This window comes from Arvicola amphibius, chromosome 2 (genome assembly GCF_903992535.2).
Source record: "Arvicola amphibius chromosome 2, mArvAmp1.2, whole genome shotgun sequence".
In the NCBI taxonomy this organism is placed as follows: domain Eukaryota; kingdom Metazoa; phylum Chordata; class Mammalia; order Rodentia; family Cricetidae; genus Arvicola; species Arvicola amphibius.
Genome location: NC_052048.2, coordinates 60,739,675 through 61,001,348, shown reverse-complemented (window position 1 = coordinate 61,001,348; position 261,674 = coordinate 60,739,675). Strand labels below are relative to the sequence as shown.

Sequence of the window (261,674 nt, the reverse complement as noted above, 5' to 3'; positions counted from 1 at the left end):
GGACCCTGGCCCCGCACCTCCAAAACCCACTCGGGACCCCTAACCTGCACAGCCAGACCCCACTCGGGTCCTCAGTCCCAGGATCTCAGCCTTGAGTCCCGCGGGGGCCACACATCGCATCTGGGTCTCAGCGCTCCAGCCGGGCACCCTGGATCCATACGCCCAGACCAGACAAAAGTGGGCTGGAAAAGTAGAAAATGACATCCGAGGGCACAATTCTGTTCTACACTACAACTTATCTTCCAGAAAATTCCTAGCAGTTCCACGTCTCCCTTAAAGGAAATAGTTTCAGTCTCCAGAATCCTGGGAACGGTGCAGGGAGGCGGGTACAAGGCACCTTTAGGGACCGCCATTAGGAGCAGCTCCTGGTTTCCTGCTGAACCCCCCCCCCCCCCCCCCCCCCGCATGCTACGTTGTTTGGTTGGCCAGTCTGGTTCTCGCTCGTTGCTGGACACTTATGTGCCCGATTGGGGCACACGCCTCTTGCAGCAGGTGCAGTGAATGCCTCTACAGGCAACCTTCAATTTTATTTAACAAAGAATGGCTTGCTTTGGGCAACGTTTGCTATCCAGCCAATCAAAACCCATGTGGTCATTACATTAAATTATATCAGCAACATGTCTAGAAGGTGGCTTATTGTGTGGTTAGCAGCTGTGGGTTCAGGAGGAGACAACGGATCTAGACTTGGGCCTGTCCTTTCATGTTTGAAGGCCTAAATGTTTCTAAAGTTTCCACATGGGGAGGAGACACTAGCACTGGGTCCCCATGGGATTAGAGTTATGGACAGTCGTGAGCCTCCATGTAGGTGCTGGAAATTGAACCCAAGTCCTCTGGAAGAAGAGCCAGTGTTCTTAACTGCGGATCTGTCCACTCCCTGACTGAGCCTTTTAAGGGACACCAGAAGCCAGGACTACATCTAGCCAGGGCTCGTCTGAGATCAGAGGACGGCGGGCCTCCAGCAGTCTTGTCTCTTTCTGAGCTCCCAGCGGCCCCACACAACTTCTTTCAATAACCTACAGGGTTCTCCTGAGAATGTCCTCAAGGGAGCACTAACAGGACATCTACATACTGTTCTATTCCTGAGGATCCTGACCTAAGACAGAACATTAAGACAGTAGAGTTGTCCAACGTAAGGACTCGGAGAGACTTCACATCAAAGATCTCAGGACGAGGGGCTAGAGAGATGGCTCAGTGGTTAAGAGCACTGGTTGCTCTTGTACAGGAGCTGGGTTCAGCTCCCAGAACCCACACGGTGGTTCACAGCCTTCTATAAATGCCCTCTTCTGACCTCCGCAGGCACTAGGTGTACATGACGCACATACATACTTGCAGACAAAACGCTCATACGCATAAAGTAAATAACACATCTTTTTTATTAATATAAAAAGAGCACTGGCAACTCTGCCAGGAGACCCCGGGTTCAGTTTCCCGTACCCACTTACCGTCTCACAACCATCTATAACTCCAGTTCAAGTGATCCTGCAATCTCCTCTGGCCTCCATGGGCACCAGGCACGCAAGTGGTGCGTGGACAAGCATACATCAAAATGGGTACATATATTTACTTCAGATTTCTCCTGAAGTTGAATGAAAACAAGGGTAGATTTTTTTTCTTACAACAAACCTGGGCTTAGTGGTACATACCTGTAATCCCAACACATGGGAGGTGGATCAGAAGGATCAGAATTCAAGGTTGTCCTCAGCTACTTTGCCAGTCTGGGAAGCATGAGCCCCTCTCTGTCTCAAAGAAGAAAAACAACAACAAACACTTTCAATAGTTTAAAGGACAGAGCTCAGTGGTAAAACACATGCTAAGCACACACAAGGCCCTGGAGTCAACCCCAGCACTGCATACACATAAATATCTCTCAAAGCTGAGGGAACAGAGAGGAAAAACAACATAGCTCCTCTGGCAACTGAGAAGCAGAAAGCCAGGTGACAAATGTAGTAGCCAGTCTGAGAAAGCAGAGCCTGGTGCCAGGAGACAGCCAAGAGCCAGCATGAAATGTGATCTCATTTTTTTTTTTTTTTAACCAGGTGCCTCTGAAAGTAGATCTTTACTGAGGTAAGGCTGAAGTCAAGCCGCTCCTTGGAAATCTTTTCAGGTAGCAGCTGGTGTTCTCTGTCGCCTCTGCTCAGCAGTCACCTCTCCTCTTTCACGCAGGTGGAAGACTGGAAGATGGGAAGGGCCCTCTCCAAAAGGGGCAGAGAAGGGCCTTCTGGGGTAAGGGTTCTCTGGATGTCAAAGGCAGCCTAATACTTGGGGATTTGAAGCAATGACCACTTTATTTCTGTCTTATTATAATTCATGATTTTGTGGGTCTGAATTTGGACAGTACCAGGCTCGGCATGCCCAACACTTTCTATCACTGTGGCATCAGTGAAGGCTAGCTGTATTCACCAATCTGGAGATTCATTCATGTGTTGGGAAATATGGCAAAATATGGAAGACTGCCCTCCAGTGGCACCAACCTTCAGAGAACCTGCATTGATTATCTCCATCTGAAGTCAGATTTATTGCGTGGACATTCAGGGTTTCCAGAAAGAAGACTGTAGGAGATCCAGCAACTCTCTATGTAGGCTTCAAGGAACCCAAACATGCCTGCTGTGCTCTATACACAAGGAGTCACTATGGCCCACCTGACTTCAGGGCTCCACTTTAGGCTCCATTGCTGAGTGTGTCTGTGTGGGTGTGAGCATATGCGAGGGATCCATGGCCCTCTTTAATCTAGGGTAGGAGGTTTACACAAGCCTAGGGCTACTCTATTGACCCTAAGGTGGTAAATATCGAACTGTTCAGTACCTAGAACGCTGGTGCGGGGATAATACTCACTGAGTTGGAAGGCTAGAGACTCTGGGGAATCTAAGAGCAAAAACATGAAGAGACTCTCATCAGTTACTCAGAGCAACTGGAAGCAATGCTAAGGTTAATAAAGGCACTCTGTCAAGCCCCACCCACTCACAAGTGCAGGTAGCCTGCCGATCTTGCTTGTGGGTTGGCTGGACAAAACTTAGGACACTTAGTTAGACTGGAATTTCATCTAGACAAGAAGAAAAAACTGAGTAAGTAAGTTGACTCAGCTGAAGGCACATGGTGGTCCAAGTTTGATTCTTGGGACCAGCATGATAACAGAAATGTCTCCTGGAAGTTGTCCTCTGACCTCCATGTGCTTGAATGCCATGGTGTGAACACACACACTTTAAATAAATGCACAAAGGTTTTAAAGGAGAAGCTCAGTAGAAGTGTGAAGAAGGGGCATTGAGAAGTGCCCTCACTAAGGTATGCAGCCATTCTCCAGCATCCTCAGGGGTTTCCCCCAGAGCCTAGGTCAACACTAAAATCTCTAGATTTCTAAGTCCCTTATTTTGCTTATTTATTTAGGTGTTTTTGAGATGGGGTTTCACTTTGTAGCTCTGACTGTCCTAGAACTCAGTACATAAACAAGAAAGGCCTTGAACTAACATAGAGCTTGCCTCTGCCCCCGAGTGCTGGAATTAGAGACATGTGCTACCACACTCAGCCTCCCTTATTTATTGCATTTATTTATTTGTGTGTGTGCACATGCACGCTGTGCACATGGGTGCCAAGGAATACAAGCAGAGGTCAGAGGACAATTGCAGGAGCTTGTTTTCCCTTTCCACAGTGTAGGACCTGGGGGCTGAAGTCAGGTTATCAGGCTTGGGGGCAAGGCCTTTTACTCTCCGAGCTTCTTGCTGGTCCTCCATGTCCCTAACTCCAATGGCATAATCTTTGTGTGTAGCACAGTGCATCCTTACCTAGCTTTTTTGCTTTTTTTAATGTTATTTTGTTGGAACATAGTCTTACTACATGACCTAAACTATCTCACAATAGTAATCCCCCTGCCTCATCCTGTTTGTGCTGATATAGACTTATACACCTATAACCTGCTCTCTCATCAGATGTGAGCCATCTCTAGATTACTTATACTGCACACAACAATGTAAATAGTTGATATTCTGTATGGTTTAGAAAACAATAACAAGGAATATATGTCTGAAAATGTTCGGTACAGACCCAACTATATAATTTCTACAAGCCGTGGATGCCTGGGTCCACACTTGAACCCAAAGGTGCAGAGGGCCATCTGCAGAGACAGAACATAAAGTAGCTACGTGAGGCCATCAGGCAGACAAGATTTGGACTAGCGTAGCAACCAGGGTTTCCACTTGGGCTACGCACACAACCCTCTCTTAACAATACACCTAGCAACCTAGGACACCACACACACACACACACACACACACACACACACACACACTAACCACACCAGGCTGCGGGTTTCATACACCTCAAACAGAATAAGTTAGTTCTCCCTAGCAATGCTTAACAACTCCCTTTCATGGTCAATTTTATTTAAATGTGTTTCAGGATACATCTGGCAAGCGACTCAGGGAGCTGATCTAGCCTGAACTAATTTTGGGTGCAGTCACAGTAAGCCAAACTGTGTCCTCTGAGTGAATTTTTAGAGGAAAATAAATCTATCCACCGTTTTATGCCTATGAATAAATGGGTATGTGTATGATTAAAATCAGATGCATCATGGGACAAACTCCCATTTCTGTAAGACTTATTGAGTTCCAGCCACCGGGCACAAGCACTGTCTACATGTGCTATCAGCCAGTAATTAGCTTGAGTTAGCTACCTTCACCAGTGTCAATAAACATTATAGGCGGGTGTAGCGAGGTGGTTGTGCTGCTTGAATGAGAACGTCCCCCATAGGCTCCTGTATCTGAACACTTTGTCTCTGGACGGCGGAGCTGTTTGTGGTGGGTGGCACAGCCACGCTGGCTCATGAGATGACCACACAGCTCCCTCTCCCGACTCTCCCTCCTCCCAAACTGTGAAAAAGCAAGGACATAGGGTTGTGTGGCTGGGGCTGCAGCTCAATGGTAGAGCGCTTGCCTGTGTATGTGAGGCGCTAGGTCTGTGTGCTTCTGGCACCTCAGTTAACAATAACAGTAATAAAAACAAGTCAAGCATAGTGGTGCAGATCTGTAATCTCAGCACACGGGAGATGGAGGCAGAGGAGCAGACATTCTAGGGCATCCTCAGCTACGTAGCAGTTTTGAGGACAGTCTGGGATACATGAGCCCCCTATGTCAAAAATAAAATAATAATTGTAATAAATGACTTTTTGTGCCATGAAAGCTAGAACATCTTTTGGAGTGAGGACGATCAGAACACCTCCACATGAAGGACACTTCGGATCAGAGTCGCGTCTCCTGATCATCCCTGAAGAGCACAAGGCGTGTGAAGAGAGAAGAAATTGTCACCTTGACTGATTAATGAGGCAGAGCTTCTTACTGCGCCGTTGTCCATTTTTCGTTCTTTTGAAGCGTGTAAGTCTCTTGCCTTTTAATAGAACTTAGGTTCCAGTGACATTTTTCTGAAAACCTTTATGCAGGCAGGTCATGTGCCATTTGGGGCAGCAGTGAATCATCTATGTGACACTGGTTGCACCAGGTCACATAACCTAATGACACTGTAGTCCTCTTAGCTTTGGGGAGCCCTCCACGGCGTTTGCAAAAGTTGCCTGGTGGTGACGTTCTTAATATGTGTGAGTCTGTCTCTGTGCTCTGCTCTGTTCAATCACCATTCCCATGCTGTGCTGTCTTTTGGTTACTCTAGTCATGTAGTAGTTCCTGGGATCAGAACACGTGACTGGACAGTTCTCCTTTTTTTCTTTCTTTTTTTTTTGGTTTTTTCGAGACAAGGTTTCTCTGCAGCTTTTTTAGAGCCTGTCCTGGAACTAGCTCTTGTAGACCAGGCTGGCCTCGAACTCACAGAGATCCGCCTGCCTCTGCCTCCCGAGTGCTGGGATTAAAGGCGTGCGCCACCACCGCCCGGCTGACAGTTCTCCTTTTTCAAGGTTATTTTGGGGACCTGTGATTTTTTTTTCCATTTCATGTAAGTTATAGAATTCATTCAGCAAATTTTGCCATAGGAGTTTTCTGGTATTTTGGTGGGGTGTTATTAAATCTATGGATCAATTTGAGGAGAGCAGAGTCTTTCAATTTACAGTTATGGTTAATGCTCCATTTTTTTAGATCCTTTAGTTCTTAAAACAATGTTTTTATATGAAAAGTATGTTCTACACATACAAAATGTGAATACAAAGTGGTCAAATATGAAAAAAAAAGACTGTCACTTGAGTGACAATTCTCTTCTCCAATACTGGAGATGGACTCTCAGGACAATGGCCAGCTTTCAACCATTCTGGTCACTAGGCAGGAAGTAAGGCTAGAGGCCAGGCGACCTTTGGCCCCTGGAGACAGTGGCTTCACAAAGAACAGAGAAGGACCTGGCAGAGGTAACCTAATCTGTGGGTGGCATTTTCCACACAATGCTTAGGCTCCTGGAAGGCGACCAGACTGCAGTTAAAATATGATAGGAAGATTCCTGCAGAACCTACAAGGACAAGCAGGAGGCCAGGAAAGAATGACATCATCCTGTTTGGGAACAAATGCAAAGCATCTGGAAAACTTTCACTCATCCTTTAAGGATGAGTGAGCATGAAAATATACATATGCACAATAGAAGATTCTAGAATATGGACACCTGCCAGTCATGAGAGGGAACTCCAGCCCTCGGAAGATGAAGACAGGAGGACAGAATGAAGAGCTCACAGTTGTCCTTGGTTACATGCTGAGCTCGAGACAAGCGTGGGTTACATGCAAGCCGGAGAGCTGCGGTGGCCGATATGAGCAGCTGCTACTCTTGCACAGGACCCAGGCTGATCCTCAGCATTCCTCAGCTTTAGGGGATACGATGCCCTTTTCTGGCCTCTTCGGACACCTGCACACATAGACACATACACTCACACGAGGCATGCACACACACAATGCATACACATAATTAAAAATAAAACACCACTTTGAAAAATGAAGACAAGGAAGGGAGAGGGAGGAGGGAGATGAAGACAAAGAAGATGCAGCACAAGTGGAGATAACTTTTCTAAGGGTTCACAGTATGAAGAGGTCAATTTTAAAAGCCTCTGATTCTTCCTGTGTGCATAAAATAGGCCAAAGGCATGAACTAATACGAGTGACCCTGCTTACAAGGTAGAATTAACAGTTATGAACCAGAGCCCCTACTCTACAGGACATTTACAAAAACTGATAAAAAAATTATTTTGAAGAAAGCCTCAGCTGGACAAGATGGTGCATGCCCTTAATCCCAGCACTTGGGAGGCAGAGGCAGGCAGATCTCTGTGAGTTGAAGGCCAGCCTGGTCTATAGAGTGAGTTCCAGGTCAGCCAAGGCTACACAGTGAGGCCTATTTTAAAAAGGAAAGAAAAAGAAACGCCATTAAATTCCAAAACAGAGCTTGAGGTGCGGATCAATAAGACAGTGCTTCCTTACTCTGCAAAAGCCTGTGGATTCAACACCAGAACTGAAAAACTAAACCCCTGCTCTGAGCTTCTCTGCCAGCCTTCAGAAAGGCCTTTGTCTTTCCCAGACCCAGGCTTTCTCTCTTCTAGAAGGGAACAGTGGCAGTACCTGCCTTATTGGCATGACTTTATGGGGATTAAATGATTTCATAAGAGTTTTGGAGAAGAATTGGTAAAGTCTAAACTCTGTATTACTGTGGGCGGTTTTTCTGGTCACAGTTAAATAAAATAAAAATTCAATAATAAAACGTGTGTGTGTATGTTGTATGATATGTGTGTTGTGTGTATGGTATATTGTGCATGCTATGTGTTGTGTGAGTGTATAGTGTGGTGTGTGTATGTTGTGTGTATTGTGCAGGTGTTGCCTGTCGAGGTGGTGAGAAGGTGACATCAGTTTTCTCCTGTATCATTTTTCCCCTTACTTTTTGAGACAGGAGCAAGCCTGCCCGATCTGCCTGTTTCTGTGCACTCAGAGCCGGGGTGACACGCATATACCTCCCTATCCGGATCTTATGTGGGTTCAGATGCAGACCCTCAAGCTTGTAAAAGTGCTTTACCCACTGAGCCATGTCTCCTGCCCTTACCCACTGTGCCATCTCTGCCACCCTAATAAAGCTATCAGCTACTCACTCCCACCCCCAGTCAGCAGTACTCATTGCCACCCAGTCATGGAATGCCATGTTTGGAGACTCTAAAAGCTGCATCTTAGACAGGAGCTCAGGAAAAATAAGCCAGAATCTGCAAGCCCGCATGCGCATCATCGCTGTATTTGGTTTTGGGGTTGTGGTGGTGGTGGCAAGATGCCTGGCTTCAGTATGATTCACAGTCTGTTGGATTATGGAAATAGGAGTGAATCCATACATGGGCTTACATGATGTAAGCAACCCCACAAAAAAGAGAAAGGGAGACTGGGCTAGTGTCAAGAAGGTTGGGGACTTTGAAGATCGGTGTGGAGGTCAAAGGCAAGGCAAGGACCCCATAGCTGCCATGCCTGTTGGAGGCTGTGTGGATTACTTTAGAGATTTATTCTATCAATGTTTATGTGCACGTCTGCATGCATGTGCATGCGAGTGCAGGTGCTCACGGAGGCCAGAAGATGCTGTTGGAGCCCCTGGAGCTGAAGTGCAGGTGTTATTCAGCCCCCCAACAAGGGTGCTGAGAAGACATGCATTGGCTAAGGAAAACCCCACTTCGCGCTAGGCACCCATTCTAAATTCCTAAAAGATAAGCAACTCAGACTCCTTTCCCTCCTCCCCAGAGCTGTAGAAACTGTTGTGAAATGATTAACTGCTCGCTCTGGTTTCTGTAAAGTCCGGTATTGTTTTGTGTACAGAAGGGAGGCGGTTCCTCACCTAGCTGTAAATTCCACAGGAATAAAGCAATCGTGACCTGCCTTCAAAGCCCCTGTTTCCTTTAAGCTGGGCCTCAATTCCAAATCCTCCCATGGGAACTGAATATCGCTGCAGCTTAAAATAAAAACCCAGGTAATTACAGCTGGAAGGAGTTGGGGGTCTTTCGGTGTTTTCTAACTTTGTAATACCCTGTTCAGGTCATTTGCAAGAGCAGTATGCACTCTCGACTGAATCATCTCCCTGACCTTCAAGTGAACCTTTAATAACAGGATTAATAAAATGAAAATGAGGGGGAGGGCGTCTTCCACTTCTTTCTGTACCTCACACTGCAAGACGCCAGCCCACCTGGGAACCATGACCTTGTCAGTCCCCTAAGAGTGACAGTGTGTCCCATACCTGTCACAGCAGTACCTTAGGAATGCTAAGGTGTCTGTTCAAATAAAATCAAGTCTCATAAAAAGTAAACAAACAGCCGGGAGCGGAGGTGCACGTTTTAGACTCAGCACTAGGGAGGCAGAGCCAGGGAGATCTCCTGTGAGTTCAAAGCCAACCTGGTCTACACAGTGAGTTCCAGGAGAGACAGACAGAGCTACATGGTGAGACACTGTTTAACACACACATACACATACACACACATGCAGGCACGCATGCACACATGCACAAATGCTTGTGCTCACACACACACACACACACACACGGCAAACAAACATTTTCAAACTACCAAGCTGAGAGAGTGAGGGGAGGAACCAGGAGGAGGAATTCTGCTCTGCTTGGGGCCGCTCCTCCACAGGCCCAGTGGCAGAGACAAGATGCTTTCAGTGACCAGAGCCAACCTTCTGCTATTCCTCTGCCTCATGTTCTCTGACTGGAATGAGCAGGTGCTACTTTCTCTGTGGAGCCGGTGTGGCTGCTAACTTCCCTTCAACCAGGCTCCTAAGCACCTTGAGGCTCAACCCAGCATCTGCTGTCAGTCGTGAGCTTCTTAGATGACTGAGCTGTAGTGATCAGCAACCGGTGCGCCCCATGCTGTTGGCTAGAAGACATAGCTGACTGTATTTCACTGCCTAATCTCAGTAGTTCAAGGCTTGTGTGCAGACAGCCTTCCCCAACCTCGGTCTCCATCTCCTTAAATAACAGAAATTCCGGTGAGTGCCCACCTGCAAACATAATAATCTATAGAGACTGTATGATGCTCGTGATGGGGCACGGGCACCTGCACATGCTGGATCCATGCTGTGCCAATGGGATAGGCCCATCTCCACAGGAATCAATTCTATTAGACTCTGTGCCACTGAGCCCAACTCCAGGAAATAAAGTTCAAAGCGGCAGCATGTGCTACTTCTGATTTTCTCTTTTCCCCCTTCCTCACCTACAAACAAAATCCACAAAAAAGAAACAACAACAACAACAACACACACGCACACACACACACACACACACACACACACACACACACACACACACCCCAAGAGCCTGTTTGGGATGCCGAGAACTGTTGCAGTCCAGCTAAATGAACCACTGCTTCACCAAGGGGAGGCCCACAGGCTGCACTGCAGCAACCTCTCAGCTAAGTGTGGTGATTAAGTGAATGAATTGCGCTTGGTGCCAGCTGCCCTCAGCAAGGGGCTACTCTGCCCTTTGCCCTGCCATGCCCCATTTCCAGCCCTGCCCCTTTTCCTACCTGGAAGTTGGCAGCTGGCAAGGACGGCACTTTCCCTTCATCTGTGAATTGCTTTGCTCGTTCGTTTACGCTGTAGTACCAGGGGACAGAAGCCAGGCCTGACACGCTGGGTGGGATGACTAGCTTTCACTGTCAACGTGACACAGCCTAGGGTCACCTGGGAAGAATGAGGAATTGTCTGCCTCAGTTTAGCCTGGGGTCATGTCTGTGGAAGACTGCCTTGAAATTTTTGATGTGGGAAAATCCACAGTGGGTGGCACCATTCCACACGCAGGGGTCCTGGGTTGTATTAGGGTGGGGAACTCAGGCTGAGCATGGGGACACGAGCAAACAGTTGTGCAGTCATGTCTCCTTGCCCTTCCTGTGCCCAGTTGTCTTCAAGTTCCTGCCATTGTGCTTCCCGCACAGCCATAGGTTATAACCTTGAACTGTGAACCAAAATAAATTCCTTCTTCTCTGCCTTGCTTTTTGTGAGGATGTTTTATCGCAGCAACAGAAACAGAGCTATGATGTTAGGCGATCGCTCTTCTACCTAGTCCCATGCTGTCTTTGTGCTCCAGCTCAACCCTCTCCTGCTGCTGGGCTGCAGCTACATGTGGGGCCCTTGGAATCCAGTCATCATTAGGAAAATGAGTCCAGACCATATGGACGAACGTGGCTTCATTTGTTTACACAAATACTCCAGGTGCTGTGGTTTGACCTGGCACTGTGACTTCAGTTCAGCTGTCGAAACAGCAGCTACAATAGTCCAGGCCTAGGATGGGCTGGACAACCCATCTTTTAAATTATTATTTTTGTAGTGAGGCCTTCACCTTGAGCTGTGGATGGAACTACTGCTGGGTTTAGGTGAGTCTGGATAGGTCTGGTAAACAGCAAAAGTCCACAGGAAGCCTAAAAACGAGATCAAACAAGAGGAAAGGAGCCAGCTACTCTGACCTTAAGTAGCAAAGACCCAATCATTGCCCTTACTCAGAATCTAGGAGAAATAAGTTCTAGTCCCTATTTTTGGAGATAGGGGCTCTCTGTGTAGCACTGGCTGGCCTGGAATTTACCATGTAGATCAGGTTGGTCTTGAACTCACCAAGATCCACTTGCCTGCACCCTTTCATTAAAGGCATTTTCTACTACCTCAGTTTTGGATATTTTCCTCTGTGCAGCCCTGACTGTCCTAGAACCCACCCTGTAGACCAGGTTGGCCTTAAACTCAGAGATCTGCTGGTCTCTGCCTCCCTGGTGCTAGGTTGGATATATTTCTTGAGACCTATGTGGCTTGGGTTCTGAAACCATGACCAGAGGCAGAGAGAGAATAAAGAAAGGACAGCCACATACAAGGAAGCTGGGGTAAGGTGGGGGCATCCTCACTCTGACAGAGGACACCCACTACAGCCAGCTACTCAAACATCAGCGTGTTTATTAGGTGCAGTACTTAGGGAGGGTTATCTACTCTATTCTGGGTAGGAGGTCTCTGTAGGTGAGCAGTATCAGGCCCTAAACATTAGGGAGGAGGCAGAAACTTCAGTTGCTAGTCTTTGCACACGCTGCTCACCCACTTGGACACTAGTCTTTGCGCACGCTGCTCACTCATCCACTTGGACACTAGTCTTTGCACATGTTGTTCACTCATCCACTTGGACACTAGTCTTTGCACACACTGCTCACTCATCCACTTGGACTCCTCAGGAAAGCTTTGCCATCCCTCCAAGCCTCACCCTGGTAAGACTTTCCACTTCCATGGGGTTGAGGCATTGGAGTCCCAGATATGACTGCATCTATATCAACAATACACATTCATGCAGGGTTTCATTCAGTTAGAGCTCCTTCTCTTCCCTCCAGTCTTGCTATATAGCTCAGGGTAGCTTTACTTGCTCGCAAGTCTGAGACAGGCAGGTCTTTAATGCTCTTTGTGGTTGAGGATGATCATTAACTTCTGTTCTTCCTGCCTCCTCCTTCCAGGGCTGGGATTACACCTCCCTATGCCCATTCCATGCAGTGCTGGGGATTGGGTCCAGGGCTTCGAGCATGCTAAGCAAGCACTTTGCCAACTGAGCAAAGGCTGGCCTTGAACTGCAGCAATCCTATAGCCTCTGCTCCTAAACGGTGGGATAGCATGTGTATGCCATCACTTCCAGCAACACCCCTAAGTTTGTAAGGGAGCTCATAAGAACCCCCTTTGTTCTCGCCAGGGAAGGAAGGTGAGGCTGCAGCCTGGCCTTTGTAGAACACCTGCAGAGCAGCTGTTTCACCCAAGGCTGACTGTTACATAGACAACCCTGAACAAAATTCCTGGTGTCTCTTGCTTGGATGAGGAATCCTCTCTCAACAGTGGTAACTTCTTATTTTAAGCTTTTGAAATGTCAGGTTTGATTCATGGGCCAGAAATAAAGATTCATTCTTTTTAAAGACTAACTTTAATATCACGAGAATGCCATTGTAGATCATGATGTCAGCTGAAACATGAAAATCCATGAACAGCAAACAAAACCGAGTGTAGGGAAAACTTGATGATCACTGGGTTTGGGCTAGACTGCCTTTGGGTCAGCGGGTTTGTTGGGAGACTATCCTGGCTTTGGAGGGTCTGCACCAGCATCCCCAACTACCATTTGCAGCCAGTGTCTCTGGACCTGTAGCAGGCTTTCTTGGACCACCAGCCCCAAATCATGACAGGGAGATTTATTATTAAATATGAATGCTCAGCCTTAGCTTAGGCTTATTTCTAGCTTCTTTTTTTTTAAAAAAAAAAAAAAACCTTAATCCATTTCTATTAATCTATGTGCTGCCCCAAGGCTTGTTTACCTCATCTATGAACTGTCCATCCCGCTTTCCTGCTTCCTCCATGGCTTTCTGGCTGGTCCCCAGCTGGCTGGACCCTGGTGGACTGCCCCCCCTTCTCTCTCCCTGCCAGCCCAGTTTATCCCTCCTCTTCCTAGCTATTGGCTGTTCAGTTTTTTATTAGACCAATTAGGTACCTTAGGCAGGCAAGGTAAAACAGCACACCTTTATATAAACAAAATCAGTATAAACAAAAGCAATACATCTTTACATGGTTAAACAAATATTCTATTCCACAACATGCCACAGTGGTGACCAAACAGTGATATCCATGGGCATTGCCGAGGTGTTATGGGGAGCAAGAGAACCCCCACTGGACGCTACGTCTTCATGCTATTCTCTTCTTACACAACCATTTTAAAAATAAAAATATTAATTTGTCTGGGAGGACACAGTGAAGATCAGAGACATCCTCTGGGAGTCAGTTTTCTCCTGCTACGTGGGTCCCCGGGGTTGAAATCAGGTCATCAGGCTTGATGGCAAGGACCTTTGCCATCTTGCTGATCCTATGACCAATTTTAAAAAATAAATTCTCAGGGGCTGGAGAGATGGCTCAGTGATTAAGAGCATTGCCTGCTCTTCCAAGGGTTCTGAGTTCAATTCCCAGCAACAACATGGTGGCTCACAACCATCTGTAACAAGGTCTGTTGCCCTCTTCTGGCCTGCAGGCATACACACAGATAGAATACTATATACATAATAAATAAATAAATAAATAAATAAATTCTCAGAGAGCTTGAATGTGCCTCACTTGGGATTAAAGGGGTGCACCACCTTCCCCAGGCTAGTGCTCTACTGACTGAGCTACCTCTGCAGTGCGGGAAAGTTTTTCTTAAAAGGATTCATTGTATTTTTAAATAGTGTGTGTGTGTGTGTTTGTGTGTGTGTGTGTGTGTGTGTGTGTGCGTGTTTGCTTGCAGAGGGCAGAGATGCCTGTTCCCTGGAGCTGGAGTCACAGGAGATTGTGAAGTCCTCAAGAAAAACAACACACACCTTTTACCTCTGAACCATCTCTTCTGTCTCCTGGAAATTTATTTTTAACATTCTTATTTGCTTAAGTTTTACACTGCTTCAAAGTGGCTCATGAAAGAAAACCTACCCCAACAGTCCTCAGAGAAATGTAAGCTATTGGTGGATTTGCACACACACCAGGACGTCGGAAATGAAAGGGACCACTGTTACTTCTAGAGTGGGGCTGGAATGGCTCTACTGTCACATGCTGCTCTTAAGAGTATGATCTCAATAATATACCAGGCCTAGCGCAGCGAGATCAGGTAAAGCTAACAAAGACCCACTTCTAATTCAGATCTTTGAGGTGGAGGACCCACCTTTAATCTGGGTCACACCTTCTGCTGGCACCCACATAAAGGACATAGAAGAAGAAAGCTTGCTCTTTGCCTGCTTGCTAGTGCTCTTGCTAGTGAGTCCATCCCTTCACTGGCATTAGAGCGCACTCTTCTGGATTCTGGCGTGTGCTGGAGACCAGCTGAGACATTAGCCTCGCGGGCTGAACAACCGCTGGATTCTTGGTTAAAAAAAAAAAAGACTGCTGGGTGCGTACTGCGAAGCGAGGCTGGGGTCCTTTCCCTAAAACTGCCTGCCGCTTCCAAATCTCAATCCCAGCCTCCTCCCTTAGCGCTGGTGTCTGGTCGGGGCAGCCATCTAGTGGCCAGAGAGGAAACTGCAGCGATAAGCGTTGCTTTACTGCAATGAGCTCATCTTTTCCCAGAACTCAGGTTTCTCCACAGAAGGTGACATTCCAGCTGTGCCTTGCCAGTGATAGGAGCTCCAAAGGATCCTTGTAAAAGGTACTTTGAAACTAAGGAGAATTGAAAGCGCTCCTTTAAAGCCAACTTCTTCACACGCTTATGCCACTGGAAAGTCTCTGGTGTGGGTAGACAGAGACCCTACTCGAACGGAACTTGGGAAACAGGCCATTCCCACCTCTGTCAGGAACTCTAGTGCAGTGACCGACCTGCATTGCCGAGCCCCTCAGCCCCAGTGCTGCAACAATCTTCCTCTTAGAATTCCAGCAGCCACTCCCACCCCCTCCACAAACACATATTCCTAAAAGAGGGGCACAAAGAGACAACCCTGCCCTCGCAGGTTTGTTTATGGTACTCCTGCAGGTATAGCTCCAAGAGAATTTTCGTTTTCTTCTTCTTCTTCTTCTTCTTCTTCTTCTTCTTCTTCTTCTTCTTCTTCTTCTTCTTCTTCTTCTCCTTCTTCTTCTTCTTCTTCTTCTTCTTCTTCTCCTTCTCCTCCTCCTCCTCCTCCTCCTCCTCCTCCTCCTCCTCCTCCTTCTTCTTCTTCTTAATTTTTTTTTTGGTTTTCTAAGACAGGGTTTCTCTGTAGCTTTGGAGCCTGTCCTGGAACTAGCTCTTGTAGCCCAGGCTGGCCTTGAACTCATAGAGATTCACCTGCCTCTGCCTCCCGAGTGCTAGGATTAAAGGTGTGCGCCACCACCGCCTGGCTGAGAATTTCAGCTTTCAACAAGCATCATTAATTTTAGCTTTCTGTGTGGGTAGGATGGTTCAGTGGATAAAGGCTCTTGCAGCCAAGCTTGACCACCCGAGTTTGATCCCCCAGACCCACATAACAGAAAGAAATGACCCAATCCCACCTACACATATATGCCCTCCCCAACACACAATGAATTCATAACAGCAGCCAATTGTTGCTAATTGGTAAGAGTGGAAAATTGTCAATATTTAGAAAATGTAGAGCTGGGAACATAACTCTGTGGAAAAGTGCTTGTCTCTGGGCTCCATCCATCACAGCAACAAGACATACAGACACACGGACAGGTGGAAGGGGAGAGAGGGGGAAGGAGAGAGAGGGGGGAGACAGAGAGAGACAGAGAGAGATGGAGAGAGACAGAGAGACAGAGACTGATACTGTGACCTCCTCTGATCAAGACTGGAAGATGGAAGTAAGCATTTCCCAAGCAAATAGCATAGAACTGAGAAAGTTCCCGGCAGGTGCATTAGAGCCCTTTTAAGGGCTCCCAAGAGACAGTTAGACAGAGAAGGGTGGGAGATCAAACATCAGGATGGGGTGCTACCCCCCCAGCAGTAAACTTCTTGGGGTATCCGACCAACCCGGAGGATCTCAGCAGCAGACGTGGATGAGGCGTCCCTGCTTCTGCCATGTACAGAGCAAGCAAGGTCCACTGTGTCACTCACAGCGTGAGCAGACATTTGGGGAATGCGGTGAGCTCTGTCTTCCTGCAGGGAGGTCCCGTGGCGAGAGGTGTCTGCTATGAGGCACAGAGCACACGACAGGTACCCACGTGTGCCCCGTGAGCCTCAGCTGAACAGTGTCCTGGTCAGAGTCTCCATGGTGGAAAAAACTACTCCATTTATTTCCAGTTTTCTCAACGAGAAGACTCCAGTTAGCTCCCCCACCCCCACCCTAGAGGGATGGGGTCCGGTGGATTGTGGGCATTCCTCAGTCTGCTTGTCACTTAGCAGGAAACCACACAGATACAGGTCACAATGAAGGTTGTACTTGAGAATGAGCTGGCTGAAGGGAGGACTATTGGGGGCAGGGAGCAAGATGCAGGATGGGGGATGTAGTTTAGTGGTAGAGTGTTTGCTTAGCATTCCTGGTGCCCTAGGTACAAGTCCTGGTACTGGGTGGCAGGGCGGGGGTGGAGGGAGGCAAACCAAACAGAAGGGTATGTGAGGAAAGCCCCAAAGCCACCCAGCTTGACTTTCTACAGACTGGCCAAAAACGCCAAGGTCACTGTCAATCAATGCATTGTCTTGCCTAGATGTGGTGGTGGATGTTTGCAATTCCACTACCTGGGAGGCAGAGGCAGGAGAATTACTGCAAATTTGAGGATAGCCTGGTTTATGTAGTTAGTTCCGGACCAGCCAGGGCTAAGCATCTAGACCCTGTCTCATGGCCCACCACACACAATTAAAAACAAAAACTTTGTTGCAAGTTTGATCAGGTCACATCAATGCTTGAACTCCTGGCGGCTCCCCACTGCCCCTGCTCTCCCGCTGTGTGACTGGCTCTGGCATCTGAACCATCAGCAATTGCTCATCTTTCTCTTTTCTTCTCTGCTGGTTGCTTTGGCAGCCCCCTCCCTCCCGACTCACTTCATCCACGAACAGTGCTCATCAGAGTGTGTTTCTCAGGACTCTCAGGCTTCGAGAGTGAAAACCCACACAGACAGCTTCAGTAAGAGGGGACATAAGGGCTGGGAAGTGGCTCAGGTGGTGAAGTGCTTGTTTTGCCAGCACAAGGCCCTGAGTCTGATACTGTGGGTTCACACGGAAAAGCCAGGGGTGGTGGGATGAGGCTGTGGCCTTAGCACTGGGGCGGTGAGACCGGAAGATTTCTGGGGCAGTGGATCTAGCCAGCCTAGTGAAATCATTGGGCCCTGGTTAGTGAAAAGACTGTTTCATCAGTAAGGATAGTCAGGGAGATGACTCGGTGGGTGAGGGCGCTTGCAGCCCAGCCTGATGGTCCGAGTTCTCTTGCTAGACCCAACATGGTGGGAGGGGAGAGCCTACTCCTGCAAGCTGTCCTCTCCTCTCCACATGTAAACCATGGCATGTATGCATAGGTCACAATAAGTAAGTAGATTAATACATACATACATACATACATACATACATACATACATACATAAATGTAGTTTAAAAATCAAAAATAATGATAAGGTAGAGACCGACTGGGAAAGACACCCAGCATCAACCTCTGGCCTCCAAATTCACACACATGTATGTACACATATACCAAACACACACGGAGGATGTAAGATGGGTGTGCACACCAGTCCGGAACCTCATCACTTAGGGGTCTGAGCCAAGGAGGGCAGAGATTTAAAGCCAACTTTGACTACAGCTTGAGATTGAGGCCTGTCTGACTCTGAGACCTTGTCTTGAAAAACAACAGCAACAACAAGGGGTCAGCTTCAGGAACGGCTAGATGCTGAGCCTCAATTTCTGCTGCTAAGCTACACACACACACACACACACACACACACACACACACACAGAGTGAATTGTTGTTTTGCTTTGGTTTTGAATTTACTTGCTAACATACAGGCTGTCATCAGGTAACTCTGACAGCCTTGGAACTACCAACCTGCCCTCAAACTTTCAAAATTTTGCCTGCTGCTGCCTGTAACTCTGAGTGCTGGGATTCATTAACGATGTGTGTCACCACAGTGGGCATGACTTTTTGAGTGACCTTACTAGGGCAGACTGGCCCCAGGATGTACAGGCATTTCCTTTCGGGTCACCAACCAGCTATCAAATCAGCTTTTTTTAGGCCCTAAATGGAAATTCAGGCCTCACATTGCAATGCCAAAATGTACCAGGCTTTTTCTTTTGGCACCAACCAGCCCCAAGTCATGACACAGAGACTTAATATTAGTAATGAATGCTCGGCCTTATCTTAGCTCTTATTTTCATCTGTTTCTCTTCATCTATGTTTTGCCCTGGGGCTTTTTACTTTTTCTTACCTTCTTGCTGTTTCTATGTCTGTCTGTCTGGCTGGCTGGCTGGCTTCCGCCTGGCTTCTTGCCCCCAAGCACTCCCTCATTGTCTTCTCCTCTCATGCTTCCTTCTCTCTTCAGCCTAGATTTATCCTATTTATTCTCTCTGTCAGCTCCGCCTATCCTTTCTCTGTCTAGCTATTGGCCGTTCAGCTCTGTGTTAGACCCATCAGGTGCCTTAGACAGGCAAGGTGAAACAGATGCGGCACAACTTTACATCACTAAACAAACACAGCATAAACAAAAGTTACACACCTCTCCACAGTTAAAGTAATATTCTGAAGCATAAACAAATGTAACATATCTTTGCCCCGATAAAATAATATTTCACAGCACCAGGAAGTGCCCAGTTTATGAGTCTGGTCACACTGGGGAATTGGAAGGCATCTTGCCCCCAGTTTCAGTTCGCAGCTTTAACAGGAAATTCCCGTTGTCCTGGCTGGAGCCATGAGCCCAATACTTGGTCTGTGACCACTGGCTAGGGTTGTTAGGCAGGTGTTGGCCCATCTTTCTGGACCTGGGAGGGGGTAATGGGTACTCTGCTTTTCAGAGAGCAGGTCTGGATAAATGGGGGGGGGGGTATCAGGAAAGTAGCGATTGCTGATGTCAGTGAGAAGCACCTTCCACCCCGCAGTCCACACCTATTTCTGTTCCTCCAGGCATGGAGGAGACAGAGGAACATAGATTTAGTTGTTGGCACCCGTGGGAAAGGCTGGAGGCTCCTGGGGCTCTGTTCTTTCGCTGGTACCATCTTGGAGGACTTTGAAGACAACCAAAGCATTTGGCAAACAGTAGATGCTTTAGACGCAGTTAAACTCGGTCGTGACAGCAGAGTTCAAACATACCTCAGACGGGTTCTCGACCACTGAAATGGGCAGATAGATAGTTGGGCACTCAGTTCTGTGGCCTTCTTGGCTATGCAATAATGGTCCCTTGTATCTCTACAACTCTCTCTTCCTTCTCCTCTTCTCCCTCCTCTTTCTCTCTCTTTTTTTTTCTTTGAAGATAGGACCTGACCTTGAACTTCTGATCCTCTTGTCTCCACTTCCCAAGCTGTGCATTCCAAGTGTCCATCAACATGCCTGCCTTGATCCTCTTTTCTCAAGCTCTCCAGAGTCTGCCTATATTTGTTACTTGGTCTCACTGTGTCATTGTAGAGGAGGGCACTCTATTGGGGTTCACAAGTAGAACTGACTAGGGAGCTATGACACATTAGTATAAATAAAAATAATGGGCAGCAGGGGGCGCTGTAGAGAAGCCCTAGGAGATCAAGGACAAACTGCTGTGGTTCTGAACCTAGTCCCCAGGGCAGGCTAGCATCTCACTAGGTGTCCCAAGGCCTTCTGGGCCAGGTGCCTGGCTATTGACCGGGCTCAGGCTGAACCTCGACTGCCTCGCAGGCCATCTTGCCCCAGTGAAGCAGTCTCCCCTGCCTAGGAACCAATACGCAGCACAAGTTTAGGGTGAGTCCCTCTGGATTCCTGGCTAGGTGCTGTGGCTCTAGCTCAAGGGGTGGCAAGGGGCATCAAGGGACACACTGCAGATGGGTTCAGGGATAGTATCTCAACTTAATCTGTATCTTTTTCATTCTCCTCCTAAGAAAAAGTCATGCATCTCCAGAGATGTCATCAGCAAGAACTAAGTCAAAAACATGAGCACGGAATGGTGTAAAATGGACTTCTGTATCGTACATGTCATGGTTCTGGAGAAGGCTGGAGTCTCAGTCACACTCCTGCTCAGAGGACCCAGTGATCTTAGGCTGCGTCCCCCAACACATGCACTGTGGTCATATTTGAACCCGGAGTCCTGTGTGGGCTTCAGGTACTCATAGAACCCTTTCTTCTTCTAGGAAAGTTCAGATCTCTACTGCGTGCCCACCACAGTCCATCCGCGTGCCCACACTGACCCCAGCCCTGGGCATAGCCCACCACAGGGCAGGTAAGAGCCAGGCCCTATGAGAAGGCCAGCCTTGCAGAGAAGAGCCTGGGAAAGAGGGTGCCAGAAACTTGATCTGAGCCTGGGATCTGCAGACACCACCCACTGGGCACCGCTGGTATTCATCCTGTCGCCCCTGGAAGGCAGTCAGTGAGATGCTAAGTTCTGCGTCAGAACTTCCTTCCTCTGGTCCCATGCAAGACAGACAGCCAGGCCTTTGTGTTTGTGATGGTTTGAAGGCGAAGTGACCACCACAGGCTCCTGTGTTTGGACACTTGGCCTCAGCTGCTGGGGCTGTTTTGGAAGGGGGTAGAGCCTAGCTGGAGGAAGTGGCCAGCCCAGTCCCACTCACTACCTGCCTATCCTCTGCTTTTGGAAGCAATGTGATCAATGGCCTTCTATTCCCGCCACGGAGCCTTCCTGCTGTGTGGTAGACGATTCAACCTTTAAACTGTCAGTCAAAATAAACACTGTAAGTCTGGCTCAGTGGCCTATGCCTAGAACCCTAGGTTTGGGATGTAGAGGCAGGAGGACCAGGAGTTCGAGGTCATCCTCCTAAGCATACGGAGGTCATGGCCAGCCTGTGCTACGTGAGATCTAGTCAAAGAAGAGAGAGAGAGGGAGAAAGAGAAAATTATTCATTCTTAAGCTGCTTCTCGTCAGACTTTTGGTCACAGCTATGAAGAAAAAGCAACCAATACGATGTTCCCTTATCAGAGTCCCAAATGAGGACAGAATCTGGGTTTGGGAACAGCGGGGAGCTTGACCCGTGAAGCTGTGCTGTGTGGGTGTCCTGTGGCTACAGCCGGCACAGAACAGATGGTGGAGAGAAAGGCTGCATTTTCAGGAATTTTACAAACTGCTCCACTGCTTTAGGAGTCTGAAATCCACTCCGGTGGAGTGTTTACGCCATGGCGGAGGGCTCACAGAGAGCTCGGGGTCCTTTCTCCGCCTTAGAGCTTCCACTCATCGTTGCCAGCTCAGCACTGAGCATGAACGACCTCTGGCCTAGGCTTATCCTCACTTGAATCGCTCCTTCCCAGGGAAGGACCAATGATGGGGGGCGGGACCAGAGCAGGGTGAGTGACACTGGAAGTGTTCCCCACTAGAAAGCAGGGCGAGGTTCTCCTATAAATACACGGAAATGCATGATGGGGCTCCTCGGCTTTCCTTCCCTTTTCTTCTTCTCCCTTTGAATCTCACAATAATACTTACACTGCAGAAAAGAATGTGGGCGGCAACAGAGTGTGCAGGTCCAGAGCAGGACTTCAAAGCGTGGCTGCTGGGGTCCAGATTGCCCTGCCCGCCCTGCGCATATGCGGCTGGAAGCCTGCCAGTGGCTCCCTCGAGGATATTATTTTTCTTAAGCTATTTCTCTCTCTCTCTCTCTCTCTCTCTCTCTCTCTCTCTCTCTCTCTCTCTCTCTCTCTCTCTCTCTCTCTCTCTGTGTGTGTGTGTGTGTGTGTGTCTGTGTGTCTCTCTGTGTCTCTCTCTGTGTGTGTGTATGAGAGAGAGAGAGAGAGAGAGAGAGAGAGAGAGAGAGAGAGAGAGAGAGAGAGAGAGAGAGATCTGCTCAGTGCAGCACTGGAAGCATGGAATTTTCACACGCCAAACCTTGCTTTCCCTGTTGCCCTGATAAACAGCTGACAGAACAAGAGAGAGAACGCTTGCTTCGGCTCACAGTTTCAGTCCGCCGTAACAGGGAGTCACAGAGCAGAGTTGGAGTTGTGCTCACCCTTGGGGCGAAGGGGCAGAGAGGGATGAGTGCCTGTGCCCAGCTCCTTTCCTTCTTATATAGTTGGGAAGCCCAGCCCCACAGAGGCCAGGTCTTCCCACAATTCACCTAACAGGATAATCTCCACAGACACACCCAGAGGCCCACCTCCCAGGTGAGTTTTGGTTCTCACCAGATTGCCAATCAAGGCTAACCGTTACCCATGGTGTGTAAGATTTCCCCTAACACACGAAAATAATAATAAAAAAATTAATAAATAAAATGTAAAAAAGGGAAGAGACAAGAGAATAAGGAGAAAAAAGCAGAAATAGCTCTCCTACATAGAAATGGAGCCTGTCATAATCCCATCTCTCTGCTTAGTTAGTCCCATTTTAACTCTTTTCTCTCTTTGTGCCTGGCTAATTAATTCAACCTCATAACACTTTCCAAACCAGAAGCCATGTTCCTAACACCATCCCCCGCACTCCTTGAGCCCTGTATCTCTTCCTGAATTTTCCAATCTGTTCTCAAGTTCTCCTTCAGGGCAGTGGCTCAAGCCAAAAAAGTAAAAAAAAAAAAACCCAAAATGAAACAAAACCCCCCAAAATTCAAAAGCTCAGAATCTTCGAGATCTAATGTGTATTCTAAAGATGCCCCATTTTAAATGATCAGATTTATTTTAAGAAATGTGTACAAGATATAAAACCTCGCTTCTTGTGAGACAGGACTTCAGGCTGTGTAGCTGAGGGTAACCTAGTATTTCTAATCCCCCCCCACCGCTACAGTTTTAATACCCTTTATGTATCTCATGTGCACGCACAAGTGGAGGTCAGAGGACAACACCATGTGGGGTCCAGGATGGAATTTAGGTTGTCAAGCTTGGTGGTAAGCACCCTTCCCCATGGAGCTACCTTACTGACCCCTGCTTCTACCTCTTGAGTGCTGAGTCAGGCTTGTAACACCATCCTAGGCTTTCCATAATGTGGGGAATTGAATCTAGGGTCTTCTGGACAAGCGTTCCACCTGACGAGCCCGCCCTCAGCCCTGCTGTCATGGGTTTCATCTGGAGTTTCTTCTTACCGTTGGCCGTCAGGTCCTGGCCTTCACTCCCGGTGCGTGGGAACCACTGACCCGCTCTCTTGAACCTTTTGCAGAATATCACAAAATGGAATCCTGTAGTAAGAGCTCTTTGGGTCCACAGGTTTTTGAGGTGCATCTCTCTGTGTCTGGAGTGCACTCGTTTGCATTGCTGAGCAGTCCTCTCTTACGTAGACACATCTCACTTGTTTGTCCATTCACCAAATGAAAGACATTTAGGTTGCTTTCAGGTTTTGGTTATTCTGAGTCGAGTGCTATGATGTCATGACTATTTGTAATCAGATCTTTGTAGGTAGGCACCTACTACTGTCACTTTCCTTGTGTGGCAAAATAGGGAAGTTTAACTGAGAAAATGCTAGCAAGCTATTTTACCCATGGGCTGTGTCAGGGTCATTACCACCAGTGATGTGTGGTTAGTTTATAAAAATTTGACCTGGACATGGTAAAGCAGATCTTTAATCCCAGCACTCAGGAATCTGAGGCAGATTGATACAGAATTTGAGGTCATCAGCTACCTTGTGAGTTGGAGGCTAGCCTGGGCTACATGGCAAGACTCTGAATCAAAAATTAAAAGTAAGAAAGTAAACAGGGGGAATGGCTCAGTCAGAAAAGTACTTGTCATGTGTTGTAGAATATTATTTGAAGGTGTGCTACATTTGTTTATGCTGTGAAATATTTGTTTATTGATGCAGAGATGTGTTGCATTCTTTTATGCTACATTTGTTTAACTCTGTGAAGCTGTGTTACTTGACTGTCTGAAACAACTGATTGGTCTAATAAAGAGCTGAACGGCCAATAGTGAGGCAGAATAAGAGATAAGTGGGGGTGGCATACAGAGAGACTAAATAGGAAGAGAAATCTGGGAAGAAGAGATTGAAGAGCAAGAAGAACAGGAGAGGAGGACTCCAGGGGCCAGCCATAAAGCCAGTCACAGAGTAAGAAGGAAAGAAAGGTACATAGAATAAAGAAAGGTAAAAAGTCCAGAGGCAAAAAGTAGACGGGACAATTTAAGAAAACTTGGCAAAGCTGGGCAGTTGTGGTGCACGTCTTTAATCCCAGCACTTGGGAGGCAGAGGCAGGCGGATCTCTGTGAGTTTGAGGCCAGCCTGATCTGCAAGAGTTAGTTCCAGGAGAGGGTCCAAAGCTACAGAGAAACCCTGTCTCAAAAATAAAGGAAGAAAGAAAGAAAGAAAGAAAGAAAGAAAGAAAGAAAGAAAGAAAGAAAGAAAGAGAGAAAGAAAAAAAGAAAGAAAAGAAGAGAAAGAAAAGAAGAGAACAAAAAGAAAACTTGTCAAGAAACAAGCCAAGCTAAGGCCGGGCATTTATAAGCAATAATAAGATTCAGTGAGTGTATTTATTTGGGAGCTGGGGAGGTGGGCTCCCAAAGAGTAAAGGAGTTAAAAGGCAAAACAACAGCAGCCATGCAAGCACGAGGGTCTGCATTCACCCCCTGACCCTACATAAAAACCCCAATGTTGAACCTTGCACTCATAACCCCAGTGCTGGAAGCAGGGAGCTGAAGACAGGAGGGAGCCCCGAGTCTCTCTGGCCAGCCTTCTTGACTTAATTAATGAGTTCTAGGTCCCAGTAAGAGACTTTGATTCAAAAACAAGGTGTTCAGCTTTTATGTAACAATACCTGAGGTTGAATTCTGGCCTCCATACAAACATTAAACATGCTGGCACATATAAACAAACACAATAAACAGATAAACAAACAAATGCCATTCTGAGCCAGGCATGGTAGTAATTACGTTAATCCCAGCTCTTGGGAAGCTGAGGGAGGTGAATCTCTGTGAGTTCCAGGCCAGGCAGGTCTACATAGAGAGACCCTGTCTCAATAAATAAATTAAAGTAAAAAAAAATAGCTATCTAGTGGCTATGCAACATTATCTTACTGCTGTTGTATGTTCCAGGCAACTGATGTGGTGTGTTTTTGTTTATTTGACCTAAGTATATTTTCTTTGGCACACTATCTTCTCACATTTTGGGACGTTTTGTGGGGGTTGAAATGTTTGGAGGGGTGTTAAAGTAAGATCTTACTATGCAGTGCAGGCTGGCCTTGAGCTCCTGGTTCTCCTCCCTGGGCTCCCTAGAGCTGGATTACAAGTTTGTGCCCCTGCACCTGACTCCTGTTTTCGCCATTTGAACACTGGGCTACTTCTCTTATGGTTGATTTGTGAGAGTAAATAGTTTTCATACATGCATGTGAATTTCTACATAATTACTACTTATAAATGATAAAATTCTAAATAAGTAACAACCTATTAAAAGAAAACTGGGTACTGGGGAGATGGCTCAGCAACTAAGAGCCCTTACTGCTCTTGCAGAAGCCCTGAGTTCAGTGCCCAACACCCACATTGGGTGGTTCATAACCACCTGCAACTCCAACTCTGGGGGATCCCCCGCATCCTCTTCTGGACCATGTGGAGGCTGTACTCACATGTGCACAAATCTACATACATATGCAGGTAATTAACATTCAAATCTTTTAAACAGTACTCATGATGTTTATGACTTGCTGGAATATTTTATAGTAACTTAATAATATTAAAATGTAAAGTCAGTAAAATCTGCCCGTGGTAAAAATGTCAAGTAGAAAATAAAAAGGAATATGATACCAATAAAATGTGACAATAAGCTTGGGGATATGCTCCAATTACGACAGTAACACCATCTGCTGGGTAAGATTACAGCTGCTGCTTAAATTATATATGTTTTTCGAGATGCTCGGGAAATGTGCTTTAGGGGGAAAATGTCACAAAGAAACAAACGGCAAATATGATCCCAGCACAGGGGAGACAGAGGCAGGCAGATCCCCATGGCGACCCCGGCTCAATAGTGTGACCCTGTCAACAAGACACAGAAAAGGGGCCGGGGCATAGCTCAGTTGGTGAAGTGCTTGTGTAGAAAGCAGGATGTCCCGAGTTCAGTCCCGACAATATGTCATAGAAGCACGTGCCGATAATCCCAGCATTAGTGAGTGGAGGCGGGGTGACCAGAAGTTCAAGATTGTCTTTAACAGCAAATTTGGGAGCAGCTTGAGATGGGTGAAGGCCTGTTTCTTTTCTTTCTTTCTCCTCCTTCTTTCCTCCTCCTCCTTCTCCTCCTCCTCCTCCTCCTCCTCCTCCTCCTCCTCCTCCTCCTCCTCCTTTTCCTCCTCTTCCTCCTCCTTCTTTTTCTCCCGGAGACAGGGTTTCTCTGTGTAGCCCTGGCTGTGCTGGAGCTTGCTCTGTATATAGACCAGGCTGGAATGAAGCTCAGAAATTCGACTGCTTCTTACTCAAGAGTGTTGAGATTAAAGCCCCATGCCACAAGGCAAGAACATGTTTCTTTTTTTTTTTTTTTTTTTTTTTTTTTTTTTTTTTGGTTTTTTCGAGACAGGGTTTCCCTGTAGTTTCTAGAGCCTGTCCTGGAACTAGCTCTTGTAGACCAGGCTGGCCTCGAACTCAGAGATCCACCTGCCTCTGCCTCCCGAGTGCTGGAAGAACATGTTTCTTTAAAGAGAGAGAGAGTGGGGAGGGAGAGGAAAAAAATAGAAACACACATGAAAGAAAAAAAGGAAAGAAGGAAAGAGAGAGAAAAGGAAGAAAGGCAGGCAGACAGGCAGGCAGTGATGGGCATCATCCCACAAGCTTGCCGGGCTGTTGCTATGGTTTTTAATGCTACTTAATAGTAAAGTTGGTTAGTTATATAACAGACCACCCTAAAGCTCTGAGCCATGGTTCTAGCCTTGCCCTTGAACTCTGAAGTGCTAGCCCCAAGGTTGCAATGTCCCTTTCTGGGGAGCTGCTTCACAGGTAGGCACTCAGATATATGGAGCCCTGGTGACCTAAGCTCGGTGACCTGGGAAGATCATCTTATGGAGGCAGGCACGCCATCATTACTCAGGAGGAGAGCATGCGCTTCTGTGGATGATAAGTTACAGAGAACCCAGGCTTGGGGTGGGGGGCAAGCCATGGGGCAACACAGGAGAGAGAAGCAACGCTGCTTCAAACTGAGGCTAAGGAGAAAGGGGCAGTAAGAGGTACTGGAGGTGAGGACAGAATCTAAACAAACAGCAGATTTTGAATAGATTATGTTTGTAGGTGCATTTTAGACCCACATAGCCTTCGCCTATAAAAACATGTGTCCTTTTACACTTTTATTTTTTACTCTAAAGTAATTCTTGGGGTCAGGGAAGACTAGAGAGAGCGTACAGTTACCACTGGACTGGGTGAGAGACAGCGCTCACACAAAGGGGAACTCCTATAGCCAAGTGTGAGGGTGGTAATTGGTCCTGTCAGAGGTGTCCTTGGACCTGGCCCTCTGTTACCTAAGGGAGACTTGCTGTGCTGTGTAAGTGTTGACGAAAGACCGGTGAACACAGGAGACATCCTGGTTTTTATTCAGGATCTAATAGGTAATTTTTTTTATTTGTTTGTTTGTTTTCAAGACAGTGTTTCTTTGGAGCCTGTCCTGAAACTAGCTCTTGTAGACCAGGCTGGCCTCGAACTCACAGAGATCTGCCTGCCTCTGCCCCCTAAGTGTTGGGACTAAAGGCATGTGCCACCACCGCCCAGCTTAGATAACTTTAAAAATATCTGGTATTCAAAATCCAATCAAAGTTCGTTCTCAGAAATGAAGTAAATGGAAATGCAACAATCCAGCTCTCCTGCCCCCGGATCCACACCTGAAGGGTTTCAAGTAAGCACAGCACAGAGGTAGCTCATACCCATGACTACTGCCACACTGTTCACAATAGCCAAGATGTGGACCCAGCCTGGGTACCATCAGCAGACGATGGATGGAGAGAATGTGGTATATGTACACACTGGAGTAAGGAATGAACTGTCACCTGCAGGAAAATGCACAGACCTGGGATAACCACGTTAGTCAAGCGAGTCAGACTTAGAAAAACTAGCAGTGTTACACGTCCTCTCATGTGGAGTCTTGATTAGAAATGGAAAGTCAAGGGGCAGATGTGATGTCAACAGATAACGGTGCTTGCAGCACAAGTCTAGTGACCTGAGTTCAATCCCAGGAACCCACATAAACACGGACGGGAAGAAATGACTCCCCAGAGTAGACCTCTCACCTCTGTGTGCTCCCACATAAACACCACACACATACTAATAATAAGTAAAAAATTCACAAATAAAAAGTAGCTATGAAAGTAAAGGAGATCCAGGAAGGGTGGCACATGCATGTTATCCTAGCTCTTGGGAGGTCGAGGCAGGAGGGTAAGGAGTTTAAGATCATCCTCAACTACATAGGGAGTTTGAGGCTAGCCTAGGCTACACAAGATTCCTTTCCGATACTCACAAAGTACTAGCAATAAAAAAAAAAAACAAATCCCGACAGGATGGTGGCATATGTCTGTGACCCAGCACTCAAGAAGCTGAGGCAGGAGGAGTACCTGGAGATCAGGGTCAGTTTGGGTCACGTAGTGTATTCCACTCCAGCCTGGACACTCTTGAAAATAAACAGTAAAAAGAGATACATACTGAAATACAGACAAAATGAGGATGTTTGTGGATCCTTCCAATGTTTTAGGGTGGAAATGAAACTTGGTGATAAGTCCTTGCATTGTCTTTCTCCTTTTCATGAATTTTGTTTATATATATATATATGAATATATATTCATATTTTATTCTACAATAAGAATCAAATAGCCAGAAGAAAAAAAACTATATTTACAAAGCAAACAGCTAACTACAGAACAAATGCTTATACCAGCATGGTGAAGATAGAATCAAAGGGGCTAGGGGTTCCACCCAGCACTGCAGTGTGTGTGTGTGTGTGTGTGTTATATAAAAATCACCGCAAAAGAAAGACAGCTCAGAAGCAAAGGGGAAGGACACTAGCAATGGAGACGACCAGCCTCATATAGGAAAGGGAGTTGCATTGAAATGCACGTCATTCCCAAAGCTGGTGCTGGCCTCTTGCAAGGAACCCTCATCTCCACTCCCAATCTACACCTTTCCCTGTTCCTGTGCTAGCTGGGATTGGACACATCCCCCAAAGGCTCATAACCTCTCTGGGAGTGGGGGAGGGGAGCATCAGCCCTCCCAGGGTAGGTGGCCTGTTCCTCCCTCTGTAGTTTCGGTCTTGTCCCTTTCAGGAAAGGCGTAGCCGTTGGACTGCACACTCATGACCCACTGTTCTGCACTGTCATTACATGATTCCAATGACTTCCTTTTTCTCTCATCTCCAAAAATAGCAAATCACATTGCTTGCCCAGATTTTCCACCTGAGTTTGTTTTTCACTTCAGAGAGAAATCAGATCAGCGGTGGAGTGCTGCCTCAGCGCCAAATGAATATGGGTATTTAACTCCAGGACACTCAGAGGCCATGCAGCTACCATCCTGTCTGAAATCTCTGTGTGACAGGGAAGGATGGGGCTCATGATGCGAGGATGGGAAGAGCTGGAATGAGGCTGGGTGTTTGCACTACGTATGTCCCTGAAATGCGGTGTGTGCTTACAGCCTGGTAGAACAAAGTCTAGCTTACCCAAGCTGGCTGGGGACTTAGTCGGCTCAGCTGTCCTGGCAGATAGATCACAGGCTGGGCCATTTGTAAACTCATAAATTTACTGTCCACAGTTCTGGCCCAAGATCAAGGCATGGGCACACTGTGGGGGATGGGGGTAGCCAGAATGGTAATGTTTCCCCTGTCTGTTTTACACACATTGGCTTCTGATGACCTCCTGAGCCCTGCAATTTCACACTTGCCATTGGGGATTAGCTGTCCACCTGTGAATGTTTTAGAGCCACAAACATCAGCTCATAGCAATGGGTAGAGAGGTAGGTGTCTGAGAATGGGGGACTGTTCAAGTGACACATGGGTGACTTGCTTTCTACAAACTGCAGGAGCTCAGGGTGTCCGTGGGAAGAACAGCTGCTGGCTGGGCTGTCCCCGCAGCTCGGTCTCACAAGGTTGCTGCTCAGTTTATGCAAAACTCTTTCTTGCAATCAGGAAATTCTCAATTCTGTTTTATTTTATTTTTCTTTTAAAACAGGTCTGATGTAGCCCAGGCTGGTCTTGAACTGGCTTAGAACAAAAAAAAAAGGACTTATTTATTTTATGTATATGAGAGGTTTGCCTGCATGTATGTATGTACACCAGGGGGGTGTCTGGAGCCTAAGGAGGCTGAGAACAGGGCATCAGATCCCATAGAACTCAAGTTAAGGATGTTGTGTGTTGATGGTCATACACCAAAGAATCCCAGGCTAACTCCAAGACATACCAATTATACTTTCTTTATTATAAGGGGCAAACTCACCAAACAGGAACAAGAAGTCCAACCTCAGCTGTGTAGCATGGGAACCACAGAGACAGCGAGCCCTGGGAAGTCTGGTGGTTTGCTCTGGGTACCCAAGAGGTCACACAGTAACCTGATCCAACCTCTTAAAGGTTATTGGCTGACAGAGATTCCCCATCAGTTGTGAACACCATGAGGGTGCTGGGAACTGAACCCAGGTCCTCTGCAAGAGCAACAAGTGCTCTTGATGCCTGGGCCACCTCTCCAAGCCCTTTCCTTGAACTTTTGACCCTCCTCCTCTATGTTCTGAGTGTTAGGGCTCAGGTATATGCCACCACCACTTCTAGTTTAAGCTGTGATGGAAACAGAATCTAGGGCTTTAGTTATAGTGGTGTGCATCTGTAACACTTGGGAGTCAGAGGCAGAAGGATCTCTGGGTTCAAGGACAGCCTAGTCTACATAGTGAGTTCTAGGCAGAGTTAGAATGGAAGAAAGAATCCAGGGCCTTGTGGATGCCAGGTAAGTGTGCTGCCAGTGAGCTACACCCTCACCCTGAGACTCTTCATCTTTAAAGGAGTGTGCTAGGGACAGCTTTATACTTGTACTCTCAGAACCATGGGTGGAGGTAGGAGGATGGTTGTGAGTTTTGAGGCCAAAAACAAGAGGAAAAAGGGAGGGAGGAGGGAAGAAAGGAGGAAGGGAAGGAGGAAAAGAAGAAATAAAAGGAGAGAGGGAGGAAGGAAGGAAAGGCAGAGAAGGAAGAGAAATGAAAGACATCTTTAGGAGTCCATAATGTCACCAACCGGAACCTTTCAATCCCATTGCTGGCCTTCGCTGACTGACTCCAGCCCCATGTGTGCCCGACCACTATCCATGGCTGGTCTCCCAGATGCCTCATTTCCTTCCTCTCCGTCTCCAAGGATTCTGGCCAGGACTCAGGCCCAACAGGGAAGATGCCGGCAGGATGCTGTGTCTCCTGGAGTCGCCAAGGGCTGAGCCCTGCTGCATTTCCCCACCGAATCTCCGCCTTCCACCTGGGCTGTCTCTTACTACTTGCTCCAAACATCCCCTAATTCCTCCTCAGCTCCTCTAGAGCCTCCGGTGTCCCTTCCGGGCCCCCTCCAGCCTACAGGGCTTCCTTCTGAAGCCCTCAGGTCACAGGAAGGGCACTTTTCTAAGAATGTGTCTACGGCTTTCCTGAGCTACTCTGGAGCAGGACAAAGGCACTGAATGAAGGGGGGTGTGCCCATGGTCAAGGGGGATTGGGGACGGGGTGGGACATGTTGTTCTCAGAGATTTAGCTGCCACAAGTGAGGATGCCGAAAATTTAGAGAGATGTTTTAACATGAGGTGACTGCTGTGTGAGCCGACATAAACACCTGCTCCAAAATAGAGCGCCAACCACAGACAAAGCTGATTTACGCCGAAGCCCAATTCGGGGAAGCAATGAATATATTGGGTGCAGAGAATGAGTGAGAGGTTACTTACAGGACACTGGGGGACCCCAAAGCAGCTGCACCCCAGCATGGACAACCTCCCTAAATCTGCATGGATGAGTCCTCCCACACATTATATACCGCAGTGCCTCTGAGACCACGAGGCCACATATAATTAGGGCAAAATTACATGTGGTTAGCTGGGAGGTGTGGGGAAGAGTGGCTGGGATCTCAGGTGGCCCGAAGACCCTCCCCACCCCTCTTTCTGTGGGGGACTGTCTACAGAAAACAGGCCTGATCTCAGGGGCTGCCAACAGTGACCACAGCTGTTCTGATGTGCGTGGTGGCTGCGTTGCTGGGAGGCTAGCTAACATCAGCAACAGCAACTGAGTGTTCTGAATTAAAGCGAGCATTCAACTCTCCCCGGGCTTCTGTTCTACCCATCCTACACCACACACACACAAACACATACACACACAGGTACACACACATACACACAGGGATACACAGGCACATGCAAACACACAAAGGCACACATAGGCACACAGGCATGCATGCACATGCAAATAATGTAATAAAAAAAATAAAGACTGTGGAGGAGAGGTTGGGACGGGAGCTCAGTAGTTAAGAATACTTGTTTTTTGAGCATGAAGACCTGAGTTCGGATCCCTGGCACACTTTTTTTTGTGTGTGTTAAAGCTGGGTGTGATTGTGCCTCTGGGCATGGAGACAAGAGGATTGCTGGGGCATGCTGGGCCATCAACCTAGTTTCAGGTTCAGTCTCAAGGGAATAAGGCAGAGAGTGATACAGAGAGACATTTGGTGTCCTCCTACGACCTCTGTACACTCAAAAAAATTAAGGGCACTAACCGCCCCACCCCACCCCCGAACACACACACATACACGGACTTTGTGGAAGAGCAGAGGTGAAAGGTCTGGGATAGAAGTCCCACCCCTGAGCTGTGGGTGTAGCTCAGTTGGCAGAGTGTTTACCCAGCATGCTTGAAGTCCTGGCTTTTGATTCCTAGCACCATAAACTGGATGAGGTAATGCATGCCTGTTTGATGTGGGATTCCCCTCTGTATGCTGTGGTTACCATTAATGAACAAAGAAACTGCCTTGGCCTTGATAGGGCAGAGTCAGAGAGAAGCCATGTAACCCATCCCCAGACACTGGGAACTTTAGCCAGTAAGCCACAGCCATGTGGCGATCCACAGATTGCTAGAAATGGGTTAAATTAATATGTAAGAGTTAGCCAATAAGAAGCTAGAACTAATGGGCCAAGCAGTATTTTAAATAATATAGTTTCTGTGTGATTATTTTGGGGCTGAGCAGCTGGGAACCAACAAGCGGTCTCCCCACAACACCTGTAATCTAAGAGCTGGAGGCAGGCAGACAGATAGGGAGTTCAAAGGCATCCTTCACTACACAGTGAGTTCAAGGTAAGCCCAGGACACCCAGTTAAGCAAACAGAAGTCTCTCTGGTCCAAAGCATTTGGTGCTGGAGATTTGCTTAACCTTGAGATTGTCCCCTGGGATAAGGTCTCACTGTGTAGTCAAGGCTGGCCTCAGAACTCACGACTTTCCTACAGGAGGTTCCTACTGGGACTTAGAGACATTCGCCATCATGCCCCACTAAGCTAATGTTTGATCTTGTAAACATTTTATGTAATTATAAAAATAAATATTTTAAACAAAAAACAATCATTAAACACAAATTAAAATGAAACAAAAGCCCTGAAGCATATATTTGGTGTTAGAAGGACAAACACACACAGGAAAGAACTACTTTACGTGATGCTAATTTATTTTCACTATTGAAACATACCCTCAAACCCAAAAGAACTATACGGTCATAACTGGGTTTTAGTAATTATATCATTGTTGGTATTAGACCACTTATTCTGCCCCACCCCCTCCCGTTTCTTGTGCTAGACATGGAATCCAGGGCCTCAGGCACGTCAGGCAAGCACCATGCTGGACGCCCTCCCTTGAACAGATTTTCTAAGATAGCTGTCTGTTTATTGTGAAATAAATAAAAATTGTGTTAGCGTCTTTGAAAATTTAGATTTATGATAAAGGAGAAATGTGTGTGAAATGGAGGAGGTTGGGAGCACCTTGTCCCTCTGTTTAAAGATGTCATTTTCCTTTCTAAGAAGAGGCAGGGGAGTGGGAGGACTAAGAAGGAGAGGGAAAGGTACCTCATTCTGTGATTCCAGAATGAGGAGGGCAGGGGCGGGGGGAACTGCTGTGAGCTGGAGGCCTACTTGGTCTACATAGCAAGTTTCAGGCTAGTCAGAGCTACATAGCAAGACCCTGTCTTTAAAACTAAAACAAACCTGGTGTGGTGGTGTATACCTTTAATGCCAGCACCTGAGAGGTCAAGACTGGAGGATAGCTGTGAGTTCAAAGGCAGCCTGGTCTATGGGTTCCAGGACAGCCAGAGATACATAGTGAGACCCTCTCTCAATACTGCTGGGTGGTGGTGGTGGTGCAAGTCTTTAATTAGAGCACTTGGGAGGTAGAGGCAGGTGATCTCTTTGAGTTCAAGGTCAGCCTGGTCTAAAGAGCAAGTACCAGGACAGGCTCCAAAGCTACAGAGAAACCCTGTCTTGAAACCCCCTCCCTCAAAACAAAACAACCCCAAACAATAGTAACAACAAGAGAGAGAGAAGAAGGAAGAAAACTGGAAGAGACAGTGTGTCCCTTCCCCTCCCCCCATAGGTTATAGTAAGTGAGGATTAGAATACCGTCATTTGAAACTCCTAATGAATTAATAAGTTGCAGATCATTGATAGTGCTAAGGTCATGGAGAGAACACACAGTGCTTGTCTCCAGGCAAAGGGTGGGCGCCACCAGCTGGAAAACACCAATTTCCAATTGGTACTCTAAGATATCTCAGTGAAAGGAACCCCAGAGTGAGAAGACTCACAGGACACATGACCAGAACTGCTGAAAATAAAGGGGAAAACCACGGAGTTTGAGGCTAGCCTGGCATACATGAAACTCTCATTATCTAAAGTAACATCTGTATTGAGTCAGGCGGTGGTGGCGCATGCCTTTATCCCAGCACTCAGGAGGCAGAGGCAGGGGGATCTCTGTGAGTTCAAGGCCATTCTGGTCTACAAATAGAGTTCCAGGATAGCCAGGGCTTCACAGAGAAATTCTGTCTCAGGGGGAAGAAGTAAATAAAAATTATTTAAAATTAAAAATAATTAAGAAATTACAAGCTGGAAAGATGACTCAGCAGTTAGGAGCACCAGACATTTTTGCAGTGGACTTGGATTTAATTCTCAGCATCCATGTGTGGTTCACAACTGTCTGTAACTCCAACTCCAGGGGATCTAATGGCCTCTTTCGGTCTCCAAGGGCACCAGGCATGCATTTGGTACATAGATATACCCGCAGGCAAAACATCCATAAGCAGAAAATAAAAATAAATAAATCTAAAAAAAAGAAAAGGAAAGAAAGAAAAAAGAAAGGAAGAAAGAGAAAGAAAAAAAATAAAGGACAAAAGAGAGAGAAATTATGCTATTCAGAGATTCATTCCAGCAGTACACAAGACGTGGGGAAAGGGTGTGTGGAGGACAGATGACACAATCAGAAAAAAAAAAAATAGATGCTTCTAGACACTGGGTGATTCACTCATTTTGTTAATCTTTTTTAACCTTCTTAGGAGGGGGGATTGAAACAGCATCTCCCAGGGAAGCCCTGGGGGGCCTTGATCTTGCAGTGATTCTCCTGCCTCTACTTCACAAGTGCTGAAGTTACAGACCTGGCTAAAGGCTGGCTCTGGCTTTGTTGTGATGTACCCCACTACACCTGGCATGGGGCACAAGTGAGGATGCCTCTGCTTGCACCTAGAGAGCAACAGGTAAAACAAAGAAATCAGGGACCTGGAAGAGGGTCTTCAGGGTTCCCTGCCCCATCTGGGCTCTGAACCTTGTCACTTCCCACAGGCTGTTGTCCATCTTTGGCAGGGGTTTCTTTCAGCCCCTTCCTTTGTCTATAAGAAGCCTCAGGCCCTCCCTACTACCCTACTCTGTTTTTCCCTGTTTCTCCTTCTCTCTCTCATTTCCTTTTTTTTTTTCATTTTTCTTTTGAGACAGGGTCTCACTCTAAAACCCAAACTGACCTGAAACTCACAACTCGTGATATAGCCCAGCCTGGTCTCCAGCCGGAGACCTCACACTGTCTCCTCATACTGGGCGGAAATCTCTTTCCCTGATTCCCGTCCCTCACCACAGTCTTAGCATGTTTGAGAGTCGATGGTCTTCAGTGCTAGACTCAGAAGCCCTGATACTATCCCTGGCTCCTCACATTCACGACTTTGGGGCCCTGTCATCTCTGCTGTCCAATACAAGCTCAGAACAGTTTACAGTGTGTCACGTGCTCTGGAAAAAAATGATTCAATCTGGGTGTGGCTGGACAGCTGCAGAGAACAGCAAGACTTTCCTTGTACCTAGTTTCACTTTTCTTGTTACCATGGTAGGGACCTGTACAAATAAACTTGCAAGAGCCAATGAACAAGTTTTGAAATTTTCCCAGAGTGTGGTATGGAGTATAGTTCAAAAAGGAACAAGCTTGCCTGCTTGTGCAAGGCCCTGGGTTGGCTCCCCATCATCCACACACATACACTGATCACTTACAAAACCTGGGGGCTGGAGAGATGGCTCCGAGGTTAAGAGTGCATGCTCTCCCGGGGGACCTGAGAAGTTCCCATTACTCCTGTTGCTCACAATCACCTGTAACCCCATACTCAGGGGATCTGGTGCCCTCTTCTGGTCTCCTCAGGCACTGCACACAGGTGACACACCTCCCCTTATACACACACACACACACACACACACACACACACACACACACACGCGCGCGCGTGCGCGCGCAATTAAATTTACAACATCATACTGTCTTAGGATTTCAATTGCTGGTGAAGAGACACCATGGCCACAGCAACTCTTATAAAGGAAAACATTTAACTGGGGTGGGTTAGAGTTTCAGAGGTGTTGTCCATTAGCAGCACGGCAGGAAGCATAGTAGCATGTATGCAGGCAAGAAGCTGGGAAAGGAGCTGAGAGTCCTACATCTTGATCCACAGGCAACAGGAAGTGAACTGTGACACTGGGCATAGCTTGAGCATAGGAGACCTCAAAGCCTACCCCACAGTGACACACTTCCAACAAGGCCACACTTCTTAATAGTGTCACTTCCTTTGTGGGCCATTTTTTTTTTCAAATCACCACACCTACATTTTGGGCCATGAAGACTGCTCAGAGAATAAAGGATCTTGCTATAAACTCCCTGGAATCTGAGCTTGATTCCTGGAACTCACATAAAGGCATGCTGTGGTGTTCCCAGGCCCACGCATCATGTCCACACAGAAAGATAAAAATTAAGAAACCCTGCATTTCTACAATTAGATATCATCTAAAAGAAAGTAAAATTTGAAACTCATTCTTTCCAGCCAGGCAGTGGTGGTGAATGTCTTTAATCCCAGAACTTGGGAGTCAGAGGCAGGTGGATCTCTGTGAGTTTGAGAACAGCCTGGTCTAGAAAGAGAGTTCCAGGACAGCCAGAGCTGTTACATAGAGAAATTCTGCCTTGAAAAACCAAAAACAAACAAAAAACCCTAAAAAAACAAAACAAAACTCATTTCTTTCTAATAATTTTGGTGTATTTTATTGTCTTTTCTTTTGTGGTTGTTTACATGATTATATTTGTATGCAGGAAACACCATAGAATATTACTGTTCATCTCTTCCAAACTCTTCCTTAAATGACATCCAGTAGGCAGCCTTGGCTATGGTGGAAATATTTAGACCACAGAAATTGACAAGGGTGTAACCAACTCCAATTCAATGATTGTCAAACACTACCACAGCACTGAAAACAGCCTAAATCTTAAGGGGTTTGCTGTTGTTGATGTTGTTGGCATTTGGCTTCTACCTGAACAGGTATAGCCCATTCTTATTCGTGTATTATAGCTCTCCTAACCATCCCTTTCAAATTTCATTCCTTTGAAATCAAATTGCTGATTTTCCAATGTATTTTATATGTACGAGTGTTTTGCGTGTACACATGTATATACAGCACTTGCATTTGGGATGCCCATGTAGATCAGAAGAGGACATCAGATCCCCTAGAACTGGAGTGTGGATCGTTGTGAGTCCGCATGTATGTTTTGGGAACCATATCCAGGTCCTGTGCAAGAACAGGGAGTGCTTTTAGTTGCTGAGACAGTCCCCCAACCTACTGATTTTTATAGTCTTTGGATGCTCATCCTGCCTCCAGCTCCAGCAAACCTGATGAGCATGCCTTGTGTATATCTATTTTCCAAGCATTGCTGAGCATCTAGTGAAGGCTGGCATCCTGGTTGGGCCTTCTGACAGCACCTGTCACTAGCTTGGCTGACTGTCACCTCATCCAGCACCAGGATCTAGTTCCCATTTCTCCACCATCTTGAGCTAAACAATGTCATAAAAAATTTATGAAATGCTTGACTGATGGCAACGTGGTTTGAATGTCCCCAAGCTTCTGTATTGGTGACCTAGTCAAGGAAGAGAGGAGAAACCTGAGCCCTTGCTTTCTTAGGGACTTTACCTGGGTTGTATTACTTTGTCAAGTGCCCATTCTAGCCTTGCCTCAGCGGGTTAAGGTCAGAGAAAATTATAGTCTTGTGTCTTTGCCATTTTTTTTCTTCTGAAAATCATAATAACGTCATCAGTTTTCTGGCATGTCTCCTATTCTTCATAATACTACAAATATCAATGACAACTGTTTGGTGACCTCAAACTACATGTTTTTTGTTCCTAAGACATTATCCCTCCAAGCGGGGGGGGGGGGGGGGGGGGGGTAGGGCGGTCTTGAACTCAATTGGAACAGTTCCAACTTCTCACTTCCTGGTTTCCTTTTTTCCTGCCCAGTATATGTTCAGGGAGGAGAAATGTCTTGTCCTAAAAACCAGAAACAAAGAGAATTAAGAGCTTCTGCATGTCTACCATTGACACCCCTGAGCTTTTGGTGTTCCTCTTCGCTTGTGCTTGATGTTACTGCTCAGACTAGAATGGAGCATCGGAGAACACCCACAACATAGCCTGGGGGCTCCAGAGTAACTTGAATGCACCCAGAGCTTCACCCTGCAGTGACAACTGTGTCTCACATGGACTCCCTCCAGGACCAGTGTGGCAATCCAACAGCAGGTGTTTAATGAGAGATCCCCAACTTGATTTCATTTAGATTCACCATGGAAACACACCTCTGGGTGTGTCTATGAGGGTGTTTCCAGACAATTTAACTAGAAGGAAAGACACACCCCTAGTGTGGGAGGCACCATCGCCGTGGGCTGGGACCCAGGGCTGAATAAAAAGGAGAGAGCAAGCTAAAACAGCACCCACCTCTCTCAGCTTCCTGACGGCCATGCTCCTCCACCACGATGATTGCACTCTCAAACTATGAGTCCAAATAAGCCCTTCCTTCTTCAAGTTGCTTTCGTAAGGCATTTCATCACAACGCCGAGAAAGAGAACTAACATGCTGACCTAGCAGGTGTTAGGCTACCGCATCCTAACATACAGCACAGTATAGTGTTTCCATGAAGATCGAATTTTTAATTAGTTTCAGGTTGAAAATTTTGAAAAGAAGTTGTACAAACCTAAGAGATCTCACTATTACTCAAGGGCTGGGAGGGTGGGCGGGGAGAAGGCCATGTGTTTGGGAACTTTTCCTCGTCATTTCTCCCGGCTGATCTCTAAGGTAAAGGCAACTTCTTTATAGGTCACCTCTTGGCTCCTGGCACCCTTTCAACAGGGGACTCTTTAAGTTGCCTTGTGTACAGCTGCCAAGGAAAATGCTTGCAATGTGAATGGGCTCCACCCCGCAACTTGAAGATACGAACCCATCTTGCCCACCACTCTGCTCTGCCACAACTGTGGAATCTTGGACAAATCTCCTTGTCTTTTTCATTCATACCCAAATATTGTAAGTTCCTTCCAATTCCCAAAACACTGAGCCATATAGACATAGCCACCCAGTCTGCGGCTTCTGGCTGTCTCCATCCACTCTCTGAAGCAGATGTGTAAGGGTGCCGGTCTCTCGTGGGGTGGGGTAGCTGAACTGGGGGTGGGTGCCCCAGTAAGGAGAGGAGTAGGAGGAAGAATGCTCATAAGAACTAATTTCAAAACAAAACAAAGCCAACCTATCAAAACAAGATAATGACAAAGGAGAAAGTAAAGGTTTTCAGCCAAATCCAAACCCATTCTTCCTGCCCCTACAAAGCTATCCGAACTGAGATCTTATTAGCAGCCCGCCACTTCCAGTAAACATCATTTAGAACAAAAACGGGAAGCTCCTGGGTTCAGCCACTGGAAAGAGTCCCAGATGCAGGAAGATGGTGAGATGACATCACCCAGAAGGCTAGCAGGAGGAAGGCTATATGTGGAACAGATCAACTTCAAATTCTCCTCTGCAACATTCATGTAGAGTTTAGCAGCCCGTGTTGCTCAGAAAACGTTTCTTTTAAAAATGAATTTTTATTTTGTGTGTTTGGCTGCTTTGCCTGCATGTATGACTGTGTATTATCACATGTGTGCCTGGTGCCCTTGGAGGCCAGAAGAGGGCATCAGATCCCCTGGAACTGGAGTTTTAGACGGTTGTGAGTCACCATCTGGGTGCTGGGAGTCAAGCCCTGGTCCTCTGGAAGAACAACCAGTATTCTTAACTGCTCAGTTCTCTCTCCAGTCCCAGAAAATATATTTCTTTTATTTTTATAAAAAAAGATTTATTTATTTATTATATATACATTGTTCTGTCTGCTTGTATGCCTGTAGGCCAGAAGAGGGCACCAGATCTCATTACACATGGTTGTGAGCCACCATGTGGTTGCTGGGAATTGAACTCAGGACCTCTGGAAGAGCAGTCAGTACTCAACCTCTGAGCCCTAAAAATATATTTCTTAATAAATGTGTAAATAGTTAACCCAAATGTAAAAGTATATACATTCTTTTGGTTTTGTTTTGTTAAAGATTTATTTGTTTGTTTATTCCAGTCAGGGTTTCTCTGTGTAAACCTGGCTGTAGACCAGGCAGGCCTCAAACTCACAGAGGACTGCCTGCCTCTCCCTCCCAAAACAAAACAAAGCCAATCTATCAAAACAATATAATGACAAAGGAGAAAGTAAAGGTTTTTAGCCAAATCCAAAAAGATTAAAGGCATGTGCCACCACCGCTGTCTGTAAAGATTAATTTTTATGTTTATGTGTGTGTGTGTGTGTGTGCATGTGCGTGTGTGTGTGCATGTGCATATGTGTGTATTTGGGTGCCCTTGAAAGTCAGAGCAGGTGTTGCATCCTCGAGCTGGAGTTACAGGCAGTTGTGAGCTGCTTTTTGTGTGTGATGGAAACTCCACCCAGTTCCTCTACAAGAGCAATAAGTGCTCTTAACCAGGGAACCGTCTCTCCAGCTCTCCAGCTTTTTTTTCTTTTCTCTTTCTTTCTTTCTTTCTTTCTTTCTTTCTTTCTTTCTTTCTTTCTTTCTTCCTTCCTTCCTTCCTTCCTTCCTTCCTTCTTTCTTTCTTTCTTTCTTTCTCCTTTCTTTCTTTCTTTCTTTCTTTCTTTCTTTCTTTCTTTCTTTCTTTCTTTCTTTCTTTCTTCTTGTGACAGTGTTTCATGATGTTTAGAGTTATGTAGAACTTCTGTAGCCAAGGAGAACTTCAGCCCCTGATCTTCCTGCCTCTACCTCTCCACTGCTGGCACTACAGGCCTGCATCACTGTGCCTGGCTAGAGCCACACATCTTAACAGTCTTTACTCTTTGTGGTAAGAAGACCACAGACAGTCAAAATGCCTTACTTATCATAGTGGTGCAACTTATAAATGAAAATTTAAAAACTTCAGTAATGTGATCAAGTTGGACAATAATTTATTATTATTAATAATTATTATTATTTCACTTTTTTGAGTTGGGATCTCAATGTGTTGTCCAATCAAGTGATCCTCCTGCCTCAGCTTTCCTAACATCTGGGATTTCAAATGTGCTACTGCACTCACCATTAGGTTTTTCCTTCAACTTTTAAAAATTGTATTTTTAATACACTCAGCAATAGATTTTCCCCTTAACTTTTAAAAATTATTTATCTAGCATATAAATGATTGAGTTAATCACATTTTTTCATATTTATCATTATATTTCACTCTTGTCTGTTCCCCTGCCTTCCTTTCCTTCCTCAACAGATTTCGGAAGTACTGAGGAGTAAACTCAGGGCCTTGTGCAGGCAAGACAATCACTTTACTGAGCTACACTCAAGCCTTCTCCTTTTCCTCCTCCTCCTTTTTCTCCCTCTCCCTCTCCTTCTTGTTTGTTTTTCGAGACAGGACTTCTCTGTGTAACCGTCCTGGCTGTCCTGGAACTCGCTGTGTAGACCAAGCTGGCCTCAGACTCACTGAGATCTGCCTGCCTCTGCTGGGATTAAAGGTGTGCGCCACCACCGCCCGGTCACTCAAGCCTTCTTTAACATTTTATTTCAAAACAGATCTGGTTAATTGCCCAAACCAACCTTGAGTTCACTCTGTAACCCAGACTGGTCTTGAATTTACCATCATCTACCTCAGCAAAGATTATAGTAGCTGGAATTATAGGCCAGAACCACTATATTCAACGGGAGATTTTTTTGTTTGTTTGCTTTACATAGAGAGACAGGATCTCTCTATGTAGATCAGGCTGTCCTTGAAGTCACAGAGATCTGCTTGCCTCTGCCTCCCAAGTGCTAGGGTTAAGGCTCGTGCCACCATGCCTGGCTCAGATTATTTTTGTTGTAAGAGAATGCCTGAGAATGGAAAATAAATTAATGAGCTAATCATTTCTAGGAGAAAGGGCTGAGAGCATAGTGTATTTTACTGTTCCTAGACAATCAGATATTATAAAAACTTTCCCCCAGTCCAACCAATCTAGTCCTTCCCTATCTCTAGGACTTTACTTAGCCCAGGCTGGCCTTGAACTCACTATGTAGTAAAGAATGAATTTGAACTAATCCTCCTTCCTCTTTCTTCTTCCAGAGAAGGGATTACAAGAGTGCCACTATACCTTATTATAATTTGAGTCTTGAAAGCATTTTTTTTTTCTCATGGTTTATTTTTTTTTATATTTAAAAATTTCCATCTCCTTCCCTCCTCCTCCCCCCTCCCTCCCCTCCTTCTCCCCTTTCTCTCCCCTCCTTCTCCCCCTTCCCTCCCCTCCCCTCCACCCATACCTCCCCTCCCTCCCTCTCAAGGCCAAGGAGCCATCAGGGTTCCCCACTCTATGCTAAGACCAAGGTCCTCCCAACTCCCCCCAGGTCCAGGAAGGTGATCGACCAAGCTGAGAAGGCTCCCACAGAGCCCGTCCATGAAGAACAATCAGAGCCCAGAGCCATTGTCCTTTGCTTCTCAGTCAGCCCCCGCTGTTGGCCACACTCAGAGAGACGGGTTTGGTCGCATGATCCATCAGTCCCATTCCAACTGGAGTTGGTGATCTCCCATTAGTTCTGTCCCACCGTCTCCATGAGTGAACACACCCCTCTCGTTCCTGACTTTCTCCCTCATGTTCTCGCTCCTTCTGCTCCTCATCGGGACCTTGGGAGCTCAGTCCAGTGCTCCAATGTGGGGCTCAGTCACCTTCCCCATCTGTCGCCAGCTGGAGGTTCCCTCACGGTCCTGACTTTCTTTCTCATGTTCTCTCTCCTTCTGCTCCTCATCAGGACCTTGGGAGCTCAGTCCGGTGCTCCAAGGTGGGGCTCTGTCATTTTCTTCATCTATCGTCAGGTGGAGGTTCTATGGTGATATGCAAGAAATTCATCAGTATGGCTATAGGAACTGGCCTTTTCAGGCTCCCTCTCCTCAGCTGCCCAAGGAACTAACTGGGGGCGTCTCCCTGGAAACCTGGGAACCCCTCTAGGGTCAAGTCTCTTGACAACCCTCAGGTAGCTCCTTAAATTCAGATATATGCTTCCCTGCTCTCATATCCACCCTTCCTATATCCCAAGCACCCCATTCCTCCGAGCTCCCCCCGCTCTCCCCTTCACACTTTTCTCTCCCCATCTTCCCTTGGCCCAGTCTTGCCCAACCCTCAAGTTCCCAATTTTGCCTGGCGATCGTGTCTACTTCCAATATCCAGGAGGATTACTATATCTTTTTTGGGAGTTCACCTTCTTATTATCTTCTCAAGGATCCCAAACTTATAGGCTCGATGTCCTTTGAAAGCATTTTTTTTTAACTTCCTGAAAAACAAATCAGAAACCACTGTCCAAAGTCTAGCCATGATACAGCCATGCTCTTTCGCCTTCTGTGGATGTTCCTTTGTTAGTTTGCTCAGGAACAAAAGCAAACGCTGGTTGCCGGCCCATATCAACTCATAATTTGCCCTTGTGGTCACAGCATGTTCCCGCTGATTACAATCAAGGGGTAAAATAGTTCTGAGATGGCATAGTGCCAGCAGCTCACACAACTTTCTAAACAGTTGCATATGGGTGGAGGGATGGGTTAGCATTCAACTTGAAAAGGTAGGGTAGGCAGGGGCTTCTCTTGGAGGAGTTTCTATCCGAATCAAGGCTGGACACTCAGATTTCTGAATTCCAGTGCCTGGCCTCTTGCAAAGGTGCCATGCTTTCAGGGCCCGGGAGCTTGAGTGCTGGCAGAGGTGGAGGACCACCTTCCTGAACAGCTATTTTCCTGTCCTCCCAGAAACCACTCAAGTGCTGATAATGGCTGACTTCATCAGCAGACACCTGCTCTGTGCCTGGCACAGTGTTTACCTAGGAACCCCAGGATGGGAGAGCATGATAGGAAGCCTTCATTCCAGTGTGCACTGGCTTCACTTGGAGACCATATTGGACAAAACAGCAAATGGGCAGGTAGCCCAGGGGCCTACCTTCACGTCTCTGGTTTCTGGTCTGCAGGCAGCTATTTCCCAGAAGTACTGCCCAGCCAAGGCTCACGGGTCCTTTGGCTTTCTACATGTACACTCTACTTACCCATACTCGGATATCCACACACACAATACACACTTGTGGGAACTCAGTCCACTTAACCAGTGATATTGGGGTGACAGATGTGAGCACTGGAGGTTTGCTCAGTGTGTGAGTGGAGACCACTATGGGCATGTCTACTCTGGGTACTTACCCGATAAGATCTGAGGATAGGGGTCTTGTTCTCTGATGGGCGTGGAAGGCTTCTTGATGCCCCAGCTTGGTGACCTGGACCAGAGCTTTCCCCATCCTTCCCTGGTGGACTAAGAGGCCGCAGTGCTGCCTCATTCTGTACTTGTGAGTGTGTTATTTCCATTTCTTTCCTTAATAAAGAGATTTCCATGGATTCTCTCATTAAACAGCAAATGTAAACATTACATTAATAATATTTATTAATATTTTAATCTTGTCTTTATTTTTAAATTTCATTTACCTTCTTTTTTTAAAATATCTATTTATTTATTATGAATACAGTGTTCTGTCTGCATGTATGCCTGCAGGCCAGAGAAGGGTGCCAGATCTCATTACAGATGGTTGTGAGCCACCATGTGGGTGCTGGGAATTGAACTCAGGACCTCTGGAAGAGCAGCCAGTGCTCTTAACTGCTAAGCCATCTCTCCAGCCCTACCTTCTTTTTTTATTTTGCCAGAGTATGGAGGCAAAGCTGGCCTGGAACTTGAGGTCCTCCTGCCTCAGTCTCCTAAGTATTGATGGGATCAAAGGCACCACAACACCTGGAGATCTTGTCTTTAAAAGTTGTCACAGGGCTGGAAGATAGTTCAGCGAGCAAGAATACTTCTGTGTAAGCATGGGGACTGGATTTGAATCCCTGTGCTCATGTGAAAGGCTGGGTATTGCTGCTCTGGGCCTAGTGCAAGCACCAAATGGAGCTTTCAGTTTGTAAAAGACCCAGTCTTGAGGCACTAAGGCAGAGAGTGGCAGAGTCTAACCAAATTCTTGCTTGGGCCTCTACATAAAGGCACATGGGCATACATACCCACCTACACACACACACACACACACACACACACACACACACACACACATATAGCCAAACAATATCCATTACTCACTTCCCAGTGGTTTGTCATTTTTCTCGAGTCATATATGAGTACATATATTTGTATTGAAAATTAATTTTCTTTTCCCCACAGAGTAAATCTGATTTGCATGGTGTCTTGACAGAGGACTTTTATTACCTAGACTATATGACAGACATGATTAGAAATTACAATGAGTAAAATCTTCATCTTTTCACTTTTTGCAAAAATACATTGATAACACATTGTAACTAGAAGAGCATTTTACCAAGAAATACTGCTTTGGCAAAGGCACTTTGAAATTAATTATTTTTTCCTATTTTCTCAACCCCTTTTTTAGAACATTGGACTAAATAAGGTACCCTAGGGGCAATACTAGTAGTCATTTACTAAATCTTGGAAATATTTTTTGATAGATTTCCTAGAAACTAAGGTGGCTAGCATGGTGAGTTTCCATTTCTTTCTTTCTGAGAGAATTTTTAAAAGATCAATCAGGTACAAATTGATATATTATTAAAACAATTTTTAAGGGGCTAAGGGGTCAGTGAGGATGGCTCAGTGGATAAGGCACTTGCCACAAAGCCTGATGACTTGTATTTGAGCCCTGAAACCCATGTGATGGAAAGAGAGAACCGCTTCCTGCAAGCTGTCCTCTTACCTCCAAGCATGTTGTGGCTCGTGTGCACATATGCTTGCATGCACACACATAAACAAATACAAGTAAAATAATTCTTAAGAATACAGTCCTTTTGGAGACAAGGTCTCTCCACGTAGACCAGGCTGGTCTGGAACTCACAGGACTCACACTGGGAGTACAAAGCAGTAAGTGCTGCTGCTTACAGGAAGGTCTCAAGTACTCTCCACTCACACACTAAGCAAACCTCCCAGTGCTCACATCTGTCAAAATGGGGGATAGTCCATCACTCTGTGGACCCCGAGTTAGCTAACAGAAGTTCTTGTGTTAAAAACACAAGTTTTATTTAATTATAAAACTAACTCAGAAGGCTGAGTTAGCAACTAGTTACAGAGCATCAGGGGGCATCTGGAGGAGACAGAGAGACCAGAGAGACACACCAGAAGTAGGAGGAAACAGAGGGAGCTTGAGTGGCGAGGATTTTTTTTTTTTTTTTTTTTTTTTTGTGGAGCAGAAGGATGAGTTTTTTGGGAGACACCAGCAAGAAGAGAAGGTTAGCTAGTTGCTTCTCAGCCTCTCTGAGCTAGCAGGCTTTCACCCCAGCCTTTGAATCTCGAGTCTTATTTATAAATAGAATGACAGAGATTTAGTTAAAGCTACCTTTAGCAGCAGCCATAAAGCCAGTGCCCAAGAGAACAGAATTCTTGGTGGCCGGGCCACTGCCAGAGAAGCAGGCCACTAACTGCAGAGTCACAGTTGCTGGCTGAAAAAGCAGAAGGTTAAGGTGTAGGCACTGTGCCAAAGACAAGCAACAAAAAAAGCACAGGATGATAGAATCAATGAGCTCGGAGTTCAAGATCATCCTCGGCTACACAGCAAGTTAGGGGTCAGCCTGGACTACAAGAGACCCTGTCTCAGGACAGAAACAACAACAACAACCAAAACAAATAAATGGGACTGTGGAAATAAATCAGTCAGAAAGGTGCTTGCTGTATAAACGTAAGAGCCTGGCTTAGCCTCTAGAATGCCTGTGAGAAGGCCAGGCATGGGAACACACACTGGCTAGCTCAGCTTGGGGAGGGGGAGACAAGTAGATCCCTGGCCATCCCCACCCAACCAGCAAGACCAGGTCAGCGAGAAACCCTGTCTCGGAAAACAAGGTGTACAGGACTTGAGGAGATAGGCAGAGGTTGATTTCTGACATTCATATGCTCATGCACACGTGTGCACACATACAACACATGCACACATCTACAAATTAAAAAAGAAAGGGACTCTAGAGATGGCTCAGAGGCTGAGAGCACCTGCTGCTCTTGAGGAGGACCTGGGCTAGATTTCTAGCATCCATCTGTAACTCCTGTTCCTCTTCTGGCCTCCTGGGCATATGACATACACGTGGTGAACATAAACATGCAGGAAAAGCATACATATATAAAGGAAAATAAATATAAAGAAAAAAGAAAGAAATTAGGACTGGCGAGATGATTGCTCAGTGGTTAGAGCTTGTATGACTATTTCAGAGACCAGAATTTAATCCTAGCACCCTTGTCAAACAGTTCACACCCATGTGTAACTCCAGTCCCGGAAGATTCAATGCTTCTAGCCTCTGAGGGCACCACACTCATGTGTAAACACATACACTATACATGATTAAATTTTTAAAAAAAATTAATCTTAACAAAAATGTATTTCTGGCACATTTTGTTCATTTTTTGAGTGTGTCTCAGTATATCATTCCGACAAGTTTTGTGTGACCAATGCCATAAATCAAAGAAGAATATTTTTTAAATACTTAGAAACCTAAACTCACAGGAAATTAAAAATTTAAATTTATATGCATGTCCCTGTTTTATTACAATTATCTTGATGCAGGCAATGAAAGAATTTGTAACTTAAAATTATATTGCTTTAGAATATGATGTTGGTGGGAGTGAAATACATGTTTCAATATGAAATTTCTATTATAGAATAATTTGGTATTTTAATTTCAAATCATGTTCTTACATTTATTTGTTCTGTGTTGTGTAGAGGTCAGAGGACAAACTATGGGAATTGGTTCCTTCCTTCCTCCATGTAGGTCATGGGGATGAAGCTCAGGCCATGTCAGATTTGGCAGAAAGCACTTTAAATGTATGATGGTAATGTAACCTGTCAGACGTAGTTTCTGTTTGTTTGGTTTGGTTTTGTTTCTTGAGACAGGATCGCCTGTAGCCCAGGTTGGCTTCAGACTCACTGTGTACATAACCAAGGATAACCTTGAGCTCTGATTCTCCACCTCCACCTCCTGAGTGCTGGGATCACCTCCTGAGTGCTGGGATCACAGTCCCAAGTGATTATGCCAGGCTCACATGCATTGTTTGTAATCCTCGTTGCATACATTTGAAACAATGATGTAAGTTTTATAATGATAACATTTTAAGCTATAAGAAATTATATTTTGTTTAAGTACTTAGATTTGTGACGGGAATTTCTATATGTGAGTTTCGAAATGCATGGGAGATTACAAAATTATGAGATTATGGGATTTTGAAATTAGTGACATGGTAACATGTGACAGGCTCTGTAATAATTCACACAGAATGTGTGATATTTCACAGTTGGTTTTAGAAGAGGCACTAAAGAAAGACTAAATTTCTACCATGGTCTAATGTCTGTTTTTTGTTTCACAATTCTACCAGCAAAAAGGACAGTCTGGGGAAGATACTTGGAGGAGGCCCAACACTGATGTTTGTAAAGAACCGAGATTATGGCTGCATTCTGAAATCCAACAGTCATAAGCATGCTTCACTTTGATTTTTAAGATTTATTTTTTAAAGACACATTTATTTTTATTTCAGCATATCACTGTTTGCCTGCATATGTGCTTGTGTACAACATGGGTGTCTGGTGCTCGCAGAGGCCAGGAGAGGGCATCATATTCCTTGAAAAGGGAGTTACAGGTGGCAGTGAGCTGCCTGACAAGGGTACCAGGACTGAACTCAGGTCCTCTGCATTATGCTCTCTTAACCTCGAAGCCATCTCTCCATCTCCTGCATGCATCATACTTTAAGACTATCTATAAAGTCACAGCTAAAATAATTTCATCTGGTCCTCCAAAATATTCTATAGTGGGGAGATGGCCACTGGCAGACAACTCTGCTTGGGCAAGGAAGCAAGGCGTGAGGCACAATTACTAGTTGGTTTCTAGCAGCAGCTTCAGAAACAGTGGTGGGGTGAGCTAGGAGGAATTGCTGGGCTTTCCTAAGAAGTGAGGCCTGGGATTCAGCAATCAGGATAGATATCAGGCAAAGAGATCCAGTATGTGCTTTGGTGGATGATAGGGCGCCACCACTAGTGTCAGGATGAGGAGGGCACAGGTTTCAGTGTGCCTGTGCACAGTTAATGTTTGCTGTCATGGCATCATGATCAACAGTTCCCTTTTCACTTTTTTAATTAAAACTTATTTCTTCCTGGAGAAATGACTTGGAGATTAAAAGCAGCTGCTACTCACGCAGAGGACCTGGGTTCAATTCCAAGCATCCACATGATGGCTCACAACCATCTATAACTCCAGTTCCAGTGTATCCAATACCCTCTTCTGACCTCTGTGGGCACATGCGGTGCCCATACCCACATGCAGGTCAAACACACATCTAAAGAAAAAAATGTTTCTACATGTGTCGTGCATGCATGTGGACGGAGCACAATTGTCAGGAGTCACTCAGCTCCAAGCTGACACCTACTCAGGTGTTCTGTGGTCCTTTGCTGGACTTGGCCAGGGTCCTGGGTTTGATCTCTACATGGTTGAGGCAAAACTTCCTGCCATTCCCTAGACATAGACTACAGGCCCAAGGTCAAAATGTGTCCTGTGACCATAAAGACTCACAGAGTGTGGACTAACAGAAGAGAGATCTCAAGTCTATATGACTCCAGGGGACAGGGACAGCCCATCATCACTGCCCACTGCCTGCCACTGAGCACAGTCCACTGTTTCAGGAACTCCAACCTACATTTTATGTTGGTTATAACAAGCATGTTTTACTTCAATGTTTTCAGTGTCCAGCCAACATAATCAATACAAGAGTTTGTTTTCTTCCTTTTTTTTTTTTTTTTAAATAAGGTCTCATAAAATGATGGAGGAGAGTCATCTGTCTATGTGTTACTTTCATTGGTTAGTAAAGAAACTGCCTTGGCCTTTTAATAGGACAGAAAATTAGGTAGGCGGAGTAAACAGAACAGGATGCTGGGTAGAAGGCAGTGGGGCAGACGCTTCAGGCAGTCGCCTCAGGCAGACGCCATAGCTCTCCTCTCCAAGATGGATGCAGGCTAAGATCCTTCCCAGTAAGACACCACCTCGTGATGCTACACAGATTACTAAATATGGGTTAAAGCAAGATATGAGAATTAGCCAATAAGAGGCTGAAACTAATGGGCCAGGCAGTGTTTAAATGAATACAGTTTCAGTGTAATTATTTCGGGTATAAAGCTAGCCTTGCCGGAGCCGGGTGGGAAGGCAGCCCGTCCTCCGCTACTACTACAATAAAACTGATCTCCAGCTTGTAGTGTAACCGAGACTGGACTTGAACTCCTGACCTTTCTGTCTCAACATTGCTGAGATTATAGACCTGAGCCCCCATGCCCAGCTGGTGCTACAACAATGTCATCATAAAGGGGTGAGACCCCATTTAAGACTGACTAGATATCCCTTAACTTCTCCCAACACATTTGTTAAAAAAAAACAATAACAACTTATTTTACTCAGAAAAACACTAAAACTTTTAGCATGGCCATCTAATGATATATAGATCACCACTATAATAAAAATTCGCCAAGGGGCTAGAGCGAAGTCAGTGGTTAAATGCACTGGCTGCTTTTGCAGAGGACCTGAGTTTGGTGCCCAGCACCCACAGGTGGTTCAAAACCATCTGTAACTCCAGTTTCAAGAATCTGATGCCCTCTTCTGGCTTCCACGGCACTGCACACATGGCACATATACATACATGCAGGAAAAACATTCATACACATAAAGTAAAAAAATAAATCTTGGAAAAATACTCCACAACAAAAACAACAAAAACCTCCCCCAGGTATTTGAAAAGATGCTACAGCAGCTAAAGTCAAAGGAGGACACAAAGAAGCAGAGGCTATGGTTCTGAATGAGATGATTTCTTCTGTTGTTCTTTTGGTTTGGGGTCTCACTGTGTAGCCCTGGTTGACTGGCACTCACTCTGAAGACCAGGCACTCCTCAAATCCACCTGCTACTCCCTCCCAAGCAGTAGGATCAAAGGTGTGCGCCACCACAACTGGCCCCTGGGGCGTTTCTTAACCTCCGAGTCAGCCATCTCTTCAGCTCAAGGTTTATTTGGATTTTAATCATGTGTATGCCTGAGTGTTTATGTGTTTGTAATAAAAATTAAAGAAGAGTTGCTATGGAACCACCTCCTTTGAGTGAGACCCTCCCTCTGGAAGGAGCAGAGCAGCTCTTATGACAGCCAGGCGCAGGGAGCTCTGCTTATAATAGCTGCTTCAGAAAACAAGTGAGAAATAAATAACACAAAGGTGATGCCAGCACTTGGAGGTGGAGGCAGGAGAGTCAAGAGTTCAAGCCAGCTTTAGGTATGGAGTGAGTTTAAGGTTATTTTGGGTGCATTGACTAAGTAAGACCAAAACTTAATCCCTAAATCATGAAGGTGTTCAACCTTGCTCAGTGACCTGAAGGAGGGCTAATCAGCCTAATGAAATGGGCAGAACCTTTCGGCACAATGCAAAACACAGCTCTCAACTCAGAAGGAATCTGAAGTGGTTTATTCTAGAGCCACATGGTAGTGACTATGCCCTGGGAGCACAGATTTAGGTGGTCCACATACCATGTTCTAATGTGTAACCGTTTCATGAATTGTTGGAAGCAACAGAGCTGACTGTCATAAAACAAGGTGCTTTTCAAATGCGTGGTGGGGAAGGTCAGCTAGGCTGGCGACAGCAAGGCTGGGAGGGGCTGTGATCTCTGCCGCCTCAGATGTTATCCGATGAGATTTCCAGCTTAGCTTAGGGGTTGCTGGAAGCTAGTGGTTCTCTGAGTAAAAATCCCAAAGGGTTTCTCACGTGTATTTTAGGTCAGGTAAGAAGATGGACAGTGAATGGTTGCCAGGTAGGCTAAAGGTAGCCCATGACAGTTTGGCTCTAGACATGCAATACTCCAACTCTGACCAATCAGGAAGCTCTGATCAGCCAATCAGCCTTGGAGAATCTTTGAAAAAGGTGTGGCTTTTTTTTTCCTGGGAACTTCGGTTCCCAGCAGGAAATATATTTTGCCAATTATAATAATCAACAAAATTTCTAGGTCTAACACATGTAAGACACTTAAGAAATAAATAGTTAGCCAAATCAGCAAGCTGGAGCAACCTGGTAACTTTCCTTTCTAGTATAAAACTAGAGAATCAAAATTCATAGCATACATCATATCATATCATACTTTTAGACATGGATATTTCATTTAACAAAACATTGCCTTAGAAGAAATCAAAACAACAAACAAAAGGAAATTTATTCTAAACATACATATAACAGCAACATGTTAAAACAGAAGTATTGCGTGGTGGAAGCATGATGACTGACTACCCGCTAACGTACGGCTTTTAGAGAACCGAGTGACATGGAGGACACAATTAAATGCATATAACACATAAATGTGAAACAGTAATTACATACAAAACAATAGCTTGAAAGTGTGTTTACGTGGTCTTGGGAGATGTCGCAGTGGGGAAAGTGCTTTCCCTGCATGCTCCAGGACAGCAGTGCAGATCTTCAGAACGTACGTAGATGCTGTGTGAGTGCAGTGGCCCACCTGTAATCTCCGCAAGCAGAAGGTGCAGATGGGGAATCCTCAGAGCAGACTGGTTGGCCAGACCACCAGAATGGCAAGCTTTGTGTTCAGAGATATCTGCCTCAATGTGTTAGGTGGAACGTGGTAGAGGACAGCATCCACATCAATTTTGGAACCGTATATGTGCATGTACACCTGTTAACATGTTAATATGCAAACCCCCCTACATACATCATACACACACAAATATATATATATATATATATATATATGTATGTATGGCTGGTTATATGTATATAGAACAGATGGTAAAAAGAAATTGAATAAGAAATCTCAGTTTTCTTTTTTATACTTTCCCAGTAAACATTTCTAATCAGAGGACAAAAATAAAACCAATTTAAGAGGTTTTCGTTTGTTTGTTTTTAAGTTTGAACTGGTTTCCACCAGTTGTTTCTTAACCAGAACACCCACTGGAATTTTCTGCCTCTATCTATCTAGGCCTCTGACTTGCAGGTCTGGGTGGAGCTCAACAGTTCGCATTTCCGACAAGTTCCACTGGGCTGTGAGAAGGCAACACAGCACGGAACAACAGAGAGCAGCACAGAATCCATGTGGGTTTTGTGGTCAGTCTGGTTTTGGCTCTGCCCTTTATGGGTTTGTGCAGCAACCACTGACCTATCTTAATCTCATTGGCCTCTGCTTGCACATGGATAAAGCGAAGTCATAGACTATTGTTAAAGTTAAGAGGAAAAAACTCAAAACAATGCCTCACTTAGCTGGCTCCTTTGACGTTGGTCCTTTTCTGTTTTCTAAAGTTGCTCTTCCCTTTCATGTCTGTTTTCATGTGTGTGCTGGTGAGTTTTTATGTCAACTGCCACAGACTGAAGCCATTTCAGAAGAGGGGATCTCTTTGTCCCCACCAAATTGGCTGTGGTGCATTTTCTTGATTTGATGATTGATGTAGCTTCAAGGGTTTAGCTCACTGTGGGTGGTGTTGACCCCTGGGCTGGTGGTCCTGAGTAAGCCGTGGGAGCAACCCAGTAGGCAGCTCTGCATCAGTTCCTGCCTCCAGGCTCCTGCCCTGACTTCCCTGGACGTTGAACTATAAACTGTCAGATGAAATAAATCCTTTCTTCCCTATGTTGATTTTGGTCGTGGTGTTTTATCACAGCTATAGAAAAATTACTACTACAGACATTGATACCAGGGTAGTGGGGCATTGCTGTGACAGGCATGACCATGTTTTGGGGAGGATTGTGGAAGGACTCTGGAACTTTAGGCTGGGAAAGCCATTGAGTGTTCAGAGCTTACTGAACTGTTGTGGGATAAAATGATAAACCTGAGGGTAGTGCAGAAGATGGAGACTTGGCTTGTGAAGTTTCAGAGTCTCTTAAGGACTCTATCAGGGCCATTTGATATTTTGAATTAAGAACTGTGGTTGGTGGTGGTGCACGCCTTTAATCCCAGCACTTGGGAGGCAGATGCAGGTGGATCTCTGAGTTGGAAGCCAGTCTGGTGAGCTCCAGGACAGCCAGGGCTACACAGAGAAACCCTGTCTCGAGGAAAAAAGAAAAAAAACCAAAGGAACCCCCCCCCCCCCGCAAAAAAAAAAAAAAAACAAAAACAAAGAAAAGAACTGCTGAAGTGAATGGGACCTTTGCTGTGGCTTTGCTGGGCGATCCCTACTGGCCAGATGTGGCTGAAGGATCAGCTGTGAATAAGAGATAAAATCTTCAGGGAGGAGTTTCCTCAGGTCAGTACAGAGAGGAGCTGGAGGTTGCATCTCATCCTGGCAGCTGAACTTGGTAGCATAGGAATCACCTGTGTGGTATTGTTTCTGAAGGCAGGATGGGGCTCTGGAGAGTGCTAAGGTCTGGAACTCTGGGGAAGGGCTGGAGTTCCTGGAGAGAGGCCCCGATGAAGGTGCAGTCTCAGATGCATTTGAAGCCCCATGATTGAAGGGGTCATGGAGAGAAGTGAGGCCGGCACCATGTAGCAGTAGCAAGTTTAGGGTGAAGAGAGTCCAGGAGAAGTCATTGGTGAAGGGACAAGACACTAGGCAGTGCTCCTCCAGGCTCTGTTTCCTTTCCTGCCTCCAGCTTCCTGTCCTGACTACCTTCAGTGACTGAGTGTTACCTGAGGCTGCAAGCTGAGATAAACCCTCTCCTCCCCAAGCTGCTTGTGGCCACTGTGCTTGTTCATGGCAGTAGACACCTAAACAAGACAAGGCACATCATACTATTTCTATAATGGAGTCTACAATGACTGATTTAGCAAAGCCACAGGGCACACGATTTCCTCCAAACTTAAGAAGGGAAACATGCCCACGCGCTAGTTCCATCTCCAGTATTCAGACAAAACGGGAGATAATAGTGTAACAGATCTACTTTGATACAACCAACAGTATCAGTTTTCCAGGCACTACAACTTGAGACTCAAACAAGATGCGAAGCTAAGTATTTAGAGAGTACCTAACATATAGTTGCATAGAAAATGTCAGTTTCCTTTAATCCAACATATCCAGTGTCTCCCAGACCCATGCCAAGCTCACCTGATCTAGAGTGTGTCCATCTTTCCACCTCAGGTTGTGTTGGATCTCTAAGGAGGTAAACAGAAGGCCGTTCCTTGACTCAGAGGCCCTTGATTGCAGTGGCAACATAGATGAAAAACTGAACAGGGACCCAAGGCATGGTGGAATATGTTATAGAAAGTGTGTATGTTTGCAGATTACAGCAGCTCATTTGAGATTACTTTGTTCTCAAGGACTGGTGAGCTCTGGTTTTGGGGTTGATGGGTGTCAAGATCTAAGTGTTCTATGATCAGAGCAATGGAGAGTCATATCTATTCCTACCTATGCTCAGTCTTTTAGTCAGTTTCTTCCTCCTAAGCAGACAGTTGAGTGTAGATGGAAGTTTCTGTCTTGCCTGGTGCCACTGCCATTCAGTCCCAACAAAACACAGAGACTTATATTAACTATAAACTGGTTGGCCTATTAGCTCATGATTATTATTAACTAGCTCTTACAACTTAAATTAACACATAATTCTTATCTATGTTTAGCCACATGGCTTGGTACCTTACTCAGTGAGGCATTCTCATCTTGCTTTCTCTCCATCTGGCCGGTGACTGCAGACTGAATCATCTCTCTGACTCTTTCCTTCTCCCAGCATTCAGTTCTGTCTTCCCTGCATACCTAAGTTCTACCCTATCAACAGACCAAAGTAGTTTCTTTATTCATTAACCAAGAAAAGCAACACATAGAGAGGGGACTCCCACATCACTGAGCCTTTCCTCTTTCCCAGAATTCTCCTAGTCTGGTCACCCCGTCTATACTTCCTGCCTGGCTACTGGCCAATCAATGTTTTATTAAACCAAAACAAGGGATAGATCTTTACAGGGTACAAGAGCATTATCCCACAGCAATTTAGCTTTGAGCTCAGAAGCCAAACTGTTTGGGTTTGAATCTTGGCATCGCTGCTGCTGTCAGTGTGGTTTTGGGCAAATTGTCCATCTTCGTGCTTTCAGTTCTTCATCTTTAAAATGATCTTAATAATAGTACTTTGCTTCATAGGTTATTGTGAGGGTTAAATAACCCAATATATGTAAAACTAGAACAACTGGATTTATAATTGCTATTAATATTAGTCTTTAAAAGAATGCAAAGTAATAAATCTAGTCTCATAGTCATTTTATTTATTTATTTTTAAACCTCCTCCCTCAGATCAAGCTATACATTAAAAAAAAAATAGGGCCAAGTACCTGGGAGGCAGAGGCAGGCAGTTCTCTATGAGTCTGAGGTTAACCTAGGCTACAGCATGAGTTCCAGGCCAGCCAAAGCTACCAGTGAGTCTCCCTCCCTCCCCCCTCTCTCACACACATACAAAATAAATAAATAAGTAAATAAAATCCCAAGAATGATTGTTGCCAGCCCCCTTCTGTAAACAGTGGTTTATCACCCAAGTATGGACATAATAAATGATGTTAGCTGCCTTACCGCCATTGGAAAGCTTTGAAGGTCTGAAGTTAGGCTTGAGATTTGTGAAAACCTGGTCTGCACCAGGAAAGTGAAGAGTAAAACCCGATAAGGCAGCAATGCCTGATGGATAGAGTAACAGACCCTTTAAGTCAGTCAAAGATAATGTGTGCTCAGAAAGACGAGGGTCTAGAAGCCAAACACGATTTCCCATCTATTTTAAGATTCATGCCAAGCTTCTTTAGACAGAAATCAAGCCTTTTAAGGAAGGTGAGGCGAACACACCTCGTGGGCTGCTGTGTTAAGGGGATGCTCAGCAGGTGCTGAGTCTCATTCCGAGGGTGGCTACGGGATTGTGTGAACTCAAGTGGCAATACTAGCTCTCTCAAGAAGGAAAGATGCTATCTCTCGCCAGGGAGCTAGATGACTATGGCACCACATGAAACAAGAAACCGCAACAGCCACCCTCAGCCCAGCCCAGCTCAATATATTCAGATTAGACAAGAGCCATCTTTTTCTTTCCTGGGGGCATCCTTCTAGATCTTCCTCAAGTGCCTGAAGCAGAAATGAATTGCAAGTCAAGAGGGCGGTTGCATCATTAAGAAGTGGGGCGAGCAGGTGGAGGAGAAAAATTTATATTCAAAGAAGAGAAAACCCATGTATTTCTTGGGGGAGGGGTTAGGAGAGTTAGGGATTTGGCTCGCCTCTGAGGCAATCTAGGAACGGAGAAGGTCTCAGTTCCCTTCCAAATCTTTAGCATTTGACAGATGCCAATCACACAGCTCTGTACCCTATCCTCACCCAGGCGGTACCAAGTAAACCCTGCATCTTTCAGTGAAAGAGTCTCGAAGAGAAAGCAGTAGGTGTGTCTAAAGTTCCCGCATAAATGTGTCTGGTGAGGACCAGGCAGGTCTGGGTCCACTGAGAGCCATGGATTTGGGGTGCAACCTTAGGGTGGACTGTGTTCTGGTCCCTAGATCCCCTCCCGCCCCCAGCATTGGGCCTCCCGCAGTTCGTTTTCCGACTCGCGGGTTTCCCAGGAGTTCTCGTCGTAGTCGGAGGAGGGAAGACACCAGCTTTGCTTCCATCAGCACCCGGGTTCCGTTTGGCTCCCTGCTGGCACCATGTTTCCCCCACCCCCTGCCTTCAGTACCTCTGCTCCCATGACGTCGAGGAACTCCCAAGTACAACTGGGGGCGAGGCAGTTAAGCCGCGTCCTTCAGGTGTCAATCCGGACCCGTGCGAACCACAATTCCCACAGTGCCTCGGTCCACGAGGCCAAGTCAGATAAAATGACTCCAGAGAGTGGGACATGCAGCTGGGAAACTAGTCTCTGGTGTCTTTACCGAATATGTTTAAATACTCGAAGCCCCACTTCTGCACCACTGCACTACCATCTTCAGGCCTCGGAGGCCGCGTCCGAAGGTGCGCCCGCTTCCGGGGCATTTTGGGAATTGTAGTCCAGATGCCAGGTTGCACCGAACTACCTTTCCCAGGGTGCGCAGCGGCCGGGCAATAGCAACGTTCTCTTCCAAGTGTCTCTGGACCGAGATCCCCTCCTCTGGTCCCTTTCTTGACATCGACTTATTTCGGTCTGTGGCTATAGCTGGTTTCCCAGAGGCGGCCCTGAGCAGTGGTAGCGCTACCCTGAGAGGCACTTCCGGTGGCAGGTCACTTCCGGGTGTGTGGTCGGAGCCGACGGGCGCGCGCGCGGGGGAGGGGCGGCCTCAGCGCGGCGCTCGGGGATCAGCTGGCGGGCGGGCGCCTAAGCTGCCCCGGCTCTGCGGCAGCGCCGCCTCCTCCGCGTCGCAGGCCGGCGGCCGTGGCCATGTCGCGGGGCTGGTAGCTGGGCTCGGTGCCGAGCCGCCTCTAGTGGGTGTTTGGGGTCCGGGCTCGGGGTCCGGGGCGGGGGTCCGGGCTGGGGGCCGGTGCGTTTCCAGGGCTTTCCCAAAGAAAATGCACGCAGCGTTTCCTCTGGATGACGGCCTTTGCTTCCCCTAGGACCCGGCAGTTGGGCTCTGGAGTGTGTTACTGATTCATCCTCTCTGCCTCTGTCATCGCAGGTTTAAACTTAAACGATCGCTCTCCGAGAAGGAGGGGACCCGTCGCGCGATTGACAGTGTATTCCTGCAGGCGCCGTCCCTCAGCCCCCACCCCACGGCCGGATTCCCGTGGCTCTGCTCCGGGCTGAAACCCGAGAAGAAATCCTTCGATTTCTTTTCTTTACAACAAATACTAACCGAGAAACCATCGGCATTTTGCCTTGGCGTTTCCTATCGGAAAGATGAAGAAGTTTTTCGACTCCAGGCGGGAGCAGGGCAGCTCTGGCCTGGGCTCAGGCTCCAGCGGAGGAGGGGGCAGCAGCTCAGGCCTGGGCAGTGGCTACATCGGAAGGGTCTTTGGCATCGGGCGGCAGCAGGTCACTGTGGACGAAGTGCTGGCGGAAGGTACGTTGGAAACCAGTGCGCGGTGAATTAAATTCATGTGCTGATGTGGCAAGACTCTGGTTTCTAGTTGTATGAATGGGTTTTGACCAACTGACCCTCCCTTCCCCCTGCACTTTCCCTGCGAGTCATTGTCCTTGAGAGATTTCAAACTCGGAGTGAGAATTGACAGGGTTTGGGGGCAGTATTGCCCAAATTGTTTACCTCAGTGGCCTTTTATTTTAGTTGGGGGGGGGGAGGAGCGCGGAGAAACCTCCTCCTTTGACTGAATTATGCGGATCAGATGAGAAAACGTATGTGTGAAGTATAAGTGACATCAAATGCCTGGTGGTGGGCTCTTGCCATTTCCCTGAAACTTTAAATTCTGGTGTGGAGGCCGAAGGGTGGGGATGGGGAGATCTTAAAAAGAGAGAAGGGTTTCTTCTACCCAACTTTCCCATTTCTCTGAGTAAGTATCCAAAGAGGATTTTTCTGGTGATGGAAATGCATTTTTTGGTTCTTTGACTAGACATGTTTCTTCACCCAACTGAAATCAGGTCCCCAGGATGTAGCTAAGATAAAAATCATAAGTGAATGAGATTGTTTTGAACTCAGTCGCCTAGGCCTCTTTTCTCCTGTTTTAGTTTCTATTTAAGAACTACTTAAGGGTGGCTGTGGTTTAGTTTTCTTGCTATTCAGATCCTTGTGTCGATTCTCTTGGTGTGTGTTCATTTGTGTATCTGTACTCATGCCCCAGGCTTTAGGGAAATCTTTTGAGTGTTCCTCTGCTAACCTTAACCTCGACCTTCATAATTATGCCAGACTGATAGTTTTCACAGCTCATTGCCTACTTAGAGTGCTTTTATTTTTGATAAAAGCAGCGATTTCCTTGGCATGAAGCAATTCAAACTAATTGGATAGGGCCAGCCTACTATAGGTTGTGTTACAGACTGCCAGGGGTTGAGTATGGGGGAGGCTTCAGTGAAGGCAACATGGTGGAAGGGTATAGTTTATTAGCTGGGGAAGTGGATGAAAGCTAAGAGGCCCCTTTGCAAAGGAGGCGTTTGCAAGCTGAGCCTGAAGCAAGGATCCCTACCTGGGCCTAGGAAATGCCTGTCATGGTGAGTGTTGTGGGGTGGTGGATGGGCGGCTGGGGAGGGAGAAGCTGTGTTTGACTCAGTTTGTGTAAGCACTGGATTTGTGAGACCCAGTTTCTGAGAATAGGATTGAAGCCCGTACTTAAAGAGCCCAATTTTAAAGAGATATATGGTAATAAATTTCCTTTTGAAATGACTGCTTTTTTTCATTCTTAGTACTGCTTCAACTGGACTTAATCTGGGCCTGAGTCACCATCCTTTCTGGACCCTTCTTCGAGGACTCTGGTGCAGGGTGGGAGATGCTTCTGTGTCTGCTGCCAGATCTGTACCTTGGAATATGAGCTGACTCTTATCCCTTAGCCAAAGTCCTTGACTGCAGTGGGTGGAGTGTGGAGAGAGCAGGAGGATGAGGCCACAGAGCGCTTCCCTCCTCTCTGCTGGCCTCAGCACCCAGGAGCATTTTTTTCCAGCTAGGGTGTTTTCTCATGTGTTGCCCTAAGCATTGCCTGTTCTGTGAGTCTTGGAAGAGTGATGGGAAAGAGAAAACACAAAATTGGTCTTTGTTTTCTAGGCTGCCCTGGAATTCATCCTGAACTGTGCATTGTGCATTATGATATTTTAAAAAGTAGAACTTAGGGCTTGCAACTGTGCATTCATTCATTTATTTATTCAACCAACAGTTAACAAAGTGCCTAAGATGTGGCAGGTTGTGTCTTGGACATGATGTTAAACTAGATGTTAGAGTTTCAGAAATGTTTTAAGAAATGGAAAATGGGGATATGATTAGTGTCACTATGAAAGTAAACTAGGGTGCAATAGCTGCAAATCTTGTCCTTAGGGCCCCTCAGTGTTAGGGAGCCAAGAACGGTTTTATGGAATGAGCCAGGATGGTGACAACATGGGCCGAGGCTGTGCGTGAGAGTAGCATTTAAAATTTGGTCTGGCAAATTCTTTGTCTATGATTGAGCTTGAATTATGTGTGGCCTTTGAAGTATGTGACTATGTAGGAGTCAGTATTTATGTAGTACCTACTGAGTTCAAAGACACTACTAAGTTTTGAAGGGGGTGAAGGGTCTAAACTCTAAAGTATGATGCCTGCCTTTATTTTAATTAGCCGATAAATTTTCTTGAGGTGCTGTGGATCATGCTGGCCTTCTGTGCCCCTGAGCTACATCCCCAGCTCTGATAACTGCTTTTAGGGAGCTGCCAGTCAATGTAGGATGAAAAGAAATACATTTGCACATATAGTAGTGTGTGTATGGGCACTGATTGCATAGTCAGATTTAGGTTCAATATTTGGATCTGCTTTTGTTTTTAAAATTTTTTACAGTGCATGTGTGTGTATGCGTGTGTGTATGTGTGCATATGCAACAGCATGCATGCTGCAGTCAGAGGACAGCTTTCAGGAGTTGGTTCTTTCCTTCCACCATATGAATCCTGAGGACCAAACTTAGGTCTTCAGGCTTGGTAGCAGATGCCTTTACCCTTTGAACCATCTCACCATTTCCTGGATCTGTTTTTTTAAATTTATTATTATTATTATTATTACTGGGGTGTGTGTGTGTGTGTGTGTGTGTGTGTGTGTGTGTGTGAGAGAGAGAGAGAGAGAGAGAGAGAGAGAGAGAGAGAGAGAGAGAGAGAGAGAAAGAAGTCGGAGGGCAACATTATTATGTTAGTTCTCTCCTATCAGTACCTGGGTTCTGGGGCTAGAACTCACGTTGTCAGGCTTTTGTGACAGGTGTCTTTACTGCTTGAAACATTTTTGTTGGCCCTCTGGATCTTTTGTTTCCTCCCTCCCTCTCTCCTTTCCCTCTCTCCGTCCCTCCCTCCCTCCCTCCCTCCCTCCCTCCCTCCCTCCCTCCCTCCCTCCCTCCTTCCTTCCTACCTTCCTTCCTTCCCCACTTATACAACTTAGGTCATGCTATTCCACAAGAGAGTGTATTGGAAATGAAGATCTCACACCTCACTCTGTAGACTATGGGTATGGGACTTTAATAAGTTCCAGAGAGATGCTGATGTAAGCTAAAGTCTGAGTTCACTGCCCTGTGGTGGTATTGAGGATTTAGTGTGATAGTATATATAAAGAATTTATCACTTTGGAAGTGATAAATTCAATAAGTGGTAGCTATAGTTAAATATAAACAGTGTATTTATAGTTAAAGGTGAGTGGAGAGCAGGGTGAAAACTAGCTTAGCTAGCCTCCCCTTTTGTGTTGGGGCTGAATCAGATGTTCTTTCCAGTATTGTTTGGGTAGCATTGCCTCTTTCCTAGTCCTCTGAGTCCTCAAGGCTCTGACCTGTCTACCAGTCCCAGCCTGGTTGCTCAAGGATAATGAGTTATATGCCAATTCCCCAAGCAGTGGCCCAGGCAGTGTACGGTGGTGACTGTGGGAGTTTTCAAACACAGACCTGATCACCACCACATCCTGTTCACAATTTCCTTTTCCCCACTGTGAGTATTAGTGTGTGTTTCACAGTAAGGGACTGTTAGGACTCAAGAATCAGGTGCTAGAGAAGAGGAGAATGCTGGACTGCCGTCTCCAGCAGCAGTCTTTCTAGACTGGCTCTCTAACTAGTCCTGCAGGCACTTGGTTGTCTGGAGGAAGGTGAGCCTCTCTGCCATGAACTAAAGGGATATGAGCATCTCTAGGCCAAGTGATTTCTTAGTACTAGAGGATGCCTGAATGAGATGATCAATCCTGCTGAGTTTAGACATGTGATGGCAAGGGAAGATTTGGCTTAAGCTTCTAGAATGAGCTCGTTGGGAAGATTAGCACAGTGCTTAGGAGCAGTACTTTTGTCATACTTCCTGGCTATATAAAGCCTTTATCAAAACTCTAAACATTAAGAAAATATTGAATACCTGCTGTGCCCAAGGCAGCATTCCAGAGTTGTATCACTTCTGTAGAAGGTAGACTAGGAGGCCTCACAGAATGTTCTCACCTGCACAAAAAGAATGCAGGTCTGGGCCTGGTGTGAACTCAGACTATTAAGAAGCTTCCCTAATTTCCCCTATCTGCAGAGCAAGGAAGAAAGACTTGAAAAGCCCACATATAGCACACAGCTCTAAATGTCTCAGTAGTACATGTGTGCACTCACCTGGTGAGCCATTTATTTGTGCTTTTCTGTGGCAGGCACTGCATTAGATTCCAGAAGAAAGTTTGATGGGTCATGGACTGAGACCAGCAGATAACAAATAATCCTGGAATAAATGTCCTGTCGTTCAGCGATGATAGGGAGAAAAAGGTGATATGAACAGGAATGGCAGTTACACAGCAAGTGTACCAGCCATGTTCCCCAAGGCCTCCTAGCAAGAAGGAATGACATGTGCAAAAATGTGGAGTGGTGAAATGCAAGATGAGTCTCAGGAATACTGACCAGTGTAATGTCACTGTTTGGTACCAGTTTCCTTTCCAGGTTCAAGGAGAGGAAGTAAGGGTGTGTGTGTTTGGAGGTGGATGGAATGAGATTCTTGTACATTTGTTCCCCAATATATATATATTTTGTTGTGTTTACTGCTCACTTTATTCAGTGGCTCTGTGCTCTTCAAAGAACTACTAAACAGCTACGAAGTATGGACTTGCTCCTTTACTGTGCCCTAGCCCTGTGCTAAAGCACAGAAGGATGTCTCAGAGGTGTCATAAGAGGCAAGAAGTCAAGCAGAAGCAGGTGTGTGTGTGTGTGTGTGTGTGTGTGTTGCACGTGTTATCAGTGTTAGAGAAGAGTGCACAGGGCAGCTAAGATGTTTGACTAGAGCAGAAGAGAAAGGGAAGAAATGGTTCATGGGGACCCTTGAGCTCCAAGCCAAGAGATTGATGGAGGACTCTCATTGGTTAATAAAGAAACTGCCTTGGTTTTTTGATAGGGCAGGATTTAGATAGGTGGAGTAGACAGAACAGAATGCTGGGAAGAAGGGAAGTTAGTCAGACGCCATGCCTCTCCTGGAAGAAAGGAAGTTAGTCAGACGCCATGCCTCTCCTCTCTGAGACAGATGCCATGGAGCCAGCTGCCAGGTCCTACATGCTGATTCTTTCCTGGTAAGACACCTTGTGGTGCTACACACATTACTAAATACAGGTTAAAGCAAGATGTGAGAATTAGCTAATAAGAGGCTGAAACTAATGGGCCAGGCAGTGTTTAAATGAATACAGTTTGTGTGTTGTTATTTCGGGTGTAAAGCTAGCCGGGTGGCGGGACGCAGCCCACCGCTCCTTCTACAAGAGATTAGTTAGATGCTCCTGAGTCCCTCCCTTGATGCAGATACCACTTTGATCCTTTCTACTTCAGATGACTTTGCCTGCTGGGAAGTCTGGGCTTTTTACAGGCAATGCAGATTTTCAGGGGGTGGTTTGTGAATGGTGTCTTCCTGGTTTGGGGCATGATGACAGTTATAGCTTTGCTAAATATAGCCAAATTAAGAATTCAGAAATGAAGTTCAGAGTATGCGGTCGCTATGGTCAGAGCTCTCCTTTGGTCTGTCTGACAAAATCAAGCTTGTTTGATGAGAGATGCAGTGAGAACACGTGGGTTCCAAGTGGGAGAACATGTGGGGGGCTTCTACTGTATGTGGTTTGGTAGCCAAGTTGGTGGGCAACTTAATAACATTGAAACAATTGAAAATGTATTTTAGCTTGTGGTCTTTGAAAGTTAGCACTTTAGAAAAGGGACTAGGACTAACGTCCACCTCTGTGTGGTGCTCTTGGAAGAACAGGTGCCTTCTGAGTCTGCTTGTGAGGCAGTCTAGCCAGAGAAGTAGCAAGCGCTTGCTATAGTCTATGGTGTGACCTGGGATGGAACTTGTTCACCTCCTGCTTACCCAGTGAGTGCTACTGAGCAGATGCTGTGTGTGCCAGGTGTCTGCCTTCAGGAACTCACAGTGACTGTGAGCTGAGATCTGGGAGAAATTGCTATACCTGTTGAGATGGAGCCTGGGAAAGAGTGAAGGTTTCAGGCCTGGCAGAGTAGTTGTCTTGTGTGGGGTGAGCAACCAGGGAAAGCCAAACAGTGACATTTAAATTATGTCTTGAAAAGTGAGAACTTACTGCCAGATGGACAAGATCAGGAAAACATTGTCAGCAGAGGGGCTAACATGGCCAAAGCTGTATGTTTGGAGACCGAGGTAGTAATCTAATTGTGGCCTATGCCTGTGCTGTCAACTAAAGTAGCCTCAAAAGATAGCTGTTTAAATTATCCAAAATTAAACAAAATAACAGTTTAACACTTCAGACACACCAGTTAAATGCTAGTTACTGAAAAACCACCTGTGACTAGAGCTTTCAGTTTTAGACAGACCAATATAAGACTAGTTTCTCATCACAGAAATGCCTGTTGGGTGGTGTAAGTGGGCAGTCTCTAAACTATGGAGAGAATAGCACTATCACATTAAAGCATGCCAGCCCCTCATCTGTGGGACTTGTGTGGGAGTCATGCTCATGTCCTGCTTTTGTTATTTGCTAATATCTGAAAGTGTGGTGTATGCTTAAGGTGAGATTCATCATCATCGCAGTGTATATAAATCCAGTTTTTAAATGAGAGCAAAGTTTTGGTGAATTATTTTTATAAGCCATTTTGTAATGTTCTCGATGGAAAGTATACCAGAGAGACATGACAGGCCATTCTTGTTTGCACTGTCTTTAATCCAAGGTTTCCTTCCAGAAATCTTGTTAAGTCTCTTTGTTTTATGAGGGTTATTAATTCACTTAAAACAATGTGTTTAGTAAATCCACTTACCTAAACCCACATGAAACATAGTATCTCCCAGATACTATGGGTGAAAAGCTGCCACCACTAGCCTTTTGGTGTGAGACACGGAAGTGAATGGGAACACTGTTTCAGGCATTAGTCATTAAATATTAATAAAGATAAAAATCTTAGTTTTTCTGGGTTTTGTTTGGTTCCTTTTTGTTTTAGACAGTCTCTTGTAGTCAAGGCTGCCTATGTGCTTGTTAAGTAGCTCAGGATGACCTAGGATCACCCTGCTCACTTTCTCAGTGCTGGGCTCACAGAGAGTTGGACTACTGTGCCCAGGGCTTTTTCTTTGTTTTTCTTCCATTTTGAACTGAGGTAAAAGCACACCTTGCAGGCTGGACATTGTCTCACATCTTTGACCCCAGCACTGGGAGGCAGAGACAGGCAGATCTCTGTGAGTTTTTGGTCAGCCTGGTCCACAAAGTGAGTTCTAGGCAGCCAGAGCCTGTCTCAAATAACAAAACAAAACAAAAAAAATTAAAAACTATACCTAGAAAATTCTGCTCACATTACTATTTGAGTGCACAGTTGGATGGTGTTTGTTTGCTGCCTTCATAAATTGTAGCCACCACTCCATCTTCCTTCTTAGTGCTTTCATCTTGTAAAACTGGAATTGTGTACCACTAGCCTAGCTCCCTTCCTCTCCTCTCCTCTCTCTGGTAGCCTCCACTTCACTTTCTGTCTCTATTACTTTTAACAAATACTTTTAAGTACCCCTAATGGAATCGTAGACTGTTTGCTTTTTTGTGCCTGGCTTATTCACTTAGCATAATATCTTCAACATCCATGTTGTAGCTTATTTTTTATTTTTTAAGGCTCAATAATATTCTATTGTGCATACATTTTACATTTTACTTGCTTATTTGTTTGTTGATGGGCTAGTGAATTGCTTCCACCTTTTAGCTATAGTGAACAGTATTATGAACATGGATGTGGAAATTTTTCTCTAAAACTGCATTGAACTATTTTGGGGGTATATACAGAATTACTGGGGCATATGGGAATTTTTAAAAAAATATTTTTTATTTTAGCATGGGGTTATGTATGCATCACAGTACACATATGGAAGTCAGAGGCCAACAAGTGGGAGTTCTTCTTTTTTTTTTTTTTTTTGGTTTTTCGAGACAGGGTTTCTCTGCAGCTTTAGAGCCTGTCCTGGAACTAGCTCTTGTAGACCAGGCTGGCCTCGAACTCACAGAGATCCGCCTGCCTCTGCCTCCCGAGTGCTGGGATTAAAGGCGTGCACCACCACCGCCCGGCGAGTTCTTCTTTTTATACCACATGGTATCCAGGGATTGAACTCAGGTTGTCAGGCTTGGTGGCAAGCATCTTTACCTGCTGAGTCATCCTTTTGGGCCTCTGGTGATTCTTTTATCAATTCTTTGAGGAATTGTCATGTGTTCTGTCAGCCTTACATGCTATCAACATCTTAGTTAACTCCTTTGATAGTTTTTATCTTAAATATTTATTTTTATTTTATTTATGTGTATGTATGTGTTTGTGTTTGAACCTATGCCCAGTGTGGGGTGCCCATGGAATCCAGAAGAGTTCACTAGATCCACTGGAGCAATAGTTATTAGGCAGTTGTGAGCCATCTGACATGGATGCTGGGAACTAAACTCTGATCCTCTGCAAGGCAAGCATTCTTAACTGCTGAGGGTCTCTCCAGCCCCAGAGTTTTGTTTTTCTTTTTTGAGTTGAAGTCTCATGTAGCCCAGGCTGGCCTTGGATGTAGTTGAGAATAATCTTTACTCCAGATCCTATTTCCTCAACCTCCCTCATGCTTGACTTACAGGCATGCATCACCCCACCTGGCTAATTATTATGATTTTTGTTTTATTTATTGTCTAGTTTTAGTTTTTGAGACAGGGTCTCAGATATGGCTCTTGTTGGCTTGGAACTCACTATATAGAACAGGCTGGCCTCAAACTTACAGCTGGACTCAAAGAGATTTGCCTATTTCTGTCTCCCAGAGCTGGAATTAAAGGTATGTACCACTATGTCCAGATGTATTATTGTTATTTTAGACACAGGGTAGCCCAAGTTGACATTGAACATTACCTATTCTCTAGAACTGGGAGGACAGGTCTGTGTCACCATGTGCTACCAGGCCTAGTTTAATTATCTTTTTGCAATGGTAGTTGACTTAATGGGTATTAAATAGTGTCTCATCATAGTTTGATTTGCATTTCCAAATGATTAGTGATGTTGAACATTTTCATGTGCTTATTATCTATTTGTATATCTTTTTGAAGAAATGTTTAAGTCCTTTGCCTATTTTTGAATCATTTGTTTACTTATTTGTTGAGGCCTAGAAATTCTCTGCATTCTGGATACTAATCCTTTGAGAAGAGGATTTGCAAATATTTTCTGTAGTTTTTGGGTTGTCATTTTTTGAAAATCTTATTTTCTGTGATGAGATTAAATATAAATAAAGGTCTATCTTTCCTTTCTGTACCTGAGAGGATTGTCTTGGATACACTGAAGAGCACTGGCCTAGAATGGTGGTCCTCAGTCATTTTTGTTTCTCGGAATGGAAGGTACTTGCCACTACTTTGAAAGAGAAGATAGAGCGCCTCAAACTTGCTTAATTCAAGGTGTTACCTAAAACATTGTTCCTTAAAAGATGGATTACAGTAAAAGACTTGGACAAGCAGTCTTTATTGTGTTTCAGTGCTCATTGCTCTCTCCCCTTCCACCCCTTCAGAACTTAGAGACTGTGCCACACACTCCACCCAGTACTGCAGTGGGTAGTGTTTAGTGGCATATTCTCTTGCTTCTTGGATGTTAATCATGTTTCTATTAGGCAGGCAGAGCTGGGTCTTTATGACGTCTCTATTGTCACTCATTAGGTGTGGCAGCTCAGATGTAGCTGAAATGCTCGGTAAGTCTTGCTGACTCTTACAGTAACAGTGTCTGCACTCTCATTCATTCCTATGACATCCCAAGGAGGTAAGGAGGACATCTATTTTTGTGCAGGTGAGAACACAGTAGCTGGAGTGGTTAAATGATTCTTCCAAAGCTACACTGACAAAAGAACTTGACCCAGGTCTACAAGCTGCCAATGCAGGATCCTTTCAGAAAAATTCTCCCTTGTATTAATGTCTTTTTCTGATTTTATTTTTTTTTAAGACAGTGTTTCTGTATGTCGCCCAGGGATGACCTTAACACACAGAGGATCTGCCACTGCCTCTTAGAGTGCTGAGATTAAAGTTGTGGGTATCATGCCTGACCTGGCCTACTATTGTTTTTCATAACAATAATATTTTTTTTTTTTTTTGGTCAGTACTAGGGATGGAGCCTGTATACCCTAGGCTAGGCATGTTCTCCACCAATGAATATGTACCCTTGGCCCATTCCATAACACTTTTGAGCCCTTCTCAAATAAATCTTTTCGTGAGCTTTTTTTTTAAGTCTGGGAATACTTGTGTAGTCTTTTAGGGTTACTCATTGTCTAAGTCTCTTTGGGCTGTTGAAATAGAATTCCATAAACTAGGTAGCTTGCAAGCAAATCAGTTTATTTCGCAGTTCTGAAGGCTGGAGGTATATAACCGGAGAGCCAGCATAATGGGGTTCTGGCCAGGACTCTCATCTGGGTGCAGACTGCTTGCTTTTTCAGTTTTCTCATGGGAAGGGATGGTCAGCATGGCTTTCTGGCGCCTCTGTAAAGGGCGTTCCTCTCATTTCTGAGGCGTTTCCCTCAAGAATCATCACCTTTCTAAATACCACCATCCCGGTGACTGGAACCCAGCATATAGACTTTGGATGAACATATTCAAACCACAGCATTGAGGAGGAAAGATTTGGGGAGAAATTTTAAGTTCTAAATCTATATTAGTGAGTGTTAGAATACTATCACCCCTGACTTCAGCAAGGACCTGCCAAGACCGGTCATCTTACTTTTTTGGGATTAGTAGTTTTATCCCTATAAGATCTTAGTTTTATGTAGAGAGTTAAGGGTTTTAAAATAGTAAGTAAAGTTGCTGATTTTATTGATTCTAAAACAGTAATTTTTTTATTTTGTTTTGTTTTTTGTTTTTCAAGACAGGGTTTCTCTATAACTTTGGAACCTGTACTGGAACTAGCTCTTGCAGACCAGGCTGGCCTTGAACTCATAAAGCTCTGCCTACCTCTGCCTCCCAAGTGCTGAGATTAAAGGCATGCGCCACCACTGCCCAGCTTAAGACAGTGAATTTTAAAAGTACACCTTTGCCTGAAGTCACACGCAGTGGATGCTCTGAGCCATACTGGCTCTTTTCTTACCACGCTGGTCTCCACATCATGTTGTGCCACCTTGGTAGTAATGAGATTATGGGCTGGGTAATTCTTTGTTGAGGGTAGGGGGGGTCTTGTATTTTTTTTTTTTTTAACTGGAGAGTGAACCAGGTCTTCATGAGTCCTAGGCAAGGAGCTATATCCTACTAGATGACAGAGATACCTGCCCTATTGTGACAAACAGGAGTCCTTTTGAATTAAGTCTCCACAGTGCCAAAAGGCAAGTTGCAGGGCTAAAACGAAGTTGACAATAATAAAAACTTGGGCCAGCATGAAGGCTCAGCAGATAAAGATGTTCCTTGTTAGCCCTGACAACCTGAGTTCAATTCCCAGACTCACATAGTGGATGGAGAGAACTCATTTATCCTGGTTGTCCTCTGACTGCTTCATCCTTTGAGTTGGTCAGCCTGCCCATACATATATACAGAAAATAATAATGTAATTTTAACAGTATTTTAAAAAACCTTGGAGTTTCCTGTGAGGTCAGTTATGGTTGACTCAGCTTGAGCTGTCCTTTCCTTCCTTAGATTGGATTAACATTGGCAGACAGACAATGGATGACAGTACCAACTGAAGCATTACTTATGACTTCTGAACAGTTGAGGGGTTATTGGGCCCAGAGCTGATGGAATCCCTGTTCTGTTGAGAGGACTGAGCTTGGCGTTGATGCCAGATTATCATCAGGAGTTACAGTGATCTAAAATAGCAACGTTTTCACCTAGACCTTGAGTCCTGGAAAGCAGTCCACTGCTGTGCTATTTGCTTGGTGTACAAGGTCATTGATAGCTATTGCACTGGGCCTGTTGGTGTGAAGGAAAGGTAATTGTCTTTTGTCATTCTGTGAATATGAGGTTTAGGTGGTGTCTAGTACCTATGAGGACAGGGAGAAGATAGGAGTCTGGTGCTATGGACTGTGCAGGTGGAGGTGGCTGCTCTCTAGCTCTTGCTGATTTGGCTTTTTCTCTGCTTGGCTAATCTGGCCAGTGCCAGAGTGTTGCTGCTATCACAAGTCTTTAGAATTGTTTAGTTTTCCCTGGGTGTAACCTAATCCTGTTCCTTAGGCCTTTAGCCCCTTCTCCTTAGCATTCTGGAAACGTTGATGTAGAATTGAGTAGGGCCGGGTTGGTGGGGTTCTACTGAAAGAGATGATTCTATTAGGCCTTTTGACTGTGAAAAAAAATCTTGACTTGACCAGAGAGTGTATGTAGCTCAGCAGTGTTTGGGAAAACTTGATTTCCAATGCTATGTGCTTCCCTGCCCTTCTGGAGTAGAGGGGGTGCCGCTAGATTTTTGCTTTGTACCTTCTTTGGCTAGTACCATGGGGTTTGGGGTTACACACATGGACACTAGAGGTAGGCAGCTCTTCACTTTATTAACTGTTCCTGTGATGTTGGTTGACTCTTAAGATCCACTTTCCTCACTCTTAAAATGCAAAGCCTGGGTTTTTGTGAGATTAGCTGGAAGGCTATATGCAGAACACTCAGCATAGGCCTGGCATGTAGCTGGTTAGCAGTCTCTGAATAGGTCATTCTTAATATTTGGTTGTATAAGGTTTATTTTCACGAGGGAATACTTATTTTACTTTGTATTGATATAACCTGTCTGAGCTGGAGTTTGATACATTTCCATAAGCCCCTAGGTGAGGAAAGGGAGGAGAGAGAAACACTGATTTGATTTCCTCTCTTCTTGAGAGCCTTCTCTGTCAGCAAAGTTGTAATCAGCATGCTGGTCTGCTTGATCTTGGTCCACTTGGCTTCCTTGTTTCCCTTTACCATGAATTTAACTAGAGTTTGGGTTTCTGTCTTGTGTGGCTGGGTAGATAATGGCATTAGTAAGGATGGAGAGGGGCTGAAGAGATGGCTAAGTATGGATTGCTCTGTGAGAAGATGGGGGTTAGTTCCTGGCACTCACCTGCCCAGACTGCCCCCCCCCCTTTATATAATTCATTTGAATTCCCCTGGAAAGAAGACAGATGCTGAGTCATGATGGATTTTTTTTTTTTTGGTTGTTGTTGTTGGTTAAAAATAATAAAAAATCATTTAAGAAAAGTAAAAATAGTATTCAAAGGAAAGACAATTACTTTTCTTTGGGATATCTCACTTTATTTTGTTTTGCTTTTGCTTTGTTTGAGACACTGTTTTTAGCCTGATTTGTAACCCACTTGTAGCCCAAGCGGCCCCTGAACTCATGCCAATCATCCTGCCCATTTTCCTAAGCTCTGGGATTGCAAATGTGAGCCATTATAACTGACTAGTTGAGGACCGTTTAGCAGGAAGGCCAACAAAACTCCAGTGTGGATGGAGTTCAGGATGCTGCCAGAGGACTAGTTAGAGAGGAGCTTGGGTGTGATTGTCAGACAACCACAGGAAAGGATGGAAGGTGGAATGGAGTCTTACAGAGAGGCTGACTGCAGAATGAGCACGGGCTGAGAGCAGACTCCCTGGGATCATCAGTAGGACAGATGGAGGGAGAGGAGGACAACTGGTATTCAATCCCAACTCCTCTCTGGCCTGCAGACCCCTGATATCTAGCTCTGTGACTGTCTGTCTGTCTATCCATCTATCCATCATCTGTCTGTCTGTCTGTCTATCCGTCTATCTGTCTGTCTGTCTATCCGTCTATCTGTCTGTCTGTTTGTCTATCTATCTATTTATCTAGTTTTTCTAGGCCAGGCTAGCTTCAAACTCTCAGTCCTTCTGCCTCAGCTAAGTACTGGGTTGCTGGTATACATTGCCACACCCAGGTTAACCAGTGTGCTTGGTAGTCATACTGATTCATCATTAATTCATCTCTCTTTTTGTTTTGTTTTTTTGAAACAAGGTGTCATTGGGTAGTATTGGCTAGCTTGGGATTCTCTATGTAGACCAGGCTGACCTCATATTCACAGAGATCCACCTGCCTCTGCATCCTGAGCCCCAGGATTAAAGGTGTGCGCCTCCATGGCCTACTCTTCTTTTCTTTTTTGAGCATATTGTGTTGTTTCCTCTCAGTCACAGGCCTGACTGGCCCTCTGCATGGGACAGTCTTCTGATCTTCCCCTGGCTGGTTCCTGTCACTCAACTCACTGCAGTGTCACCTCAGAATGGCCTTCCGGAACACCTACTAGCTGAGGCTTGTTTTGCCTCTATATCAGCTAATGTTCCTGCTTTTTATTTATCTCCTCCCACTGGAATTTCAGCTGCCTGAAGCAGGAATCTGGCTTGTTTATTGCTGTGTCTCTTTGCCTGTTGTAGTTCCTGGTACATCTGCAAGCTCAGTGAAAAGCAGCCCCGTGAATGGGTAAGCATGTGAAGGGAGCCACAGAATGAGCAAAGAGTAAGAAGGAATCTAGAGAGGGCGAGGTATGAGAGTTAATGCCAGGTAAAAGTGAAAGAGGGAAGGGCAGATGAGATCTGGATCAGGATGGCTGTGTATTCCTGGGGTTTGGACTGAAAGTGTCAAAGCTGTTGAACTGAGAGTGTGGAGAGAGTCCCAGGGGCAGTGACGTGATGACTGCATGGGAGGAATGCAGATGCCAAGTGAGGTTTTTTATTGCTGTTACTGGCTGACAATATTTTTAATAACAGTAGATTATTTTGTAATTTGAAGGAATTTGAGTATATAAATCAGAAAGGAAGGAGGGAAGGGAGGGAAAAGAGAAGGAAACATTCAGCTTTATAAATAGGATGATATGCATATACTTGTAACCTTTCTAGAGGCTAGAAAGTTTTCTAGAGGTTGTGTTGGGTTAAAATTTGCACATATTTTGATTGAGCTGTTTTATTTTTAATGATACATTTTACTTTTGTTCCTTTTTTTCCTTTTCTTTTCCTTTTTTTTGGTTTTTCTTTTTCTTTTCTTTCTTTTTTTTTTTTTTTTAAGACAAGGTTTCTCTATAGCTTTGGTGCCTGTCCTGGAACTAACTCACAGAGATCTGCCTGCCTCTATCTCCTGAGTGCTGGGATTAAAGGCATGCACCACCACTGCCCGTCCTTTTTAATTTTTTTTTTTTTCGAGACAGGGTTTTTCTGTATTTTTGGAGCCTGTCCTGGAACTAGCTCTTGTAGAGCAGGCTGGCCTTGAGCTCACAGAGATCTGCCTCCCAAGTACTGGGATTAAAGGCGTGTGCCACTACCGCCCAGCTACACACACACACACACACACACACACACACACACTCTTATCATTAGGGTCAAGTTTTCCTGGTTCTTTGTTTATCACTTTGTGGCATTTTAGTATTTAGTATTTAGACAGGGTTTTTGTGAAGTAGATCATGCATTCCTGTCTCTAGAGTATGTGCAACAGAGACAGCATGTTGGGGTGGGAGTGCTTTTCTCCTGAGCCTGTCTGGCAATAACTGTGCCCTGTGCTCCAGGAAGGCTGCATGCTGACTCCACATTCATGTGCATGTAGTGCAGGCTGTATGAGAGCAGAGTAAGTGCCCAGCTCTAATACCTGGCCAGGTCTTTTTATCCTCAAGCACACTGTTACTCGAACGCTGCTGCTCTGCCGTAGATAGGAGATGGGTGCCTACCCAAAAGAGAGACATGGTGGTGGTTTGAGGGTCTGGCTTGTGATTAAAGAACTTGTGCAGAGGAAGGTGCATGGGTGTGGACGAGCTGAGTGTCAGTACTTGGAGCTTTACCCTAGTATTTCTATTTTCGTTTGACTTGATGCCTTTCCCTCCCTCTCTTGTAACCTGCCCTTACAGACTCTTCAGGCATTGATGTAAAGCAGTGCTGTAGGTACTGTGACAATGTTGTTTTAGTTATTTTCTCCCCGCCCCTCTCTTTTCTTGAGTAGCAGGGTTCGGACCACGGATGTGTATTTAAATGGGGACTCTCCCACTGAGCAATAGCCCCAGCTACTCCTCTGTTCGGTTTCTATTTATTAAAGCAACACTATCATTCAGTGTGTGGTGCCTGGTGTACTGTCTCATCTAGGGACTTTCAAGTGGCATTTGGTGTTTGGAGACTTGAAACAACCAAGTGCATGTTAGTTTCAAATGCAGTCTTTGGCTGAGTTGAGCTTGGTGGTGCTCACCTACCCTCTATGCATGGGTGGCCAAGGCAGAGGGTCATGAACTTAGGTTCACTCAAGCCACATAGAGGCTTTGTTTCAAAAAACAAACAAATTTTTGGTTGATATGGAAAAAAGCAACCAAGAAGTCTTAAAATTTTCTTTTGGTGTATAAATTAATCCTTAATAATAGTAGAATGAGTAACTCTATAACCAGGCAAAGATAGGAACTGTTAGTCATGTTCCTATAGATTGCTGTTTGGTATGCACCCTGGGCAGCAGCATCATCTGATCCTGTTGTTTGTTGAACTGCAATTTACTTAACTGATTTCCTATTCTTAGACATTTGGATTATTTTATAGTTACTATAAAACAGCTGTAGGACTTTTCTTTAGCTTTTATCATTATTATTTTCTTAGAGTCTTGGCTTAGTAGTCACAGGCAGGCCTTGAACTCACGATTCTGCCCTACTTTCCAGAGTACTAGGATTAATTATATAGGTATGTACCTCTACTCCTGTTAGGATTTTTTCTCTCAATTTTTGTTATTTATTTATCTTTTGTGTATATGTGTTTGTGTGTACAATACCATAGCAAATGTGGAGTTCATAGTGTAACTTGAGAGATTTGGCTCTTTCCTTTTCCCTCCTCTACCTTTCTGTGGGTCATTGGGGTTGAACTCTGATCTTGGCAGCAATTGTCTTAATGACGTAATGACTGGGACCAGGAATTGTGGGAGGTCCTTCTGTCTGTGTTGCTTTTCTTAGTTAATGAATAAAGAAACTGACTTGACCTGTTGATAGGGCAGGACTTAGGTAAGAGGGGGGAGGGATGTCTGAATGCTGGGAGGAAGAAGGGCGGAGTCAAGAGATGCTGTGGAGCTGCCCCCAGAGTCAGACATGCCAGAACTTTGATGATAGGCCATGACCTTGTGCTGATATACAGATTAATAGAAATGGGTTAAATTAAGATGTAAGAATTAGCCAATAAGAAGCTAGAGCTAATGGAGCCAAGCAGTGTTTTAATGAATACAGTTTCTGTATAATTATTTTGGGTATAAGCTAGCCAGGCAGCTGGGAAGAACAAGCGGCCCCCTCCTTGCAACAAGAAATTTATTTTTTAAGGCTTTGAACATTTGCTCTGTTAACTCCTTAGAACAATTTTCTGAATATTAAATGGCTGCCTCCAAATATGGGCATCTTTTAGTTTTCAGTACAAACTACTACCCTTTCTCCAGGAAGGCTAACCTGTGTAGACACTTGTCTCCCTGTTTATGAGACTAGACGTATTTTCTTTCTTTTCCCCTCCAAAAATAGGATCCCTTGTTTACATTCTTGTTAGGATGTTTTTTCCTTACTGATTGGTAGAAATTATTTTCATGTGTAAGTTATTAATCTTTGGTTGGATGCATGGCAGGTTGTTTTTTATATTTCATTATTTACATTTTGCTAATGGTATGGTTTTTTGATACTTTAAATTTTCACACAGTCAAACTTGTCTTTTTTTTGTTTTCCTTAGTGATCTCTCTGAGGGTAACAGTTAGGAAAGCCCAAGGAAAGGCAGGGCCTAGTTTCCTGAGATCTCTGGTCTGGAGAGTGTTCTGAGAACACTAGAAGTCATCTGAGTTTTTCTGAGACAGTGGTGTGGTTGAGCAGTGGTCTGAGGGAGCTGTGTGATGGGAGCACATTCAGAAAGCTGTTGTGGGCTGAGTGGCAAGAGCACTAACAGGAGCAGAGGCGTACCCATGAGAACATTTTGGAGTCCTAACTCAGGACTTGATTGGATTCAAAGAGAAGGAGAGCCGTTCCAGCTCTCTAGTTAATTCGGGTGACATTGCCGAGGTGACCTATAGGGAAAGGAAAAGAGGGCAGCCTTGCAGCCATGATCAGTTTATGGCACGTTTGAGGTCTCTGCTTGTTTATTGCCTGTCACAGACCACCCTGAGCCTTGAGGCCTGAAGCTGAAGAGTTTTTTCTTTTTTTGTTTTGTTGTTGTTTTTGGTGGTAGTTCCATTTTTTTAATTTATATTTTATGTATGAGTGCTCTGCATGCACACTTGCAGGCCAGAAGAGGGCATCAGATCCTATTACAGGTAATTGTGAGCCACAATTGGTGCTGGAAATTGAACCCAGAACCTTTGTTTTTTTGTTTTTTTTTTTTTTTTTTTCGAGACAGGGTTTCTCTGTGGCTTTGGAGCCTGTCCTGGAACTAGCTCTGGTAGACCAGGTTGGTCTCGAACTCACAGAGATCCGCCTGCCTCTGCCTCCCAAGTGCTGGGATTAAAGGTGTGCGCCACCATCGCCCAGCCCCAGAACCTTTGGAAGAGCAGCCAGTGCTCTTAAGCTCCGAGCCATCTTTCCAGCCCCATATTTTTTTTTTGAAACAGGGTCTCGTAGTCCACATCAGTCTGAACTCACAGTTCTCCTGAGTGCTGGGATTGAAGCCATGCCCCAGCACACCCAGCTTCAACTGTAGCTTGTTGTTCCTCAAGTTGATTTACTGCTCAGTTGAACTGATTTTTTTTCTTATTACTTTTGATACCTGTTAAAATTGTCTTTACTCTTACCATCCAACCCTACTGTAGACCTGAATTCAGAACATCCCAGCATGGACTGGAATATTATGTTTCTAGCACCAAGCTTCATCCTTAGCAGAACACAGCAAGGTCTTACTATGTAGCTTCGACTGGCTTGAAACTCACTATGTATACCAGGCTGTCCTCAAATTCAGGAATCTACCCATTTTTACCTCCTTGATGCAGAGTTTAAAGGTGTGATACGCCAAGCCTGATGACTTTTTATTTCATTAAAGTGGGCTAAGGGCTTTGATTAAATCAGTTTTAGAGAAAAAGTTTAGGGATGTTAAACATCATGGGATTGATTTGTCTGAAGCTGTCCATGAGATTCAGTTTGAAAATGCCAACTAGTCAAGAGTCAGAAGAGCAGCGAGCCAAGCATGAAATTTAAGTGGAACAGCATTTAAAGTTTAGCAGGAAGCTGCCATTGGTGGCGCACACCTTTAATCCCGGCACTGGGAGGCAGAGGCAGGCAGATCTCTTGAGTTTGAGGTCTGCCCGATCTATAGAGCAATGACAAGCACCAGGACAGACAGGGTGACAGAGAAAGCCTGTCTTGAAAAACCAAACAATTAGCTGGGCAGTAGTGGCACACACCTTTAATCCCAGCTCTTGGGAGGCAGAGGGAGGTGGGTCTATGTGAGTTTGAGGCCAGCCTGGTCTACAGAGTGAGTTTCAGAACTGGGTCCATAGCTACAATGAGAAATCCTGTCTTGACGCCCCACTCCAAAACAAAACAAAACAAAAAAACCAAATAATTAAAGTTTAGCAGAAGCTACCCCAGAAGGACAGAATAGAGAAGCAGCTGGTAGTGAGTTACAGATACACTGCCCATGTTCGGAACACCCAGGACAAGTCCTCAGGATTGGGCAGACATAGAATTGGTCTTTCCAAGTCTGTTTCAGAGTGATGGAAATGCAATCATGAATAGAGTGGGCAGTGAACAGGAGTACTGGATAGAGGAAAGAGGGAGATGTCACAATACTTGAGATTGGGAGATACTTGATCATATTTGTGGGTCAGTGGGAGGGCACCAGGAGAGAGGAGCGGGAAAATGAGTTGGTATATGCAAATGAAGATGATGGTAATTTCTGATGGAATAAGGTTTCCATGAGAAAGGATGAGATGGTCGTTTTCATCTCTACCACCCCCTTTTGAGACAGAATCTCATGTAACTCAGGGTAGTCTTGGACTGTGTAGCCAAGCTTGGCTTTGAACCCCTGATCCTTCTATTTTTGTTTCCCAAGTGCTGGGATAACAGGCCAGGTCTGGCTTTCCCTCTCTCCTTCCCTCCCTCTTTCCCTCCCTCCCCCTTCCTTTATTTCTTTCCTCCTTACCTTTGTATGTGTTCATGTGGGCAAATATGTATGTGTGCATGCCCAGATGCACACATATAAGTCAGGTCAGCATTGAGTGTTGGTCTTTGGGAGCCATCCATCCACTTGGTTTTCTCTTTTGAAGCACAGTTTTATTAAAAATTAAAAAAAAACCACTTTGTAGACAAGTTGTAAAACCTCAGCTGGTGCCTAGAGGAAGAAAATGGAGGAGAAAAAGGGAAAAGCACACTGTCTAAGCTGGCTTGGAGGGCAGACACGTGGGGAGAGAAGCTTCAGAGAAAGGGTAAGGTAGTCTAAAATATAGGGGGAGCCCACAGGGTGGAGGAGAGATAGAAAGAGGTAAAGAAACAATCCAGAAGAGCAAGCAGAGTAACCACTCTGTGAGGCTGTGCTCTTGAACTTCCACCATTTACCTTCTTTATTTGTTTTGGTATGTTTTGAGACAGGGTCTCACTGTGCCACCAGGGCTGGGCTAGAATTTTCCATGTAGACCAAGCTGGCCTCAGGTTAACAGAGATCCTCCTGCATTTGCCTCCTGAATGTAAGGATTAAAGTCATGCCATGCCCTACCGTGCCGAACCCTTTAGTTTGCTTTTGGAAACAGAGAACTTGCTGATGAGGCTAAGCTGTCCAGCAAGGCTCAGGAATCTGCCTGTTTCTGCCTCTCCAGTGCTGGGATCACAAGTATGCCACTGTGCCTGACTTTTAAAAGTAGGTTTTGAGGGTCAAACCCAGATTGTCTTGTAAGTACTTTGCTATCTCTCCAACCTCCTTTCCTTTCTTTAAGATAGACTGGCCTCAAAAGAAAAATCCTCTGCCTCAGTTACAGTGATGCTGAGATTATAGGTGGTGTCTTAGTCATTGTTCTATACTGTAAAGAGGTACATTTTCGAGACTGACTTACAGTTCAGAGATTTAGTCCATTTTTATCATGGCAGGAAACATGGCTGCACACAGGCAGACATGGTACTGGAGAGGTAGGTGAGAGTTCTACATCTGGATCAGCAGGCATCAGAAAGAGCAAGTGATCCACTGGATCTGGGCGGAGCTTCTGACATACCTTAAGGCCCACCCCCAGTGACATACTCCAACATGGCCACACCTCTTAATAGTGCCACTCTCTAGTGACCAAACATTAAAATCCAGGGGCCATTCTTATTCAAACCACCACAGACATATACTCCCAAGTCTGACTTCCTGGTGACTATTGTATTTTTTTAAATTTATTTTTAATTATGTGTGTGTTGCGGTATGCATGTCACAGCATACTTGGGGTCAGAGGACAGCTGTGGGTCCTGGGGTGAACAGAGGCTGTCAGGCTTGGCTGCAGGTGTCTTTACCCTTTGAGCTATCCTGCTTGGTTACTTTTTACAATTGAAAGTCCTTTCTTCCACTACCTCACTATAGACCTCATTTGGTCCTTCTGTCTGTAATCCAGGAGTGGGTTGACTGATTGATTGACTGGGACAAATTAGAAGGTTCAGTGTGTAGAGAACTTGATGAGTCTGAATCAGGCCAAAGTAAAAGTATGGGAGACTGGAAAGTTTAAATTTGGTAGGATTTGTATTGACAAAGTCTTGGGTGTGCCTTCATGTATGTGGTGGGAAGGCCCAATGGTCTCTGTAGTGGAAACATAAGGAAATGATACTGCAACATCGGAAAAATAGCCACTCAGGGTGGCGATGAGTTGGGGTGAGGGAACCAAGGGCTTCAGTAGCTCTTGGGGAATGAGTGAAGGGTGGAGGCCAGAGAAGCCCGGTCCCATGAACTCAGAGGGCAGGAGTTTTATAGGAGGTGGAGGAGTATGATGGCTGAGTTAACAAGGAGGGCGTAGAAAACTCACTCCTGTCCTGAGGTATGGCATCAAAGTTGACTTCCTGTTCTGAGGTGCTAAAGCATGTCACAGGGGACCCCCCTTTTCTGAGGTGTTGAGGGGTGTTTACTGTAGGCCCTGTGGGCTAGTGCATGAGTAGGCCTGAGGATATGGGTGATTTATTTTTTGGCTTATTACAGAGTTCAGTTCTTTTTATTGCTAAGTAGACAACATTTGTGGTATTCATTAGACAACTTTATGTTTATTAGAAGGAATTCATTTTTCCTGCTACTTATATAATTCATGTTAACTATCAGGTATTTTGCATATATACATCTTTTCTTTTGTCCTAGTTCTGGCTAACCTGTAACATACTATGTACATCAGTCTGGTTCAACTCACAGAGATCTTGTCTGCTTCTGTCCTTTTAGTGTTGGGATTAAAGATATGTGCCACCATGCCTGACTGGCTGACTTATTTTTTCTTAGGTTTTGGGTTTGGGAAGATTTTGGGGCTGGGGAGATAACTGAATTGGTAAAATGTTTGCCACACAAGCATGAAGACCTGAATGTGGATCCTCAGGATACATGTTAAAAGCCAAATGTGTGGTGGATTGTGCCTGTAATCCCAGAATAGGGAGGTGGAGAGAGAAATCATGGGACTTGGTGGCCAGTCAGTCTAGCCAAGTTGATGAATTCCAGGCCCAATGGGAGATCCAAGAGACCATACACACACACACACACCCTCCAACCCACACCCCCAAAAGATTTTACATAGATCCTGTGGACACCTCTTTAGCACTTGTTTTTTTTTTTTTTTAATATGCTACTTTGTGTGTGTGTGTGTGTGTGTGTGTGTATGTGTGTGTGCTTTATTGCTGGAAGTTTCTATTCACCTTCACCTTCCTAGGCCTACTGCTCAGATCAGTAGTAGCTTTGAGTTAGTTTGTCTCACTTATGGAAGCCCTTTACCTCAAGAGTTGCTGACTGATGGAGGACCACATTCCTCAATTGCTTCTCTGTGGTCTTTAGATGAAAGGAAAGGTTTAGCATTGGCAAACAAAACAAAACAAAACAAAACAAACAACAGCATCAAAAAACAAAAGCCTCAGTTTTTTAACTAGAAATGTTATCCTTCCTGGTCTTTCTAGTTCATGAACCAAAATGGCTAGCACAGATGTCTCCATCAAAGACTGCCTCTTCCAATTTCCTTCCTTAATTTTGACCCCAGGGACATTTGGCAATGTGTAGAGATGTTTTTGTTGTCACAAACTGGAGGTGGTGTATGTATGTGTGTGTGGGTGATAGAGTGTGTGTTGCCAACATAAAATGGGCATGGGCCAGAGCCACTTCTAAACATCCTGTGGTACCCAGGTCAACCCCCACAATGGAGTCTGTAACTCAAAGAAAGCCATCCATGCTTGGCTCTGGGCCCCACCAGTCCTACTCTAGCATTACTTAAATTGTTAGTGAAATGATTGCATATGCAAAACATACTTTGAATTTCATGGGTATGTGGATTTCATGGCAAAATTGAGTCTATGACTCTTAAAAATTGAAGCTGGGCATAGTAGATAGCATGTACCTGTACCTGTAATTCCAACATTTGGGAAGATGAAGGAAGGAGGGTCATTAATTAAGGGCAGCCCAGCTGAATGAAACCCTGTCTCAGAAAAAAAGAAAAAGGCAAACCTTAGCATTTTAGGGTGGAGATACTAGATCTTGAGTTTGAGGCCAGTACGGCTACATAACAAGATCCTGCCTCATCCTTCAACCCCCACCCCCACCCCAGAAGGAAAGAAAATCAAGGCAAATCTCTTAAAGCCAATAGTTGAGTGGTGTTTAGTATGTTAACAGCTTGCAGGTACTACCTTGACCCAGTTCTGAAAACTTTGTTGGTTTTTGATAATAGCATGCTACTAAATATGTAGTGGTATCTTCTGCTTACCTATTTAATTTCAGTTTTTGAACTGTCATGTAGCCCAGGCTGCCCTTGTAATAATCTTCCTGTCTTTACCTTGCAAGTGCTTTGATTGAGATATACAGCACTATTACCATTTTCAATTTAAAAAAGATTATTTTAATTACCTGTGTGTTTGTGCTTGTATGTATATGTATCTTTGTCTGTGTGTAAACCAGAAAGGGTGTTGGATCCCTCAGAGTTAAGAGTTAAAGGTGTTTGCAGAATGCATGGCCAGCCCTCACAATTTGGTGTTATTTACTTTCCTTGTGGGTTAATATAGTTCTCTTCATATAAGAACAAATTAGGAGTTTAAAAGGAAGAGGGGAAGAGGAGAGTGAGAGAGAAAGAGAATGACAAACAAGACTCAGGAGGGAAAGTAGGCCATGTGATTGCTTTTATCCCTGCCAGGTGTGTGGTCCACTAGAAACCCTGTTTTAGGTTCCCATGGAGACTCCCCGATTGATTCTTAAAAGACCTTCCATTGTCTATTTCTTTATCTTTACCTATATAGATGAGATAATGGAAGGAAAATTACACACCCTGCCCCCCCACCCCCAGTTTTCATGTTTTCTGCAAGATTCGGAGCTTCTGTGTGAGGGGTGGGTACCCAGAAGAACTGAAGTGTTTGGTCTTTGGGGTCTTCTCTGAGTCCTTGAGAGGTAGGCTCTGCTGAGGTCAGTGTCTACACAAAAAGCAACCAGCCAGCGAGCATGAAGTTTCCTTAGAAGACAGTGTAAGAGAAGATTTCCCTGGAGGAAGTTTGCTTACTTGAGACAAGGTCTTACTATGTAGTCCTAACTGGCCTAGAACTCACTCTGTAAACCAGGCTGACCTGGAACTCACAGAGATTCGCCTGCCTCAGCCTCCCCAGTGCTGGGATTAAGGCGTGCGTCACCATGTCCAGCAATGAGTAAGTTTTGATGGCATGTGAGGAAGGAGTGCTTTTGTTTGTGTTCGGGTCCTGTTTGTTTCTTAGAGCTACAGTGACAACTAAAGTTTTATTTTCTCTTTACTCTGGAAGCCAGAAGTATAAAGTCAAGGTGCTGACAGGGCTGTACTCTCAAAGGCTGTAGATAGCTGGTCCTTTCCCTGTTCCTGGTTGACTCAAGAGTTCCTTCGGTTGGGAATGTGTCACTCCAATCTCTGCCTCAGTTTCTCTTCTCTTTGTATTTTTTTCTGGGTGTCCCTTGTCAGGATATTTATTAGGTGGAAGGTTTGCTCCCATGATCTTATCTTGAACCTGCCTTAGTTAACTTTTTATTGCTTTGAAAAAAATGATCAAAAGCAGCTTAGGGAGGAAATGGTTTATTTCATCTTAAATTCAGCATCACAGTTTATTGTTGAAAGAAGTCAGGGCAGGAACTCAAGGCAGGAACCAGGAGACAAAAACTGAAGCAGAGACCATGAAGGAGTGCTGCTTACTGGCTTGTTCCTCATGACTTGCTCTACCCGCTGTTTATACAACTCAGGACCATCTGCCCAGGGTTGGTACCACCCACAGTGGGCTGGGCCTGCTCACGTCAATCATTAGTCAAGGAAATACTTGACAGATTTGCCTCTACTATGCTAGTCTTATGGATGTATTTCTCAATTGAGGTTCCTCTTCCCAAATGACTCTAGCTTGTGTCAGTTTGACATAAAACTACTCCCAATACAGATTCTTAATTATACTTTGAAAGATACTTTTCCAGATGAGTTCACATTTGTAGGACATGGCCATATCTTTAGGAGGACCACTGTGTTCAACTCATTACAGTGATAAAGGAGATGAAGTGCCGTGGAGAGTGGCGTGAGTGAGCCCTGTTCATCTGGGCCATCTGCATTATCCTGGCACCTTTTTGGAGGCTCTCAGCTTGAAATGCCAGCTCCACAGGGAAGGACTGTAGTGACCCATATTAGTGGTAGTTTTCCAGGTCCCACATTACTATGGGACCCGTACCCTGTCACTCTACTGCTGACTTCCTTTTATGAACCTTTCGCTATCCTGTTTCTTCTGTCCTTGCTTGTAAATATGGAGTCCGTGTTCTTTCCAGTGTTTTGCATTCTTTTGATATTTTTTCTTCCCCATTCATTAAGGACGGTAAATGAAACAAAAGCATTCATTTTGATCATTTTTAATATTTGTCAAGGAAGTTCTTTGTTGTTTCCCCTCTGAACTAATTTTACCAATGATAGTGCTCACAGAATTTCTAATACATGTTTGGGGTGATTTTCCTTGCCAGCAGCAACCAATTTTCCAGCTCTGGTTGCTGATTGGATGTATCCTCCAATTCCCTTTCATCTGGACTGTATCTGTTATGAGCTTCAGATCCAGGAGGCTCCCTACCGCACACCACTCGCAAGTCTCCTCGCTTTCACTGCTTCACTACTGCCTGGCTGTAAGCTAGGGGTTTCCATCATTCCTTCCTCATGTCCAGCAGTTTGGCAGAATAGCTTGTTGTAATATGCAGGAAAGCACTTTATTTGAATTTACTGGTTTTTAGTAAAAGATATAAATGAACATCCAAAGAAAGAGGTACATGAGGCAAGGATGGAAAGGGCCTGGGGCTTCTGTATTTTCTCTGGGCACAACGCTCCCATCATAGGGCTTCCTAATTTAAAACCCAGGGAAAAATTAATTTTCTTGTTTATGTGTGTGGGTGTTTTGCCTGCTTGTGTGTCTGTGTACCACCTTTGTGCCTGGTGTCCTTGGAGGTCAGAAGAGTGTGTAAGATCACCTGGAAATGAAGTTACAGATGTTTGCTAGCAACCATGTGGGTTTCTGGAAATCAAACTTGGGTCCTCTGGAAGAGCAGCCAGTGCTCTTAACTGCTGAGCCATCTCTTTAGCCCCATTACCCAAGAAATTTTTATGCAAAGTCAGTATTCAGATGAAACATTTACTGATGATAAATCATAGAGAAATTTATATTAAAGCCTTTATTTATATTTAAGATGAAGACAAATATAGTAGTGAAGTGTTGATTATTTTATGCAAGAATTAAGTCTTGGCTGAGTATTTAATACTGCAGGATATAGAGCATCTTCAGCATTTTAAACAGTGATTGGTACTTTGATTTTACAATTGTCAATGCTGTGAATACACTTTGCATAAGCAAACACATACTACAAAATGGGGAAAATATATTGTCTTAGAGTTCTATTGCTGTGAAGAGACCCCATGACCACAGCAACTCTTCTAAAGGAAAGCATTTAATGGGCTTATAGTTCGGAGGTCCAGTCCATTGTCATGATGGTGGAAAGCATGGTGACATGCAGGCAGACATAGTGCTATAGAAGAAGCTGAGAGTTCTCCATCTGGATCTGCAGGTAGCAGGAACAGACCAAGCTACTAATCTGGCTTGAGAATCTGAGACCTCAAAACCCACTCCCAGTGGCACACTTCCTCCAACAAAGCCATATCACCTTCAGCAAGGCTGCATTTCCCTAATAGTGTTCCCTGTGAGCCTATGTGCTGTGGGATAATGCTGTTGTATTCTGTTGTCACTTGTATTAGCTTAATAAAACGCTGATTGACCAGTAGCCAGGAAGGAAGTATAGGCAGAGCAAACAAACTAGGAGAATTCTGGGAAGAGGAAAGGCAAAGAGTTAGTCATCAGCCAGATGCAGAGGAAGCAAGATGAGAATGCTAAGAAAAGTACCAAGCCATGTGGCTAAACATAGACAAGAATTATGGGTTAATTTAAGTTGTAAGAGCTAGTTAATAATAATCCTGAGCTAATAGGCCAAACAGTTTATAATTAATATAAGCCTCTGTGTATTTACTTGGGATTAATGACTGTGGGACTGAGCAGGACAGAACTTCCATTTACACCTATACAGCCATTTTTATTCAGACTAACACATGTGCATGTGCACATACACAAATATCTCTATATATATGACATACATAGCATATACATGACACACAAATGTACATACATATATATGATGTTTTAACAATTTTTATTTGTGTGTATGTGCATATGATTTTATATATATATATGGGTGCCTCTGGAGACAGAAGAGGGTATTGGGTCTCTCCGGAACTGGAGTTACAGATGTAAGTATGTATAGAGCCATTTCAGAAATTGTTGTAAATTTTGCTTTAGTTCTAAGCCAAAATTTAACAGTTTTTTAAAACAACCTCAAGTCAGCAATGCAAAACAAGTTTTAAAATAATTTTTAATTTATATGTACTTATGATTACCTGCTTGTTTGTATGTTCACTATGTGTGTACATTGACTGTGGAAGAAAGAAGAGTGTGTTTCAGAGTCTAGAAGAGGGTGTTGGATTCCCTAGAATTGAGAGCCTCTTGATGTGGGTGCTGAGAACTAAACCTAGGTCCTTTGCAAGAACAGCAAGTATTCTTAACCACTAAGTCATCTCTTCAGCCCTTCAAAGAGCAATTTTTTTTTCCTCATGGTTTATTTTTTTTTATATTTAAAAATTTCCATCTCCTTCCCTCCTCCTCCCCCCTCCCTCCCCTCCTCCTCCCCCCTCCCTCCCCTCCTCCTCCCCCTTCCCTCCCCCAAAGAGCAATTTTAAAAATCAAATATTCTAACAATACAAAGCACAGCTATACTAATTTGATACATTTTGAGGAATGACAATGGGATAATAGTAAAAGTCATTGTTTTCTGTAATCAAGCCATTATGTTATCATAAGATCAGAAAAGATGTTTCAGTTAGCTTGTGTTGACAGTATGTAGTGGTAATGTGTGCAGTATAAAGTGCATGATATAACATGGATGAGTGATGTCAGAAACACTTCGAATTCATTGCATGTCTGATTTTGAATTAATTTGTGGTCCTTTGCTGGTAAAATGTGTGGAGTCTACTATGTTATCCCTATAGTCATTTCCCTACTAATAGTTGACTGGTAGTGCTTTTGTGTATGGTCCTTGATTGGAATCATCCTTTTTATCCCAATATCCATATGAGGGTAGTTCTTGTTGTTATCTGACTTCTGAGAGGTTAGCAAACTTATTGAGACCACATTGTTGTCTGTCAGTAGGTGATGGGTTGCCCATCCCAAGTGACAAGCTTTTAAACAAATAATGTGGCACCGTGGCTCCAGCAAGGTGGCTCAATAGGTAAAGGTGCTTTGTACCAAGTCTCATGACCTGATTTTGATCCCCATTGACCACTACAGGTTTCCAGACTGTTTCCAATTATCTGCAGCTGAAGCTCTGAAACCTTTCCCCCTGTCTATGGCAGCTACTATGCTACTTTTGTCTCTATGAACTTGAATACTTTTAGTACCTCCTGTAAGTGCCTTTTGTGGCACATTTTCATTTAGCATACCACTTTATTTTTAGCATACCACTTTTAAGGTTTGTTCATGTTGTAGCATGCATCTACATTTCCTTACTTTTTTAAAAGTTGTTTTATTGAGCTATAAGAAATTTTTTTGTATTTTGTTTTTGTTTGTTTGTTTCTTTTTTGAGGCAGGGTTTCTCTGTATCTTTGTAGCCTGTCCTGGAACTTTCTCTGTAGCCCAGGCTGGCCTCAAACTCACAGAGATCCACCTGCCTCTGCCTCCCTAGTGCTGGGATTAAAGGGCTGTGCCACCACCGACCAGCTTCCTTCTTTTTTAAATGCCAAATAATATTCTGTAGGTACCAAGTTTTCTGCCCAGTCAGCTGTGGACAGGCACGTAGTCTGTGTTTATCGTTGGGCTAGTGTGAATGATGCTGCTTGTGAGAGTGGATGAGTGAATACTTTGCCCAAACCCTTTCAGTTGCCTTGGTTATGTAACCAGCTGGGAAATTGCTGGATCATATGGCAATTTTGTGCTTAGTATTTGAGGAATTGGCAAATCATGTTCCATAGCAGCTGCATCATTTTATGTTCCTATCAGCAGTGCACAGTCTCTCCAGTTATTCTGCATCCCTGCCTGCCAATGCTTGCTGTTTTTATCTTATTTTAGCTTTTCCTTTCTTTTTAGACAGGGTCTGAGTCTAACTCAGGCTGGCATTGACTTGGCCATGTATACCAGAGTATCCTCCATCTTGAAATCACTTGTCTTATTCACAGGTGTGCAACCCTACAGCTGGCTATGACTCGATTTTTGTGTGTTAATTTTGTAGCTTGTAACAGATTGATGAATTTGCTAGCTATTTATTCTATCCAATAGATAATTTTTATATTTTATGTGCATTTTTGTACTTCTTGCAATAATTATGTCCCACAAATAAAAAAGACTAGAAAGTAGGCATTGTTTGTTTATTTTTTAAGATTTATTTATTTTTATTTTATATGCAAGGAATATGCACACTTGTGCCCACAGAGGCCAGAAGAGGGCATCAGCTCCCCTGGGAACTAGAGTTACAGATAGTTGTGAACTGCCATGTGGGTGCTGGGAATTGAACATGGGTCTTCTGCAAGAGCAGCCAGTACTCTTAACTGCTGAGCCATCCCTCTAGCCTGGTGCTATTTATTGGTTTCCTGTTATCTCTTTCATGTTTATGTCAACTTCTTCACATCTGTAATCATAGAAGATCTGATTAGGCTCTGGTTATAGAATGCTGAACATTGACTTCTGTATATACTGTTGTTTTCATGGGTAAGCTACTTAGCTATTATTCCAGTTCCTTTCCCTTGAAAAAAAATTTAATATTTATTTACTAACAGGTTTTTGTTTTTGAGCCTAACTTTTTCATTTGTTCCCTTTAGTCTTACTTACTATTCTCTTGCTGTGAGGAGACACCGTGACCAAGGCAACTTAATTAAATTAAAAACATTTAATTGAGGGCTTGCTTACAGTTTCAGATGGTGAGTTCATGACCATCATGGTGGGGAGCATGGCAGCAGCCTGCATGGCTCTGGAGCAGTAGCTGAGAGCTTGTGTCTTAACTAAAAGTTGAAAGCTGACAGAGGAAGATTAGACTTGGTGTGGGCTCTTGAAACGTCAAAGCCCAGCTCCAGTGACACACGTCTGCCAACAAGGCCACACCTCTTTGCCCTTCCTAAACAGTTCTTTCAACTAGAGACCCAAGTATTCTAATATGTGAGCCTATGGGGGGGGGTGCCATTCTCGTTCAAACCACCACAACTATTAAAATCAATCCCTACTTCATTTTTGTTTTCTGATGCCTCTCTAGTTCTGGAGGAATTAAGTTCAATTTCACCACTTTGATTGTAGTCCTCAGTTTGCTGTCTTTGCTGTTTAAGTCATCATTCAGGGTTTTAATTTCAGATTTGGCCTTTCCTAGTTTAGTATCACCTTTTAAAAAATAGACAGTCTCGCTCAGTAACCTACATGGTTGGCTTCAAACACATGGCAGTCCTCTTTCCTTAGCATGCCAGCTGGTGAGAATGCATATGTGAAGCTACCATGCTTGGATTCACATAGACAGCTGTGACTCTCTGACTAATTTATACTTAAGTCAAGGGATAAGGGGAGACTAGTTTGGTGGTATTTATATTGAACTGCCCATGCCAGGACTCAGCCCTTCAAAGACAGTTCTACCAGCTGGTCTGGACAGGTTATTGGGTGGGATAATATCCACTCATAGCACTGAGGAAGGTCCTGTGGTGTGGACTTTGGTCCTATTGGAACAATATGATGTCTGCTGTCCTAACCCTCTTTCACATTCTGCTGGGCTACCTGCATTTATTGCCAGAGTACATTGCTTCTCCTTTGAAAGTCTACTGGGCTTCCTTGGTCCTGCTCCATTTTCACCATATGTAAGATTTTCCTCAAAGTTATAGGCAGGTGGGCTAGCATATTTTCTGGTTTTCAGCTAAATACAGGTTTGTTCTATTTTGTGTTCCCTTTGTTTACTTTAAAAAGAAACTGCAGCTTGGATGGGGTATGCCTATAATCCCAGCACTTTGGAGGCAGAAGAATCCAGAGTTCAATGCCAGCCTGGGATTCATGACACATTGTCTCAAAAAAACAAAAACAAAACAAAAACTTACAAGCCTCAAAGTAACTATGGGCAGAAGTCAGTCTCCTATTGCCATCTTACCTAAATGTTCTCTGAGATAATTCTCTTAAACCACTACTCCTGGTGAGAGTGTGAGTCTCTTCCCCCATTTCTGTGAAGCATGTGACAGTCACAGCAAGCAGAGTGGTCAAGGATAATCTGTAATGTTCAGTCACTGCCTGCTTAACTGGGTGGTGACAGAGTTCCTCCTGCATTACTCACTGTGTTCTGTTTTGTTTGGAGACAGATTCTCACTATGTAGCCCTGACTGGCCTGGAACTCAGTATGTAGATTAAGCTTGACTCCAGAGATCTTCCTGCCTCTGCCTCCTGAGTGCTGAGAGTAATTGCATATGCTCCTATACCAGACTTTGTCACTCTTGATTCAAGGTGAAAACATTTTATTTTGAGTCATTAAAAAATTACTGAGTTAAAAGTGAGTAAATGAGTTGGTTTAGTGTAAGTGTAATCTAGAAGGTTTTGAAATATTCCCATGTCTGTTAGGGTTTGTGTCCTAGTAGTTTGCTGTAGTCCTTATCTGTGTTTGACAAATTATTTTATCCCTTTGGACACTTTTCAGAGTTAGAGATGAGTCATTAGATAATTGTGGGAAATTAAAATGTTATCAGTAACCAAGACAGATTTCTTCCTGTGCCGCAGGAAGCCTTGTATACTTCCTGCTTGCACCACAACCTTGTGTCTCTCTGAGGTTTGTTCTAATATCCACCCACTTCAGTCTTTCAGTAGTTCTTGAATATGCCAGGTGTGCTTCTGCCTTCGCTGCCCTCTGCCTCGGCTAAACTTCATCCAGCCTACGCCTCTTAACAATTCTGTTCACATATCACCTGATTTAAACTGGTTTGTCCTTTGCACTTCTGGACATAGTCTCACTACCTTTCCTGCTTTGTTTTTCCATACAAATCATGTCACAATCCAATCTGTACCTAAATGTATATATGATATGCATTTTATTGCCTGTCTCCCTGTTTGCATTCAAGATCCAAAATTGACTTTTGTCAATTTTCCTTACTATTGTATCCTTGGTATTTAGAGAATTACTTGAATATGTGGTAATGACTGAGTGTCTTAGTTTTGTTTCTGTTGCTATGATAAAGCACTGATCAAAAACCAACTTGGGGAGGGTAGGGTTTATTTGTGCACATTTTCATTATAGTTGATTATAGAAGGAAGTCAGAGCAGAACCTCTAGCTGGAGTTGCAGGGACCGTAGAGGAAAGCTGCTTACTGACTCACTCCCCATGCCTGCTTAGCTGTTTACTTTCTTATACTACCCAGGACCACCTGCTTAGGTGTGTTACCACTTAGCGATGACATTGCCCAGAGAAGGGACTGGCCACAATGGGCCACAGCAATCATTAATCAAGAAGATGCCCCATACACATGCTCACAGGACAGTGTGTTGGAAGTAGATCCTCAATTTTTGAGATTCCCTTTTCCCTGAAATATTTAAGTTTGTATCAAATTGACAAAAACTAGCCAGTACACCGAGCAAGCATTTGATTATGATCAGGTAGTGGCCTCTAATGTCACTTAGCAAAGTCAGGGCCATGGGTGATGCATATTTGTTGTAGATCACTGAGCCTAAGGTATTTTCAAAGTTCCCAGGCTTATTCATTCATTCATTTATTCAAGAAGTTTCCCTACATGTATTCAGTGAACCAGACCCTGAGGAACCAGGTTGTAGGCCCAGTCTTTGCATCTCCAGTGTTCTGTGCAGCTAGTGACATAACATACAGGAAGGATTCATTACAAGCAGTTGAGTCAAACTGCTGTGACTTGTAAAGACAGAAGTATAATTTTGTTCAGTCAGGACCTGGTTCGTTAGGGAAGAAGTGGACATGGGATTTGAGTGCTACAGAGAAAGGCTGCAAGAGAGGGATCAAGGAGAATGGAGACCAAATGCTGCTGCACCCAACTTTTATATGGGTTCTGGGAGTTAGAACTCAGGTCCTTACGCTTTCGCAGAAAACACTTTACCCTCTGAGCTATCTCCTAAGTCCCAAATTTAAACATATTTGGGAAGTTACAAAGCATTGTGCCTGCCCTTGAGGAATTTGTTATGAAACAGAGGAGATTGGCATGTTTAAAGTAATTATTACTTTGTGATTAGTAAAATTATTACTTTGTGATTAGGTGCTAAGTGGTTTGAGAGCGAGGAAAAGGGTACCCAAGAGTTAGGGTATAGAAGGTTTCGGGTTGTTCCCTGACTAGCTGGAATGTGGGAATGTTTGTATCCAGATGCTGGGCTTCTGGGAGAGTCCGGGTGAGAGCTGGGGTTGAGATTCATGGTAATGGGGATAGATCAGGACTGTCTTGGAGAAGCATTACTGCAAAGTGCTGAAATGCTGTGTTTGGATTCTGTAAAGACTGGAAAATGACTGAAATTATTAGCTTGACTGAGGCATGATAGGTCTGTTAATGAAAATTGAGGGCAAAAGAAGGAGAAGGTTTGTGCCATAACACATTTGTTACAGAGGGCCTGGTGTGGAGAGGCTGCCGTGGCAGGTGGAGTGTGGAGTTTGGGAGAGAGCAGAACCCCAACACATTCCACACTTACTCGCCCTCCTCGGTGTTTTTTATTTGTTTCTTTGAGACAGAGTCTCTTTTTGTGTCCTGATTGTCTTAGAACTCTCTATGAAGAAAGACCAGGCTGGCCTTGAATGCAGAGTTTTTTGTCTGCCTTTAAGTATTGGGATTAAAAGTGTGAGTCACCATATCTGGCCCTCTATGGGTTTTCATGTCTCTGTTTCAGCCTGAAACGTTTCTCCTCCCTTTAGAAACCTCCCCTTTTGCATCAGCTCATGTGCTCTTGTTATTTATTTCAAGACTAAGGGTGATGGTTGGGACTAGCTTTCTTTCTTCTTTTTTTTTTTTAGGTTGGATATTAATTTAGTGGGCTAGAGAAGGAAAGGAGAGAAGAGGAGAAGAACAGAGAGGGAGGGAGGGGGGAAGGAGAGAAAGAGAGAGAGAAAGAGAGAGAGAGAAAGAGAGAGAGAGGGAGAGAGGGAGAGGGAGGAAGGGAGAGGGAGGGAGAGGGAGGGAGGAGAGACGGAAGCTGCCTCTTTGAGAGGGAGACGGAAAAGGGAAAGGTTGGAACTTTTTAGTGAGTTAATTTTTTGATGGGTGCTGTTGTGAGGCAAGAAGAGAAGACGGTGAATCAGTCACCTGCTTCTAGTGGTAGTGTGCCCTGGAGAAGAGGAAGAGCCAATGTTGCAAAGAACCATGAAAGCAGTGAGTGAAGCTTGGCTGTGGAGCCACATAAAAGCTGTCTCTCTACCAGAACTAGAAGGGCCGGTGAAGAAATGGGCCTCATCTTAGGGGCTGTAGTTACTATTTACTTGTCTGTTTATTTCTTTATCTACCAGTGTTCTTATTTCCTGCTGAACAGTTTGAAAGTAAAAGTCTCTTTATCCCAAAATACTTCATTATTTCCCCAAAATACTAAGTCCAGTTGTTCAAATAAGGAAATAAATGTCACATAAAATTTAATTATTCCAACATACCAGTTGTCTCATTAGTACCTATTATAGTAAATGAAAAACATTCCCCCAAGTCAGGGATCTAATCAGGATCAAATGTTTAGTTGTCTTGTCTCTTAAATCTCCTTTACTCTGGAGCAGCTCCTTACTCTTGCTTTGTGTTTCATGACCTGACATTTTCATAGTGTGCTGAGTGGCTCTTTTTGTGGAACAGGCCCTTTACTCAGGTGCTCACATGCAGGGTGTGTATTTGTTGGCCGGCACCAGCTCCTTCTCATTGCATCTCGGCAAGAGGCATAGAGTGTTTATTCCATGACTGGGGAGACTAACCACTTGGCTATGTGCAGTGTTTTTCTACTGTAGGGCTACTGACTTTTGTTGTTGTTGTTTTATACTTGTATTTAGTATTTTGTTTGGTGATATTTTGAGACAGTATAAATATTCTGTTGCTCATCAAACGTTCACCCACAAATGTTGCATATGTCAAGTCTTTTAAGGCAGGGAATGGAGATGCTTAATGTAAATGTAGACTCTGTCCTTGGAGCCAAGGGGGGGCCAGAGGACAGGGAGGCTTTTAGCTCAGTAAGCTGATCATCCACATTTAAACACTTCACTGCTGCATGTGATTTGAGTTTTTTCTTTGAAGACATTAATGTAATTTTAGCAACAATGTTGACACTGCTTATTGACTGTAACCTGAATATTTATACTCATTGGTCCAATCACTCGGGGCCCAGGTTGATTCCAGTCAATTTATTCTGGTCACAAGAGCCCACTGGCTCTTGAGGCTCAGCTCTGGTCTGTCTTTAACTGTGTGGCCCTTGTCTTTGCTTCTTCGCTGTTACCAGAGTGCTGTGAACTGCCTTTATTTGAGTGACTTTTTTTTTTTTTTTAAGAATTTCTTTTATGTGTCTGGGTGTTTTCCCTGCATGTGTGTGTGCACTGAATCATCTGGAGCTAGGGTAATAGGTGGTTGTAAGTTGCCCAGTGTGGGACTGGAAACGAACCCAGTTGCTCTGTAAGTGCATCAAGTGCTCGTAGTGGCTGAGGTAACCTTCCGGCCTCATACACTTTTTTTTTCTTTCCTTTTTTTTTGAGAAAGGTTTTCTTGGAGCTTACTATGCTGGCCAGCCAGTGATCCCTACGGACCCTCTGTCTCTGCTTCCCCAGCACTGGGATTTATAAGTGTGTACCACCAGCCTAGGCTTTTCTGCTGATCAAGCTCAGCTCCTCATGCTTGCATGCTAAGTACTTTACCTTCGGAGCTATCTTCTCAACCTCTACACACTCCATTTTATATGTACCTACACTAAATGTATGTGTGAGAATTTGAAACTTGTTTTAAAAATATTTTTTAAAGGCTGGGGATGTAGGTTAATGATATAAAAATTGCCTAGCATATATAGAGGCCCTAGCTTCTATCATCAGTATTGACCAAAACATTATGACTAAAATACTTCATAAAAATGTACTACAACAATTTTAAGGTGTGCCATATTAACTATATTCATACTGTGAAGTCTGCTTTAAAAAACTCAATTATATCTAATAAACATTTCCTCCTATTGAATATAAATGTTCATTTTTAAGGCTACATAGATAAACCATAATGTAACATATTTCTTAGTGTGAGATATTTTGGTTTACAGATTTGTATAATAACACTATATAAAGTATCTTTGTATGCACACACTCTATTTTATTAAGATAAAGGGACCCAGAAGAGTTGTTAGACCAATAGATATGTACTTTTGAAGGCTCTCACTTTTACCACCACATTTAAATAATCTCATTTTCATTTTCATTCACTTTAAAATACTTTCTATTCCCCACCCTTCTTTCTGTGTCTTATGATATTGCCCAGCCTTCCCCAGAATTCTTGGGCTCATGTTATCTTTGTTATTCTCCTCAGTAGTTGGGACTCTGGGTACCAGTACCACTGTACCTGCCTCTAGTTTCCCTTTCCATTTCATCTTCGATTCATAGGCTATTCAGAGGTATTTTATTTAGTTTCCAAATATTGAAACATTCCTCCAGAGTTTTTTTTTTTCTGTTACCAAGTTGATTCTATATATTGTTATTATAGTCATAGAACCTGCTTTATAGGATTTAAGTTCTTTCAACTTACTGAGAATTATTATGGGGGTATCCAACTTTTTGACTTCTCTGGTGTGTTACTTGATCCTGACATCTTCCTCAAGGGAGGGGGTGAAAAGGTGTGATGTCAGTGAACACAAACACCAGGAGTCAGGTAGAAGGCCTACAGCAGACTCGTTTATTTAACAACGGGGGAAAATTTATATACCCTTCCAGCACCCAGGCTGGATGACAGTTGACAGTTGACATCTCTGGGTCACATTGGATAAATAATTGTCTTAGAGAACATAAACAGTAGCAAAGCTGATTGATGAAAATAAGGGTTTGTGGCAATTTTCACGATAGCCATCACCATATGCAGAACAGCCTTGAATAGTAAAGATTGGGCACTGTCACATATCTCTGTCCTTGGTGGTCATTTGAGAAGAATATATATTTTACTATAAGTAAAGTCTTCTATAAATGTCAGTGGATTGCCTTGTGTGCATTAATGGTGTTGGTTCAGGTCTTCTATATTTGCACTGCTTTTGTTTAAGGAGTGTGGTAGTTTGAAAGAAAATAGACCCCAAAGGGACTAGCACTCTTAGGAGGTGTGACTTTGTTGGAGTAGGTATGACCTTTTTGGAGGAAATGTGCTACTGTGAAGGTGTGCTTTGAGGTCTCATATATGTTCAAGCCACACCCAGTGTCTCAGATTACTTCCTGTTGCTTGCCTAAGATACAGGGCTCTCAGCTCCAGTACCATGTCTGCCTGCATACCCCATGTTGTACCATGATAATGAACTAAACCTCTGATGATATAAACCACTTCAATTAAACATTTTCCTTTATAAGAGTAGCTGTGGTCATGGCATCTTTTCACAGCAATAGAACCTCAGACAAGGAGGGTACTGAAATCTTTATTCTTTCCTTGTAGTTCTTTTAAACATTTTTATTTATTATTATTATTGTATGTAAATGGTGTGTGTGTGTGTGTCTATGTGTGTGCATGTATGTGTGTGTGTTGGACAGGGTGGGAGTCAGGGAACTCATAGATATGTAGATCAGAGGACACTATGGGATCTGAGAATTGAACCCAGGATGTCAGGTTTGTGCAGCAAGACCTTTTCCCACTGAGCTATCCTGCCAGTACTTTCCTTATAGTTCTATAGTTTTTGTTTTGTGTGTTTTGAAACCCTGTTATTATGTATACACACATTTAGAATTGTTTGTTCCCTTGATGAAATGACCCTGTACTGCCTTGGCTTTGTGACGTTGAATTTTTTTTCTAAGTTGTTCATTCAATCTGATAGTCTCTTTTGGAGGGCAACCTAAGGGGAATGTGTGTGTGTGTGTGTGTGTGTGTGTGTGTGTGTGTGTATTCATGTATATACTTATGTGAATGCTCACACATACAACTGCACACAGAGGCTAGAGGCCAACTTTGGGTATTGTTCCTCAGGTGCTGTTGACCTTGGTTTCGAGGCATTTCTTACTGGCTGCTCATTAGAATAGCTTCAGGGATCTGCCTGTTTCCACCCCTTGCTGTTGGGTTATAGATGCATGCTGTTGTATCAGATTTTTTACCCCCTGGCTGGAACTCACTGTCTAACCAGGCTGGCCTCAAACCTAAGAGATTTTCCTGCTTTACCTTCCAAGTGCTGGGTTAAAGGCATACACCACCATGTCCAGCCTAAACTGACTTTTTTATTTTTAAATGTGGAAAACTCAGGACCTCATGTTTTCATGGTAAGCACCCTATGACTGTGCTATCTCCTTCACCCCAAGCTCTGCATTTTATTTAATTATTTATTTTTGTCTTTTAAAAAGAAGTTTACCTTTTAAATGGAGTATTTGCTGTGTACTGCTTTGTCTGCTTTTATAGCAGTATAGTATGTCTTAGGTTCATTCATGTTTTTTGTTTGTTTTTGAGGCAGAAGGTCATCCTATAGCCCTGTCTGGCTTGGAGCTCAACGTATAGACCAGACCTTGAATTGTGGCAGTCCTGCTGCCTTACCTTCCTGAGTGCTAGGATTATGGGCATGAGCCACTACCACATCCTGCTTTTTAGGTACAGCTCTGTTAAATAGGGACCACCCTCCTGTCACAGCTGTTGTCAGCTTCTGATTTAACAGGTATGACTGTGTTTAGGAAGAATGTGTGTGAGAAGCCACAGCCTACATCGGGGCTTTCCACCTTCATTTTGCTCACATTTATGGCTGGATAATTCTTTTATGTGGGATGCTGTCCTGTGTATTGTAGGATGTTGGCATCCTAACGTCTATTCGCTTAGTGCTGACAACATTTCTGGTCTCCACAGATATAGCTGTGAAAATATTCAAAGATATCAAACATTTCACTGTTCCTTAGGGTTCCTCAGGGTCCAAAGTACATCTCTTGAGAAGAATTGCATGCTGGATCCTGAAGTGGACTTGGGCATTCCCAGTTGAGAAGTATTGGCAGACGGGACCAGTGGCTAGCTCTACCTTGGGTAGAGCTGAACAATGTGTTCTCATGTAGACTGCAGAAGTGGGGACTGTGGAGAAGGGGTCTTCCTTCTCTTGTAGTCTATGAATGGCTTTGGCCACTTTGCTTTCTCTGCTTCTTCGTTTCTTGTCTTCTCTTAGTGAAACTTCAGGTTAGAACCAGGAGAGGGTAGCTGGGAGTTGTTAATAAGAATGCTAGGTAATTTTCAAGCAATATCTTGGTGATGTCTTGCCTCAACTTTCCAATTTAAGTTCCATTAGATTGTCTGTGATCTTTGTGATTCAAAATGTCAACCAGTTGTTGTCCCTTGGCTCTATAGTAAAGTGATTTGGAAGTCATTTGCAGAGACTTCTTTGTGAAGCAGTCTCATTCCCCTAACGTGGATCATTGTGGGTTGTAGGAATGCTTCTGCCATACCTTGGGCAATTGGTAAATTATCTTGGATGTGGTGATTAACCAGCTGACCCACCCTAGTGGTTCTGAGCGATTTCCAGCTGTTTTGTGATGATTGATCTGTAGTATAGGTGCTGAACTGGGCATCTTCATTGGCTGTCCATTTGAAGTGGAAACTCTCCAGTCTCCAAAAATGAATGTAATGATGCTGTGTTAATTCTGTGACTGTGAAAATCCTAACCCACTTGTGATGTTTTGTAAAATGTAGACATGCAAAGTCTTGCCATTTAAAGTCCTATTATTGCTCCTTCAGAATCCAGCTGAAATCTGTTCCAAAAATCTTTGCCTATATAATTCCAAGTGACAGTCATGTAGCAGATATTGTATATTTGCATATGTTTTACACTTTATTACATGTTTATTTTATATGAGCGAAATAGGGGCAAGTATTTAAGTAAACATCACATCTTCATACTAAATGAAAATCTCTTTTATATTTGTTTTTGTTTGTTTGTTATTGTTATTTATTTTAGACAAGTTTCGTTGTGTAGTCCAGGCTGACCTCAAACTGGCTTCCTGCCTCAGCCTCCTGAATACTGAGATTTCAGGTGTGAGCCACCATGTCCTGCTCTCTCATTTGATCTGACTACTAACTAGGATTATTAGGATGGGCTCAATGATTCCTGTTTCACAGCATTCCACTAAAAGAAGGCTCTGCGTTCTGTTCCGTGAAAATAGAACTTTATAGAAGTTGAGATGTTTCCAATTAATAGGTGGTTTAGCCAACATAGCACCAATTAGGTAGTATGTTTCTCACTAGAAATTGTGCAGATCTACCCACGGGTCTCCATTACCCCTCTATTGCAGTGTGTTGAGACATTTAAGCTTGCTCTGCTGAGGAGCTGTGCACAAGCTAGTGGGGTGTCTTCTGCTGAGTCACTCCTGCCCTGACTGTGTCCTCCAGGACGGATGGGCACTGCAGGATGACAGCCTGGATTGGGCATACAAATGCTGATTTGCTCAGTTGTCCCGGTTAGCCACCTTGAAATGTGTGCTCTCTTTCTCTCCCCCTTTCTCAAGCACCTTTGCTGCCCGCCAGTGTTCTGTTTATTGTCTCCAGTAGAGCTGTGCTATGAGAGCAGCTTAAACTGGGTGTTTGAGGAGTGGGTCCCAGTCTGCCCCTTTAGGGTCTTTTTTTTTTTCCGGTTTTTCGAGGCAGGTTTCTCTGTAGCTTTTTGGAACCTGTCCTGGAACTAGCCCCTTTAGGGTCTTTGCAGCATGAGCTGAAATGATTAGGAAGCCACTGCATCTCTTTCTTGTGGAGACTGCAGATATGGTGGTACAGAGCTTTTAGTGTGTCTTCATGTCTTCTGTCTGTGGCTGTCCCTCTTGAGGTAGTGGTATACAGAGTTCTTTTGACCCACTTTCCTGGCCTGATAGAGTTGGCATCTGTAGATTATGTCATAAGAACCAGTTGAACCATGTTTTCTTTCAGCATTTGGCTTGGCTCTCTTTTGTGGAGACAAAATGGAAGTTACTTGAAACACACTGGGAAACTCTAACCTCTGCCTGTGCCTTAGAATGCAGAGATCTGCCTAGGGATTGCATAGGGTGTGCTTTCAGGACACCACTTCTTGGACCCCAAATGCCAACTTCTTTTAGTGGAGTTTTGCATAGATTCTGGTCACAGCCTCCAAGTCCCCTTTCTGCTGATATTCTAGGTCTTGACTCATTTATTTGAGATTATTTGAGATTGAGTTTCACTGTGAATTCCTGGATGGTCTGAAACTTGCTGTCCTCCTTGCCTCGATCTCTGCCTTTGTCATTACAGCCACTAGGTCTCGACTCTAGGCCAGTGCTGGACTATTTTCAGATCTCAACCTTCTCACCCTGTCAGTTATACTGTGCTGCTTATCTAGATTCTACTTCCTTTATTTCCCCACTTTGTTGATGGTAATGTGTTGTTTGTGTGAAGACTGGCTCTGTTTAACCAGACACATCTCAATTACAATTCTGATCAAAGAATTCAGTGATGAAAACTCATTTTCTTATCTGTGCTCTGACATTTACCCCAGCCAACAAATGGCTTTGCAGAGAAGCTGTGAAAACAGATTGAGCTTAGTGTATATATGTCTCTTAGGACCGAACCATTTTCCTAAAAACCTTGTCTGAAAGCACAGCAGAGGGCTTTTGGAAACCAGAGGCTGTCCTTTTTTTGGTAGCAGTTATTTCACTGGAGGGTCCAGATTGAGCTCCTATGTAATGTACTGTATGGTTCTAATAATATTAGACCTTTATAGATCAGTGTGCTGTTTGATAGAAATAAATAATGCAGAACTCAGACCAGCTTGTTTAATAGAATCATCATAAAAACCTGTGAGGAAAAACATAGTTGTAAGAGCAAGCATAAAATAAACATAAAAACTGAGGAGTAACAAAATCATATAACACCCACCTGCATAGGCTCAATGCCTGTTTTGACCATTCAGAAGGGAGGATTTCTGTATAGTTGTGTTACCTGATGTCATTGTTTCTTTACCTTATAACCTAGCGAGTCATTACTTAAGAAGAGCATGGATAGTTGTCCTTTTAATCTAAGGGATAGGAACCTGATACCCATGACTAGAACTTCAAGTAGTGTGTATCATGTGTCAGCAAAAGTTCCTGTAACAGAGTTTTTCTAAGGTACTGGTGATGGCAGGTTGCTCACCAAATGGGTGTTACTTAGGAAGGAGGGGTTGATGGGAGATGGGGCTGAGCATTTTCTGGGTATTTCTGTGGTGCACATGTCTCAGGTGCTTTGTGACACTTGCTTATGTAATCTTGAGGTCCTTATAAAGTAGGTGACAGCTGCTCATTTTGTAACTGAATCCAAGTCATGTCACTACCAAGTATTTGTGGTGGAGTCAGAACCCTTTTCTAACTCTAGAACCTTGCCCCTGAGAAGTGAGGTAAGTTTCAGGGTACAAAGGCTGCTGGGCAGAAAGCCAGGGCACAAGAAGGGATATTTGCAGCACAGCATCATTTCTCAGTGTTTCCCTCAGTGGAAGGCATAGTGTGTTGTTTCTCACTGCTTGCTGTCTATTAGAATCACCTGCCAGATCTGAAGCTCCAAACCCTCCAGCCTAAGAATTCTGAATCTGAATGGCTTCCCTACGGACTGGCACAGCCCCTTTTGTTTATGTATTTGTTTGTATTTTTCGAGACAGGATTTCTTTGTTTAGCTCTGGCTGTCCTGGAATTCACTGTATGTAGACCAACTGGCCTGGAACTCACAGAGATCCTGTGCCTCCTGAGTCCTGGGATTAAAGGCATGTGCCCCCACTGCTGGGTAATGGCACAGCTCTTTTGAAACTGCCTTGGTGATGCTGATGTGCTGTTATGAGTAAGAAAACTGCATACATAAGGAATGACAGAGTGAATAGGGTCTTGGAGTGGTTGGAAAGATAGGCTTTCCAAAGGTTCTGTGATGGGGAAGAAAATAGGTTCAGAGCTCAAAGGCCACCAGTGCCTTCCTTCCTTCTGTCCTTATTTGGGACTGACTATTCTAGGTGATTCAGAAAATGCAAAGAAAAATCTCAGCTACCTTTGAAGAGCTTTTAGTGCTAGGATTTCATCCTTGGTTAAGGTCACAGTTGAGGCCTAGATTCCCCCAGCTTCTTTTGTATTGTTAAACCTTCGAATATTATCAATTCCAGGAGCTCTTTGGGGTCATCTAATCTGTGTAAATACTTCCTGTTATCAGTTTGGTAAGTCTCTTCAATTCTGAGATCTCCTACCTGCCTGTCTCAGTACCAGTTTAGTATTTGGCTGCCTATTCAATATTGACAGGTCATACACAGGCTTGCAGATGACTGCTTAGTTCTTCTCTCCAAGCCTTTCTCACCTGGAAATGCCTGGAAAACTGCACAAGCATCCCTTTCTAGATAGCATACTTGGACAGAACCCACTGCACTGGTGTCTTAGTTGTCCGTGTGCTCTCACAGCTGCCCAGCCATCCTACCAGTGTTTGCTTCTGTAGACCACTAAGGCTGCTGTCATTGACAGAGCACGAGTGCCTACCTATCAGGCAGAGCACACACCTTTCTGAGCAGCACTAACAGGAGCCTTTGTTACAGGAGTTTTTGTATCTACAAACAGTAATCATGTTGATTGTAATAAGGAAATGAGGACATATAAATGGAAGATTTCCCATATCAGAAATGATACTCTTCGAGTTCCTAAAAGTCAACTGAGTGTAAGATGGCAGTTGACCTTGGGAGAAGGGAATGGTGATTTGTAGGGTGAATAACTCCAGAATAAAAAGGAAGAGCATAGTGAGGTGCCTGTATTGGGAGCTGGATAAAAAGCTTTCTACTTCTTTGGAGCTAAATGAGGTGTCTGAGGAGGTTGAGGGAAATCAAAGACTGACCCTGATTTGGCGCTGATGTGAGGTCTTGCTGAGAGAAGCCACTGCCTGTGTGCATGTGGGAACATCTTATGCAAGCTTTGCTTGCTTATGCATCTTTGGCTCAGTGGTAGGGTGCTGAGTGCCTTTTGTGATACCTAAGTTTGAGGTAGTAGCCAAATAAATCAGACCCATGAGATATATACATTAATACCCGAGTCCTGAAGTGGAACCTTGCTTATCATCGTATTAGAATAAATGCAGCAAAGTGCTCATTCTCTATGACAGTTGGAAAACCAAGATGCCAAGGGTAGTTACCAGCACAAGTCTGGATTACTTTAAATGGATGGTGAAAGAAACCTTCTGAATCTTACTTCCTCTGCATTCCAACTGGATTCTTTCCTCTTATCAAAACATGGTATTACTGTGTTCCCAAGAGCAAATTATAATTAAAGAAACCACAGTATAAAGCTCATCAGCCCAGAGTCTCGGAATAAAGCACAGAGAAGCTGGTTAGAGACGAGGTATTATGTAATGACCTAATTATGAGGCCTGCCATCTGCTTAGGAGTCACGCCTGCCTGGTTAGGAGCCCCTAATTGTAATGTTGTTGTTTCTTTAAGGAGGATGCTAGATTGTTAATGGAGGGGTGTGTGTGTGTGTGTGTGTGTGTGTGTGTGTGTGTAAAATGGTAAAATGACACTAAAAACATTAGTGCCTTTTTAGAAATAGGTTGTTAGGTTGTAGGGGGACAAAGATAAAGCCGCTTTTGGGATGCTTGAGCAGACATTTCTCGTTAGCCTGGTTGACAGTGGTGGAAGATTAATAAAGCTGTGGAGAGTGCTTTGGTGGAGAGGTGCATAGGTAGGGGGATGAGACTCCACAGCTGCCTGGAGAACCAGCTGTGTTTGTTTGTGCGTTTTGTTTGTTTGTTTGTTTTTCAAGGCACTGTTTCTCTGTAGCTTTGGAACCCATCCTGGAACTTGCTCTGTAGATCAGGTTGGCCTCGAGCTCACAGAGATCTGCAGGGATCTGTGTGTTTCTGCCTCCCAAGCTCTGGGATTAAAGGTGTGTCCCACCACTGCCTGCTTGTTTTTGTTTTTTTTCTTTCAAGAGAAAGAGCAAAGCCAGGCATGGTGTACTTGTGAGAGTTGAGGAGGCTGAGGTAGAAGGAAGATCAGGAGAGCCTTGGCAGTTGAGAGAGGGTGGAAATTGACTTTGAAAAGAGATAGAAACAAGAGAGAGATACATATTTTTGGTTTTTTTGTGTGTGTGTGTGGGGGGGGGAGATGGGTGTTTGTGTGGGTGCATGTGCAGCTGGAGGCCCAAGGTCAAGCTGGGTGTCTCCTTTAATCGTTCTGCACGCACTTGTTGATCTTCTGATCATTACTAAGTTAGGGTCTCAATGGCCCAGGAGTACATGGATTCATGTAGGCCAGCTGGCTAGTAAGTGCAAAGGATCTGCCCACTTCCACCTCTTCAGTACAGGAATTATACACCATTGCACCCAGAGTTTTAAAAACATGGATGCTGGGATTTGAAGTCAGGTGCTCATGCTTGTGCAGCGGTCACTTTACTGATTGAGCCGTCTCCCCATCCCTGAAATTCCCTTTTTAAAAATGTGGGTGTTTTGGACTATGGATGAGGAAGAGCTTATATTTTGAAAAAAAAGAAATACTGCAATCCTTAAAAAAGAATGGACTGAAGTTAACTTAAATTGAAATAGAAACTGCCATGCTCAGAACCCCTGCTCACACTTTGACAGTGTGTAGGACCAGGTTCAAACACAAAATATATCCTAGGAGGTCAGGAAGGTGAAGGGGCACCTCCTGTGTGACTTGACTGCAGGTTTTAAGGAGGCTTTTGTCTGGCTGTCCAGCACAGGGACACCGAGCACTGCTGTAGTTTGTCTGGTGGACATGGAGTGACTCTGAAGGGAACCCTCCAGTTTCCTGAACACTCTACAGAAGACCTATACTAGAAATTTTCTTGACCTTTATAAAGGTTTTGAAAATGTGCTGATGTTGAGAAAATCAGTGATTAAGTGAAGGGGAACACACGCAGAAAGGGCTGCGCTTGTTTCCTGCCCCATTCTTCAGGGTCATAGCTGCTTGTAATTCACTTCCTTCTGTTGCCACCTCCTTAGACAGCAGTGCCTGTGTCTATTCTCATCCCCTGTATAGAGTTCAGGAGGTGGGGCTATATGTATTTCACATCCCAGTAGAGTCACCAGATTGTGGCAGGTGTCCCAGAAGTCAGGGTTTTCCCCTCTCTGCCAGCTCCACTGCTGTTATATAGATGTGGAAACTAGGTTTCCATAAAAGTCTGATGACTTGCCCAGGGCTAGCTTGTCTTTTGTGAAAGCTGGACCAGAACTAGGATTCTAGACTTCCAACTCATTGCTCTTTCTTTTGCCCTTCAGTGTATCTCACGTAGAGATTTGTTTGAAAGATTCCCAGGTCACCTGCTAATGCTGTTACACAGTCTTATTGTGGGTATGTGCCTCACAGGCCCGGATAGATGGAAGCAATGTGGGATACTTCAGCCATATTAGACCTTAGATGGCAGCATCATTTTCTGTATGTTTGTACAAATAAATTTTCTGTATGGTTGTAGAAATAAATTTCTGTAACCGATCTGCCTCTTCTCTTTTATTTGACCACCATTTTGGGGCCTTTGGAAGTAACTCTGGGGTAACCAATTCTTTTTACCTTCCCTGACATTCAAACTAGATTGAGCAGGCATCTGGCAAAGAGTTCTCTGCTCTGTAGAATATTTGAATAGCCACTTAAAATGTACATTGTGGTGTTTTTTCCCCAGTGGCAAGTATTTTCAGAAGAATAGGAATTTGCAAAGTCATTAGCTCCCTCCTATAGGCAAAAGCCATCACAGCCAGACCTCCTGATCACCACCCTGCACTGATGGATGTATAACCAAGAAATACTCAGATTCTGTGCTAAGTGTTTTCAGTATCCTGAAGTTTTTACCTTTTATTCCCAAGCAGCGTGAACTGTCTCTTGACTCCTGACTGCTGATGATCTTTGTGTCTAGGAGGCTTAAAAAGCATACATTTCAGAGCCTCTTTCAGTCCTGCTGAATCAGACCCTGTGTCAGCATCCAGCTGTTCATGAAGGATTTCATCAACAGTGCAATGTGTACTTTGTATATTGGGTAATTAGTAAGCAGCTTGTTAATTTATCTGGAAGCTTTTGAGAGAACCAGAGGGGTTTGTTGTTGTTTAAAAAAAAAACTAAGGAGGACACTACATTTAATATTATATTATTTATATAATAATATAATTAAATCATATTATAAGAAAGATTAATTTTTTCTTACAATAAGAATAGTGAAAACAATTCTTTAAATATGTCCAAAACATGTTGAAAATGATCTGGCTCAAAATATATTGGGCTAGCAGGGTCTAGCCCACCTGCTGAGTACCAGGTGATATCTACTAAATCATAAGGAATTTTTGTTGTTGTTTTTGTTTTTACAAGACAGGGTTTCTCTAGGTAGCTGTGGAGCCTGCCTTGGAACTCACTCTGTAGACCAGGCTGGCCTCACACTCTCAGAGATCCGTCTGCCTCTGCCTCCTGAGTGCCAGGATTAAAGGTGTGTGCCACCACCCCCAGCAAGGAAATGTTTTAATTAGGCCAAAACAAAACAAAACAAAACCCACATTATTCTGGGCAGTAGTAGTGTACTCATTTAATCCTAGCACTCAGGAAGCAGAGGCAGGAGGATTGCTGTGAGTTTGAGGCCTTTCTGGTCTACAAAGTGAGTTCTAGGACAGTCAGGGCTGTTACACAGAGAAACCGTATGTGGACCCCCCCAAGTGTGTTATTATAAATGCGCTGACAATTGACATTATTAAAATTTTTAGGCTAAATAAAATGGACACAAACATTTGAAGTTAAAATATATTATTTTTAATTGGTTCTAAACTTAGTATCTTTTCAAGATTTTAAAATATGAACTTTCCCATCCTTGGGCTAGAAGTAACCATTTTTTTTCCCCTTGTTGATTAAGCATAGGAAAAAAACACTCAGAAAAATGTAGTGTGTTAGTGCTGTAGACATGCAATAGAGTTTGCCGGCTTTAATCTACTTTACTGATGTGGAAGCTGAGCACATGAGCAGATCCACATGCCCTAATGCAGTTTTTGTAGCACATGCTTGACATTTCTGCATTCAGGAGGCTGAGTCAAGAGGATTTTTTCTTGAGTTCCAGGCTAGTGTGGCCTATATAAGCATCCCTGTCTTAATAACAAGCAACAAACCCTCCAAAACAAATGTATTATCCAAGATTCTTGATGGTCACAGCAAAGTTACTCTACTTAATTAGACTTAAAAGTGGATGGGAGTGGGGCATGAAAGGAAAAAGGCAGTGCTTCTCATGAAACTGGAAGCTGTGTTGATGCAATCTGGAAAAGGTCTGCTGTTGGGGAAGCAGAGCTGTTGAAGTCCCTGGTCCCTGGCCTCTGTGTCTTGTCTGTTCTTGCACAGCTTTCTCTTTCTTCATTAGCTTGCCCTTGTAGTCAGCATGGTAGCTGTGCAGCTCCCGTTCTTCTATGCTGTCAGGTTCTGCTGCCGGTAAAGATTTAGCCCAGCCCATTCCATGTTCCAGGGAAAGAAAATCAGAGTGGCCCAGCTGTGGGCAGATGTCCTTAATGGTGTTATTTAACTCACTTGTGGCTGGATGGCTGGGCAGTTACAGTTACATCTTTTTTTTTTTTTTTTTTTCTTTCTGTTTTGAGAATGCACTAAGAAATTGCAGTGCTCTAGGAGAAAAAGGTGACTCCGGAACACAGTATGACAGTAAATACAGGCAGAATAAGCCAACACAAGAATCATTCTTTGGTGATTGTTCAGACATTAGAGAGTATAATTGCTGAGGGTAGGGCATGGGGCAGATGGCAGTCATATTCACAGCCATAATGAGGCTGTAGAGGGAGGTAAATAGGAGGGAATATCTAGGGCAGAGTTTGAGGTCTCTGTGAAAATTACAAGTGGAAATTCCACCAGATCAATGGGAAATGTCTGTACTGGGCCTTTGGCTGCCGGTATTAGCAATACTGTGAGTTTGCTCAAGTGCTTTATAAAGGAGTGGGGTTACCCACGTAGCATTGTGGTGTAGAATAAAATGACTCTTCACTGAGTCCTGAATATAAACTAACTCAGGGGGCAGAAAAGATAGGGCCCTCCAGAGATGAAGTGGGCAGAGGTGCAGAAGGAAAGCAGAACACTCCAAAGTAGAGTGTTTGAAGACTGACACTAGTGAAAACAGTTGTACAGCTGCACAGCTGCATCGGAGAGGGATCTGGAAAGTGTCCCCTGGACTGAGCCACAGGGATTGTAAGAGGTTTCTGAATGACTGGGGGAGGGGCGTAAGGAAGAAGAGTGAGTGGGGCACAAGAAAACAGGCAACTAAAAATGTCTGCTTATGAAGAGAAGAAAGAAATAGGAGTTTTGAGCTGGATCAAGAGAGGAATAATGAGATTTATTTTTTCTCTTTAAAGTCAGAGTTATGGATCCTGTGCAAATATTAGTGAGCAAGAGGAAGGGGGGAGAGGAACAATTAAAAAATACAAGAGAAAGGCAACAGTGCCACAGATGAAGTTTCTAAAGGAGGCGTGATGGGCTCTAGAGATTGAGCAAGGGATGGAAGGGGTGTTGGGGCTGGTACAGGTTTATAAGGGGAAGAGGCAAGGTAGGAATGCTGGTTATGGTCAGGACTTTTACAGATTTGAACAGTTAGTAGTCTGGGTATGGAGGGTGGGAGTGAAATTCCTTTTTGGTATTGAGACTTTGAGAAATGAAGTCACTGACCCTGGGTGTAACTTTGAGTGTGTAAGTGGTAGCAGTGCTGTACAAGTCGTGGAACGGAGAGAAGGTGAGGACCTGGGAATGGGATCTCATTGCATTTGAGCTCTGTTCTGAGCTAGGTTGCTCATGCTTAGTGTTGTACTCTCGGGTTTCCTTGAGATTGCATCACTAATTGCAATGAAGCCGACTCCTGCCTCAGTCAGCATCTCTTAATATTCAGCATTCAGAGAAAAATCTAAAGGCATTTTTCTGTGTGTGTGCAGTTTCATAGAAAATATTTTTTTTATCCTTCCCCTTTCACATATTCTTCATAATGTGACTCTGTTGGGTGTGTGCATGGTGATTTTTATCTAATTCTACCCGTTTTAACTTTATTTGAAACTCTTGATTTACAGCAGTTATTTACTTTTTGAAAGCTGAGAAGCCAGGAGTCTGTGTTCCTTTTATAGCCCTGGAGGAGGAGAAACACAATAGATTTTTCTTCCCTAACTGCCCCCTTCATCACCTCATACCGCATTGGAAATCTGAATCTCCCAGCATGCTTTTATGATGATAAAAGTAGAAGGGATAGAGAGGTAGAAAACTTGAAAATGAGAGTCCCATCTTCCCCTCTCAGGCCCTCCTTGACCCAGTGTTGGCCCCCTCAGGGTGTGCTGCTCTTGCTTTGGGCCTCTCCTACAGAAATAAACATGGGAAGGAAAAGAAGTCTTGATAGTACTTGGGCTCCTTTCACCATAGTGTAGATTACCCCTGCCTTCTACTGTTAGAGCCAATAGAGGGCAAGAGAAGGACTAGAGTCAGGAAGCCTTTGACTAAAGATGAGATCTCTTCTAAAGGCTGAAAAATTTCTGAAAAATGTCACGGATGGTGGAAGATGATAGACCAAAAGCCAGCACACTAGCAGTCATTTGACCCCCCCCGTTGTCACTCAGCTCTCCCTGTCTTGATGTGAGGGTGATCTAGAACGAACACATCAGAGGGAATGTTAGCTGCTCTTTCTTCCTCACAGTAAATCTACCCAGGATTCTAGTTCTTTGGCTGTGTGGTGGTCTGCACAATGCTCCACTCTTGAGTACATTGGTTCTGAGTTCAAACCACAGAAAATTCAGAGAATTTCTTGCCCCGCTATGTTTCATTTTGTGTGAATTTAGTCTCTGATGGATGTTGGATAGGAAAGTCAGTTGGGTGATAGAACTGTCAGTTGGATGTGCTGAAGGGTACTTGGGAAGCACGTTTCCTGGATTGGCTTTAGGAAACAAGCCCGCTGGGCACAGCCCAATAGCATTGGGCAGAAGACAGGGGGTTCTTTGGCTCCTTGCAAACCTGTGGTTGGCCCTCTGGCAGAAGGGTTTAATAATACTTGCCTCCCAGGCTTATCATGAGGATTTGTTAGATAATACACGTGAAAGTGGCTGTTATAGAGCTGAATCTCAACTGTGCTATTTTTGGTTTTTTTGAGACAGGGTTTCCCTGTAGTTTCTAGAGCCTGTCCTGGAACTAGCTCTTGTAGACCAGGCTGGCCTCGAACTCAGAGATCCGCCTGCCTCTGCCTCCCGACTGCTGGGATTAAAGGCGTGCACCACCACCGCCCGGCTAACTGTGCTATTTTTAAATGTGTCCTAAACAGATATGCTATAAAGATAACTGGAAAATGTGCAGGTCTGATGGGGGACAGGCTATGTGGCCTTAGCACCTCAGAGCAATATTGTCAACAAGGCTAAGCTGAAACAAATTCTTCCTTTAAAGACTTTATTTTTATGTATGAGTGTATTATGTGCAAATATGATGTGTGCTCCATGTGACTGCTCAGTGCCTGGGAGGCCAAAGGCAGGGCATCAGATCCCCTGGTATTAGGATTACATGTGATTGTAGACACCATATCTGTGCTGGGAACAAACCTGGGTCATCTATAAGAGCAGCAAGTGCTCTTAACCACTGAACCACTTCTCCAGTTCCTGGAACAGATTTTTTGGTGTGTGTGTGTGTGTGTGTGTGTGTGTGTGTGTGTGTGTGTGTGTTGAAATATAGTTCATCACTATATAGACTTGCCTGGCCGTGGTATGTAGACTAGGCTAGCTTCAAACTCAGGATCCACCTGCCTCTGCCTCCTGATGGATTAAAGACGTGTGCCACTACATCCAGCTGGAACATTCTTCTTCTTTCCCCCTCCCCTTTTGAGGTGGAGTTTCTTTGTGTAGCCCTGTATGCCCTGGAACTAAATCTGCAGACCAGGCTGGCCTGGAACTCACCGAGATCCACCTGCCTCTGCCTCCTGAGCGCTGGGATCTGGGACCAAAGACGTGCACCACTACTGCCCAGTGTATTTTCCACTTTTAATCCCTGAAAATCACCAGGGAAAGGAGTTGGGCTAATGTAATGTGAGAAGGGCCTTGTAGGAGCCATGGCCCTGCCAAATTTGGGGTTGAGAAAGAATCTCTACACCAGATTCCTCTCCTGCCTGGCTGTTCTCATTCTCTGTTCCCACTTAGTGCTTCCAGCAGCAGACAAGTATTGGTCTTCTCACTGCCAAACCACGGCGGAAAACATATTCCATGAAGTCAGTTATGTGTAATTATAATAAAAATAGAAACAAATTAATGCAAAAGCTCATGACAAACAAAATATCTGAATTTAAAATAAAGTCAGTATATGAGCAAGGGAGGTCAAGATCATGATAGAAAAATCTACAGAGACAGCTGAACCAAGCTCGTGGAAACTCATGAACTCTAGACTGACAGCTGTGGAGCCTCCATGGGACTGAACTAGGCTCTCCATATGTGGGAGACAGTGGTAAAGCTTAGACTATCTGAGAGGCCCCTGACAGCAGGACCAGGATCTATCCCTGGTGCATGAGCTAGCTTGTTGGAGCCCATTCCTTATGGTAGGCTACCATGCTCAGCCTTAATGCAGGGAGGAGGGGCTTGGTCCTGCCCAATGTGCCAGATTTTGACTCCCAATGGGAGCCCTTACCTATTGGGAGGAGTAGATGGAGTGTGGGTTGAGGGGAAGGTGAAGAGAGGGGTGGGGAAGAACTGTAGTTAGAATGTAAAATGAAATTAAAATAAATAAATAAAAATAAAAAATAAAAAAGTCAGAGTCAGTAACAGTGCTATTCCCAACCATAGCAGATGGAAACAGACCAGAGGAAAAAATCAGCACAAATCTTAGCTTTATCTAAATGTATAATTTTTTTCATTAAATTTTTTGTTTGTTTTTTGTTTTGGTTTCTCTGTGTAACAGCCCTAGCTGTCCTGGAACTCAGTTTGTCAACCAGACTGGCCTCCAACTCACAGAGATTTGCTTGCTTTTGCCTCCTGAGTGCTGGGATTAAATGTGTGCACCACCACCACCCAGTTTAAATTGGTTGTTTTGTTTGAGTTCTCAGTTCCTTTGCTTAGACTGGGCTTGAACTCATTTCTGTAGCTGAGGATGACCTTGATCTCTTGACTTCCTATCTGTACGTTCAAGAGTGCTGGGATCCTGGGCATCTGTCTACCTTGACCACATCCAGTTCTAATTTTGATTTTAAAAGATTTTCCAGACAAATATATAACCTATTTTGAGACTGTGTGGGGGGGCATTCCTCCAGATTTTTATTTGCTGTGGCTAAGTGCTCCATCTCCACTGGGCCTAGTCCCATTCTTAGTATTACAGCAAAAACAGGGAAGTTTCCTTGGAGTAACTTTGCTCATTAGCATGTTCTGGTATGCCCCAGATCTTGTTTGCAGAAAACAACTCTCCTCAAGATGGAGGGCAGGTCTTGGGACCCTTTTCCTTCTGCTGGGTTACCTCAACCAACCTTGATGTAAGGGTTTGTGTATGGTCTTGTATCTTGTTATGCTGTGTTTGGTTGATGCCTCTGAGAGGCTTGTACTTTTCTTGGAGGAGAAGGGGATGGGGAATGGATCTGGGAGAGAGGGGAGTTAGGGGAGGAACTTGGAGGAGTGGAGGGAAGGAAAGCTTTTGTTGGGATGTATTGTATGAGAGAATAAATTAACATTTGAAAAAAGATGGTGGGAAAGTTTCTGTTTAAAAAAACATTTTTTTCTAGATGATATAAACATGAGGCTCTAGGAGTGTCTGTCCTGGAACTTTTGTTCTTGGAATCCTGCTGGGAGCCAGAATCATTTCTCAGCATACTGCCCCAGCTCCTGCTTCCTCTGGAGTCGCTTTCAAAGTTTCTATTTTCCCTTGAGGAGTGTCCTAACCTTGAAGGGATTCTGTGCACTTAGTAAAAGGACCACATGGAGGCTAATGGCCAGTGTGACTGTTCTGCTCTGTTCACAGAGGGCCAGAACTAGAAGAGTCACTTGCCTTTCATACAGATTGAAGGAGCCATTCAGTACTCAGTAATCAAGAGAAAATTATTTATGTGTAGTACTTTAGAAATAGAACTATTCCACAAAAACATGATGAACAAAGTCTCAGAATTTAATGAGAATGACCATTAACAGCTCTGTGCCAGCATATTGACTGCCCCACCAAACCCCAGGGAAGTGCCTCATTCTCTTCACCCTTGCCCAACTGATCCTTTCTGGAGACAACCGTTGCTTGACAGACCTCTGTAAGGCTGGGTTTTTATGACCTGTGATATAAAAGAGTCTACCCTGTGCTTTTTTTCTGCCTGGAAGTGTAAATCCTATTTTCTGTTAATTCTTTCTGATAATACAGTTAAACAGCTAAACATTTCATATATATATGTGTAACAGGAGTAGTGGGCTGTTGTCCTGGCTGCCTGGCTATCTTATACCCGAAATCATCACACAGAAACTGTATTCATTTAAACACTGCCTGGCCCATTAGCTCTAGCCTCCTATTGGCTAATTCTCACATCTTGATTTAACACATTTCTATTAATCTGTGTTCACCACAAGGTTGTGGCTTACTGGCAAGAGTCTAACCAGCAGCGTCCGTCTGAGGCAGGAGATCCATGGCATATCTCACTATTCCCTTCTTCCTAGCTTTCAGTTCTGTCTTCTCTGCCTACCAAAGTTTTGCCCTATCAGGCCAAGCAGTTACTTTATTGATTAACCAATGAAAGCAACACATAAACAGAAGGACCTCCTACACCATATATGTATGTGTGTGTGTGTGTGTGTGTGTGTCTAACTAAAACATAATTGTACACAGGAAAGCAAGATGGCCCAGTAGTAAAAGCGCTTGTCTGTAGAAGGAAGTTTTTGTCCCATCTGATCCCACAACCATTCAGTTCCAAACACAAAGAGGCTTATATTAATTATAAACTGGCCTGTTAGCTCAGGCTTATTATTAACTAGCTCTTATAGCTTAAATTAATCTTAATTCTTGTCTATGTTTAGCCATGTGGCTTGATACATTTTCTCAGTAAGGCATTCTCATTATGCTTCCTCTGCATCTGACTGGTGACTAACTCTCTGCCTTTCCTTTTCCCAGAATTCTCTTAGTTTGGTGACTCCACCTATACTTCCTGCCTGACTACTGGCCAGTCAGCGTTTTATTAAACTAATATGGTGACAAATTTTTACAGTGTACAAGAGCATTATCCTACAGCACTAGGGTTAAGCCTGACCATCCAAGTTTGATGCCGAATAACCTGAGTTTGATCCCTGGGACCCTTAGGGTAGAAGGAGGAAAATCAAACCACAAGTTGTCTTCTGATATCCACATACTTGTGGCATGTGCTGTACTAAAGTAGGTAAAACTAATACACACACACACACACACACACACACACACACACACTGTAACAAAAATTTTAAAAATAATTACATGTAGCTATAAGGTGTAGTGATGCATTTGGTACATACATACAGTGTCTGATGACAAAATCAGAGTGACTGGCATATTATCACCTATATTTAACAAAGGTATTCATTATTTTGTGTTAGAAGCATTATAATCATCTCTATTATCATTTTGAAATGTAGGAATGTCTCCCACTTGTGAACACTGACCATTGTACAATTCCCTGTCACTGCTTCCTTCCAAAGAGATTTTGGCCATTTTTCTTCTTTAGGTTTCTGTATGTTACTGTAAGTTTATTTTATGTGAATCTATTTCAGAATTCTAACTCATCTAGTACAGTTTTTAATATTCTGTTCTAGTGCCTGTTCTGGATTTTTTTGTGAAAGGAGTCTATCATTGCTAAAATTATTAAAACTGTCATATATTCTGCAATCATTGGTTCAGTTCTGTTGCATGAATAATAAAAACAAGTAGACAGATAGGGTTCAAGCTGAAGATCAGAAAAGTAAAGCAGTCAGCCACTAGAGAAATCTTACCTCTACCAAGGCTCAGACAAACAAAGTGGTGACCCTGTAATGCTCTTCATCAACCTCAGACTCCACACGCCACTCAGTTCCTGTCTCTTCCTCTTTATATTCCTCTTTCTGCCCAGCCAAATCACTCCTGTCTCCACCTCCCTGGTGCTGGGATTAAAGGCATGTGTTCCCAAATTCTGAGATCACCTTTGTGTGAGCTCTGTTTGTCTTTTAGACAGATTCTATGTTGTGTAGCCCGTGATAGCCTTGAACTCATAGAAATCCAACTGCCTCTGTCTCCTGAGTCATGGAATTAAAGGTGTGTGCCACCATTCTCTAGCCTGTCTGACTGACCAGTATGGCTGCTTTGCCCTCTGATCTACAGACAAACTTTATTTACTAAAACACAATAATATACCACTATACAAGATACCTTAGGGGTGCTGGATGCAAGGAACAGAAGTTTAGTTTGAATTAGAATAAGGGAAAAGTAATGTACTGGATAAAAATGGGAGAACCTTCTAGAACACAAAGCAGGAAATGCTACTAGATTTTTGTGGGTCTTGGAAAGTCACTAGATGGCTCTTCTGTCTGCCTCTTCCCATTGAGGCTTTGGTTTCAGATTACATCCTCTTCCACGTGTCCCCCGCCTCTATTTTGCAGAGATCTCTTACTTGCAGAGTATGCTTGTTTGAGAGCTCACTAATGATTGACTGTAGCCATCAGTCTTGTCTGTGGGGTTGTAGAATGCCATATGACTATAGTTCCTGGATTATTACTTCTCATTCTCAAGGGAGAGCATGGACCAAGCTCTCCCTTCCTGGCTCAGTTAACTGTGGAATGGGGGTCACCTGACACAGTATAACTGAATATTGTCTCAGCATGATAAACTACACCAATGTATTTCCTACAGTGGGTTAAAACAAAATATCCTTGCCCTGGGAGAAGCCAGTCCCAGTGAGAATGACTCCTCTGCAGAGAAGCTGGCCTGACCAGAGAAGGAAGGTCAAGGCGGTGTGGGGTGGACTGTATTCTGTTGGAAGTCCTAGTTTGATCCACCCTCAGACTTAGAGCTACAGTTTTACAAGGTACAGAGAGGAAAGGCTTTCCCAACAAAGAGCATATGTAAAAGGCATGGACACACAGGATTATGCCAGACACTCTTGGACTCAGTGTGAATGCGAATGTCATCTTGCAAATGGTAAAGAGCTAGAGGAGAATTTTAAGTGGAGAGACAAAGTGATTTATTTTTATCTATCAAATATTTATTAGTTATTTGTCATAGGATCCTTCTGGGCCCCAAGGATCCTAAGAGAAATAAATCCCTGCCCCTGTTTGGAGACAGTTTCACTATGTAGTCTTGCCTAACCTGAAACTCATTAAGTAAATCAGATTGGCCTTGAACTCAAAGAACTATGCCTGCCTCTGCCTTCAGAGTGCTGCTGTTAGAGATGTATGCCACTACACCCAGCCTCTTTTCCCCTTTTATTTCCTTTGATATTTATTTTTCAGATACTTCACTTTGAAGGCAGTCTACAGTGCCGCCTTCAGTAGATCTTAAACCAATGTAAAAATACCAAGTACTATTTCTACAAAGAGTGGTTCCTTCTTTTCCTTGGCTTTAATGTATTCCAGATTATCAAAACAAATTTTGATTAAAAAACAAACAAAAGTATCAGCTAAATGTACAGAAATAAGAAAACTAGAATGACTGAAAGAAAAGGTCATATTTTATAGAAGTGGTATTTGTTTAAACTTTTGCAAAGCAGAAAATTGGATACTGGATATTCCAGCTAGCGGGGATACTCTGGGTGAATATACTGGGAGAAAAGCTGGATGTGATCATTCTGAAGGCTTGGCAGTGGGGACGAGAAGGCGAGTGGACTAGAGAGTTTTGGGAGACAGGGCTGGGTGACAAGAGAGAAGTACTCAAATCATAAATGCCCTTAAGTCAGGTGCAAGACAGCAGGCCTGTAATCCTGGCAGTCCTAATGCTTGGGAGGCTAAAACAGGAAGATTGAGAGTTTGAGACTAGCTGGGGTACAGAATGATACCCTGCCTCAAACAACAACAACAACAGCAACGAAACCCCCCAAATAGTCTTCCACCGTGCTACCCTGAATGCCCTGGTCCTGGAAGCTAAGCAGATTGAGTCTGGTTAGTACTTGGATGAGAGACTGCTTAGGAATCCCAGGTGCTGGAGGCTTAAAAACACAGAAACAAAAATAAAAAACAAACAAACAGTCTGAGGTACAGAGTAGTACAATGTCTCAAAAATAAGTAAATAAATATAAGAAAGAAAGAAGACTTACTGTTTGATTCTATTTATACAAGGTGTTACTATAAGTAAACCTTATAACAGATTTAGAAAATCAGATTAGTGGTTGCTGCATTTCTTAGACCTCATTGAATAGTATCCTAAAGCTTTATGTATTTCACTGTAAATAAGCCTTATTTATTTCCTATCCCCCAAAGAACCTGTGAACCTTGAACTTACTAATCGGGGGTAGGGAGTACAGCCAGCACTGCAGTCTGTAGTCCAAGGCATTCTGGTGCAAGCCCAAGTCTAAAAAACCCTGGCATTTGATGTTCAAGGTGGCAACACTAGAGAACATATTTGTGGGCACAGGAGAGTAAACACCTGCGGAAGGAGTCTCCCTAGCTTACTGAACAGTGCCCCATATTTAGTGTTGACTTTGCCTACTCAGTTCACTGGCCTAATCATCACTATTCTGTGTAAACACATACCCAGAAATAATTCTTTACTACTTCCCTGTTTACCCCCCACCTCAGTTCAGTCAAGTTGACACCCAAAGGCTAGGGATGTAACTTAGTGGCAGAGTGTGTTTTTAGCATGCTGGAGGTGTTGGTTCCATTCCCAGCATCAAAAGAAAAAAAAACAAAAAGCAAAAAAAAAAAAATGGTTGACTCCCCAAGTTACATTAAAAACATGTACTCTAAAACTGAGTGAAATGCCTGTGGTCTTTCCTGGCTTAGCAGTTAGATGTAAGACGAGTTGATATTTGCATAGATAGATGGTAGACGGGAAAGAGTGTAGAGGGTGATAACTGTGGACCGTAAGTGGTGAGCGTGTGGGTGCTTGCAGCATGATCTTTTCAGCTTTCCTTTACAATTACTTTATCTTTAGATTTTGTTTACTTACTTACTCATTTTGTATGTGTATATGTGTGCCATATATATGCCATATGTGTGCCGTGTGTGTTCAGGTGCAGGTCCTCAAGGAAGTCAGAGAGGCATTGGATATTCTGGAGCTAGAGTTACAGACAGTTAGAAGCTTTTTGATTGGGTTGAGAACCAAGTTCTGATCCTCTGAAGAGCAGTATGAACTCTTAATAGCGGAGTCATTTTTCCAGCCCCGGATGTTTGTTTGTTTGCTTGCTTATCTATCTATCTATTTATTTATTTATTTATTTATCTATCTATCTATCTATTTATTTATTTGTTTATTTTTAGTGATAAGTAAAATAGGGTCCATGGTTCAATAGCTAAAGGTGCCTGCTGCCAAGTCTGATGACTTAAGTTTGAGCCCCAAGACCTGCATGGTCGGAGAAAGAGCCAACTCACTCAGGCTGATGTCATGCACTGGTTTAAAAAAAAGTGATTTTTTTTAAGATTATAAAAATACAGTGATTCTACTGCTGCATTAAGGAATTTAGCCTGCCACTTGGGAGCTTCATGAATGCTTTTGAGGTTACTAGATATATATCTTTGAAAGGAAACTTAGGATTCATGTTTTTGTTGTTGTTTTCTGGAGAAAAAAGATACAGCAGAAGCTAAGGGAGGAGTATGAGGGATGGAGCTGAAAGGATTCTGAAGTCACTTGAGTGACAGCATGCGTTAGCGTGAGAAAATGACCTTGAGTTGACATGCAGTACTGGGGGAAGGACTGTGATTTAGAGACTGGTGGATGGAGGTGCTGGGTAGTATATTCAGTGACATGAAATGTCGAATGGAAAGTGAAATGTACAAATGAAAAGGTTAGCATGGAGTTAAATTGGAATGAATAGCTAGGAACTAAGAATGTCAGTGCTTTCCACCAGGATAACTCATCTCCCAGAGCTAGGAGTGCTGGGCAGAACAGGATGACCTGGAAGAGGTGACCAGTGTGATGCAACGAAGAGCACTCCAGGGTTCTGTATCCCATACCTTTGACAGCATCAGTGATCCGTCACCTGGCTACTGGACTGAGATCAACACACTGGAAGACGTTTTTTCCGGAGCAGTAGTAAATGTGGCAAGCTAAAAAACACTTTAAGTAAGGTATTAACTAAGCTGGTATGTTCTAGAATGAACAGTTGTAGCAGAGAGAATGTCAGACAGATTTTGTCTTTGAAGAGACCTTAGGAGAGTGTGAACCAGTACTGTTCACAGGGTTGTGGTGGGACCAGAGCTTGGAGATCTGCCTTTTAGTGGTGGATGTGTCTCCCTTAGCTGCACATCAGTTACTTCCTAGGAGACTGCCCATGGAGTGACTCCTTTCTCCTCTAGCTGTGGATGCCGTGGGACTGAGCATGGAATGATTTCCTTTCCTGAACTGAAGTGGGTTTTCATTCCCAGCACAAGTTTGTTTTTGTTTTGCAGGAAGGGATCATTGATAGGCAGGATGGCGTGTGTTACTGTTTCTGTGATCTGCACTGTCAGCACATTGCTTGAATGAGAAGGGTGCTGCAGGTGGCCCTTGTTCCATCCTGTCCTTAGGTGCCAGGGTGGGAAGAAAAGTGTTTTCCCTTTGGGAAACTTTATCATCTTTACACAAAGAAGGCATTCTACATAGGGTTTCTCTGTGGAGCCCTGACTGTCCTGTAACTCACTCTGTAGACCAGGCTGGTCTTGACCTCAGAGATCTGTCAGCCCTTGCTTCCTGAGTGCTGGGATTAAAGGCTTGTGCCACTACCACCTGGAAAGAAGGCATTCTTAAGTTTTGCCCTTCTCCTGAACTCTAGATTCTGAGAGACTGAAAGACCAGGACTAGGTAGAAATTCTTGTTGTCACTCTGCTGGTTTGGTTTGGAAGCCTTTATGGAGCGAGGCAGACAAGTTACGTAACAAAGCACAAGGGCACTTGCTATGTGGCAGACACAAGGCTGGGTGGCAGGAGTGCCACAGTGAATCAGTCATCACGTCTGCTCTTGGCAGTTTATAGTGTACAGGGGAAGAAGGGATCAGACCAGGAACCACCCACCAAAACATTTATTACACTTTTGTCTCAAAGGAAAAATAGAGGATACTGGACATACCAAGGGACTAGTACCCAGACAACCAAAGAAGGCTTGGCCAAGGAAGGAACTTAAAGAAACTTAGGATGATAAGTGACAGCTAGTCATGCCAAGAGAGAAGCATAGAGGCTGGCTGCAGTGTGCACAGCAGTGAGGAAGCAGGAGTGTTCTTAGTAGGATGGGCTATGTGAGTAAGGGTCGGAAGGCTGTACTGTCTCAAGGAAGCGAGGGAGACGACCTCTATTTAAACTTTACAGGTCACAGGCAGTGGGCAGTGTTCGTTCTAGGATGGCTGAGAAACTAATAAGTTTCAGATCAATGAATGGTATTCAATATCTTCTTCCAGATCAGCTAGCTGCAGTAGGTAGAATAAAACATGGTTCTTTAGACCATGGGAAGTAGCTGTGGATTTCAGTGAACAGAGAATACAACTCGAATCAGTGTCTTCTCTCCACTTCTTTTTACATTTTCCAGGTAACAGTTTCCTGACAGCAGTGCGGGGAAGGTGTGGCCAGATTGCAGGAGGAAGGCCACATCGTACTTAGCTATTGGCAAGCCAGGGAGTGTGCTCTGGTTCCTCACAGAACTCTCTTGATTTCAACTCTTCTCCCTTGTTCCAAACAGGCAGGGACCGTTTGTAGAGATGAAGTTTAGAGGAGCATTCTTTCCAAACCCCTAAGACAGCTCCCTGAGCTAGAGGTGCTGCCAGGTCACTGCAGGCCTGAAGAAGAAGAGGTTATTGCAGCGATCCCATGTTTCACCTGGGCTGTGACATGGTTGGGATTGGTGAATGTTTCTGAACCACTGACAGTATTATCACTTTCTGGTTCTGTGCCCATAGTCCTGCTGGGGAGAGGGAGTTGACTACCTCAAGTATCCCCATCTGGGTGTTCTTTCTGCCAGGGAGAAAGTCTGCTTTTATATGTTCTCCCAGAAGGACCTGGCACATGGTGATTTCAATCTAAGGCAAGAGAGAAACTGACGTTAGGAAAATAAGCCCAGAGTCTCCACTGGACCACACTGACCTCTTCTCTTGTGCAGGCTTTGCTGTGCTCTTGCCATCTGCTCTAGAGCTTTAAAACTGTCACTCCTTCTGAAACTTCTGGCAAAGTTGTCTCCAATGTGAGTCAAGTGGGGATGGTGTTTGTTAGCTTCTTGGTCATCCCTGTGGGGGCTTAGAAACCCTGTGGACAGAACATGAAGTGTCCTTGCCTAGAGGACAGGTCAGGTGGAGGCTGTAATGCATGGCTTCCTTACCTTGCACGTTCTTAGAAGGATCAAAGCAGGACCATGCATGCAGCTCTGTCCTAACCTGGAGCTAACTTGATTAGGATTTAGGAGACTTTTTTTCTTTTTTAAAATACTGTATCTAAAAATCAGGTATCACCTAAAAACACAGTTTCTTTTGGAAATCAGATGACTTGGCATCCCTTAATTCTTATAGCTCCATGGCAACCATTTTAAGCTTGAGGAGTGGTTGCCCCAGGAGAAGACAGGTACTTCCTATTCTGTCATAAGGCCCCATTCCTCAGGTGACCTACCTGACAGTGAGTGTCAGCTGACAAGATCTGTGATCTCTGTGGCCCTATTAGACACCTAAGGAAGTACTACAGATTTAGAACTTCATGATGAGCGATCATGGCACAAAAGGGCTTCAGGGGTGGTGGAGCAAGCCTGTGTGTGCTTGGTGCTATGGTCTCCCATGTCTTAGACACTGCAAGGGAGAGCTTAGCTGTTCTTGACAGGTAGGGATGGCCTTGGGGAGATAGGGCATGCCTGAGCCAGCGTGTGAACCTAAAGTGTTAGATCTGAGGGAATGCTCATGGTCATAGCGTGAGGTGAGTGGGGTGGCTTAGCCTCCTCCCAAGAACCTGGCTAGACACATTGAGACCCCTGATAGTCCTGCACCTTGCCCTTCTTCCCTTGCCCTCATAAAATACTTTCACATGGAGCTGGGGAATATTTAGGGGTTAATTTTCCTCCTCTAAAACCTACCCCCCCCCCTCCGCTTTCTTTTTGACTAGCATCTTTTCTAGAACTTGTAAACAGGGAAAGGTTGAGCTGTGTTGCTTGAAGCTGAGGAGGTTCTGTCAACTGCAGAACATCTGTAATTAGGGCTTTGGAACTCAGCGTAAAACCTGTAAACTCGATTTTCATGTCTGCAGATGAGGGAGTGGAAGCCAGAGAAACAGTCATGGGCCCAGGCTACCCTTTCATAAGCCCTTTTTTGAGGCAGTTCCACCCCAGCTAGGTTTTCCGTCTGACCCATTCAAAGACTTCTATTTCATATTTATTTTCTCTTCCTTGGGTAAATCAAGGAGCAGCTGCATTCCATCAAATACACTCACCGAGTTTGCTATTATTTTAAAGGAAGGCACCTTTGTGGGGAGAGCAAAGGGCACAGAATGTGCCTGGATGAATCATTTCTCACTTTAGATCTCTGTTCCTGTGACTTTTGTCTTCCTGATCTGGGCAAGTAGATGCCATTCTCAAAGCTGTAGATAGATCTTAGGTTGAGAAGTGAGGTTTACTTTTACCTGCAAAACATAGGTAGGTGCCAGATCCCAGATTTTTAGTGCCTAGAATTTTGGCCCAATTAAAAATAACAGAAAAGCCAGGTGGTGGTGGCGCACGCCTTTAATCCCAGCAGTCGGGAGGCAGGCGGATCTCTGTGAGTTCAAGGCCAGGCTGGTCTACAAGAGCTAGTTCCAGGACAGGCTCCAAAGCCACAGAGAAACCCTGTCTCAAAAAACAAACAAAAAACAAAAACAAAACAAAACAAAACAACAACAACAAAAACCTTTTTGGCAGTGACTCCAAAAGCCCTGTCTGAAAATCAGGACAGGCAGCCTCTGTCTGACTTCACCCGTCACTGCTCAGATAACCAGCATGGAGGGTTTCTTCTTTGTGTGCTTGCCTACCTTTCCCAGTGCTCACTTTTCCTTCCTGAGTGGAAGTCACTGATGACTCTGCCTCTTGCAGAAGGATACCAAACCTGCTGCCATTCTCCATAGTTCAGTGTTTGATGAAGAGGCAGTAGAGATCCTGCTTGCCTTAGTGGCAGTACCATTTATGGACACCAAAGATCACGACAAGGTCCCAGGGAAGGTTTTATCTTTATCTTTGAGAAGTTTTCTGTTGGAGATTGTGATCTTCTGTTGATATGAAGTCTGAGAGATTTTGTTCGAAGATTATATTATTATCTTCCCAGTCAAGTGGAAGCTGTAATACAGTCCTGCACACTTCGCTGGCCTTACGATGATGGTGGAAGTGAGGTTGTCAGGTCTGTCTTGGCTTGTATCAGAGTGATACCTATATTACAAATTCTCATTCCCAGAAGAGAATTGACACTGACATCTTTGCGTATTTGAGAAGTAGTGGTCCTAGTTGTATCATTAAGTTTTTTGGTGACTCCTTGATTCTATGCTAATTAAAGCCTTTTTCAGGAAAGTGTTGGGACAGCGGCTCATCCTAGGACTTTGAGTGATTCAGGATGCATTAGGACATGCAAATTAAATCACAGTCAGATGAGGACACATGAAAATGGATGGCTACACTGAAAAGACCTGTGCCATATGCTGGGAAGGACATGGAGTTAGAACTTCCCTGTGACTGATGGTCACTGTGAGAAACCATTTGGGCAGCAAAGCTTGTCATGTGGCCCAGAAATGACTACCTGTGTCCATGCAAAAGGCCTTTCTTCTATACAGATTTTATTTTATTTTATTTGTAATAGCCCCAAACTAGAGACATTACATATTCTTCCATGGTGAGTGGATAAAGGCTGGTCATCCATATGGTGGAACAGACTGATACCTGTAGCAGTGAAAATGAATCTAGAAATGTGATTTGGGAAAGAAGTCAGATAAAAGAGTCTATACTGTATGATTCTGTTTAGGCCAAGCAAAAACAATGTGCAGAGATAGAAACTCGAGCTCCAGTTGCAGGATGTGAGGTAGAGGAAAGAATGGTCTACAGCAATAGAGTCACTATAGTCATGGTTCCAGAAATGCATAAAGTTCTGAGGTCGTTGTGTTGTTAAGTACAGTTGGTTTAAGAAGAAAACTACAGAAAAGTGAGGTGTCTTGTAGAATTTCTTGCTAATTTTCTCTATGTTCTTGAAGAAGGTACTTAATCTTTCTTCATCTATTTCATGTAGAAAAAATAGTCATATGCAAGTGCTGGGTGTGGGGTTATCCATGACTCTTCTTCTGGCAAGAACACGTTAACCAATATATGCTGATATATTGAACTATGCCTGCATGTATTCCTTTAAGGTTGTGGAACATTCACTGTGTTACTTCCTGTCTCTGCACATCAGTAAGATGAAGGGTTTAGAGTAGGGCAGAGGCAGAGAACTGGAAGCTCAGGGTCTGTAAAGTGTTTAACTTCAATAGTGTTGGGTTGTTCAACATTAATATAAAATGTGATTTATTGCTTGTGTTTAAATCTAGAGTTTCCAAATAAAATTTGGGTTTACATTTTATTTTTTTCCATCTTCACATCTCTCTCCTTCTGTCTATCTGGGGGAGGGGTATGTAGGGGTTAGAGGACAACTTGTAGGAATCAGTTTTCTCCTTCCTCTTTGTAGATGGCAGAGGTTGAACTCATTTGACCAGGCTTGGCTGCAGGTGCCCTGATTGGCTGAGCCATCTCTCTGGCCCTTTATCTTACCTTTAGAGATGAACATTGCTGATTGGAGCTAGGGGTTGAGGGTAGTTAAGTTGGTAAAGTGTTTGCTGTGTAAACCTGAAGATCTGAGTTAAGTCCTCAGCTCCCACATAAAAATCTGGGCATGGTAGGGCATGCTTGTAATCCCAGCACTAGGGAAGCAAAGATTTTTGGAGCTCCAAGCCAGACTTAGCCTATTGGCAAACTCCAGACCAGTGAGAAACCCTGTCTCACAAAGCAAGGTAGGCAGTTCCTGTGGAACTACATCCAAGATTGATTTCTGGTTTACACACACACACACACACACTCACCTGTACACATGTGCACCCTCCATAAACAAGGAGATGCAGATACACACACACACACACACACACACAGATAGACACACACACACTCAGACACATGCACACAGACACAATACAGACACACACGCACACGCACAGAGTAGATATTACTGATAAAACCAGTTTCATACTTCTGTAGGAAAACAGTTATCTGCATGTGTGTGGTAGCTGTGCCTTCACAGCCATTAGTACTCAGTTTCCGATAGTCTCTATATACTTTGTTACCTTTTCTGTTCATGTAGTAATAATTGAGAGAAGCTAATTTATTATTGAATTCTCGCTATGTATTAAACCTTGTCCTAATGTGTGATGATCCAGAGGTCAACCACAAAGATGCAGTACTAACTCACAGGGAATTGCAAATAGTAATTTGTGTTCCCATCAAAAGTTAAAATCTAAAGCTGGATATGATATATCACATATATAATCCCCAAATTCAGGAGCAGAGGCAGGAGGATTCCTATGAGTTTGAAGCCTGCAGAGTGAGTTCTAGGTCAGCCTAGATGAAAGAGAATGGTCTGCCTCAGCAAAACAACTAATTAAAACAAGAAAGGTACAATATTGAGAGGTTATGACAGAAGTATATTATATGATGTATGGTGAGTCATAGTGAAATTCATTCTGTGCAGCTAATATATTAAAAAAACCAAGTTAGAAAGAACAGTAGTGCCATATATTTTAGGGAAAGCAGAAGAAAATAGGTTCTTTTTGTAAATTAAACAAAAATCTACATTCTTAAGAGGCCAATTGTGGCTATATGAAAATTACCCTAACTACCTCATCTGCTTTTCTTCATAGATGGAGCCTCCCTGCCCTTTGTGAATGTAAATGCCAATAAGCTGACTGGGCACAGGCCCAATGGATTCTCTTACCTCTGTGTAGACCATCCTCAGTGCAGCTTTAGAGGCCGAGACTTGTTCCCCTGGTCCAAGAAATGGGCTGTTGCTGGTGCACTGCTGTCAGTGCTCCTGCTTCTTCACCTATAAAGACATGCAAGGGCCCGTGCTGGAGAAGTAGCTAAGGTGTTCCTGCCTCCCTTCTTCCTCTCACCTAATAGTTTACATCTCCATTTGGCCACTGTTGTACTGGTAGTAGCTGACATCTTTAGGATGACAAATCTGACTAGGTTTCAGTTTTAATCTCATGTCTAAAGCCTTCCCACTCACAGGCCTTTTATGGGCATAGATGCTGAGTAGTGTGGTTCTGACTATCCTGGGTGTATAGTAATCTGTTGCTTTGCTTTAAGCTTTATCATAATTGTAGGCCTCACAAATCTGTATTGACTTGCTGAGTTGTTTTCAGCCCTGGCTGGAGAGGTCATCTTTTTGCACCACTGCTTCCATCTGGTGGCCATTATCTTAAATTGCAGCAGCATGATCTGCTTCAAAAAAGAGTAACTTGTCCTTCAGTGATGCTAGGTATCACACATTAAAATGCCCTTAAAATATGTCACATTGAAATTCTCGGGAAGGGGAACATTTGTCAACAATCAACTCTTCAGGCAAGAACTTCTGTGAACAGTTTATGAGTCAATGTGTATGTTTGCAAATCATTTTGTTTTTTTTAACCTTGACGATCAAGGGCTGTCATTTCTGGTCTTTGGTTGTTTGTGAAATGAAAGGTTACTTAACTTATTTCCAGTGAAGGAAATGCTCATTTTCCCATTTAATTCAGCAGAGCCATCAGCTTTTGCCTTGTTATATGAAGAGGTATTCTGTTTTTTGGCCACACTAGGTGAAGTGGAAGGAACTAGTTTTTGGACAGTCAGGAGTATGACACCACTCCTGGTTTTTTCCCACAGCAGGCTCTAGGACTCTTAAAACGTCTCTTGACTTCTTTACCTATAAAACAGATTCCTTGGGCTTCATGCTTTTTATGGTGATCCTGTGCCCAGGCCATAGCTAAAAGAAATTATAAAATATTCAAAATATCTGACAAAATAAACATCTCCTTAGTCTATGTATAAAACAGTCATTAATATAAATGGAAAGCTTGAAATTGTGCAGCTACTTTATCCAATTCTAATAAATTGTAAGTTACATCATAGTTTCAATAAATTATTTTTTGGGGGGAAGATAATGGTGCTACAGTATGTTTTGTGTACTATTAGACAAGATCTGATACATATTTCTTGCATTTAATTTTCATTGCAGCTCTTAAAAATTATATATTCTAAAAATACGCATCTTGGAATTTTGGAATTGTAGGCTGGGTATGATGATACACATTTAATAATCTGTCACTTACCAGAGCAGAGACAGGAGAATCAGTTCAAGGCCAGCCAAGGCCACATGAGACCCTGTCTCAAAAAACAAAAGTAATGTATGAAGAAATGGGGAGGGAGAGGAAGAGAGAGACAAGTTAAATTTTCATACTGGGTGTTCTTTTTAATAAAAGTAAGTATTCAGTCGGGCATGATGGTGCTTGCCTTTGATCCCAGCATTTGGGAAGCAGAAATCAGGTGTATCTCTGTGAGTTCAAGGCTAGCCTGGTCTATAAATCAGTTCCAGGACGTCTAGGGCTACACAGAGAAACCCTATCTTGAAAAACAAACAAAAAAGTAAGTACCCTTAAAAAATCTACATTTAAAATTGATAATGAAACAGTTTAATGTATTGCAAGAAAATAAATCGTGCTTGAATAAAAATGATAGCGGTTAGTATAGATTCCTTGGGAAGTTTTGGTGCTTATCTAATATTGAAGAATGTGGTGACAGTCAATAGAGAGACCTGCAATCTCTGATAAATTATCATCACAATGTAGGTTTGGGAAATGTCTGAGTCCATCTAACATATTTTTTACAGAATGATACATCTATTTTCTGAAAAATAAGGGACAGTACTTTATGTATAAGGCTTTAGTGGCTGAAGGGAATAGATTCTTACCCAGGTTAGCTTGAATAGTTACTGTAAAGCTAGTAAGTGCTGAGAACACCATCAGACAGGCACTGAAGTATCACTGAGCCTCGGGGCAGTTAAAAACAATACCAGTGAAGCCTAAGATCTCTTTTATTGGCTGCTTTTTGGTTTGGTTTTCTATCAGCTTTGCAAATGGTTGCTAGCTCAGTACTGTATGACAACCTCAGCTCAAGTTCTCATACTGATCAGTTCCCTCTGTGTTCCCTCTTGTATCCAGTTTGTACCAACTCTGTGCAAAGAATAGCTTAGTGATGCTTTTACTACACGGGGTTAATGGAGAGGACATTTGAACTAAGTTATGAAGGTATACAAGGCAGGCAGTTGGGCTTTGTGTTCCAACTGCTGCTTCTTTGAAGACTTTGACCTGTGACTTCTTTGCTACCCTGTCTATCTGACCCTCAAGGCAGACAGTGCTTCAGGGGTTAGGTGTAAGTTAGGAGTTCTAAGATTATGTGGAACTCCTAGAACAAACTAATTTAGCACATTTGAGAGTCTCAGTTAAAGTTACATAAATGTCTGTTAATGAATTGTGAGCTGTCTTTGGATAAAGGAAAGTGGGGGTGTTGATCAGTGAGTCCTGATGTCCCCACTATAGAGCAGCTTATTCACACTGGGTCTTACAGCACGTGTAGCAACAGGTAGGAGTCTTCAGGGTCTCCTGTTACACCTGAGTGAGAGGTGGAGCGAGGAGAGGAAGAAGAAGGAAGAGAAGATTCCTGAAATACAGTGACCAACTGTTTATGTTTGCAAGCACTAAAATAATATGTTTTCTAGCCTCTCTGATAAGAAAGAAAGTACTTGAGCTTAGTTTTTAAAAACTCTTGTAGTTTCTTTGGAAGATAGTTGCTGTTCATCCTTGATTCTGACTCTGGCTCTAAGTTCAAGAGTATAAGAATGCTATCAAGGCCAGGCCACTTTGGAGACTGGCTGATAGTGGTATCAGTGTCATGAGAGGTGACAGCAGCAGCCTGAGTTCCTGACTGACTTGCAATTGCTCAAAAGAGTTTCTCTGTGTGTTCTTCTCACAGGTGGATTTGCTCTTGTCTTTCTGGTGAGAACAAGCAGTGGGGTGAAATGTGCCCTGAAAACGGATGTTTGTCAACAATGAGCATGACCTCCAGGTGTGTGCAAGAGGGAGATTCAGATCATGGTAAGACTTTTGGGATTATAACTGCTTCTTATTTTTCTTTATTTAAACCATATATATGTCATATATATGATATATGTATAATGATGTATATCTGGTATATATGCATGCGTGTGTATATGTGTGTCTATATATGTAGATATGCGTAGATATATGTGTGTGTATAACACACACACACACACACACACACCACACACCTTTTTGACTTTTTTGAGACAGGGTTTCTCTGTGTAACTCTGGCTGTCTTGGAACTCACTCTATAAGCCAAGTTTGGCTTCAAATTCACAGAGATCCATCTGTTTCTGCTCCCTAGTGCTGGGATTATAGGTACATGTTACCACTGCCCAACTTAAAACCTTATGTATTTTAAAATACTGTTTTTATTAATTTCATACATATGTTTTTGGTCATATTCATTTTCTCACCTCAACTCTTCCAGAATCTCCCCTAACTCTATACTTACCCAACTTCTTGTGTTCTCTCTTAAAAACACAGTAAGCCCAGTTTTGTGTTTGGCCAAACTGCTCCTAGTGTGGAGCCTGCCCTGAAGTGTGGTTGATATACCAGGTGTCAACCACTGAAAGCCAACTGACTTTGCCTCTTCCAGTAGTAATTCAAATCTAATAGCTCCTCCACTAGGGGTGGCTTCCTGCCTACCCTCTCCATCATGCTGGGTTTTTGTCTGGCTTGAGGCTTTGCAGGTCTTGTGCATAATGTTATAACTGATGTGAGTTCATGTGTGCATCTGCCCTGTTGTGGAAAACACTGTTTCTCCTTGAAATCTGGCTCTTAATTCTTTCTGCTCCCCTCCCTGTACCTTAAGGGAAGAGGTGTGATACAGGCATCCCATTGAGGGCTGAGCTCCAAAGTCTCTAATTCTTTGTACACTAACCAATTGTGAGTCTCTGTGTTCATTGCCATCTGTTGCAAGAAGCTTTTCTGATGTGTGTTGAGCAATGCATTGATATGTGAGTTTAGCAAACAAATCATTAGGAGTAAGTTTTATTGCTATGTCTGTTTAATAAAATAATAGTACTGCATTTTTACCCTCAGGCCATGTATCTACTGTGGCTGTTTCAGGACAGGTATATTATGTTACCCTAGGAAAGTTACTGGGGCAGGCCTGCATCCTTTCTTGTGCAGGCAGCAAGCTCTTGTGCAAGGTAAGTACCAATAACGAGGGCCTATAGGACTCTGTTCCTGCTTTGATCATCCTCAAGTGGAGGTTGAGAGGAAAGAAGCTTATTGGGAAAACTGACTAATTTAACTTAGTAAAGTAGTTTGGGACCTTGGGAAAGCATTTAATCTGGAAAGCCAAACTCTCTAGGAAGCTTTTCTCTCTTTCTGCTTCCCTCAGTTACCAGCCCCTTGCTCTGGTCGCCAACTCCTCTGAGCCCTTCTGCATCCTGGGATTATTCCCTGACACAACTTGACACTTCTGACGGTTTTTCCAGCTGAAGTGCTTCCTGTGCTTTGGCTACAGTGTCAGTACTTAATAGTGCCTTGTAGTTCCCTTTACAGAAGCCCACAAATAGGTAGAACTCACTGTGGCATTAGAAGTCAGAAAATAATTATTTGCGTTGGGAAATGGGCCAGAAGATGTATTATTCTGAGTTATGGAAGTCTGTTGTTTCTGTATGGTCACACAGAATATATAACTGTCAGAACTCAAACACATTAAGATCTGGTTTTTATTTTGTAAATTATACCTTAATTTAAGAAACAAAAAAACTTACTAAAGAAAGATGGCTCAGGACTTCAGAGCATGTGCTGTTCTTCTAGAGGACCCAAGTTCAATTCCCAACACCCACAATCACAACTAACTCCTGAGAATTCCAGTGCCCTCTGACCTCTCAGAGCACCTGCATGCACTTACACACAGATAACACTGATTAAAAATAATGCACATCTTTAAATAACATACTAAATTGTATAGATTTCATTTTCTATCATTAGTAAAGAGTATGTATCAGAAATATATACTGATATGTTTATGATGATATGGTGAAAACAGTAACTGGATTTAAAAGAAAGGTTGACCGGGGTTTCATAATCAGAAGCAAAAGTTACAACTTTGAAAGCTTGTTAGTTGCTATCTTTGACATTACGCATAATAAAAAAACCTTTAAATATGTACAATTGTTATTTTTGGTATTTTCACAGTTTTGTTTATTACTAATTATATTGCTTTACCTGTTACATTTTAGGCAGTTCAGCCAAGACATTGAGAGTTATTTAAAATCAGAAACTCAATAGTTTGACACATTGCTTAACATGCAGAAAACAGTTGAATAAAAGAGTGAAATGCATGTCTGTGTGGTTGCAGAGGTAGATCCAGATGTTCACTAGAGGTGATACCTTGGAAAAGAGTAAATTAAAAGTTAGGTTGTGGCGAGAGTCTAAACTGAAAGTATTTAGGAATGACCTAATACTGTGGATCCAACCAACCAAGCACTCCAGACCACATGGGTCTGTCGCAGTGTGCCTAAGGTACTCTGCTTGCCCTGACTCCTACATATAGGAGTTTCCTGGATATTTTTCATGTCTCCACCTGTAGAATGAAGCGGCTGGGCTGCGTCCCGCCACCCGGCCGCCAGCTAGCTTTACACCCGAAATAATTACACGGAAACTGTATTCTTTTAAAACACCTGCCTGGCCCATAGTTTCAGCCTCTTATTGGTTAATTCTCACATCTTCCTTTAACCCATATTAGTAATCTGTGTAGCACCACGAGGTTGGATCGCTCTACCAGGAGAGATCTTAACCTGCATCCATCTCGGAGAGGAGAAGCATGGAGACTTACTCTGGCCACTGCCTGAAGCGTCTCCCCAACTCTGCTTCCTTTTTCCCACAATTCTGTTCTGTCTATTCCGCCTACCTAATTTTCTGTACTCTTAAAGGGGCCAAGGCAGTTTTCTTATTAATAATGAAAGTAACACATAGACCTCCTCCATCATCCACCCCTCCTCCTCCTTGGCTCCTCTTCATCCCTCCCCTTGCTGCTCCTTGCTTTCTAAGCTGTCCATATTTCATTTCTCTCTCTGTTGCCACTCTTCTTCTGCCCAGAATGCCCTTCCCATTTTTTACTTAAGTTAGAAAAGTAATCCCATTCTTTCATTTTCTCCCTTCACCTTGGAACATGAGGGCTTACTTGATGCTAGTAGAGAGAAATCAAGAAGCACGGGCCTAAACATTGACAATAGATCCGATTAGGATTTACTTGTAATGGGATCAGTTTTGGACCAGGGATGCATTAACTATGACAGTTGTTTTTATTTTTAATTGAATTTGTATTTTTTCAAAGCTAAGTCAACCAGCTAACAAGAAAATGTTACACAGTCCGACACAATTTCTCTGTGCCATCTCAGGGTCCTAGAGGTCATTATGGTTACTTGCTTCTTTGAATGTTCTTCCCAGTCATGCTAGATCTTGATTTTTACTGTCATTTCAGGCATTGTTCCCAAGGGATTAAGGATTTATCTCTTTTCATCCTGCAGTACAGCCCACCCCAAGTGTTAGCTTTGCTTTTATCCTGAATTCACTGGAATACGAACTAGTCAGTTTTGGGCAGTGGGTTGGCTTGTGGTTGCTGTGGGAGGGAGCTGCTGCTACTGATCTGCTGCTGGGCAGCAAGCACTGCCACTTTCCCACACAGGCCGTTCTCACCAGGACTTGTCTGTTCCCCCCTTTGCTCTCAGTGTTGTGTGTGGATTTCAGCAGTGTGACCCCTGGGCTTCCCTTTATTCTGCGAGCTGTGTTTCAGGTGTTCAGATGTGGCTATTTGTCTGCTGTAACTCTCTGAAGAGTTGTCTCTGACTGGATGGGCCAAGCTAGCGATGGATTCCTGCCTGTTCTTCTCAGGAGCCTGCTTGTTCTTAGAGAATTCCCTAGGCTCATTCTCCGTGGCCTCACTTCTGTCAGGCCTCCTACTCCTCCTTCTGTTGTCACCCCCTCCTGCGGAGGGTGGTCGGTCAACCCAACAAGCTTCCTCTTATGGATTGGGGCTTTTGGGGGTCAAATTGAAGAAAGAGTTTTTGTTTTAGCTTCAATTCCGAAGACTTTCACCCTATTTTTTTTCTCTAAATTTTATAGTTTTATATGTACATTAAAATCCATGAACCATTATATAAGCTGTGAGACTTTTGTTGACATTCTGCTTTTTGCTTATGGATAACAAATTGTTTTAGCATGCCTTCTGAAAAGGCATTCTCTGCTCTGCTGGTTGTGAAATGTCACTGGAACTGGAATTGTAGCTTAGTCGTAGCATGCTTGTCTATATACAAGGTCCTGAGTTTGATATCCACTCCACCCTGTACTTCCGATGATTCCCCACCCATAGGAACTTAAATTGTAGGGCCCATTACTAGAACTTTCTCTGTCTGTCTTCTTATCAACTGTATGCATATCTTTCCACCAGTATCCTAATAATCTTGTTTCTGTATGTAGATAGTAAATCTTTTTTTTTTTTTTTTTTTTTTTTTTGAGACAGAGTCTTATAACCTTGAACTTCTGATCCTCTACCTCTATCCACCCAGTCCTGGTATTATAGTTGTATGCTGCCACACCCAGGTATCAAACAAGATTCCCTCATATTTTCCTCAGAATGTTTTAAAATACTCTAATCCACATAGTGTATTAGTTTCTTTTCTCATCAATGTGACAAAATGCCTAATAAAAGCAACTTAAGGAAGGATTTGACTCATGGTTTGAGAACGGTTACAGTCATCAAAGAAGAGAAGGCATGGTGGCAGGTGGCCATGTTGTGTTTGCAGGCAGGAAGCAAAGAATGACAGGTAGTTGGGCCAGTTCATAAATACTCAAGGCCCATCCCCAGGGACTTGCTTTCTCTAGCAGGGTCCCACAACCTTACAGAACCAGTACCACCAGCTGGGAGCTGACATGTAAGCTTATGGGGGACAGTTCACATTCAAGCCACAACACATTACCTTTCATTTGCATTTTGGATTAATCTGGAATTTTTATAGGAAATACATTAAACCTGCATTTCTGTTTTGGGAGAACTGACATCTTTTCTGTTTGTGATCTTCCAATTAATGAACATAGTCTGCATTCCCATTCACTTGCACCTATGCTATCTTTAACTACCAATTATGTACTTCTCGTACACAAGCTTGAAAATGCTCTTCGACTTATGGCAAAGATTTTAAATTTATTTTTAGTGATTTTAAATAATTTTGTATATTTTCTTCTCTAGTTCTAGGCCTTGCCCTGCATGTTACACCTCCAAATTACAGCCTCTGATATTATATTTTAGATTTTGTTTTTAAATCCACAGGTTTACCGCTAGTATTTAGAAATAGTTAATTTTTATAATATATTCTGTCAGTTCACCAAAATTGCAGTGAGAGATGGCTTTTTTTTTCTTGTCTGTAGTTTTCTTCCTCTTTGTAGTGTTATTGCAATGGCTGGAACTTGTAATATTACATTGAATGACACATTTATCCTTGCTTTGTTCCCAGTCTTAATACGAAGGCATTCAGTCCTTTGTTGCCAAATATAAAGTTGACTTTAGTATTTTATACATTTTAAAAAGCCAACATGACTTGTCATATGTGGTCAAACCTCTGTCAAGATGTTAACTTTTATGTAGGGGAACTCTAGGGGAAAGAATTCCTCCTGATCAGCAAAAGCAGCTGGAAGGTGCATCCATTTTGTCTGACTACAATGCCCTTCATCTTTGAGACTTCATATTGCTATGGATGATGTCACTGTATACCACTCCCAAGAAGAGAAAGCAAGTTAAGTTGGCTGTCCTAAAATACCTTAATGTGGATGAAAATGACATCAGTCCCTTTGTAAGAGTCCTCTTGTGGTACTGGAGCTTTTCTTACCAGTAATTTGATGTTATTTTACATTTAACAAGTAACTTATTTAAAGTAACAGAAGACATGCTTGTCAGTTTTGTTTTCATCAGAAGGTATAACAGCTGCCTTGGATGACTGAACAATTTTTACAGCTGAAACAATGGATTGACTAACACTAGGGGTAAGAGTGAGGACATATATGTGGACTTTTAGTTCATCTTAACCAGCTTTCCCAGCATGGTTCAGTGAAGGCAAAGATTAGAAGTAGAGTGAGTAGAAAAAAGACTTAGGGGCTGGAGAGATGGCTCAGAGGTTAAGACAGTGGCTGCTCTTCCAGAGGTCCTGATTCATTCCCAGCCATATGGTGACTCACACCCCCACAAACCATCTGTACTAATCTGGCGCCCTCCTCTGGCGTGCGGGCATACATAGAGGCACTATGTTGTATACATAATAAATAATCTTTAAAAAAAAAGAATAAACTTGGATTTAAAAAAAAGAAAAAAACAGGTATTTCAGAGGTCAGTTAGCGCACTATGAACACATGTGTAGAATGGTATGGCTGACGAAAGAAAGAATGTAGTTTTCAGCTCTGTTGATGGCACTGCAGAAGATGGCAGTGCTTGTTTACTCATGAGTCAGACCAGACCTGCTGTACTTCATTCATCTCCTGGGGCTATCCCTGTTCAAAACAACAAACACCACCACAGCAAAGCAACACAGCTATAAATGTAGAGGCGAATAAAGCGGTCTCAAAAGTTATGTCAAAGAATGAGAATGTACCGATACTAGCTTTTGAAGAGATCATTTTTACTTGGTTGAGTTGTCTTGGCTCCATGTAAGTAGTTGATGTAAATGTACAGTTGCTGCCGAAGGGGTCTTGTGCCAGAAAGTGAATCGATGACCTGCTCCTTCAAAGGTTAAAAGCTCATTAGGGTGGAATGATTGTTGATTGTTGAACTTGTTCTTTATTTCCCTGTGGACTGGCAGCAGTCTACTGAGCAGCCAGTGTCTGTGGACTGACCACACTTGGAGCACTACTATAGGACCTTGCTAAGGTACGTGCCACTGAGCAGAGCAGTATGGCACACTGGTTCTGCCCAGGGCTATCAGGTCAGAGTCTGCTTTTCAGTGTGATTCCTCGGTGATCGTGCAGAGCTACGGAGTAGGACTGTAGCTGACATTTTTAAGGGTCTATTCGGTAAGTACAAGACTGAGTAAAAACATGTCCTAGTTTGATTTTCTTTTACTCTGATAGAACACTGACCAAAAGCAGCTTGAGGGATAAAGGATTTATTTCATTTTACATTTTCAGTTCACAGTACATAGAGAGGAAATCAGAGCAGGAACCTAGAGGTAGGAATTGAAGCAGAGACCATAGAGGATTGACTGCTGCTTGATGGTTTTTGCCTCCAAGCTAACATTCAGCTAGCTTTCTTATGTACGCTTAGGCCTATCTGTCTAGGAAGTGGTGCTGCCTACTGTGGCCTGTGCTGCATAGACATGCTCCACATTTTCAACCTGATGGAAGCAGTTCTTCAGTTGAGGTTTCTCAAGTTTGTGTTCTCTAGTTTCAGTTGGGTAACTCTAGTTTGTGTCAGGTGACAGGAAAAAGTAAACAGTGTGGAAGGGCGGAATAAAAATGTTGGTGTAGGGCAGAGAAAAGTATTTGGACTTCTTATGGTAGCAGAAGCTCAACAAGATCTCCACTAGAACCAAGAGCCAGCCCACAGTTTCTTTTACTGCTGTCTAGAGACGTGCTTGTTTGCCCAGAGTTAGACAAGAGGTGTAGGGTATGGGAGAGGTGAAAGGAAGAATAAACGACACCACACCAAGTGCCCCCTTTTCCAAAGCAAAAAAACTCACGCCAGCTATTAGAATGGCCGTCCTTCATCTTAAGCTCCAGTATATTGAGAGAGAGAGGGTCTTTCTGGCCCCTCAGGCGTGCGTGCTCACATGTACACATCACATGTAGAGATATACACATACATATAATTTTAGAAAAGAAGTTTCTCTGCAGTTCTTCCTACTTTTTGGATTACATAAATAGAAATGAGTTCTAGAAAGGCCCATGATAAGATTGAAAAGTAGAGGGAAGGCTCCTGTTCTGAATGCCTTCTGTGTTACAAAGCTTGAGCTCTGGAGAGTGTTCTTGACTTCTGTGATCTCTCTGGTCTGTGACCAGAGGCAGGTAACACTGAGGCTTTTGCCTCATCAAGTTTTTTCTTGTCCTATTTTGAAGATAACTTTGTTTTATACCAAAAGCAAGCCATAGTCTGAACCCACTTGAATTCCCCTTTTCTTCATTCTTGTGTAGCAACCACCTTTGCCCTGCCCCGCTTTGCAGGAAAATAAATCACTCTGTGATCTGCCTCCTAGCAGTAATCCTAACCCCATCCTTCTGACCTGTAGGATGATCCAGCCAATCAGCTCCATGTCTTGTGTATCTTACAGTCTTTCATTCTCCAATGTGCTTTCACAATTCTTGGTAATTCTTACTCTGAGGCAGCCCCTTCTTTAAACACAGTGATTCTGAGAGAGTAATTCACAGACAGTGCTCAACTCAGTCTATTCTCATCCCATCCCATCTCTTTCCCCAAATTCTCACATTGGTGTCCAGAAATTTCCTTTGGACACGTTCTTACCATTGTCTGTTTTTCGTGGGGTTGCAGTTCTGTCTGTTGGCGGTGCTTTCTAATCCACTACTCAGAAAGTGGAGTGAGCATTACTGTTGATGCTGGAGGATTTAAGTTTTTACTGAATGCCTTGAGGGTTCTTCCTGTGCTAACTTGGTCATTTTGAGTTTGGTGAAAGTTTTCTGGACCCCGATATTAAGTCCTCTCTGCCAATGCAATAAATCAGATCAAAACCAAATTAAAGGTCCAGGTTTAATGAGCAAAGCAACTCTGGGTAATCTTGGGAAGTGGGAACAGGGGAAGAGACCACAAGGGGAACCACTACAGGAAGTCTGTGGGCCAAACCTTATATACTCTCTGGGGGTGGGAACTACTGTAAGCTATCTTTTGGCAAGGGTTCTGGAGAGGGCATCTCCAGGGGAGATCCCCACATTGGAGTCCACACTTAGGGTCGTCAGGACAGCTTTCCATGGACTCTGAGAAGCCCAACCAGATCTGCAGGAGCAAATTCCACTGTTTCCACTGGACCACTCCAGAACCTAAGCTTGAGTCCAACCATAGACTCATAGAAACCATGTATTTTCTGTACCTTCTCCTAAGCCTTTACACAAGAGAGGAATAATATATTACATTTATTTACAATCCTAATTTTGCTTTGCACTTGTATAAAAGTCACAGTTTACTACTCATGTTTTCTTTCCCCACCTTAGTTTTTTTCTTTTCTCTTTTCTTTCTTTTTCTTTTCAAGACAGAGTTTTCTGTGTAGCCCTGGCTGACCTGGAACATGCTCTGTAGATCAGCTGGCCTTGACTCACGATTCGCCTCCTCTGCCTGCAGAGTGCTGGGATTAAAGTGTGAGTCACCACTGCTGGCCCAACTTAGTTTTTAATGACCTTGGGGTTTTCAGCATCATCATCATCATCATAGGATATCTGCAAGCGTGGACCAAAATGGTTTTAGCATCATCTCCATAGATATGTGCTCTGTGCTAGCCCAACGTATGAGGTGGTTTCAAGTGCCTGGGTGGTGCTCAGTTATGTACTGTTGGAGGCATGAAAACCCTAAGCAACAGCCCTGAGAGCTGATAAGCAATTCAGCTGATGCTGCATCTTCTATCCCAGCTGGCCATCTGGAAAGCTTAATTATGAGCATAATGCTGGGTCTGGTCTAGATGCTATTGTAATTTCTTCCATCATGCAAGGCAGTTTTCTTTCATATATTTCTTGTTAAAGGTCAAGTTGAGCGTGTTCAAAAATGTGCCTGCTTTCCTTTTGAATTTGTGCAGCTACCCAGCTGAAGCCCTCGTTATTTCTTTGTTCAGGGAAGAAAACTGCATTGGAAAGAACTCTGTTAAATGCCACAGGGTAGTAAATCTTTCTTTAGCCTTAGTCCCTCTACACACACACAAAAGAGAAGAAAATAAAAAATTCAAGCCGAATTTTATTTTTGTTCCTATAGAACAGGAGAAATATAGATTTCTTTTCCCCCCTGTATTAATTTTATGCGTTTGAGTAGTTGTTGTGGTTTTTGGTCCTTTGCAGTATTTCTGGATGGCATTGGAGTCCTTGCTTCTGGTTTAGGTGGAGCACTAATTCATTGTACAAGTGGATGTTCTATGTGCCTCAGCTTTGGAGAGTGTTGTGTTCAGCAGGACAGTGGAATTGCTATTGGAGATCTGCCTGGGCTTCTCAAAGACCACCAGAAACTTGTTCTTGACTGTCAATCTCCCCTTGATCCACGTTGTTAGTGTTGTCTCTATGTAGTTAAATTGTCTGTGCTAATGGAATCAGCTGGCTAATTCTGCCCCTGCGTATCTATAACTGACAATGTACCTCTCCATTCTTGTTCACCAGAGGGACCGTCTCAGGGCACAAGAACATGTGGGCTACAATTGATTCTAGTATCAACAATGTAAGCAGTGGCGACGTATGGGAAGTTCTCATTCTCATGGACTCTGCAGAGGTGTGTGTTGACCCTACTGAATCTCGTTTCTGACACTTCCATGGCCAAGGACATGGGGGTCAATTTCACGGACTATGTCCATTGTACCTGAAGATAATACTCTGGTTTCGCAGATGGGAAAGCTTATCAGTCCATTGATGCGCTTGGTTTATTTCATGACTACAAGGGTATGGTACAAAGAATGAAAAGCAATAGGTAATTCCAGACCCTGTCTTCCATCAGGTGAGTAAGGTTTGGTTGTGTATAAAAATGAGACCACATGAAAATAGAAAGAATGGTTTTCTTTATGAGGGCTTAACAAACAGTGAAGGCATTAATAAAGGCGTATGGAGCTTGTAGAAATTGCAGGTTCTTTACCCTTTCTCCCACTCACAGCACGTGCCCCTCCTGTGATCGAGTGAAAAATCCCATTTGTCTGACTAGGTGACTCTCTTATTGCTCTGGGGCTGTAATACTGGTAAAACTACATTCGGATGCTGTTACTTCCAACTTCAAAATGATGGAAGCTTGGAATTTCAATGCATTTGTCTTGAGAAATCCAGACTGTTAGCAACGAATGTATTGAGTTGATGACATCCTATGCACCCATTGTTTGGAAATTTGGGCTCTTTTGGCCTGAGTAGCTGATATTATAGGTTTGGGATCATTGCCTTACTGTTTGATACCCTGTTTTGTAATTATCTTTAGTGCTACTAATATTTTCTGACTTTAAAAGATATTTCCCACAAAATTTATTCTAATCCTATAAATGTGACATTAACCATAGTGTTTGGCATTTGTTGACTATTATCTGATTTTGTAAAATATCACCAAATTTGAAAATTGACAAATTTATTCCCCTTTTTTTTGCGTAGGACCTTTATGATGCCAGGCAGTAGGGACTCAGGTCTGGATAATTTAGCTTAATATTGGTAACTAGTGTTTTGTTCCCAGAGAACCAATTCCCCAAGAGTTAAGACTTCAAAGTGGAAAATAGACCCATCTTTTTCCTGCTACCCTGGGTCTGGTTGTGCTGTCCTTATTTTTTTTTCCTGAAAGACATGACAGAGGCTGTGGCCTCGTCTCCCTACAACCGTGGAGATATGACTACCAGGCAGCAATAACGGACTATAATGTCAGTTAGGCTTCTAATCTTGAGGATTCAATGAGGGCTGCTCACAACTGGTGCTTAATTAAATATCTGGTTTTGATGCATCAAGGAGACATTGTGTTGTAAGAAAACAAATCTCAAGCAGAGACTTGAGACTCCTTGGGTTTTAGTGCTGGCTTGGCCATAGTCCACTTCTGGACATCTGCCAGTGTCTTGGTCCAAGTGATGAGTCTGCCTGTTAATACCCTTTCCTTGCTCTGTACCTGTCTTAGGAGGACAGGTTGGTAAACCTGATGAACCAGCGTCTACAAACAGGCTTCACAGAGAATGAAGGTCCTGCAGATAGTCTGTGACACCTGTGAGGCTGTCGCTCGCCTCCATCAGTGCAAAACTCCTATTATCCACCGGGACCTGAAGGTAACAGACTGACTTCTTGTGGAGTGGGGTTTTACTGAATATGTTTTGTTTCTGTCTGTCCCAGGGATGGAGCATGTATTGGAGGGGAGGAAAAGGAACATATTGAGGGGTATGTAAGACATAATTTCTAATTCTGCCTCACAGTGAAATTAGGGAGAGAAAATACAAAGAAAAAAGACATACAGGTATCAACTTTGCTAACTAACCTCCAGAATTTTTTAAAATTTCAAATGCCGAACTCATGTTTTTGGTTTTATTTAGGCATAATGTGTTTTAATTTAAGTAGCTTATAAAAATAAGGCTCACCTTTATTGCACACACACACACACATACACACACCACATACACATACACACAGTTATGGTTATTATTACTAAGGATTAAACTCAGGGCCTTACACATGCTAGACAAGTGCTATATCACTGAATTTATGTTCCCAGCCCTCTTTCATAGTTTGAAAAAATCCATTAATTATTTTAATAATTGGTCCTGATTCCATCACATTGCCCTGTGTCTTTCATAGTGAAGTCACATGATAGCTTTTTCACAATGGAATTGGCTTCTGATTAGGTTTAGCTTAGCATTTTTTGAGCACTAATTGTGTGCTAAATATTCTATTAAACTCGATGCATGCTGTTTTTCTTAGACATTCTCCATTACATTTTACGGTGAGGAAACTAAGTAGCAGAGAGACTGTGTGTCTTGCTCCAATTCTTATAAATAGGAAGCGCAGTTGTCAGAATTTAAATCCAGCTCTTTGTGGTGAGATTTCATATTACCCTCGCTCTAGCCTCTATATCCACCATGTGGTGATGGCAACCAAACTGTAAGAGCATAGGAAAAATTGCTTGATAGGCCAAATGCAAGGATACTCTTTAGTATTTGTCTTAGTCCTGCTCTCTACCTGCAGCATTTAACGCCTTCAGTGCCCTCTCTTCCCTGGACTTCTGAGGTATCATGTGCTCTCTAGCCCCTTGCTCAAGCTCCTTAGCTTGTTCCTCAGATCATTTGGGCCTCTCTGAGCTGTGGTTCTGTCTTCTCTAAAATATAAATAGCAATGCCTACTGTTGCCCTGTGTGAGCCTGGGCTAGCCTGGGTGGGGTCACTTATTCACAGGCTAAACTAAGGAAAATCCTTGCTGCCCTGCCTAGCACAAGTGTTGGCCTCTCTTTCCACTTCCGTACAGATATAACTCAAAGTGTTCCTAGTCCTCAGGCTGTTTATGTCCTGAAAATAATCACAATGGAAGTGCTGTGCTATGGAAGAGCTCTCTTCAGATGTTATTGTAATGCTTCAATTACTTTCCTCTCAGTTGTAATTTTCATTTCTTTGAAAAAGGATAAGGGTCATCATTGCAAACCATGGGGTCAAATCTGGGAAGATCAGCTATTGCCTTACTGTTTGCAGTGCAAAATCCTTACAAGAGAAACCATGACTGCGGCCCCCCAGCTAATTAAGTTACCAGATCAGAATAGAGATAGAGGCTGTTTTTTTATTTTTTTAATTTGTTTTGTTGTGTTAATTTGTGATAGTTTGTTCTCTGCACTTAAGAAGGGAAAGAAAGAGTTCAGGATAAACAAATATATTAAGATTGAAAACCCATAGATGTCTTTTTTTTTTTTGCCCACAAAGAGAGACTTTGTTTAAAAACACAGGTTTGAAGATGCTTTCTTCTAACCTCCACATTTCTCAGAGGCATTAAATTCTCTGAAATGCCTCAGTACCAAGCTATTTGGAGTAATACGGAGGCGAAGAGAGGCCAGCGAGAGGTAAATTTCTAGAGCCCTTAGCAAGCTCTGCGCAGAATTGAGGAGTGACAGTTTTAGTAAGGGCTGTTAGGGCTGGGAAACAAGGTCAGCCGCCTGAACTCTCAAAAACCTGAAGTGTTGACAGCAGTGGTGTTTATGATTTGGGATCTGAAGTGTCACCCACGGGCTCATGTTCTGAATGCCTTTTCCCCAGCTGGTAGGGCCTTTAGGAGGTCGGGCCTAGCTGTAAGAAGTGGATCCCTAGGGATGGGCCTTTTAGCAGGTATAGCCTGGGCCTGTTTTTTTTTTTTTATTTTAATTTACTTATTGTGTACACAACATTCTGTCATATGCCTGCAGGCCAGAAGAGGGCAATCAGACCTCATTACAAGATGGTTCCTGGGAATTGAACTCAGGACCTTTGGAAGAGCAGGCAAGTTCTTAGCCCTCGAGCCATCTTTCCAGTCCCCCCCCCCCCCCCCCCCCCCCCCCCCGGCCTGGTTTTAACTGCTCTCTGCTTCCTGCTTAGTCCACTGTGATGTGATGTGTGCTACCATGCCTTCCCCTCTGGATGGATGAAAATACCCTGAAATAGTGAACCTAAATAAATCTTCCTTCAGATACAAAGGTGACCAATATAAATGGCAACCAGTCACAGACTTGAGTCCTCGGGGCTTTGTCCAAGCAAGCAAGTGGCTGTTCTCTCTGCAGTGGGTCAGAGATGTGTGAATGCTAGTCGGTTTTCCTCCTCACTAATCTCTTTTGGCTTGTCTTACCCTTCCCATACTCCCTTCCCATTGCCATTTGCCCTTGCTCGACCTGTTCCTCTTTCCATGCCCTGCCCTCATTGTCTGCTTGCTCAGAATGTTCTGTTCCTAAATGGCCCATGACTGAAGCTTCTCATTCTGATCTCCTTGTTGGAGAGGCCTTCCAGGATTGTCATTTGAAGTGGCATTCCTTTTCACAGCAGGGATTTTTTTCATAGTACTTTTAATACCAGACAGCTATAAATATTTTCTTATATTCACTTGAACTTGAGCTCCAGAAAGATTGGATTTGTTTTTCTACATCTGTATCCCTGGACCCAGAAGAGTACTTGACATATTGTAGGCATTCAAACATGTTTCTTTCACATGTGAATGGAAGTAATGTCTTATATTTGTCAGGGAACTTACAGTTTATTTTGAAATATATTCCCTTACTTGAAACGGTGACAGAAATGTTATCAGCCCCCACTTTTCAGATAAGAACAAGCCAAAAGAGATTTGCAGATTTAACTAAGATCAAACATCAGAAATACTCCTTGAAGTCTCCACCCTGAGTCCAGTGTCCGTGTGCCTGTGGTGGTGGTGATGACGGAGAGTAGCCAACAGTGGCTAGGCTGGCCCAGGCAGTTTTCACAGGACACTCTGAGAAGGGGCAGAGAGTGCAGTTGTGCCAACAAGCAATTTACCTCCATAGTTTCTGACCCTCCCCTCAAGTGGACAAAGTAGCTGGAACACAACAGTGCCATTCTTTTCAGGCCAACAGTGGGCCTCATCTTACTCTGCTTTGTCTGCTTAATTCCCCATTCCCAAATAGTGGGTTTCTGATGCTGTAATTAGCATGCTATTTATTATGAGTTAACTGTGGCAAGCTTTCTAGATAGGATGTGTTCATTCCATATGACAAGTACAGAATCTGACTTGGAAAGGGAGACATAAACTAGGAAGGTGCATGATTTCACATAGGTTCCTATAAAGTGTGTGAGAACTGAGCAAATGACTTCACAGAGTTTAAGGATGTCTGCTGAAGTACTGTACTGAAATAGAATCTGTGAGGACTCATAGACTAATACACCATTCTGACCCAAGGAAAACATAATATATCAGTAGTCAACTCCAAATCCGTAGAAGAATTCTGAGTCATCCGCCAGATCAAACATTGGCAAACTTTGCCAGCAGAAAGGCAGATAGGAATGATTTGGGCATGCTAGTAATATAGTCTCATTGAATTGCTCAACTCTTCCATTGGAGAAAAAGTAGCCAGATTTCATTGTGTGAGCCAGATTTCATTGCTGTGACAAAGTACCTAAGAAAAAACAAAGAAAAATATTTGGGTTTATAGTTAGGAGTTTTCGGTGTAGGGTCTTCTCATCCATTGCTTTGAGCCTGAGGCAAGGTGGAATATCATGGTGGGGTACATATTTGGAAGCAGAATAAAACCAGAAAGGACTGGGAACCGGACAGAACCTTTAAGGGTACATAAGTAGTAATCCACTTCCTAAAAGCCCATTTAGCTGTGAACTCATGTGTGGTCAGTTCATTAATGAAATCAATGCTTTCATGATCTAGTCACATGTAAATGATTGGGTGTACTAGCTGTAAACCAGGGAACCTTTGATGGACATTTTATGTACAAACTGCAACATGTAGACTGCAGAATAAGTAACCTGTGGGCTTTTTAGGTTGACCTGAAGGCCTTTCCAACCCCCATCCTGTGGGTAGTAAATTGTCCATATGTTTTAGAGTAGTGGTGGAAGGTTTTACCATTAAAGTTTTCATGAATTGCTGAGACTTGGCTAATGGAGAGCGAGCAGTGGAGTAAAGGGACAGATTAGACAAGATGAAGAAAGTGAAGGCAAGACTGAACATCAGCTAGGAGTGATGGCTGACTTCTTGTTGACTTGAGTTCCATTCTAGGTGCATTTCTGAATATAAAGAGTTAAGAAAGTCTGCCCATACGCCTCACATGTCCTCACAGCCCCTACCACAGCTCAGAGGTGGAGGTGGTTGTGGGGTCTTGAGTGATCTGGCTTCTGTCTTTCCTGCCCTGGCAGCAATGGAGTTGTATGTCTTTTCCTAGAGTTACGTGGCTTAGGCTCACTTCAAGCTCTATTGCTTACTAGCCATGTTACAGTATTGACCAAATTACCACGAGCCTCACTTTGTCCAGCTGCAAGATGGGAATCATAATCCATAAACTGTGCTGAGTAATATAATACTGGCAGTAGCTACTGCTCATCAAATGATGTCTGTTATTTAGGATTGTTACTTTGTTGTGATTGTTATTTTGGATTCTTAAAGTGAGTTCATGCTCAGTATAGCTTGACTGTTTCGTTGTATAAATAGATAAAATTGGCGAGTTTTATAACAAGATAGAAATAGTAGAAACATTTGTCTGCCTTAGCCTTCATCTCTGGGGAACAAATCTGTCACAGTCATTCACAGTTGGTAATTCTGTGGTGAAGAATTCTTCATCCTGAGAACCTATCTCCTTAGTAGGTTCATGGCCGTCACTGTCACCTTTCCAGACTCCAGGTTCGCAGTGCAGGTAAAAGGCCTGCTAGCGCAGCCTTTCGGATTCTCTCTAGCACAACAACAGATTTTAAAGACTTTCTACAGGTGAAGGTCAAAAGGACACAACTTAAAAAAAAATATTAAAACTCTTCATGGTAGCACCAAATATAAAGTTCAGAGGAAACAATCTTCAGTCAGCTTGCAGCAAAGATTTTAAATCATTAGAATTAGCAAATATAGACTAAAACTATACATAATTCAGGTTTTAGAAGAATTAAGATAAAATTTTATAACAGTAGGAACAAGAGGATTTCTATTCAGTCAGATATTTTTAAAGAACCAGTAGGGGCTTGGGTGTGTGGCTCCTGTCTTAACTGGAAAATGAGCAGACCTTGAATGTGTGTGTGCCCAACCAGATTAAGTGTGATTTGTTTTGTTTTGCTTTTTATTCTATTCAACAGCATCTGTACCAAAAATCTAGTAGAGTTTGGCAAATTCCAGATTCCAGCTGTGACTGAGAGATGTTTGTCTTTTGAGAAGCTTATAATCTTTTTGCCTTTGTTTTTCCAAGGTGGTCTATCTGTGGGGGCTGAAGAAAAAGCCCATATACAGTCTTAAGGGCTGAGCAAGGTTTTGGGTTTTGTCTGCCATTTATTGCCATGCATAGCTAGGTCTGTCTTCCCCCATGCCAGTCAGCTCATTTCACCACAACAGGAGCTAATCAGTGCATCTGACAATGTTGTGCTCATTATTTTTTCCTCTTAATTCCAGTACTCGGAAGGCAGAGGCAGGCAGATCTCTGTATCAAGCCTGCTCTATAAAGAGAGTTCCAGGGCAACTAGGACTACACAGAGAACCTCTGACTAAAAACTAAAACAAAAAACAACAGCAATAAAAATTGGAATTAAAATTTTTTGTTTGTTGTGTATTGTCTGTATGTCTGTTTACCATGTGAATGTTTGATGCCTACTGAGCCAGAAAAAGGCGCTGGATCCCCTGGAACTGGAGTTACAGATGGTTAGTGAGCACCATGGTTGTGCTGGGAATTGAACCTGGGTCATCTTTAAGAGCAGTGAGTTTCTTAGCTGCTGAGCCATCTCTCCAGCTTGTGCCCATTGTTTTGGAGTTCTTTTCACTGGCATAAGGGTTTCTGTAGGTGTTGGTTTTTTATAAGCTCCACTAAGTTAAAAACTCTTAGTCCCTTAAGACTTCCTTTGTTTGAAAGTTCAAACAGACAAACAAACAAAGCCCCAAACCCTCAAATAAAATGCTAACAGAGAAACTGCTCATTTATTACTAGGCATTTTGTCACTTTGAGAAGTAACTAATATGAAAGCATCAGTTCTGAAGGTTTTAACCTAATGATTAAATAAAGACATTGTACCCACTTAAGTGAAGTAATTTATAGCATGGAAAATGAAACACCGAAGGAAAATGGGGAAATGCCATTTTTCTGAGTTGGATCCTGGGGAGGCTTCCAAAAGGAGGTGGCCTTTGTTACTTGGGTTTGAAAGGCAGATGATTATTTGATAGCTGGGTAAGAGACTGGGATCATGGCGAGCGTGCTGAACTGAAAGTAGAGCGGGAGTTGAAAGTATGCTCACTGTTACTGCAGAGATGAGGAATGTAACCAGCTGTAGCTGGCTAGCCATGAAAATGGGGTCCTGGTTTTCCCAAAAGTGCAATGCCCTCTGTCTCGCTCTGCCTGCATTTTACCCTCTTCCTCTCTGTGTCTTTTGCTTCTGTTGGGGTGAGTCCTGTTAAGATACATGGTGAGAAATAACTTCTCTGTGCACACTAATAAGATTGTTAAAATGAAACATTTTGTTATGTGACTATGAAACTAGCTTTTCCCATTACTAAGTGGCATCTTGGATTGGGTGGTTTGGGAATGTTTTTCAGGTTGAAAATATCCTCTTGCATGACCGAGGCCACTATGTCTTGTGTGACTTTGGAAGTGCCACCAACAAATTCCAGAACCCACAGGCCGAGGGAGTCAATGCTGTAGAAGATGAAATTAAGAAGTAAGCCTTTTCTCCTTTCCTGGAGTTTTCTCTCTTTCCGCTTATGGAGGAAACAGAGTGAGAAGAGCATGGTGCTGGCTATTGCCCTTTTCCCTGATGGTTACTGTTGGGTTGTTTGATTGTATCTGAAGGCTGAGGAGGGAAAACTGGCCCGTGGACTGACAGAAGACTCTTAAAACTTTCTCAGTGCTCCTGTGGTCATTATACACACATATTTTAATTTACATAAAAAAGATGAATGGTAGCTGGAGAGGATGGGGAAGGTGTGGTATATCCCTGTATCCCCAGCAGCTCTGGAGCTAAGGCAAGAGGATTGTAAGTTCAAGGCTGGCATGGGCTAAATAGCAAGACCTTGTCTTGAAAACTAAAGACTAAATGGTGATATGTGCTCATGAAGTGCCATGATATTTCTAAGAGAAATTGTGGCATTCTGAATCAGACAGATGTGTGTTTTTTATACTGAACTCAAATTGCTGCCTCCTTTTTCATGAGGAACTCACCAATGCTCTAGTGGAATTTATGGTAAACAGAGCTACAGAACCTCTACTGTTATTGAATGAGGAACCTGATGGAATCTCTTTAGATTTTGATTCCACTGCAAGAAGCCTCATGCCTACAATGTTGGCTTTTGCCAGGCACAATACACTTGCTATGGCTTCTAGTAAATCAGCTATCCATCATGTCCTTGCAAATGGTGAGCTTCTGTCCCGTTTGTGTATCACTCACATAACCATGCCTGAAGCAGGACCTTTTCTGGTCCAAGGCCCTGACAAGACACCCAAAGAAATCCTCCTGGGGCCAGATACCAGAGCAGCATAGTTGAGTGTTTAGTAACAGCAAGATATTCACTTCGGACAAGTACCTACACTACTGTTTTTTTTTTTGAGTCAAAGATAAGAACACTGTAGTTTTTGTCTCAAAGAACCCATAATTATGGTGCTGGAACGATGACACAGTGTATAAAATGTTTGCCATGCGAATGTGAGGACCAGAGTTTGGATCCTTAGCACTCATAGAAAAGCCTGGTGGGCACAATGGCCTATCTGTAATCCCAGCCCTTGGAAGGTGGAGACAGGTACTCCCTGGAGCAAGCTGGATAGCTAGCCTCATATCAGCAAGTCTCAAGACATAAAGTTGAAAGCAATGGAGGAAGACACTCAATATCAACTTGTTCTCCACACACATAGGCACACATGTGAACATGCACACTACATACATTACCCTCCCCTAGAAAAGAACTCATGAATCCTCACCCCAGCTAGGGCTTACTTTCAGAATACTCTACTTATGTTTCATCTGTGTCTCACGGTAAGGAATTACTATTTTAAAAACTAATCATCAAAACATAGTATTAAACCATAGCGACTTATAGGAAAAAAATTGTCATTTGAAGACCCAAAAAAGGCCCGCTTTTAGGACTTTATTTAGTGTATTTGTGTCTGAATATCCCAGTATCCCAGTTTCCTAGGAGTAGAAGGTCTTCTGTGAGAGAATGTGATGACATCATCCCAAGGAGAATCTTTCATTTTCATCTGTGCTAATATTTAATTTGCTCTTCTGCAGATTGCTGCCAGAGAATTGGATTCTAGTAATGTGAAAAAAAAAATCGCTTCTCCTTGATTTTAATTATAACTGATATATTTAACAAACCATGGATCTCTTGATTGTAGATATACAACGCTCTCCTACCGAGCCCCAGAAATGGTCAACTTGTACAGTGGCAAAATCATCACTACGAAGGCAGACATTTGGGTATGTGTCAGCTAAACCATCCACACCCTATATGTCAGCAGACCTTGACTGGACTCCTGAGGTTAACTTGCCAGGGGCAAGCACACAGTGTTGCCCACTGTTGGTGACCATCTTTTTATTTTATTTTATTCTTATTATTTTATGTGTATGTATGTTTGTCTGCTTGTGTCTGTGTACCATGTGTGTACAGTGTCCTCAGAAGACAATGTTGGATCCCCTGGACCTGATGTTACAGATAGTTGTGAGCCACCATGTAGGTGGTGGATATTGAATTTGGGTCCTCTGGAAGAGCAGCCAGTGCTCTTATCCATTGAGCCATCTCTCCAGCCTCCTTGATGCTGATCTTGATATGAGGGGACAAACATTGCCTTTTGGAAAATGGGGTAAAAATAAACAATAACAAGAACCAAAAACAAAACTCTGCTTACATGTTGTTCCGGTGCTTTTAATTTGTGTGGTATACTTCTAAAGAACAAACCAGATGAAATAGTCTTTCCTAATCATAGATAAAAGTATAACTTGGATGCTGGATTGTCACTCTGGGTTCTAAATTCAAGTTTTGCATAGGTAATGATATTATGTGGGGTTTGTTTTCTGCTGGGAAATGTGGCTGCTACAGGTTTCTCTGAGCAGGTAACTGGCTTTACAGCAAATAAACCATGAGTTGCAATCTGCTTTCTTATTTTTTAGGCTCTTGGCTGTTTGTTGTATAAATTATGCTACTTCACTTTGCCATTTGGGGAGAGCCAGGTGGCAATTTGTGATGGAAGCTTCACAATTCCCGATAACTCTCGATATTCTCAAGATATGCACTGCCTTATTAGTAAGTATTTCAAGTTTCCAGTTTCATATTTGTATTTCTAATCCCCAGGAGTGGGTTGGAGGATAAAGAGGTTAAATTGTGGGAACGAGCTTGAGTGCCATAATAAAGAAATCATTTGATGCTGTTGGGACAGTGATAACATGGCAGTGTTCACTTAGAGAAGTTGGTCTTTTTGCTGGAAAACTAAACTCTGCTTCGTGACTGAGCCAGCCACACAAATGGGAATGGCAGTTGTGTTCTGATCAGCATGATGCTGCTGTGTTCTGCTGCAGTCTATGGGAGAGCTCAGAGTCCAGCTGACTCACACCAAGGGATAAGAATTTCATCTTTGCAAAGCTGGAAGCAGCTCAAGTGAGCATGATTGTGGTACTGCAATGAATGTGTAATTAAGACCATATAACTCCATGGAGCCAGGTTTTTCCTCTTATTTAGGTTATCACTGGATTTTTTACAACAAGCATCTAAAATTGAGTGTTTTGTTTAAAATTCTGAAGATTTTCATTTCTTTGTGTTATCGTAGACAGCATATGTACTAACATCCATTAACCAGATGGCAGAAAAGTAATCTTTAATCTTTGTACCAGAACCTGTACTAAAATACTAAGAAACAGATTTGTTTCTCTCTCTCTCTCTCTCTCTCTCTCCTCTCTCTCTCTCTCTCTCTCTCTCTCTCTCTCTCTCTCTCTCTCTCTCTCTCTCTCTGTCTGTCTCTCTCTGACAGGGTTTCTCTGTGTAGCATCTCTGGCTGTCCTGGAACTCACTTTGTAGACCAGGCCAGCTTCGAACTCACTGAGACCTGCCTGCCTCTGCCTCCCAAGTGCTGGGATTAAAGGCGTGTACCACCAGGCCTGGCAAAACAGATTTTTTTTAAGTCGTCTTTAAAAATGCTGGTCAAGACATTTAGCAGTCAAGATTGAAAATGCATCATAGATCATAAATCCTGAGCTATCCAGTTTGAGAGACAGACAAGTGAAGTAGAACCTTGACCTGTGTTAAGACCTACTTATACCTCACCTAATTCTCAAATCCTGGAGGTTTGGTGGATCTGCATTTATTCATTCGTTTGTTTGTTTAATTTGAGATAGGGTCTCACTATGTAGCTCTGGCTGTCCTGGAACTTACTATGTAGACCAAACTTAGCCTCAAACTCACAGAGATTAGCCTGCCTCTTGCCTCCTGAGTTTCTGGGATTAAAGGTATGCACTTGGTATAACCTGTAGATTTTAAGAGTCATTGTCCCTATTACCCACAAGAGGAAACAGGATAATTTCCTGAAGTTCATGATTGTGGAGGTTCCACAATCACCCTTTCCATTGCGTCATTTATCAGTGAGCAGGAGGATGGGGTGTTTGTAGGATAGGAATGTGAACCTTGAGGACTGTCAGATTGTTTGCAGAGTCAAAGCAGCATGTCTGCCCTAGGACTACAGGTGTGGAAGGAAATGGGAGAGAAGAGCCAGCTTTTTTTTTTTTTCTTTTCTACTTTTCCTTTCTATCCACCTTAACAGTGAATTCATGTTGGAAAAACAGCTCTTTATGAGTGACTGTAGTACTGACCCCCTTTCTAGACCCTATTTAGTGTGCAAACTATTTGAAGATTCTAAACTTGTAGGCCTCAAATTAAGCACCTTGTCGCCTCCCCCGACTGTCTTTTGTTCACTTTCTTTTGGTGGTATTGGCATCCACACCTGGATAGATAACACAGATGATTTTCTTTGGGTCTGAAAGAGCAAGAAAGGAGGAAGGAGCTGACCCAAGCTGCATTGATTCTCTTTAATCACTTGTCTTGATTCCCCTCGATGTCACTAAAGAATGTACAGACTCAGCTGAGCGGTGGTGGCACACGCCTTTAATCCCAGCACTCGGGAGGAAGAGGCAGGCGGATCTCTGTCTCTGTGAGTTCGACGCCAGCCTGGTCTACAAGAGCTAGTTCCAGGACAGGCTCCAAAGCTACAGTGAAACCCAGTCTCGAAAAACCAAAAAAAAAAAAAAAAAAAAAAAAAAATGTACAGACTATAGTAGATCATGACCTGGTACATTGCCCCAGCTTCTCTACGCTCTCTTCATTCTTCCAGTACATCTCTGTCATGGATTGATCCTAGAAGATGTCACCTTTTCATGTCCCATTCAGTAAACTTGAGTGGCTTGCTAATGGTTCCACAATTAGGTCCTGAGTCTAAGCTTGGTGTTTATGGTCCTTTATATTATTTTATTGTCCCACCCAGACATTTTTCCTCTCACCTGGACTGATGTTTTCTTTGTTCTTCCAATTTTCATTCTGTCTCTTTGGCACAGCCATTTGAGGCCTCAACCTCACAGATCTTTTCTGAACTTAGTGTCCTGTTATTTGTTCCTCACATAGTAAACTGTCTTGACTCATTTTGCATGTATTTACACATGTGCCTGCATCTTCTCAAAGATTTCTTCTGTGTCAGAGACACTTGAAAGTTCTGGAAATAGACAATCTACAGAGCTTAGTATGTTAACTTGCTAATTTTCCTCAAACTAAAAACTAACTTATATCTCCAACAAGAGCAGTAAGTAAATTCATGAGTTTGTTTTTTAGACCTGGAGACAGAACCCGGAGATTGTCTACTACCAAACCCTGAGTTCATGATACTTGAAGTTTGGCTGTATTTATCAACAGTCATTTTCTTAAAAGAGGAAATGAGCTAGGAAACCATATGTGAGACTATGGCACATTCTAAGTCTTAGAATGTGAAGCTGTTCATTTTCATGTCAAGAGTGTGAGCCTCTGACTTTCCAGGCACAGACTATGAACCTCTAGTAGTTTTGCTATAGCTCAAGTCGTTTTCTTGTTTCCCTTTCTATGAAAAGGGCTAATTGAACTGACTGACTTCTAAGAGAATTGAAATTTAAAACACAACCCAACTTCAATAGTAGAAAAGTTCAGTTACCCAAAAGTGCAGTGATACAACAGCTGTTAAGATATTATGGAATAAGTTCATGTATGTTTGTCTTAGGGTATATGTTGGAACCAGACCCTGACAAAAGGCCGGATATTTACCAGGTTTCCTACTTCTCATTTAAACTGCTCAAGAAAGAATGCCCAATTCCAAATGTACAGGTATGTGAATGGTGCTTTTTAAAAGGATTTACAATTTTTAAGGATGTTTTTATTTGTTCTTTGTGAATTTCATACATGTTTACACCATACTTCCATCAGATCCATCCTAGTTCCTCCCTCTCACACCCCTAGGATCCTCTCTAAACCATCCCCCTCCAAAATCCATGTCATTTCCTTTTCTTTCTTTGTTTTTTTGGGTTTTTTTTCATACTGAACTCTATTAGTTCTGCCTGTATGCCCACAGATGTGGGACTGTCCACCTGAGCTCTGGCTACCTACTGTTGTTACATCTTCAAAGACAAACGCTTCTTCCTCAACAGGCATCAACTGCTCAACTCCTCAACAAGATGTGGTGGGGCCTCATGGGTCCCTAGGATTTTGATTAACTTGATCTTGGGTAGGTCTTATGCATATAACCACAGCTGCCATGAGTTCATGAAGATTGTGCTATTTAAAGGAAATAAACATCATCAAATTGTTGTTTTTGAGTCATTATGGGTGTTAATCTCTGGATTCAATGAATATTAATGTCCCTTTCTTTACCCATAACAGGACATTCAAGCAAATCAGTTACTATAAACAGAATCCAATTTTCCCATGGAGTTTAATTATGAAACCGAGACAACTACACTGAACATTAACAACTCCTTCCCCAGATGCCTGGGGATTGAGCTGAGTAGAGTGACCACAGTTCTCTGAGAGCAGCATGTCTATTGTATGTCCTCAGAGTGATAAGTTGCCTTGTTTTCCTGAGGCAAGGCTTTGTTCACCTTGCTGTTCTTTCTCTCTTCACGGGCATTTTGCTTCCTTGATGCATCTCATGCATTTGTCTACCTTCCCTTTCCTCTCACAGGGAGATGGGAAATCCCTGTTTGGATCCTGGAAGCCATATTAGAAGACCCTAAATGCTACTTCCATTAACCCCAGTCAGACTGGTCTGGAGTTTTTATTTTTATTTTATGTTTTAAAATAGGATCCTACTGTGTAGCCCAGACTGACTTTGATTTCATGGTCCTGCCTCAGCCTCCCAAGTCTTGGGATTACCATCACTGGCCATTATACCTGCCCTCGGAATGCTTATTATTTACAAAGAAATCCATATGCTTTTTTTTTTTCAACTTTTTAGAACTCTCCCATTCCTGCAAAACTTCCTGAACCAGTGAAAGCCAGTGAGGCAGCTGTAAAAAAGACCCAGCCAAAGGCCAGGTAAGAAATGTCCTCAGGAGCTTGCATTGTGCTTGATGCCAGCTGCTAAGATCTACATTTGAAAGGAATCAATAACCTCACAGATGTGTCCATTGCATGGCAGTAGATACAGGGGCTTTCTGGGATGAGGCAATGCCAGACTTTAAGGGTTGCTGGTAGAGAGTTATCTTAATCTGTTTCTTACTAGCCGTGTTTACTGCCTCGTCTGACATACTCCTTTCTTTGGCTCCAGCCATATTAGGAAAGTGAGGTTGAAATGAAAGTCCATGAACCGCAAAAGATCTTTCTAGGTCTTAGCTAATCTCCCTGGATGGAGTCACTTAGGGTTTTCAAGAGCATTCATCAAGAAAGGGTTAAGCAAATAAAGGAAGATACCCATGCAAGCCAGGAGAGTTTGGGACGGTGGTGGGAGGTCTAAGTCTCACTTCAGAGAGGAAGAGGAAGAGTGGGTAGATATGACGCAGGCCACTGTACCGTGTCAGGAGGGATGGCTGAGGTCCTCATCCCAGAGTCAGCTGGCAGAGCGTCCCCTACTGGAGCACCGCACTTGGGCGCAGTTGGCTGTGTTTTACTCTTTACTCGAGTTCTTTAGGGACCTGCCGCCAGCTCCCAAATAATCACACAGAGTCTTGTTCTTACTTAGGAATGCCTGACCTTAGCTTGGCTTGCTGCTAGCCAGCTTTCCTTCCTGTCTATCTTTTGCCTCTGGGCTTTTACCTTTTCTCTATTTCTGTGTATCTTTTCTTTCCTCTTTACTCTTGTGTCTGGCTGTGTGGCTGGCCCCTTCTTTTTTTGCTCCTTGATCTTCCTTTCTCAGATTTTTATTTATTTATTTTCTGTCTGTCAGTCCCATCTATCCTTTCTCCTCCTTGCTATTGGCTGTTCAGCTCTTTATTAGACCAATCAGGTGTTTTAGAAGTCAAAGTAAAACAGTTTCACAGAGTTAAACAAATGCAACATAAAGATACTCAACACATCTTTGCATCATTAAACAAATATCCCACAGCATAAACAAATGTAACATCTTCAACTAACATCCCACAACACTTAGGATTTAGGACCTGAGAGCAGTCTATTTGGGAAAGAAGATTTCATGCTATATTGGACTGGATTTTTATATTGGTTTTCACACCAGTCACAGGTCAGAATCTGCCAGACACATTTACATGGATTCCAAATGAACAATTCTGAGGGTGACTAGGAGGTTCTCTGCCCCTCCTTTTCCCATTATTCTTCCAATGGCAAGGAAATGCTAGTAACATACTGTGTAAACAAATACTCTGGATAACAATATGTAGTTTTTAAATATTTATTTGATTATTTATTTAAGTGTAAATGTGCATGGGTAAGCAGGTTTGTATGTTTATGAGTTTAGGTGCACTAGAAGTGAGAAGAAGAAAGTGGACCCCTGAAATTGTAGTTACAGGAGTTGTGAGCCACCTAACAGGAATCCTGAGAACTGAACTCTCAGGACCTCTGCAAAAGCATTATGTGCTTTCATTCATTGAGCCATGACCAAAACAGTTTATGCAAGAAAGTATTTTATTCAGTCTTATGATTCCAAAGGGAGAATGGCAGCAAGCAGCAGGCATAGTGGCTGGAACAAGATGCTGGGCTATCACATCCTTTACTGCAAGCATGAAGCAGAGAGCAACTGCAAGGCAAGCAAGGCCCTAAGCTCTCAAAACCTACCCCCAGTGACATACTTCCTCTGTAAATAGCATGACCACTGGGAACCAAGTATTCAAATGTCTGAGACTATGGGGACTTCTTTTTTTTTTAAATATTTTATTTATTTATTATGTATATAATATTCTGTCTGTGTGTCTGCTTGCAGGCCAGAAGAGGGCATCAGATCTCATTACAGATGGTTGTGAGCCACCATGTGGTTGCTGGGAATTGAACTCAGGAACTTTGGAAGAGGAGGCAATGCTCTTAACGGCTGAGCCATCTCTCCAGCCCCTATGGGGACTTCTTAACCAGACTCCATAGCTAGTTTGGTAGTTCTGCTCCATGAAGCGCTAGGGTCCCAGGTTTATCACTTTGCCACCTTATTACATAACCATGACCTCGTGGGTTAATGTGGCAGCATCCATATTCAAAGCTGCAAAATCAAGAAATAGTCAGAGACTATTATTCCTTAAGGTTTCTAGGAAGTGCCAGATAGTCATCTGCTCTGCTCTGTGTACAGGCAGAGCTTGGCCATTTCAGGTTGCAAAAGAGGCTGTGCTATGTGGTCCTGTGCAACTCTGTGTCCAGCTGGAAATTTATTGTTGTGGAAAAGAAAAGAGTCTGCATATTTGAAAAATGGTGTTCCTGTCACTCTCCCCAATTTTAAGCTCTTTATTTTGGACTATTGCTGTTTCTTCCATTTGTCTTACTGTGTTTCTTCATCTGCGTGCTTTTCACTGTAAAGAGATGCCCCTCCTTCTAAAAATATTTATTTTTGTTTATGTCGGTGTTGTGGTATGTCCATGTGAGTACAGGTGCCCACAAAGGTCAGAAGAAGTAATCAGATCCCCTGGAGTTGGAGTTATGAACTATTGTGAGTTACTTTGTGTAGGTGCTCAACTCAGGTCGTGTGGAAGAGTAGCAAACACTCGTAACTACGGACCCTTCTCTCCAGTCCCTAGAGAGCCCATTATGGCAGCAAATTTTAACCAATATTAAGTTCTCTGTGTGAAAAATCTCTGCCCCAATCATTGCCCAGAATATATTCTGGAAATTCTGTGTTTGGTGAAAGAGTTCAATTATTTTTTGTATTGGAAATTTACACATTATATTCTGGTCACTGGGTCCCTCCCCCATCTCCCAGATTCTCTTCACCTCCCTGCCATCCAACTCTACACCTTCCTTTTCTCTCTCTCTTTAGAAAAACAAATCCCAACCAAAGGGAGGAAGAGAGTGAGTCAGTCAGCTGTGGTGGCACGCACGTTTAATCCCAACATTTAGAAGTCAGAGAGGCAGGAGGATCACTGTGAGTTTGAGACCAGTCTTCCAGGACAGCCAAGGACACAGAGAAACCCTATCTCAAAACAAAACAAACAACAAAAAACAGCAACAAAAACTCCAAAACAAATAAATAAAATGAAAAATAATAAAAAAGGGGGGAAAACAAGGAAACACAAGAAACACATATATACATAGATGCACACACACACACAAAAACCAAAACCCATAAAAACACAAAATTGGGAACCACAATTAATGTACAAGCAAAGACCAGTAAGATTAAAAAATATGCCAAAGAAAGCAATATGAGACAAAAAAATGTAGAAAAACACCCATTGAGTGCATTTTGTGTTGGTTATCTTCTGGGCCTTGGTACCTACCCTTAAGTGTGGTTTGTATATCCAGTGAGACTTTATTGGAGAAACCTAATTTTTCCTTTGTAAGTGGTTGTCAATTGGAGATAGCTTCTTGGTAAGGGATGGGACAACCTGTCCACTTTCCCATCTCAGTGCTAGAACTCCATCTATCTTGACCCTGTGTTTGTTGCTGTAGTTTTTGCTAGTCCCTATGCTCATCAGACCTGTTTTGTCTAAAGACACATTTCCTTGGTGCCCTTCATCCCCTTTGACTCTTATGATCTTTCCCCCTCCTCTTCTGCCTGGCTCCTGATCCCTGAGGGGAGGGATTTGATGAAGACATCCTATTTAGGACTGAATGTTCTGAATTTTCTGACTCTCTGCAAGTGTCCAGTTGTGGGTCTCTGTTATTTCCCATCTACTGCAGCAAGAGGAAGCTTCTCTGATGATGGCTGAGCAAGACACTAATATATAGATAAAGCAGAATATGTCGGCAGCAGTCATTTTATTGCTGTGTTCCTTTAACAGAACAGTAGTATTTGGTTTTCTTCTTGGCCCATGGCCTATCTAGTCTCAGGTTCTGGTCACCTGTCAGGCATAGTTTCTGTCTTGTGGAATGAGCCTTAAATTTCATCAGAGAGTAGTTATTTCTACGGTGTTTGCACCACTCTTGTACAAGCATAACATGCAGGCAGGTCATGATTGTAAACTGTGAAATTTTTAGCTGGGTTGGTGGTCATGAGCTCCTTTAGTTTGTGCTTGTCTTAAAATATCCCTATTCGGGAATGGGGATTTGGCCTTCTAGGTAATGTACTTGGCAGAACCCATGTAAAAGCTGGATGTAGTAAGTCATGTGTCTGTAATCCTGACACATCTCCTACCAGGAGATGAAAGGCAGACGTAGGGGAATTACAGGGAGTTGACAGACCAGCTAGCCTGCTGTATTCAGTACTGTAAGAGAAACCCTGGGTCAGACTTGGTGGAATGGAGTCCACACTCGAAGTTGTTGTTTCTGACCTTCAGGTGTCCTCACAGCTCACACACACCTCCCTCATGTCCTTGAATCTTCACCAGTTTTTAAAGATTGCTTTGCTAAGTATGGTAATTTTCGTTGGGAGTTATATATTTTCAGAGTTTGAAATGTATCATTCTGTGCTTTCTTGGCCTTAAGGTTGCTGATGAGAGTTAAGATGTTATTTTGATGTGTTTGCTGTTGTAGGTGAGTTGGCATTTAGGGACATGTTGATTAAGCAAATCTGAATGGTTTGAAGGAATGTTGAGGGTAAAATAACATGTGTTTTTGCCTATTCTCTCTGTTTCCCCACATCTGAACAGCAATGTTGTTTTTCCTTTTCTAGACTGACAGATCCCATTCCCACCACAGAGACTTCAATCGCACCCCGCCAGAGGCCTAAGGCTGGGCAGACTCAGCCAAACCCAGGAATCCTTCCCATTCAGCCAGCCCTGACTCCTCGTAAAAGGGCCACTGTTCAGCCCCTACCTCAGGCTGCAGGTCAGTGCTTCTTGATGGTAGTATTAGAAGGCAACAGCCTAAAGAATAATGGGCCGAGTTACCAGTGAATGTGTATATTCAGTGACTGCAAAATGAGGAACTTCTTTCTGTACTTGGGTGGATCTCCAAGACCTCTGAAGCCTGCATTTATTTTCTTATTGGTCCTTTGGTCCACCTACCCCATTCTGTTTCTTTGTTTTATATATTTCTCCCTCCTTTAAAGAAACAAAGCTTACTTCTCTTTTGATAACTATAGAAGAATAACATTTCATTTATGCTACATTTATTAGAGTATTTATAATCCTCTGTTCTAGTGTTCTGTTATAATAAGAGAAGTGAGATTTGTTTCAAATGGGGATTGATCCAAAATAACAAGTCACAGAGCACAACTATCACATCTATCACATCCTTTACCAGGAACAATTTCTGATAAATTTGGTGACCATCTATACACCATCAGGCATCCCGATGCTAGTTGTGAAATATCAAAGAATGCTTTTGCTGTGGGTATGCAAGCTGGTACAAAGACTATGTTTAGTGGCAGTGGTCAGTTGTGTGTATATAAAGGAGACTAAGGGTGCTGACTACAGAACTAGTTGACTAAATGGGATGATGGATAAGGGAAACCCCTCTGAAGGAGACAAGTGCTGAGTCTTACAATTCCACCTGGGTTTGAAATACTGAAAGCACATGATTTGGAAAAAATGGAAATCTTCTTCAAATAGAACATCACAAATGGCAGAATGGTGAAAAACAGACAAAGCTTGGGACAGTGTCCCTGTGCCTACTAATTTCTTAGGTGGCAAATGAGGAAGCCATTTTTGTCTGGTAGAGTTTTGAGCCCTTACATGGAGTTTGTTTTCATTGTAGGACCCAGCAGTCAACCTGGCCTTCTAACCAGTGTTCCCCAACCTAAAGCCCAACCCACACCTAGTCAACCTCTTCAACAATCTCAGCCCAAGCAGTCACAGGCTCCATCCACCCCACAGCAGACACCTTCTACCCAGACCCAAGGTCTGCCCACCCAGGCCCAGGCCACTCCCCAGCACCAGCAGCAGCTCCTCCTCAAGCAGCAGCAACAACAGCAGCAGCAGCCACAGCAGCAGGCAGCACCACAGCAGCCAACGGGCACCTTTTACCAGCAGCAGCAGCAGCAGCAGCAGCAGCAGGCTCAGACGCAGCAGGTGAGGAGGTCTATATGATCCTTGCTTTGCATAGAGGAATTGTTTCTACTGGAAGACCTGCTAGGTACATGCATCTTTCTTGGGAAGTGCTTGGGTGGCTAAGACCCGCTTATCAGTGCATCATCACTTCTCATAGATGTAGAAACTGAAGTACCAAGGTGCAAATTAATAACTCTCAGGCCTTTCAGTGTTGTCCTCAAGCTTTGGGGAGTTTGCTTCTCTAGCTGAGTACCATCAATGAAGGAGCTGCTTTCTAAAGAGATACAGTGGAAAAATAACATGATATTCTATTAGCACACAATATACAATAGTGTCAGGCTGTTTCAGATATTTAAGTTTTCTTGGTTAGATCAGGATCCAAACAAGGTCCATGTATCCTATGTAGTTGGAATATATTATTTTCCATTGTTTTTATGTGTTTTTTCATTACTGTATTTGTTATTAGCATTGAATGCCTTTATTTTATAATGATTGATTTCTTTAAAAAACTGTATATATGTATGTGTATGAGTGTATGCATGTGTGTATATTTGAGTGCATACAATTGTGAGCACTTGGAGTCAAGAAGAGCAATTAGAGTTACAGACATTTGTGGAACACCTGACTTGTTATATGGGTGCTAGAATCTGAACTTTAGCAAATGTTCTGTACCTCTGATCCAACTCTTTGGCCACAAGGAGAGGTTTATATATCTTTTCTATCCTCTCTTATCTCCTTTGCTATGTGCTTTTTGAAGAATTTTCTTTGAAATTTTGCATATTTGAATTTTGCGGCGAGCGAGCCCTGACCAGCAGGGAAAGATCACCACCGACACAGGATTCTTCTCTGATCACACTTTAATGAAGCGCTGCTTGGTTGAGGGAGAGCTGGAAGCAGGGGGCCTCGAGCCGGGCTGGGTGGCGGCTTATATAGAGGAGGACGGGGCGTGTCTACTGATTAGGTGACGTGGCAGAAAAGGATTGGTGGAAACCTGTTGCCAGGCAGATGTGGCGCGAAAAGTTCGCGCCACATACTTGTTTACTTTAGCCCTCGGCGCCATCTTGTAATGGCGAATGTAAGTGCGGCCGCCACAGTTCCCCCCTTTTAATTTTATGAAATTTAAAAGACAGTCAAGGCTGAGGTCAGAGGACCTTACCCTGAAAATGTAGACATGTCCCATTTTTCTCAGGGATGGGAAAAATAAGCGGGACTACCCATATGCATAAGGTCATGATCTCCTGAGTGGATCTACTCAGTGCACTCTTAGGTGCAAAACCTCCTGTCCAGGACAACACATCCCCAGATTCAGGGGAACCTCATCGATCCCTCTTTCCGAGTGCAATGGCTCAATGGCCTTCGGGTGCAAAAGCAGGGATTAGGGTCAGGAGTCCTGTAAGATGCTGATCCAAGCTTGGGGGGAGTTACCGGCCTCCAAGGCTGCGAGGGCACGAGCAATGGCCACCTTTTCCCGTTTCCTTACCCGAATCAGCCTTAGAATCAGAAACAACGCCAATATCACTCCCGAAGTTAATATTAATCCTAGCACGCCAACCCCTGCCCATTCCTTAATATATGAAAAGGTATCTACCAGCCAATCTGTAAATTCCCCCAGCGAAACCATAGTCGCCTGGGTTTGATTCAAAGCCAAAATCTTCAAACTAAAATTTGCTTGCAATTGTTCCAATTCCCTTGTCCAATTGCCATTTAGATATTGAGAAATCGCTCGGGATTCATTAAGGGTAGCAGTATAGGGGGTAACACACAAATGCTTAGTACGATCTACACAACCAAAGGTAACTATATCAAACATTTTTAACATATTTCTTTCCACCAAATCAACTCTCTTATTTAACAATAAAATACCTGACATTAATTGATGGTTAATCTTTTCTTGTATATACATAGCGTCCGAGGTTTTTTGAACCACGGAATTGATAAAAGTAACTGTCTGAACTTGATTGGCCATAGCTACTCCTGCAGTAACAGCTGCAGCAGCAGACACTGCAATAGCCGTCACAATAGTTGCTGTAATGCCAAAATCCCTTTTCCGGCGAACCAGGGTGGCTAATGGGAAGTTCTTAGGATTGGCTTTTACAGGCAAAAACACAAAGGTAGGGATGCGCATAACAATCGCACCTGAATGGTAGAAATTCCAACATTGTGACAGAGAGCAATTATCCTTCTTGCAATCAACTGCAGTATTATTTGAACTCCCTGTAGTATTAAACAAAAGCCAGACAAAGGGAGGATCCAGGCAAACTCTGGTTTGCCGTAGAGTAGTATTATGTTTTTTCTCTACACTAGTTATATTAATTTCTTTAGAAGTGTGATTCATAATCCCTGTATAATTATTTAACATAATTATTCCAGAGCGAACAAATGTAGCAAATGGAGACAACTCAGTTATAGCTCCTCTGGAATTCATAAGTATCCATGGAGTAAAGGGTGATCCAACCTTTATCATAAGTTTTCTTTTAACCTTAAAATGGTTAAGATTCCTAAGAACCCATCCAGAATTATTGTAAAACTTATCATATCGTCCTCTGCAATCCACAAATTCAGGGGGATAGCTCAAATCATTACCAGAGCATCTAGGGACAGACCAAGAAAAAATATTATTACTAGTATGATTACTATTGCCAACCTGTGAATCACTATTATTAACCTTGCTAACCTGTACCCAATTGGGCGTTGTAAGGTTGCAACTTATCCCATAAGTGGTAACATTAACAGTATCATTGGAACCGGAATAGGAGCCAGATCCAGATTTAGCTCCAGATCTGACCTGAGGCAGGGCTACGCTAATGGCCTTTCTCAAAAAATTAGGGGTATCTTCTAAAAATGGATCTCTAGCTACAGTAAGATTCATAGCATCTAGCAAGATGCAGTCTGAGATAGAAGTGCTCTGATTTGTGGTAAAACATAAAGTTCCTGCTAGGGGCACTACAGTTTGATTAAATTTTTGTTCCTGAGCATCCACCTTTTTGCAAACTAAGTTCAATTGGCAACTATCAACAAAAAATTGTGGCAATATTGTGGACTCATTGTGAACAGGAATTGGAATGGGCCATGTACGGGCCACAGCCCAGAAATAAGATTCTTCAGATTCAACTGGAACCGGCAGGTTCACCAACAGGATCAGGAGCAGCAACATCTCCTTGCTCTTCGTCAGGCTGTTCCAGTGTTGTCACGATCCTTGTCAGTCTGGTAGGGATCCACACCGGATCTGGCCGATTCTGAGGAAAGACACAAACAGCTCCCCTGGACCTCTGTATCACAGGGTCCGGTCCATACCATTTGTTATCAATTACATCCTTCCATTTTACTAATTCTGTATTTCTGTGTCTGTGGTCCATATGTCTTTCCGCGGCTGAACAGCCATTGGAATCCAAGGTCAAAAAATTAAATGTAAAGAGAGCGAGAGATATTCTATCTCGCGGGGATGCGCCCTCGGCTATTCCCCCTTTTTGTTTTTGAAGCAATTCCTTAATGGTGCGGTTAGCCCTTTCCACGATGCCTTGTCCTTGTGGATTATAGGGCAAACCAGTAGTATGATTAATTTCAAAAATAGAGCAGAACTGTTGAAAACTTTTAGAGGCATATGCCGGGCCATTATCAGTTTTTAAAGAATAAGGCTTGCCCCAAGCAGCCCAGGCTTCTAGGCAATGGGTCCTTACGTTAAGGACCTTTTCACCACATAACGGGGTGGCATGTATAACACCTGAACAAGTGTCCACGGAAACATGCAAATATTTTTGTTTACCAAATTCTGAAACATGAGTAACATCCATCTGCCAAAGGGTAAGTGGCTTTAACCCACGTGGATTAACCCCAATATGAGGCGGATGATGAAAGATCACACAGGAGGAACATTGTTTAACTATCTCACGCGCTTGGTCGCGAGTAATATTAAACTTAAGGCGAAGGGTATTTGCAGGCACATGAAACTTTCTATGAAATTGTTCAGCCGATTGCATAGGATCCAGGGCAACTAAAGCCATTTCCCTGGTAGCCCTATCAACCATATCATTAGCTTCAGTCATAGGTCCAGGAAGACCGGAATGAGCTCTAATATGACCGATAAAAAATGGTTTAGCACGTTGAATTATACAATTCTGAATTTGTAATAACAAAGATGCAACCATGCTACTAGGTTTAACATATGCAGCCACTTCCAGATGTTTTACAGCATTAACTACATAGCATGAATCAGAATACAAATTAAAAGGCTGATGGGGAAAGGCCTTAAAGACCTCCAACACTACTTGACACTCCACGACTTGGGGTGCTCCAGAGCGAAATTTCAGAGTAACAGGCGGGGAGCCATATACCATATAGGCTCCAATTCCAGTTTTGGACCCATCAGTAAAAATAGTCAAGCCATTATTCAAAGGAGAAGCACTGGTAATCTTTGGAAAATATACAACATTCTGTGCCATAAAGGACAGCAATTTATCAGACGGATAATGATTATCAATAACGCCTGAATATGAGGAAATCAATACGGCCCAATCATCAGTAGTCCCTGTCAAAACTTCAATTTGATCTTTGGTATAGGGCAATATTAACTTCTCTGGCATTTTTCCAAAGGTGGTCAAGCTGAACTTCACTCCCAATAATGCCTGTTGTGCCACTAAATCAGGATAATAGCTTAACGTGCGTGAACCAAGTGTATGACCATGTATCCACCAAATCGGGCCTGTCTGCCACAATACTCCAGTAGGATGACCAACAGTGCGCAGAATGCAAAGCAATAATGGTTGTTCTGGATCAAACCGAAGAACCTGCGCTTGTTCTATGGCCTTTTCCACTATCTTTAATGCTTCTTTTCCCTTGGGTGTAAGCTCTCTAGGTGACGTTACATCAGGATTTCCTTCTAATATTGAGAACAACGGCTGCAAAGCTTCACGGGTAATGGGGAGATATCCTCTCAGCCAATTTATATCTCCGAGCAATTTTTGAAAATCATTTAAAGTGCGTAAATGTGATGTGCGAATGCAAATTTTTTGTGGAAAAATCTGTTTTGGGGTAACATGGGCTCCTAAAAACTCTATAATACTTGTCTTTTGAATCTTATCGGCGGCAATAATCAGCCCCTTTTGTTTTAAGGATGCCTCCAGGGCAACTAATGCCCGTTCTAGCATATGCTCTTGTTTTGCTGCCAATAGGATATCATCCATGTAATGGATCAGCCTAACTTTTGGAAAACTACGTCTCACTGGTTGTAACGCCTGATCCACGTATAGCTGGCACATGGTGGGACTGTTGGCCATACCCTGTGGTAAGACCTTCCATTGATAGCGTTCATCAGGCTGTTCGTGATTTATAGAGGGAACAGTAAATGCAAAACGATGTTTATCTAAAACATGCAAGGGTATAGAAAAGAAGCAATCCTTAACATCTATGGCAAAAACAGGCCAATCTCTTGGTAAAGCACTTAAAAGAGGCAACCCTCTTTGGACACATCCCATGAGTTGCATTTGTGCATTAACTGCTCTAAGGTCATGCAGCAGCCTCCATTTTCCTGACTTCTTTTTTATGATGAAAATAGGAGAATTCCAAGGAGACACAGAAGGTTCAATATGACCAAGCTGAAGTTGTTCTTTAACTAATATGTGTGCGGCCTGGAGCTTTTCCATAGACAGGGGCCACTGAGGCACCCAAACGGGTGTATCTGTGCCCCAGGGGATGCGTAACGCATCATCAGTGGCCCCTAGGAAAAACCCAAGCCCTTCCGATCAGATTTGGGAGTGGGCAACACGGGATCACTTCGTCCTTGAAGGCGAGCCCCCAGCCCTTTTCCTGGTACAAAGCCTTGTGCCTTCATGACATCTTTACTCACTTGAGAATAATCATTGGTAATTATCAATTTTAATTGTTGTTGTACATCCCTTCCCCATAAATTTAAAGGAAGGTCTATGACAAAAGGCTGAAAAGTGCCTTGACTGTGTTCCATCCTCCAATGCAATTGCTTAGCACTCATATCTGGAGTATTTTTGTATCCTAGACCCTGTAAGGTTTGTGCAGCCGTCTGTAACGGCCACCTCTTCGGCCAATCCTGTTTACGCATCACACTTCTGTCCGCTCCGGTATCCAATAGGCCCGTAAAGAGCTTTCCTTCTATTTCTAGGGTACACATGGGGCGATCATCAAGTCCTATAGACAAGCATGCTAGTTCAACCCCAGAGGAGCCGAACCCTCGCTTGCCCCTCTCTTTCTCATAAGAGGGAAATTTTTCATGGTCTGATCGAAGAATTAACAATTGTGCAATACGATCTCCGGGTGCAATCGAAATGATGCCAAACGGAGAATGACACATTACCTTAATAATGCCTTTGTAGTCAGGGTCGATCACTCCAGGTAGCACTAATAACCCTCTAAGAGTACTAGAGGATCTTCCTAAAACTAGTCCCACTGTTCCTTCCTCTAGAGGTCCTGACATATCTGTGTCTATAGCTTGAACACCCATACTCTGAGTCAGTACCAATCCGGTGGTGGCACGGAGGTCCAACCCTGCGGAGCCTGTGGTGGCCCTTCTGATGACTGGGGTGGTCTCATGTTTGGCTCCTGAATTGCCCCATAAATTCTCGGGCCCTGGGGTAGTGGGCCCTTCTGCCCGTTTTTTGACATGGCTGATGTTGCATTAGGTATGGGCTGTCCATTGATATCCTTTACGGATCGACACTCATTTGCCCAGTGTTTTCCCTTTTTGCACCGCGGGCATGTGCCCGGCTGTCTCTGACCTTGGCTCTTTTTATGTGTGCCTTGGGGGCAATTTTTTCGTACATGCCCCGGCTTCCCGCAATTAAAGCAGGTACCTGATCTTCCCTGCCCCCTGGAGACTGCTAGCATAGCAGCCGCTAGGCCAGCATTAGTTAGAGGGCCGCCTATCTCTCGGCAGGCCTTAAGCCAAGCATCCAGTCCTTTATTTTTCCATGGCATGATGGCTCTCTTACATTCTTTAGTAGCCTGTTCAAACACTAACTGCTGAACCAAAGGCATAGCTTCTTCGGCTTCACCAAACACCTTCCCTGCGGCTTCCATCATGCGAGCCACAAACTCCGAAAAAGGTTCAGTAGGGCCTTGAATAATTTTAGTAAGGTTGCCTGTCACTTCACCTCTTTTTGGTATCATTTTCCATGCTCTTGTGTAAATTTCATTAATCTGTTGATAAACCTCCACTGGATAGGCTGTTTGATTAGCCGTCCATTGCCCTTGCCCTAATAACATGTCTGCATTCCAGGGAGCTCGATTTGGCGTTTGCGCATTTACTCGAGCCTGAGTGTGAGCAGCTTCTACCACTATAGATCTATAATCTAGATATTGACCTGTAGAAAGGCATGCTCTAGCAATTTCCCACCAATCTGTTGGTGTCATAGCTCTGGTGGTCAACCGAATCAGTAATGTGCGGGTATACTGCGCATTAGCTCCATAAGTCTTTGCCGCTTCCACTAAATCTTTTAACTCTTTATAAGGGACTGGCTCATGATATCTTTGTTGATTTTGATCCTCAAAAACAGGAAATACCACCACTGAAGGTGGATAATGCACAGCTAACTGCGCAAGAGTGCCCCTGTCGATGAAATGGCAGCTACTCCTGGGCTGCACGTAAGGAGGGGGAAACTCTCTAGTAGGCACTTTTAGAGCTGGCCCATATCTCTCCTCCTCATAACGTGCATCTTCCTCCTCTAAGCTCTCCTCCTCTGCCTCTACCAGCTCTTCTTCAGCCAGCCGCAAGGCTGCGAATTCATCCAGCACCGGATATAGGGGAGGTGCTGAAGGTTTATTTATCTTAGGATCCTCTTTTTCTTTTATATCTTTCTTTTCTCCTTTTTTGTTCCTTATTACCGTGCACTTTTCTTCTGTATCCTCCTCTGTCTTTGAACCTGCTTCTGAAAGGCTGTCCTGGTGTCTTGCCAACATTTTCCTTCCTTCTCTTAACTCCTCTACATTTTTTCCGTCTTTCAAACAGGAGTGTACTAATCTCCAAAAAGGATAAGTCCCCTTCTTTAATTGCCCCTGTTCCTTTGCTGCCTCCAAATCTTTGCCTAGCTTTCTCCAGCAATGCAGATTTAGATCCCCAGACACCGCAAACCACGGCGCCATGCGATCAATATCCCCGACAATCACCTTTATGGTGGATTTCGAGATTTTCAATCCTCTCTCCTGTAGTAACCGCTGTATGGGATCTACAAAATCGCATACACTGGAGACAGACTGATCGTTTCCCATCTTTGCTTACTTTTCTACAAGAGGCTTACAAAAGGGCAGAAAAATCGCCTTATCTGCCACGGACTTACTTTCGCTTTAGATGTTGCAGCAGAGACACTCCTCTCCTGGTCTATGACAACGGATAAAAATGCAAAAGGCATAAACCACTACAGCAAAAACAACCACTGCTAGTGCAAACCACAAAGGACTAATTCCTCCAAGAAGCATACCTAAGGATACTTACCGGCGCCGACCGCTTCGTGTGTAGAGTTCTGAATCCTTTTCGGCCCCCTGTGTGTGTCCGCCGAAGTTCCCGGGTTTCAGCACCAGCTGCGGCGAGCGAGCCCTGACCAGCAGGGAAAGATCACCACCGACACAGGATTCTTCTCTGATCACACTTTAATGAAGCGCTGCTTGGTTGAGGGAGAGCTGGAAGCAGGGGGCCTCGAGCCGGGCTGGGTGGCGGCTTATATAGAGGAGGACGGGGCGTGTCTACTGATTAGGTGACGTGGCAGAAAAGGATTGGTGGAAACCTGTTGCCAGGCAGATGTGGCGCGAAAAGTTCGCGCCACATACTTGTTTACTTTAGCCCTCGGCGCCATCTTGTAATGGCGAATGTAAGTGCGGCCGCCACAGAATTTGACTTGGTTACCCTTTGGTGACATTTGTATATTCCACCATCCACTATGTAAACTGTCAATTTTTAAAATACATATTAAACATGTTTCATTTATTGGTGTATGTGTGTGTGTCTGTGTGTGCGTGTGTGTCTGTGTGTGTGTCTGTATATATGTGTGAGCTTGTGCACAACAGCATGCTTGTGAAGTTCAAAGGACAACTTTCAGGAGTCTGTTCATTATCTATCATTGGATTCCAGGGATAAAACCAGGTTTCCAGACTTGGCTGCAAATGCACTGAGTTCCTGAGCTCTCTCACCAGACCTAAACTGGGGATGTCCAGAGACATGCTCAGTGTCAGCACAGTTTGTTGTTCTTTCTGTTACATCCTATTGGGCAGCCAGTGCTGTCTCTTCACCGTCAGTGTGCTTAGGTGTTTTCTGTTTCATTTGTTTTTTTCAATTTTCCTCTTTTGATTATCAACCATTGCTGATATTTTCCAAGTCCTTCAACCTACTTTGGATGGCAAAATGACAAGTAGATCATGAACATCAAACTCAGGTTATCAGGCTCTTGACAGCAGGTGCCTTTGCCCATGAAGCCGTCTTACCAGCTAGAAAGAGCTGCTCTTGTCACCTGTGCAGCTGCCCAGCATTATCCTATAGCAGTTCCCCTTTTTTCTTTTAAAAAACAAAAACCTTGAATCTAATCTCTTTTGTTTAGATTTTTTTTCTGACCTTTATCCATAACAACTTGTAACCAACATGCTAAACAAAGACAAACATCCACAATCCACTCTTTGGGAATATGAGCATAGTTTTCCAGGATACTTCCTGCTGATAATCTTATGGGGACCCAAAGAAAATTTAGGATTATGGTCAAGCCCTGACTGGAGAGAGTATTCTGTGAGGATGGATCATCTCAGCCAGCAGTATTGAAGCTGTTCTGGATGTAGAACTCAGAGAAAACTGCAACAGAGGTCCTCTGAAATGTTGGATCATCTGGGTTATCTGTTCCCACTGGAAATTTTTTTAGGGGAGTCTTCCTTGATCAAACCTTATTTTCCTTAAGCCAGAATGAATCCACAGCCTCTCATTTCCTGTGGAAACAAAAACAAAACCTCTTCTCCAAAGTAGCATATCTTTTGACTTAAATTTTAGAGTTAAGGCATTTTCAAAATATATAGGTTGGATTAATCCAGCAGCATTTATATTCAAATGTCTTTTAGCAGCTGTTGTTCCTTCCTCCGCAGTCAAGCAATTCAAAGACAACACAATAACATGCAGTGTCCAGATTCTTTGTGTATTTTTCATCTTTATGTGATTTTTCTTCCCTCTATTTCTTTTATTTTTATTTTTAAGTTTTACTTTTCTGAGAAAGGTTTTCTCTGTGTATCTTTGGCTGTCCTGGATCTCATTCTGTAGACCAGGCTGGCCTTGAACTCACAGAGATCTGCCTGCCTCTGCCTCCCAAGTGCTGGGATTAAAGGCATGTGACCTTTCTCTGTCCATTTTCTTTTCTCTCCCAAGCCTGTGTATATTCTTAAACACACTGAAAACGGTTTAGAATTCTTTTTTTCTGTCTGAATCTGTCTTTACTGTATATAACTATCATTTTCTGAGCATATGAGTCTTTAGTTTGCTAAGCAGCATGGCTAGGATTTAAGCTGTGGCTTTGACAGCTGGCTCCTCCCATTCCTTAGCATTTTGAGAGCTTAGCTTTATGGCAGAGGTACAACAGGAACTAGATTTATTGCCACAACTCTGTGCAGTTTTTAGGTCCATGCCACCACCAAAGAAACCTGATACCACTGCTCATAAACACCATTTAAGTGTTTGGTGGTAGGGCCTCTTAAAAGAGCTGTGAGAATTTTGCCATCAGTGCTGACTCAGGAAGCCTCTCTTAAAGGAATTGTGCCTCTGCTTGGCTCTTAGAAACAGAGCTTAACAGAGAAAGGATGATTACCAATCAGCTGCACTTGACTTTGTTCTTGTCTGTCTAGAATCCTTTTTTTTTTTTTTTTTTTTTTTTTTTTTTTTTTGGTTTTTCGAGACAGGGTTTCTCTGTAGCTTTGGAGCCTGTCCTGGAACTAGCTCTTGTAGACCAGACTGGTCTCGAACTCACAGAGATCCGCCTGCCTCTGCCTCCCGAGTGCTGGGATTAAAGGCGTGCGCCACCACCGCCCAGCTCTAGAATCCTTTTTTTTTAAGCTTTTAGGCTTTATGTGGAAATTCTTCCCAAATGTTTGGACACCATTTGTAGGTAGAAGTTTCTGTCCTGCCTGATCCCGCAGCCATTCAGTCCCAAAGAAACACCTAGAGGCTCATATTAGTTATAAACTTTGGCCTATTAGCTCAGACTTATTATTAAGTAGCTCTTATAACTTAAATTAACCCATTTCTATTAATCTATGTATCACCAGAGGCTGTGGCTTACTGTTAAGTTTCTGGCACTTTTCTCCTTGGTGGTTACATTGGCATCTCCTGACTCTGCGTGCGCTCGCTCTCTCTCTCTCTCTCTCTCTCTCTCTCTCTCTGTCTCTCTGTCTCTCTCTGTCTGTCTCTCTCTGTCTCTCTCTCTGTCTCTCTGTCTCTCTCTGTCTCTCTCTCTCATTTCTCTCTCGCTGTTCAGATTTCCCACTGGCTTTACTCTACCAAGCCATTGACCAAAATAGCTTTTTTCATCAACCAATAAAAGCAGCACATATACAGAAGGACATCCCACATCAATTGTAACTTCATGGATTTGTATGTGTCACCATTTTAAAACATGCTCAGATTGCTCAAGTTATTTCAGATTGACTTCTAGATCCTTTGGATGTGACTCTAGTGGTTAATTATTATGTTTTTCCAGAGTAATGACTGTGCCAGGATCATTCTGCTATTAATTTAGAGTCATCCATTTCACTTAGATCAGATTGTTTTTAATGGGAATGATAATTAGAAACCACAGTTGGCTTTAAAAATGACTGCTTGCTATTGGGTCATGTTGGTAATTGTTTCTAGGACTTTTTAGTAGATACTTAGAAATGCATTTGTGTTATTAGAAAACATACATACAGATTTATACATCTAATTCAGAATCATAATTTAAAAGGTTTTTGTTTAACTTTTTGGTTTTTGTTGTTTTTATCACCTAAAGATCTTTTTGTTGCTATTGGTGGTGAGACAAAGTCTCATACTCTAGCTCCAACTGGGCTTGAAATCATTGTAGTCATCCTGCCTCAGCTTTCTGAGTCAAAGGATTACAAACATGCACCACCATGCTTAGCAACCTTAGAATATTCAGCACATTATTTTCAGTGGAGTAGTTGCCAATTGGATACATAGACTGTTAAATTTATTTCAATTTTTGCTTTCTACATTTTGGGTCAGTTTTGTTTTATGAATGTATGAAATAATTAAATAGTTTTAAAGTTAGATCTATAAAATTCTGTCCTTTCATTCTTGCAAAGATATACTCCTAATTTCTATTTGCTTCTTTAGAATGTCCCTGTGCTACCCTTAAGGACAGACCACAGCCCTCTGAGTCTCTGATGGGTGGGATTATTGCTGTAAACAAGCTCTTATACTCTTATGTGTTGTTTTTGCTGACCTTTTATACTAGTAGTCACATCCAGGACTATCCCAATTAGCTCCGTAGCAGTTGTGATGATTTTCTAAGACTTCACTTTTATATTAGCAGACTCTCATTTTGAGCTTTGTTAGTGTACCTAGCAAGTAGTTTAAAGCAGCGAAGATTAGAGAGACATGAAAAAAGTGCTAGGAAGATGGGTGTAGGGTGCATTTTTTAAAAATATTTATTTATTATGTATACAATATATACCTGCAGGCCAGAAGAGGGCACCAGACCTCATTACAGATGGTTGTGAGCCACCATGTGGTTGCTGGGAATTGAACTCAGGACCTTTGGAAGAGCAGGCAATGCTCTTAACTTCTGAGCTATCTCTCCAGCCCCATAAGGTGCATTTTTATCCCCAGCTACTTGGGAAGCTGATAGTAAAAGGGTAGCTTGAACCCACAAGTTTTTGGAACAAGCCTTGGCAATGTAGCGAGACTCCACAGAAAGCATGTAGAGGAGGATCACTAGTGACAGGGTATTTGAGGCTGCAGAATTTCATAAAGAGATATCTGATGGGAATAACTTTGGAAAGGTTTGGATAGGTGTTAGTCACTGGTTAACATTTCAGTTGCTCTTTCAGCAACATCACTAAGGCAATCTGTTCATACAGGGAAGCATTTGGTTCTTGGCTGCTTTAGAATCCTTTAGAAGAAGGATTTCTTCTGGACTGAAGATACTTCCCTTGCTTCTGTTCACTCCAGGCCTCAGAGCCACTTGAAAAATCTGGTTGCTTCCCTGTAACTATGCCTGGGAAACAGTCTGGTGCAGAGGGAAGGCCCTGGCAGTACAAATGTTGCTGGTATGATTCTAATGCCCTGGGTCCTGTCCTTAACTACTTGGCCCAGCTACCAAGCTTCTGCTGGGCCCTCCTTTTGACTTCAGTATTGGCTTTATAGTTATTGAGACATTAGTCTTTTGTGAATGTGACTCTGGGTGGGCTTGTATTTACCTCCTCATTTCTTGCCACTCTGCTGTTCAGTTTCAGGCAGGACATCCAGCAGCCCAGCAACCAGTCACTGCTCAGTTCCCTGTGGTGTCCCAGGGAGGCTCTCAGCAACAGCTGATACAGAACTTCTACCAGCAACAGCAGCAGCAGCAACAGCAGCAACTGGTGACACAGCAGGCTGCCCTGCAGCAGAAGACTGCTGTGGTAGTTCCACAGCCTCAGGCACAGCCAACCACAGCCCCACAGCCAACTTCTGCTCAGGAGCCTCCGGTAAGAACCAGCAGGGGTTGGCCCAAGACTGAAGAGAGTATGTAGTGAGACAGGGGAAAGGGAAGGAAGAGGTAGCTGTAGACAGTTTCTGTTCCACCCGATAGTGCAGCCATTTAGTCCCAGAGAAACACACAGATTATTAATTATAAACTGTTTGGCCTATTAGCTAAGGCTTATTATTAACTAGCTCTTACAACTGAAATTAATCCATAATTCTTGTATACATTTAGCCACGTGGCTTGGTACCTTTTTTCAGTGAGGCATTCCCATCTTGCTTCCTCTGTTAGTCTTCTGGTCTCCTTGCCTATACTTCCTGGCTGGCTACTGGTCAATCAGCATTTTACTAAGCCAATGTGAGTGACAAATCTTTACAGTGTACAAGAGCATTTCCCATTTCTTTCTTTTCAAAACAAGAACTCTGAATCTAATCTCCTTCGTTTAGCTTTTTTCCTGACCTTATCCATAACAACTTGTAACCAACATGCTAAACAAAGACAAACATGCAGTGTCCAGATTCTCTGTATATTTTCAATCTTTACATGGAAGCTAAACTTGGGCGAATGGACCTGGGGGCACTAGTTTTGTTTTGTTTTTTCCTGAACCCAGGTGGCTACTTTTGAGTCCAGCTCTGGCTAAATAGTGACTAAAATGCCTCAGACAAATAGCCTTTTTGTAAATTTCTACCCCAAAAGTTGGGCACCAACTGAAGTATGATTAATAAAAACTCAGAGACAGAAATTGGGGTTTAACCTCTCGAAGACCAGAAAAGCAAAGCAGCTAGTCACTGGCTCTTATTTTGATCTCAGTCTGAAAATGGTGATCCTGCCTCCAGGAATCCTCAGAATGAGACTGAGATTGAGAGCTGTCTCCTACTGTTTTATAATCCTTTCTAGTTCTGGGATTAAGGGCGTGCATCACTACCTCCTGGTTTCTGTGGCAAGCTATTGTGATTAAAGTTGTGTGTTATTGCTGCCAGGTCTATCAGGCTGTTTTACTTTTCTAGTCCTTAAGCAAACTTTACTTATTAAAATACAAATGAAATACTCTACACTGCCCTTCTACTTCCCAGCATTCTCAACTTGATTTTCCCGCCTAACTTTATCCTGTTCAACTTACTGGCTAGTCAGCTCATTTATTAAATCAATCACAGTGACAAATCTTCACAGTATACAAAGGGATTATTCCACAGCACCTTTTGGGTCCATTTTATTTCAATCCACCATGCCTGTATTGTGTACTCAGTTTTTTAATGACAGTAGTAGAAACTTCTGTTGTTACCAAAAGGCATTTTGAACAAGTAGCCAACAGTGTTTGTATATCTAGTTATTCTCGTTCTCAAGGAAGCCTAACAACTAAACTAATGAAGAGAAGTGAGAAACCATCTTTCTGAGGATTCATTTCTAGCAGAGAACTTGCAGCCCATTCTAAACCAGAAGACTTATTTATATTCCTTCAAAAGGAAACAGTGCTATAGGTAGATTGTGTTCTTTCTGTCTCTTCTGAGTGTGTGCTCAGTGCTTTACCTGTTTGTTTCTGTAAACAACTCAGTCTTTTACAGGAATATGGTAGACAGCCATTGTTTGTACTTTTGAGCTAAAATAAACTTCCCATTGATAATGGAAAGAGGTTTTGAAAATATTGCATGAAATAGCTAGAGGGAGTCTTAAGTATCTTTGTTTAATCTCCTCATTTTGTGGAATTAAAAACTGAGACCCAAACTAGAAAGTTACTGCCCAAGACATACAGAAGGATTGTACTAGAGCTGGGGCAAGGATCAGGATCCCTGACTTGTGTTGTGTCTCCTCAAGGGTGTTGAGATGATCCACTGGTGCTGAAGACACTTCTTAAAAGGTTCTTTTCTGATTTTCCTAGACAAAGTGTCTACTGCCTTGGGAGTGCATCCTCAGCCTTCTCATGAGTCCTAGATGGGCCAGCACTGAGCTCTGTGTTCTGTGTGGTGAGCATAGGGACACAAGGTGAAGCCAACTGAAATCTGTACAGGCCTATGAAAAAATGTCCACAAGGTAGTGTTGGCACAGCTTGCTACTCCTGCAGAAGATTCAACTTCAGTTCTCAGCACCTGTGTTGGGCAGCTAACAGCTATATGAAACTTAAGCTCCAAAAAAGGATTTCCTCAGGCACCTGAATTCATAGGCAGACATGCGCATGCGTTTACACACATACATACACACACACACACACAATTAAAATACTTTTAAAAAACGAAATCTCTGACAAAATAGACATCAGACTCCACCCTCTTACTTTCTGTGGTGTACCCCTACCTCCTGCCCCCTGTAAAACCTTTTAAGGTAGTGTATTTGTTTGAGACTGTATCTCACTCTGTAGTCTAGGGTTGCTTGGAACTTGCTGTGTAGTCCAGTTTGGCCTTTAATTCGGAGATCTACCTGTCTACACCTCCCAAACACAGATTAAAGGTACACTTCACTCACCATAGTTTCTGGACTCTTGTGCCCCTTTCTAATCTCGTCTTTGGAGGAAGAGACATTGTGATGTAGAAGATCCCCAGCCATAGTCAGCTTCTGTGGCCAAGTGGTCTTATGACCTTGGTTGACCTGTTAGCCTCAGTGGACTAAAGATCCTCTTCTGTCTCTGAAGTTAAGGTTCTGGGATTTGTTCTGTAGGGTCTGTTTCCATTTGTTTTCTTTGATTCCCAGTGTCCATAAAACCTGCCCTGTGGGGTTGCTATCAGAAATCAATACACAGAATTAAATTATTTTATAGGCACTTTTACAGTGAAATAATTGTATATGAAATTTTACCTTTGGGCTGCCACGTGCTCCATGAAGTCAGGTGTAGAATTTTCTACATGTGGCATCATGTCAGTGCTCAAAAGTGTCAGTTTTTAGAGCCTTAAGGATTTCAGGTTTTCACATTAGAGGTGATCCACTTGTGCTGTCTTGGCGATGTGGCTCAGTGGTCCTTTGCTCACCTGTCAGAGGAGGAATCCTCCCAGTGGAGGCATCTGTTATGTGTGTTGCAACTGAAAGATAGGTAAGGAAAGAGACAGTGTTCTCTGAATAGTGTGGATGCTCCTTCACAGAGTCCATCATAACTGTGAAGTACCCTTTTGCAATGAGATAAGCCAGTTCACAGCTGACCCTTGTGGATACTGACATTTAAAAGGCCTTTCTGATGTAGCTCTGGGCCCCCAAAGGAAGATGCATTGCCAGCACTTTGACCTTCAGAGAGCTCCATGCTCCCTGGTGGGTTGTCACCCTTCCTGCCTTAGTCTGGTTGACAGTAGAACCTTATAATTGTGCTTTCATTCATCTTGTTAATGGGGTGATTGGCATACAGACATAGGAAGATAGTGTGCCTCAAAAAGCATTCCTGCCCCCAGGGACAACATGAGGACACTCTCCTCTGCTGTAGGCATCCTGACCCATTGAACTTTTATGTCATGGTTTCTTAAATTCTGGATGTCTGTCTTCAGAGACACAATGTAGGAGCTGAGCTTCAGTGTAGAGAGGTAGTTTTCTCTTGAGTGGAGGGATTTGAGGAAGGGATAGTTAAGTCCCTGAGGCACTCAGTATCCAGACTTTTTATTTCCAGATTGGCAGAACTAAGGAAGGGCTTAGGTGGCTTTCTGAATGCTTTTAAAATTATTTTGCTTGATACAGATGGCTTGTGCTAAGGACCACTTACATAGTCACAACTCCATTGCCACCTGTTTATTGTTCTGTGGGCCACTTCTCAAGAGTCCTTCTATGAACCCAGCCATCATTAAGGTTTTTCTTCTGTCTCACTCTATTTTCCACTGATCTTCAGTGCCATGTCTCAAGGAAGATTGGAGCAAGTAGATCTCACTACACCAGTGCTGCACTTTTGATGTGGGGTTGAAACAGAAAAATAGGTTCTTGTGAATCCATCTCATCAGTGGAATGAAGGCCTTTAACAATATAAAACAAGAGCTACCGTGCTTCAGTCTCTCTGGGATTGTTTGATTCACCTACTTAGTGTAGGAGGCAGTACATAACTCTCAGCAGAAACTATCGTGCTCCATAGCATCTTGGCTGAAGTATATCTTCTCTTCTAGCTGTAATAGAGAGTAGAATCTATTGCTTGCCCTGTGGAAGCATTCTTGATGAGGTGCTGTTTGTTCTCAGAATTAGAAGTCCTTTAAGATACCTTCTAGACCTTTAGGGCAGGGAATAGCATATGTAGTCTTAGGCTGGTAGCTCCATTACATCTGGTTAACTTGTATATTGAAGCTAATGGAAACTGAATGTGAATAAGAACCAGGCACTTCCTTGGTGATGTCTATCTCCATTGTAGCTCAGATGGTTGGTGCCTTGGTTATCTATCTGGTGCTGTTGATAACCTTGGCCATTCAAATCTTATGAGCAAATGAGTTGTTATTATACATGGTTATTAATTTGTTTTTCTTTCCTATTTCTTTCTCCATTTTTTTCTTTTTTGTTTGTTCATAATGAAGCTTTGCATTTCTCTTTCTTTTGCAGATTCAAGCTCCACCAAGACAACAGCCAAAGGTTCAGACAACTCCACCTCCAACTATCCAGGGTCAGAAAGTTGGATCTCTCACTCCTCCATCATCCCCTAAAACCCAGCGTGCTGGGCACAGGCGGATCCTCAGTGATGTAACCCACAGTGCAGTCTTTGGGGTTCCTGCCAGCAAATCAACCCAGTTGCTCCAGGCAGCTGCAGCTGAGGCCAGTCTCAATAAATCTAAGTACGTTTGTTCTTACCATGTGGGCAAGGTCTGCTCTGGGTCACTACTGTATGATTCTTTGCATAAGCTTGTGGAGGTGTGGTTGCATGCTTATGCCAGTGCATGTCTGTATTTAGTAAGAGACCATGAACTTGCCACAATCTGTGCATTGTACAGATACTATCTTTTCAGTTTCCATTCTCCCATCTGCTCTATGCTTTGTAGAGAGTGTTTTCTAAACCCTTTGACCAAGTCTCCGTACTGACAATTTCTTATTGGACCCCCAAAATTTGGAGCCTGGTTACCTCAGCAAGTATTGTCTACACAGGCTCGTCTTTGGAGCTGCTGCTCCCCTCTCCCATAGAGGATGTGCTTGGCCTCCTTAGCTCCATGTCAAGCTTTGTTCTTTCCTCTCATTAAGTATTTTGTCTAGGGATCTTTTTCTTTTAAGTGTACATCATATGTTTTATCATGAATTATTTGTGTATCTGGCCAGCCTGGCTTGTGAGTTCCAAAGACAGAGACTTAGCCAACCTTCATGAACCTGGTGGGGTAGCTGGTTCTGTGTTTCATATAAAGTCAGTCTTGATGGCCATTGTTAAGTCCGTCTAATTTTAGACCCTTAGCCTCCTTGAAACCATGCACTCTAAAGTTAAACATATTTAAGTCAAGAGAGACTGGAGGAAAAGCAGGTGACCTAGGCATACAAAGGTAGTGGTAACTCTACCCCTGAACAACATTCTGAACACATGATGATAGCTTAGTGCTATACGCACTAGATCCTGAAAGGTCAGAGGCAGCCATGATAGGCCTGGGATTCAGCCCCAGCAGGAGTTGCTTGTGCTTGATACATGGCCCTCAGGATAGGTTGCTGTGTATCCTAACGTGAGGGCTTTGCCAGGAACAGGCAAGCTGCAGGGTTTTATGAGAGCTTAAGTGAAGGACACAGCGTTTATACAGACTAAACTTTTCAGTGTCTGTGGGAGGTCCTTTAGGGAAACACTGTGGAAAATGATGGTTTGATGAATTGGTACCTTAATGAAGGGAAAATTGTTTGGACCCTTCTGCGTTTTTATATTTTCTTTTCCCTTACCCTTGGGGGAAACTTTCCCAGGTCTGCAACTACCACTCCCTCGGGCTCTCCACGGACCTCGCAACAGAATGTCTCCAATGCTTCTGAAGGTTCAACATGGAATCCTTTTGATGATGACAACTTCTCCAAACTCACGGCTGAAGAACTGCTTAACAAGGACTTTGCCAAGCTTGGGGAAGGTGAGCAAGCTGACTCTTTTCTGTTCTTCTTGGTTATAAGTTGGCTGAAAAGAAACTTGAGTGTGTCTGTGTCTTAGCTGCAGAGGGATGTGCTTAGGAAAGGTCAGCACGGATCTGTCTTGAAAAGCATTGGTTTTGGGGTTTGCAGACTGACTTTCATTTCTTCATTTTCATTTTTGCCGGAGCACTATTTTATTTTCACAAATGCTGAGCAACTGTGAGAAGCACTGGGAACCGTGTGAGCATAGCGGAGACACTTTGAGAGGATTCAGTGACATAAACTGAGATAGTTACATCAAGCTGAGTGATCCCTTGGAGAAGTGTAAATGTCCCATTCATCTTCAATGGGCTTGCCCTAGAAAGAGTAGCTGAGGGTATGCCTCACAGAATACTGGGTCCTGATCACAGTTTATGTGTTGTTGACTGACCATAGAAAGGAGATTCTTTAAATACAAGGCATGTTTCTATCCAAAATAGCCATAGGCAAATCCACAGATATCTGGGAAATCTCTCCAATGTCGAGGTGGGAGAAAAACACCCCTTGTGTACTCAGACTCAGCACAAAACAAAAGAATGAGCAGAGTCAGTGAATGATATAAACTGATTTGCATTACAGCAATGCTTTAAAAACATACTTTCTATCATTTTATTTTATTTTGTTTTGAGACAGTATTTCACTATGTAGCCTGGTTGGTCTGGAACTCCCTATGCAGACCAGGGTAACCTTAAATTCACAAAGATCCACTTGCCCCTCTGCCTCTGAGTGCTGGGATTAAAGTTGTGGACCATCATGCCTGGATGGTTCAGCCTTTTAAATAGAAGACAGGGCGTAGGGTTTGATTTTCTGACAAGTTCTTTTCCTTGTTATCTCTGCCACTTCTTATTCTGTGCTGTAAACAGAATTTTTTTGCTGCGTTATTGAAAATTAGTATGTTTGTATCTAATTAATGAGCCATTGGGTTCTTTATGATTTTATTTTTTTTAAATCGTGCGATATGTGTGTCCATACATGGCTATATGCATGTGAGTGCAGGTCCATAGAAGCCAGATACATCAGACCCCTTAGAGCTTGAGTCATGGGTAGTTGTGACTTGCCTGATATAGGTGCTGGGAATTGAACTTTGGTACTCTGGAAGCACAAAAGTATGGACTCTGAACTGATGAACCATCTCAACTCTCCAGCCCTACCCCAGAGGTTTTGTTTTGATATTTTTGAACTCTCTGTCTATTTTTAATTTTTGGTCTGTGTTGTTGTTGCTCTGCTGCCAGCTTTCATGTAGCGCTGCTGTTGCACCTGTCTTTCATAGCCTCTCACCGCTGCCTTCCCTGTCACTCCCTCTCAGTTCTCAAGCTGCTGCCAGCTTGGAGAACAGTCTTTGAGCATCGGCACACACAAGGACTTTTTGGTGTTTGTTTGGTATGATGTTGCCATAAATGTGGTAAGAAAAGTCACATCAGAGAGTATTCTTCACCTCACTATGTGTCTGTGCACCCCAGGATTCTTCAAGGATGAACCCAGTGGTATTTTGTCCCTCTAGGAAAGCTTCCTGAGAAGCTTGGTGGCTCAGCAGAGAGTTTGATCCCAGGTTTCCAGTCAACACAAGGAGATGCTTTTGCCACTTCCTCATTTTCTGCTGGAACTGGTAAGTGTGACACATGCCTGAGACATGGGGCTCACTGTTGTTTCCACTTCATAGATAGCTCTAGCATACAAAGAACCCAGTTTCTGGTAGTAAGTCATTACTTTCCTTCATTCAGTAGTCGTCCAGCCAAAAGACATTTAAGGACCACCAAAAATCACTTTGAATTCAGGTGCTGGAGTGCTGTGGTGAATATACAGGATCTGCTCTCCCTGTTCAGTATGTGTCTTATGTAGATATTTCTAATTTAAGGATCAGTGCTCTGGCAAGATTTTGTCATTGCTTAAAGTCTTTGGGATTACTTGAAGGATTCTAAGACTTAGAAACTGTCTTATACTTGATAGTCTAATATAAAATGTACACATGCATTTTTAAAAACCAAATCAATGAGACTTGTTTTCTCCATTATTAGTAAAAATTATCCATTCTTATTATATAAAAGTTATATATTTGTGTAGAAACAATCCAAATCATCCATGATCTCATCACCTAGACACAGTATAATGACTTCATCATGATGTATTCTTAGTTACTGTTCTGTTGCTTTTAAGAGAAACCATGACCAAGGCAGCTCTTCTTTAAAAAGGCATTTAATTGGAGTCTTGCTAACAGTTTTATAGGGTTAGTCCGTGATCATCATGGATGTAGACAAGCATGTTGCTTAAGCAGTAGCTGAATGCTATACACCCTGATTGGTAAGCAGTTGGCAGAGAAACACTGGGCCTGGCATGGGCTTTTGAAACTTCAAAGTCCATCACCAGTGACACAACTTCTCCAAAAAGGCCACACCTCCTAATCCTTCCCAAATAGCTCCACTAACTGGGTACTAAGCATTCAAGTATATGTGCCTATGGGGGCCATTCTCATTCAAACCACCACAATGTGAACACTGCATTTAACTTTTTTAGGGTCATAAACATCTTTGTGAATCTAATGAAATTTATAGATCTTCCTCACCAAAATACATGTGGTCACGATTTTGTACAATTTTAGGTTTTGGTTTAAGATTGTGACACTGTGATATCCTTTTGTATATTTTAAAACCTGTTTGTTTATTTCTTCACTTAATAAGTCTGGCATGGGCTAGTGAGGTGGCCCCATGGGTAAAGGCACTTACCACCAAGCCTGACCACCTGAGTTTGAGCCTCAAAACCCACATGGTGGTAGGTGCCTCCTAAGCCCCTGCACCCTTGCTACACTTTCTGTACTGGGGGGTTTGGGGTGTCAACTTGACACAAGCTATAGAGTCATAAAAGAAAGGAACCTCAGCTGTGAAATGCCTCCTTGAGATCCAGCTGTAAGGCATTTTCTCATTTAGTGATCAATGGGGGAGGGCTTTCCCATCTCAATTATACAGTCAAGATATTCCTCCACAGACATTTTCTGATGCCCATCTCCTGGGTGATTTTAGATTATGGCAAGCTGACACTTAACTGTAACCATTACAGACCTTTGGAGGACATCCCAAATCCAAATTCTAGCAGGGTGGAAAGGAAAAACCAAGTAGTTCAAGTCATAGTGTTGAATAGCATGGGTGATACTATCCTGCTGTTACAGAAAGTGTGCTTGTTGCAGAAGCTGGGTACAGGGCTCACACTCTGCCTGCAGCAACTTCCAGTGAGTCTGTATAGTTTTCACTTTCCTTTGTTGTTATTGGGGTTTGTCTTCTCTTTCTTTCTTTCTTTCTTTCTTTCTTTCTTTCTTTCTTTCTTTCTCTTTTTTCTTTTTTCCTTTCTTCCTTCTTTTCTTTCTTCCTTTCTTTCCTTCCCTTTCTCTCCCTCAAACTTGTGATCTTTCTACCTTAGCTTCTAGGATACTTAAGAATACAGTGTATATCACCATACCTGACTTTCAAATTAAAAAAAGAAATCAAAATGGGATTTTACTTACCAACCAAACTGAGTACTAAAGTGAAATGTAAAGACTGTTAGAGTAGAAGCCAAGAGACCCCGGTCTGATGCTTGCTTTGCAGGCAGACCACTGACTTATTTCAGTTTGGGCCTTTGTTTTCTTTGAAAAAAAATTGAGAAAATAGTAGCAGAAATTTCCAGGACTTTAAATGTTTTAAGCCCTGATATGCTATAAGATACTTATGTTTCTGTAACTAAAGTTTACCAAATACATCATGAACAGCAATAGTATTAGGTAGGAGCCCTGCACAGCACCTGTTAGACATTGTAATAGTGCAGTAAGACAGTTACTGCCTGGAGCACATGTAGGGTGTTGAAGTACACAGGAAGTGGATAAACACATATTGACATTATGTACCAAAGTGTATAGGGGTGAGGGGCAGTAATTTCTAGAGACACTGAGCAGAGATTCCTGGGGTAGCGAACACTAAGTAGGACAGATGGCTGTCCTACTCTGACCCCGCTGCATTCATAGTGTGTTACAGGACCCCTTGGTGTGTCTTCTAGGTGTTTTGCTATTAGTGGGTTATTTCAGTTCACCTCCTCCTTTCTGTCTAAATTTGGATTTTCTCTATTATTTGAGCTCTTGTATAAATAGATGGTAAATGCATCAATATTTACTTGATATTTTCTGCTTTTCTCATTTTTTTCTCTCCTAATCTTTCCTCTTCAACTAACTCCAGCTGAAAAAAGAAAGGGTGGGCAGGCTGTGGACTCTGGCATCCCACTTCTAAGTGTGTCTGATCCTTTCATTCCTCTTCAAGTACCTGATGCTCCAGGTAGGTACATAGGACTCATTTTAGGTTAGCAGCTTCAGTCTTATATTCCAGGACCTCTAGGGCCCCTGGGGAGTTCAACTTTAAGCTCTTGATGACAAGGACCTGAGCTCTAAGTCCTAATAATTGGTTGCTATTGTATATTTTAATTTTCATAGTAAGTTGGACAGACTTATTTTGGAGGGTACTAACTGTTACAAAGATAATAAAAATCACTTCAGGTTATACCACTTGTGCTCTGGATCAAATCAGTGTTCTTTTTTCACACTATTTAATAAAATTATTGTTAGTATATTTGGGGGGTAGTGGGAACGAGGTTTTCATTGAAGCCAAGCTAGCTTCTATCCTTACTATGTAGCCAAGGGTAGCCTTTAACTATTGATCTTCCTGCTTTTACGTTCCAAGTACTCAGATACAGGCACACACCACTACATCTGGTTTGTTTTTATGATAATTTGGAGAGGCCTATGTATTGAAAAGAACATTACTCCAATATTATTTTAATACAGTAATAGAAGCCATAAGCATATGATAAGAAGAGTGATGGCCAAGTGTGATGATAGAACTGTGGGTGATCCATCTGCTACTAGCTGAACTCTCTGGGGCAGACTCCTCATCAGTGACGGAAGTGGCTACTGGAGTTCCACTATCTTTGCTGTGTACCCTATTACTGATTCTTAGGGAGCTGCTGGAAAGTGGAGCTGGTTAGTTTCCATAGCTTTTGAAATGATGAGACTCGGTAGATGCTAAAGGCTGCTTCCTGCTCTCTTCTCATTTTTTTTTCAGGGGATAGAATTGTGGGTGGTATGAGGTCACCTTTTATGGTAAAGCAGCTAAATCTGACTTCTTAGAAGCTTCTGGCAGTTGTTTTGCTTCATTTCTCCCTTTTCCCCCAGTTCTTATGCCTTCCAAGTCTTGACTTTGAGCTGACAGAATCAGCTTAATTTTTCTTTTCTTCCAGAGGTCAAAGATCTTTGATTGGCCACTTCAAAATTGAGGGGGAGGTGCTGGAGAAATGGCTCTGTAGCTAAGCACACTTGCTTTTCTTCTAGAGGACCCACATTACCCCTGTGTGGCATCTTATAACTGCCTGTGACTTTAGCTCCAGGAGACCCAATACCCTCTTTTGGCCTCCTTGGGTACTCACACAAATGTGACATGCACCACATACACACAGATACTACATATATATGAATAAAAATAACAATTAGGATTGGGAGGGAGTGGGCTGTTCAGTTCATATCTTTTCCTTATTGGACAAACTATAGCTAGTGTGCAGAGACAGTCTTTGTTCTTTATTGCTCAGTTGGCCCTCTGCCTGCCTCGGTTAGGCATGGCCATGGCTACTCTTGTAGTATGAGTAATAGCAGAGTAATAGTACCACTTACCTGACCCAGATGCAGCTCAGATGTATGAGAAATCACTGGAGAATGGTTTTGTGGAAGTTGATTAATGAAATGGGTCGACTGGATCTCTTTCTTCTATTTCAGTGTGTCTCCCCAGATGAATTAATTTTGAGCACAGGTTGGAAAGGTGTGGACTTTCTTCTTTGCTGTGGTTGGCATAGCATGAAACAGGGCAAAGGTTATAAAGACATCCTTCCCCTGGAACACACTGGATTTTTGTATTGCAGTTGCTTTGAAAACCCAGGTTCCACAGAAGCTTGCTTTTGCCCAGGCAGAGAGTGTAGGTACTAGATGGTGGTTACCCTCCACAGTTGCCACAAGGGCCCTTTGTATTAGGAGTACAGAGCCAGAGACACAGTGGTAGCTTCAGAAATTCTCAAAGATTTCAGAGATGCCTATTGCCTCATTCTCAATACTTATCATCATCCTGGAAGAGTCCTGGAAGAGTTTTAGTGGCATATACTCTAATACGAAGTGTCTTAGGGTTTCTATTGCTATGAAGAGACATTATGACTATGGAAACGCTTATAAAAGAAAACATTTAATTAGGGCTGGCTTACAATTCAGAGGTTTAGTCCATTATCATCTTGGCGGGAAACATGGCAGCACACAGGCAGATATGATATTGGAAAAGTAGCTGAGAGCTCTACATCTGGATTGGCAAGCAGCAGGAAAAGAGCTACACTGGGCCTGGCTTAAGCATTTGAAACCTCAAAGCCCACCCCTAGTGACATACTTGCTTCAACAATGCTATACCTACTCTAACAAGGCCTCCTAATAGTGCCTCTCACTCTAGGCCTATGGGAACTGTTTTCATTCAAAACACCATACTAAGATAAGCTATGATCTCTCTAAAAGTGGAAAATATTCATATGAGTCATTTTAATAGAGAACTTCAGGATTTTGTTTTTTGATTTGTTTGGCCAGTTTTATCTGCTAAAAATGTAAAATGAATTCCTACATCATTTGAATACAATTAGAGGGGAATTTGGATTCCCCTCTACCGTCATTCCCAGCTCTCTCTTTAAGTCTTGCCTTTCTTTCAACAGATTAAACTCTTTTCCACCTTGGGGCCTTAGCACTTGCCAATATTCTGTTAACCCCTGGAAAGTTTCTCCTTCAGGTCTGTTCCGGTGTCTGAGCTTATATGCCATCTTGGGCCCTCTGTGGTCTCAGAGGCACTCTCAGTCACAGTGTGACGGTCAAATGTTAAAATGTCTGCTTGCTTCAGTACTTCATTGTCAGTGGCAGTACTGTCTTGCATAGTAGCACTCTAAAGATTTGGCAAGTCGGATGCATGGATGAAATGAACTTGAGACTGTCAGCCTCCATTCCTGTTCCCACCTCCTAGACACTAGATTGATGTTCACTGCCTGCCTCTACCTGTGCCTGTGAACCCAAACCTGACCATCCACCATGCTCAAAGTAAATAAAGAAGGCGTAGCTCATGGTGCCAGCAAGTTGCCATATCCTGGTGAGAGAAATGGTGAGGCTCAGTAGACAACCAGCTCCATCCTTCATGCCCTCCAGTAGCTCATCTATTTACCTCATTCTTCATCAAGGTCCTGCTTCAGCAAGTGAAGTGTGCAACGAGCTAAGAGCTCATGTTCAGTGTCTGGCATCTGATGAAACTGCAGGTGCTCATTGGTGGCTACACCTCCAGCCCACTTTAGACACCAGTCAGTGGTCCCCATAGTAAGAATCTAGGAATCTTAGTGGATAGAAGCCATGCCTTTTGAGTGATTTTCCTTCTTAAAGGTTTCAGCATGTAATCTGTAATCCTCTTGATCCTACAGATCTCCTGAGTGGTGTGTGGTAGTGATGTCAAGTCCTTACCCATGAGGCAACAAATGAGACCTTCCTCTTCCTTGCCAGATTCCCCAAGTTGTAGGCACTGCTTTTGTCGTTGGGTTTTGTAACTTGAGATCAGTAAAGTCTTGACTGAAGATGTCAGTTAGGGGTTATAAAAGTGGATTTGAGCTTAAAAACCTGTGTTATCCCCATGGCCATGTAGAAGACTGATCTGATCACTTGAATTCAGTGTTTATATCCTGGAAATTTGAAAACACTTTCCTGTGGAGAGAGGAAGGAATGTTTAGTAAAACTGTACTTGGAATTGCTGTGTAACTTTAATTTACTATAAAGATGAGAAATGCTGTTCTGACCTCAATTCTATGTCTGTATTCCCAGCTGGGCAAGCTTGCTTATAAAGTCATATTTTTCTCTTCCTTGCTTGCTTTTGTAACTTTAAACTTTTACTCAGCTGAGAACCACTGAAATAGACTTCCTGGATAAAAAATTGTCAGGCTGTGGTTGAAAGAGCATTAGAGAATTATGGTTTGCTTGTGGGACTTTTTTTTTAATTATTATTTTCCAAGGTATGTGTCATAGTTAGGGTTTCTGTTTCTGTGAAGAGACACCATGACCATAGCAACTCTTGTAAAGGAAAACATTTAATTGTGGTGGCTCACTTACAGTTCAGAGGTTTAGTCCATTATCATCTGGTGGGAAGCAAGGCAGCGTGCAGGCAGACCTGGTGCTAGACAGGAGCTGAGAGTTCTTACATTTTGACTCACAGGCAACAGGAAGTAGTCTGAGGCACTGGGCGACTTGAGCATATATGAGACCTCAAAGACCACCTCCTCTAACAAGGCTATACCTTCTCCAACACAGCCACACCTCCTAATCGTGCCACTCCCTTTGGGTGCTGTTTTCTTTCAGACTACCACAGTACCCACCATAAAACAAATATGGGGAAGTCTGGAATGTTAAAGAGTCACAGTCATTTGTGAGTTCACCCAGCAGTCTCATGGCTAGTGACTCTGACAGTGCCTCATTTATGCTTGGGTACCACTGTCCATATTGTTTGAAGTCTAAAATACCATGAAATAGACAGAATACTTTTTCCTGAAAATAGGCAAACAGATTTTTGTTTTTCCATTACTTTACTTTTAAATTTAGGCAAAAATTTCCAGCTATTTAGTGTATAGCTCATTAAGTGGCATTAAGCACATGTACAATTTTTTGATTGTTCTCTCACATTCTTTTTCTACTTGAAAGACTAGGCACCTGTGTCCGCTCAGCAGTGATTTATTTCCCCCATGCAGCACACTACTCAGCTTTCTATCTATGGGTTTGATAGCTCTAAGAGCTCCATAGAAAGAGCTTGAATTTTTATGGCTTACCTTTAACTTTGCACAATCACAGTTCAATTGTGTTATATATGAGAATTTCCTTTTTTGTTTGTTGTTTGTTTGTTTGTTTGTTCAAGACAGGGCTTCTTTGTATAGCCCTGGCTGTCCCAGAACTTATCCTGGAACTCGCTTTATAGACCAGGCTGGCCTTGAATTGAGATCTGCCTGCCTCTACCTCCCAAGTGCTGGGATTAAAGGTGTGCACCACCACTCAGCTAATTTTCTTCCTTTTAAGGTTAGTATTCCCCTGTGAGGAAGACCACATGCTGCTTGTCCACTTTTCATTTGATGGGCAGTTGGGCTGCTTCCTTCTGAATGATGCTGCTGTGAACATAGTACACTATGCTTTATTCTTTTAAAAAATGTGACTGTGCTTTATTCTTTTGCCAGGTAATATGATTATTTTTAAGTTTAGAGAAACTGTTACACTGTGCCATTATTTTATATACTTTCCTGCAGTGCACAAGGGTTTGGAAAAACAGTTCTGACAGTTGCTCTTCAGTTCTGAGCTCTTGATACTAGAGCTCTACAAGACCAGAGGAGCACACATTAGCTGCCCCACAAGTGCTACTTCATAGAGCTGGAGGACCTTTGAAAGTCATTCTTGGTCTTATGGCCCTCTATTGTATCTTGAACAAGACAGGCAAGAGGAGCTGGGTGTCAGAATGAGCAGTCCCCTCCTCTTTTGGCCTAACATCGTATTTATTTCCAACTCCTGCCTTGTGATATTGAAAAGCTTAGGGTCACTCATTGTAATTGTCTTATTTTAGAAACTGTCTTCCTACAGTTGTAATTCTCTAAAGTGGATTGAGAATGGGTTATGGTGCTTGCCCTGATTCTGACTTGATGATATTATAGGCAGTTTGCTGTCTGTTTTTTCAAGAACTACTTAGAGAGACTAGATTTTATTTTCCCTTTTTATTTTAGGGTTTTTTTAAAAACATTTCTGTAACCCAATCTGGCCTTGAATTTTTGATCCTACTGCCTCTACTCCCCAAGTGCTGATCCTACAGGCATGCATCACCATGTCTGACTCTATTTTTAGTCTTAATTGGTGGATAATAATCACATTTATCGACTTGGTTCAGCATGACATTTCAGTTCATTTATACAGTGTGTAATGATTGCATCAGGGTAATTGGTGTTTCTTTCATTCCATAGAGTGACTAAAATTTAAAAACAGCATTTCTCATTATAAGTTTTACTTGTTTGCTCCATGTCCAACAAGTCACACATTTCTAAAGCCACAAAACTGTAGTTACTTTCTTGTTGCTGGGTTAAAACATTATGACCAAGGCAATGTATAAAAGAAAGAGCTTATTTTGGGCTTACAGTTTCAGAGAGTCAAAGTCCATCTCTATTAAGGCAAGGAAGCATGGCAGCAAGCAAGCATGGCAACTAGAACTAGACACTGAAAACTGGGGACTCACATCTCAAACCACTGATGGGAAGCAGAGAGAGCAAATGGCAAGAGTCTTTTGAAACCTCCAAGACCATCCCCAGTGACATCCTTCCTCCAGCAAGACCACCCTTCCTAAGCATGCCCAAGCAGCTACCAGTTGGGGACCAAGTATGCAAATGTTGGGGCTTATAGGGGACAACTCAATCAAACCACTCATTGTAGCAGCCACATCATTTTTTAAAAACTGAGATTCATAATAAACTGTCTTTTGAGCATGTTTGGTAGATTGGTGTGTTCTGATCTTCAGGTTTATATTAAAACAGTCAAAATCTTCATTTGACAGAATCTCATGTGTAGTTCTGCCTGCTGGCCTGGAGCTCTTTAAAACCACACTTGCCTTAAATTGGCAGTGCCCCTGCCTCTACCTCCCAAGTGCTAGGGTCATGGAAGTGACTACCACACCAGCTGTCTTAGTCAGGGTTTCTGTTGCTGTGAAGAGACACCATGACCACAGCAACTTTTATATAGGAAAACATTCAGTTGAGGCTGGCTTACAGTTTCAGTGGTTGGTCCAGTATTATCATGATGGGAAACGTGATAGCATACAGGCAGACATGTATGGAAAAGGAGCTGATAGTTCTACATCTTGATCCTGCAGCAGCAGGAGTCTGTGTACCACTCTGAATATCTATTGGGCATAGGAGACCTCAAAGGCCTTGATCCACAGTGACACACTTCCTTCAACAAGGCCACACCCACTCCAACAAAGTCATTCCTCCTAATAGTTTCTTTCCTTATGGGGCTATTTCCTTTTAAACCATCATACCAGCTTTCCTTTGATTTTTTTCTTTAAAGGAAAATATCATAAATTATAAAATATCCCAGCCTCATGTCAGAGAGCTGTTTTGATTATATAACTTATACTGGTTTGTGAAGGGCTCATTACCTCCTTGTGTTGTGAAGGTACCCTGTGCTTGAGTGAGGACCTTCCCTCATAGAGTCTGGGGGAAGTACAACAGCCCTTCTGTGCACACCTCGTGCAGAAGGTGGTCTGTGCTCTCACGTCTGCTTTTATACATGGTGTTGTTCTGCCACTTCTGACTCCCACATCTCTGACATCTGAGCGCTCCTACACAGCAATGACCACACAAATATCTGTGTGTGTGGCCTCCCGAAAATTAGCAGTTTGTCCCATCCTTTTGTATTTAATCACCTGAACACACACCTTTTTTGGGGGGGGAGGTTCCAAGACAGGGTGTGTGTGTGTGTGTGTGTATGTGTGTAGCCCTGGCTGTCCTGGACCTTACTGTATAGACCAGGCTGGCCTCGAACTCAAAGATCTGTCTGCCCCTGACTCCTGAGTGCTGGGATTAAAGATGTGCTACTACTGCCCAGTCACACAAAATATTTTTAACTGTCAAATATACTTTTCTAAATTTTAGTAAGAAACTTGGATTTTTGGAATTTGGGTAAGGGTGGAAGTACTTGTGCTATGGTGCTTACGTGGAAGTCAGAGGATAACTTAAAGGAGTCGATTCTCTCCTTCCATCGTGTGGCTTTGTCATCTCACCAGCCCAAATTAAATGGATTTTTTTTTTAATGGAAAAAGTTTTTTTGGGGGAAGGGGATAAGCCCGTAAACTACTGTTCTGAATAAAGGAATGTTAATTTTTTTCTGAAAACCATTATTTTAAACAGTATTGTGAAAGATAGTTTTAATATTGTTTCCTAAAATAAAATGCCCTGTATAGTACCAGACTGATGATACCTTTTATCTTCATTAGTTTTCTGTTTTTTTTCACATCCCCTGCTTTCAAGAAGCTCTCATTTCATTCTTTAATTATGTATTAAATGAGAATTGTATACATCATCATGTAATTCAGAGGCATCTGTGCTTTGCATTCCCTAAAGCTGATAGACTGGCTTCACATTTGTTAACATATCTTTTTGTCTGCCACATAGTCATCATCTTGCTGTGACTTTGGAGTGGATTCTTCTGCTTGAGTAGAGCAGGGTTAGCACTTCAATCATGGTCTCTAATACTGAGTCCTGTTTTTAGTGAATCTATCTTTGCTTATTGCTTTTTTCAATTGCCAAAGGCCTAGACGACTGTGAATCCAGTAAAATGTTTTGTGTATGTAATCGAACTTTAAACCATTTCCTTTTTTCTCAAACAGACATTTTAGTTTGAGTTTATCAGGGCACGTCAGAATTTATGTGGCCTTACTCCTCCTGTAACAGAAATACAGTCTCTGAATCCCCTTCTTCCTGTGATCAGTCACTTGTTTCAGGTTAATGTCATACCCTTACTAAGTTGAGAATAAGTAGAAGTGTCTCAGGACTAGAAAGTGACTTTGGAAGTTGTTTTGATGTGTGCATATTGTCACCTTTAAGTTACCCAGTGTGACAGATGTGGATGTTGACATCTTTTTATTTCTTTGCCCCAAATGTCAGCAGTAATCCATCTCTAGGCTTAAGTGAGTCTCCTGAGATGAAGCTGTAACCAAAATCCTAGGCCAGAAGTATGATGGGGTGGACAGTGAATGGTGTCCTCCAGGAATTAGATCCTGCCACTCACACTTAAAAACTCAAACAAAGGTAATGTCGAAAGGCAGGGAAGGATTTGAGGCACTGAGGCCTTGTTGTGAAGATAGAGGTTGGGTTTCCCAGTCCAGTGTCAGGACATTGACATGAGCCTTAGGTCCAGACAGGAAACACTGGAGTAGAGTGAGAATGTACCCAGCCAGAAGGCTTGGCCAAACTGTAGTCTGGGTGTTCACTGTCTCCAGTACTTGAGAGGCAATCTGCTTCCCCTGAGGTGATCCTTCGTGCTTTGGTTGGGAGAGGGACAGCCTCAGTTTAAATTGTGGGGCAATTGTTCCCATTTAGAAGTGATCTCATTATGAGGTGATCTCTGTCTCTGGAATCTGTGGGAACTACAGCTTTAGGACAGTGAATGAAGACTTCTAGAGGCTTTTCAGGGATTTGAACAGGACTTTGTAAAAGCTGACAGTAAACACCATCACTGTTGTTATGTCTGTGCCTCAGCGCTAACCTAGGGTGAGGTAGATTAGATAAATTTGGGCCTAATCAACTTTGTCTCACTAATTTTAGATAGTATGCTTATGTTCAGAGCTAATAAGACTCTGATCCAAGATAAAACAGACACAAAAGATGTTGGACTTTTACCTCACTTTTAATATTTGAGCGAGGAGTTTCCAAGTACTTGTTCCGTAACCGTAGGTAAGTCAGTCTACAGGCAGCAGCCAGTGGTGAAGGGTCTTACCCGAGGCTGAACTGGTTTTGTTGTTGAATTATAAGCTGTTTCTAAGTGGAGATTTAAATAAAAATAGGTTGAAAAGTAAGCCCACTGAAGGCAATGAATACATACCTATACAAATGTCTGTCAGCTAGGACCTCCACACTGAAATATGACTCAGCAGTGCAATATGGTAGCCACTGTCTAGGCTGCAGCGTGGGAGGTTGTCAGTGTTGTGCTAGGAGGAAAAGCTCTTGATACAAGTGAGGCTGCATGGTTCTGTTTTCAGAGCAGAAAGTCTGGGCCAGGTGTGGTTGCAAATGCCTTTAATTCTGCAGTTGGGAAACAGAGGCAGGCAAATCTCTGAGTCAGAGGCTAGCCTGGTCTACACAACAAGTTCTGGAACAGCCAGTACTGCATAGAGAGACCTGTTGTTGTGAGGACCAACCTTCAGCAGCTCAGGGATTAAGAGAGAGCCATGGAGTCAACAAACTAATCAATTTGACTTTTCTGTCTGAGGGAGTAAAACTGAATTCTGTGGGACCGGCAAGCAGGCCAAAACTTAACTCTCTGAGGCCAATGGAAAAGGGAAACATGCATGCACATACGCATGTTTTCAGGATCTATCATCTCTCTTCTCTCATTTCTTTTCTTACCTCTATCCAGATGCATCCCTTCTGTGTGTCATTAATTTTTTCCTTATAGCTTATATACACCAGTAAAATCTTTCAAGCAATATTAAAATTACAACATGGGTACATTCTATTTTTTTAAGTGAATGATCACAATGAATACAAGTAAAAACATCATGTTTTCTATGTCCCTTACATGATTAAACATTTTATGTATTACAGGTGAAAAACAAATTCTCGCCAAGAACCCACTTACGTTAATGTCCAAGCAGCTTGTTATAGGTTAACAGAGTGTAAACAAGCAATGCATTTTTCTCAGCCAGTTCTTTTACTGGCAGGCTGCATTTTACAGCCACAAAGAAAGGATCAGTTACTTTATTATTTATATCTAAATGTTTTCTTATAAATAATCTTTAAAAGGCACAAATACAAACTTTTATATATGGAAAAACAGTCAGCTCTACTTTAAATTCTTCAGCAGTTTTTTTGTATCAGGAAGCCGAGAGCAGAAATGGGTACAAGGAATTAATCATCACCTTTGATCACCAACACATCCTAGCAAGAAAGGCACGTTAGCTAATAATAACAGGACTCTCTTTGTTCTTGTTTCTTGACTTCAATGAATCCCTCATTTACCTATGTGTCTTTTTAAACTTTAAATTGTTCTCCAAGGTTTTCTACCTTGATGCCATTAACAAAAACATCTTAATCTAACTTAATTCATAACTTAAAGCTTTTTTTTCTTTTTTTTGATTAATATTTTATTTTATTATTTTTTTCTCATGGTTTATTTTTTTATATTTAAAAATTTCCATCTCCTCCCCTCCTCCTCCCCCTTCCCTCCCCTCCTTCTCCCCCTTCCCTCCCCTCCTTCTCCCCCTTCCCTCCCCTCACCTCCACCCATACCTCCCCTCCCTCCCTCTCAAGGCCAAGGAGCCATCAGGGTTCCCTACTCTATGCTAAGACCAAGGTCCTCCCAACTCCCCCCAGGTCCAGGAAGGTGATCGACCAAGCTGAGAAGGCTCCCACAGAGCCCGTCCATGCAGAAGAATCAGAGCCCAGCGCCATTGTCCTTTGCTTCTCAGTCAGCCCCCGCTGTTGGCCACATTCAGAGAGATGGGTTTGGTCGCATGATCCATCAGACCCATTCCAACTGGAGTTGGTGATCTCCCATTAGTTCTGTCCCACCGTCTCCATGAGTGAACGCACCCCTCACGTGTTCCTGACTTTCTTTCTCATGTTCTCTCTCCTTCTGCTCCTCATCAGGACCTTGGGAGCTCAGTCCAGTGCTCCAATGTGGGGCTCAGTCATTTTCTTCATCTGTCGCCAGCTGGAGGTTCCCTCACAGTCCTGACTTTCTTTCTCATGTTCTCTCTCCTTCTGCTCCTCATCAGGACCTTGGGAGCTCAGTCTGGTGCTCCAATGTGGGGCTCTGTCATTTTCTTCATCTATCGTCAGGTGGAGGTTCTATGGTGATATGCAAGAAATTCATCAGTATGGCTATAGGAACTGGCCTTTTCAGGCTCCCTCTCCTCAGCTGCCCAAGGAACTAACTGGGGGCGTCTCCCTGGAAACCTGGGAACCCCTCTAGGGTCAAGTCTCTTGACAACCCTCAGGTGGCTCCTTAAATTAAGATATATGCTTCCCTGCTCCCATATCCACCCTTCCTGTATCCCAAGCATCCCATTCCTCCGAGCTCCCCCCATTCTCCCCTTCACACTTTTCTCTCCCCATCTTCCCTTGGCCCAGTCTCGCCCAACCCTCAAGCTCCCAATTTTGCCTGGCAATCGTGTCTACTTCCAATATCCAGGAGGATTACTATATCTTTTTTTGGGAGTTCACCTTCTTATTATCTTCTCAAGGATCCCAAATTTATAGGCTCGATGTCCTTTAATTATGGCTAGAAACCGATTATGAGTGAGTACATCCCATGTTCATCTTTTTGAGTCTGGGTTACCTCACTCAGAATAGTGTTTTCTATTTCCATCCATTTGCCTGCAAAATTCAAGATGTCATTGTTTTTTACCGCTGAGTAGTATTCTAGCATGTATATATTCCACAGTTTCTTTATCCATTCTTCCACTGAAGGGCATCTAGGTTGTTTCCAGGATCTGGCTATTACAAATAATGCTGCTATGAACATAGATGAGCATATGCTTTTGTAGTATGATATGATTTGTAGTATGTAGTATATTGGGCATCTCTTGGGTAGATTCCCAATAGTGGAATTGCTGGGTCCTGGGGTAGGTTGATCCCGAATTTCCTGAGAAACCGCCACACTGCTTTCCAAAGTGGTTGCACAAGTGTGCATTCCCACCAGCAATGGATGAGTGTACCCCTTACCCCACAACCTCTCCAGCAAAGGTTATTATTGGTGTTTTGGATTTTAGCCAATCTGACAGGTGTAAGATGATATCTCAAAGTTGTTTTGATTTGCATTTCCCTGATAGCTAGGGAGGTTGAGCATGACCTTAAGTGTCTTTTGGCCATTTGAACTTCTGCTGTTGAGAATTCTCTGTTCAGTTCAGCGCCCCATTTTTTTAATTGGGTTAATTGGCATTTTACCGTCTAGTCTCTTGAGTTCCTTATATATTTTAGAGATCAGACCTTTGTCAGTTGCAGGGTTGGTGAAGATCTTTTCCCAGTCAGTAGGCTGCCTTTGTGCCTTAGTGACAATGTCCTTTGCTTTACAGAAGCTGCTCAACTTCAGGAGGTCCCATTTATTCAATGTTGCCCTTAATGTCTGTGCAGCTGGGGTTATGCGTAGGAAACGGTTCCCTGTGCCCATTTGTTGTAGAGTACTTCCCACTTTCTCCTCTATCAAGCTCAATGTGTTCAGATTAATATTGAGGTCTTTAATCCATTTGGACTTGAGTTTTGTGCATGGTGATAGATATGGATCTACTTTCATTCTTCTACAGGTTGACATCCAGTTATGCCAGCACCATTTGTTGAAGATGCCCTCTTTCTTCCATTGTGTACTTTTGGCTCCTTTATCAAAAATCAGGTGTTCGTAGGTTTGTGGTTTAAGATCCGGGTCTTCTATACGATTCCATTGGTCAACTTCTCTGTTTTTATGCCAATACCAAGCTGTTTTCAATACTGTAGCTCTGTAATAGAGTTTGAAGTCAGGGATGGTAATGCCTCCAGAAGTACCTTTATTGTATAAGATTTTTTTGGCTATCCTGGGTTTCTTGTTTTTCCATATAAAGTTGATTATTGTCCTCTCAATCTCTGTAAAGAATTTTAATGGGACCTTGATTGGGATTGCATTGAATCTATAGATTGCTTTTGGTAGAATTGCCATTTTTACTATGTTGATCCTCCCAATCCACGAGCAGGGGAGATCCTTCCATTTTCTGGTATCCTCTTCAATTTCTTTCTTCAAAGACTTAAAGTTCTTGTCAAATAAATCCTTCACTTCCTTGGTTAGAGATACTCCCAGATATCTTATGCTATTTGTGGCTATTGTGAAAGGTGATACTTCTCTGATTTCCCTCTCTGCTTCCTTATCCTTTGTGTATAGGAGGGCGACTGATTTTTTGGAGTTGATCTTGTAACCTGCCACGTTACTGAAGGAGTTTATCAGCTGTAGGAGTTCTTTGGTGGAGTTTTTGGGGTCGCTTATGTATACTATCATATCATCTGCAAATAATGAAAGTTTAACTTCTTCCTTTCCAAATTGAATCCCCTTGATTCCCTTATGTTGTCTTATTGCTATTGCTAGAACTTCAAGCACTATATTGAAGAGATAAGGAGAGAGTGGACACCCTTGTCGTGTTCCTGAATTTAGTGGGATAGCCTTGAGTTTCTCTCCGTTTAATTTGATGTTAGCTGTCGGCTTGCTGTAAATAGCTTTTATTATATTTAGGAATGACCCTTGTATCCCTAATCTCTCCAAGACCTTTATCATAAAAGGGTGCTGAATTTTGTCAAATGCTTTTTCAGCATCTAATGAGATGACCATATGGTTTTTTTCCTTCAGTTTATTTATATGATGGATTACATTGATAGATTTTCGTATGTTGAACCAGCCCTGCATCTCTGGGATGAAGCCTACTTGATCGTAATGGATAATTTTTCTAATGTGTTCTTGGATTCTGTTTGCCAGTATTTTATTGAGAATTTTTGCGTCAATGTTCATGAGTGAGATTGGCCTGTAATTCTCTTTCTTGGTTGAGTCTTTGTGTGGTTTAGGTATCAGGGTAACTGTAGCTTCATAGAAGGAATTTGGCAGTGACTCTTGTGTTTCTATATTATGAAATACCTTAAGGAGTATAGGTATTAGGTCTTCTTGGAAGTTCTGGTAGAATTCCGCATTGAAACCATCTGGTCCTGGGCTCTTTTTGGTAGGGAGGTTTCTGATAACAGTTTCTAATTCTTCGCGACTAACAGGACGATTTAGAGCATTTACCTAGTCCTGGTTTAACTTTGGTATATGGTATTTATCTAAAAAACTGTCCATTTCTTTTACATTTTCCAATTTTGTGGCATACAGGCTTTTGTAGTAAGATCTAATGATTCTCTGAATTTCCTCTGTGTCTGTGGTTATGTCCCCCTTTTCATTTCTGATCTTATTAATTTGTGTGTTCTCCCTCTGCCGTTTGATTAGTTTGGCTAAGGGTTTGTCAATCTTGTTGATTTTCTCCAAGAACCAGCTTCTTGTTTCATTGATTCTTTGGAATGTTTTCTGTGTTTCTATTTTGTTGATTTCTGCCCTCAGTTTGATTATTTCCAGTCTTCTACTTCTCCTAGGTGAGTCTGCTTCTTTTTTTTCCAGAGCTTTCAGGTGTGCTGTTAAGTCACCAATGAGTGCTTTCTCTGTTTTCTTTAAGTGGGCACTTAGTGCTCTGAACTTTCCTCTTAGCACTGCTTTCATTGTGTCCCATAGGTTTGAGTATGTTGTGTCTTTGTTTTCATTAAATTCAAGAAAGACTTTAATTTCTTTCTTTATTTCTTCCTTGACCCAGGTGTGGATCAGTAGTTGACTGTTCAGTTTCCATGAGTTTGTGGGCTTTCTGGGGGTAGCATTGTTGTTGAATTCTAATTTTAATCCATGGTGATCCGATAAGACACAGGTGGTTACTAATATTTTTTTGTAACTGTGGAAGTTTGCTTTGTTACCAAGAATATGGTCAATTTTCGAAAAGGTTCCATGAGCCGCAGAGAAGAAGGTATATTCTTTCCTATTTGGGTGGAATGTTCTATAGATGTCTGTTAAGTCCATTTGGTTCATTACCTTCATTAAGTCTTTCAATTCTCTTTTAGGTTTCTGTCTGCTTGACCTGTCCATTGGTGAGAGAGGAATGTTGAAGTCTCCAACTATTAGTGTGTGTGGTTTGATGGCTGCCTTGAGTTCTAGAAGTGTTTCTTTTACATAAGTGGGAGCTTTTATATTAGGGGCATAGATATTCAGGATTGAGACTTCATTCTGATGGATTTTTCATGTTATGAGTATAAAGTGTCCTTTCCATCTCTTCTGATTGATTTTAGTTTGAAGTCAACTTTGTTGGAAATTAGTATGGCCACACCCGCTTGTTTCTTAGGGCCATTTGCTTGATAAACCTTTTCCCAACCCTTTACTCTGAGTAGGTGTCTGTCTTTGTGGTTGAGGTGTGTTTCTTGTAAACAGCAAAATGTTGGATCCTGTTTTCGTATCCAGTCTCTTAGCCTGTGCCTTTTTATAGGTGAATTGAGTCCATTGATATTAAGTGATATTAATGACCAGTGGTTGTTAACTTCGGTCATTTTTTGTAGTAGAGTTTGTGTGTTTCCCTTCTTCTAGTTGTGCTGGTGAAGGGTCACTAGATGCCTGAGTTATTGTGGGCGTTGTTGGACTCCTTGGTTTGTGATTTTCCTTCTATTACTTTCTGCAAGGCTGGATTTGTGGCTACGTATTGTTTAAATCTGTTTTTGTCCTGGAATATCTTGTTTTCTCCATCAATGGTGAATGCAAGCTTTGCTGGGTATAGTAGTCTAGGCTTGCATCCATGTTCCCTTAGTGTCTGTAGCACATCTATCCAAGCTCTTCTGGCTTTCATGGTTTCCATTGAGAAATCAGGTGTAATTCTGATAAGTTTCCCTTTATATGTTACTTGACCTTTTTCCTTTGCAGCTCTTAATATCTGTTCTTTATTCTGTATGTTTTGTGTTTTGATTATTATATGGCGTGGGGATGCTTTCTTTTGATCCAGTCTATTTGGTGTTCTGTAGGCTTCTTGTACCTTCATAGGAACATCCTTCTTTAGGTTGGGGAAGTTTTCTTCTATAATTTTGTTGAATATGTTTTCTGGGCCTTTGAGTTGTAATTCTTCTCCTTCTTCTACCCCAATTATTCTTAGGTTTGGTCTTTTCATGGTGTCCCAGATTTCCTGAATGTTTTGTGTTAAGAATTTGTTAGATTTGTTTAGTTCTTTAATCTGTGAATTTATTTCCTCTATAATATCTTCAGAGTCCGAGATTCTTTCTTCCATCTCTTGTATTCGGTTGGAAATACTTGTCTCTGAAGTTTCTGTTCGTTTACTCAGAGTTTCCATTTCCAGTCGTCCCTCAGATTGTGTTTTCTTCAATACCTCCATTTCATTTATCAGGTCTTGTACTGTTTCCCTTACCTGTTTGATTGCTTTTTCTTGTTTTTCTTGTTTTTCTTGGGTATCTTTGAGAGATTTATTTATTTCATCTACCTTTTTGTTTGTCATCTCCATTTCTTTATGGCAGTTTTTTACCTCCTGTTTAAGGTCCTCTATTATTTTCATAAAGTACTGTTTAAGGTCGGTTTCTTCTATATCTTCTGGGGTAGGGTGTTCAATTCTTGTTGTTTCGGGATGTCTGGATTGTGGTGATGTCATGTTGCCTTTCATGTTGTTGGAGGAGCTCCTGCATTGGCGCCTGCCCATCTCTTCCTTCAAAAGGAGCCCGGAGGCGCTTGGTGTCCTAGACCAATCTTTGCTGTGCCTGAAACTGGTTGGATCTCCCCAGTGCCAGAGGAGGACCTATTCCTTGCGTCACAATCTGAAGAAGCCCGCACTCCCTTGCAGGAATCCTCAGACCTGCCTGGAGGCCAGAGTCTGACCCCTTTGGGTGGATGGCCTTAGAACAGGAGCAGGACACCTGAGAACACTAGGGAAAGCTTGGGAGAGACAAGGATGGGAGAAACAGAGACAAGCCTGCAGAGGGAGCAGGGGGGAGAGGGTCTGTGCTCTCTTCCAGGGCAGGTTGCCCCAGGGTCCGCATTCACTTACCAGTTCAGATGGAATGTCAGTGCCCAGGATCAGGGATTCCAGCTTTTTTTTCTATAATGCACACAGAAACCCGTGAACACGTTTCTCCACACTAAGATTTTAAGAACTTCAGCTAACTTAGCTTCTGGAATGTACTTGTTTCTCTTCTCATTAACCTAAGCCACAGTCTGTATAGCTCCTTAAGAGAAACCTGTAAGTTCCTACCTGTGACACTTTCTTGTTCTTAGATTCTATCCTCTGCAGCCCCTGCTTTATAGGGGAGGGGGAGCAACATTGTATCCTACCTTTACCTATATTAATTGTTCCACGAAAATAATCTCTATCATAATTCCTTATTATATTTATTAAATTTCTTTAATCATCAAAAATGGTATTTAAACTAACATTATTATTGTATAAAATCGTTACTTCACTTAAACAGTATAGCTTAAGAGGAAATCATCTTCATAATAATCTATAGGTGAAAATGCCCGGTAGAATGGGCTATTTCTGTTAGATAATCATACTATATTAAAGGCACTGGGGATCCCCCCCCCAAACCCATTCACACCATGCCAGGTACCAGAGAACAATGGCAGTGCCAAACATGTAAAGGCTCAACAATAGCAAGAGACATTCTGGGGCCAATGACCTTAAGGCCTTGCTTATCCAAGATTCACTCATCAGTGCCTTGCCTTTTGGTGAGCCATTCTCCTGAAGTCAGTTTCCACCTGCTGCTCCTCTGACATGGCTTCCAGCAGAGACTCTTTCTTTAGAAAACAAACCAACAAAAACACAGCTAAACTGGGTTTTCCTGTCCCTCAGTCACTCTCAAATAAACACAGTGGGACTTATATTAATTATAAATGCTCAGGCTTATTACGAACTAGCTCTTACAACTTAAATTAGCCCATTTCTATTAATCTATGTATTGCCACATAGCCTGTGGCTTTACCTGTCTTCCAGCATGTCTTGCTCCCTCTGTGTCTCTCAGCGACTCCACTGGACCTGCCCTTTTTCCTCCCAACATTCTCAGTTTGGTTGTCCCACCTATACTTCCTGCCTGCCTACTGGCCAGTCAGTTCTTTATTAACCAATGAGAGTAATATATATCCACAGCAGACAGAAGGATTTTATTCTACAGCACTAAACAACAGAAAAAAATAAACTATGGAGCTTAGACTTTAGCTCACTTGGTAGAGTGCTTGCCTAGCATGTTCAAGGTTCTGGGTTCAGTTTTAGCACTGTGTAGCGCCTATAATTTCAGCACTAAGGAGGTAGAGGCAGGAGGATTAGAAGTTTGGTGTCATAATTGGCTACATAACAAGTTCAAGGCCAGCCTGGGCTATATGAGACCTTGTATTTTAAAAAAAAACTGGGGAAGGAGAGCCTGTTGTTGCCATTGCCTGTGGTGAAAAGGAAGTGTTTACTATAAGGGGTTCAGGTGTCTGAAAGGGTTGGAAATGGTCTAAGTCATCACTTCAGTGGTGATTACATAAATGTATAAATTTTTCAGCATTCACCACGTTGTACACATTTAAAACTGGTGATGGAGAGGGAGGGGGAGGGGGAATGGGGAGAAGGGAAGGGAAATGGGAGGAGGGGAGGAGGTAAAAATTTGTAAAATTATATAATTTAATAAAAAATTAAATTAAAAAAACAAAAAATTGGTGATGGTTATTATGTAAGTTATGCTTCAAATGAAAACAATGGATAAACATACCCAAGGGACTCACTTTTAGTGAACCTTGAGTTCTACTTCACCTGGGGAAGTAGCCTTTCTAACCCTCTCATTTGGAAAGCCTTGGCAGAGGCAGTTTTTAAAATCATATTTATTTATTTATTTACTTATTTACTTATTTTGTGTTGTATGTATGTGAGTGCATATGTAGAAGTCGAAGGGTCGCTTGTTGAAGTCTGTTCTCTCCTTCATTGGGTAGGTTCCTGGAATCGAACTCAGTTTTTCACGTGTGGTAGCAAGCACTTTTCCCACTGAACCATCATGCTGGCCCTCGAAGAGTTTGCTATTAATGATATACTAATGATCTATGCTTTCATGGTGATTCTTTAAAGTGAGGATCCCTAAGCTGTGTTTTTGTGGAACAGTAAATGATCCACTTGCTTTATGATCTCATTGCATTTTTGCCTTTTCTTTACCTCTTTCCCAATCTAGAAAAATTAATCGAGGGACTCAAATCTCCTGATACTTCTCTTCTGCTCCCTGACCTCTTGCCTATGACAGATCCTTTCGGCAGCACTTCCGATGCTGTGACTGGTAAAATCCCTGTCTGCTCCTTTAGTCATGCCTGTTATGTGTGTGTGTGCACTGTTGGGGCGGGGGGCTCTGGCATGGGGAGGGAATGGAGGGCAGAAGTACCCTGAGTAGCCCTTGTACATGGTTGGAAGCCAGCAGTCAAGGCTGTTAATTCTGTTCAGCTAGTCCAAATGAAGTATCTTTTTCTGCTTCCCATGTGCACATCCTGTAACTCCGGTCTTTACTGATGTCCTGTGATTTCTCCAGTAAATTTCTTAAGAATAAGGAAGAATATGGGAAAACAAAACCTTTGTGAAACAGTTGGTTTCTAATTGGCCCTGGGAGCTTCACTGAACTTAATAGATTTGAGCTGATTCTTCTTTAGGTCAGTGCTTGTAACTAATACCCGTACCAGGGAGTCAGCCTCACATTTCAGCACCATGATAGACCAGAGCAATTAATGGCTTGGTCTGTTTTATTTTTTTATGCTGTATAAGCAAAACATATAAAATGTTAGGACTCCTGGAAGGTTCCGTCAGTAGACTTTAGATAAGAAATGCTATTGCTCAGGAATGCCTTGGCCTCCATCTGTGAGACATCACCATGTGCAGAGCACTTCCCTGTTACATCATGGGATAGGGTGGGGTACATTTGATGGTTGTGCATTATACGGGAGGATGTTTACCCCAAAGCTGGCCCATTAGAGGGAAAAAATGCCCAATTGTGAATAAAGTTGTTTTCTTCGTCGTTGGCTTTTTGAAGTAGGGCATTGCACTTTGTAGCCAGCTTGCCTCAGACTCACAGCAGTCTCTTGTCTCAGCCTCCGTAGTTGTTGGGTTACAGGTGCGAGCCACCATTGCCTGTCTTGAAGACACTCTTTTCTGACATGGGAGAATTTGCTACTTGAAAGTTGCTTGTATCCCACACTTATTTGTAGGAGCTGATGATCACTGCACCTCCCTGGTTGTTAGCCTTGGACATGCATGCTCAGTCATCAAAGCCCAGACAGTGGCAGAGATAAGCTGTGCTCTGCAGCTTGCCTGAGACTTGTGGAAGCAAGCCTTCACAGGTTTTACTGAGCAGCACCTGACTTCTTTTTCTTACCCTTTCCTCTCCACTGTTAATGCCCCCAATACAAAAGAAAAGGCCGATGCTGCTGTTGAGAGTCTCATACCTGGACTGGAGCCACCTGTTGCTCAGCGCCTCCCATCTCAGACGGAGTCTGTGACCTCAAACCGCACAGGTCAGTCAGGGTTCATGTCGCTGCAGAGCTGGTCAGTGCAGTAACCTCAGAGCAGGTCTTCCCACTTGTGACATTCTGGTTGGTTTCACACTGGATGCAATGAATTGTTCTTACAGTCCTAACTTCTGGATGTTGAGTGTGTTCTTGTGCTGAAAACAGTACTTTTTGGAGCCATGTTTTTCTTAAGAGTGACTCTTGGGCTTGCTCTGGTGACAGAATTTTATTATTCAATATTCTTTCCCCAGGCCTGGGGATATAGCACAGTGACAGAGTGCTTGCATATTGCATATCAGTCAATCCCCAACACTAGAAAGGGTAAAAAAAAAGATTCTCTTTACTGGTGGCAGGTTCCCTCTACCTCTTTAATACAAGTCTGCTCAGATACACGGTTGCCTTAACCCTTCCAACTGTTAGGCAGACGTCTTCAATCTCACCGTACACAGTACTGGCATCTGGATCCATGCGTTCATCTCCTGCTGTTGATATTCTTTTCCAGAGTAGGGCTTCGCCATCTAAAGGTGATTTTCATTTCACTTTTAGGCAGAATTGAAATTGTCCTTGGATCCAGTGTTGCTTTCGCTCTTACTTGAAAATTTCATTCTTTGTTCAAATCCTTAGCCACACACAAATAAATCTGTTTGCATTTGTTTTAGTGAACCTAATTACCTTAATAAGACTCTCTGAGTGTGTGCCTTAGAGAGATAATAAGTTAATGCTTGTGGGAAAAATATCACCCAAAGGCACCATGGTTCCTCTTATTTTACCTCATTTGGATGTTTTCTCTCAGGAAACACTCCCTGCTCAAATGCTTCATCTCTGAATTTTACCTTCCTCAATTCTTTAGATAAAAGAATACACTATTTTCAAAGGAGAATTTAAATTTAGAGAATAAAAGAAAGGCATTTTGAATGGGAACGTGGGAGTGGCTGGAGGGTTCCTTCCTGATCAGTTTCAGCACTTCGCTAAGTTGTAGTTTTTCTTCTTGAGTGGGGAATAGTTAAGTGAAATTCTAGTTACAAAGTTCTCTTTCCAAATGATGTTTGCTGAGACCTGGGTTGTTAAGTTGTATTGACATGTGAATCACAAACTTGTTTGATTAGCAGCTTCTAAACTAAAAAAATCTTACATTTATGTTTGCTACCCAGTAGAATCTAGGATGCATGTTTTTGTGGTTAGAAGTTCAGAGAGCTTAGCATGTTTCTTTTGACTTTCTTTTTGCACCTTGGCTTGTACATGTGGCTTTTAATGCAATAATTTAAAAGTCAAGATAGAACCTCACAATATTATTGTGTGCTGTTTAATGCCGCCATTGCGGGGATGCTGGTCACTGGACTCAGACTCTCTCACTGGGGACGATTCTCTGCTTGACTGCTCTCTGCTTTCTAACCCCACTGCTGACCTTCTGGAAGAGTTCGCCCCCATAGCACTCTCTGCTCCCACTCACAAAGGTAAAGTCTTTCTTGGGCCCACATGTATTTTGGGGAGTTCCCCTTATCAAAAGCTGTCCACTTCTATGGAAAATATGGGTTTGTATCCTTAGCCACTGTTATAGTTCTTCTCAGAGTAGTGAATAAGCCCTAGCAACTACAGATAGGGATAGGGTTCACTTTCTGACAAAAACTAGGATACAGTTATTCCATGTTAGCTTTGATAGCCCCGTGCCTTAAGGAACACATAAATGAATGAGCCAACTGATTGATTGTGATTATTAATATGATTATTCATCGGCCTTGGAAAGTAAAGTCATTTCATCAAATCTGAGTCAAGGTTTTTAAATGTAAAGAAACACAGCCCTCAAAAATCATTCCTCAAAAATTGAACTTGTGAAAGTTTTGAATATTATTTTGTCTTTGAGTCATAATTGTTTACTGAGTTTCTTGCTCTAACCTGTCATTTTTACTTCTTAGTCTTGGCTTGGTTTGGTTTGAGATTTTGCAGGTAGAGTAGATTGCTTTGGGCTCTGAGGTCTTTTGTGGTGATAGCTCCCTTGCACATGGCAAACTTATTTCTTTGTTTAAGGAGTATTAGCAAATGAACAGGTTAAGCCCTTTGCAAAGGAAATTCAAGAAGGAATCCTCCAGAGCTGACTAAAATCAATGAACTCATGGGTAGCAATGAAGATTGCTGCTTCTGTTTTACAGCTGGCACAGGAAGTTACCTGCATAGCTATCGATGGCTGGCAGAAATGTGTTAGTAGCAATGTGTAACCACAGAGAAGCATTGTCTGCCAAATAAGTGCTAGCTAGCATTTGCTGGGGCATAGCTTTAATTAGAATGGATAACATAGAATAGTAGTGGCATGTGCCTTTAACCCCAGCACTGGGAAGGCAGGGGCAGGCTGATTTCTCTGAGTTCCAGGGCAACTGGAGCTACATAATGAGAAACTGTCTCAAGCAAAACAAACGAACAACAACCACAGACCAAAAAAAAAAAAAATGGTGGGGGGGATAGTCTAAGAAACTTAGGCTGGCGTCTTTTGTACCCCAGTATTCTGAATTATTTTAAAGTCTTTTTTTTTTTTTTTTGTACAGAGCAGGGAGTCTTGACGTTTTGCTTGCCTTGTACATACTGGTTACTTCTCTTTCATTGTTGGTTTTGAGTCATGGGTCAAACTCAGGACCTTGCACTTTCTAGAACACACACACTCTCTACCACCAAACTGTGCCCCAGCCTCTACGTGGTTGCTCCTTTCTCATCTCCTGCCCAAGGCTTTTAGTGTTTCAGGTGTTGTTAGTCAGGCCTCTGTTGGCTCAATAAAGATAGTGGCATTTCAGAGATAACCTCACAGCTGTAATTAATGGTCTTCTACAGAGTAGAGATTTCTTCTCCTGTACTGAAGTACATTTCTTAACCATTTATAAAATCTTGGCATTGTGAGTTCTAAAGATTTTTGCTTCTATATACCTGTATTTTCCAGTTTTCTACTTTTATTTCAACTCAGAAAAATAAGTGCTTTCACCTTTAAGAACAGTGATTGTTCATGGCTGAAGGCATGGTGCCTCCTTCCTATTCTCTCATTTGCTAATCTCTTCTTCTGTTGTTTCTGCTGTGTGCTTGCATTCTGTATTAAGCTGCAGAAGATAGTAATCTCATCTCAGGTTTCGGTGTCGCTGAGGGCTCGGAAAAGGTGGCAGAAGATGAGTTTGACCCTATTCCTGTACTGATAACCAAAAACACACAAGGTAAGAAAGAGACTGGAGAAAAAAGAAGAGCTTGACATCAGTTGTCACCAAAACACTGTTCCTAGCCTGGATGGTGGATGGGAGCATTGCCATTTGGTGAATGACACTGGATGATAGCAGTTAGTGTAGGCTGAACCAAGATGAGAGGCAGATGGAGATGCTGATATATGTAGCTTAAAACCTTGTTGACTTGGGGTTTATTTAGAGAAGACTTAGTTTTTATGAAATGTCAGGCCAAAAGAAAGTGCTTTCTAATTGGTAGAAGCCTCGAGGTATGTGTCAGAACTGTTGAACATTTTTATCATAGTTAGAAAATCTGTAATAGATGTTCTTTCCAGAGAGCCAACAGTGGTATTTTGCTGTCTGCTGCATCAGTGGACTTTATGGACCATTCTTTTCCTCTTTGGTGGAGCGAATCATTTGAACATGCACGGAACACTGAAACACACCACATAGTTATTTTTAAAAGCATGTTCTTACTGTAGTATCCTAATAACTAATTCTCCCCAAAGCAGGAATGGATCTGTACTTTTTAGGGAGATGGCTTGCTGTTGGGAGGTTAGTGGACAGCCAGAAGTTGTTAGGCGAATGAGTTGGTTTGGCACCAGTGACATCTCTGAAGTGTCCTGCCTCTACTGTGGTGTGCCTAGAGTGAACTTCTGGTGGGAGGTGGGGGCTAGCCAATAGTTAGGTTTAGAGATCAACGTGTAAGACTTTTTAAATGTGAAATATTGCTTCTCTGGATTTCTTTGTTTTTCTTTTTCTCCTTTGCTTGCTCTGCACATCTAACCCTTACCCTCTGTGTTTTGTACTGAACCCTATCTTTCCACTTCCAGGTGGGCACTCTAGAAACAGCAGTGGGAGCTCTGAGTCCAGTCTTCCCAACCTAGCCAGGTCTTTGCTGCTGGTGGATCAGCTCATAGACCTGTAGCCGTGAGCCAATAGCAGACGCAGTTCTGTAACCTTCATGTCGTAATACACATTTTCATTACGGAGTTATGAGAAAAATGATTTTTTTAAAAAAATCTGCAAATTAGGGGCCCTCAAGCCCCTTCTCCTACCCCTTGCCTTCTCCTATAGAAATGATAAGGAAAGAAAAATCTTTGATCCTCCAGATCCGTTCCTTGGCCGGCTCCTCTTGTTAGTTTGCTGTGTTTTCTCATTCCCCATCTTCAATAGCATTATTGTAACTCAAGCGCTAGCTGCCCTGAGCTTCACCTCTGCTGGAATCCACTCAGAAGCTTGACTGTCACTGAGCCTGTAACGGACACTTTGTCTCATTCTTGCTAGGAATGGCCCCATGTCAGTCCTATAGCCCGCCTCCCAGATGCTGATGAATGTGTGTCCATTCTTGCTTTTTATTCTGATGCAGTATCATGAGGGCACAACAGCTATGGCTGGTCTTACCCCCAGGCAGTAGTCTGGAGACAGGTGTGCAGTTTAAACAGGACAAAACTAATAAGCTGTGTTTGTGAAGAGAAATTGAGCTCAGCTCTAGCCAGCCAACTTTGACCATTTTTGGTAGTAGACTGAGCCAAGTGATCTTGCGCTCATGCAATCTTCCCAGATGTCTAGTTGTCTAGCTATCTGACTTCATTGAATCGTGATTTCTCAAATCTGGAGGCGTGACTGCAAGTGCTTGAGATCCTTGAATAAATGTGTATGTGATAGAAATACCAAGCATTGCCATCCTTCCATGTTACCTGGCCCAAGCTGGGATCTCAGAATTAGACCAAAACAAGACAGTGGTGGGAACATGATACCTTTTACTAAAAGACTTTCCATGGGGGAGGGGGGTGGATGGGGAAGGGAAGGAATTGTAGCAAAAACAGATGTATTTTTCTTGTGATTTTTTTATTTTGAATCAAATATTGTAAATTGTGTATAAATGAAGATGCTGACTAGTTCTGTTTCCACTTGGCATTTCAAGTCTATTATCAGGTGTCTGTACAGGGTTTTGATCTCTTGCTTGTATACAACATAGCAGTCCTATAGTGTAACACATGGAACTGTTTTAAGTAGAGTGTATGTCTTGCTCTAAGCTCTCAGCAGGCCTCTGTCTCTGTAGAACAAGCATGTTTTTTATTTTCAGATAATCAGAGATGAGTGTGCTGGGCACAGTTTGACTGTGGCCACTCTCCTCCTCTGGTGTTTAACTAGAAGGCTGACGCTGATGGAATATGTGCAGTTGGCTTTCCTTGGCTTCCTAGAGTTCAAAAACCAAACAAAGAGTAGCTCTTCACTAACCTTAGACTGTTGTTCATAGATTTAAATAAAGACCCCTGCACTCGCACACCATGCTCCCCTGTCACCCCGTGTGCTTACTCATCAGGTGTGTTTCATTTCCTTATGTTGAGAGCACTTTTGTAAACTTACCCTGTGGAAGAGGAGTGGTCACAAAGAACCCCTTCCTCGATGCCATCCTCCAGGGCTGAAGGGAAACTCTTAAGTTCATCAGATTTGTACAAATAAAACCCCAAATCTCTTTGCTTGTTCTCTACTACTACTTTGTTTCTTGCTCACATTTGCACTTTAAGTGGTGGGGAACCAACAGCAGCACGAGCCTGCAAGCCTGCCCTCTGGAGGGCCACCATTGTCTCCAGCAATGTGACAGCAGGAAGAGTGGACGCTCAGTCTTCCTTCTGACTTTAAATCCTTCCTGTGCCAGCTGAACCTAGATGAGCTGAGGAAAGGCCTGTGCTAGAAGACATGGTGTCCACAGGTGAGCGAGGAGGCACAGTGTGCAGCCGAGGATGGAAGAGATGTCACGACCAGCTCTCCACAGTGGGCTGCAGGGAAGCAGGACTTGGTTACCCCCTTGGTGGACAGGAAATGGTTTTGTCCTCTTTGCTGGACATAGAAAGAATGTATAAACTAATGAAGGAAATGTTTATTTTTAAATAAGGCTAATGTTTTAGGTCTGTGTTTTTATATTTTTTTCTCATGGAAACGTTAGCAATATAATGAAATGTCTACTTTCTCAGTTTAATTGCAGTCATGAAGAGTGCAGTCTAGAAATTAGGTTAAGTATCTCTAAACCATTCTTTCATGTGTCACCTGTAATTATATTGAGATATATTGTGTAGTCATTTGGCTCAGTAAGGCTTAATGGAGACACTAATGAAAACTAACAGACTCTCTCCAAGGAAGATGGTAACGTCTGGGTGAGATATTGACAGGAGACCTAGGCTGATCCTTCAGGAGTAAGGCTTAGGCTTCCTGTAGAGAAATACATTCTAGTAACTTGGTCAGCACAGCCTTCCTTTGCATCACCCTAAGTTGAGGGAGTGGCTTAAGAAGAGCATGGTGTGTGGTAACTGGAGATACATAGAACAAGACTGCTATACGAGGGGCCTCAGACTGTCCACTAGTCCATTTACTTCATCTCACTGTTGCGGGCCTGACTGATGAAGGCAGGGTGGTCCAGACCCTGACTTATGACCTTGAACAGGCATTTTACCCCTCAGAACTGGTATTGGATTTTTACCCAGGATGGTTTTAGATAGGTAATATCTGAGTCAGTGGAAGCATGGCATTGTTATGCTGTTGTATTTAGGACTATGAAGGGTCATATAATCCGGATGTCCTTCAGGTAACTTCTGTGCTCTTGCCATTCCTACAGCTTTCTCCAGCATTTACTCACAGAGGATTAGAATGAGCAGTTTTAATCTTGATGCTACTTGTTGTTACCTGGATAAAAGCCCACATCATTGAAAGTTTGGAGATAGATTTTCCTTCTGTAATATTAAGCACACACACAGTCTTACCTATTACAGTAAAACAGAATCCAGAGATTTCTATTATTTTAATCTGTGTTTAAAATATAGGCAAATACAGTATGCATATTTTTTATTCTCTCTGCTGAGTGGAAGTAATTACTGTACCAGAAAGTATCACAAATTGGTATCCCTCCCCCCAGATAACCAAATTTAATTCCTAAAGTTTCTAAAAATACGATCCTCAGAGGAGATGAGGTTTAAGCAGTCACTTCTAAGTAGTATTATAATTGTTACAGTGATTCCTGAAGTAGACAGATCAGAAATGTTTTGTGTGTTTGGTTGTTCCCGCTTGGAAACATATTTTGCTTGGGAAGTAAATACTAATCCTAGCAAGGCAGGCCAGTATCATCTGAGTTGTTTTTAAGCTCTTGTCCTTGGACATAACATCGCCAGATAAGGTAGAAAGAATATGGCTGTTTTCTTGGTGCCCTCACTCAGAGCATCCACAAGTATATTCTTTCTTATGTTTTCTCTCCGACACCTCTGCCTCAGAGGAACACTGAGTATTCCAAATGTAAGATCACTCTTATCAGATTGAAACTCCATAGGCAGTTCCTAGAGAAGACTTCATAACTGAGAGAGATTTCACCAACACTGAGTAAAGGAAAGTTTACAGTCCCCTGGTCTTTAGGAAATTTAAAGATACAGGGTTTTTTTTGTTTTGTTTTGTTTTTTGAGACAGGGTTTCTCTGCAGCTTTTAGAGCCTGTCCTGGAGCTAGCTCTTGTAGACCAGGCTGGTCTCGAACTCACAGAGATCCGCCTGCCTCTGCCTCCCGAGTGCTGGGATTAAAGGCGTGCGCCACCACCGCCCGGCTAAAGATACAGGTTTTTAAGACTCCTCTGAAAGAGGTTGTCACTGTGCTCCTTGGCATTTCACCTTGTATGTGACTCCTCCTGATCAGATTGGAGTTCTAGAACTTAGATTTCTAATAACTGGAAGAAAACAAACCAAAAGGGAACCTGTTTTTCTTAAGATGTGATATTTTTTGGTTTGCAGTTCTCATTTCTGGTATAAAGTGTTTTGATTCAAACCAGCATAGTCTTTCCTCAGGTCAGGATTAGTTCTGTCTTCAGCAGTGCCCTGGGAATGAGGAGACCTTTGTGATGGGCATAGGGGCCCATGCTCAGGGAACAAATGAATGCTGTAGACACCCTAGGCTGAGCTAAAATCTGTAGCAAGGTTCCTCTGGCATCAAGAGTCTAACCTTCCTGGTCTGTTGTCACTGTCATAGAGTTTGGATGTGAATGGCAGCATCACCCAGAAGACTGAGTTAAGTAAATCAGAGGCTGCCTGACAATTTTTAGAGTGGCTGTTTAGTGAAACACTTCAGATACTGCAAACTAATTTCTATCCCTCTCTAGAGACTAATTTTACCAGTGCAAAATTAGACCTCTCCTTTCCACAATGATAATGTTCCCCAAGTTAGATGTGCTTGGCTTTTGTGAACTGAATGAATCCCTGATGGCCTTCACTTCAGTCTGTAACAAGATATACTATGTAGTTTCCCCTGGGTTTCCTTTCACTAAGTGGGAGGGAGAAGGCCTGGAGGCTGCTTGGGTAATGCTAACTCATGCAGAGATCCCAAAGGGTAACCAGTTGCTAGGAGGGAAGTCCTTCCTTGGTTCTCACTTTGATGCAGTGTCCTGAATTCACGTCAGTGGGTATTCTCTTCTGCCTTGTTGTACACGCGTTGTCACCGGGATGGGTTCTTACCTTAGAGCAGAGTGATGTAATGGAGCTCTCTTGTGCAGTAAAATGTGACAACGAACACTGCTTTGCGAGTATTGTATAAATAAGTCTGTAAACAAATTTCTTATGTAAACATACAGAGGAATAAAGCTTTTATCTGTTCAAACGAGTGCATGATGTTTAGATGTATAAATAACTTAAGGTAGCTGTTATATTCCTGAAGAAATATAACAAGGACTTGAGCACATTCTTTAGTGGCTGCAAACACCAGTGGACTAGAAAAATATGGGCAGCTGTGCAAGATGTCCTGAGGAAAGGACAGTGGACACCTGTGAGATGTCCCTAGGTTTGATGAGCTATGACCATCTTAGAGAATGAAGAACCTTATGGTCAAGAATGAGAAACCTGCAAACACACATTAGCCGGGGTCATACTTAGATGACAGAATGGCACCAATTTGCAGCTGCCCTCCTCTAATTTAGTCTTTCATCCACCCAGGCTAATTGAATTAAACACTAGGATGGCAAGAATATATTTATGCCCAGTGAGAAATGGTTTTCTTTTATTCTGCCTGGCATCCAGTTGTGGGCTTTCCTGCTGCTGCCTCGCATAAGGGATCACCAGATGCTCAAGCTCATGATGAACACTGAAGGTTGTGGGAACTGCAGGCTACTGAGACCATGGCTCCTGCATTTGGTTCTGAGACACCAAATTTCAACTGATGCCACACATCTCATCAGGGTGCTTTTCAGTCTCTGTGTGTATGAGACACCCAAGCCATTACTTCAGAACTTTGGCAAGAATTTGTCATTGATGTTTCCTGTCACCATTATTTCTGTTACAGTGCAGACCTACTACACTAAAGAGTATCCAGCCTGAAATTTAAATTTCAGATTAGGGGCCAACCAGATGACTCTTTGGGTAAAAGTGCCTGTGCCAAGCCCAATGACCTGAGATGGAACCCATGGGGTGGAAGAGAGGACTGACTTGTGCAAACTGTCCTGTGACCTCTACTTGAGTACTGAGGCACATGCTTCTGTGTGCACACACAGTAATAACATTTTTTTTCTAATCTTAGATTTTGCTTTTCTAGAGAGCACTCTGATGACCTCACTGTCAGTCAGATAGCATTTTTGGGGTCAGTATCCTCAAGAATGCCACACTTTGACCTCTGGGATAATTCAGGGGATGGTGAGGATAATTCCCCAGGGTGTGCAAGTTCTACTGAAATTTGTGTTAACTTACTCAAAATGGAGCCAGATGGAGTCATTTCTAGAAGTTTTGAAAACAAAAGGAGACATAACCCAGTTTGAGGGAATTATAAGAGAATGCCTCATGATGAACAGAAGCCTTGTACACTCTGAGGCCAAGTCCTGGACTAGGAGAACAGGCTAGATTTTTTCTTTTTTTAAGTTCTTTGCTTACAAAGTATCTGCTGTGGCTGTCATTGATAGCCATATAACTCGACCAAGGCATGAGGATAAGTTGGGTGGATCCCTAGGACGGGCTGTTCAGAGGTAGTCTGCATTGGCTCCAGGCCCTTCACTGCACATCCATACACTAATGTGAGTGACAGCCATACCTTTCACTGCCGGGAAGAGCTTATGAATCTTCCCCGAGCTCTGCTGTTTCCCTGCCGCCACCATCAGGTCTCTGAAGTCACGCAGGCATGTAGGGCCTCCATAGTCTTTAATATTTCTTTGGCCATCAAAGTGCTAGGCCTGGTCACTCTACCTAAGTCACACTTCACCTCCGAGAAAGGTTGGGAGACAGGCTTTTCAGGAAAGCCCCATTAGATGCACTTCTGCAGCCTGAAGAAGGTTCGTAATGAGACGGAGGAAATAGCTGTGACCCTCTTTTAAACAGTGAGAGACTGGTGCTCCCTTCAGACTTGATGTTGCAGGGTTTTATAACTCCAACCTTTTTTTTTTAGAGCAAGTTCTCACTCTATAACTGATTGTGTAGATCAGGCTGGCCTCGGTCACACAGAGATCCATCTGCCTTGGCTTTCTGAGTGCTGGGATTAAAGCATGTGCCACCACACCCAGTTGATTCTGAACTTTGTTTGTTTTTTCTAGACAGGGTTTCTCTGTAGCTTTGGTGGCTGTCCTGGAACTAGCTCTTGTAGACCAGGCTGGCCTCGAACTCACAGAGATCCGCCTGCCTCTGCCTCCCGAGTGCTGGGATTAAAGACGTGGGCCGCCACCACCACCCGGCTGATTCTGAACTTTTAAAAGCTGTTGGTGTTTTAAATATAAAATACCTTACCATTTACTTCAAAATTCAAAGGGGTCCTGAGTTGGTGGATTTTCTCCTGGATTCTGGACTCAAAGCCTACTACTTGACAGAAGCAGTTTGCATGGGGTGGGCATGTTCTTCTGGTCCCATGTGAATGGGGGCGTTCTCACCTTACTACCTCATAGCTCTCAGAATGTAATCTAGCATTGAAGGCATCAGGCCCTGGGTCTCTAGGGAGACAGATGCCATTTGCCGTCTGTAAATGACTTGGTTTGAATGAATCCAAGTTCAGTTCCTTCAAATCACCGACTACAGTAGAAGCAGTGTCGTTATCCATTTGGTCTGTATATTACCAGGAGTCACCGCTGGCTTCACCTTTATCCATCTGTGTGAAAGGTTGCTTTGCTCCACTGCATAGCCAGTGGAAAGCAGCAGCATTCAGGTAGTTTTGGAAAGGAGAGGAAATGCGCCTTAGTTTTGTCAGCGGAGGCTATGGACTAACATAGAGAAGAAGAAATAGCCTATGGACTCTCAGGAGTCTCTTACATTTCTTGGTGAGTTTTATTTTAAAAATTAGTGGTTCCTTCTTTTCCCCCTTAATCTAGTTCCCCCACAGAAGTTGTTAGCTGGGTATCTCTGAGACAAATCTAATCTCAGTTCTCTTGCCTGGGAAATTAGGGTTGTGCCCATATACACTGTGAGCGAGCAGGAAGTTTTCTTCTCCACTGGTTTCTGTGTCAACACTTGACTACATGCAGTAGACTTACAGTACAAGGAAACTTCATTCTCTTCAAAATCACATTCTTCAAATATTATTTTAAAAGCCACACTGTACCAAACAATTCAACTTAAAATTTGAGTTCAGAATTTATTGTGTCCAAACAATTAGAAAAGGAAATAACAGCAAGGGGGAAACCTTCTAGATATTCTTTATTGTCAGCTGATTAAAATGAAGCACTTCTTTAAAATAAGTTACAGGATTCAGGAAAACGGTATTTTTGTAGAGTGTCTTTTTTTTTTCTTCTCTTTTTTCTTTTCTTTTCTTTTTTTTTTTTTTTTTTATAGTGTCTTCTAATAAAATGCTCAGCCCCCTCTTTGTGTTCTCTACAGTGCAAATTCTTGCTAAGTGACTGGTTTTCCAATAAACCAACTTTGTGGCCCCTTCCTCTGTGCTGTGTGCTTAGTTCAAGCGAGAATGTTAGTAGAGGGCAATGTGTAGCAGAAGTCCCTGCCTGGTAAGGTACTCATTGGAGGGAGGGGGCCCCTGTTGGGAGGGGATGGCCAATAGTTAGTATCCTGGTGGGTTGGGACATTCTGGTGGTATGTCTTTTTTGAGCCTATAGTGAAATATATTTTGTCCTTTACACCCCACCCCCACCCGCCCTTTCTCTGGATTCTTCTTGCTTAGTTACATATGCCTTTTTCCTACCCTCTTGCTAACATGTGCCCAATGACATACTTCTAACCTGCTAATATTTCTTGGAAGGTAAGCTCTATTGCATTCTGATAATTGTCTATTTGATTTAAATGCCAGAGCACCCAGAGGCACCTCTACCTACATTACCACTTGGGCTAGTACATTGGAGTTTGCTAGTATTTCTGCATAAAGAACTTAATGGCAGATTCATTAATCAGAGATCATTGTTAACTTGGGACACTAACAACAAAATTCTAGGGTCACTCCAGCTAAAGTTGATGTCATCTGGTATGACTCAGAAAGTACCCTCCATATTTGCATCAGGCACCAAATGCTCTGTGAGCACTGCTTGCAGTGTGTCATCAAGTAAGCATGCATTTACTGACAGCCGAGTTCTGCCTGTCAGAGGGGCTGTCTTTCTGCACATGGAGTTCCGTTCATCCCCGGGCAGTGGTTCTCCATAGCCCCAGACTGTCTGACTTATGTGGAGAGGAATGACTGAACTTGTTTCCGTTTGGCGCTGAGACAGGTAGAGCAGGTGTCTGTGCCTGGCCTGCAAGTAGGAGTGTTGCCTAGTTGCCCTGAATGTCTGTGTGCCTAACATTTTCACCTTTCCTGCTCATTGTGTCTATCATGATCCAAAGTGTGAGATGGTGGTTGTGTCTTCAGTCTGTGTGCATTTACCTTGCTTGATTTTTTATTTTTCTGTTTTTCCATTTTCAACATCTATCATTTGATTCCACAATGTATCTTCCTCGGTTGACCATTAAATGTTCCAGAAAGTTTTGACCCAGCCTCCACATTAATTCTAAATTTTATGCTTTTCTAGGTCTCCAGAGAGAACCCAGTCCTTGTCCTGTAATTACTGTAGAGCACTTTAAAGAACCTGTGGGTGCCAAAGGCCTCGCCCTCTATCCAGATCCCTGCAGAATTTCTGGAACAAAGACTCAGAACACCTTAGAGTCTGACTCCCTGGCCCGAGAGGGCCCTTCCAGCAATAGCTCCTTCCACAGCAGCGAGGAGGAGGGCACTGACCTGGAGGGGGACATGTTGGACTGCAGCGGGTCTCGGCCTCTCCTTCTGGAGTCTGAAGAGGAGGATGAGAGCTGCAGACCTCCTCAGGGGAAGCTGGGAGAAGCCACCCTGTTCACTGAGCCTGGAGTGTCTGCTGAGCCAGAAAAAGGGGGACGAGGTGGGAAAAAGAGCCAATTCTTGCCAGTCAACCAGCAGGCCTCAGATGGTCTCGGAGAGCCTGATGTCTTTGCCATAGCCCCCTTCAGGAGTTCACTGGTTCCAGCAGATGACGTGGACATTTTCTCCAAAGCCCCTTTTGTCTCCAAGGGCAGTATAGCTCCTTCCCAGACAGAGGAGGTGGACGTGTTCTCCAGAGCTCCTTTTACCAAGAAAAGGAGCGTGGAGGAGTTACTGGCTGTGCAGGGCTCCTCACAGGATTTGCCGGTGCAGGCCAGCCTTAGTCAGCCCAGTGAAGGGCTCCTGCTTCCAGGCCGTGATAGAGCCATGTACCCCCCTGCCCAGGTGCAGTATCCTGTGACTGGCTTTGCACAGCAGGCCGGTCTCCCCTCCCACTCTGTCCAGGTGGCAGACCATTTTGACAGCAGCTCTCCCCGGGGATCTCCCCTGGAATCTGGGAGTCATCCTACTGACAGAAACAGAGGACTGCAGTCCCAAAAAGAAGCCTTCTCCGGGCCTATGGCTGGCAAGCCATTCCGCCCCCAGGCTTTATCCAAATATTCCCGACACTATAGCCCAGAAGATGAGCCAAGTCCAGAAGCTCAGCCCATCGCTGCCTACAAGATTGTTTCACAGAGCAATAAGCAGTTGCTAGCTGGCTCTGTGTCTGTCACATCTCTGTCCTCCAGGACTACAGAGCTGCCTGCTGCCGACCCTTTCTCTTTAGCGCCCTTTCCGTCAAAAGCAGGCAAACAGAAACCATAGGCACAAGACCAGCCTGTGGCCTGCCTCCACCTACCCAACCAGCACCTGTCACACCACTCCTGGCTGGCCTTTCAGGGAGTAGCCACTGTGACCTTGCAGTCCCTGCCTCAGAGCAGAAGCTCTTTAGGTTACACTCCCTGCTTTTATTCATGCTCATTTCTGGACTTGTCTGCATTGCTGTTCCTTCATATAGGCATTCCACCTGCACTCTGAACTCTGATTCTTTTCTGCCCAGACACCTTTTTAATCCAGGAATATTTTACCCCCTGTTAACAGGGGCTGTATTACACCACAACTTTGAAGGCCAGCAGCTCCTGTGGGGAGGTGCTTGGATCAAAGAGTCAAGATGAATCCCTCCAGCATTCAGCGACACTCTTGGAACAGAGATTTCTAGGAAGAAGAAAAAAAAACAGCAATATAAACCTACTGCACATCTGAAAAAGTTAGTCCTTCAGCTCCTCATTATTCGTTCCTGTGGAGCCAGCAGCTCTCAGAGGATTCTGGGATCTGTCACAGAGTCTATACGAGCCAAGCTGGCCTGTGTGCACAGATGTCTGGTGCATGATGTGAGTCAGATTCTTTGTCATGCAGAAGAGCACACAGGTGGGAAAAGCTCGTTCTGCCTTCCCACAGTTCACTTTTTAGACTAGAATGGATACATGCGTGTGCATGCATACAAGAAACCTTTTTCCTTAGAGTGAAACCGCCATGCCTACCTCCATTATCCAATCATTTCCTTGTATTTGCCTGTTGACCTGACTTGAACCTTGGCTTTATTTGCATTTTTTTCTCATGGTAAAATTGAAGTTGTTGGACCATATGGGGCGATTCTGTTGAAAATGAGGTTTCAGAATGAATTTTTAAAATTCCATTTACCTGGTTTTGAAAAATCAAATATCTAAAACTGGACATGGTATCTCATGCTTGTAATCCTAGTTCTTGAGAAACTGAGACAGGAGAATTACCACAAGTTAGAGGCTAACCTGGTCTTCATACTGAATTCCAGGCCACCATATCTCAACACCCTCTCCTCCCACCCAAAAAAGTCACTGGTCCTTCTGTTTTTCCCTGGCAACAGAGGAAGAGCATCTTTAGTGTTGCAGTCACTGGGAATCCTTCCTGGGTACCTTTGTTATGAAATTCATTAATCAGGACCCTAAGCCACAAAATTACGTTGTCTGTTTTCTCTCCCCAAACTCTCCCCCATACACCTCTGTTGCCTCTAGAAGTTGAAGATGAGAAAGCACTGGTCAGCTGTCCTTGCAGATCTTTAAATTAGCTGTTCCATTCAGATGTTAAAGTAGAACAGACAGGTGACTGGCTGTGTTTTCAGAAGTGCGTTTTTATTTCTGGAGAGCTCTGACTCATCCCTGTGTTTTCATACCATTCATTTTTAGTGCCTTAAAAGAAAGCCCATGACTCTGCAGGGAGGTTTCTGCTGAGGAAGCCGAGTTTCATGGAGACAGCCTGCACCATACTCAGGGTGTGTGCTTACAACTTCTAGCATAGTTCCTCCACTTGCTCGGGGAACTCTGGAGAGTTCATCAAGCTAGATTAGTGATAGAAAAATTGCTAGGAGCTGGGCATGGGAGCATACTCCTGTAAGCAGGAAAGGGGTTCAAGGTCAGCCTAGACTACCTGAGACACTGTCCCCAAAAATAAAAGAATTACCGAAAATTTGCCCAGTAATGAAGCCTAAATGCCAGGCTGCTCTTGCAATCATTTGGTTGTGATGTCCTTTAAATTTGAAAGTCGGGGTCTGGGTGTACAACTTGGTGGAAGAATACATGCTTTGTATGCACCATGCCCTGGGTTCTGTCCTCAGTACACCCAGAAATAATAGAATAAAGCCCAGGACTCTTGGCAGTTAACATAAGAATGGTTACTTTTTGCCTGGTGTGGTGGCAGGCATCTTAACCTCAGAACTTGTGAGGCAGAAACAGGTGGATCTCTGTGAATTTGAGGTCAGCCTGGTCTACATAGCAAGATTCAGGCCAGCCAGTGAGCGAAAGCTTGTCTTAAGAGGGTGAAAGGGAACTTTTTTTAGTACTTCTCTTTTTGGTATTCTCCACCTGTTTAAATAACCGGCAGTATGTCAGGGTCCCCGCCCCCACCAGAAACCTCCCTTACACTTCAGTAAAGCTAACTATTCTCTCTAGGAATTTGCTTTCTCAGTTAATATTTTTGAACGTTTTGAATACTAGTGGATACAAACTGGTCTTTCTGTTAAATGAGTAGTTTGGGATATACACGGAATTTTGCGACCAGTCTTCCCACACTTGTTTTCTGGAGAAGTTCTCAAAGGCATGTGTGAACGGCATGGGACTGTTGACAGGGTCCTCACTTGACGTCACAGTTCTTTCCAGGTTGCAGCATAGACCTGTAGTCCCAGCTGCTAGAAGGCTGAGACAGGACAGCCTGAGCCTGGCATCTCAAGGCCAGCTTTGGCAACATACAAGGACCCATCTCATGAATAGAAATTTCAGAATGCAAGGTCAGCATCAGCTTCGTAACCGTGCTGCAGACTGTTCTAACTTTGATTACTGTATCACTCCATCTAATCATACAGTCATTTTAATTCACAAGGTCCAAATTAGAATAAAATCATGCACTCCTTATTTTATATAGTTGAATCGTTTGTGAAGTGTGGGCTTGAGGCCTTTTTCATCTACTGAGTAGGAAGCCTACCTGTCGTCTTTTACTCAGGAGTGAGTGTGACCACATGCAGCTTGTCTTTTCCTCTGTGGCACTTTGTGAAGGAAATCTGACAAGAGACTAGCCAACTCATGAGTTCTGAAGGAAGAGTCTGGATTACAGGATCAGTGTGCAATTGAATGATCAGGTATCCTGGTGGGATGCCATCCTGAGTGGAAACCTGGAAAGTTTGTTTTACGGGGAATTAGGAGTGCGTAAAGTCTACGAATCAATTGTAAATTCCCAGTGACCATACTCTAACAGTTTTAATAATAAGGAAGAGGAACAGTGTCAATGAAGTACTGTACTTTGTTTTAATTTCTGCTGTGTGTGAGTCGCTTTTATATTTCATAGGAAACACAGAAAATTGTGAATTTTTGACTCAGTAGGAAGAGATGAGTCAGAATATCTTTAGATAAAGCCTGAAGCCGCATCGTGCACTAATGAACTCCTAAATGATGCGGCAGACTGAGGACACAGCTCAGGTGGAGCCTGGCACAGTGAGGCTCTGGTTCCTCCTATTAGCTGACTAATGAGCACTGTTAACTGAGCTAACTTATGTGTCATGGAAAATGTCTCACTAATTTCTTAGGCTTACAATACAGCTCTTTAGCGCCAAATCCATGGTTAGCACCAAAAATAAATAAATAAGAAGTGAACATCTGTGGCAGGCACACCTACAATCCCAATACTTGGGAGACCGAGGCAAAACAATTGTGAGTTCAAATCAAGACCAGCCTGAGCAGCTTAGCCGGACCTTAATATTGAAATTTAAAGAGGGCTGGTTTTGTATTTAAGTGGTAGAATGCTTACCTAGCATGTGCAACCCCTGGATTTACTCCAGGACCAGGAGACGAGAGAGAGCACACAAATTGTTCATCATGTGATGGTGAACAATCTAGCCATGGAAATGAGGAAAGTTGGTTCTAAAAGCAAATTTTAGTTCATACAGGTTGTTTTGTCTTGGCTCACTGGTAGGGTTGAAGATCTATGTACTGGTGCAGGCCCCAGTGTGTGTGTGTGTGTGTGTGTGTGCGTGCGTGCATGCATGTGTGCTAACTGAACCGTCTTCTACTCACTAACCCATGTTGTATCTCAATTTCATCTGGTAACTGAGATCTTGTAAACATTCAACAATGTTGTCTTTCTGGCCTGTTGTATGTTTATTAAGTGTTGGACCATGTGCTTGTCAGTGTTTTCAGCCACTCCTCACTGGTGCATAAAGTATTAGAGTGATCTGATGATAAGAAATTCTGTATTTTTATTCTGTAAATGAAAATAATCAAAACATGTATCAGATTGTATGATATATATATGCATTATTTCAAATAGGAAACTTAGGAGGAGGAAATGAAGTGCTCTCTCCAACAGGAATGGGGCAACTTCCAGTGGAGTCCATTTGGGTCCCTCAAATGTAAAGAGATGTTGCTCCCTGCTGTGTCTTTTGCATTCAACCTTTAGAACACATCCCAGTCAACTCCCAAACAGTTGCTGGTTACAGCATTTTTTTAATCAGAATCAAGCATTTTGATGGCAGGTAGTTTGCAGGAGTGCAGCGGAAGAAGGCGGGAGCGTCTTGACACTTTCCATGGCCACCCTGTTTCCGAGCCTTCCAGTGCTTCACTAAAAGATTAAACACTGGGGGTTGTAAGTGAAATCATGTTATTTGAGTGATGATCTTTGTCAATCAATATTTGTTTTGTTCTGACCACCAGAACACTTGAAAGCCTAATAAAATATAACTAAAGAAAAGGTTTCAAAATGCTTAAAAATAAAAAGTAGTGTCTAGTTGTAAATTGTTTCTATTCTGTTCCCAGAGATCTTTGTGCCCCCCACTCCCCATTTCTACTCTCCCTTAATTTCCTCCCTCAGCATTCTCCTATTTGACCCGACTAATAAGTGGGTGGTGAACTGTCACACTAGTTTACGGTGGCTACTCTAAAATCTCATTTTAGGATGCAGGCCAGCCTTGACAATCTAGCAGTGAAATGGTTCACCTTCCCCTAGAATCAAGGACAGAGGAAGGTTGGCAGGACCCAGTTTTCCTCTTTGGAGATGTAGCCAGAGGGCGCTCTGCCCCCTGATCCTACATAGCTCTAGAATGAGTACATATGTGAGTGGACTCTAGAAGAGCAAAAATAGCTAAGTGCTGTTCATGGGGGCACATGCCTGTATTGAAGCAAGAGGTTCACTGTGAGTTTGAGGCCTGCTTGGGGTACATAGCAAGACCTTGTCTCAAAACACACACACACACACACACACACAGGCTAAATATTGACTACATATGGCCTGCTAACTACCAAGTCTCTGTAACTTGTAATTCCCTTAGTTTTGTCAGCTATAGTTCAGAACCTCACCCTCTGGCGATCTGAGTTGATAGTAAACATTACTTGTGCCGCCTTGTGGTGGAACCGTGTATATATACACAAAGGGGATCGGATTTCCTTTGGCAAGGAATTTCAGAATGGATTTTTCAGCATCAGTCAAAAATAGGTCAGGGTTGGCTGATACCACATGCTTAGACTGCTAGGACCCATGTCCAGTCTCCAGCACTTTGGCTCTGAGGTAATGGGAGACAGTAGAATATTTTCCTTTGGAAATGGTGTGCCTGCTGTGTTCTGCAAATCTACCAAAGATTCTTATGAGAAGGGTTTCTCAGTGTCTGTGTGCGCAGACCTGCATCCTCCTGCTTCCTTCGTGGGGTTAATTCCAGCCCTTCAGTTAATCATCTGAAGAGGACTGGGGAGGGACCACAGGCAGCTGGCACCAGTAACTCAGTTCCCTCTGCCAAAACCTCCAAATTTAGCATTGGAGTTGTTTGCATCTGTGGTGAGGGAGTTGACTAGCCATTGCTTGAGCATTCTTCCCAAGTAAGCGCCTTCTTGTGGGTGGAACTGGGAGGACAGTGGTGACCTGCACCACAGGGCCTGAAGATGTTATTTTGAATGGAACATTTGATGTCATTTTTAGGGAACAGAAACCAAATAACAGAGGCCAAGGACCAAGCGTATTTCGAGGAGGGAAGGTGAGCACCCTCTGCTGGCAGTATTTGGAGTTGCTTGAGTGAGGATCTGTAAGCAGCCTGGAAGGAGTGCTGAGGTCAGCAGGTCTCAGGCATCCTCACCTTGCAAACAATCTTGGGGAAACCAGAAGGTCATTCCCAGCAGTTTTTGTAATGCCTGTCATTGCAGGCTGTTGGATTTATGTTGTTCTTTCTGGGTGTGATCTATCATGTATCTGATAGTCTTTATGGATAATTGTTTGGGTTGTAAACTCCTATACTCTTTATTAAAATGAGCTTAATTAAGTGACTAAGTGGTGTGTTTTTTTCTTAAGTGGGATCTTCCATGGATGAAAGGGCCCTAGGCACTTTTCATCAGCACAGAGCCTGGGATAGATTCTAATATTTCAGACACCAGTATTGGTACAGAGAAACTGACAGGAAATGAACCTAAGCCATTCCAAGCTCCCTGTCATGAGAGAGAACCTGTCTGCCTATTTCCAACTGTGAAGAACTTTCCTGAGCTGACTTAACAGGAGTCAAGAACTGGTGATATGCCGTGTCCAGAAATTGTGTTCACAGTCCAGGGCCCCAGAGTTCTGGTGTTGTACACGAGTGAAGCCAAGGTTGCCCACATTTTCTGAGAACTTGTCATCTAAATATAAACCTCCACCTGCTTCTGTGATTTCTTTGATCTTGCTATGTAACCATGACTTAATATGTAGACCAGGCTAGCCCCAAACTCACAGACCTGCCTGCTTCTGCCTCCTGAATGCAGGGATTAAAGCCATGTGCCAGCACACCTGGCTAGTTTTATGATTTCAAGCTCTTAAGTGTTGCCTGGAGGTGGCAGCAACACACACTTTTAACTCCAACACTTGGGAAGCAGAGGCAGGTGAATCTCTGTGAGTCGAGTCCAACCTAGTCTACAGAGCGAATTCCAAGACAGGGCTACACAGAGAAACCTTATCTTAAGAAAGCAACCAAACAAAAACCCTTCACTGTTTTGTGTTTCAAGGTTGCAGTAGCAGCCGCCGCTGCTTTATTTATTTTCTGAGATTCTAGGTGCTCTTGGGGAAGACAGACGTCCACTGAGCTTTCTACCAAGGTGTGGGACAGGACTCCCATTGGGAAAAGCCAGGTACATGCCACTAGCAGATGGCTGAAACTTGCGATTGTAGACTCTTGCCTTTCCTTATGGTTTTCCTTGAGTTCACCTCATCAGCTGAAGTTGGAGCACATCATAGAAGGAGAGGAAGTATCTTCTCGATGTGCTCTCATATCGGCTGAGCCCAGAGGCAGTCCACAGTCTCTAGTGGCTCACTCCTGAAGTCAGAGCTGGTGGAATCCCACTTCTACCTTGACAAAATTTAAATACAAATTTTGACTTGGGATATTTGCAGGGCATGGTGGTGCATGCCTTTAATCCCAGCACTGGGGAGGCAGAGACAGGAAGATCCCTGAGTTTGAAGCTAACCTGGTCTACAAATCAATTTCCAGCACAGCGAAGGCTACACAGAGAACCCTGCCTTGAAAAGCCAAATACTAAACAAAAGCATAGAGAGTATAAAAGAGCACAGTGGAAGAAGGTAGTATTAAAACAAAATATTTTTAAGACAGAATCTTACCCTGCTTGGCCTCAAATTCCTGGGTGATCCTCCTGCCTCAGCCTACTTTGTGCTGGGATTAGGAATGTGGCATCACATCATCTGTAAAATTTGTAATGAACCAAACGTTGACTAATAAGTCACCATTGTATGTAGAAAAGAATATGTCTCAAAGAAAACGATGATAGCCAAACATGCATTCTATGGGCAAGTGATTAAGATTTCAATTGGCCTAATGGAGTTGCTTCATAGTTTACCCACAGATTAGTGTTCTAATCCTTAAAACCTGAGGATGCGGAGCTAGATGGGAGGTGGGGAGAACTGGGAGGAGTTGAGGGAGGAGAAACTGCCATCAAGATATATTATGTGGGAAGAAAAAAATCTATTTTCCATAAAGGGGAATAAAACAGCTTGCTTTGGCTTACCCGCAGCACCGCCCTCCACCTGTAGGGGCCACGCTTCCCGTGACCGCCCTCTCCCCAAGGTCTGAGTCGGCAGAGGACTTGGAGACCAAAGAGGCGTGTCCGCGCAAGCGCACCGGCACTGAAACGATGGCGGCGGCCGAGCGGGCGTGGGGAGCTGTAGCTGGTGTAGCCCGGCTGTGCAGGCGGTAGGTGTGGGCGCCCCTGCCAGCAATTCCCTGTCGCCGCCCTCTCACTGGGAGGGGACTGGTGTCTAACGGAGTCTTGTCCTGGCTCCAGAGGCTGAGGACGTCCCGTCCCGTTGTCAACCCCGTAGGGATGTGGCTCCGAAGGGAAGAACATTCCCGGTTTCGTTCCCTTCCCTTTCCGGGGAAGCACATTCAAGGGCATGGCTCTGAGGGAAGCGACTCGAGGGAACCTACCGCCTAGGCCTATGCCTGCCGTGTCCTGTTGCACTTCAGAGCCACCCTGATTCTGACTTCCTCAGACATCTGCCAGACCCGTGTGACTCCTGTAGAAAAGGGCCTAACAGAATGCTGATGGTTACCTTGAAGTTTCAAATGCACTTTATGAGCCGGGCTTGTAGCTCACCCCTGTGCTGTCATCTCAGCACTTGAGAGGTGAAGGCAGGAAGGAGTTCAAGACCAGCCTGGACTATATGAGACCCCTGTTTTAAAACTCCTAATGCATCTTATAAAAATAGCAGATTAACAGGGGGTTTTGTGGGTTGCCCACTTCTCCCGTTTTCGATAACTTTTCTTGAGTACTTTGCTCCAGGTCTCTTAGAATTCAGACCTATCGACCAGAGTACACTTCTGATTTCTCCACTCTGCTGCGGCTTTTTCTCAGGGTTGACGGGACAGTAACCCTGAGATGCCAGGATGTTTCCAAATCCTGGAATATTCCCTCCATTCACTTAATGTGCAGTTACCAGTTGCTACATAGTGATAACAGCTACCATTTAGTGAACACTTAGCCTGGTATGTCCATGGACTGATAGGTGTCCCTTAGGGAGAATGATCTACCATGCTCCGTATGCCTTTTGTTTAGAGTGCATTTATTAAGTATACAGCAAACTAGCCTAAGACAGCAAGCGGCAGAGTGTTGAGAGTGCCAGATCAGACGGGGGAGCCCTGGGAACCAACCGGCCGGGGACTCTGGTGGACAGAGGCGGTCCAAGGCAGAGTATGTTCTCCTGGGGATGACTTTTACCTAGCCATTTCTGTCATAGTCATCTCTTGTAAGGGGAGCTGCCTGGGAATGACTGACTTCCCAGCTCTGCTCAAGGGTCACTGTTTTCACCCCTCCCACTTACTCTCCTGGTCTCAGGAGCACGATGGTTTTACTCTCGGGCTGTTTTGCTCTTCTGTTCTTCTTTGCCCAACAGGGAGTCTTGGAGGACAATTTGAAGCAAACACTTAAGGCTGTGGATCCCTGGTTTGCAAAGCTAATTCCCAGCAGCCAGGGCTACACAGTGAGACCCTGTCTCAAAATAAAAAAAAAAAAATAATAAAATAAAATAAAAACTGATTCAGAAGTCAGAGCTGGAACATTTTTCACTACTACAATGTCCTTTTCCCCTTCTCTAGCTATAGTTACTTTCAAAGCTCACTTTGTTTTTACTTTAATGACGCCTTGAAAATACCCAGTCAGTGCTTCTCTATCAGAGAGAAATGAAGTTCTACCACTCATGTCTGTGATTCCAGAACCAGGGAAGCAGAGGCGAGAGTATCTACCACAGAAGTCCATGAAGCCACCTGGCTACACGGTGATACCCTGTTTTCAAACAACAACAAAACAGAGTCTACTCCTTACCATGTCATTCATTGTTTTTTAAATATAGGTTCTGTCATGTGGTGACTCCATACACCTTTAAGAAACAACCTCTGCACCAGTATGGACGAAGACCACTCTTCCCGATGCGTGCACCCTTGTCTCACACAGGTACAGGTTCATCTCTTCTGAGAACATTGTGTGACAGAAACCAGTGGAACACTGCTAGAGTTAGTGCTCATAAAAGACACAATTTTAAAGGTTTCTTCAACATTTTTTATTACATGTATTTGTCTGTGTGAGAGTGTGTCACATTGCATGTGTGGAGGAGGTCAGAGGACAACGTGAGTTAGGTCTCTCCGTGTGGGTTCTGGGGATTGAGTGCAGGCCTTTAGCCTTGGTGGCAAGCGCCTTTATCTCCTGTGCCATCTCAGCAGCCCAGGAACTTGTCAGTCTTGTGTTCAGAGGCACATTAAAGGGGTCCAGAGATTTTTCTGTCCACTCCCCTCCATGGTAGAACCGTCCTTTACTGTGATTCGTCAGAGGACATTATCTGTAGTCTGGTGAAATCTCTGAGTCTTATGAGCACATTTTGAGAACATGAGTTGCCCAGTAAATGATTTCTAAAAGGAAATATTATATAAAAGAAATTACAAGTGGATTTGTGTGTTTACCCAAACCTCCTAGCATCTGATTTTGAAAGTAGTTTGAAATGTGAGCACTGCACTGTAATTGGGGAAGCTTGGAGAGGGGTGACTGTGCGTGGCTTGATGTCATGGATTAGCCTCTCTCTCTTCACGTTACCTCACACACCTGTGACCATGTTCTGGGGTAAGGCTGAGGTATGATGTGAGTCAGGAGTTCTTACCTCTTCTCTTACTGGAATGAGGGAGGAATGGTTGTCTATGGCCTGCATGCTTCCTCGAATCTCAAAACATCTTAGGTGTAAATACTGAGTAACTCAGCAGGTCAGGCCACTTTAATTGCTTAAATTTTGTGGGACTGCAGTTTGTGGCTTTCTGGTATCTTCCTGTTGGACACTGGGTGATTTCAGCCTTTGACGGTTCCCATTTCTGTTCTGCAGGAGCTGGTGCCTGCCTAGTTAGGAACCTTGTAGTACCACTCCCCAGAGGGAAGAAGTATCTCACATCAGCCTGTATCCTGTGCTAACTCAGGACACTTTCAGAAGTGTCCATTGGATGTCACAGCTAGGATTTATTTATTTATTATTTATTTTGAGATTGTATTGTAATTATAATGTTTCTCTGTTCCCTTTCTTCCCTATAAGCCCTCCATATAGCTCTTTCCACTCTCCTTCAAATTCATGGCCCCCTTTTTCACCAGTTTGTTATTGCATGCACGTATGTATTTGTACCTCCATGTATATTCTTAAACACAACCTATTAAGTCCATATAATGCTATTTGTAAATGTGTGGAGTTGTTTTTAAAATACCTAATTAAACCAAATTTAAAATGCAATTGGAATGATTTTGTTGAATATCTATTCAGATTAGTATTGAGGTAGCTTTTATATGTGAAAAGGGAAAAGTTGTGTGGGGACACTGTATTTTTCTTAATTTTTACTCCCCGGGTTGTTTGGTTTGGTTTGACTTTTTGAGAGGAGCTTGCTAAGATTCCAAGGCTAGCCTGGAGCTTGCTGTGTCGCTGAGACTAGCATGAACTCAGGGTCATCTTGCTCAGGCTCCCACTCTGGGGCTGTAGGCACTGGGCAACTCCATTCATCTGAGTCTAGCTTTCAAATAAAGTTTTGTTTTGTCTTTGTTTTTACATTTATAGTTTCATCTTTGGGTACTTCCAAAGCCTCCTTTTCTGTAGACCTGATTTACTCTAGTGTGTTGAGTAGGAGAAAGCCAGATTTAATCCTTCAGATTCAGTAAAGTACCTAATGAGTACATGACTTTAGTTACCATAATAAATTGCTTAATAATTTAGTAAACTATTAAGACAGCAAAAAGTGAAGCCAGGCATCACAGCCCACAGTTTTAATCCCAGTACTCCTTAGGCAGATCTCTATAACTTCAAGGCTAGCCTGGTCTAGATACTGAGACTCTCTCTCACAAACAAGCAAACCTACAGAAAATGGCTGGTTCAGAACAGAAAGTAGTGGCAGTCTTTCTTTAAAGTTTTATTTCAAAAATTGTTTGCTGTAAAAGCAGATTCTTCCTGATAGGAGGCACAGGAATTTTAATGACATACTTAAGCATCAACGTTCAGGCATTTTAACTTCTTAGGATTTCTCTGAGCATCTTGGGAAATAAAGTTTGTGGGATTTTTTTTTTTTTATTCCTCCTAATGTTTCTTACTTCCGTTTATTTAAGAATGCGCACGGGGGGGGGGGGGGGTGGGGAGCTGGAGAGATGGGTCAGTGGTTAGAGCACTTGCTACTCTCTCAGAGGGCTAGGTTTGAGTCCCAGCACCCATATGATAGCCTACAGCCATTCATGGCTCCATTCTAGAGGGTGGATGGCCTCTCCCGGCCTCCACAGCACTGCAGACATGTGGTACACACACATACATGCAGGTAAAACATTTACATATATAAAAAAAAATCTTAAAAAATCAGAGCACCTTGTTATCTAACTTAACCTGTTTTTTTCTAGCATAACACGCTTTCTCTTTTTCAGTACGATTCATGTTTATTCAAACACAAGACACCCCAAATCCCAACAGCTTAAAGTTTATACCAGGAAAGCCGGTTCTTGAGTCGAGGACCATGGACTTCCCCACACCCGCTGCAGCTTTCCGCTCACCTCTAGCCAGGTACCGTTCCTGCCGGTTCTCCCCTGGAAGCCCAGTGACCCTATGTTAGGCAGCCTTGCAGAGCTAACACATTTGGTTGGCAGGTTGGTTTTGGAAGAGTTGAGTTGAAATTAAAAAAAACTTTGTCCTGGGAGTGTATTTGACAACTTGGTAGCATAAATACTTAAATTTAACTTTTTTAACTTAAGAAGGAAATTCACCAAATGGGTAATTATGATAAATTTCTGATCTAAATCTTTAAAACTCTAAATGTTAAAAAATTGTGTGGGGGGGGGCCAGGGTATGAGTTTGTGTGTGTGTATATGTGGGGAGCAGGATATGTGTGTGGGGGGGGGGCAGGGTATAAGTTTGTGTGTGTGTATATGTGGGGAGCAGGATGTGTGTGTGTGTGTGTTTGTGTGTGTGTGTGGGCAGGGTATGAGTTTGTGTAGGTGTGTAAGTGTGCATACACACAGAGTTCAGGGAGTGTCCTTGCATGTCCTCTGTTTTTGTTCGTTTGTTTGTTTTGTTTTTAAAGATTTATTTATTTAGTATGTACACAGCATTCTGCCTCTGTGTATGTCTGTGCCAGAGAGGGCACCAGATCTCACAGTTGCTTGTAAGCTGCCATGTGGTTGCTGGGAATTTAACGCAAGACCTCTGAGCCATCTCTCCAGCCCTCCATCCTCTCAGAACCCACTGCTCCCTTACTTAGTAGACTGGCTGACCAGAAGGTCCTCGGGATCCCCTGCCTCTCAAGCGCTGGGGTTACAGGTGCATGCTGCCATGAACAACTGTGTACATGTCTGCTGAGGATTAGAACGCAGGCCCTCTCGTGTGTGCTGTGTACTTTATCCATTGAACCATTTTCTCCAGCACTTTTCAAAATGTTTGGGGATGGGAGATGACATCACTTGTAGCCTCAGCCGATTGCTGTGCTATGTAACTGGTTGGCCTTGAACCCTTGTGCCTCCACTTCCTGGTGTTGGGATTACAGATGGCTGCCACTATGCCCATCTTGAATCTCTGATTTTCAAGAACTATGAAAAGGTGCTCCTTTAATTCCACAGGAAAGAGTAACTGAGTTTCTAGGTTTTCTCTCAGAACCATGAATGATGGCAGTTGTCAGATGTGGCACAACCTTTTAAAATTAATGAGGACAGTTTCTGAGTTCACAGGAAACATATTCAGTGTATCAGAGTGGTAAATAAAGGTACACCAAGTCTCTGAGCCTGTGGCTGGAGCAGTCATTTGTGCTGAGAAACACTAGCGTCAGCACCAGCTGAATTCTTGCTAGTTTGCTTTTCCGTACAGAATGTGCGGTCTGCCCGAGTTGACACCAGGGCCTTTTCCATGCAGAATGTGTGTTCTGCCTTTGAGTTGTACCCTGACACTATTGGAATTTCCACCTTGATGCTCCTTGCCAAACACAGGTAGAAATCAGCATAAGTGGCCTTCCCATACACAACCCGAAGGCAAAGAGAGGCTCAGAAAGAAGTTTTTAACTTTCTAGCTCATAAATGTGTACAATTTTTCTGACGTAAGCATGCCATTTCTCATAATGCACTGTAGACCATTTATTTTTCATGCTTTTGATACAGACAGCAGTTAGAAGTGTGTACATTATAATTTAGTGCACATGCCTGTGTGTAAAACAAGTGTTTGGTGCGTGTTTCCGTCTTTTGCACTGTGCAGTAGGAAACAGTGAGGTGGTTGATGGCACTTGTTTCCCTTGCGAAGGATTCGAGTTCAATTTTCCAGCACTGGCAATTCACGCCTACCTGTAACTCCAGCTCTGAGGGCTCCAATGCCCTCTTCTTGCCTCTTCAGACTCTGCACTCATGTGCAGATACATAGATACATGTGCATACACATAAAACAAAACAATTCTTTAAAAAATTACAGTAGGTAATAGGCATTCTCATGTTTTTCATTTCTTTTTGTTATTGTTTTATTAAATATAATGAAGTCCTATTTAATTGATTTCACAGCTCTATATTATGTTTTTTTAAAAAAAATGAAATATAACTTCAGGAAACACACAGGCATACAAGACTTATATGGCCTAGGATGTTTATTAGTCTAGTTGCACACGCATGTGTATAAGCAAACATTGACACATGTAAAATAAACAAATCTAAAAACTAACATTTACAGAAAGACATATATATGTCTGTGTGTGCATCTGTGTGTCTGTCTGTCTTTGTAATGGATTAAGTAAAATGCTGTGGATTCCCTAGTGGCTGCAGCGGCCCCAGAAACGCTGCAGGTCCCCAGGCGGCAGCAGTGGGCCTCGGGTCCCGAGAGAGCAGCCAGTTCTAGTCCCAGGCAGGGATGGCACAGTTCCCAAGTGGCTGCAGTGGGCCACTAGGGGCAGTGAGTCCCACAAGGAGAGACAGACAGATGGGCATGCCATGAGACCATGGAAAAGAGAAGGGACTCAGGCTAGAAGCTGAAGATCAGCTTGCCTTGGTGGAGGGGAGGTGGGGGATATAGCTTATCTCTTAAAGGGACAGAGCAGACCATTACAATCTGTCTGTCTGTATCTGTGTGTTTTGCAATACTAGAGATTGACTCTAGGGCCTTAGACATGCCAGGCAGGAGTTCTACACTGATCTACAGCCTCAGCCTGAGACATAACATGCTGTCAAGTCAAGACAAGTTGCAGGACAGTGGTGCAATGCGATAACATCCATGTAGCCCTCCTCCTAAATAAAAACAGCACATGGCTCCGTGAAAGTTCCTGGAGAAATGCACACCAAAAGGACAATCTAGGATTTTAATTTCCTGATTAATTTGATTTTAACTTTTTAGAGTTTTTGCTCTTTTGAGATTGGTCTAGCCTTGAACTACTGATCCTTTTACCTCTGTCTCTTGAGTTCTGGGCTTAGAGGCTATGCTATGAGGCCTAATGGTGTAGGAGGTAGGAAGTCCTTCTGTATATGTGTTGCTTTTATTGGTTAATGAATAAAGAACTGGCTTGACCTATAGCATGGGAGGAGGAAGACAGAGCAGGAGAGACACCATGGAGCAGCCATCAGAGATAGACATACTGAAACTTTGCTGGTAGGCCATGACCTTGTGGTGATACATAGATTAATAGAAATGGGTTAAATTAATATGTAAGGGTTAGCCAATAAGAAGCTAGAGCTAATGGGCCAAGCAGTGATTTAATTAATACAGTTTCTGTGTGATTATTTCGGGTGTAAGCTACCCAGGCGGATGGGAATGAATAAGCAGCCTCTTCTACCAACACCTGTCTTTAACCTTTTATTGTTGAAATGTTCACATTCAAAAACAGTTAGTGTAGCCCTGTGTGGTGACACATGCCCATAAGCCCAGTGCCCTGGTAGCATAGCAGGACTAGGAGTTTGAGGCTAGCCTGCACTACACTGTGAGGCCCTTTGTAAACACACACATACCAAAACAACAAACAAACCAATCAACAAAAAGCCAAAGACAAAACACCACTTCACTAGAGTGATAGAGCGCTCACTGAGCATGGATTGGGTACTAGGTTCAATTTTCTACTACCACAAAACAACTAGGAAAAAATTCCTGTTTCTTGTACTCCTAGAGTTTATTATCTTCAACTAAGCAAACTGGTCTTGTCTGTGCTGAGCTGTTGTAGGGAATGTTTTTGCTAAGCTTCTTAGAGGGGTCACCTGTCTTTTGTCTTCCTGGAACCTGGCACTTAGAGATGCCAGATATCTTCTGAGTGAAGGAGCGGGTGGGCCTGTGTCTGACTTCAGGAAGGGCTTCAGAATGTCCCTGTGGGTCACAGTGGCACTGTCTTTTTCCATGTGAAGATGTGCTGCAGTTTTTGTGTGTGTTACAGCCTCTTCATGATTGCCAGATGGTGGGCGTGTGTGCCTTTGAGGAGCAAGTGTGCTGTCCTCTTGGGCAGACACCTAGGGTGAGGCAGGTGGCTGCAGGATTTAGGAACAAAGCTGCTGGAGTGGATAGCATTCTAGCCAGGGATAGCTAACTTGTCTCTTTACTTCTACATAGGTTTATCCTCTTTCTTGACATCTTTTTCTTTTTCTGTATTCACAGGCAGCTGTTCAGGATTGAAGGAGTGAAAAGTGTCTTCTTTGGACCGGATTTCATCACAGTCACAAAGGTACAGCTGTGAGTATAAAGCTAGACTAGCTGACTTGTAGCTGTTTCTGAACCCAGTGCCCCTCCCTCTCCAGAACATTCTTTGTTCTTTGGTTTTCAATTTCCCTTCTTTGGTTTCTCATAGATAGTCTTGCTGTGTAGTTCAGGCTGCCCTGAAACCTATGTATTTCCTTCCTTGGATCCCGTTGCTGGCATTACAAAGATGCACCACACTCTAGCCTAGAATTTTCATTCTTAATGTGCTACAGGTTTTAATAACACTGTGATATTAAAAAATCTCAGGTGAGGGACTGGAGAAATAGCTCGCAGTTGAGAACGCTGGTCGCCCTTGCAGAGAGCCCAGTTTAGATTCCCAGCACCAACGTGTGTAGTGAGAGCTGCGAGCTGCTTCCAGCCGCCCAGCTCTTGGCCGCCTGGCTAGTTTATGCCCCAAAATAACAACACACAAATTGTATTCATTTAAACACTGCCTGGCCCATTAGTTCCAGCCTCTTATTGTCTAATTCTCACATCTTGATTAACCCATTTCTAATAATCTATGTAGCACCACAATGTAGTGTCTTACCGGGAAAGATTCAGCATGTCTGACCTAGTGGCTGGCTTCATGGCGACTGTCCCAGAGAGGAGAGCCAGGGCAATTGCCCAAGGCATCTGCCTCACTCCCAGCATCCTGTTCTGTCTACTCCACCTACCTATGTTCTAACCTATCAGGCCAAGCAGTTTCTTTATTAATTAACCAATGAAACAGCAGATAGATAGAAACACTCCTACATCAGACGCGGCAGCTCACAAACATCTATAACCCCAGTTCTAGGGACCTAGTGCTCTCTTCCAACCTCAGTGGGCACCAGCCACACACATGCTACATATACACATATGCAGGCAAAACATTCATGCACATAAAATAAAATAAGTAAATACATAAAAAATCTCAGGTGATGTTTACTTCTTAGATCTGTCAAGTTGCTAAAGGGCCTTTTCTAGCTGCAGTTAGTTATGATCCAGGTATAACTGATCCTACAACCTCATCCGTACAGCAGGGTCAGTGCAGTGTCCAGAATTACAGGACTAATCCACAGCAGGGTACGGCCTTGGCAGGACTAGGAGTTCAGCTTCCAGGCTACTAGAATAAAAAATTGTTTTTTTCCATAAAATGTTAAATAAATTAAATACATTTTAAATTGCATGTTTTATTTTGTGTGTGTGTGTGTGTTTGTGTTCAGGCATGCACATGGAATCAGGACAATTTACAGGAGGCAGGTCTCTCCTTCCACCATGTGGGTTCCCATGGATCAAATGCAGGCTGCCAGGCTTGGTGACAAGCTTTTACCCACTGTGCAATCTTGCCTACTCCTAAATAGTATTTTTACCGATTCCTGCTGCAAGTCGAAGGAGTAAAAAGGGAATCAAGTCCATATTATGAACAAATTACATATGCATCTGTCTGGTGCCATAGTACAACACCCTCTCTGAAAGGGATGTTCTTATGCATTCTTTTGACAAATACGCATACGACTAATTTCAGATATAGGGTGTTTTTGCATAGTTCAATGTCCTGCAGCAGTACTGTGCACTGGACCATGGTGGTATATGCCTTTAATCTTAGCACTCAGGAGGCAGAGGCTGGCGGATCTCTGAGAGTTCAATGTCAGTCTGGTCTACAGAGCAAGTTCTAGGACAGTCAGAGCTGCAGGGTGGGACCCTGATTCACCAGACAAAAAGAGAAGATTCTTGAAAGATCTGAGGTGGTAGTCTGTATTTGCTTTGCACTTGGCTGGAAATGCAACATGTTTCTTCAACGTGATTATAGGAGAATGAAGAATTAGACTGGAATTTACTGAAACCTGATATTTATGCAACCATTATGGACTTCTTTGCATCTGGCTTACCCCTAGTGACTGAGGAAACGCCTCCAGGAGAAGCAGGTAGTGTTGCGTTGGTAATCGACGTTTATCTATTTCTTACTGGATTTCCTGCTTCCCTCGCCTTCGCCTTGATGGTAGAAGTGACCAGAAAACAGATTTTAAATGTTTATATTAGAATATATTAATTATACATAATTATAGGTTTCACTGTGGCATTTTATACATGTATGTGATGTGTTTTATCGTAGTCACCCTCTATTCCTCTTTCCTTGTCTGCTTCTCCCTCATGATGGTCCCCTTTCTCTTCTCATTCAACCCCACCTCCATGCTCATGCCCTTTGTGTGAGTGACTCAAAGGAGGCCTGGTAGGGTTGCTCAGAGGAACTCTGGTGAGATGTCACCTCCTGGGGCACGGGCACCTTAGCAGTGTTACACCACTAGAGATGATGGCCTTCTTCCCCAGCAATCAGGGAGGGTGAAGCCTCCTGAGACCCACCTCCTTCCATGTTCAGGTACCTGATCTGAGATAAAAAAAAATATATATATATATCAGTTTTTTGATGTAGGTGTGTCTTCTATCTGATGATTTCATTGGTTAATTAATAAAGAAACTGCTTGGCCTGATAGGTTAGAACATAGGTGGGTGGAGTAGACAGAACAGGAAGAAGGAAGTGAGGTAGATGGCTCAGGCAATCGTCATGCCTCTCCTCTCTGGGACAGTTGTGATGGAGCCAGCCGCTAGGTCAAAAATGCTGAATCTTTCCCGGAAAGACACCACTCATGGTGTTACACAGATTATTAGATATGGGTTAGTCAAGATGTGAGTAAGAGGCTGGAACTAATGGGCCAGGCAGTGTTTAAAAGAATACAATTTGTGTGTTGTTATTTCGGGGCATAAGCTAGCCAGGTGTCCAGGAGCCGGGCGGGAATGCATCCCGCTGCTCCTCACTACAGCTTTTAAAATTATTTTTTATTTGATTTGTATGGCTCTTTTGCCTACATCTCTGCCTGTGTACTACCTTATGTGTGCCTAGCCAGATGAGGCCAGGAGAGGGCACCAGATCTCCCTGGAACTGGAGTTAAGGACAGTTGTGAGCCACTGTGTGGGTGCTGGGAATCCAACCTGGGTCCTCTGGAAGAGGAGCCAGATAGCGTTCAACAGCTCTCCACCCCATTCTCCAGCTCTTACATTCCTTCTGCACCTCCCCCAACACTCCATGACGCTCTCTGAGTCTTGCTGGTAACAAGGTCCCATTTAGGACTGAGCATCCACTGGTCACTTGGTTTCAGCACTGACAAGTTCAGAGTCTCTGCAGTAGCTTCTACCTACTGCTTGAAGAAGCTTCTCTGGCCAAAGATAGCAGTCCTAACCTGGACAGAAGCAGGGTTATTTCAGAAGGAAATAATTGAGTATATCATTCCCCACAAAGGCCTGGGCCTCTCCATCACCAGGTTATAGCAGCAGATCTGACTCCCTCCTATGGAGCCGGCCTCAGTTCCTGTCAGGGAGCAGCTAGTTACCCCATGCCAGGCTTGCCACTCTTTCACCAGTGGGCACATCTGGTCTGCCTGCTGTAGCCCCTGGGGTCCGTAGCTGAGTGCGATGGTTGGCACAGTTGTCCCCCAGCACCTGGTACCCCCGTGTGGCCCTTGAGCTCACCAGCAGGGAGGAGACTTCAGGAGGAGGATCTTACTGTCTAGTTCTGGGAAACGTCCAAGACCACAGGAGTATTTTTAACCATTGAGTGCATTTGGCTCGGGAACCAATTCTTGATGGAACAAAACTTCATATATGCTGTTGTTTTTGATTTTTCAAGACAGGGTTTCTCTGTGTAACCCTGAATGTCCTGGAACTCACTCTGTGAACTAGGCTGCCCTTGAACTCACAGAGATCTGGCTGCCTCTGTCTCCTGAGTGCCTGGATTAAAGGCATGCACCACCACTGCCAAGCTGTTTTCTTAAAAGTTGTGTAAACACTGAATCTATTATGCAAAACCAAATTTTTTAACTAAAAATTCTGAGAATTCCCCAAAAAATCATATATTGACACAAACTTGCTTCCACTTGATTTAACAGATGTTAGTGGTTTCTGAAAGAGGGCATCGAGAAACAAGTAAATGTTAATTTTTCCATAGTTGCTTTAGACCCAGTTTTTTCCTTTTTTAAAAATTGTTTTTACTGAGCTATACATTTTTCTCCCCTCTCTTCCCTTCCTCTCCTCTCTCTCCACTTCTACCCTCTCCATGACCCCCACATTCCCAGTTTACTCAGGGGAGCTTGTATTTTTTCCTTCCTATGTAGATCCATGTATGTCTCTCCTAGGGTTCTCCTTGTTGTCTAGGTTCTCTGGGGTTATAGACTGTAGGCTAGTTTTTCTTTGCTTTATGTTTATAAGCCACTTATGAATGAGTACATATTATATTTGTTTTTCTGGGTCTGGGTTACCTCACTCAATATAGTTTTTTCTAGATCTACCCATTTGCCTGCAAATTTCAAGATGTCATTATTTTTTACTGCTGAGTAGTACTCCATTGTGTAAATGTACCACATTTTCTTTATCCATTCTTTGGTTGAGGAGCATCCTGGTTGTTTTCAGGTTCTGGCTATGACAAACAATGCTGCTATGAACATAGCTGACCACATGTCCTTGTGGTATGATTGAGAATCCTTTGGGTATATACCCAAAAGTGGTATTGCTGGGTCTTGAGGTAGATTTTTTTTTCCTAATTTTCTGATTTCCAAAGTGGCTGTACCAGTTTTCACTCCCACCAGCAATGGAGGAGTGTTTTCCTTACCCCACATCCTGTCTAGCATAAGCTCTCATCAGTGCTTTTGATCTTGGCCATTCTGACAGGAGTAAGATGAAATCTTAGAGTTATTTTGATTTGCATTTCTCTGATGTCTAAGGATGTTGAGCATTTCCTTAAGTGTCTTTCAGCCATTTTAGATTCCTCTGTTGAGAGTTCTTTGTTTATATATCCATTTTTAAATGAATACTAAGGACAAAAACCAGTATGGTGGTGGTGTACACTTATGATCTCAGCGCATGGGAGATAGAGGCAGAAGTATTGCTGTAAGTTCATGGCCAGCCTGCCCCATGTGGCAAGTTTAAGCCAACCAAGGCTTTCCATTGACAGCCTATTTCAAAAAAACAAAAACAAAAACAAAAACAAAAAAAAACAAGGTAGGGGTAGGAAGGGAGGAGAGAAGAGCGTGAAAGAAAGAGGTGATGTTCTGTACCTACCCCTCCCTTCCTGTGTGTGAGCCTGGTTGACTTGCATTTTACTGTACCTATAGGATGAGCTGAAATGAGTAGGTAGAATTGGTTTCTATTCTTTTTCTTGTTGTTTTAATGTTTTTGAGACAGGATCCAGCTCTGTAACCTAGGCTGACCTGAAATTTAGAGTCCTGCCACCTCCTCCATGCTGACATTATGGGCGTGTGTACCTCCATACCCAGTTTCTGGTTTTTATTCTTAAACTTCAAGTCACTTGTATTATATCACAGCTTGCCTTTCCGCTGAGTATAATTTCTTTGACGGTCATTTTAAGCATGTGTTAGTCCATCGGAATGAACAAGGTGCAGCTAACTTGTCCCTTCACTGTGTGCGTTGCTGGTGCTGATGTGTTACAAAAGCTGCTGTGGACATCTGGTGCAGGCTGCTGTGTGCTGTTCTTTACTGCGTTGACTGTGCTGATGCCATCACAAACCCTGCTGCCGTGGATACACTGCTTCTGTGTGTGTTGGGGTGGGGGTTGTAGAGTCTTCCTGCAGGGAAGCAAATTACTGTGTTCATTAGCAGTGTGTGGGAGTCTGTTTTCTTAGACTTTTGTCGTCTCTTCAGGTCTTTTTTCTTTCCTTTTGCTCTTTCCCTTTGGTGCTTAGAGACTCTTAGAGAGCTAGCCAACTTCATCCAACCCCAGAGAGAGAATCTCTCTGTGTAGCTATGGCTGTCCTGGAACTAGAAACACCATGACCACAGCAACCTCTTATAAAGGAAAACATTTAATTGGGGCTGGCCTACTGTTCAGAGGTTTAGTCTATTATCATTATATCAGGGAGTGTGGCAGCATACAGGCAAAGATGGTACGGGAGAGGTAGCTTAGAGTTCTACATCTGAATCAACAGGCAGCAGGAAGAGAGATACTGTACCTGGCTTGAACATTTGAAACCTCAAAGCTCACCCCCAGTGACACACTTCCCCCAACAAGTCACATCTACTCCAGAAAGGCCACATCTCCTAATAGTGCCTCTCCCATACAGTGTGTTAGGTCTAAAATGGTATCTTCTTTTATTTACTATTTGTTTGTTTCTGCAGTTCCAGGACTGAACTTAGGGCTGTGCACATGCTAGGCAAGTTCTCTACCACTGAGTCCTCTTTACTTTTGAGGCTGTCTGTGTCTTACTAGGTTGCCCAGGCTAACAACTATACAGTTTACTCTATAATCCAGGCAGGCATAACTTACTATTGTCCTGCCTCTGCCTCCTTGGGAGCTGAAATCACAGGTCTGTGTCATCAGCTGGCAATGTCTTATTTTAGTTTCATTCTTGTATTGATCCTGATCCTGAGGGTTTTCTGTATCTTGTATTATTTTATGAGGTTTCCATGTCAGTAAATTTCCTATTTATTTTCTTTACTAATTTTTAAAAAGTAAGTCGTATGTCTTTTTAAAATATTGATTTAAGGAGATTTTTAAAAAATGTTCTAGGTGTGTTGAGGAGAGAGCTTAGTCGAGGACCTGGCTGAGTTCAGCCCCCAGAACCCACATCCTAAAGCTGCAGCATGCACACTTGCAGTCTCAGCACTGGAGAGTGGAAGCAGGCAGATCCCTGGGGCTCGCTAGCCAGCTGCCTTAGCCTACTTGTCTCACGTGTACATACACACCCCACCACACGTGTACCTGCACAAACACTGGGTGTGTATATGTGTTTGTGCATTCTGGGCTATGAAATAGTTATAGCTAATTCTTTCTAATCATGGCTAGAGGCGAGAGGTAGCTCAGTAGTGAAGTACACCCTTAGTATGTGTGCGTACAGGGTTGTTCCTCAGTGCTGCACACACGCACGCATGTGCACACACACACTTACCACATAGTGAAAAGCAAAGGCCATTTTTAAGTCTGAGTGGTACACACACCTTTTATCCCAATACTTGGGAGGCAGAGGCAGGTGGATCTCTGTGAATTTGAGGCCAGCCTGGTCTATAGAGTAAGTTCCAGGACAGCCAGGACTGCTACACTGTCTCAAAAAACAACCAAACAAACAAAAACAAAGAGCAGTTTAACTGTGCCTACCAAAAATAAAAATACACAAAATTTGTACTTAGAGTTTAGTTCAGAGGTAGAGCCTTTGTCTAGCAAACACAAAACCCTGTGTTCAGTTCCAAGAACCTCAAAAGGAAAAAAGCCACAAGCTCACTGACTCAAATACCTCATCACAAGGAGTTTATCTCATGGATGTGCCTAGAAGCAGGGGTGTTGCCCAGGGCTAGATACTAAACCGTCAAAATGCCAGTGAGGCAAAGCACTCCCAAGATCTCTTTATAGTGAGCCTGTTTTCCTGTGCAGATGGAAAGACTTTCAAGGGACTCTAGGAGTGCAGTGTGGATCAGGTGAAGCCTGGTCTCACCTGTATAAATTTACACTTGGAAATGTGTGCATGCTTGGAGAAGCCCTGCTCTCAGGTAGTAACGGGGATGGGAAGGCGGCTTAGGACTGCTGCTCTAAGAGTCTTTAACTTTATCGTATTTTATTTCTTTTATGAAAATGGACTCAAAGGTTAGAACAGGTTAATATAAACTACTTATGGGGTTGCCAGGAATCTAATATTTATTACAACACAGCATGAAATCTCTGTATCTTTTTGCAGATGAATATATTTCTTGAAAAAAAGCATTACATTTTTTATACAGGCATTGGTAAAACTTACATAAAGCTTTACAAAATTCAAGCAGTGGCCAAGGATATAGTTCCTTGGTAGAGTACGTGCTCCATGTGCAAGGCCATAGGTTCCTCTCAGTACCACACACGTACACTCATACACACACATGCGCGTTCATACACACAGACATGTTCATATGTGCACACTTGCATATGTACATAGATGTGCACACACATGATAAAGCAAAACCAAAATGAAACATTTTTAGTTCAGATTTGCAAAGTATTTGGAACTTTCCAGAAGGCCCACATCTGTATTTGATATAGTTATTTTGAAAAATCACTAAATCGAGAAGCTGAAGCTTAAAAAGATGCTTCATAAGTAGCTGCACCTTTCCATATCACATTTACAGTGAAATCAGATGTGGCGTTTCTGTGCTGCTCTTTGGTCCTTGAGAATGTTGGTTTGCTCCTCATCTCAGTCCCCACACAATCAGGCTTCACTGTAGGATGTATTCCCCTATATTACTGAGCGTTAAGTGACTATTTTTCCTTGGTTTTTCTTTTGTGAACCACATGAGCCATGTTACTTTACCAAGCTTTGTGTTCTGTTCTGTTTTGTTGTTGTTTTGTTTTGTATTTGAGGCAAGGTCTTGCTCATTCTGTAGACCGGCTGGCCTTGCATTTCCTATGATCCTTCTGAATCTGCGTGAGTGCACCATACCAGACTATGCTTTTATGGGAAAACCCTCCTGGTTTAACGCTTATATAACTACAAAATTGTTACTCTTGAGTTTTTATTTATAATTTTTTTTTAGGTTCTGAAGAAGATGATGAAGTTGTGGCAATGATTAAAGAACTGTTGGATACTAGAATACGGTACGTGTTAAAACCCCCAGCATCCTCTGTCCCCTCCGCAATCCAGTGCTGCAGAGACAGCTCTCATTAAAGCGGCATGCTTTAACTGGAGAGTGGAGCAGGGCTCCAGGGAGTGTAACCAACAGAGGTCATCATCTCAACTGAACTGAAGGCTGTGCCTTAGTATTCAGTGACATCTTTAAAACTATAGTCTGTGTGCACATGGTCAAGACGAATTTTCCCTCAGTCTGTGTAACACCTATGTACTAACTGCTGGGAAAAGAATAAAGACAGGAGCCAGGCGTGGTGACACTGGTGTTCCCTAGGGGAGCAGGGGCAGGAGGAGCTTTGTGAGTTTAGGCCAGCTTGGTACACACAGCAAGACTTTGTCTCAAAAACAATACACAAAATAGAAAAAAAAGGATAAAAACAAGACTAGTGAACAACCTGTTTCCATGTCTCTCACAGCAGGCCAGGAAGTCTGGACTTTTAAAATGTTTTCTTCTTTAGGTATTTTAAGAAACAATTTAGAGATTTAAAATAAGAGGCTGGCTAAGTGGCAGGGATCTACTTACGTGTGTAGTGGCGCACGCCTTTAATCCCAGCACTCGGGGGCAGAGGCAGGTGGATCTCTGTGAGTTCAAGGCCTGCCTGGTCTACAAGAGCTAGTTCTAGGACAGGCTCCAAAGTTACCGAGAAACCTTGCGGGGGGGGGGGGGGGGGGACCCGAAAAGATGAGGAATTCCTGCAAGAACAGGAATCTGTAAGAAAACATATTTGTAGAACTAAAAATACAGTAAATGAAGAACTCATTAGATCACTTTCATGTGCAGTGTGACATGGCTGAAGAGTGGACTCACTCGTGTTGGAATGTAGAACAATAGTAAAAACCCAGACTGAAGAACACAGAAAGGGGGAATTTGGGGAAAGAAAAAAGGAACAGGCATCGTGCATGCAGAAAAGCACATATGGTATCCTAAGGGTTAATTGTATAGAAGCAAGATAAATGACCTAAGTAGAACGTGAGTGTGAACAGAAGTGATCTGAGTCTTGGCATTATTTGAGACACAATAAAAGTAATCTTTCATGGTAGTATAAAAAATTTGAAGTAGGTTTGTTGGAGGTAATAGCTGCAGCGAAAATAACAAACAGCTGTGCAGAGCAGAGGCCAGGCGAAGGGGCCTTGGCCAGTGCGGAAGGATGAATGGAAACAAACAGATGATAACGTGCTTGAAGCTGCGGCAGACACATCTGAAGGTGCATACAGTGGCTGACAGAGGATAAAGTTGTCACAATGTGAGAAAACCAGCTTCATGCTCCTTACAAGGGTTACCTGCTTAAATGTAAGGACAGAAACATTGAAAGTGGGACACTGGAGAATGCATAGCGTTCAGACAGTGATGGGAGGAGGGCTTCTGGGAGTACACAGACACCAGAAGACAGTGTACCCGACCGCTGTAGACGCCACCACACAGTGGGAGTATCTGCTACCAGGATCATATTCTAACCATCTAATAACATAGATTCAAAATAAATGAAGATTATTGGACAGAGACAGAAGTAACCCACAGCTAGGTGAGGAAATTAACTCCTCTATCTAACAAAGCACAAAAATAATTGGGCAAGGGAGAGCTTTAAAACTTACTATTTTTATTTATTTATTTTCGAGACAAGGTCTCACTTTGTAGCCCTGGCTGGCCTGAAACTCGGTACATATGCACCAGATAGATCTCTGACTCACAGAGTTCCATTTGCCTCTGCCTCTGATTGCTGGAATGAAAGGCTTAGTAAACAGCCATTCCCAGGCCAGGGTAGAGTTTTAAACATGTGATTAACGACTGACTAAACGTTGACATATGTATATTATACTCAGCAAGAATGAAATATTATTCTCCTGTGTATATGGATCGTGCGCTAAAGTAGCCCTTATCAAATTTCAGCATTAAATTCATTGAGACTGTCAGGTTTTGTTATTTGGTTCTGGGGTTAAACCAGGGTCTTGCACTTCATAAGCATGCGCTCTACTACTGAGCCACCACCTCTCCCACCTCCATTCCTCCCCCCACCCCGCCCCAGGAATACTGTTTCCTGACTGCAGTGGGATGGAGTGCTCTTCAGAATGGCTTAAGGTTAGGCTGGTAACAATCTAAGTCAACACAGAAATAATATGGAGCCATTGGGATGGCTCACTAGGTTATGTTACTTGTTGCCAAGTCTGGTGACCTGAGTTTCATCTCTGAGACCCACAGGGCAGAAGGAGAACACTGACCCCTGAAAGTTGACCTATGGCCTTCATAGGCACACAGCAGCATATACACACCCCCAGAACAAATAAATACAATAAATTGAATTAATTAACATCTGCATGATCTTGGCTGGGCAGGTTTGTTTTGTTTGTTTTTATTCAGAAGGTTACAAGAAAATTGGAAAAATCAAGGAAAAGACAAATTAGACTGTAGTAAAATCATGCCTTTCTCGTGAAAAGGCAGAGTAGAAGATTTTCTAGTATATAGGGCTGACAAGATAGCTTAGCGGATAAGAGTGCCTGCTGCTACACTTGGCAGCCCAGGCTTTTCTAGAACCCATGTGGTGGAAGTAGAGCGCAAACTCCACATGCACACGTGACACATGTGCAAGCATACGCACAGACACAAAACAAAGGGGAGACAAAATTAAGGGGGCTGAAGAGATGGCTCAGTGGTTAAGAGCACTGACTGCTCTTGTAGACCCATGGCTTTTGTCATGCTCTTGTAGACCCAGGTTCAGTTCCCAGCATCCACATGGTGGCTCACAACACCTGTAACACTACTTCTAGGGCATCTGATGCCCTCTTCTGTCCTCCACGGGCTCCTGCATCTATGTGGTGCACAAATAAGACACACACACACACACAGGTACACACACTTACACATAAATGCCTTCTTTACAGCTTTTTTTGAAAGACTTTGCAGTGCGTGTGACAGAATATATGAGAACTACAAATTGACAGGGAAAAACTAAAATAGAGGCTGGAGCAAGCACACAGCAGAAGACAGTAACCAGACAGCCACTAGCTGTGGAGGGCAAAGAGTGTGCGGCCTTCCTGCTCCACAGACATTACTTCAAATCCAGCAGGCAGGCTCATCCATTTTGATTGACACCAGTGGCTCATGAGACAGGCGTGCTCACCTGACTGGTGGCATGTAAGGGGGGGTAATTCTGGGAAAGTGGCACGGTTTCAATCTAAATAGTTACACTTTTGTTGAGCCAGGCCTCACTCTATAATTTTGGCTGGCTTGGAACTGAGTTTATAGCCCAGTCTAGCCTTGAACTCATGGCAGTCCTCCTGCTTCAGCTTTTAATGCTAGGATTACAGGCACATGCCTCTCCTCCTGGCTTATGTTCAGAATTTGCCCCAGGAGTTTTGCCCTCAAATATATGCCCATTCCTAATACCTATCCACACCAAAGAACGCACAGGTGAATCTTTACAGCCATGTTATGTGCACAGGTCAAATACCTATCAATAGCAGGATGGTAATCAACTCTGCCATGTTAGTGTAGTGGGATACCATGCAGCCATGAGATGGATAGGCTTTTGTCATACTCAACAAGAACCAGTCATACAGAGAGGAAGAGAAGCTGGATATACACGGATGGTTTAACACTAGAAATTCATGGCCAGTGAGGATGCTCAGAAGAGAAAGTCATTTTCTGTTAAGCCTGCTACCCTGAATTCCATTCCCAGAACCTACATAGATAAGGAGAAGGAGGTGACTCTGGAAGGTTTTGCCTGACCACACACGTGCCATGTGTACACACGCACACGCGCGCGCGCACACACACACACACAGAGAGAGAGAGAGAGAGAGAGAGAGAGAGAGAGAGAGATATAAAAATTTAATTAAATGTAATCCAAGTTATGGGGCTGGGGAGATGGCCCAATAGTAAAGTATTTGTCCTGCAAGCATGATGACCTGAGTTCAGTCCCCAGAACCCAGATTAAGAAAGCTGGGCATGGGTGTATGTTTGTAATCCCTGTGCTTGGGGCAGAAATAACATAGCCTAATAAATGGGTTCCTGTTCATTGAGAGACCATGAAGAGCCCAGATGGACAGTGCCTAAGGAGCAGCACTCAAGGTTAGCTTTTGGCTGCGCTACACATAGTCATTAACCCCAATCCAAGAACTACACACACACACACACAAGCACATGCACAAAGCAGTGAACTATCTTAATTGTTCTCATTGAAGGCATGCATCTGCTGTTTTAAATGTGTTCTGAATGTCCTGTGGCCACAGGCCGACTGTGCAGGAGGATGGGGGTGACGTGATCTACCGTGGCTTCGAAGATGGCATTGTGCGGCTGAAGCTCCAAGGCTCCTGCACCAGCTGCCCCAGCTCCATCATCACCCTGAAAAGCGGGATTCAGAACATGTTGCAGTTTTACATTCCAGAAGTGGAAGGTGTGGAACAGGTAGGCAACATTGTGACAGTTTGGGTTATTGATGATATGGGGACCAAGTCTATAACCTATCGTCACTTGGGAAAGCTCCATCAGTGGTTCTTTTCTGAGGATTCAAAACACCATGCGATTTTATATAGATGAATATAAGCATGGAGAAACTCATTGCCAACCTCTAATTCCTCCCTTACTCTGCTCCCAACACCATTTTTTTCTTTTAAGATAGGTCTTGTGTGGCCCAAGGTGACCTTGACCTCTGCTCCCCAAGTACTGGGATTGCAGATGTGTACCACTACATCTAGCCTTTATTAAAAATTGTCATTACATTTGTGTATACATGTGGGTGCATGTGCTTGCTTGTGTATGTGGGTGTGCGCATTGGTGTGCATGTGCAGGTCAAAGGATAAAGTGGAATTGGTTTTCTCTTTCCTCTATGTAAATTACAGGGATAGAATTCAGATCATCAGCTTTGGCAGCAAGTGTCTTTACCCCTGAGCCATCTTGTTAGTCCCATGTTTTGTTTAGTGAGACAGAATTTCTCTCTAAAATCTAGACTGGCTATGTAGTCTAGGTTTGCCTGAAGCTCATAATCCTCCTGCCTCAGCCTCCTGAAAGCTGGAATTACAGGCATGTGCCATTGAGAAAGCACACTGTCGTACAGTGCAAGTAGTACTCAGTTGTGCTTTGGCTGTAGCTTGTTGGAATTTTGTCTCTAAGTGTGTACTAGCTAAGAAAACAGAGCTTTTAGGAAAGGCAATCAAGGAGGAGACAGTTATGGACAGTAGAGATTTGAGAAACTCTTGTGAGTGGTTCTGTGGCTTTAGAAGGTGTCTTCTTCATTGCTCAGAGAGTCACTTATCTCTGAGTAGTATTAAAGGCTGGCCTTTGGTCCAGTACAGGTCCTCATCAGCCGTGTGCTGGTGTGTGTCAGAGCTCTGTGTGTGTGTGTGTGTGTGTGTGTCAGCACTGTGTGTGTGCATGGCCTCCTAAAAGACTAGAAACCCTGTGTGTGTGTGCGTGTGTGTGTTGTGTCAGCACTGTGTGTATACATGGCCTCCTAAAAGACTAAAAACCCTGTGTGTGTGCGTGTGTGTGTGTGTGTGTGTTGTGTCAGCACTGTGTGTATACATGGCCTCCTAAAAGACTAAAAACCCTGTGCGTGTGTGCGTGTGTGTGTGTGTTGTGTCAGCACTGTGTGTATACATGGCCTCCTAAAAGACTAAAAACCCTGTGTGTGTGCGTGTGTGTGTGTTGTGTCAGCACTGTGTGTATGCATGGCCTCCTAAAAGACTAGAAACCCTGTGTGTGTGTGTGTGTGTGTGTGTGTGTGTGTGTGTGTGAGAGAGAGAGAGAGAGAGAGAGAGAGAGAGAGAGAGAGAGAGAGAGCACTGTGTGTATGCGTGGCCTCCTAAAAGACTAGAAACCCTGTCTGTGCTTGTTTCTCTGCAGCAGCCCTGCTGGGTCTCACAGGTGTCATTTGCACATTGACGTTGATCAAGTTCTTGGGACTCTAACTCCAAATTTAGGAATGTTTCTGCCTACATAGGACTTGATTTACAAAATTCTTTGCATTAGATATTGCTGAAATTGGATATAAAATATTTATTCTTTTAAAGTAAGAATACCCATTTTTAGTTAATTTCAAAGAGAAACTAGGAGGAGAGAATTCCTTTGTTAAGTATCTCTCTTCAGAACCCACCCAGATTCCAGTTCCATTTTAGTTTCTGTTGTGTTTGGTTTAAGTTTGAGATGACGTTTTGCTCTGCTGCCTGGCTGGTCCCGAGCTCCTGGGCTGAGTGAATCTGCTCAGCCTGCAGGTAGCTGGGGCTTCTGTGCCCCTGCTCATCAAGATTTCTCTTTTCATCATTACTCCCCCTTCATCCCTGATGAAGTTGGGAGCCAGTAGATTAACAAAGAGGAAACATTTTTATTCACATGCCAGGGTGGGTACATAACTGACTGTTGCAAACGTTAATTGTCACATAATTGCAGTAGGTGTGGTGAGGAGAGAAACAGTCACAGCTTTTTACAACTCCTTCTGTTCAGGGTTCTGGCCTTTACTATCCAATAATACACCAGCCCACAAAGGACCAGTCTTTCTCTTTTTCCTTTAAGTAGGATTTGTTACTATTTTTCTTCCCTGAAAGTCTTCATACTTCTTTTAGGTTTAAGATAACTTTTATTTGAGTAAAATCAAAAATAGTTTTTAGTATTATTTCTATTTTAAGAGTGTTTTCGGAATTTCTTTTTTAAAAAAATAATTCTTTCTCCTGGTGGTGTTGGTGCACATCAGTTTGGAACTCATAGAGATTTGTTTACCTCTGTCTCTTGAGAACTAGAAATAAAGGCATATCTCCATGCCCTGTTTAAAACTTTTAAAATTACATTTATTTTATTTATCATGCTCTTGTGTGTATGTACACACACCACAGTGCACAAGAGGAACCTTGCAATTAAACCTCCCTGTGGAAGTTCACTCACCATGTTGAACTTGGGGATCAGCTCAGGTCTCAGACCCACAGCAGAATCTATCCTGGAGCCAGCTTTCTGCTGGCCCAGCCTGTTGGTTTTCTGAGGTCTCAAGTTGTCTAGACCTGCCTTAGAACCTGCTGTGTAAAGGAAGCTGGTCTTGAACTCTGGATTCTGTGATTGTAGGCATGCACTTGCAAACCAGACAGGATTCCGTTTTTAGTTAACTATGTTTACAAGAATAATTAGTTAAATTTTAGGGAATATAGTTCAATACATAAGATGCTTTTAAGTACAAGATGGTTAAACAGGTGAAAGCATTCACTGGGCAAGCCTGGCAATCCAGGTCCCATCCTTGAACCCACTAAAGATGACAGGAGAGAGCTGACTCCAGAAAGTTGTCCTCTGACCCTCACATGCACGAGGCATGCACACCACCCTCATTACACACACCCCATCACACATTCCCATCACACACTCCCATCACACACACCCCCATCACACACCCCCATCACACACCCCCATCACACCACCTCATCACACACACCCCCATCACACACATCCATCACACACACCCCCATCACACACACCCATCACACACACCCCCATCACACACACCCATCACACACACAACCATCACACCCATCACACACACACCCCCATCACACACATACCCATCACACAAACACCCATCACACACACATCACACACACACCCATCACACACACCCATCATGAACACCCCATCACACACACCCATCACACACATCCATCACACCACCTCATCACACACACACCCATCACACACACACCCATCACACATACACACACACACAGTTTTCTAAAAAGGAAAAACTAAATTCCATTACTCTTTTCTCTGAAGAATATGAGCCATTCATTTTCAGTCCACACCCGAGACTCCACTGCCAGGCGCCTGTCTTTGAGGTGAGGAAAGGGTCTAGTTCTTTTATACTTATTTAGTTACTTTTATTATCTCAGGATCCCAGGTTCTGATGGAATCCTGTGCTGTGGGCTGTTGATGGCTTCCTTGTTCTTGTAGTGCTGTGCGTTGTCATGGGCTATTTCAGGCAGGCAAGTGGCGTGCAAATCAGGAAAATAACATTGTCTAATGTTTCCTTAACTCTTGAATTTCTTTTGTTTTCTGGCTTTAGGTGATGGATGACGAATCAGATGAAAAAGAAGCAAATTCACCTTAAATAATCTGCATTTTCTTTTGCTGCAACCTTTGGACTTAACTGTACAGAGTCTGTATTGATCTCTGTTCTGGAAGTTAATAAAATGTTTCCTTCCTTCAGAATGATATAAATATTATTTGCTTTAACTCACAAGTTATTTATACCATCCTGAGTCATCATCCACACTCATGGATTTTATTCAGGGCTATTTTTATTTCAACTCCTCATCTTTCTGGTTCTCCCTTTGCATGCTGTGTGAAGCAGCTTAAAATAATTTCCCATTTAACTCATTTGCATCTTTTATGTACAGAAATAAATAGAAAGAATGCTTTAAAATATCCTAAAATTACTTAGCTTTTTCTATGAGATATTCAAGATTATTTTTTGCTGAAGTTTTTAGTTTTTTGGTTTTTTTTTTTTTTTTTTTTTTTTTCCGAGACAGGGTTTCTCTGTAGCTTTGGAGCCTGTCCTGGAACTAGCTCTTGTAGACCAGGCTGGTCTCGAACTCACAGAGATCCGCCTGCCTCTGCCTCCCGAGTGCTGGGATTAAAGGCGTGCGCCACCACCACCCGGCTTCTTTTTTTTTTTTTTAAGTGCCAGGCAGTGGTAGTCCACACCTTTAATCCCAGCATTTTGGAGGCAGAAGCAGATGGATCTCAGTTCCGGGCCAGTGTGGTCTACAAAGTGTGTTCCAGGACAGCCAGGACTGTTACACAGAGAAACCCTGTCTTTTTACAAAAGAAAAAAATAATAATAATTCTAATTTAAAATGGTAGCTGTTAAGTAGCCCGAGTGTGGGAGCCTGTAATGCCATGAGAAGCACAAAGAGCAGTCCACTAAGTGTGGACATGGGGAAACAGAGCAGGCTGAGTGCCTGGGTCAGCCCAGAGCAGCTAGGAAAGCTCAGCTAATGAGGCCCGGCCTCCCTGTTGGGCCTCTATCAGGAATTCTGAATCACTGCACTCTGACCAATGGAGACAGATCATAGAGCCTTTGCTTAGCAGTTTTACTGGCTTGTGATTTGTAGCAGATTGCAAAGTGTCCTCCTTGAAATTAAATGAATTGACATGTATCTTTCAATGAATTGAATCTATAAAATAAAATCAATAGGTTGAAACAGTTGTTGGGTTAATGGTTGACTAATAAGGAATAACTTAATCAGGTAATTGTTGGGCCTGGCATGATGGATGCCTGTCATCCCAGCACAGCAGGAGTAGAGACAGCCAGAGCAGAGGGTTCAGATCCGTGTGGGCTATATAAAACCCTGTTTCAAAGAAACCAAAACAATGGAAATAATCACTCATTATTAGTTGTGTTTAGCGAAAATAAAAACAGAAAAAATAATCCCAGAAATATATAAGGTATTGTTATGTAAATATAATTGAAAATGCTTTATAAAGGCCGGGTTCCAGCCTTTAATTCCAGTGACGGTGGGAGGATCACAAGTTCAAGAGAAAGATGGGAGAGAGCAAGGGATAAAGGAAGAGTGGAATACCGAGAATGTTGTACTGATAGGGTGCTTGCCTAATACACACACACACACACACACACACACACACACACACACACACGTGTGTGTGTGTGTGTAAAGCCCTAGGTTTGATTCCCAGAAAAGAAAAATAGTAAATGTAGGATACCTTAGTAAGCATTTGAAACTAAGATTCTTGGTTAATAACAAGATAGGTTCTGAGATTTCTTGCTTATAGCATAGGGTAAAACTGCTCTGTAGAATGTTCATGGATTTTTCTCTGACCACTTAACTTGACATGCTGGGTGGAGGGTCTGTATATAAGGTCATTTGAGAGTAATTATGCAAAAGTAATAAATGTCCAGTGATGGTTCACTCTGCACCAGCACGTTACAGTTAGAAACTTACTAAATCCCATTGGTAGGTAACTGTTGTCATTGTCTTAATGGATGTGAAGGTGGAGGCACGACGTTTTCCATTGCCGTGCGGGAGTCCCCATCTTGGTCTGCTTTCCGGTTCTGGACCCTCATCACAGAGGAAGGAGGCTTTAGTGCTGGTGGGTGAGGATCCCTGCCTGTACTCAGTAAAGAGCCATAGTAGACCAGAGCAATGGTGCATGCTTGTGCGTCTGTTTTACCACGAAGTTCCTACACAGCAGTGGAGTCTACCTCTGTTGTTGGAAATGTACTCCGCATCGGAGTTACCTGTGATACCTCCCCGGCTCACAGGCTGTCCACAAACAACTCTTTGAAGCTTCAGGGAGGAGTTATTTTATCCTTCTCTCCTTACATTTCTAGTGGTCTTTCGACTCTCGACAGCTCCCTGGGTAGTGCAGCCCTCATTCTGTCTCTAACACACACAACAGGACAGAAATGGCAGAGTAAAGATCGGACCAGCTGGTCTCATGGTTTTCTGTGTATTAAGTTCCTTCTTAGCAAGACTGGAACACTCTTCTATCATCTGCCTCCTGGAGGAGAAAATGGCAGTAAATTCTGCTTCAAGTTGGGAGTGAGCACCCACTGCCCTAGGATGGTGAGGAGCAGTCAGGCCGCGTCTGCCTGCGGTAGTAGACAGCCTTTGTGGCCTCTCCTGGAAGCATCTCCCCGTTTCCTCCGGAGAACTGAACTGTCAATCACTATTTCCCAGCCCTCCTTTTCACCGGACTAGAGCACCTATCTCTCACATTGGCCTAGAACCCTCACCTGGAAGGCAGGAAGTGAGGAACTTCAGTCTTGGAGTGGAAGCTGCAGATGTGGTTCCAAAACCGAGGTCAATTCTCTATATTCAGGGGCGTAGGTGACAGAGTTCTACAGCATTGACTGTGATTTTTATATAGATGTGACCAAAGATGCTGTGTCCCTGCCTTTCACACTTAATGTTAACTAATAAACCCCCTCTTCCTCCAGTTTTAATAGGTTTCTTTTGTCATTTATAAAGTTAAAGACACATTTAGTTTTGGGAAAAACGAGTAGAATTACTGGTTTTCCAGAGTGTACGTAGGTAAAATATGCAGAGAAAGAGCATGTGTACATACAGTCACATACAGCTCTGGAGCCTGGCAGATTCCAGACCTGAAGGGTGGAGTTGAGTTTGGAGACTCGGGACAGATGTTCAGAGCTTAAGTCTGGCCGCTCCCAAGGTCTTGCTTATGGAGGTAGGTCTTTTCCAGTAGGGCTTTCAGCTGATTGGAGGAGGTCTACCCCCAGCTGTCTCTCCAAGTCCACTGTTCATCTCATCCAGAGCATCCTTCCTAAGTCATCTAGACTATTTGGCTAAATAACTGTATACAATGGCCCAGCTAAATTGATACAAATAATTAACCATTTCAAGTCCACCCAATGTCCACTCAGAATCTTTATGAATCTCTGTCAATCATAATCTTCAAATAGAGCCAAATCAAGATCATACTTCCACTTAACTTGGTATGTGCAGCTGAAACTCTAGCTCCAGAAGAAGATGCCAAGTCCTTCCAGGATAGTCTGTGGCCTGGGAGCTATAATGTAAAGCTAACCAAGTGTTATACTAATCTAGGGCATACCTCATGTTAACTGTAGGAGATAATTATATTATAATTATATGTTTATGTATATACACACAAACCTAAGGAAGAAGCATGGCAGGTATGGTTCTGTCTAGCTGAGCACATGCCTGTGGCTGGTATGCACACAAACCTAAGGAAGAAGTATGGCAGGTACGATTCTGTCTCTGAGCACATGCCTGTGGCTGGTATACACATGTATACACACAAACCTAAGGAAGAAGCATGGCAGGTATGGTTCTGTCTAGCTGAGCACATGCCTGTGGCTGGTATGCACACAAAACCTAAGGAAGAAGCATGGCAGGTACGGTTCTGTCGCTGAGCACATGCCTGTGGCTGGTATTTATTCCTATTGCACAGCTCTTATTTCCTTTGCCTTCAGCAAACAACTCAGATGGGTGTGGTCTTGGCTTGTGAGCCAACCCAATCTTCTTCCTTGCGGGCGTGCCCCATTAGCGGTCCTGTCTGGATTGCATTGCTGTAACTTCCCGTTGACATTAATCACAGGGGATGGGAAATGAAAGAGATGTCCTCCTCCGGATGCCTTTCTTCTGAGTTTTGTGAGATGGTTATCCGATTTCTGCACGACAGGATCTTTCATTCTACCTGACACCATAGCTCCCATTGCCTTTTCTGCCTACTGAAGCATGAGGAGCCCAGAGCAGCAGGGTGACAGTCACCTGGGTCAATAGAGTCACTGTTGTGTGTCCCAATACACGTTTTTCTTCCTTTGGGACTAAGACCTCCAGATCAACAGCATAGGAAGCAGAAATTTTGCCTGTGGGTCACTAGGGGTAACAGTGACTAACCTCACAAATGGCCTCTTTTTTCTGGACCTTTGAACCTTGGCTATGGGAAAAAGTACCACATACTGGGCACAGCCAGCCTTCAGGACCCCTTGGCTTGGCCTAGCAGGGAATTAATTCCCTCTCGTTCTGTAACTCGTCTTCAAAAGTGATTTCCCCATTTTGCCAAGTCAGCTGCCTCATGTGAGAATTGACTAGTGAAGTCCACGGGCCAGGCCCACTGCTGCCCTTCAGTTGTGAGATGAATTCCCTGGTCAAAATTCTGCTGCTGTGTGTAATCTGGTGGTTGTAAATGTGAGTGTGGCAGGTTTTGTCAGAAGTGCTGTATGTGTGGAAGGCAAATCCTTACCCAGAGTACTGGCTCCAGTAATAAAACATCATAACTTCCACGATGAAAGAACTGGTGCCATTTTATAGGCTCAGTGTGTACCCAGGAGTGTCTGCAGCAGGTCAGCCATGAAGGACAGAGGTCTGTGTTTCTGAGCCCATGGTAGTCCCTGTCCAGGCTGCCATAGTCATTTTGCGCATGGACCCATCCGGCAATGACAATGTCTGGGAAAGACACTGCCTGCTGTCCGCAGAGAGAGTCATCTTCCCTGCTTTATTAGAGCTGTGCTAGGTTGAGGCTCCAGGAGCCATCACATCTTCACATTTTTGGCCCGTTAAAAAGGTCTGCCCACATTTCTTCCCCAGATATCTTTGCCTCCAATCTTCTAATTCTTTATTCCATGAATATGGCCATCTAGCCAAATCATCAACCATCGGCTATGAAAGCCCCCAAGTGTTGCTCCCTGGGAGAATTTCTCCCCCCACTGTTCTTCAGGGGCACACCAGGGTGTGTCTATTTTGGGGTGAGGTTTGCTTGTCAGGCAGAACCCTGTTCTTACAAGCCAGTGTTCCCTTCCTCAGTTGTTCACAGTTTACTCCCTTCTTGGGGCATTCAGGCTGAGCAAGGGAAGGCAGTGCGGTCCTAATGGGGGCCACATAGGTATAGAGTTTATGTGACTTGTGCTGTTGGGGCTGCTTGTGTGATTTCATGTGGCAATGGAGCGCTGCCACACATGCCAAACATTATGAATCAATGGGTCAGGTAACACCTGGTGCACGTTGGGAAGGGGCTGTGTGCTTAGTGACCTGTGAGTAAGCCCAGTAATAGGTTCAAAGATGTTTCTCAAGAGGAGAGAGAGTTATGGGCTGGAGTGTCAGTAGCTAAGAGCACTGGCTGCTCTTCCAGAGACTCTGGTTTCAATTCCCAGAATCCACACGGTGGTTCACAACCATTTGTATAGCTCCAGCTTCTGAGAAACCAATTCTGTCTTCAAGCCTCCACAGGTCCTGTGTTCATATAGTGCACAGACATACATGCAGGCAAAAGACCTGTGGTAGTTTGAATGTAATTGCCCCCCAAAAGCTCATATGGAATGGCACTGTTAGGAGTGTTGTAGTAGGTGTAGCCTTGTTGGAGGAAGTTTGCAGCTTTGGGGGTGGGCTTTGAGATCTCTTTTGCTCAAGCTTCCCTCAGTATATTACTCAGTCCACTTCCTATTGCTTTCTGATCAAGATATAGCCAGCACCATGTCTGTCTGCATGCCACCATGCTTCCTGCCATGATGATAATGGACCAAACCTCTGAACTATAAGCCTCCACCTCAATTAAATATATTCCTTTTTAAGAGTTGCTGTGGTCATAGTATCTTTCCACAGCAAGAGAAACCTTAACTAAGACAGAAGTTGATACCAGGGACTGGGATATTGCTGGGACAGGTCTGACCATGTTTTTGTTTGAAGAAATGTGAACACTGGGACTGTGGATTCGAAAAGAAATTTAAGTGCTGCTTAATGGGATGTACTGGTAGGAGCGTTGAAGAGCGTGGTGCTGCGTGTGGTTTGATGAACTGTGGAGGACTTGCTCAAGAGGAGATGTGTTTTCGTATGTTGCCTAGAGATCATTCTTGTGAAATTTTGGTGAAGATAGTGACTGCTTTTTGCTCCGGTCTGAAAAGTTTGCCTTGGATTAATTCCCTTGGCAGAGGAAATCTCAAAACAGCCTAGTATAAACTTTGTTGTGGGGTTATTAGTGGTAACTCTAATGAAGAATTGTAATGAAAAGGATCAAGCTGAGCAGGGTAAACTACAAAATGTAAAATTTAAGGAGAAAAGCAACACCAGTGAGTGGAATGGAGCTAAATCCTGTGTTCAAGCAGGTAAACAAATTAAGACATGGGAATAAAGGGAGTGGTGGCCTCAGGTCAAGAGCCCACCCAGCTAAGTTTTCAACTTGTAAAAAGGAACTAAAGAAAAGCTTAGTGCTATCCCAGCACTGAGAAGGCAGAGGCTGGTGTATCCCTGTGTCTGAGGCTAGCCTGGTCTGTAGAGCAAGTTCAAGGACAGCTAACCTTAGGCAGTAAAGGTAACAAAACCAGAAAGCTAGTGAAGATGTAACTGAACGAGGGGGCCATGTTCCAGCCCTGGCAATCAGCAGAACTTGGCAGGTTCAGCCACGTGGTTCTGGCTTTAGGGTTAAGGATAGAAGAAAGGGGCTGTGGAATTTATCCCCAAGACTATAAAGCTGCTGAGGCCAGGCACGTGTCAGGGGTGTCCC

The 261,674-nt window shown here is 43.3% G+C and overlaps 2 protein-coding genes across 2 annotated transcripts; both read left to right on the top strand.

Annotated features, from left to right (window-relative positions):
• Nucleotides 1–59,384: 59,384 nt before the first annotated feature.
• Nucleotides 59,385–227,677, top strand: Aak1 (AP2 associated kinase 1). Its single transcript, XM_038318093.2, is given in 21 exon segments — nucleotides 59,385–59,525; nucleotides 59,717–60,100; nucleotides 130,894–130,949; nucleotides 130,951–130,986; nucleotides 130,989–131,015; nucleotide 132,974; nucleotides 141,329–141,435; nucleotides 142,798–142,857; nucleotides 142,859–142,942; nucleotides 149,871–149,992; nucleotides 151,663–151,744; nucleotides 152,435–152,567; nucleotides 155,551–155,654; nucleotides 156,781–156,860; nucleotides 161,527–161,681; nucleotides 162,552–162,865; nucleotides 176,273–176,509; nucleotides 180,994–181,223; nucleotides 182,317–182,474; nucleotides 184,013–184,117; nucleotides 220,546–227,677. Coding segments are annotated over 20 exon segments (3,381 nt in total). The 5' UTR covers nucleotides 59,385–59,525; nucleotides 59,717–59,937; the 3' UTR covers nucleotides 221,673–227,677.
• Nucleotides 227,678–229,452: 1,775 nt separating this feature from the next.
• Nucleotides 229,453–254,882, top strand: Nfu1 (NFU1 iron-sulfur cluster scaffold). The gene is made up of 8 exons (XM_038318092.2): nucleotides 229,453–229,584; nucleotides 231,240–231,340; nucleotides 233,816–233,951; nucleotides 237,987–238,053; nucleotides 239,863–239,977; nucleotides 246,615–246,675; nucleotides 250,934–251,108; nucleotides 254,737–254,882. The coding sequence occupies exons 1-8, from the start codon at nucleotides 229,526–229,528 to the stop codon at nucleotides 254,779–254,781; spliced, it is 759 nt and encodes a 252-aa protein (XP_038174020.1). The 5' UTR covers nucleotides 229,453–229,525; the 3' UTR covers nucleotides 254,782–254,882.
• Nucleotides 254,883–261,674: the final 6,792 nt, after the last annotated feature.

Excerpts from the sequence above, each read along its gene's own strand:
- Nfu1 (XM_038318092.2), top strand. The coding sequence starts at position 229,526 with ATGGCGGCGGCCGAGCGGGCGTGGGGAGCTGTAGCTGGTGTAGCCCGG. Across the intron at positions 238,054-239,862 it reads ATTTCATCACAGTCACAAAG|GAGAATGAAGAATTAGACTG; the intron begins GTACAGCTGTGA and ends ACGTGATTATAG. Across the intron at positions 246,676-250,933 it reads CTGTTGGATACTAGAATACG|GCCGACTGTGCAGGAGGATG; the intron begins GTACGTGTTAAA and ends CTGTGGCCACAG.